This window comes from Phyllostomus hastatus, unplaced genomic scaffold (genome assembly GCF_019186645.2).
Source record: "Phyllostomus hastatus isolate PE091 unplaced genomic scaffold, TTU_PhHast_1.1 phas_contig_329, whole genome shotgun sequence".
Classification (NCBI taxonomy): domain Eukaryota; kingdom Metazoa; phylum Chordata; class Mammalia; order Chiroptera; family Phyllostomidae; genus Phyllostomus; species Phyllostomus hastatus.
The window spans coordinates 2,625,165-2,911,638 of NW_025333854.1; the positions used below are offsets into that span (position 1 = coordinate 2,625,165).

The 286,474-nt window shown below is 51.6% G+C and overlaps 2 protein-coding genes and 1 pseudogene across 2 annotated transcripts; all 3 read right to left on the reverse strand.

Moving 5' to 3' along the window:
* Window positions 1-17,763: 17,763 nt before the first annotated feature.
* Window positions 17,764-168,445, reverse strand: ITGA1 (integrin subunit alpha 1). Its single transcript, XM_045839909.1, has 29 exons — window positions 168,320-168,445; window positions 109,140-109,260; window positions 99,565-99,677; window positions 96,612-96,700; window positions 96,378-96,489; window positions 95,685-95,812; window positions 81,495-81,643; window positions 77,808-77,958; window positions 72,813-72,978; window positions 69,137-69,210; window positions 68,288-68,432; window positions 61,455-61,597; window positions 60,045-60,188; window positions 58,648-58,905; window positions 56,258-56,388; window positions 52,915-53,081; window positions 51,409-51,545; window positions 49,532-49,642; window positions 48,595-48,807; window positions 46,606-46,686; window positions 41,220-41,296; window positions 38,513-38,602; window positions 37,051-37,153; window positions 34,324-34,437; window positions 32,030-32,134; window positions 31,752-31,856; window positions 30,454-30,546; window positions 28,273-28,389; window positions 17,764-24,366 (listed from the first exon to the last, which is right to left on the reverse strand). The coding sequence occupies exons 1-29, from the start codon at window positions 168,378-168,380 to the stop codon at window positions 24,322-24,324; spliced, it is 3,543 nt and encodes a 1,180-aa protein (XP_045695865.1). The 5' UTR covers window positions 168,381-168,445; the 3' UTR covers window positions 17,764-24,321.
* On the reverse strand, window positions 153,318-155,270 carry PELO (pelota mRNA surveillance and ribosome rescue factor). Its single transcript, XM_045839911.1, has 2 exons — window positions 154,215-155,270; window positions 153,318-153,923 (listed from the first exon to the last, which is right to left on the reverse strand). The coding sequence occupies exons 1-2, from the start codon at window positions 154,938-154,940 to the stop codon at window positions 153,492-153,494; spliced, it is 1,158 nt and encodes a 385-aa protein (XP_045695867.1). The 5' UTR covers window positions 154,941-155,270; the 3' UTR covers window positions 153,318-153,491.
* Window positions 168,446-173,930: 5,485 nt separating the features above from the next.
* Window positions 173,931-174,052, reverse strand: LOC123819565 (annotated as a pseudogene).
* Window positions 174,053-286,474: the final 112,422 nt, after the last annotated feature.

Here is a 286,474-nt window from a genome sequence, read left to right on the forward strand (position 1 = left end):
AAAAACAAGACGTAATTGTGGATCTCTGTACCCAGCCGTCAGAATCTGAAGAATTTGTATAAAGTTCTTAGCGGGGCTCAGTCACATAGACCACCCAGATGGACGCAAGCACCCACTACTCTCTCGGGCCGAGTCCTGGACGCGGCTCCTGGTGGGGCAGCAGGGGCAGAAGGTACATTGCGAAGACGGGAAATGATAAGGAGCCTCTGATTGCCTGGGTTGATGAGTAGTGACATTTTCCTGGTGACCTCCAACATCTGGGGTGTTAAAATTCATTGGCGCCCTGGCTGGCGTAGCTCAGTGGATTGAGCACGGGCTGCGAACCAAAGTGTTGCAGGTTCAATTCCCAGTCAGGCCACATGCCTGGGTTGCAGGCCAGGTCCCCAGCAACCACACATTGATGTTTCTCTCTCTCTCTCTCTCTCTTTCTCCCTCCCTTCCCTCTCTAAAAATAAATAAAATCTTTAAAAAAAATTCATTGGCCTATTGAGCACTTTAAATAGGACTTTTACCCATACAAGATTTTGTCCCTTCGTGTATCGGTCATTTGGGAAATACCGGTTTACTGAGTTTCTCGGATCTTCCAATTGGTGATACGTCTCAGGACACAATACCAAAAAAGCCATGTCACTACCCGTCTCATCAGAAAAGTCTTCCCGTGTGGGGCTGGGGTCCAGCTCATGCTGGTGGATACGCTCTTTCCAAAGCTCTCCTTCTCCTTAGAAAGCTTGAACTTCGTCGTTGGCCGCACATACTATATTGGTTGTTTTGTTTTAAATGAAAAGCCCGCTTGGTTCATTTTTGAGAAATGGCTGTCCAATACACCTCAGTTCTCTCTCTCAGATGCAGAGTCGATCTGCTGAACACCCTTCCAGGCCTACAGAATGAAGTTCAAGTTTGCGAGCATCTAAACTCTAACCTGATAAACCCTAACCTGACCCTGCAGTCGCTCTCTCCATTCACTCCTCTCGTGTGCGCTCCAGTCAGGCCGGATTCTCCCGGCTGACCTCGCCGCCTGCTCTTCTCTGCGAACTTCCTAGTGTGTTCATGCCTGGGATGCCTCCCCCCCTTGTCTCCACTTCTTAAAAGCCTCCGCTCTAATTTTATTTCACCTGCCGACCTTTCCTATCCCCTTTATTCAGAACCAATTTTTTTTCTGTCTTGGCTCCCGACTCCTGTAGTTGAAGAAGACCTTATTTTCGTCCGTATTATGCTATGACTTGAGTTTAATTACAAGCGTATGCTCCGCTTCTCACTGAAACGCTGGATCTCTGACATCTTCTGTGTTTCTATCTCAAGAGTTTCATCCTGTACCTGGCAAATGAGTTCCTCCCAATAGTTGCTAAGTTGAAACGAATTTTGTGGTAGTTCCATACTCTTCTCCCCAGACCTTAGAAGGGTAGCGAATGCGACATTCCATCTAAGTCCTGGGAATTTTGAAATGAAGTAACCAGGGGACTTCTCAAATGTTGCCCGGCACATCGATGACCAGGCTGAGTGAGTCGCAGGATCCGTTGTGCCTGACTCAGCCACAGGGCCCCCCGGCACTGGTGGGGTTGCGTCACGTCCAAAAATAACAGAGAAACTCCTTTTCCAGGTTGGAACACCTGGCAATATTATCAGCGTGAAAACAAACGAAACAAGTAAACAAGGGTAGAGTCTGTGTTGCCCGGCTCCCCGGCCTCGCCCACACAGCATGCATTCTCTGCCCGTCCTTGCCCGCTGGCCCTGCCGGGGCTGCCGGTCCTCACTGGTCGCCATCGCCCTCACTACCTACGTGGCGGACACGCAAGCAACCTGCCTGCTCTGCCTGTGGGCCGTGCTGAGTTTGCCACGATCCCCCCCGGAGCTCACTGACTCGGGCAACCCCGCCTCCCGGGGATGTGGGCTGGCCCTGCCCCGAGCCGGACCCACCAGAGTGTCTCCCAGGACCGCGTAGCTGGGGTGTGGAGACAACCGAGTCTTCGCTGACCGCACGGACTAGCAGTTCCAGCTCACTTGGGGCCGTCTTCCTTAAGGAGCACAGAAAGTGCCACTTTGCAGTGTTTCGTATAAAACAGAGATGCAGAGAGAAGAAACCAAGATGCTGAGGCATGTATGCAGGAGGGAGGGAGGGAGGGAAAGAGGAAGGGAGAGGGAGGGAGGGAGGGAGGGAGGGAGGGAGGGAGATGGGGGAGAGGGAGGGCGGGAGGGAGGGAGGGGGAGGGAGGGAGATGGGGGGAGAGGGAGGGAGGGAGGGAGCTTGCTTTCCTGTTTATCTTTTCCCTTGTTCTGTTTTCCGTCCTGTGTGAGACCGACTGCACTTCCTACCCTTCACTGCCACAAAATGCCCCTGTATCCCCCTAACATTTTCCCTTTTGCTCTTCATCTAGCTCAAGTAGATTATTCCTTGCACTAGCTTACCTTTAAGACACAGAGGGCAATCCTTGAGGAAAAAGAACGTGCCTCATGAACTTCTCTCACAGCCCCTAAAACAGGGCCCGCCACAGCGGAGATATTCAATAAATGCCTGTTTCACTGATGCATAAGCGCATGTGTGCAAATAATGGCCAACGTCCCTAATGTAATCAGCTGGCCCAGAGGAAAGAAGAAGAAGTTAGGACGTTTGTCTCTCACACACGGAAAAGCTCAGTGAAGGGGAAACATTGTTCATACGCACTTCAGGTTTTATTTCGGTAAGAAATGTGTCATGCGGGGGACCGCGCCAGCAGTGCGGCTCTTGTTATTTTCCTTCTTGGAAAACTTACATGGTTCAGCTGGAGATCGGCTATTTTTCAAGGGGAGGAAAATCAGCCTCACGCAAACTGGCCGAAGTCAAAGACTAGGGACCGAAAGGGTAGGAGGACACGTTGGCGGGAGAGAGCTGGCTCTTCTCGCTGACGCATGAAAAGAACTACAGATCAGCAAATCTATTAGCGTGCAATCAGTTTATCAGCGATCCATTCTCATGGAAGAGAACGGGACTGCGTAGAGTGGGAGTGAAAGGCAAAGTTTCATAGCAAAGCAGGGCGGCAAAAGTAAGGGCGGCTGAAGACCAGGGTGGCAAGCCCCCGGGGGCGGGGGGGGGTGCCTGAGGCCCGGTGGCCAGAGAGCCAAGAGCAGCCCGAGCCCCTGAGAAAGGGAGAGCGAGTCATTTGTTCTGAGGACTTACACAGTTGGTGGGATAGGGAAAAAATGTTACATATTGATTAACAGGTAAATGTGGTGCCAGCTTTCCTGGGGGAACGTAACCACCCAAACTTAGGGATGTGTGGGGGTCCCTTAGCCCGAATCCTTGTCTTGCTCCAGACCCCACTTGTTCACCTTGTTGTCAAACAGATACGTGACAAGAGGCAGTTCATTAAAATGGGGGCACTTTCCAAAGTTACTGATGGGCTCTTTCTGTAAGCATCAGGGACGCCCTCGTAAAACAGACAGTGACCAGAGGTAGGCAATTAACCAAAGTTGCTCTGTGAGCTTCTCCTTTGGGCACCGGGACCCTCTCCCGCATTCCAAGCCCTGGCATGAAAGCGCAGTTTCAAAGCTTTCTCTCCCAGATAGTGGAAATGCCACAGAAGTTCAAGGACTTCCCTTTCTTGCTAACACGGTGTTTCCTGTGATGTTGGAACACCTGGCAATATTATCGGACCAGGCTTGGGGCTACTGAGTTTGCAGGTGAGACATGTCTCCTTCCTCCTCCCTGCCTTGGTTCACTGTGTATTATACCTAAGTGGTAAAGGGCGTTTCCTGGCAACCAGGGTGCTAGACGCTGGCCAGTGACAGCAGTGCAGCCCCAGAGTCCTTCCTGTGCAGTCTCCCGTCTCAGGCATTCCAGAGACCCCCAGGACGTGAGTGACAGCCTGGCCTCAGGGACCTGAGGCGGAGACAGGGAAGACAGGAGCCCAGCCCCTCTGTACGCGGCGGTCAGGAGCTGGCGTGAGGTCTCGGCCTCGCCTTCCAGGAGTCCCGCTCCACCCTCCTCCCTGCAGACCCACTTCCTCTCTGGTCACCATTTCCCCTGCCCCAGAACTTGACCTTGCATGTGCCTCTGGGTTCCCACGGCCTGCCGCCTCAGCCCTGGTTCTCAGTACTGTCTTCTTTCGTTTGACACGCTCATAAGACCACTCGCAATGCAAGATTTTTTTATTCTTCAAGTTCTCTGCCAAGCACATACACGTTTTGATTATCTGGGTAGCTTCTATTCATTCCTGAAGCCGAGACCCCTCCTGTCTCCTTTCTCAGCCACTTGGCCATGTGACGTCCAGCGCTTCCTGCGAGTGCCACCGGCTCCTATTTTATTTGAACGAATCTCCATCGCGGGGTTTAAAGGGGAGCCTGCCCTTTTAGAGGGAAATGCAGTTCAAGCGTTTAACCTCAAAACGTCAAACAGAGCCAACTTTGCCACGAGGATCCCCTTGACCGGCAGGCCCCGGAGTGCGTCATGTTCACACAGGAACGGAATGAAACCGGTGACGACGGCGGAGCCCCCGGAGATGCTGAACTCCCAGGATTCGGCAGGACTCTCGGCCTCCATCGCCATCTGCCTCTCTGCTGCTTCCACGTCTCCCCCTGCGCCCCATGACAGGGGCGGGGGGCTTCTTTTCCTGGCTCCGGAACGTCAGTCCGCTCCGTGGGCCTCCAGGACTTGTCTCGGGGTCTCCCGCGCGGTTCTCTCCCACACGCCCTGCCTCTCTTTCTCACGGATTCTTATCATTCCCAGTCCCATCCTCTACCCGAACGAATCGGAAGATCTTGCAATAACTTCACTTCTGCCATTCACTCACTTAGCACAGGTCTGTGTCCCGCCTCCTGTGGTCGCAGTCAGACAGATGTGAGCAGAGTGAGCACTCGGACCAGACAGGAGATGTCCCCAAGGCAGAGAGCCCCGGGTGCCTGACAAGGGGCAAAACGGGGAGGGGGGTGGGGGGACAAGGACCTCGTCCCAGGGGTAACCTTTCCTCCTGGAGCAGATCTCCGGAGGTGCCAGTGCCCTGGGACTGGTCCAGACCCGTCCTCCCCTGGCACATTGCTAGTCACGTGGGTTAGACACCCCCCCCAGAGGGGGGCAAACAAGGGGCCAGAGAACAGCCCTTAAGCATGAAGCCCCCCAGGACAATGAGGTTCTGATGGCATCAGATACATCCAGGCCTCTGCTGTGTCTCAGCTCCAGGCCCAGAAAACCAGCAAAACCAGACAAGCAACTGTCTTGGCTGCCCTCAGGCCCAGCTGCACGGATTAAGGACCCCTGCCCTGGGGCCAGCCAATCAGTGCAGACCAGGGCCCTGAAAGGATACACCTGGAGAGCTGATGATGATTCCATTGAGTCCTCACCGGGACCCTCCCTGAAACCCTTCCCTTAGAAGCCTTAAGGGTGGAGGACCCAGCAGGCTCTCCCTCTCGGGTGCACGCCTGCGCCTCTCAAGTCCCCCTCCCCCTCCCAGGTGCGTCGTCAGTCACCTTTACCCTTCTGTCTCCTCAGCTCCAAGGGTCCGGCGCTTGCCCCTCTAACTTGTTTCCTGCGCTCATCTCCTCTACCGCTCTCTTGTGCCTCCCCGACTTTCCGAATAGACTTCCTCTTCGAGTTTGAGTCTTGACTCTGAATTCTTTTCTTGTCTTTAATATTATTATTTTTTATTGTTGCTAAAGTACGATTGTCCCGCCTTTTTCTCCATTGCTCTCTCCTGCCCCGCCCTCCCCCGCCCCCAGGCAATCCCCACCCCATTGTCCTAGCCTGTGAGTCTTCCATTCCATTCTGTTCCTGGCCTTGACCCTTCCCCTTCTCTCCCCCTTCTCCCCCTCCCCTCTCCCCTCCGGTCACTGTCAGTTTGTTTCTGAATTCTTTCTTAGCCGGAAGTCAAGTTGCAAAGCTGCTGAACCAGGTCCAGTCTGAGCCCCGCCCCCGGTCTAACACCTAGTGCCGTTCTCACCACCGACACCACCCTGTGCAAAGAACGGGGCCGAGCTCCGTGGTGGGAACCAGTATGTCAACTGGCTGCACTCAGCGAGCTGGAAACCGTCACCACATATTGTCGTAGGTGCCGGGCCCCGGCTGAGATCTCGAGGCGATAGAACAGAGCCTGCGGAAGTTCAGTCCGGTGTCTGCCGTTCAGAGACACAAAACATCCCCGATGCCCACTTTCTTTAGACTCCGTGCAAACCTTTATAAAAGCACAGTTACACGAAAGGTGGCTTATACCATCAAAAACTTCTAGATCTGAAGGTTAATCAAGATGTTTTAAGGTTCAAATTTGAGGGAACCTAGCATTTTTATAGCCCTTAAAACCATACGTTTCCACGGGAGGCTGTGGAGTACGGATGAGACTCCATTCACGCACGCGCCCGGACGTTCTCCTTTAGTCTTCCCGCCCGTACCCGCGAGGCTGTGGACCCGGAGTGAGTTCCTTTGTTCCTAGGCAGCGGCTGGGACCCGGGACCTCCCAACAGTCCCGGCTGCTGCGGGAGGCGGAGCTCTCCACCGCCGGCGGGCTAGGCCCCGCCCATCCCCACTGGCCCAGGACTCAGAGCTCCCGCTGCGGGGTCCCTGGGGACCCTGCCTAACCACCAGGGACCGCCGCGCCCCTCAGGGCCACGTCCTCTCAGCTCTGGGCTTTCCGCCTTTTCCGTCTCCTGGGACGACACGTAAACTAACCACCAAATTCTGCAGCACACCCGAAAACATATTTTTTGCTGATTTGACAAAAAGTTGGTATAATGTTTCAAATCTATTTTTATTGCATTTTCCCACTATTATTTGCACCCCTTATACCCTCCTCCCGCCCCCTTGCAACCCTACACTGTTGTCCATGTCTGTGAGTCCTTTTCCCATTTTACTGGACCCCCCACACCCCCACCTCCCGCCCCTAACAGCTGTCAGCCTGTTCTCTTGTCTGTGAGTCTGTCTCTACTTTGCTTGTAAGTTCGTTGTGGTCATCAGATTCCACACCTAGGTGAGATCATACGGCATTTGTCTTTCTCTGCCTGGCTTATTTCACGTATCGATGTTCTCCACGTCCATCCATGCTGTCACAAAGGGTCAAATTTTCTTCTTCTTTTCGGCCCAGTACTGTTCTAAACAGGTGTAATCTTGATTCATTCACACTGAATGGCTATTGCTGTGTGGGCTGCTGTCACTTTGTAAGTTGACAGTCCAAGGGGACAGAGGTCGGTGGCCGGGCTGGAAATCCCCGTCCTGAGGGGTTCCCCGGCAGGCTAGCTCCTGCCCCTGTGTGATCGGTGACCCGGGGAGAGTGACCTGTAGCCACGCCCCCGCCCCCAGGATGAATTCCTGCCCCCAGGGAAGCTGGAGGTCACTGAGCGTTCAGGCGAGGTCGGGGTGGTCGGGCCGTAGAGTCACAGGGTGCTCAACCAAGTCACCGCGTTATATCCCCAAACAGTTTCCTCCTGACCCTTGGCTCCGTTTCAAAACCTGGCTCCGAATTTCCCCCCCACGTTTCCCTGCAGGCTGCCTTCTGTTCTTTTCCACTCTCTGCCTTCTCCTCCCCCAGCCACCCAATTCCATCTGACGCGCACGGCTGACTCTCCCTCCAGCCCTAACGCGAGCCTCGCCACATGTTTCCATCGATTTTTAAATGTGAGGTTTTAAAACTGACTGCATTTGTTTTGCCTTTAACCGCCACAATGAGGTATAATTGACATATATAACAACCATACATACTCAAGTTATACAATTTGATGTCTTGACATTTCATGATTTGAAAAAAATGAAAGTCACAGGAAAATGTTTTTAAGAGCACTCACACGTGGTTGTGTCAGAGTGTGTGAGTGTGTGCTTGCACATGCATGCGTGTGTGAGTCGGACTGGAGGGCAGGGAGGAGGCGAGCTAATTTGAGGGTGAAGGCGGAGTCGGTGGCGGGGGGGGGGGGTCTTGTCGGGCTGGCCCACACAGGTGCCTGAGCTGTGACCCATCCAGGGAAGGGCTTGCCCCCGGCAGAGAGTGGAAGCGTGGAATATTAATCCGAGGAACCGAAGTTCTCAAGGGGCAAGGTTAATTGGAGTGAAGCAAGTCATCAACTCTAAATCCCAGGCGGTAAACACTGAAATAACGGCAGAGCAAAATGGGAACATGGCAGTGTCCCCCCAGGGGTGGAGTGACAGACGGCGCTGTGTGTTGGTGACATTGTAACACAAGTGGACGGGCAGGGAGCTTCCTCATGTCAGCAGATACCCCTGGAACGTGAACCAGGGGGACTAGCTGCAAGATGGAAACCCCTGGAAGGGTCCACAATATGCCACCCCAGAATGTGCCTCTTGGACCTTAAGATTCTCTCGAGCTAAAGGCCAGGAGGATAAGGAGACGAGAAAACCGCTCTGCCTTCTCCTTGCTCCCAGGACGGGCGGGACAGCGCGGGATTGTCAGAGGCAGCTCCAGGCCCTCACCAGCCTAGAAGGGCACCAGCGGAGTCTGCAGAGCCAACCGTGTTCACTACTAGCCCCGACCTTCCGTTACTTTCCCCATGCACTTACTGTCCACAGCTGGCTGCCCCTAAAAGCCTAAACCACGTCGCCTTTGTCGTGTCATTTCTCCAGAAATGACTGCTCTTGGTGAAGTTGCTGTGTGAGCGGCACGTTGCAGCCGCCCCTTCTGCGGAAGGAGGTGGAGGGGGCGTGGCCGCCAGCCAGCCCTGGAGGTGGGCGTGGGCACGTGGAGGCTCCTCGCCCCTGGGGTCCTTGGAATGCCTGTCCCGCCCCCTGTCCCCACCGCCACTCAAGCTGTTTGTAAGTACTCGTCCTCGAGAGAGTGAGTTGTCCTTGAAACCCTGCGGACGGTAGGCGGGATTGAGCCCCGTGCAGCCTCCAGAGGAACTGCTAAGATTCCCGCAGGCGGTTGCAGGGGCGTGCTCATCTCCCAGCGCCTAAGACCAGCCTGTGGAAGTCCCCTCCCCCTCAAACCGGCCCCTTCTTGTCTGGGGCTGCCTGCCTCTTCCTTCGGCCTCTCCCTGCCCTCCGTGTGTGTGGGGGGGCGGGGGGGGGCAGCTTGCAAACCAACGCTCTAGCTGCCCGTGCGTGTCCTCGATGCGCAACGTTAATAAGCCCCTGTCTGTTTTACCTTACTCTTCTGTCTCCTATTTCCCTCCCCTACCCTGCCAAGCGTGTTCAAGTGATCCGTCCCAAGAGCAGCGGGCCCAGGGGCTCAGGCACCAGGCCGACCGTCCGGGTGGGAGTTGGGCCCACCGTGGGAGGAAGAGGAGCAAGGGGAGGGCGGACAGGAGGACGGGACTGTGGCGGCTCATTGGTAACTGAGAGAAGGACCTGGTAGGAGCCCGCAGGCGATGGGCCGGAAGGAGGTAGCCTGGGCTGCCCACGCCCCTCCGCGCAGGACCCGGCGGGAGGGAGCTCACTGAGTTCCCCTGGCGGACCGCTGCGTGCCCCGAAGGGACGGCTTGCAAGCCTGAGAATCCAGGGGTTCCCCGCATCTGCTTGGCGTAGGACCTGTGACTGCGTGTAGGCTGCCATTCATTTTGGTGTGTCCTCTGTTTCTGCCCCACCCGGCCCCGCCCCTCCAAGTCAGGGGTTCCTCCTATGTGTTCTTACTCGCTCTGAATATTTGCAAAGCAGCAGGACTTCCTGTGTGCGCTGCCTTCCGTCTGTGGTCCACCGAGATGAACCTGGAGACAGAGAGGAAGATGACACGCATCGGTGCTGATCAGAAAAGATCAGATCAGCCAGCTCCTGAGTCACCTTCCATACGCTGATCTGCGTCACCAGCTGTTGCAATGTCTACGCGGTTAAAAAATATAGATGTGTGCTCTGTAAACTGTGGCAAACAACATGGGCCTATGTTTCACTTAACATGCATCGCTGCTGTTAATGTTAATTACAGTGGGGCTTACCTTTAAAGAAGTTATTTGGGACCCAAAGGAAAAACAGCAGAGAGAGAGAGAGAGAGAGAGAGAGAACTATTTGACTGCCCACCACGGGGACCCAAGCCTCCAAAACTCCAGAATCCCTTCTCTTGCCGCAGTGCTAAGGAGGCCAAGTTACACTTTGAGATACAGAATCCCAGGTCACTCTCTCCAAAACTGTTCTCTAGGACAGAAGGATCACCCGAGCTTACGAGGTGGTTTATGGGAACACAGGAGCTGAGCACACTTCAGCCGGGTCCACACAAGGGCATGCACGTGCTGGGCAAGACACTCCAAGGGTCCTCCAGGCCCACTGCAGGCAACAGCAGCCTTGAGAGAATATACACAACACCTCCCTCATCAGCACGGATTCACAACAGTGACCTGAATTAACAATCAATGGAAAAGCTTAAAAAACAACGAGTGACCATAGCCCTGGCTGGCGTAGCTCAGTGGATTGAGCACGGGCTGCGAACCAAAGCATCGCAGGTTCGATTCCCAGTCAGGGCACATGCCTGGGTTGCAGGCCATGGCCCCCAGCAACCGCACATTGATGTCTCTCTCTCTCTCTCTCCCTCCGCCTCCCTTCCCCCTCTAAAAATAAATAAATAAAAATCTTTAAAAAGACAACTAGTGACCCTTGCCAAAAGAGATTCATGTTCTCAGATACCAGCTGCTCGTGCTTTCTGTTGTGGAAAGTCTCCCTAAAGCCAGACGGCTGGAAACTCCCTCCCTCCCCTGGTGTAGCCGTTTTCTTTCCGAGCTTTCCCAAGCTGAGCGTCTGTGCAGGCAGTGAAGTTGTTTTACAGCACGCATTTCCAAAGCTCCTTGTGCTTCGAAAATATTAATCAGGGCGGATCCTTGGAGCTGCAGGTGTTGACGCGCTTCTCTGTCCGCTGCAGGTGTGGGGCCCTTTGGAGAGACGGGTCTGCAAGGAGGCCGGCTGTTGACTGCCCCCGCCCCGGGACAGCGGAGAGAATGGACAGTCAGACGCTTCGTGACTCCTGGGTTTCGTCGTTGAAAGATGCTGCGATGATTACTGCAAAATGGTCGTTACCATCATTAAGGAGCTTCCCAGTCAGTTTTTGGAAATTGAAATGGACTTCTGCTGTGATGAGTGCCCAGCATGCAGTTTTCCCGCTCTCCACTTTTTATCTTTAGAGTAAGTTAAGCGATTATTTGGGTCTCCAAAAATCTTGCAGTGAGCACTACTATATGGCACAATACTCACTAACTACAGAAAAAAACTGTAAAACACTTTACTGAAGTAATTTACCTTTTCAGTAGAGATGAGAAAATGGGGACTCCTAGGAATTTAATTCTGTGGTCTTTCCCGTTTCGACAAGGACAAAGTCTGTTGGCCTTGCTCAGAAGAACCGCCCACTGACCAGACGCCCACGGGCGCGTCCTCAGTGGGAAGACGGCTTGTCGGTTACAGTGTGAACTCTTGAGATACAGCGTCTTAAAGACACAAAATTTAAAATATTCTTCTAAACTCTCCTGAGACAAGGAATGTGGATACTGGTTTCATTAAATACTGTTGTGATGTGATGAGCTGCAGCTCAGGTTATTAAAATAGTTTGTACAACAAATACAGGCCCTGCATCCAAAAGGACCCTACCCAGCAAAGCTGTCATTCAGGATGGAAGGGCAGTTAAAGTGCTTCCCCGATAAGGTCAAGTTAAAGGAGTTCATCATCACCAAGCACTTATTGTATGAAATGTTAAAGGGACTTATCTAAGAAAAAGAAGGTGATCAAAAATATGAACAGTAAAATGATAAATTCACAGCTATTAACAGAACCTAAAAAAACCCCCCCAAACTAAGCAAACAGCTAGAACAGGAACAGAATCACAAATAGAGATCACATAGAGGGTTATCAGCAGGGAAGGGTTGGGAATGGGGGAAAAGACACAGGGAATAAGTAGCATAAATGGCAGGTAGAAAACAGACAGGGGGGAGGTTAAGAATAGTATGGGAAATGCAGAAGCCAAAGAACATATATGTACGACCCACAGACATGAACTAAGGAAGGGGGGGAATGCGGGTGGGAGGGGGTATGCAGGGCAAAGGGGAATAAAGGGGAGAAAATGAGACAACTGTAATGGCATAATCAATAAAATATATTAAAAAGCATTTTCAAGGTGTGAATTAGTAAGATAAAGTTTCTTCGTGAGGTCAAACATTTGTTTAGGAAGATGCTGTTACTGTTCCTTAGGCCCAAAGTCATAGGTCAGAGGAAAAAAATTACCAGCTTTTAAACATCATCTGACATTATATTGTAACGGACAGTGTGGGAGACGCTTGGATTTCAGTATCCTTACCCAGCGAAGAATGTTCCTCCCCGGAAACACAGAACAGTTTCCCAAGCCGTTCAAGGGAGCTCCCCCACACTGAATCAATGTTTGACATTTGTTCATTAAACTGTTTCCTCTCCTAAAACAATGCAAAGCATGTACATGTGTTCAACACTTGGCATGATTCTCATATTGTCTGCCAGAAAATACAAAAGAAAAAATACAGCTACAACAGTCACACAACTCCCCCCAACTTGCCGCAGACGCACATTTCAAAGACAGGGAAACCAAAATAATGGCTCTGTCATCGCCCCCAAACCCACCCGTGTGATGGAGTACTACACACCCGTGACCAGGAAGGACCAGCCTATCTGAGCAGTGACATGGCTGAGCAGCGCACACGTTATGCGAAACGAGAAAAAGCAGATCCAAAAAAGACCACGTGCCTCATGACTCCATTCACGCGACATGCTGGACAAAGCAAAGCTGAAGGTTCAGAAATCAGCTGGGGGCGAAGGCTGGGAGGATGGGGGCCAATGAGGCCTGAGCAACTTTCAGGGTGAGGGAAACCTTTTAGATCTTATTGTGGTGCTGGTTACAGCACCATATACATTTTTCAAGGGTTGTATAAGGGTGAGATTTGAAAAAGATTAATTTTGCTGTATGTCAACTATACGTCAGTCATTGTGACTTTAAAACTGTTTAAATACAAATGTAAAAGAAACCAGAAGCCTGGAGACGGGGCGCTGGCGGGGTCGCCGCCGGGCTGCGGGCGCAGCGGACCTCAGGATGCAAGCGGAGGAGAACAGAGCGCGGGCCTCAGCGCCACAGTGTCCGGGGGAGGAAAGGAGAGAGACTAATGACGCCTGTTTAATCACATCTTTAAAGACGCTCTCAATCTAAGCACATGTGGCCGCCTGGACTGGAAACTGAGTGAAGAGAGCGGATGTGCGCCTTCAAGGTCAGCGGGAACGGTGCTCGCGCGCGGAGCCCGGGCGCCACCGCAGAGCGCGGCCGCGGGGGAGGTCTGGGCGGCTCCGAGCTTGGACGCCTCCCGGACAGGGCCCTGGAAGGCGACTCCACCAGCGTTTCTGGGAAAAGCTTGTTGTGCTCACTCTCATTTCTGCCTGCAGCCAACGTCTGGAGTCTGCGCGGTGGGGAAGGTCCTCCCTTCGTGCTGGCAGGTCCTGGCACCTCCACAGCAGCACGCGGGCCCCGAGGGGGACGCAGACAGAGGAGTGGGGCAATTGCCTGCCCTAGGAAGCTGGGAAGCAGCTTGGGGGCGGGGGACGCAGGAGCACGGAGAGGGCCTCAGGGAGCCAGCGCCCTGCTTGCACTCGGGCCCCTCCGCAGGTCTGGGGGGCCGGTGGGACTTCCTGGGGGTCCCCTGTCACTCTGCAGTCAGGACTGAGGGGTCTCATGCAGCAGGGGAGGACACAGAGGCAGCCATGACTGGGCCTCTGAAAGAAAGACGACTGAATTGCAGAGAAGTGTCTGGCCTGGCTCCTGTCCGTGGCTTAGGAGAAACATTTTCTCCCCCTTGTTTGGGTGAGGAACGCCAGGGTAATGGAGCCTGCTATAGCCACACCCCGAGCCCGGTTCACAGACGCAGACCAGCAGCACTTGGTGTCGAGGGTGCCAGCAGCCGGCCGGGGGTGGGGGGTGTGTGGGACGGAAACGAGAGGAAGACCGTGCAGGCCCACTTGATACCCAACAAGCTGTGGTCAGGAGTGGGGGCCAGCCCTCTGCGAACTTCCTGAAGGACCCGAGGGGTCCTGCTGAAGGACCAGGAGCAGGTGGGCAGACAGCAGGTCACAGACCCTCCAAGGGCATGAGTTAGTGGGAGCCCAGCCAGCCAGACCTTCTGCGGGTGGCGCCTGGAGGAGGGGTGCATGCGGAGATGCCTGTGTGTGACACCGAAATGCCGTTTCATCCAGACTGTCATTACTGCAGGGGTTCAGAGACGGGTGACATCCGTGTGTCCTGAGCAGGGCCTCCCAGAGACAGAGAGGCTGGAGTTCAAGTGCCAGCCTAGAAAGTGTCTTCCAAAGAGCTGTCGGAGACCCTGCCCCTGCGTGGGAAGGCACCTTCTGCGTGCATTTTCTCTCTCTCTCTCTCTCTCCCTTTCTCTCTCTCATTCTCTCTCAGAGGGAATGCTGACTCTCCTCAGTGTCCAGATGTAACATGGCTTGCATACAGTAGACACTTAATACATGTCTGTTAAATTAGTGTTTCAGTAAATGAATGATGTCTTAAATATTTTAAAATAATGCATGGTTTCAGAGTTTTAAATGCCAGATGAGTCTTAGAAGAACTCTCCATAGATTCATATTGTATTATATTCTATTATGACGAACACGTGTTGAATCATCTTGAAAAACAGTTTTAATTTTTTCTTTGTACTTCCATAGAATTTTGGAGTCAAAAATGCTCAGAGAGACCCCTTCTAGCCTAAAGTTCCACTCAATTAAAAACACTGAAAGAGGCGGTAGTCATGTAGACTGTATTTGAAATGCGGTTTGGACATTATGAACTGAATAATGCCCAGCCCCACCCAACCGGTCTCTTACTCCTGCTCTAGAAGCTGAAGATTCAAAATTCGATTCCCCTTGCAATCAGCAAAGGTCGTGAATCACTGGGCCAGAGAGGGGGATGTGGAAGGAAGGAATTCTGGGAAATCTTTTAGGATGCTGATTATTCTTTTGAAGGGCGAACTGGCCTTCCGGCTGTCTTCCTCCAGCTCACAGCACCTGTGCTAGCCAGCCCAAGTCCCAGTTGTTAATCTCCTGCAGAGTACCGATGATGTCATTGAAACCCACGACCTTCATTCACGATGAAGGGGAAAGTCGAGGTGCTGCGGCACAGTCCTCTAATTAGGACCGTGGCGGAAGGACCCGCTTAGAATGATAAGGTGTTTGAAACAGGCAGGGACGAAATAAAGGTTTGAAAAGTGCGTGGAAAGGAATAACAGGGGATACTTGGGTGCAAAATGGTAGGAAAGGGTGAGAGTAAAGGAGGAAAAAAAAAACTAGAAAAGAAGAAGAGAGACTCAGCAGGCGAACCCCAAGAGCGCCGGGCAGTCTGCCCAGGACGGTTCGCGTCCCCCGCGGCTCCCCCCAGCCCTGCAGCTGCAGTCGGTGGCGGGGCTGGGCGCTGTTGCTTCCTTGACCAGGGTGAGGCCTTTCCACTCTCGCCTTCGGAGTACCACGCGGGACTGTGGTCTCTAAATGAGTTAATTTGTGCCGCACAGACTCCGTGGAAAGATAGACAAAAACCACACAGCTGAGCAGAGTGGGGGCAGACCATGCCCGAGGGTGTTTCAACGCTGCGTTTGTTAGTTCGAGCCGGCGTGCCCAGGCCAGTACCAGCTGGAGCTCCCGCATGGAAGGACCCAGCTGCCTTTGCCTGCGAAGTGCGGGCCATCTGGGGGCCCGAGGACACTGGTGCTGGCCCTGTCCTTCCTGCCCTCAGGGAGGAACCGGACCGTCGTCACCGGAATCTGCACAGGCCAGGGACCCTGCACGCTGATGTAAGACTCAGGTCTCAGGGTGGGAGGGCTCCATGATTCCGCGCCAGTCTGCTCAGAGGTTTAATTTCAGGGACTAAGAAGCCCTTGAAAATCTGCAGAGCATTGAAGTCAACTTAGTATAAACCCAGGATTTCTATACATTTGGAGCAAGTCCAGGGGTTCTCCTTTTCCCTCCCAAGGGTAGAACCTTCCCACATCCGGAAAGGTACACGTCGTCAAGTTCATTCTGTTCGCTCTCAATACAGCCAGCTCCGGCTCGCTCACGCTTTCTGTCTGCAGGGTCTGTCATCCCCCGTGATTCTCCTTTCAACTTACCTGTGCCTTTGAATTTGAAGTCTGCTCTTTTAAGGGTTTACGGGTGTGACGATCTCTGCCTTTCTGTTCGAGTGCGTAGGCCATTGCCCTTCAAGGTCATTACAGGCGTGGTTACATCTGCCACACTGCTGTTCGTTTGCCACACAGCTCCCGTCCTGTTCCTCTGTGCGCCCCCCCCCCCACCGCCTTAGAGACTCGGTTGTGTGAGTGCTTGCAGTGTAACAGTGCCACGTCTCGTTTCTGGTAGAGCAAATTCCTTGTTTTTCCAGAACTGTTAGTAAAATAACCCACTGGTTTTGCATGATGAATGGGGCTGCCACTGCTATTGCACTCAGTAAGGTTATTTCCCCCCTTTCCCCACCACTGCTGCCCTCCGCCCCGCCCCACTCCTGCCCGAGGAAGAGGGTAAAGGACGGTTTAACAGCCGGACTGTGGGCGATTCTGGTGCGGAATGTGCACGCATGTGCAGTGGCTGTTAACTTAGAACGTGGGAGTGGGTGAATTTTCTCCCTGTTGTGACCTTCAGAGTAAGGGAAAGAATTTGATGGCTACTACCCTCTAACTAAAGGAAAATTAAGAAATATAATGTGAAAAATTTTGGAAGGACAGGGTACCATATGCTTTGTGATTGCAAGTATGTCAAAACAGAAGTATATAAACATAAACATAAACATGTATGTCCAGAGAAAAGACAATTTAATATCAGCCATTTCTGGTACTGATATAATGACTATTTGAATTACTTTTTCGTCTGTGTTTTTCAAATGTGCTACCATGTGTATATATCCCTTTTACCCTAAATACATTTTTGCCTTATTTAAAAATTGATATTTTAAGAACAATCAAATATTGAATACTGTAAGTCTCCTACAGAATAAAATAGAAGTCCCCTCCAATGTTCTTCATTAATAACCACGTCTGCGTGGTGCCTATTCTCCCTGACATCTGCCTGAGATCATCACGTTAGTTTTGTCATCAGAGTGAACAAAGGCACCACAGAGGATAGGAAAGCAAATGTTGTGTCTGCGCCCCAGGCTTAACAGATAATAACAACTCCTGATGCCCACCTTCTATTTTAGAGCGAGCTCAGTCAGGTCCTCTGTGCCCCCCCCCCCCCACTGCGTTCTCCTCTGGGCAAGGGGCGAAGTGTGGAGACACCTCCTCGTCTCCCAGTCGGAAGGAAAAGACAGGGCCCCAGGGACAAGTCCAGACACAAAGTAGTCACAGGACTTCACAAATAAACACCGTCTTCGCGACTCAGTCTGTTCCTCCTGTGAAAGTACCCCCTGACTCACCGGGCCGCATACTTTGAGGGTGAAGTAGCTCACAAGACAAACATGTGTCATTCCTGCTACAGCTTCTTCCTGTGTTTTTCCGAGCCCTTGCATATTAAATACTTTTGTTTCTTTAAACTGTAGACTGAATAAATAAAATAGCTTTCTTTCTTTTTTTTTTATGTCTTAATGTTGTCTTGTTTCACACCACGTGGTTCTATGTGCTATTCTGCGGCAGAAAGTTGGTCATTGAAACATCTCATCAGGAGAAGACATGAAGGTAGTAATATGGGTTCCGTGGGTTTTGTCTGGTGTTTGCAAAAGACTAATCACATTGTTATATTGTGCACAGGAAACGCTACAGACAGACCTAATGTGCTTTTCTTTTTTTCTTTTGGAGCATTAAAGTGACAACCTACTGAGGGGCTAAAAAAAAAGCTTGGAGCTTTGAAAGAAACATTAGTCTGGGATCAAATCCGCGTACTTAACAATCACAGCCGTCACATTCTCCTTTGAGTCACTTTTTTATTCAACGTAACAGGCAGGATGCTCGTTTACTGGACGCAAGACACACAGCTGATGCACAAGATAAGACGGTTGCACAGAATGCCGCCCAGATGACCTCACCCCTGCGCACAGGATGCCCGGCGCGCGGCACATTCAGAGCATTCTTTTGCTCGCTCAGCTCTTTCTAATTTTATCAGTTTAAGTCACTGTTACCCAAAAATGGATTTCTTTTTTTAAAAAAGTGGGTTTAAATTAGGTACCTAATAAATTAGTAGAGTTAGCCGAGGTCATGCCTTTTTTGTTCTTGAATTTGACCAAAGCATCTTCTAAGGAGTTTATCCAGTGAGAAGTCTGGCAGAATGGCGCTTACCCCTACACTCTGCGTGAGTTTATTCCGAGGTAAAGAAAAAACAAGCAATGCCTTGGACTTTGTGTTAGACCATGCAGGCAGGTTTATTGGCGTGAATGTGATATGCGTGGTTCAGGGCGGCAGTTATTATACACAATTGTCCTCTCTCTCATAAAGTGGTCACAGTTCTTTACCCTGTCCGCGAACAACTCTACAGCCGCGCAGCAGTCACACACAGCGTGCGGTCCTCCCTCCGGACCAGCGCTCCTAACCTGGGCCGCGCGGCGGGCCGTCGCGTCCTGAACGCGGGCGGGGGGGTCTCAGACACACACACGCTAAGGATCGGGGCGCCCCGTGTGGCCTGGCTCCAGTGCGAAGAAGGGCTGACCAGAGGCTGCTCCGAACCCCTGCTCTGGCGCCAGCCCGCGGTGGGTCAGCTCCAGGCAGCTAGCCCGGGCGGGCGAGCGGGCAGCGAAGACTGTCCCCGTCCCCCCCCGCCCCGCCCCCGTCCTCACTTACGCCGCGCTCGGCCTGTGAAAAGGCGAAAAGTGGACCCGACAGTGCCGGGGACAGGACCGCTGTGGCCCGGGGGAGCGGGCAGCACATTTAGTAGTGAGGATGGGTGCACACAAGGTCAATAGCTTCATCTCCCCTCCCCCACCCCACCCCGCCTCTCATTCTTCCTCCCGAGACGCGGCACACCCCAGGGGGCCGACAGCAACGCTGCCACCCGGCTCTGGGCCCGGGGCGCTGAGATCTCCTGGAAAGTCACCGCCGTGTCCCGTGTGTGGTGGCTCCCGTCTGCTCGCCCGCTCGTGGAGGAGAGAAGCGATGACACCCTCACCTCCCCCAGCCAATCCCTCCACGTCTGGCAAACGGGGTGCGCACAGGTGGTGCCCGCAGGCCGCCTGCGCCGTTCGGAAGGTCCCCGCCCACGTGCGGAGGCCGGGCTGCAGTGAGACGCTCTGCTTCGCGTGCGTGAGTCTCGGTCTGCGGCCGAAAGGCCCCTGGAGTCCCGACCCAGTCTTCTTCCAGAAAGACGTGACTTGAAATACAGTAAAATCACACACGATCGCAGTGACAGTGCCACCAGCACCTCGTGTATTGCCGTGACTTCCATGGTGTCAGGTAAAGGGTTTCCAAGTGTCCGAAAAGAGCAGGCTGCCACTCAGGGTGCTGCAGGGGCGCAAGGCTTAGAACGGCCTGGCCCAGGGAGGCCCGAATCCGCACAGAGCGTCCCACCGCGCCGCTCACTGGCGCGGAGGGCCCGCTGCCCAGGGCGCAGGGCGCCGACGTGCCCCCGCCTGTGCTGGAGGGAAATAGGAGGGAGCCTCGTGTGAGTCCGACCCTCAGCAGGGACGGGTGAAAGGATCTGGTGTATTTTTTAAAAGAAAAAAAAATCAAAGCTGATCTCGCCGCAGGGAGTCCAACGTTGGAAGGGAAAGTCACCCTTGCGTATTTTTTTGGAACGGTAAAAGCTCAGCAAGAGGTGCGCATGCCCCCCATCTGGTGGGGGCTGACCTGGGCACCAGTGGGTTCAGGAGCTCAGCCCGCGGCTCGCCAGGGGCCGAAGGCTCCGTCCCCATCCGTGAGGAAGGGCACCTGCTGGGCCCAGATGTTGGGGGCACCGCGGGGCTGGGCTTGGCCCACACATGCCCCCACTTCCTCGAGGCTGGTGTGAAAGGCTGTTACGGGGAATTTCTAAAGGCAAGGGTGACTTTTAACGTGAGGACCAAGGAGACTGACTTGTTCACAAGGTTCCAATGTTAGACGTCAACTCCGTTTTTCTTGCTCTCCAGAAGACCCGGCGGCCTTGAGCCTTGGGCGACGCACCGCTGAGGTAACGCTGAGCCCCGCCGTGGTTTCAGAAGTTGTGTGTCAAAGGCACTCGGCGACAGCAGTCTGATTGGAGGGGCTGCCCAGTGGACTCACCCTGAGGCTGTGTTCACATTGAAAAGTCTCCTGTGCACAGTCACGTCGTTTTAGTTAAAAACGGCACCGCTGCGAGGACTTGAAAGCACCTTCTCCATCTGGGGGACGGTGATTTCCATGGGTGGGGATGCGACTGTGGGGTGCTGACGGGGACCCGTGGGCGGGCTGCACCCCGCCAGCCCCCACACTGTGGCACGGTTGCTGACAGTACCCCACGATGGTCTGCCTCGTCAGGGTGGCCCACCTCTGAAGCACGCTGCACTGCGTCCCCACTAGCTCACACCGCGTCACCGCCGTGGAGGCTCTCAGAAGCCACGCAGTCTCTGCAGCCCACGGAGAGAGCATCTGTGTCCGACGGGGTTCTCCAGCCATCTTCTGGGAAACCTCTCCTGGGGAGAAGACGACTGGAGGGGGGCCTCAGACGTGCTCAAAACCAACAAAGGTGCCCAGGTGATATTTGTTAGAAAGGGATTGGCCAGACGCCTTTTTATTTGAGCATTAATGTGGCTGCTGCCCTAGCCATGCTCCCGCCCGGGGCCTTTCCTAGTTTTCTCAGGGCTGTGCAAAGCCAGGCGGTTAATTCATGCAAAGCACGCCACGAGGCGTGAGTGGGATGGTCCTGCGTGATGCACAGGCGTGGAGAGCGGCGGGCGGCCATGCCCTCACGCTGTAGGCTGTGGCCCTTGGGGAGGCGGTGGGGGTGTGCCCAGAGGGACTGTGGCCAGGGCGCCTCACAGCCTCTGCTACAGTCGGTGTCACACAAGCACTGGGCAGCCACCTTGGCTTTGGTACGAGGGTTTGTTTCCCCAGGGAGCCTAGACACACATCGGTTTTAGAACAGAAGGACAGGGCACATACATGCATTTCTAGGTAAAATCACTACGGTTGAGTAAGCATCACATTTTGTATCTCTCTCTACAGTTTCATTTCGAGAACATTGATGACATAGAGAAAACAGCCGAAGAGGGAATTGTCCATGCACCTTGTGCTCAGAGAAAATAATCGAACAGACCGAATCAACTGGATCACTGAAGTTCAAGCCGAATCAGAGAAGTTAAACACATTTACAGAGAAGGACCTTCCCCAGCACTGCTCGCAGGGCCTGGCTTCCTGGGGCGGGGAGGCGGCCTCTGGGAGGTGCTGAGTCTGGTCTCGCCGCCCGCCTCGGCGGGCTCCCTGCCCGCCTCGCCCTCCTCCTGCGAGTCCGCGCCGACTTGTTACTGTTAAAGCAGGGCCGTGCCTTCAGAGATTAAAGCTGGAGAATACAGAACTGTGTGGTGTTGCATCTGCGGGCTGGAGACCAGCATGTTGAGCAATCATTTGACATAATAATCATACAGTGTGTTTGCATGTGTATATATGTACAGCACGTTACATCTCTGTATCAGTTTATCACTGTCACGTAATCGCAGTGACTGCTGAAGCTGGTTCATGCTCCTTCATGAGAGCTGGCATACATTTTCAGGGACTTTGCAAGCTGGTGAGGTCTGCGTTAATAGCTTGATAATGGCCTTGGTGAGGCTGTTTAGGACATGGAAATTGGATAATGACGCAAATCAGGAATTTTTTCCCTTTGGAGAGAGAGTTAAATAATTTACCGATACACCATTGGAGGCTGGGTGGGGAGAAGGCCTTCATACATAGTTCAGTGCACAGGGTAAGCGATGATCAATTTTTTAAATACCAAAGTTTAATAAAAGCACTTTGCAATTTAATTTAGCCAATAAATTAATAGGCTTAAATTTCACTTACTTATTAAATACTTTAAACTGATAAAGTTTACTATATTTCTTAATCATTGATTGTTTTAGAACATCTGTACAAAGATAATTTGTGACATCTGTTGCCGTATCTTTTTTAATCAAAGCCTCTGTATATATGCGTTTGAGCTGCAGAACTCTATGCTCGAGTGAAACGTTAATGAAAATGAAAACTATATGCGAAGTGGGTGAATCAAAATTTTCTTCTTGGTGTAGCTTTTCTGTGTTTAGGTTTTGTAAACTCTTATTGAGGTATTTTGCGTTACATTTGTGTCTCCGTGTGCGCGCGCGCGCGTAATTATATGCACAGACACGCACACGCAGACACACGCATGCGCCTCAACAAATTATCGTGTTGGGGGAGGGGGGTCTCGGGTGAATGACGCGTCCTACTGAGAACCGGCAACGGCTCGCGCGGAAAGCTCTGCCGGGTTCATAAGCAGCCATCCGACCTGGCCCAACAGTCCTGCCCTCCTTTCTAGAAGGTTCGCGCCACCATCGTTCCCACTCCCCCTCGTGCTAACATCGCGTGTACGGGCGCACGCCCCTGGCTCGGCGCTGCTTCACCGAGAGTCGCAGGTGCCGCGCGCGCACGCGCGCGCGGGAGTTTGGTCTCGCCAGTCCGTTCCCTTCTGAGGACGCGCTGGGATCGCAGCAGGGCTGCCCCGCCCGCTGCGCGCGGGATCGTGCCCCCCGGTGACCCCGCAGATGGGAGAGGCCCGGGTTCTGGTGAACAAAGAAAGTCTTGTTGGGCGGAAAGGTGATTTCTGCACCCGGCGATAGGCGGCAGGAATGAAGGAGGTTCCAAAGCCGACTGTTCTGCACAGTGACCTCCCAGCGGGAGGAAACCGCAGCCCTGGGGACATCGGCCTTTCTGCCCTTCTAGCTGCCCCGGGGGCACAGCCTTGACCTCCAGGAGCTCAGAGGTCGGCGCGGGTGGTCGTCAGGTAAGACTGTCCTCAGATAATCCCTTGGTTAAAAAAATTAAATCCAGGTCATTGGATTTCTTCACGGATTTGCTGCTGCTTTTTGAGAAGAGCAGGCAGAGCCCAGGCCGCTGTGGGTAGTGACAGGTCTGGGCTGGTGACGGCCGTGGGCCGGAGAGGGGGCGCCGTTGGGGAAGCGCCAGCAAACCGCGCGGCAGGAGTTCTCCAGCGTGGCTCCTGCGCGCTCGCTGCTGTTTTCCTAAGCCGCGCAGCAACCCGGGGGCCGACGCCGCCGCAGCGGGATCCCGTGCACCGCAGCGCTCTCTCCCAGAACGAGGAGTCACGCACCCAGGCGTGAGGACGTCTCTCTGCGGGCGCGAGGTCCCGCACCTGGAACTGCGCAACACCCGTGCCTGCAGGTCTGTGGCCACGCGGGCGTGCCACGCTCAGCAAGCGGCGGCCCCCTGGTGAAACGCCGTGCTGAAAGGGAGCCCCGCCTTTCCGTGAACATGAGAGGGCTGGCAGAAGGGATCAGCTTCCGAAATCCGAGACAGACGAACGCGCACGGCTGGCTGGAGGGCTGGCATGGACCGTGTACCAAGGAGCTGAGGGAACTCCTACTCCTTCGGGCACCCAGGGGGGCCCCCTGAAGCTCAGAAGCTGTGCAGCAGGGAGGCCTGCGGCGGTCAGCGGCGCAGGCTGCGGCGTGGCGCTCAGAGTCCGTCTCAGCGCGACCCGCGCACAATGGCCTTCCCTAACCAGTCACTGGTTCGGCACGGAGCTGCTCTCAGTGGTTGTTTTTTGTTTTTGTTTTTGTTTTTGTTTTTGTTTTTCAGTATGAAACAATCTTGAGCTTTAGAGCTCCATATCAAAACTAAGCATGTTTTGTAAAAGCTTATATTAGTCCATTCAGTGCACTTGCTTTTAAATAGATCTATCTTGGTTTTCCATCACAGATAGAATTTCAGCTCAATGACACTATTTTCCAAACACTTTGGAAAGAACACCGTGCGAGGACTGAATCCGGCACAAAGACACTGAATGTGTCCTCTGTGATTTCACTTTATTTCGGTCCGTAGGCAGACTCTGCCTGGGGAACTTTTCTCATTGGAATTGGGGGGAGTGATCCTTCGCTCAGCACTTACTGTACAAATGTTAATGTCGGGTTGAACGTATATTCATCAGGAATCGACAGAAAAAGCTTCGTTTATATTGTTCTGAATGTAAATGTCTCAATGATAAAAATCTTCTCATGCACTCCTTCCTTAAATACTCTGAATGGTGATTTAATATATAAACTCATCTGTAAAGGTTATTCTTCATCCATAAAACACTGTAATTTTGCTTCAGTACTCAACAAAAGTGAGCGACTATTTAAAAATAGTTTTCATCATTTTATAGAAGGTAAATGGATCTTCCTTGTTTTTGGGTCTTCCTTGATCTGTCATTCTCCAAGTGATGAACCCTGGTGGGTCACATATATTTATGTGACTATGTCTTTAATTACATTTATAAATTTCTTGTCACATATTTGAGGCAAACCTGAGGATAAATCATTGAATAATTATTTTTTTCTCTTGCGAAATACTTCATTTCTCCATTTTCTTTTTTAGTGGTCTTTTGAAGAATCCAACCTGTTGAGAGAATACCAAACGTAATGCAATTACTTACTTGAATTTAAGTGGCACATTCTAATCTCTTTTATTAGAAATTACTTTAACCATATGTTAGTACTTCTGGGCATACAAATAATTAACATAATTAAAAGGTTTTGTTTTCCTTGACCTAATAAGAAAAGCTGAATGTCAAGAAATGACATTTATCAAATTGCTGTTTCATTGTTAACCTTTTCATTGGTTAAATATTTTATCTCCTCGTAAAACTGGCGCATATAATAAATGAACCTAGAGGATTCTGGGAGAATTTGGAGACACAGACAAACTGCATGCAGTTAGCTGGCACTGTCTGCGCTCTGTGCTCATCTTTCATCCAGGGGTGCGGCAGAGAAACTGCCCCCAAGGGACTGATGGTCGTACATTGAGGTCGTTTGAGCTGCTGGGGAAGGTGGCAGGCGCCTGCAGCTACGGGTGGGGTGGGGGTAGTGGTGGAGGGGTGGAGGTGGAGACTTCTGAGCCAGCCGGCCTAACTTTAAACGCGTCAGAGTCCTGTGTCTGTGGGCCTGGTGGGAGGAGCCCCCCGGAAAACAGCCCGCCTCACCGGATATGAAAAGGAAGTCACTGAAAACAGGACAAGTTTCACACAGCGGTGAATGTGTATATTTTTCGTTATCCTTTGGGGCATCACAAAGGACAATTGTTTTACTTATTCATTTCCTCTTATGCAGAATAATAAAAATAAGTGTAGGCGCTGGAGAGGACCTTTGTAATGATCTAATCTAAAATGGGTATTTAAAAAAAATTAAGGTTCCTAGAGAAGGTTCGTAGTTTTTTCTTAAATAGATACATATATATTTTTAAATTAATTGAGTGGATTACAGTGGCTCAAGCAAAGACAATGAGTTAATTCTTTGAAAGTGAGGTATCTTCACATTGTTTTAATCATACACCCACAGTCAATTATGCAAGGGAATTAAATCTTTTTAAAAATGATGAACAATTGAGGGCTGAGAGGAGGAGGTAAATGGTAAAAAAAGATGCAGTGTGAAGTTAGGGCAGTTTCACTCGGAGTCCGGCCGGTGGTAAGTGGGGAGAGTGTTGTGGGAACGGAAAGAACGAACACGAGAAAACGATACATTTATATTGCTTTGAACGCAGATCCCCTAGATGGCTCGGTCTTCCCATTGAGCCAGGCAGGAGTGCGGCCAGCTCACCAGGCCCGGAACCCGAGCCTGCGCGCCCAGGTGGGGAGAAGTCAGACGAGGCTCTCCCGGGCAGGTGCGGAGTTACGAAACTTCTCCTTCCTGCCCCCGCCCCGCCCCGCCCCGCCCCAGCTCTTGATCCGTTCCCTTTCCCAAGTCTTGGCTCCTTTGCACCGCCCTTGGCTTTCACACTGCATGCACTATTGTACAAGGGAACCTCTGTTATCTAAACTTTCCCACCCACCCATTCTGTTTGCGGTAGGTTTCCAGCGGAAGTTGGGTAATCAGGGTGGACGGTAGGAGAATAAAGTTTATAGCTTCAAAGTGGGTGGGGCCAGTGCTAGCCAAAAGTTGAAACAAGTTTGTTTTCAGCTCCCCGCCTTCCTTGTAGCTTTCACTTTCCTCCTCTTTCTTCTCCTATTTACTTAATGACTATATTTATACTCCCAGAATTCAAAACCCTATAGGGAAGTTTTCATTAAAAACTTTCGGGCAGAGAGTACATGCCTAATGGCAATGATGCGTAACGAACGTCGGATGAATACACCTGTACTCATGTCAACGAGACTAAGAAAGTCCCCCACCCACACCCGCCGCCCCCCAGGATATGACACTGAATGAGGACTCCAGGGTGGTGGTAAGGATCAGTGAGGAAACCCTCAGCACCGACTTCAGGCACCAGGGAGAGACCGGGTGCAGCCAGGGGAATGGTCTGCCCTCTCAGGGCTCCTGCTCCGGCTGAGTCTCACCCTGTGCTCCTCTGGAGAAGCTCAAAGCAGCTCCTGGCATGCAGTAAGCACTCAATAAGTGCTAGTTCCCTGCCCTTGTACCAGGGGTGGCTGTTCTGACAGCTGCGCCTCCCCCCACCCCCACCCCAAGGGGCTGGACTGACTCTCCCGGCCGGTTGGAGGGTCCGAAGGCGGCTAAGGGACTGTCCTTTGGTCCAAAGTGATCCAGGAAGCATCAGACTGCGTTTTTACATATTTCCTTCTTTAGAATGATGATTAAAAAAACAGGTGGATGAAACTCATGTATCTGTTTTAAGCAGAGGTACGTGGTCGGAGAGAACCTATTGGAACATCAGCCCTGGCTTCCTCTCCTCCTCCTGAAACCACACGGGCCATGCAGTGCTCACAGCCGCAGAGGCCGCGGGGAGAAAGCAAGAGTGAGACAGACGCCTTCTCCCTTCGAGGTGCCTGTGGAGGCAGGGAGCGCCTTCTGCAGGTCAAGTGTAACCCTGACAACGACGCTGAGCCGGGCCTCGGGCACCACGGTGTGGCCAAGCCGGGTATTACAGACAGAGCGCCGGTCCCTGTGCAGCAGGACTGAGCTGGAGTCTGGGGCGAGGATTCCCTCTCGGAGGCTTTGCTGGGGCAAGGCCATGGACTCCACTTTCTGACCTAAACACGGACTGACCTACATCTGTGGTGTGGCTCTGTTCCTCTTCGCCTCCGAGAGCCACCCACCCAGAGAGGGATGACGATCGGAACCGTTGGTAATTGGATGAGAGAAATGGGTTACTTGAACTGTTTGATAAAAAGACAGCTCTGTGGCTCAGGTGGCAGAGAAGTGAATACGGAGGGGAGGGGCTGGGGGACCCGGGGAGAGCGGTTGGGTGGGGTGGGGTGTGGAGCGGTGCAGACTGCAGCCACGGGACAGTCACAGGGGAAGAGTACGGCACAGGAAACAGAGGCAATGGTACTGCGGCAACCGTGTAGGGGCCGGGGCGCTACAAGTACTGGGGGAACACTCTGTAAAGTATGTGCTTATGTGATCGCTACGCTGCACACCCGAAACCGATACAAAGTGATGTTGGGATGGAAAAAGAAAACTGAATATGGACCCACAATCTGTATTCATAATACAGTTTAGCTATTCAACAAAATAATCGGTGAAATATAGGGTGATGGCACGCTAGAATAAATGCCAATGTGATGTTAATTGGAAAAACATTAAATTCAACACTTCTATAGATTTTATTCTCTATCAAATTTTCCTAAAAACTATCGTCTCCATTCTGCTTAATTTAGAAATGATAGAGTTAAAAAAATCTGCCTCCCTCGGTGTAAGCAAAACATCTAGGTAAACGTAGGGTTCTACCCAAGAAAAAACAAATGTCACTCAGGTTTAGAAGAGAACTTGAACTAGGACTCTGTGAACTTGTAAGATTTTCCTTTCATCAACTAATCAATAACATTCTCATCTCTCATCCCGGCACAACACCGTTGCATAAACTGTGGTATATTTGTTTACACATTAAATAACTGTTTGACTTTTAAGATGCAGAGAAATACATGATTAGAATAAGGCTTATCTTAACCATGACTCTATTGCTCTCAATTCTTAAATTTGACTTAGAAATCTATTCTCTTTTTCTACATAAGAGATTTTACATTCTGCTCTGCTTGTAAAGGAATGTATACTTAATTTAAAAGTTCCAGTGTTACAGGCATAACATGAATGTTCCCTGTAATTACAGCCCCCTATAGAGACCCTGCATGATTTGTGGATGTACCGATTTTGTTTTTCTCTTGCAAAATGGGATCAAGTAGGGCACGGTGGTGGGGATAGACACGTTCCTCTCTTCTTTTGTCTCGGCCGTGATTGCACTGCTTTTCACTGCTGTGCGACCCTGCGTTCCCCAGCACGGATAAACCGCAGTTTATTTTACCAGCGGCCGCTGGCAGCTGAGCTAGGGAGTCAGAGGACGGCGGGCGCTCACCTTCCAGAGAGCCAGGATGAGCAGCATCAGCAGCAGCAAGCCGGCGAAGGCACTCAGCAGGATCACCCACAGGGGCACCCTGCCCGGCAGCGCGTCTTTGGAAATCTGAATCGCGAGCTGGAAGCGATGGGACACGACCGTTAACGCTGGTCTCCACCAGTCAGAACGCCCCCGCGCCGAGCGCTCCCACGCCACGGCGTCCTCCCGAACGGCCTACTTCCCCTCATTGCTCCACACGGAGGAAACGCTGTGTACATGGAAAGACCCCCTTCCTTTATCCTAAATCTCTAACCGTGTCAGGTTACCAGAAGGACAGTCCTACCCTTCAGAAATGCACAGAGTAGCAGTACGCTGTCTCCGAACCGGAAGGCGCACAGGTAAAGGGGGGTGCGATCCAGGGAGAACCAGGATTTGATCTAAAGATGTGCTCATGGGCTTTGGTGCGCCATCACAACAGCGTAAGTCGAGGCCACGGGCTTTGGACATAAAGACCTGAATAGGCCTTTTTATTTTAATTATGGTTCTCCCGTGCTTTATAGGTGTCTGTTTTTGCAAGTGGAGGCACACTGTTCATACGGTGGAACGCACACGTCTCCAGGGCACACGTAGCTGCGTTTTTGCAGACCCTTCGCTGCGGTGCGCCTTCTGTGGCACCACCTCGCCCCGCCCCGCGACTCAGCGGGAGCCGGGGTCTGGGCGCGGGCGCCGGCCGAGTGAGACTGTGAAAGGGCCGCTGCCAGCGTTCAGCTGCTCAGGCTCTGTCGGCGCGGCACCCGTCCGCTCTGGGTCCCATCCCTTAGGCTTCCCAGGGGAGAGTAGTAATTCGGGGCGGATACCCATGACGGACAGCTCGAGCATCAGCCTCCAGCAGGAAGCATCTCAGTTCCTGGGCCGGACAGAAGTGGGCAGTGAGAGAGGAAACCGGCGGGGGAGGAGTCTGCGTGGCCGGACCCCCGGGCACACCCCGCATGCCCGGATTCCCCAGGCAGGGCCCTGCTGACGCACCCAGCACAGAGCAGGCGGGGGTGCCGGCCCTTCCCGGGGCTCCCTGAGCTTACGGATCGGCGGTCTGGGCGGGACGGTGACGTCTCTAGGTCACACCACTACAAAGGGACCACTCTGAGTAATTTTAACATTTCCGGTATAATTTTTCTTTAGGATACAACGGAGAGTAAATGGAGCCACGGGGAATTTAAAACTAACATTTAGGGGAAATAAAGCTAATCATAAAAATGTTTAACAAAACATCTTTAGAAATCAAATGTACTCTTTTCCAATGTATTGATAATACATACTCACAGGTTTTGGTGCATACTGGTGAAATTTTGGCTTCTCCACGTGTGGGACAAGTTTGCATTTATCAGGCTAAGCGCTTTTTATAAAGTAGGTACACATACACCTATATTCTCTGTGTTACATGCATATATCTTAACTTTAAAGGTGATCAGAGGTCATTGACATTATCATTATGTACAATAAGTAATAATTTAAGTTAAGAAATTCTAAAACAACATCTGAATGTTAGGTAGCTCCCAAATAGAATTTTATGACTCGTAACACCCACACGGGCTATTTAAACTCGTCCATGATATGAGGGAAATTGTGATGAAGTGTCTCCATTAAGGGCAAATACTTGGGCCTTATTTTATAGCAAGACAAGAGGGAAAACGTCTCAAACCATTTTTATTTTTACCAAGGACTCAAGCATGAGTTTATATTAAGGAGTAACACTTCTTCTTGTTTCCAATTTCCCAATGACTAAATGGAAAAAAAAAAACTTTTAGAAAACTGACGTCTCCCCACACAGTATAAACAACACTTTCTGTCTTCTTCAGCCGTCAACTGCATTTTAAAATGTCACTTTTCAGGTGGAAATTGCAAGTGCATTATTTGTTATCGCGGTGAGAGCAAAAACATCAATTCACCGTGTTCGTTAGCAGCAACGAAGTCAAACGTGGCATGTGAAGTGTAAACATCACGGCTGCCCCGAATTTCACTCAAAGAAGAAGGAGCCAGAAACTGTATCTCAAACTCATCTAGTGTCATCTGCAGCGAACAGTGTCTGTCGCCTACCGAGAGCGGCACTAGTCACTGTGCTGGCGGCCGAGCAAGGACAAAACACTATGCCACCAAACTGGGAGTGAGACGGACAGTGAGTTCAGAGCCCGGAGCTGCACTTGCCTGTCGGTTCTGGTTGCCAGGGCTCAGCACCAGGGACGAGTTCTCGCTCCGAAGCTCCGCCCTCACTGTAAGGTTCAGGCTGGAAAAGCGCGTCTGGAAAGCAAACGGGATTTTCATGTTCCATGTCTTATGCCAACCACGGTGAAGAGCTAGTCGTGTGTGAGTGGTATATTTTTTTGGTGCAACTTCCTGTAGGTTTGACGACATCTCCAAATAACAAACATTTTAGTGACGTGTCCCGGGGTGACGTTGGTTAATAAAACTAGACGGGTTTCAAGGGCGCAAGTCTACGATGCATCCTCTGCATATGGCACTGTGCCCACCACCCAAAGTTGGATCTCCTGTGGTCACCGTATATTTTACCCCTTTTCCCCTTTACTCCCCAACCCCCTCTTCTGAGAGATTACAAACAAACACTGGTTTTGCTGGCGCCCAGAGGGAACTAGGGGTATCAAAAGGTGCCTGTGGACCCGCCCTTCCTTCCTGCGCTCGAATTCCCATTTGGGTCGTCGCTGTTAGGGAGCGGACACACCCAGGCTAGTCCTCAGCAGACACAGCCCCAGACCCTGCTCCCCCGGCGCACATGGCCAGGTGCGAGGCAGCCGCACCCGGTAATGGGGTGCATGGAAGTGTCTCTCCAGGATTCAACACGAGATCGCCAACATCCGACAATCCGTGACTTACAAAAATAGCGACTCAATGTGATCAAATCTAAAAATGAAAATGTCATGTAATCGATCAACTACTTCTAAGACAGAAACAAACAATACAAAATACAAACCACCTAAGTTCTCAGGTACCTTTTTGTCAGAGGGATATGACTTTGTTAGGGGTTAAAATGTCCTCCAAATATATATATATATGATATGTCAATGTGTACATCTATTTATATAGGTATAGGTATAGGTGGTCTGATCTACTACCATGAGCCCATCACATATGCTAGCTCTGTTCTCTGTGAACGGTATCAAGGATTATCTCCCTATAATTCTTTGTCTCTAAACTGAGTTCCAAAGTGCTAACTGCAAGCTTTGGTATTATGCAGGTGCTTGTCTTTCAGAACGCAAAGAACGAGGAAAAGACACAAATCTGACAAATCTGGGAGGGGCCTGGGGGACGGGAACAGTCGGGAAGCGGAGGCCCCACTGGCCGGTTACGCGGGGCTGGGGCTCGGGCCGCAGCGTTTAGACTTCGCCCCTTGCGTTCCTCGCGGAGAAGCCCTCCGCTTCGCGCGCACACGGAGCGACAACCGGACCCGCGTGAGCGCCGCAGTGTCGCGGGACCCGGCGAGCACTCACTTTCAGGAAGGTCGGCTTCCACAGCACGAGGGACACGTTCACCTGGCTCGCGTCGGAGGGGCGCAGGCTGCACGTGAGGGTCGCCAGCTTGCAGGCGCTGCAGTCCTGTGGAAACGTGCACAGGCCGCTGTTAGTGTTTCCCACGCGTGGCGAGCGGGAGCGAGCACAGGCAAACAGCCTATCTGGGGCGGCCACCTCCCGGCCCGCACGGGATCCTCCCTCCCCCGGGCAGCGCGCGCGGTAAATCCCGCCCGCGTCCCGGCCCCGCCCGCCCTTACCGGAATGGCGCCTCGCTTGACGTCGTCGGGCTGCAGCCTCACCGTCTTCTTCCCTGAGTTGAGGCCCAGAGGGTCCCGGAGGTCGCCGGGTCTGCAGTTCGCGTTCTAAGGGATGAAAATGTTTCTTTTATCGGACGGCGCCAGGGGAAAGGACTGGGTGCCCTCACGCGAAGACGCGGCGAGCGGCCGACTGCCGTGGACACAGACACAGAGGGAGACCCGACTTTGGGGGCCTGGGATGCGGGAGGGGCTGCTCCGCGCCAGCGCCAGCCGCGGGCGGCCACCTCGGGCAGGGCAGCAGCGGGGCAGCGTCCCGTCTGCGCCCGCGCCTCTCCCGCGAGCTGCGGAGGCGGCAGCGAGGTCTCCGTGGGGCAGGAAGGCTGCCAGGAGGACTTACTAAGTCCGCGATTCCAACCCCCGCGCTGGGCCCTCGGTGCCCCGCAAGGACTCCCAGAGCCCACCCACCCGGCTGTCAGTGGGGGGCCCTGACCTCTTTCCCCTCCATTGTCCAGTTAAGAAATGCCCACAGCAGCCCTGGCTGGCGTAGCTCAGTGGATTGAGCGTGGGCTGTGAACCAAAGTGTCGCAGGTTCGATTCCCACTCAGGGCACATGCCTGGCTTGCAGGCCACGGCCCCCAGCAACTGCACATTGATGTTCCTCCCTCTCTCTCTATCTCCCTCCCTTCCCTTTCTAAAAATAAATAAATAAAATTAAAAAAAAATGCCCACAGCCAACCCAACAGTACCCGCCTGGTGGGAATGGATCAAGGTTGTACCTACTTTTCTTATCAGATCAGCAAAAAATAGATGTTTTGGTGGGCCGCAGATTTTAGTAATTGGTGTATGTGTGCCATGAGAAAGGTTGGAACTCACGGACTGAAGTAAAAGTTATGAGAAGTGCACTAATTTTGTAAATTGCTGTAATACAGACGGAGAGAGTAAAACATTAAATACTGAGAAAAGAGGGCACTTGTTATTCCACACGATGGCACGTATGTGGATCAATAACATGAAGACGGTCATCCGTGTTTATACGTTCGCCCAGTCACGTCTGCGGAGCCCCCTGCACCCAGGTGAGACGCCAGGAGGGAGGAAGGCGCAGGGAGGCCGTGTGTTTATGAAAGAGCCGCTTTCGGATTGTTCCTCTCGGCTCCAGCTAACAAACCCCTGGCTTCCCCAGGACCCCCTCCCTCCCTCCGCCACGAAAGGTCGTGAGGACAGAGAAAGGTTCGTGAGTTGTGGGAAAAGCACAGTGTTCTTCTTCGCAGATCCTCCCAACCTGGCCTTCGAGGCTTAGAGGGACATGCCGCTGGGCTATTTTCTCCTTGCCTTCAGAAAGACATTGAGCTACGACAAGCCCGACTGCCATTGTGGCTGTTTCCTGATTTTCGGGAGTACTTGACATGTTTTAAAACCTCTGGAAAGAAGACCCACGGTGATTTTCTATGTCGAAAGACGGACCCAGAACAATGAACTACCAAAGAAAGAGACTCACTGGGTGTTACGGGTACTGAGGGGTGCAACACTGCTGTGGTTCGGCATTCGCGCCAGTGCTGTCAGTGAGTGGCCATGCGGTACTGCTCTGCGTGCAGCTCCGTGTGCTCAGGAGCGACGGACAAGTCTCCGTCTAGCGCTGCCTGAGCGCCTGAGCACAGGAAAGGGGCAACAGCCTCTCCGGCGGGACTCACCCGTTAGTCATCGCAAGTCTGCTCCAGTGGGTCGACTAGTGTCCCCAGAAGGTATGCTGGGGTCTTAAGGCCTGGAACCCATGAACGGGGCTTATTTGGACACGGGTTCATTGCTGGTGTGATTACATGCGAATCCCAGAGGAGAGCATTCTGGATTCAGTGGGGGGCCCTAAGTCCACGGGGGCAGTGTGCCCGTGAGCAGGCAGAGAAGGGAACGCAGGCAGGGACTGAGGTTCTGCTGCCCCGGCTAAGGGACGCCGGGGCTGAGGCGGCCACCGGGACCCGGGGGCTTCTCCCTGCAGCCTCCGGAGAGGACCGACACCGCCCACACTGTGATGTTCCACGTGGGGCCTGCAGAGCTGGGGGGGGAATCCATTTCTGCGTCGTTAGCCACCCAGTCTGGGGCAAGTCATCACCACGGCCGCTGCAGGGAACGCATACACCTACTAACCAAGAGCGGCGGTCACTATTTAAAATTTTCTTCTCCACGTCTCTGCGTGTCGCTGTGGTAAAGCCCTTTGCCACGAGTGGCGTGTAGAAGAGACAGCTTTAAGTGCAAACTGAGAAAGGAGACAGCAGTGGCGACTCCCAGGCACTGAGACTCACGTCGGAGGACGACCACCCACTCGGGTACAGCACGGGGTAACCGTCCCACGTCAGGTTGGGGAATGAAATCGACAGCCTGAGTTCCGGCATCGGAAACTGTCCACTTTTCCCAATCTATAAGGGGGGAAAACAAAACAAAACAAAACAAAACGTCAGCCTACAGGAAAAAAACCAAAGGCGATCCTTTCTTCCTCTTCCAGCAGCGCCCTTTCTGTCTCGCGTCATCAAAAATCAGGGAGGTCTGGCGGCCGGGGGCCGTGTGCCTCACACGCGGTCCTGTGCTGTTCCTTCATCCCTCCACTCCGCAGATAGGACTGACATTCAAAAAAAAAATCAGATTGATTTTTTCTTTGTCAATCACCCTGTTCAGCGCCCCTGCCGACATCCGCATGTCTTGGGAGGTGGACGGGAGAGAGAAGTCTTAGCAGGTGCACTCAGCACAGATGGGCGTGTTTTCGTTGGTCTCTGCCCCGTTTGCCACAATCCCGCAAGTCACTCCGCCCCCCACGAGAGGGCAACGCCCCGCCGCACAGGTGAACCTGGCCTCCAGCAGCCTCTCTTCACGCCCCACCTCCAGCGAGGGGCTTGCATCCCTGGCTACGGACGGGCGGGTTCAGGAGGTGCAGAAGGACCCTCCTCCGATCTCCGTCTGTTTTCCTCTCCTAACCCCGTGCCCACGTCACGTCACATCAGGCCACCCGTGGCGAGCTCTTCCTGATACTTAGTCAGAAATCCTGTACTCTGCAACTGGCATTTCCTTTTTCTGGTTAAAGGCAACATTCCTCATAGAAACATTGAAAAACGCTGAAAATAAACTAGCATTACCTGTAAACTTAGAGAGTCTGTGGGGCCACGGCCTATCAGCCACCGAGTAACAACCACGCCACCAACCGCTACTGTTTGCTGGCTGCCTTCAGGCACTGGGCTAACTTTCTTTCTCGCTTTATTGCCTTGGACCCTGTTAACAGCCCTACGACGCAGATTCACTTATCCCTGTTATGTCCATTTTAAAAAAGAATGAGAATAAAGGTATCCCAAGTTCACGGAGTCGATACATAGCAGAATTGGGGTGTTTTTCCCAAACGGGCCTCCTGGAACTATTATAATAGTGGTCTTCCCACTGAATAACTGTACGATAGTTTATTCAAGTGATTTCATGCTGTAAAGCAAGGGCCCCAACCCCTGGGCCGTGCACTGGTACTGGGACACACAGCAGGAGTTGAACTCGAGTGTCATGCACTTGGGTCATCCTGAAACCATCCCCCACCCCAGTCCGTACAAAAACCGTCTCCCAGGAAACCACCCCTGGTGCCAAGAAGGTTGGGGACCACTGTAAAGCATTTACACTGTGCCTGGGTTTTAATTTTTAAACTACTATCAGTAACATTGCTAAGAATATCTCTGAGCATGAATTGTTGTTTATATCACCCATACTAATTACCTGTGGTGAATTTCTAGCAGTAAAGTTACTGGGTCTCCCCTAAAAAAAGAGTTTGTATTTTTTAAAAACTCTATTCCTCCAATTTCTGATTTTACTCTGGCATAATAATCGGCAGTACAAAAGATTGATTCTCGGGGAGATTCTGAACAATGTTATTTACCTCATCACTGTAACACATTGGGAGGACCTGGTTCAGGTCTGGACTCTCAAAAATGATGATATATTAACGTCTGCAACGTTCGAAGTCTCTCTCTCCTTCCCTCCCTTCCTCCCTCCCTTCTCCCCCCTCCTCCTCCCTTCTCCTCTCTCCGTTTTTCCTTCCTTTCTTCTGTCTGCTGGATTTTCTGATCCTGGAAAGTGAAGGGGGCCAGGATAACCTGGTGGTGCGAATTCCAAAAACACATCCCAGGAGCAGAATGACCGGCATTCATGCTAACTTCCAGAGAACAGCTGGTCCTAGGAATCTCAGCCCCAGGCACAAATAACGACAATGCAATGCATCTTGAGAGTATACGTTCATTTCACTTTGTAAGAGAACTTCCGTTTTCATGGCTGGCGATTTCCAAAGAGATTGAGACTACCTTCACCCGTAATAGTGCTGGCTGCCTTATTTAATACTTCTGACGATGCATTTAAACCCGTCATTTGAACTGGGCCCACTGGGACTCGAGTGCCATCAGCTCGAGTCGGAGTCTGTCAGTGGGCGTTGCCCACAGTGAAAGCCCAGCTCCGCCCCACGGCTGCTTGCTGGAGTGGGCGGGAAAAGTCTAATGTGAACGGCACCAAGAGAAAGTTGTTGCAATAGAAACATTACTTACAGAGGGGGTAGTGAGAACAAAGGTTATAGTCTAATACACATGAAGAGTAGCAATTAGCAGGATGAGAGACATTAACTTAAGTAAAGAAAAATATTGCCAAGGCAATTTTAAATAATCAACTTCTGAAATAGTAATTGTATTTTTAAAAAGCGCTTTACTCAGGCACACTAAAAATAGTGTAAATATTATAGGTAGTATCTTTTTGGTTTCATAGTCTATTTTTTCTGGGAAATCATTCTAATTAATTGTGTGTTACTATCAAGAAATTAAATAATTAAGTCTTTAAAATTGCTTCAAATACAGTGACCAGTTAAATTAAATTACTTTAAAATAGAGAAACCATAAGGAAAGATGGGATGGACAGAGACTGTTGAGCCGATGTATTTCTACACGTCTATCAATACTGCCATTTAATTAAAACATTTACAAGTAACCTCTTAAAATGTTGATTTAAAGGTAACTTCTTACCAAGTAGAAGATATTAATTTCACGTCCAACGTCCTCAGTAGAATTAATAACTTCGGGCAATGTCTCGTTGGCCTCGATTGAAATATGGTATTCACTGGCAGAGCTTAAAAGAATTAATTGGAAGAAGAAAAACAAAACACAACGATGTTTAACTTTGATTTGGCCTCCTTCTTTCCTTCTTCATCCCAGATGACCCCACAAAAAATAGTTACAGAGATTTCAAGTCAGAGACAAAGCCTGTCACCCTGAAGCCTAAAACCAGATCTTTGAGGAGGGTGCGAAGGGTTATATATAATTTAGCTCAGTAGTCACTGATATTTAAATGGCCTTAAAATGTTAAAATATGTATAGTTTTTAAAACAAAAATATCATTGTTACCAAATGACAAGTTTCCATGGATTCACTAATATCACATTTTGTGAACAGTCAGGCTAAAGCCTGGTATTTTTAGTAGTGTGGAATTTTAAATAGACTTTTAAACATTGTCACATTTTCGCTGTTTCAAGTTCCATAGTTACTGCTAAACTTAAAAATTCCACCTTTTCTATACGACGTCTTCATGCTCTCTGGGTGACCTGAGTAGAATAAAATGTGACCATATTTTTAGGCAGTACTTCAGTTAAGGGGAGACAAATAAAAAATGCCAGTCTTTGCCAAAACTTGATTTGAAATAAATGAAAAATTCTGGCGATAAGAGTCAGTCGATATAGCGAAACAGAAAAGAGGCAATGAAATTTAAAGGCTAAGAGATAAAAGCAAAACCTGCATGTGCACCCTACAGTCCTCCCACGTGGCGTTCTGATACCATTGAGAGGGAAACACCGCGGAAAACAAATTAATAAGCTGCTAAGACTTTGACACCGAACTTGACTCTGATTCTCGCACTTCTTGCCGTCAGGGCACCTGTGTTCGGGCCCGGCGTGCGGTCCTGCCTAGACCAGGGAGCCCGCGGCAGGGGCGTGTGCCGACGGGACGGCTGTCGTGCGCATCCGAAGGCCGCGGGAGAAAGCACAGCATGTGACAATTAAAGAAATACGCAGCCAGCGCTCGCCCATGAGAAACGGTTTGATGCCGTGTGTCCAGAATGGGCAGGCTGTGCTCAGACCCCACACAGCCGAAACGGCAGCCACAGCTCTGCGGCTGGCCCGTGAGAACAGCTGCCGTTTGGGAAGGGCTTCTGGGCCTTCCAGGGGTGCCCTTGGCCGTGAGACGGGGGCTCAGAGGCAGCCCCGTCCCGTGGGCACCTCAGGTTTAGGTGGCTTGGCATGCTGGCTGCCACCCTTCAGAGGGCCCGAGGACTGCCTGGGGGTGGGTGCGGGGCGGGCCTGAGAGTTCGTCTCTCCGGTGAGTTAGGGAGGGGGCAGTTCAGATGCCTGTGGCCAGGGACCAGGGGGCGTGTGTCCCGGACCCCTGGGTCAGCACAGCAGAAAGACATCAACATCTATGAGCAGCTTCCTCCTACCTGTGAAACTGGAGCCCGACTTCGTACTTGACTGGGAGGGAGAGGCTGACCTCGTTGTCCGAAAGGGTTTCCGGAGGCTCTTCGCTGTCACTGCAAAACGCACAGCCCGTTCAGGCGAACCGCTCAGCCCGGCCTACTGGGGTGCTTCTGAGCGCTTGACAGGTAAGCTGTCTTAAGCTGGTGGCTACGTGGACGCACAAAAGAGTTCAACCCTGCATTTTCTAATGAGCTGAGGAGGGAGGTCGGAGAGGGGGCTGGCTGAAAGGTCCTGAGTGGATTGGGAGGAGCCGCTAGGGTTGAAGGCCAGGCTGACTTCGCCCCAAGTTTCTCGGACTTCTGGGAGGGTAACGGTGAGAATCCTTGGGCCGGTTCTTAAACGCACAGATTACTGTGCCTCTGTCCTAGGAACACGGATTTCGCAGGTCCAAGTTGGGGCCTCGGGCTTTTATGTTTTGTTGGTTTTTTTTTTAAGATTTTATTTATTTATTTTTAGAGAGGGAAGGGAGGGAGAAAGAGAGAGAGGGAGAGAAACATCAATGTGCAGTTGCTGGGGGCCGTGGTCTGCAACCCAGGCATGTGCCCTGACTGGGAATCAAACCTGCGATGCTTTGGTTCACAGCCCGCGCTCAATCCACTGAGCTACGCCAGCCAGGGCTGCTTTTATGGTTTTAACAGGGGATTCTTACTTGTGTATCAGAGACGAGGGCCTTACACAGGGACACGGCTAAGGTCACACACCTGAGAACGGGTCTGGAAGTTTCCGTCTTCAGTTTCATAGTCTTTCCAAACCACGTACTGCATGTCCACATTACATGTTAAACCCCGACCTCTCCCCGTGGTTTTGGTCATCATTTCAGTTGTATGTTATGTAACCACATGCAGATATATGTACACACCCACGTATCTCCTAATCCCCTGCATTTCAAAAGCACGGACGAGGGATTTCACAGTTACCAACGCTGGCTCTGGGGTCAGAGTTCATGGGATTGTTCGTGCACATGGGCACACTTTGGGTAAGCTTGTTTTTCCCTGTGCCCTGGTTTTTCCGCCTATAAAATGGGGATTTTATTGAAATAGTTAATAACTGGAGAGTGAGAAGTGGGTGCCCAGTGCTTCTCAGAGGAAATAATAAGTGTCGGCTCCTGTTATTATTATTATTGCACAGCCCTCCACCAAGCGGCCGAGAGCCTGGCATTCGGTCTCACAGAACGGCCAGTGAGGGCCTCCTTAAGGCCTCTGCATGGCTCCCAAGGGCGTCACGTGGCCTGTGGTTGGTGGCGGGGCAGTGAGGGCAGCCCCTGCCTGGGGGAGAGATCCTGGTGTGACCGGCCTTTTGTTACGAGCGCCCACCCATTTCACCTCGTAGCCAAAGGAATCTCCCCAAGGAGCGGCTCTGTACCTGCAGTTCCCCCTCTCAGAAACTTTTCTGGCTCCTCACAGCCTATTCAATTAGGAAAAAAAATGGATTGCCCTGGCTGGTGTGGCTCAGTGGATTGAGCACTGGCCTGCAAACCAAAAGGTCGCTGGTTTGATTCCCAGTCAGGGCACATGCCTGGGTTGTGGGCCAGGTCCCCAGCAGGGGGTCTCCAAAAGGTAACTGATTGATGTTTCTTGGCCTCTCTTTCTCCCTCCCTTCCTCTTTCTCTGAAAATAAATACATACAATCTTTTTTTTTAGCAAAAGCCTCAGTTCTGACATTCAACACTTTGCCACAACACGGCAGGACGCACACTGCTTAGGCGTTGTGTACATCCGAGTGAAACCAGGTCACCTGGTCCTCCTCCCACCCACTCCACGGCCCTACCTCTGAGTCTTCGCTCAAGCCGTACACTGTCCCTGAAATGCTCCACACCGAGTCCCCCGGCTCCTTTGTGAACCGTCATCCATCCATGAAGGACCTTCTCAGCTGTGATCTTGATGAGGCTGTCTGGAGTTCTCATTGCTGAGTAGATACACTTTCCCCCTCCATTAGGTCTCCGACTCCAGGTTTAGGTTTCTCTAATGGATTTTCCTTATTCCACCCCGAATGGCGAGAATGTAGACACTAGTCTCTGCCCCGTGGGGTGATGCTCACCCCGTGATGAGGTCCATGCCCTTTCTAAGTTTTATATTCCCTGCAGTGTCTAGTTTAGTATCCTGTCCGCTGTGGGTCTCAAATAAATATTTGTTGCGCTGAATGGATTTGAGCGTACAGAATTAATCTATCCATGAACTCCTTCAACATGTATGGAGTGATGATTAGATGCCAGGCACTGTGGCAATTACTTGGGAATAAAGCAATAAAAGATAGAACTATAACTCAGGGGGCTTTTGGTCCCTGGGGTGATTGCAATCAGACGAAAGTTAAGCCACGATTTCAATTTTCTTATTAACCTTTTGTTTTTTTTTTAGCCTATGTGTTCCATGTTATCTTTCAGAGGCTTCGATTGGTTTGGGTACCATTTATTAACCTCCTGGAAGTTATCATAAAGCTGAATCTGTCTAATGACTTCGTTGGCCTTGACAGGCGTTTAAATCAGCAGAGCCTGGCCAGTTTAAGTGAGCATAAATGCAGTTTGGCAGATACAAGCGATGCAATTACAACCTGTTCTGCGGCTCATGGAAAAAAAAAGCGGCTTCATCCAGTTAGAGAATTAAATTATTGCTATTAAATAAAAGGGCCTTTATGTTGCTAATTACTCACACACATGCACTCGCGCAAACCGACCTTGTTGCACTTAAGTGGATGGTCACATTTTCCATGAGATAGGACGTGTTGAATTGGAATATTATTTTGAAAGTCACCTGTGAAATAAAAATATACATCTTTAGTTTAGGATCAGATCAAGAAAACATTCACTTTGATGAAAATATTCAGTCACATGAACGATATTACCTAAGCTCGTATTGCGAAGTTATTTATGAAATATTGCCATGGGGGGGGAAATGAACACGATTATACTTAAACAACAATAAAAAATTGTGAAAAAAAAGAAAAGAAATATTATCTTACAGAAAAACTCATCACGTCTCAAAACTAGAACAAGATACGACGTACATGTACTTTTCAACATAAAATGCAATATGCTTTGCATATTAATATTGAATTTAAACACTTTATTCAAATTATGTTCATGATAATAACTTATACTAAACACAAACCATTACAGGAAGGGCCACCCTATTTGTTTTACTATATTCCCATAGACTAGAAGATCACAATAGTAAACAATATAATTATGAAGTGATCTTAACTAAAGTCTCTATAAATCTTCAAATATCAGCATCATTTATTGTAAAATAGAGGAAAAGATACTTGGTGCCATTAATTTGATCGTGTAAAAAAGTCTGGGACCTTTAGGGAATAACAACAACAAAGTGAAACACCATAAAAGGTTTGGCTATTTAGAATAAAGTGAACTATAAAAAAGGAGTGGGTAGTGCTTACAAAAGCTTGCACAGTTAGAATGATACCTTGGGGAAAACGGAAAAGCGTTTTTGCTGCGCTGACGCTCTGGGACACGTACAGGCCTGAGCACACACAGGAATTCCGTGACGCGCGATTCCGCACCAACTCCAGGGGGCAGACCGGGAGCCGGGTTCGTGGGAAGACATGCCCGCCACCGCTGAGTCCCAGTCCAAGAGCCCTCGCCAGTGTTTGTAAAACTGGGTTTCCAGTTCTCAAAACTAATCTCAGTTTGCCCCGGCTGGCGTAGCTCAGTGGATTGAGCGCGGGCTGCGAACCAAAGCGTCGCAGGTTCGATTCCCCGTCAGGGTACATGCCTGGGTTGCAGGCCACGGCCCCTAGCAACCGCACATGGATGTTTCTCTCTCTCTCTCTCTTTCTCCCTCCCTCCCCTCTCTAAAAATAAATAAATAAAATCTTAAAAAAAAACAACAACTAATCTCAGTGTGTGCAGTGTTGGGATTTTGGCCAGCAATATAGATGGCCCAAAACGCACCGTGAATAGAAACGACCTAAAAGTTTATCTTTGTAGTTGAGTGCTAGACAGGGCAGAGGCTGATGTTGGAAGCCCTTTCCGTGAACACAGGCACCGCCGCGGACGGGTGGCTAGAATGTCGGGGGCAGGACACATGCCTGGTCGTGCCATATCATTATTCACAGGAATTTTTTCCCCCAGTGTTTTCCTCTTCCACACATATCTTGAGTTACATTAAAAAATATTTCTTTCTCTCTTTTCTTAAAGATTTTATTTATTTTTAGAGAGAGGGGAAGGGAGGGAGGAAGACAGGGAGGGAAACATCAGTGTGTGGTTGCCTCTCACTCGCCCCCTACTGGGGACCTGGCCTGCAACCCGGGCATGTGCCCTGACTGGGAATCGAACCTGCGACCCTTAGTTTCGCAGACCGGCACTCGACCCACTGAGCCAAACCAGCCAGGGCAAAATATTTCTTCTAAAAACCTTCAGCCCTGCAGTTTTCTCCTTGCTCTGAAATAGCAATCGCAACTCCAGTAGAAGCTTTATTGGGTGGGCTTGAACTGCAATAGACAAAGGGCCAAACTGCCAGAGCCTCTCAGGGAGACCCTGCTCACCTGCCTTCCCTGCGCCCCCCACCGCCCCGCCCCCCCGCGGCCTGGATCCGGGAGCCTGGAGGGGGGTGGTGCTGAGGAGGCGGCAGACCTGGCGGAGGCCCCTGCAGAGGGCGGGCTGGAGACGCTGCCTGTTGCGCATTAATCTGACCCTACAGTGCTTCAGCGATAAATCTAGACCCTAAAACCAAAGTGTATTTTAAGTGGAAAGCCATCTAAAAATCAGTTGCAAAATATCCCAATGATCTCCCCATCTCCCTCCTGGTGACGTGAGACACTTTGATTTGGGCTTTTACCCTAAGCAGGAAGGAACTGCTAGATAAAGAAGGAAATGGTTAATAAATGATTAAGATTGTGATTAATGTCTCCAGTGGTTGGAATGTAACATGAAGTGTGGCATTATTCTTTCAGAAAGTGAGATAATTCCAGGGTTCATTAAAGCGGTCAAGGGAAGGAGCAGATAGAAATTGACATTCCTTATTTCCATGTCAAATTAGACGAATTATGAATGTGTTTTTTTTTTCAAATGTGAAGTGTGTTTTAGAGATTTGTAGAGAAGAAATTCAATTTCACAGTAAATTTTATTTGGGTCATCAAGAAATAGACTCTATGATGAGATTCCAAAAATAAACTGGTATGTCCTGTTTGTTCCGTAAACGAAAATGGACATTGAAGAGATTTATTGAATTTGATGATAACTGCTGTGATTCACAGTTTCCTGGAACGCTAGTAACCATGCTGCATGCATTGAAAGGAAAGGCCTTTTTGAATTCTTATTTGCAAAAAGAGAAGCTAAGAGATTTTGTTGGAGACACGTGACTGCTATTTGCAGATGTCCCCCCGGTGTTCATCGACGTTTTGGAGGGAGAGCAGGGGCTGTCTCTCCCAAGGTCTTATATTATAAACTACTAGCATACGAGAAAGTTGGAGTAAGTACTGCGGACAGTGCTCCCCTTCTTGGTTTAAGTCTAGGTCAAGGCCGTAAAGTATCTTCCTAGCTGAATAGTTCTGAGTAATTAAATATTTCCCTCATTAACTTGATAGTAAAAAAAGAGCAAGTACTTATACTGAAATGTAACTGTCAACGAAAATATATGCAAATATCTTGCTTATCATTAAGTGAGATCATCATTCTCTGCTCTCCACGGAAACAAATATTGTCTTTAACACTGAATGTACTTAGTACTTAATGAGATTTCTTACTTCACTTCTCTTCACTTACTGTGGGAGGTTCCATCCAGGGCAATTGGGTAAGAAAAAGAAATAAAAGGCGCTGGACTGGAAAGAATGCCTCTATTTGCAGATGACAAGACCTTGTATATAGACTATTGTGTGGAATCCTCTAAAAAATTATTAGAACTAATAAATAATTTCAACAAGGTGGCAGGGTAACTGATCACTATTTCAAAATAAATTGCATGTCTATGTATTAGCAATAAAAAAAACCTGAAAATAAATTTAAGAAAGTAACTCCATTTAAAATAACATCAAGAAGAATAAAATGCTTAGGAATAAATTTAACTAAGTAAGGGCAAAACGTGTATTCTGAAAACTACAAAACATTTTTGAAAGCAATAAAGAAAATCTAAATAAGTGGTAAGACATTTGATTGTTCTGGATAAGAAGACTTGATATTTTTAAGGGGGTAAGACTCTCCAAATTGATTTGCAGATTCAATGCAATCCCTACCGAACTTCAGAAAATAACAAGCTTCCCCTAGAGGACAAACGGAAATGAAAGGGACCCGGAATAGCCAACGGTTTTGGAGAAGAAAATAGTCGCAAGACTGACCTTTCCTGATTTCAGGCTTACGACAAAGCTGCAACCACCAAAGCAGTGTGGTCCTGACGTAAAGATGGACATATTGACGAATGGGAGACAATGAAGAGTCAAGAAACAAGCTCAGGTGCGTTCGGTCAGCTGATTTGCAGCGAGAGCGCCAAGATAGCTCACGTCCTCAGACAGACGGTGTGGGACACCTTTTAAAGTCCTCAGACAAGAATGAAGTGGGACTCGTCCCTCACAGCACACGCATGCGTTCACGAAAACGGGGCACAGACCTAAACGTAAGAGCGAAAACTGTACAACACTTGGGAGAAAAAATAGGACTAGACCGTTGTGACCTTGATTCAGGCAGAGCCTTCCTGCATACAACCCCAGAAACACGAGTGACAGCAGGACAGATGGGTGAGATGGACTTCAACAAGGCACAGACTTCTGTGCGCGCGCGGACGGCATCAAGAGGGCGAAAAGACGGCGCACGGGACCGGACGCGAAGTGTGCACGTCGGGGACCCGAGGAGCAGCTGCAGTGCAGAGTACCGGGAGAGCTCTCACAGCTCACTGAAATAAACACGAAACACGTCCCATGGAACAGCCGCCGGCGGGCCCGAGCGGACACTTCTGCGCAGGCACATGCGTGGCCAGCGAGCGCACGAGGAAGGCTCAGCGCCACGAGCCCTCAGGAAGTGCGAGTTAAAACCACGGGGAGACGCGAGCTCACACGCCCAGGGATCAGTAGCAAAAAGGCAGGGACGAGGTGAAGAAGCTGGAACCCTCAGGCACGGCTGGTCGGGATGTAAACCGGTGCGGGGGCCACTTTGGAACACAGTGTGGCAGTTGCCCAAAACGTTACACCTGGTTGCCATGTAACCCCAGATTCCCATCCCTACGCTCCCCCCCCCCCCAGAGAGCTGAAAACAGCCATCCGCACCGAGACCCGTACACAACTCTCTACACAGTAGCTTTATCCGCCGTAGCCAAAAGGTGGAACCACCTCAACGCCAACCACCCTATGCACCAACGAGCAAAAGGTGACACACGATGGAGTATTATTTGGAAATAAAAAGGAATAGACTACCGATATATAACCTAGCCTTGAAAATGCCAGGCTCAATGGAAAGCCAATCACAAAAGGCCACACATACTGCGTGAGTTTGTTTATATAAAACGCCAGCGCAGGCAAACCCATGAGAAAGAGGGCAGATCGGCGGTTGTCTGGGGTCGGGGGACGGGGTGCCGAGGGGAAAAGAGCGGCAACTGATCGCGTGGGTGGGGTTCCTTTCGGGGACGTGAAAATGTTCTGACGTGGATTGTGGTGCACAATGCGCAGTCCGGTGCACACACAGAAACCCTCCGAATTACACACTTTAAATGAGGGGGTTGTACGGTATACGAACTATTATATCTCCACGAGGCTTCTGTGAGAAGGAGAGAGGAAAATGACAGCCGAGCTTCTAGACAAAGTTCTAACCCTGCCTGCCTGCAAGGCTCTTTCCCCTGCAGGTCAGAAAACTCTACCGCACGGCGCTTCGGCGCGAGGACTCTCTGGCTCCGCACTATCAGATCTGTCGTGTGGCGCCGACCCATCCTTTTGGGTCGAAGTTTGGCTCGGGCGATAACTGCCTTTGGATTCCAAGAGTTCCACGTGTCAACTCGATCTTCTTCCTCGACACCGCCCTGAAGGGCCAGGGCCAGGGCCAGAAGGAGTTCTGGAACCGGCACTGAGCACGTTACTTTTCATCCCCGGCTGCCACAACTGCCGCTCGGCGTGGCCTGCTCACCATTTGCCCTCTCCTCAGGAACGGGTACCCCACTTTGCACGTGACGTTGTGATTGGATTCGCAGCTGTCCTTCTGGATCGCCTAGAGGAATGGAGACGGAATTAGAGAAGTCACGCAGGTGGAATCCTCGACCTTGGTTTGCTAGAATTTCCCCAGCTGCGCCTGCACTCTGTCTTGCTAAGATCTGCCTTTCAATGTCACTGGGGAAGTCAGGGCACTCCGGGGTCACCCGTCCCACTGCCTGTGGACGTCGGAAAACGTCACTTAGGGTTGGGGGGCCTGGAGGAAGCACAGAGCACGTCACTCCGTTCCGCCTGGATCTCCCTTCCTGCACCCCACAGGGCGCAGGTGGCTGGATGGAAGGGCCACGCAGACCAGACTGGCACGTGCAAGCCCACCGTGAACAGCAGCTGGGGAGGGCAGCGTGGACCCCACCTGGGACCACCGGGGTTTGAACCCCGACTCCACCCCTCTCGGCTCCATCCTCGTCAAGAGTCCTGATTGTCTGTCAAGCGGGGTTAGTGACCCTCCATCTCATTAAGTTTAACACGCCATTTAACTGGACACATTGTTTATCATGTGCTGCTACCAAGAAAACACAATGCTGCCGGATTCATAAACACACCACCGACTGCAGAATTCAGCTACGGAAACGTTAAAATGTGGAGGGGGTGGGGTGATCTTGGAGTCTCTGCACTGCGGCGATGCCTGCTTAGGGAAGAATCGCTGAGTGCGAAACCAGGAGCCCAGCACACGCCAAGACTCAAGGGAAGACAGCCGTTTGGGGCACTGTTGTCATGGGAACCCAGGGGGTTCCTGGGGCCGCGCTGCTGGTTTCAGGCATTACCGGGGTCTCTCCGCCCAGGCCGGGAACGCGCCGGGCAGCCACAGGCCATTATGACCCGGGCAGTGACATTTTCCCGTCATCACTCTGCACATTTGGGTTTATAATTAACATTCCTCACTGAAAACCTGTGGTCGTAATACAGGACATTTTTTTCATACCTTAGTCATGTTGCTAAGTGATCTCTTGGCAAATGGAAAAAAAAATCAGGAAAAATATAAAGTCACAGAAACTAAGCAACAGAATTGAATACCACATACAATATGTGTATTGGCTTTGAAGATGCATCATATTAAAAGCACGAACTCATTTATAATTAGTTTGTGCAAATACACACAGAATTGAACTCAGGACGGTTCATTCAGAGATCAGGATTAAAAGCAAAGTGGTTACTAACTCCTTCTGACACAGCGTTTCATGCAGCTTTATGCTGTTGCCAAAACAATGGGAAAGCTTCCGGCAGGGCAACGGGTCAGCCACCTCCCACACTGCCCCGTCCACCTAAGGACTTCGCACAGAAGTGGGGGTGTCTCGGTTTTTCTGCCTGTAAGTGTCTTCCGGTCAACGCCTGCCTCTCTGCGCATCCCTGCGCCTCTGCTATGCTGCTTTGACTTTCACGGCGGTGTTTATTTTGTTTGACTCAGCCTCAGGCACGGCGCTGTGAGGGTTCGGTGACGCACAGGTTTAATACACGAGAGACCCCTTCCTCATCCTGAGCCCGAGAAGAGACAGATGTCTCCAAAGAATCACATCAAAGCCCTGGCTGGCGCAGCTCAGTGGATTGAGCGCGGGCTGCGAACCAAAGCATTGCAGGTTCGATTCCCAGTCAGGGCACATGCCTGGGTTACAGGCCATGGCCCCCAGCAACCGCACATTGATGTTTCCCTCTCTCTCTCTCTTTCTCCCTCCCTTTCCTCTCTAAAAAATAAATAAAAATAAAATATTTTTTAAAAAAGGAATCACATCAAAACCAAAGCCCTCAAGACCATCGTGGCATTCGCACCATTAGGTGGTACCGATTTTGCACCAAAGGCGGTGTCTTCTATCCAATCAACACAATAAAATAATTAGTGTGGAAAGCCGGCTCAGGAAGTCGCCATCCCGAGATCCCGAGCACCCAGCCCGGGGCGGAAGGGCGAGGTTACCTCGATCCCGGAGAAAATGAGGTTGGAGGAGTAGTGCGCCGTGGTCCTGGTGTTGTAGGCGCTGTCGCCCTTGTTCCTGACCGTGAGGCTGACGTTGAGCTTGTCGCCGGGGGACCTCACGAGCAGCGCGCCCGGGGGGTCCGGGGTGGAGGCGCCCAGGGCGAGGTCCGACACGCACGTGTCCTTGTTCCCGCAGTCTTTGGCGAAGGGGATCTGAAACGGGCCCGCGGAGCACCTTTCAGACTCTAGTTCAGTGTTAACCCGAGTCAGAGAGGTGGTCTGAGGCCGGGTGACCCCTCAGGGGGATCGATCCCACTGCAGGAATCGCGGGACAGTCTCTGTTCGTGCCCACGGTGCGTGGAGGAACTGAGGGAGCTTCTGCTTTGGGGCGCAGACTCTCCCGGGCCTTTAAAGGAGGCCCACGGTTTCCACGGACGAGCCTCCGTGGCCTTGGCCCGTGAGAACAGGAGGGTTTCAGAGGGCCGAGGCGAGCACCGTGAGTGGACACCTCAACCCTCACCCCGGGGATGGGAGGTTCCGCTCAGAAGAACTGGACGCCGCTCGGGAGGGCCACTGCGCCCCAGTCCGCTCAGCGGGGCGGGAAACGGCCGGGACGCACAGCGGGGGCTTTCCTCGCCTCCCCCTCCCCACGCAGGGCTCCCCCACTTCATGCAGCTCGCCACCGAGAGCTGCCCTTTCTACTTCTGCCCAGATGTCTCCCCTTTCTGCTCCCCTCGCCTCCTCTGGTCCGCCCACCCTCCTTGCCAGACTCATTTAAAGGTGCATGTGCGTGTACCTGCTTGTCACGCACACATACATGTAACCCTAAATCAATTACAGACATGCATGTGTGTGTGTGCGTGTGTGTTCAAGTATTTCAAGTTTTTCCTTAACATAGTCACACACAGGCATCCCAAAGGGAAAAACCGGGACTTACATATTCGTGCACCGAACTGGGCAGCGAGTCGTCGAGGACGGGCCCGTCGTCTGGACTGATGAGGTTGAAATCCAAGGTGATCCTTACAGAGTCCCGGAAGTCGTGCTTGTCCTGGAGGCCGAGACATAACACGCGTCGTTGGGGCCCCACTTACCGGGCGCTCCGACCTCGACGGGGCTTCCGTCCCCCCGTCGCTGGGGGTCAGCCCTGCGTGAACGTTTTTGGGCACCCGGTCCGACGTGGGACCCCCTCAGGCTCTGCTCTGCAGGGCACGGCCGGCCCTGGGCCGGGACCAGGGCCACGGCTGGTGCGCACGGGCTCCAGGTGGTGCCGACCCGCCGACGCGCCAGGGCTTCTCCGAGGGGCCGCTGGAGGGGGCGGGACGCGCCGCCCCTGGTCACTCGCTGGGAGCCACCTGCGCTGCAGCGCCACCCCCCCGGAGGCCCCGGGCTCACACCGCCGTGCAGCACTTCCGGGGGGGTCCCCCCACTCGGGAGAGCAAACCGCTTTCAAACTGCGTTGCATTTCACTGACACACGGCATATCCTGAGTCGTCAGACTCACACGAGGGGAACGATACGTAAATAGTGCTAATACGGTCGATACTGGGCAGACCGTCAGCAGTGACAGCACCGTCTATGGCCGGTGCAGAGCCACCAGCTTTGTACACACGGCGGAGTGTCATTTCCACGGGCCTCCACGAGGAGTCTCCACCACGGGCATCGCTTGACACACGAAAGCCGAACCTGTGAGACACTGAACGACTTCGCCAACGTCACTGAGCTACGGACTCCGCCCTGGCTGAGTCCAGGACCGGCGGTCACGTACCCGTGAGGGTCCAGATGACCTTGGGGAGTCTGGCAACTCGCTCACCCCTTCCCAGACCCGTGCTCGACCCTGCGTTTGCACAGCGGCGCCCTGCTGCGTTCTCACCCCCATCCCCGCTGGAGGCAGCGCCCCCCGACCCCCTGGCCCCCCAGACCTCCCGCCCCCCGTCCCATCACGTCCCAGCCTCGGTCCCTCGATGCTGGCCCCGCGAACCCGCCCAGGACGCACGACTCTGGGATTTGGTTTCCGACCGCAGATCGGCCTTGGCGTTGACAGAGTAAGTTTTGTTGTGACACACGTCACGGGGTGGGGGGGGACAGTGACACGAAATCCCCGAGGAAAAGTCTCTGAGGTTCGACACCTGTCTTTTCTCATCACACCCATGCGGCTGTTTTCTTCTTGCTTAAAGCAACCGTTCAAGCAGCCCCTGCCCTTGGTGGGGAAGGCCCCCTCCGTCCACGGCACCGAGAGTGGGTCCAACCAGCTGCCCAGCTGCTTCCAGCGACTGATAATAATTTGCTTTCCTCGGCCCCCCCCGCCCACTCCAGCAGAAAGACACTCAGGGGGCCCGAAGCCCGCGGCAGAGGGGGAACACCAGGCGTCTCCCCCTTGGGTTTCAGCACGAGGCACGAGTGAAGTGCGTGGATGAGCACCAGAGGAGACCCCAGAGAGCACACGGCCCCGCGGCCCCTCAGGGCATGTAACCTTTTATCGCCCCCCCGCCCCCCTTGGCCCACGAGGCGGCCCGAAGGGACGCGTTTCCACGCTGAAAGGGCACAGCAGTGAAGAGACAGGCCTCTCGCTGATGTCCCCGTGCCCCGAGCACGGCTCTCGGAGACCGCACAGGGAGAGGAGAGGTGATAAAATGAACTTGGAAACCAGGACATCATACCCGGGACTTCCTGACAGCAGGGAACCGACAAAATTACAGTGAATCTCACGACGCGCGAGACAGAAACCGGACGGAGAGAAGGGACAGAGGTGACACAAGACACCCGGGCGCGTGTCCGGCTCCGGGACACGGCAGCCACAGCACACGATTTACTTGCCAACATGTAGAAGAAATGCTTGGTGCACTTGGACGCGCGGACGGTGACGTTCCTCTGGACCCTCCTCTCCTGGGTTCCCGAGAAGAAGCTGCGAGCCATCTGCCTGAGCGAGTCCAGCGTGACGCGGTACTGCATGTCTAGGGGGATGGAAACAGGGCAGTGGGGGGGGGAGGGTTTCGGGGTGCTTTTCACTCGGCCCAGCCCGTTCGGTCAGCGCGACGGAAAGGTCTCTCGGGCCGTCGGCCGGCACAGAGCTTCTGCCGTCCAGCTCGCAGCAGCGCCGCGGGGCGAGGGCGCCCACAGGGGGGACGCCAGCCTGGGGGGCGGGGAATCCTCGGAACGGCTGGCGCAGGCGCTACACTCTCCATGGTCGGTCACACTTTGTAATTTACACGTGCACGCACACACACACACACACACACACGCGTGCCCCTTACATATCAGCTACTTTCCGGACCACGCCTGTGTCTACGGGATTTACTCGCTTCAAATATTTACTTTGTTGCATTTTAATAGAGACATTGATGACATTTTTACCTAGCTTATAACAAGTGCCACTTTAGAGTATGATCTTAGCCTAGAATGCATTCAACCTACTAAATAAGTTTAATAAACTAAGCACACCCTAAGCAGGAAAACAAGTTACGCCTCGTACTTCTAAGAAGGTGACAATGCCCCCCACGCGGTCACTTTGGTACTCACAGAAGTTAAGTGAGACTGAAATAATGCTACACATGGAAATGTAAACCGCTACTTCCCATTCCTGCCCCTCATCTGTCTTCTCGCCAGAGGACCACTGCGGAGCACACATACGCACCGAGGGCACACTAAGAAAACTAGGTTTTAAAGATGAGTGCTTCCCTCATTCCACTTACACTGGGTTTGCAGAGTAACTCACTCTCTGCTGCTAGTGGCCTTCCCAGTATCGACTCTGGCATATTTCAATATCGTTTTTAAAGAAGGCTCAGTGAGTGTCACGTGTGGGGAGAGGGACACACCTGGGCTGCTGTGGTGTGCCTGAACATCAGACTCAAAAATGAGGGTCGCCTGAGCGGAGCAAAGGGACCCCGGGGAGGGGGCTGGCACCATGCTCACACCCCCTGCAGTTCCCGGCCTGCCCAGGAGAGGGCAGCAGGGAGGGAGAGGGCCTGCTCCGCGAAGCTGGGGCGCTAGGTGGGCTCTGGGGGAGCCTAGCTCCTAAGCACCGTCTGTGAACTAACTCTCTCTCTCTCTCTCTCCAGTTTATTTTCTAAGCGCCAACTGTTTACAGGAAATGTGGTGCTCCAGGGGAATGCTGGGGTGTCGAGGCCGCCACCTGAGCGCCTGCTCCGGATTCACCGGGCTGCGCCCCCATTCCTGCACGGCAGCTTTCATTGCAGGCTCCCCACGTTCGCAGGGGCAGACGGGCGTGCAGACCCCCTTGCCGGGGGCACACGGCACCTTCCCGGCCCCCGCAAGGGCACCGTCCTCCTGCCCCAAAGCACCTGCTGCGTGCGGCACACTTACCGGCTTCGTAAACCGTGTCTTCCTTGGACTTCAGTTTCGCGTCGAAACACACGGTGGCGTTGATGCACACGGTTTCCTTTCCCTCCACGCGGCAGTTTTTCTTCTGGATGTTCACTTTGTTTGGTTCAAAGCTCATGGTCACTTTAATGACAGCCACGTCTCGGGACCTAGACACGCGTAAACGGGGGTGATCACTCCCACATTTCTGCACATACAGGATGCCACCCTCGGGGGAGCCCAGAGGGAGTCATCGAAGAGGGTGGTGGTTCCCTGTGGATGGGCTGGGCTGTTGGGAACCGCCCTGCCTGGTTTCAGGAGCTGTAACCCCTCACCCCGCCATGGCCAAGGCTGAGTGAGGGACCTTCGGACCCTAAGCCACTAGGGAGACAAAGCTTATCTCCCTGGCAGGGGCATCGCCTCTGCTCCTTTTACTTCACCCTGCCTGGCTCCCAGTGCTTGATCAATTAGTCAATGATGGGGAAGATTCCTCAGGGGAGGGACGACCTAAGACAGGCATGGTCACAGGGGACCCCAGGGAAGGACTTGGGGGGCTATAGCAAAAGGGGGTGATGGACCCTTGCCCCTCGGCTTTGACATAGCCTGAGTCCTCATTCTGGCTGAAAGAAGTCTCCTAATCTCTTGGCTGCCTTACTTCCCCTGCCTGACTTAAGCCTGAAACAATGCCTTAAGCCTGAAGCAATGACAGAGGGTGGTGCAGCCCTGTGCTGGAAAGGGCAGGTTCTCTAGGGGGATCAGGCCTAAGAAAGAATACGTAAAATCCTGTGAAACCTGCTTTGTCTAGAATGCTCTCAATTAAATGATAAGGGCCTGGGCAGGAAATGAGTTTGTTCCTCAAAGTTTTATGGCTCTTTAGCTATCTGACCCTGACTCAGAATAGGCCCTCAGAGTTCTTTGTATGTTTTATTCCTACTGCCTGATAATGATGAATGAGCTTTACCTGTATTCTTGTGCAAAACAAACCCAATAAAAGCCTGCCAAGGCAAGGGTCCGGGCGCTCTCCCCTTGAGAGAGAAGCCGCGCCATCCCTTTTCCTCCACGGGTCTCGGTGATCTGTGCGAACCTGTCTTGTGTCTCATCCATAACGCCACAGACACCGCAGGCCGGTATCTGCATCAATGGGTCTTCCCGACTCCATTTCTCCGGGGAATTTATTACAGATGCAAATGTGTCTGGCCTTCTGGGGAACACTCGGGTTGCTTTGGAAGCATGCTAGGCTTTTGTTTATAAAGGAGAGCTGAATATGCCACTCCCAAATACGACCTACTGAGTTCAGGTCACGCCACCCTCCCCCACATGCCGCATTAATCTATGGACCATTTGGAGCTGCAGGGACAGGCTTTTCCAGAACTCCCTCGCCTGCCCAAAGACAGACCCTCCAAAAGGAACACAGTTGTCCCAAAAACCTCCCCGGGAGTGCCGTCAGCCAGGGAGCACCCGCGCATCACAGGGGAAGGGACTGGGGGCTCGCACCACACCCGGACCAGTGTCCTCACTAACCATCACCCTCCATCTCGTCTCCCGGGGCCGGGTCATCCTTCCTAGGAAGCCTCTGCTGCCCCTTGAAGATCAACCCTTTCCCTATTACAAGGGTATTGAGTGTGAACCCTAAGCCGCCTCAGGGAGTTAAGCATTTTCCCCGGGTATCGCCCACATATCCCTGAGGTGTGCGTGGCAATTTAGTTCAGGGCCCACAGTTCCAACAAAAACAAAAAGCACGTGCTCTTTGCTCCCGACACCGGTGACTTCTGGTCCCAGTGAGTCCTCCCCACGGTCACAGCCTCTTGCTGCCCAGCACTCTCCTTCCCCAGGCACGGCCTTTCAGTTTGCCTTTCCCTCCAGTTGTGTGTATCGCAAGTGTGTGCATCTGGTCTGTCCAGAGAAAGTGCAGCCATTGTTAACACGACGAGGACGGTTCGTGGGACCTCAGTGTAACCTGGCGGCCACGCAGAGTGGACTGGGGTGCGCATGTGTGAACACGGGTGACTTCACTGTACTGCTCAGTGGGGACAGTAGACGCCACTGAGTGAGCATGTGGACTGTGTGGCCGTCACATTCAAGATGACAGAGCGAGTAGAGCAAGGAATCTGCCTCAGATTTTGTGTTGAGCTTGAACATCCTCCACGGAAACTGTTCAGATGATTCAGAAGGCGACAGCTATGGGCCACTGCTGACTGGCAGCTTCATCATGACAATGCGCCTGCTCATGCATTACATCTCATGTGGAGCTTTTTGTTGAAGCATCAAATCACCCAGGTGACTCAGCCCCCCTACAGCCCTGATTTGGTGCCTGGCAACTTCTGGCTTTTCCCAAAACTAACATCACCTTTGAAAGGGAAGAGATTTCAGACAATCAATGAGATTCAGGAAAAGGCAACAGGGCAGCTGATGGAGACTGGGAGAACTGGGTGAGGTCCCCAGGTGCCTACTTTGAAGGGGACTGAGGCGTCATTGTCTTGTGTACAATGTTTCTTGTATCTTCTTCAGTAAATGTCCTTGTTTTTCACACTAACTGGCTGGATAAGTTCTGGACAGTCCTCATAGTTATATGCATAACAAGTGCATACATAGTTATATGTACTAGCTAAAAATTTCAAACATTTGGTTATAATCAGTGTGTAATTTAGTATACAATTTTTACTTGACCGTTAGTTTTATCTTAGGTTACAACAGTTACCAATTTTCCGGTCTCTGTGTTCCCCTCAATCTTTTGCAATTTTCTTTACCGCTCTTCTAGATGAAGTTTTGGGAAAAGAACCGTTGAGATTTTCTTCACCTGAATTACATTCAGCCAAAGGTCAATTCGAGAGAATCAGCGTGTGAGCTTTCCCCTGAGGCTCATGTCATAAATCTAGTTTTCACTTATTACGTCCTTCCTTTATATCCTTGATAACATCTGTAACGTTTTAAAAAATCATCATACAAAATTCTCACTGTTATTCTTCATATATTTTTAACCACTTTTTTCAAATAGAACCTATTTCAAAGTTGTTTTCAACTAGTTAGAGGTAGAGTTATTCATGCTATTAATAAGTTATTTTATTAATAAATAAAATGACATTAATATATGCATTTGACCCTTGACTAGGATTTTACAATTAATTGGAATTAATTTGGGGAGGCAGGCATTTTAAAGGCTGGGCAAATTAAGGGTTGATTCTATTTGTTCCTTTAATATGGTTTATTGACTTCCCCAGCTTACCGAACTGCGTGATTTCTGTCTGAATAATGGAGCACAGGAGGAAATTAGTTATTCTGTACGATTGAAAGCCCCCAGAACCGTGGGTGAACCACCGGATGCCCTGGGTGTTATTACAATGCCTACCAGAAGAGGGCGGCACCGCCCAGGCCGCCGATGGTCACGTCCGTCAGACCGTCCCCGTTCAGGTCCATTTCTCCGTGAATGGACTGGCCGAAGAATTTCAGTGTCTCGCCGTCTCCGCCCGATGGAATACGCTGTGAAAACCCGAGAGTTTCCATGTCAGAAGAGTGTCTTCCAGAACAGTTTTAAAGAAACCCGAGGACTTGCGTTGGTTAACACAATATTAAAATGAAACAACTTTTGGAGAGCGGCCCAAGAGGCACCCCCTCCCCCCCCCCGCCCCAATCTGGAGACGAGAGAAATGACCCAGATGTCCCCAAAGGATGTTCTTTTCAGAGCACAGACTAACCCCGCCAGGGTTCCTGACACCAGAGAGGGGGGAAGTCACACCGTGTCATTTTGCCCCGCTCCTCCAGGAGATCACTGTCATTGGCGCTGCCGCCCGGGGACGCAGAGACCCCCAAAGGCGCCGGGACCCTGGCAAACACACCGCACCAGCCGGGCGGAGCGGGAAGCGTCCCGGCCAGCCTGCGCGCTGAACTTGGCGCTGGCTGTCAGCCACGCCTTTCCACATGCACTCAGCTTCTCTGTCTGCCGAAACCTGTCCCGCGCGCCCAGGGCGCCACAGGCTCCCTCCACGCACAGGCGTCCTGGGCCTTGGGAGCGCGCGGTGAGTTCAAGGCCGGGTTTGTGCGCATCCCCACGCGCGATGTTTGACGCCTGTACTCCTGACTTACCTTTGGTTCAAGCTGGTAGTATTTTCACAGGGCCCCGTGGTGAGGAGACAGGGCAGGCGGACACTCCCTAAACTCGGGGCCTCCTCACCCTCCCATTTCCGCTCAGAAGTCATAAATTAAGAGGCCAAATGAGCAAAGCAAGTGGGGACATTTTTCATGCTTAAATGTTGGTGGCTCGTTGGGAAGTATTTCCTTACTTCCTCCCTTCCCCCCACCCCCAACAAACAAATCAGGAGACATCTGCATCCTTGGTTCTAGAAGAGTCCATCCAGTGTGATTCTGGGCCACCCCCACCCCACAGGCATGAGCAGCACCTCTGGTTGCCATGGAAACGAGGGGGCGTATCTCTGGGAAAATGTTCTGCCAATAATTAAAGAAGCTCAACTCGAATACTCTTTGTTGTTTAAATCTGTGTGTTGATGTAGCACCATTTTACAAAACACATTGCTCGTGACAACTCCATTCCATGGATTAATAATTTGAAACCCTCCCCGTGTGACTGCCAAGGCCTCCCCATCCGACGTGCAGGGTGGATGACGAAGGGTGCGCTGGCGGAGCTCACGGAGGAAGCTCCCCCAGGCCCCGGGACTCCAGGAAAGCGCATAACAGGGCGCCCCTTAACAGAAACAAGCCACTCACTAAACACAGAGCGGAGCTGGCTTGTTGCTGGGACGGGCCCTTTATTCTGTTCTTTCCCTACTAATGTCATCGTGACTCCGTGGCCGCTCAGCAAGACTTCTCCACACGCGAGTGAGACTGGAGAGTTGTGTGGGCTACGGCACCACGGAGAACGACCAAATGACAACAGAAACAATTAACGTTCTGATTTTCTCTTCCTGGCAGAGAAACTAGAAACTAGTAGATCCCATTGTGTTTCAAAGCATTGGCCCATGCCTCACTGTGGTTACTTAAAGACAATTCCACAGTTTTCATAGTGCAGTGAACGCTTCCGTGAGTCTATGTTTTTCTCATACAGGGAAACGTTACATTCGTGGATCAGAGCCACTAACGAACAGGGAGTTTAAAACAGGAACAACGGGAATCCCCCGAGGGCGAAGTCCAGTTACTCAGATGTGCTTTTCCCAGAGGGATTGCTGGTGAGAAAATGATAAACTTTTGGAAACCCAAATCCGTTTGCTGGAAATACACCAATCTACTTCCTAAATATACAGGCAATGAAGTTTCATGATTGATACTGACACTGAACTGATGCTGAACACGGATTCTGAACATGAAGCCAGTAATCTAATCTCCCTTCCTGGCCGAATCCCATGACGACTGCTCTCCGGTTCAGAAAGCCGTCCCCTCTGCTTTGGATGGGGCGCACTGCAGGCCTCGGGCGGCAGTGTGAAAAAGCGCTCTTCCGTCTCGTGCGTTTTTGTTTGCTTTTTACCATTTCAAAAGACCAGATTGAGGATATGTGGCACGTAAAAGAAAAAAACTAGATAAAAAAATGAAATACAAAGCAATTCTTCTCTCAAGGGGGAAGAGAAGGAGAAACCTAGCTTCCCGCTGGAGTCAGAAGACAGACACACGAACACCCAGGAGGCGGGCCCAGAGGCCTGGGGAGGACCACCCCAGCTCGGCCCCCCATCGGCACCCCCTTGGGCGGGTCGGCGGCGGTCCAGGCCCGCACCTGCGCAGGTGCGGCCTCACCTGCACGTGCTGCCGCCGCAGCGTCCGGCCGCTGCCGTGGTAGATGTACACGGCGCCCGCGTGGTCACCCTCCAGCGGCGCGCCGATCACCACGTCGTTCAGCCCGTCCAGGTTGAGGTCGTTCACGGCGGCGATCGCCGTTCCGAAGCGGGCCCCGCACGGCTCGTGCTTGTTCTTCTTGGTGCACGAGTTGTGCTTCACGGCCGAGCAGCACGTCTGCTTAACGGGCTCCAGGCTCATCTGGTACTCAAACCTTGTCTGGCGGAGAGACAGACAGGACGCTCGGGGACCTCCCCGGGACTGCGGCAGAGCCGGGGTTTAAGTGCGTCCTCAGTCGGCGCTGGGAAACCCATCGTGCATCAAAGGTCACGTTTGTCACATTTCCGCAACACCGGGTGGGGGCAGCGGAGAGAGATGTCAAAGAACAGAGTGCAGACGTGTAGGAAAGAAGACAGGTGGAGGATTTCAGTGGATTCTCTTTCTAACGCAATTGAGTGAGTGTGCCACTCACCGCATCTGTTTAAAGCAAAAGAAGTGAATTTTGAAACCCTCAATTCACGTCACTATCCTTTCTTAGTACAATGTTGTGCTTTTCTTTGAAAAGTCTTGGGTGGAAATGGGAGGGAGGTGGGGAGGGATGGGTGGGTGGGCTGGAATTTGAGTAAAGGGCAGAAAACTGTACTTGGACAATGATTAAAATAAAAAAAAGTAAAGAAAAAAGAAAAGAAAAGTCTCTACCTGTTCAAAAGCCAACTTTCCCCAAACCTCTCTAGAGTGAGAAAAGCCGAAAGCTCAGGAAAGGCCAGGAAGTACGAGCAACCGTGGGCAGGAACACGGTTTCCCAGGAAAAGGAGAGAAAGAGTACAGGGCACAGAAAAGTTGATGGGACCCTCCACAAACAAACAAACAAACAAACACACCTCTTCCAATGCAGAAATGGAGAATGATTTCACCTAACAAAGAATGTCCGAAGTCAGGGGAGGAAACGGAATCTCACTCCAGGCCAGTGAAGTGTCCAAAGACCTCGGTGGTTTGCTGAAACTGTCCGCTGTCAGTGCCTTAAACTTCCCTGCCCACCCCCCCAAGCCTGCCCCCGCCCCCAGCCCCCCCCGCAGGCCTGTGCGGTCACTGCCGCGCTCCGGGCCGGAGCTCAAGGATGGCTGCCCGTGACTTGACTTCGCAGTTCAGTGAGGTGCACAGTGGTCTTTATCCTACACACTCTGTTTAAAAAGAATAGTTCCCATTCTCGAAGCAGAAAACATCCACTGGCTCGAAGTACTGTATTAGAACTCCCGAAATCTTCTTTGCTTCTTTTTGCAAAGTGAGTGAAAAGTTAGAGACTACGTTCTCGGTCTGAAATTCAAAGAAGGGAAGAGACTCCCCGGCGGGCCCCTTACCTGGTCCACAGAGTACACGTACACCTTCCCTTGCTCCTCCTTCTCCGCGCCCATGAACGTGGGCGCGCCGACCAGCAGGATGTCGGTGTTCGAGTCTCTGTCGACGTCGACCGTCGTCAGGACGCTGCCGAAGTAGGAGCCGATCTGGGACACAAACACACCCAACCGGCCCCGTGGGCCTCAGAGGTTCTCGAGGAAGCGGAAACCCTGCGTTTCCTTCCCCTGCACCAGCCCAGGCGAGCCTGGGAGACTCAGGTGGCAGAGCACACGAGCGACAGAGACGGGTGCCACCTGGAGCTCTTGGCTGGCTCTCGCGTGAGGGTGATGGCTCGTGCCACCCCTCCCTGGGGAGGGGCAGCTGTTAGAGACTCCACAGCTTAAAAGAAATGATTCCCTTCAGAATCATCCACGCCCCCCACCCAACACACCTTTCTTCTCCACAAATCAGAGAAGATCGGTAACACTGCAGTGACTTTCTTTTACAGGACATGAAATGAGATAAGCCAGAGAAGGCGTTTGGAAGCGCTTTGGTGCGTGTTTACACGCAGCGGTGTGAGCACCGGCACCAGCACATGTCTCGGGGGGGGGGGGGCGACGGGTACGGGGACCCTAGGGCGGCACGTCTCACCCGGGAGTAGACACCGTCTGATGAGAAGCTCCCCGGTCCCCACGCTACAAACGATTTCCAGTGACCTCCAGGAGCGAAGGCTCACTCCCCCACCTGTCACTGACCGCCTCACACCGTCCGGGCCCACGTTCTTCCCAATCGGCTTTCTCACGGCTCCTCCTTCCTGCTCACCTCCCGGCTTTCCTCCTAGACCCCCTGGGTTTCGTCTCCCAGGGAGTCTAAGACCTCCTGCACCCGCCTGAGCCGAAAACCATCTTCCCGCCTTCCGAGCGTACAGTGGGAGTCACGGCCAACCCTACTTCCTGAGGTTTGCTCTCTCTCTCTTTTTAAAATATTTATCCATGTGTGCTTTTTAAGATTTTATTTATTTATTTTTAGAGAGGGAAGGGAAGGAAAGAGAGAGAGAGGAATATCAATGTGTGCTTGCTGGGGGCTGTGGCCTGCAATCCAGGCATGTGCCCTGACTGGGAATCGAACTTGAGATGCTTTAGTTTGCAGCCTGCGCTCAATCCACTGGGCTATGCCAGCCGGGGTGCTCTCTCTTTTCTTGTACTCAGGTTTGTACCCCAGTATCTGTGTCTGCTCTCTCTGCATCTTCGCTACACCCCCATCCAACCAAAGTCATCCAGCAGCTGAAGACCCAGGAACCTACCCCCATTCCGTTCTCAGCTGAGGTGGAATGGGGGGTTACTGGTTTTCTTTTCAGTTAGGGAATACACACTTAAGTTCAATGTACACGGAGTAAGAATGGATTAATTCACAACAATAATGGCCCAGCTTACCTGCTCTCCGTGGAGGGTCTGGAGAATCTGGATGTCCCCACCTTCCATGCGGTAGATGACCACCTGGCCCGTGTGGTTGTACCGGGGCTGGCCCGCGATGTACAGCACGTCTCCGGGGACGGTGGCGGAGGTGACTGTGTACCCTGCCACAGGAGAGATGCCAGATGTGTGCACGGCCCCTTCCCGTCCGCACCCACTAAAGCAAGGGCCACTTCAGATGGCTGGGGGAATCACCTCTGTGTTATTACACGGACTTCCTTATTTTTAAAAAACAAACGTCTGTATGTTGAACACAGATAAGTTTGTTTTGGTAGAAGCTTTGAATGTGCTCTCTGATTAACTACCACAAGTGTTTTGTCCTAAAAAGGTATTTTTCCCCCAACCTCAGTTTTCCTTTATTTAAAGGCACAGATAATACAACAAAGAGGACGGGGAAAAGAAAATAAACTCACTACATAATAAATCAGTCCTATCTCATCTGAACACGTGTGTCTCTGTGCTACAGAAATTAATAATGTTATATAGTTGGCATCATAGCAAATGTAAGGCTTTCCTGTGCAGTGGCCTAGGTTTTAAATTATAATTTTAAATGCTTGAAGTGATCTCTCTGAGTAAAAGCTTAAAGGCTCGCATTTACACTACAGGACTGTTCCCTGATGGCATGGTAAAATTCAGGTGTTTTTAACTTTTTGGTATTACACGTAAGCCTTGGAAAGACAGCTTTCAATATTCAACTTTTTTTCTTTCTTTTGTATTTTTTTGGTGGTAAATTTTAACGACTAGCTTACCGGATCAAAATATTAATGGTTCTTTGGCAAATTGTTTCCAGAACATTTGTACTAATTCCACGAACAACTAGTAAAGGAGAGAAGAGTTTTCGTCAAACTCTTCCAAACACGATGTATCATTACTAGTATCTATTTGTGGATATTCTAAAATATGCTCAACATAATCTAATAGAAGGAACTTGCTGTGGTTTTAATCTGCATTTGTTTGATTAAAAGGGAGGGCGGCCCAGGCCGGGCAGCTCAGCTGGTTAGAGTGTTGCCCCGGTTCGCCAAGGTTGCGGGTCCGATGTTAGGACACAGGCAGGGGTCAGCCAATGAATGCATCGGTAAGTGCAACAGCAAATGGAGGTCTCTCTCTCCCTCTTAAAAATCAATACATTAACTGCTTGAACAGCTTTTCATGTTTCATCATTCCTCCTTTGAATTGGGCTTTCATGCCCTTTAGAATTTTAAATTGAATCTTTAAAACAAATTATGATTTATTTCTGAGCGAAGAATTCGATGTGCTCTTTGTGTCTCTAGAGAACAGAGCTAATCAATAAACAAAAATGACCACCAGCAGATGTCAGCTGTGCAGAGGAAGACGTGTTCTAATCACAGGAGTGGAAAGCAGACTAATTTTGAAAATGTCCCAGAACAGTATTTCTCACTGGGAAAAAGATTATATTGATAATTTACCTACCAAGTATCTCACCGTAAGGTAATAGTTGCACTCTCTTCCAGGATTTTGATAAAGAAACAGGTTTTTGTACCGAAGTGTGCCTTATGCTCACAAGTGCTACAGAAACATGGTTCCTTGGGCCTATTTTCCTCATGAATACTTTTCTCACGTTATTTCTTCATCCTCCTTTGAGCATCTAAAAGTTACTACACCTAATAAACTATTCTTCTTCAAACTGTAATGTGCCCTATTTTCATGTCACTGACTAGAATATTGCTTGAAAGTAACACTGTAGGGTCCTGTCTACACACGAATCAAACGGAGAAGAAGAAGGAGGGAACCCCGCTGGAGTGCGCGGTGCTGCTCTGCGGAGAAATACCCAGCGGAAGCGAGGTGAGTGGGTGTGGGTTAGGGTTAGGGTTAGGGTTAGGGTTGAGGGGTTAGGGTTAGGGTTGGGGCTAGGGTTAGGGTTAGGGCTAGGGTTAGGGTTAGAGTTAGGGTTGGGGCTGGGGCTAGGGTTAGGGTTAGGGTTGGGGTTGAGGGGTTAGGGTTAGGGCTAGGGTTAGGGTTGAGGGGTTAGGATTAGGGGTTAGGGTTGAGGGGTTAGGGTTAGGGGTTAGGGTTAGAGTTAGGGTTAGGGTTAGAGTTAGAGTTAGGGTTAGGGTTAGGGCTAGGGTTAGGGCTAGGGTTAGGGTTAGGGTTAGAGTTAGGGTTAGGGTTGGGGTTAGGGTTGGGGTTGAGGGTTTAGGGTTAGGGCGAGGGTTAGGGTTGAGGGGTTAGGGTTAGGGGTTAGGGTTAGGGTTGAGGGCTTAGGGTTAGGGTTGAGGGGTTAGGGTTAGGGTTAGAGTTAGGTTTAGGGTTAGGTCTAGGGTTAGGGTTGAGGGGTTAAGGTTAGGGGTTAGGGTTAGGGTTAGGACACCCTGCCCCCTCCACTTCTTTTTATTTTCAGAATGAGAAATGCCGACCAATGAAAAAGAACGTTTACAAGCAAGTGGAGAACTATGTTTGCGGAAAGAACGTGGGGCTGAGTGCGCGCTCGTGGCGCCAACAGATGGTTGCCGCTCGGTAAGGAGGGCCGTTTACCAGCCGGGACCTTCGCGGGGACCTTGGCGGGGACAGTCCCTGGTGGTCAGGGGGCTACTGGCTGCAGCTGGGCCGGCGAGCGACAACGTGGAGGCCCAGGGCAGGGCCGGTTTGGTGGAAGGAAGATAATTACAACAAGCACGCTCACTCCTGCTCTGGGAGAAAGGAAAGCACAGAACGAAAGGACCGCGGATGCAGAGTATAGGGCCCGCCCTCCGCCCTCATCCAACCCCGGGGAGGCGGGCTGGGACTCTCGCGTCTCCCACGATGAGGGATCAGCGCACCAGTGGGGGCGGGGGGGGGGCGAGGCCGGGAACAGGCTCCTGCCGGATTTCTCACCATTACAACCCCTCGCTAAGTGCGTTTGGGGACGAGCCAGTTAGTCCCTGGGTCACCGCAAGCTGGGCCCTGGCCGGCCCCTGAGCCACGGTCAGCAGCTCCTGCTCCTCCACTTTCTGATGTTGGTTGGGGGGGGGGACGGGTTAGCGGAACGTTGGCCTCTTCGCTCCCCCGTCATCCCTCCCCGGTCATCCCGACGGCTTGCAGCCCCATAGATCCCAGCCGCCCGCTGAGACTCTTCTCCATTCGTCACCCGCTCCAGGAAACCCCTTAAAAGCCTCATTTCAGATTTAGAATGATATTTTGGAGACAAAAATAGCTACTTTTCTCCCCCGCCCTCCTTCCTGGGCGCTTTTCTGTTGTGAAGGAAATCTTACATGGATGCGCATTCAGCTTCATCTTGGCAACATGTTTTGGGCGCTAACCTGTGCCTAAGCTAACGGAACGATTTCCTGAAACGGAAGAAACCTCACGGGAGCACGGGGTGGACCACACACTCTCCAGCGCTCTGTGTGAGCAGAAAGGAATCATGTACCAAAATGCTCTGGTCGGGAATGAAGCTTCTCTTAGTTTTTCCTCGCTGGCTGAGGTGGCTTCAGGTTGTGAACTCTCTTAGTCTGCTGTACGCCGCCATTCACCCGAGCTTTCCAAGAATAACAGATGGAGGATTCTTTAAGAATATTTGCTTTTGAAGAACCCAGTCACATAACGACAGCACAGAGTACCGGAAACACTGCAGCGTTATCATGAAAGTGGTGGGTGCCCTTCCCGCGTGACGATGCCGCACACACCCGGGTGGACTCCTTCCAGGTCTGTCTGGGCGTTCGCGCACACCCCAGCACTGACTCGTCGTGGTGTGGAGACAGCTACTGTTCGTCTTACGGGCCATACACAGGCACTGGTTTTCCGTTGCTGTGGCGACAAATGACCGCAGACTGGGCGGCCGAACGCCTCTCAAATGTATCATCTTACGACGAAGCGAAAAGTCTGCCTGGGCCGACACCGAGGTTTGGGTGGGGGGAACGCATTTCTTTGCTCTCCTGGCTCCTGGGGACCACCAGGTGGTCTGCTGATCTCAGAGCCAACAACGACATCGCGGTCTCCAGCCATTTCCCTTGTCCTGGCTCCCTGCGGGCACGCCCCGAAGACAGTCTCCGAGAGGAAGAGCCCGTGGGACTGGCCTGCACCTGGCCAGGTAACCCAGGGCAAGGTCTTTGTCTCAAAGTCCTTAACGTGATCACATCTGCAACGTCCCTTTTGCCATAAAAGGTCTGGGTCCGGGGATTAGGACATGAACCTTGGGGGGTCGTCAGTCTGCCGACCACAATACTCGTAAGAGGGGTGTTTATTATGCAACATCCCATGATAGTAAAGCAATAGACAACACCTAGTGAGTGTTTGCAATCTGTCAGGCACGAAAGTAATCAACTTAGAGGTGTCGATTAATACTCCTAACAATCCAAAGGATATATATGTACCTATAACTATTGTACACATACAGGAGTTATTTCCATATTAGAAATCAGCAAATTGAAGTTCTGAGGAATAAAGTAGTTTTCCTAAATTCCTAGCCAGGGGCAGAGTCAGAAAGCAACCCCGAGTCCCTGTGACCTCACGGCGTCTCCGACTGCCCCCCAGGGCCCTCGCCCCTGTTGGTCCTTGCTGTCACAGGAGCAGCGGCTTCATAACCTTCACTTTCACGGGCACGTGCCGTTCTGTCGGGTGCATTCGCCGTTCACTGAGCTAGTCCCGCACTTCCCGACACCGAGGACCCACTGTTTGCCTGTCACCATAGACACCAGTTCAAGGAAGACCATGGCTCAGCGGCTGCTCTTAAATAACTGAGTGTTTTCATAGGTGAGCGCCTCGGAGGGAAAGCTCCGGTCGATGTGGCGCGAACACGTGTATGGCTCTGCCGCACGCTGCCCGCCGGCCTTCCCGAAGGGTTATGCTAATTCCTGCGCCGCCCTTCCACGTGAGGACGAGTGTCCCACGGTTCTTCCAGCGAGGACGGGAAGGAGCCTCAGGTTTCCCTGGTCCTCAATGGCAAGGCATCTCCCATGAAACAGCCCCATGGGGTCTGAGAACACAAAGGACCCCCGGAAGCCGTCTGGTCTCGGCTCCTGCCGACCGTCCGGTGTTCCGCGATGCGGTGCGTGTCACACCAGCGCTGGTTGTTTGGTTCGCTGTCTGGCACCGCTCACCCCAAAACGTAGCTTCTTCAGCCAAGGGACAGATGCGCCTTAGTTGGCTGCTTGTCCTCTACCCTAACTGCGGGCACTTGTTATTTTTGGTGCCTCTGAGCAGCCCAGGGCCAGGCGTTCTGCAGAGTGACGTGAACACGGGAGTAAGAACCGAGAGCCCGGCGTGCTGGCCTCAGGTTGCCTCAGGGCGCTGCGACACCGTCTCCCTGTTCCTCAGTCTCTCACTTCGGAAAATCACGGGTTCACTGGGCGCCCTTTCAGACCTCCTTGAACTCCGTATGAATCGGAAGCCTAGCTGCCCCGTGTCACACCGCAGTCCTCCCCTCCGTTCAGTGACACGCTGGGGCGCACTTGGCTTTCTAATAACCATTTTCCTCGAGTTTTGGGGGGAGAGGGATGGGCAGAAGGCGTTTGCTTCCAGATCTGTGACCTTTAGATAATCTTCCAAAGACAGAGTTTGGCATTTTCTTTTGTAACGCGTGATGCTTAGGACAATGCATGGGTACGGGAGCTGCTCCCCGACCAGGCCAGAAGCTGACGGGACTTTAATGAGAAACAGACTAGGCCTTCACGAATGCATTTCAGTATGTCTTAGGGGTTTGCGCACTCACAGTATAGCTGCTGCTTACCATTCTGTGTTTTTCTTTATCTTAAAAACCTCAGGATTCTATTCTTTTTAACTTTTGTTGCCTTTATGGCTTTAATGTGTGCCCTTGAATCAGGAGATGCATGAACCCACCAGTAAAATACCCGTTACCCTCCTTCTGAGATGGGAAGAAACTGGGAGAAAGAAAAAGACTCACTTCCAGGACAGAAAAGCACCAGAGAGGAATGCCAGCATGCTAAGATACCAGCACCAAAAAAAAAAAAAAGAAAGAAAGAAAAGGTATTTGTTTCCATACCTCTGCGGCCCAGCACCAAGAACCATGCCTGGGGCAAAAAAGAAACTTCCAAAATATTTGCTGAGTGAGTGAAGAGCAGGGGAATCAAACCTTGAGGGTGGTGCTTGTCATCCTCCGCTCTTCCAGCTGTCGCTGAGACCAGTTAGCGACACAAGAGGCCAGGTACCCCACCCCCCCCGCCCCGGACACAGCCCCTGCCCGGCGCCGACCCCAGTGAGTGAGGGCGGACACCCCCTCCTCAGCCCAGGCAAGCGTCTGGGAGAGGGGCTGAGGTCGCACCACTGGGTGCAGCTTCGGTGTCTGCCTTGTTGGACAGAGCCACGGAGCAAGCAGCCACGTAGCAAAACGATTAGAATTTCCTTTACAAACAAAAGCTGACAGAGGACGTCTGAGGGACTGTGGGTAGGCAGCAGGAACATACTGTGCACTTAAAGACTGGTTCAGAGAGGGAATGTTACGCTCAGTGTTTTTCTCGCAATGAAGCACGCGTCTGATTTTTAGGGTACCAGCTGGCTCAAGGTTTCCTTTCCTAGCCTCCCCTACTGTCCCCCAGGAAGGAGACTGAAACCCAAGAGAAGGCCAGCCCAGGGCGGCCTCCGAAAGGGCACTGCCCGCCTCAGGCACCTGCTGCACCCGACGCCCTTCCGAGAAGGAAGGGCTCCCGCACTCCGTGGCTTCGACTCCGGCTGCTCGGCGACCCCGAGACTCACTCTCACAGGCCCCGCAAGGCCGCTGACTCTTGGCAGGGCTCTGTGTACACGGTGCGAAGCAGGCCAGCACAGACTTGAGCAGACGATGCTGAAAGCAAGACCAAATGGAAACCCGGTAACCTGCTACCGATGGCTGCCGACCTTACCTAGGTAGGAGGCGAGCGGCTCCTTCTTCCTGGCGGACTCCGCGTTGAAGGTGGCGTTGTGGGGGATGATGATCCGGCCAGCTCTCTGCATGACCACCGTCCCGTTCCAGTCATAGGCTCCCACCGCGCCCAGCATGACCCACTCCTGACCGGGAAGGAGAAACGCTGACATTGCACCAGAGCAGCAGGTGCAAACCCTTACACAGCACGGACCGCGTGACGGGACGGGAACCCCTCGAAGTGCTGTGGGCACAGCGACTCGCTTCACCCTCACGACGACCGTGGGGGCTGGACGCCGTCATCCATCACCACATGCACGTGACAGAAGGAGGCGCGGAGGCCGGTGAGTGTCCTGCCCCGGGCTCGACGGCACAGTAGTGCCCCGAAATGCCCTTGTGCCCCCGCAGGGACCCCGGTGCCTTCCCTCCCACCAGCTACAAAGGAAAACCCTTGAAGATGTGAACACTGAGAAAAAGACACATTCAGTATCATTAACAAATGTTTTTTTAAATGAAGTATTTCACTTAGCCAGACGGAATCGCTACATAAGGTGGACCTCAAACCCGGATTCACAATTATTACCAAGTAGCAGCTGGGCAGGAGAATGTGTTTTCCAACTGGGACCCTTGTGGATGCCATCTGCCTCCTTGGAGCAGACGTGTCCCCACGGTCTGAGTGACCGCTCAGGCCACAGACCACAAGCTGCGCGTGTAATGCCCACGCCTGGGTACTGGTTTGGGGAGGGAACCTCAGAAAATAGGTATCTCATATTCCTGAAACATCTTCGTGAACCATCTTTTGTTTTCTTGAAACGAAGGAAGCTATTCCATTTTCAGGCGGTCCACGTACCTGTGAGTAGTGCGCGCTGAAGCCGGTCTGCGACATCTCCATCTCGAACGAAGCGGCGGACTGGTCGGCCGTGGCTGCAGCGTGGGAAAGGAAACGCCCGTCAGCACGCTGCCCACTCGAGGGAGACGGGGACCCCGTCCGGCCGCGGTCCTCGCCAACCACAGCCCTGACATCTTTAGGGCGGTTTTCGGCCACGCGTCTCTCAGGCGAGAACCCCTAGGCCGGGCTGGAGAGGGGGTGGCTCTGCGGGGGGCGGGGGGCTCGCCTCTGCTCACGTGCTGGGGTTCTCGCTGTGTCCTCACACACTCGTGTGCTCGACCCCACCGGGTGAGAGCGGGGGGCCCTGTAGTTGGGATCCTGTGGCCCTGGGAGCTCTCCTGGGACATTAGCCCAGACTTGCCTGGCGCCTCCGGGCCAGGGCGCTCCATTCCCATTGGAAAGGGGCCTCTCGCTTCCACCGGCCCCGCCCGTGCGTCTGGCCAGAGATCCTCTCAGAATCCCGCGGTTGATGGAGGTGGTGCGGATGCTGGGCTCGCATTTGCTCTAATTTCTGGCTGCGGATCTCGCTGACAGATGAGGAGGGGCTTTGTGACAGGGCTCTGGGCCACATGCCACTCACAATCATATATATATATATATATGTTCCATTTCCATTTTGGAGTTCTTCACTGAAAGCAGAGCTAATCCTGAGTACTCCATGGAAGTGTCCTCCTCTCAAACATCCCCCACCCCAAAGCCACCGCCTCCTGAGGGGACCGAGGGGACACTGATTTAGTGGCTTTATGTAGGGAGTTACTGATTTATTTGGCCTTGTAGATAAGTTAAAAATAGAGCATATTTTCAGACTATCGGTCTGCCCCTGCACTGAGGCATCAGATTCATCAAATCTGTGGAATCAAACTTACTTACTAGTTATTTCCTGGCATGAATTTGTTAACGAGCCCATCTGTGAGTGCCTTTTTCATAGGACAGGCTTCAGTGGGGAAATCGAGCAAGCATTCAAATATATCATTTAATCTTGTGAATGAATTCCCTCTCATTGAAATGACTGAGAGGCACTTTAACTTTAATTGGAAACTTTACGTTCACAGTACTTGGAGGTGCCTCCTCACTGATCTTTGCCAGATTGATTATAAGAAGGCCATATATTTTTTTGCAAATGATACCTCGGACAGGGTCTGATCTCCAAAATATATAAAGAACTCACACAACTCCACTCCAGGAAGACAAACAATCCAATTAAAAAATGGGCAAAGGACCTGAATGGACACTTCCCGAAAGAAGACATACGGAGGGCCCAGAGACATATGAAAGGATGCTCAGCATCACTAGGCGTCAGAGATGCAAATTGAAACCACAATGAGATACCACTTCACACCAGTCAGAATGGCCGTCATAAACACATCAACAAACAACAAGTGTTGGAGAGGTTGTGGAGAAAAGGGGTGCCTACTGCACTGCTGGTGGGACTGCAGACTGGTACAACCACTATGGAAAGCAGTGTGGAACTTCCTCAGAAAACTAAAAATGGAGCTGCCTTTTGACCTGGCAATTCCACTGTAGGACTATATCCTAAGAACTATGAAACACCAATCCAAAAGAACCTTTGCACCCCAATGTTCATAGCAGCACAATTTACAATAGCCAAGTGCTGGAAGCAACCTAGATGCCCATCAGTAAATGAGTGGATCAAAAAACTGTGGTACATTTACACGATGGAATTCTATGCAGCAGAAAGAAAGAAGGCGCTCCTACCCTCTGTGACAGCATGGATGGAACTGGAAAACATTATGCTAAGTGAAATAAGCCTGGCAGTGAAAGACAAACACCATATGATCTCACCTATAAGTGGAACCTAAACAACAGAACAAACAAGCAAGCAAAATATAACCAGAGACATTGAAATAAAGAACAAACTGACAGTAACCAGAGGGGAGGGGAGTGGGATGATGGGGGAAAATAGGGGACGTGTCATCAAGGAACACGTGTAAAGGACACGTCCCACGGACAAAGCCAAAGGGGGTAGGCATGGTAGGGGGAAGATGGAGATAACTGTACTTGAACTACAATTTAAAAAAGGAGAGAGAGAGAGAGAGAGAGAGAGAGAGAGAGAGAGAGAGAGAGAGAGAGAGAACGCCAGCCCTTTCCCGGGCTGCTGTTCTGCTGGTAGCTGGGGATGGCCTGTAGATCCCCATCACGTCTACACGGGACTTTCTACAGACCGCTTGCGATCCAGGCATGAAACCAACATGGTGAGTCTCGACCAGCATTTTTTTTTAATTGAAAGAGAAGAGGATAGAAGGGAAGGGATGGGAAAATACCAGAGTGCCTTGCATATAATAAAGGTTATTTTGTGAGATTTTGTGGGTGCCCTGGGTCACAGAACAAACTCTGTTATCGTGGGTCTGTGTCAGAAACAGTTTGAGGGCCACTGCTCTAAATTAGTTCCTTCCCTCTCTGCACATTTTAACTCCCTGTCACCGCCTCCTGCCTTTCCCTCGCCACCGGGTGCTCAGAACGGTCCTCGTTTTCTGAGTCCCGGCCGTCCCGCTCCATCTCCAGGTTTCCCACTCTCAGTGCAGAGCGGGGAGACGAGAGCACGCCTCCAGATGTCCGTGTGTAAGGTACAACTTTCTGTCTAAGGGCTTCTTTCCCGTCCTTCCGTGTGTCCTCACGAGGGCAGACACACCCGGATCAGGATGCAGTCCGTGCTGGCGGCTCACCCTGGGCGAGGAAGGCAGCTTGTCCTCGGACTGTCCAGGCGATCAGAGAATGTGCAGGAAAACAGAGACTTTTCCAGTTTGCCTGACATAACAGTGGTGAAAACTTCTCTTCTGTCAGGAAGGATCTAGTTCCGCAGTCAGCGGTTACCTGCCACCGTGTCCCTAGGGCCCTGACTCGTCATCCTGGATGACAAAGCAAAGACAAAGTCTACATAGAAGTGACACGACTTAGATGAATGCAGGGAGGTGGCGCCTCACAGCCCGGGCTCGAGGCAGCGTCCCGGGAAGACCTCGCAAAGGGGCGAGGAGCGAATGGGAGAAAAGAAACGAACAAAGAGGTCACCGCACAAGAGCAGACCCACAGACACCCCAAAGGAAAAATGACAATGACAAAACTTGGACAAGCATCTCCATTTTGTGACCACTGGTTAGAAATCATGGTTTCTTTTTTTTTAATCTTTTTTTTAATCTTTTTTAAAAGATTTATTTATTTTATTTTTTAGAGAGGGAAGGGAGGGAGAAAGAGAGAGAGAGGGGCATAAATGTGCGGTTGCTGGGGGCCATGGCCTGCAACCCGGGCATGTGCCCTGACTGGGAATCGAACCTGCGACACTTTGGCTCTCAGCCTGCGCCCAATCCACTGAGCTACACCAGCTAGGTAGAAACCATGGTTTCTAACGTTTTTGTCCCCGTGGGTCTCCCTGCCCATCGCCTCCACTGGCGCTCACGTCAGCACTGCCTGTCCCCGACACACACAGCTCCCCGCAGACCCCACTCTGGGCAAGCCTGCCGTCTGTCTGGGCGACAGATTCCCAGGAAAGGACAGTGTTCCACGCTGGCCACTGAGCACAGCAAACATGCGTCAGCCACGTGGTGGGAACTGACGTCGAAGCCCCGTTACCACGCGTTCGGGCCGCAGGCGGAACGTGCAGAACAAGGGGACACGGCCGCACCTTCCAGGGCAAATATCCTCTCTCCCAGGGCCTCCACGATGGTGACGAGCGCCAGTTCGTCGGAGACGTTGAAGAAGTGCTTCTCCGTGGGCTCACTCGCGATGGACTTGATCTCCTCCACGAACGCCTCGGTGCTTAGGTTCCCTCGGCTGTAGCTGCCCAGGATCTAGGATGCAACAGAGAAGGCAAGAACATATTTTAAATGCTATGCACTAAACAAGGATCTCAAGCATCTTGTCGGTAAACAAGAGGTGGTTTAGTATCTTAGCATAACGCGATTTTCATGGACTTCCACCTTCTTGGGAGAATAATGACCAGAACACATAGACTCTTTAATACTAACTGTTGCATACGATAGTTGGTATGGGAGAATTTAAGGGCGATCCTGTACATTCGTGAAAGTCTCCTCTTTTGTACTCCCGTGTACTCGTTGATTAACAGCCGCGTCTCTGAGATCTGACGGTTCAAAAGTAATGGTATGGTTTCTGAGTGTCTCTCCATGTCGCATTAGGCTGGCCAGTGACATCACTGTTTGCTGGCAGAGCAATTGAGTTAGCAAGTGAGTTGCTTGACCTTGAACTGGCAGTTCTTCCTGAACATCTCACCGAGGGGCAGTCTAATACATGTATATTTTAAACAGATACTAGACTCAGAAGCAATCTCACTTGGCAATCTGGAAAATGAGCAATCGAGACTTCCTGTTTGAAGCCCAGCGCTGCGGGTTGGGACATCTATTTTCACAGAGGAGGGAGGCAGGGATGCTCTGTTATGGTTAACTGCAATTGTTTAGATATCCTAGGAGGCTTTCTCAAGCGTGGTTTATTTTCTAAAGTAAGGCTTATTGAGATGTAATTTGTATGCAGTGAAATCCACCCTGTGTCGGTATCTGATTTGGGGTCTTGGCGAACCTCTCCTGTGCGGCTCCGCCACACCGGGGAGCAGGACACGCCCATCGCCCCGAAGTTCCCTCTTCTCCGCCGCAGCCCGTCCTCCTCTCCCCCAAACGGGTCAAGTTCAGTGGGGAAAACGCCCAGACGATACACTTAAACAATAAATACGGAGCTTATAAATGAAATACGGGAGTACGTGTTTTGAAGAAAATGTTAAGAGAAGAGAATTTCTGTGAATTACTGGGACTTGCATCCAGCTGGAACGACTCTGCGTTACAGGATAAACACAAAAACAGAGAGAAATGCATTTTGGTCCTGCACCCAAGGGTCTCCGGTAGCTTGGAAAAACATCATCTCCCACGAATGGGAAGAGACACACGACGACCCACAAATCACTCCCATCTCCCTAATGGCGAGTGTGCCAAGGCCAGGCACTGGGCGTCCTGCTGACGTGACCCCGAAACCCAGACTCAGAGCTGGAGGCCCCTCGAGGCGGATCCATCAAAGGTAAAGTGTTCACTTCACGTCCGGGTGGAGCGGTGCCTTTTCTCTGCCAGTGCGTGAACTTCTGAGATACTTCCCGCTCCTCCCGTTTCCATGTGACTGCTCTGGGCAGGTGATCCTGTCCCGTGCGGGCACAGTCCCGGCCAGTGTCCCTGAAGGTGAGAGTCTGAACATAAAACGGGCCTTTGCCGGTGGTGTCTGATGTCCCCGAGTGACAGACTAGGGACCAGGGACCAGAGTGTCCGAGGCAGTCCAGGACTCGCACCAAGCCTGACCGTTTAATGGGAAATGTTGGCCAGGCTCTCACAGACACGGCTGATCCTTTTAGTCGTCGGTCCGGTTTGGGCACTCTGGGCCCGCCCCCAGCTCTGCGGCATTGGAGATCCCACGGTGGGTAGGAAACAGTGGGGTCAGAGGAACTTTCCAACTGATAACCGCTGGTCCCCGCGGCAGACCGGCTCCTGAGCGGCGTGCGCGGGTCTCGAGAAACGCGTCAGACCTTCCGTGGGACCGCGCCAGGCAGGGAGTGCAATCCCTGTCCCATCACCTGGTCTGGCACAAACGAAAAGCACACAGCATCCACCGGGGAGAAGAAATAGGAGTTGGGAAAACAACAAGTAGTTACTGCTAGCGTGAAATTTCCTCACGCGTTTTTATTCATACCATTTCGAAGAGCAATTTGATAATACATAATTCATCGATTAAGATGGGAAAGGAACTCATGCTTTCATGGTTCTCCAGGAAGATGAATGCAATTATGGGACCTCTCGGGGACCCGAGGCGAGGCAGAGTTTGACGAGTGAACCAGGGGCCCAACGAACAGAAACATAGTGAAGTGACAGCAAGAAATGCCGAGCGTGTAGCCAGGTACACTGTAAATAAAGGCGATGGAAGATGCGCTTACAATTACAGAGTCACCCACGGATAGCTACTTCCTTCCCAGTGAAGTTTCCCTGAGGTGTTCATGCCTCGGACGGTTCACTCGGTCCATGGCCTGACTCTGCGACACCTGGGGTGCTAGACTACGCCCTCTGGGGCAAGCTGAACAAACGATAGCCCCACCTTTGGCACCCAGTTGTCGGGGGCAGGGTGGGCACCCCTGGCTGTGCCCACTGAAGAGACCAGCCGTAGACCCTCCGCGTGGGTGGTATCCCCGAGTGAAGGCCGGGGGGGTACGGAATCGTCTCAACCGTGGGAGACATGGAAGTAGTTACAACACCGGAGAGGCAATAATGAACATTAAGTGCCAAAGGATAATTCACGGCAGTAAAACAAGGGTAAAGAGAAACCGATTTGCTTTATTCGATCTCCTTCTCCACGTGAAAAAGCAAACGGTGCAGTGAAAGCTGGTCACTGCGCGCAGCCCAGGGGAGGGCTGGAAACGCGGGCTGGACGCAGCCGTGAAGGCCCTGCAGCTGACCGTAGGTTTGCTGTCTGGGGGGTGGGGGGGGGCATCTCGGAAGGTTTCTCGGCGAGGAGGTAACATGATCCACCTCTGAGATTCCTGCTAGCTCTAAAACACTGATGTTATTATTTCGTGCTCGCAGCCTCCTTGAGATAAGGATCCTTAGGACAAAAACGCTGACTGGCCCGTCCCTGTGCTGGGTGCTTTTACAGTCCTTATCTCTGTGATTCTTTACCCGAGACGGAGGAGGAGAGGCAACTGACCCCATGGGACAGATAAAGAAGCTGCAGCTCAGGGCGTTCAGTGACTGACCCACTGTCGCGCAGCCAGCACAGGGCAAAGGCAGAAGGACAGCCCAGGGCTTTCCGACTCCAGGGCACAGTGTCCTCTGCCCTTCCCTACCCTCCTCTTCCTCCTCCTCACCACTCCCAGACTCTGCCGTGAGTCTGGTGCACAGTCCGTGCACACAGGCCCCTGGGGGCTGGGGAAGGGGGCAGACCTGCGTTTCCGGGGGGGGCTCTGCCACGAAAGGGCGCTTACTTACTCCCCGACTTCTACCTCTGTGTCGCCTTAGCAGCTCCAGGGCCACAGGGAAGTCCCTGCCGATGTCCCCGGCCTCGAGTGGGGCTCCCTGGGTTGTTAAGGGTAATGGTGCGGGCTGCTTGCTGCCTGCATTGTGCCCCTAAGCTGGCACCCCTGTAGATGTGGGTAGAAACTGGGGTGAGGTGGGCAGACTGTGGGCTCTTTGGGAGTGGGGACAGGGGAGCACAGTCCCAGCACCGCCCAGACATCTGGGCAGCAGCAAAGAGAAACTGGGGGGCATGGGGCTTGGGGCTGGAAGCAGGGGTCTCCCGGTCAGTGAGGTGGTCTGGTGGGGGCAGTCGGGAGACTTGGCCGTGTGGTCTGCGGCCCTGGGGGCTGTGGCCCCGTGCCTTCCTTGTCCATGAAAGGGGGAAATGAAAGCTCCCCCGGTGGTGGGGGGTGGGTGCCAGGAGGGACAGGGGAGGAGGTAAGTAGGAAACAGACATGAAACAACCATGGCGAGGCACAGAGTGCGGGGCAAGCAGGATCCGACTTATCTTCCGTGTCTGAAAGGTCTCTTTTCCGGAAGGCCCTTCACCATGGGGTGACAGCAGAAAATGAAGTCACGTGGTTTCACGGAACTATCAGGAGTTGGTTTAGAAAAAAATCGCCAATGAGAGACATGACGTGTTCCGACAGTCTCTCCCTCTGCACGTGCTCCTCGGGAGACGGACACCGCCCGTGGAGAATGGGGGGGCCCCGTGTCAGTGCAGGTGGGCTCACGGGGCGCACGCGGGCCTTTCTGGGTCACGCTCTCTCCGTCACCACTGGCAGGCTGGGCGGTCCCCGGGAACCAAGGGAATGTCTCCCCTGGTCCCTCCGCCCTTCTCGTCCAGCTTACGTGCGGTTGCAGGGAACGCACGTGCTGGCCGCTTCCCCTTGGGCTGCACGGCGGGGGGTGGGCCGTGGAGTGGACTGGGCCCCGCACCGAGGGCACGAGCGACTACACCAGCGTCTCCCGATTCCTCCCAGCCCGGCAGTCCCGTCCGGAGGCGGCGTGCACAGAGGGGCCCCCACGACTTTGGGGCCCCCAAGAAAGCCCTCCTGTAGCGGGGACTTCTCCCATGTCGCAGGGTAGACTGTCCAGGGAGGACAGAAACTTGGGTGGCCCGATGTGTCCTTCCTGCCACTCAAAGGGCTGTGGGTGTGGAAACATCACCTTTGACGTTTAGAGATTATTGTAAGGGGCAAGCCCTGATTTCTCATCCTCCCAAATTGTGGGAAGAATTTTTAGTCAGCAGGCAATGCTCATTTGTTACCTAGCGTGTCTTCAGTTCCTTTCCATCCTCCCTCCCTCCCTTCTTTTTCCCCTCCTGCTTTCCCATCCTCCTTTTTCCTTCTTGTGGTTTTCTCCCCACTCTCTCCGTCTTTCCTCGTGTCCTTCCTTCCTTGGCTTCAGTGCCCATGTGTCCGGTCTGTGGCCTGGCACTGCGCTGGGCGCCCAGGACCCGGGGAGGGGGGTACCAGCCTGGACCCTGACTCCACAGAGCTCCCCTGCAGGGGGCGGCGCCTCCTCCCGACCTCGTTTCTGCGGCTTCCTGCCTGCCCCGCACCCCGAGCCGCCGCCGCCACACCCCACACCCGGAGTCCGAGAGCGTGGGGCCGTGCACTTACGGCGATGGAGAACCGCTGGATGCCGTCGTCCTCGCAGTCCTGGATGACCCGGCTCAGTCGGTGGTTGTCGTGAGACTCGCCATCAGTCACGATGACCATGACCTTTTTAACCCCTCTCCGGGCGCCCCGGGCTTCCGTGAAAGCCTCTTTCCTGAAACAGACAATGGAGAAGCCAATAAAGCATCATCCCCCCTGCATCCCCCCCCAGAACGGGAGGCAGGGCGAGGAACAGAGTAGGGGCACATGCCCAGGGAGCCCTGGGCTCTCCCTCCGAGGTCAACACTGACACCCGCGGTCCAGCCCGGGAGGCACGATGACCGCTACTTGCCCCAGTTTGAGGGTGATTCCAGAAGGCGGGGAGCTCCCCGTTGGCTAACCGCCACCTGTCCCAGGCTCACGGCAGGGAGGCCTCACTCCTGGGACCCTTGGAAGGGAGGGCGTGGCGGGAGCAGATCCCGGCCTTAGAGCAGGTGGGGTCCCACACACTCTCCCAGCCTCGCTCTCTAAATCCCCCTTCTCCTCCTCGACGGGCCTGTTTCTTCTGCTTCAGGCCACGGCCTGGGCTTCAGTCTTTCCCCCCGCCCCTGCCCCACACCTGCTCTGACAGGCGGAGAGCAGCTGGGCGACGCGCTGAGCGGGGAGGCGAGACGGGAGATAGAAGACCGTGTGTGCGGCTGTGCGTGCTGGGAGGTGCGCCCGGGGGCGGGAGGATGGAGGCGGGGACAGGGACGAAGGCTGCAGGTGGAGGAGGGAGGACCCCGTGGCAGGAGCGGGCGGTAGGGCCGAGGGGGGCGGGATGGGCAGCGAGAGATCTGCCGGGGGTCAGGGCGCAGGCCCCGGGGCGGGTGCACACAGGTGGCAGGAGAGGGAGGCAAGTGCGTCGCTGACAATGTCTGTGGGTCCTGTCGTCGACACACACACGTGCTCTCACACACCCTTTATCTCTCTCTCTCAACCACGTTCTTTTATTCGGCTCACTTTCCTCTCTCGGGGGTCTTGGAAGAAAAGAGCGTATTTTATTTAGGACTGAAATCATAAAAGGGTTTTTATAGAATGTTTTTCATATTTCGGTGTAGAAGGCAGCCGTCCTTGTACTGAGTGGTTCGTTTAAACACTCTGCCCTGGTCTTGAGGAGAAACAGGCTCAGTGTGGGGGGTGCCAAAGAAACCTGGCCCCCACGGCAGCCTCGCAGACGGCGTGCCCCACGCACAGCCTCCCCGCGGGCGCACGGCCTCCCCGCGGGCGCACAGTGTGGGCACAGCGGCGGCGGTCTCTGCTGAGCGGGGAGAGAGGAGCCCGGCGAGGGGAGCAGGGGGTTCACCTCTGATGACCTTCCCTGTCAAGGAGTGTGGCGGCTAGTACCATCCGTCTGGGTTCTGTCTGATGCATACATAACACTTTGCTGTACCTTTTTTTACGTTTTAAATTTTTTCCTAACATTTTCAAGAGAAAAAAACATATGAGAAAAATGTTGATCATGGGGAACCCTGTGTCTCGGCCCTCCATGCTACCCAAACAGACCTCCTTACACGCACCAGCAGAGGAGGAGACGGGTTAAAGGCTAGTATTCAAATGAAGTCCAATAGAAAGGTCACGAAATTCAGTCCTTTTTGCAGTTTCAATTCCTTAGAGGGTCGCCGAAACCTCCGGGTTCTCTTGAGGATCAAGGCCACACAGAGCAAACCTCAGCCAGCTGAGGGAGATGGTAAAGGGCCGTCCCTAGGGGGCTTGTCCCTAGGGGGCTTGTCCCTAGGGGGCTTGTCCCTAGGGGGCTTGTCCCTAGGGGGCGTGTCCCAGGGGGCGTGTCCCAGGGGGCGTGTCCCTAGGGGGCGTGTCCCCAGCGCGGGCTCCCGGTAATGTAGGGGTCGCTGCCGCCTGACTCCCGGTCTGCCCTTTCTGTTCCAGTTGTCTCCAGCACATTGCCTTGGACCCCCAAAGACCGTGATCTTTCCAGCGATCTTTGTTTACATGACACAGAGACCTCCTCTCAGGCTTTGCAACAGGAGAAACCTCCCGGGAGAATCCTTTCCTTTGGGATAAGAGAATCAAGTCCTCATGGTGAGGCATGCGGCCCTATTGAAAAGAAAGACTATTGGGGATAGGGGTCCAGGGACACGAAAATATTTTGAACTGGGAGATGGTGAAATGGGAAGTAAAGGATTCTAGAAAAATAAAAAAATAGTGTTTGACACTGGCCCTACCTGAGAGCAACGAACAGTCACCAGAAATGTGCTCACACGTGAAAAGCTAACGTGCAAGAAGACTACGCAGCCATATCACACGGCGTTTTAATTGTGTACAAAGGTCCACAGCCTCTGAGTCCCACCGCGGGTCCCGCGGAGGGACACGTGGGCAAAACCACCCGGGGACTGGCATGCGGGGCGGCATTTACGCAGGAGCGCACGCTGCCTGCCGGAATGCTCCGCCAGCGCGTCTCGCAGATGAATATTCATTCTTCGGCGGCTGCCTCTGGGAAAGGCCCCGCTCCCCGCGGGCTCGGAGCCTCCAAAGGGCGCTTTGATCGGCTCTGCGTGTGCGGTCACACGGAGTCGGCACCAGGAGGGGCGCGCTCAGCGCAGCGAGACGCGGGTGCACACGGGCGACCCTCCGGGCAGGTAAATGCAAATCACCCCGTCGGTTTGCAGTTATTTTCTCTCGGGCCCATGTAACTAGAACCACATGTTTTTCTACCGTGTAGGAGTCTGAAGCTGCACGTGAAATCAAGCATTTTTGAAGAGCCCACCCCTTCTTTGGAGGACCTATGTTGCCTGTTTTAAGCCCCTTAAAGCACGGGGCTCGTCTGGGAGGTGTAGGGAAGGCACAGGCGACCGGCTCTGGAGCGCTGAGCCACTTTACGGAAGCGCCCTCAACACGCTGAACTGTTTACGAGGCGAGCCGTGATTTGCATATTGTTTACTTTTCGTTCAGAAGCGTACTGGCTCCAACAGGGACCAAAGCGATCCACAGCAAGAGCTGAGAGCTGAATGAAATCAGAAAAAAAATGCGGAAAAAAAGAGGCTCCATTTCTGCACCACAAGGAAAGGACCTCCAGCCACTGGTGGCCACGCACCCTGCGGGGAGGGGACTGCAAAAGGGAGGGACGGAGGCGGCCTGGGGAAGGCCAGAAAGAAGACAGTGCGAGCATCGCAAGTGAAATCCTTTCCACTCCTTTCTGTCTTCGCACTGACAATGATTTCCAGTGAGGCAGTTTGGAATTCGGCCTTTTGAGAGCTCTTGTTTGAGATCCTTCATAACCCCCAATCAGGCACGCTAAAATTACAGACACACTAAAATATAAATATATATATTGAGTAGCTGTGGACTAACCATTTTTTTAAGATGAAAAATCCTAGAAGCTGAAAACAGAATGAAGGGAAAAGATAATCACTCATATTATGTCTTCATCCCCAAAAACATGATGCAGTAGAATACCATGATTTTTGACCGATTTCCCATCAAATAAACCCGTGGAATTACAGGAAAGATAATACGGTCTCACGGGGTGGTGAGACCATATTGTAGAAAAACTTGGTTCTTCAACCGTTAGCTAATTGGCTGAACCCAGCTTTACACAAGACGGCTTTAAATATTCCCGAGGTAAAGGCGCTACCCACGCGGCAGAGGGCTGCGTCGTGAGCAGCCGTTTCTGTGCAGACTTTGACTCCGGGCGGCCTTTTGAACACGCACCTGGCGGTGTCTATCCCGAGGGCTGTTTTGGTCTGGCGGCCGCCTCTCTGGACGATTTTGTTGGCGGCGACGAGTACTTCCTCCGTTGACGAGTAGGTGCTGAGGTTGAACTCGTGGGTGACGTTTTCTCCGTACTGCACGATTCCAACCTGAAACACCGAACCACTGTGAGTTACCGATCTAGCAACATATGCCCCGTTCCAAGTCTGATCGGCTTACACGTGCAGATCAGAGGTGAACACCTGAATCTCTCAGAGGAGTTTAAAGGTCTATGAGGACACAACTCCTGCCAGTGTGACAGCAGTGTAACTACTGGCGGACACTCGTGGCCTGAAGAACAAAAACACAAGTGCTGCTGCTAAACCCCTTGAATGGCCGGTTTATCCCTTCAGCCGTTTTTTGCTGCAGACCGTGGGGGCCGTGGGGTGGGGGCAGGGCACCCCGACGGGCTCTGCGCTCACGTTCACGGTGCTGCCAGACTGGAAGACAGAGACCCAGCACATGACCCTTCACATCCACGGAAAAGCTGTCGCCAGCAAGTACGACCGACCTAGGGCCCGAATTTAAAATAGGACTCAGGGAAGGGCGGGCAGAAGTGGTATTCCAGTGGAGACCTCGCTTGGTGCCAGGAGACCTGCCCTGGATGGTGGCTGAGGGGCAGGGGGAGGCCCTCGGGGGGGACTGTGCACGGGAAGGAGCGGAGGCCGGGAAGAGGGAGCACGCCCAGGAGCAGAAAGACGGCCCGTGAGCCCAGAGCAGGACATGCGGGCAGAGCGGGGTTTGAGCAGCCTGGCCGCGCCAGCAGGGTCATGGGGGGCGCGGGCGCACGCCTGCCGCATGCTGCCTGTGGCTTGGCCGTGGCCTCTCGCAGATCAGCCTTCTCCCATCCCCTTTTCTTGTTCTGTCTGCCCCCTCTCCCTGCCGCCTTCCTTCTTCCGCTCTTTCCCACAGATCTGATGATAGTACGGGCGGAGCCCCCACAGGGTCAGACGGTAAAGACAGTCCTGCACCCCCAGGTGTGATTCCCCCTGGGCCATAGCCCCCCCGCCCCCGCCCCAGAGACACCCATTTCTCTTATTCCTTTTCCACGCCCTTCTTCAAAGGCGGATGTGAAGCAGCCAACCAGTGTCATTAAGGGGAGTCCGGCAGGTGCGATGCTGTCTTTGTGCACGTGCATGTCCAGTGGAAATGCAAGTGGAATGGTTTCGTTCCTCAGACAACCGTCACGCCTGATCTGGGGTGCCAGGCAAGCACACGCTGCTGGGGGAGTGAACTGCTCATCCATCCAGGACGCCGCACAGAGCTGGGGTTGTTTCCCTTTCCTTTGCTTTCATGTGATCAGGCAGGAGGCCGCAGAACCCTGAGAACTGTCACTCTCGTCGTGACTCTTGGACATCCTACCGCTCGGGCGAACGCGCCGAACGCCCCAGTCTCTCGTTTCTCTGACTCCCTGAGCCTCGGTAATCTTTTCCTCCAGCTCACCTGGGTGCTCCCACTCCCAAGGTCGTGCCACTGACCTTGTCATCTGGAAAAGCCGCAGCACCTCAGTCTCAATGTCCAGTGTTCTCTCCCCCCTCTGACCATTGCCTTCAGCTACTCACCTCGTATGACCCATTCGCTCCTTGACCGCAGCAAGATTTCCACGTATTTTAGATCCTGCCATTTTTTTTTGTGCCCAGCCTAGACGCCATGGCCCGCCACCATAATCACTTACTTGCAAACGTTTAACTCTTTTAACCTTGTTTTCCCTCCATTAACTCACTTGGCTGACTTCCAACTGCGGCTCGGGCTCAGTATCCCCTTCGCTGCGCATGCTCCTGGGACACGCTGTCCCAGACCAACCCCCTACCACCTGTGGGCCAGCCTCACTTCCAGGTTCGGCCCGTGGACCTCAAGCCTGGCACTGCCCCGCAGTCCCACTACTATTTACTAACGACCGCACCGTGCTCTCACGTACTGAGTTCAATCAAATGCCAGCCATAGGCTGTGTCCTCCTCGGGGGGAGAGAGTGTCAGGCTCACACATGGGGAGGAGGTCACATGAGACGCGGGGGAAGTCACGCCAACCCCACGAGGCTGCTTTGCACCGTCTGCTTTCCACGGGTACTTTCTAGTCCTACAGAACGTATCACGAGTGACTAGGTCATCTGGCAAGTCGTCTTCGCCCCAGGAAGAGCGAAAACCGTGTAACACCTTGGTAAGCTGGCAGCCAGTGCTCCGTGTCTCATCCGCCTCCCTGCCTGTTCATCTGCCGTCTGTGTGACAGTTATCTCAGTCCCATCAGCTTCTTCTTTGTAAGTATTAAAGTGTAAGAGAACTCACGATGGCCCGTTCCCTCACCCTTTCTTTAGACGTGGCTTCTAGCCACTCTCCCTGAGGCTGTTTCCAATGAACGCCCTGGGGCCGCCAGAGCTGCTGTGCCCCCACGGCTCAAAGAGACAGAAGTGCCTGGAAGTTCGCCCCCTCCCCGCCCCGGCCCCGCCTCCCGGGCCATGCTGGGCGCCCCTTCCAGGTCAGGCTGCGCCTGGACCTCCCCTGCCGGCACGCCGGTCTCTGTGCTCTGGCGCCACCCGGCCGGCTGCCCCAGCTCCTTCCTACTTTCTCGTGGAAGCACTGCCGTGTCAAATTGCCATCGCTTGGCCCCTTCTCCCAGGGGTTGCTTCCAGCTTCCGTCTCCACCCCGTGCTTCCCCGTCAGTCCAGGCCGGACGTCACGGCCTTGACCCTGGACCCTGGCAGCGGCTGGTGTCTCCTCCGCTGACCTCGCTCTCGCCCTCGGTCACCCCTCTCTCTCCTCAGATCCTTCTACTCAGATGAACGGGAGATCGCCCGTCCTGAAGTTCTCTCATCACGTGACTTCTTTGTGCAAAAAAATGCCAACAGCTCCTCATTGCCTACACCAATGACTCTGAAGTACGCATTTAAAGAGAACTTTTATTCTATTGCAAATAGAGAACAGATCACCCTTCAAGCTGCCCCTTGAAATGCTGGGCCCGTGGATTAAACTTCAGTTTTCCTCCGGGACCTCAGTCACTTAGTGGTCTGCCCTGCCGCCGGCTCCACCCCCACTCCCACTGGCCTTGGGGTCTCCCAGCCGCACTCTCTCTGCACCACGTGCCCTCCCTACTCCCTCCAAGGGGGCGGGATTGCACCCGCTCTGTAAGGTTCTCGGTTCACTTCCTCTGCAGACGCTCCCCACTCAGTCGCCAGTGCAGCCCCTGCGATCCTCCCCCCGTCGTCCGAGCTCCGTGCCGACGTGCCCGTCCTGCCCCTGTGGGCGCCGCATCCTCCCCCACCGCTCTGCCCGCGTTCTCTCCCAACTGCATGGTGAGGACCGACGGGCAAAGGGCGGGGGCGAAGAGCGTGGGCTAGGTCACCGCGCTTGGTGTTCTCTTATCTCCTTCCACTGTTTTGCTTCGCTCTCAGTGGACCTCGGCGCATTCTTACGACATGACTGAAACATTTCTCCTACGCAAGTAGGAAGCGGAGCTGGGGGGGAGCAGTGATAAGCCGCACAAGGGAGACAGACACAGCGCAGCGTGGGAAATGAGAAGGGCGGGCAGACGCGGAAGCCCAAGTCTCAGGGAAATGGCATGTGCTGTGGCGGATCCCTGGCGGACCCCGCCTTCAGGGACCAGACCCAGGAAGGCCCCGCTGGGTCTGCCCCAGAAAAGGGCCCACTGGTCAATTCTAGGGCAGGAACGTGGCCCCAGGACAAAAGGAACACGCACGCCGCTTTGCTGACTGTTGGTGAAGCCCAGTGCAATACAAGTAGTTTCAGGCCCAGCGTGGTGTGTGGTTGAAGGCACGTGAAGTAGAGTCGCACCTGCAGAAGGTGTGTGTGCACACGGGCACCAGAATCAGTAAGCGTGAGGATTAAGTAACAGGACGCAAAGGGAACCAAGAGGCGGGCACATGTTGTGAGGGGGCAGGGAGACGGGGAAGCACAAGCATGTTCACTGCCCCACGTTGAAAGGCCCGTGGGGGAGGGAGGCTCCAGCTCCCTAACACCCAGATAAAGAGGAGAGAGCGGGGTTTAAGTGGGACAGGAGACATCAAAGTAGTCTGGAGCCTGGAAAACATGTCTGGATGATAAGGAATTTAAATCATTACGGAGATCGAGAAAAAGAAACCAACCAACTAGCATCACAGCTGACGCGAGGCAGCGCCTGGTCCTAGGAACGGGGGATGGGGGGTGGGGGGGGGGGGGGGGTTAAGTAGGGAGCTGTGAGGAGAGATGGGGGTGGAAAGTTCCAGGCACTTTTGCTGCATGGAAAGCAGGGTGGGAGCTCAGAGAAGCAACTGGAGTACTCGTGGGCTTTTTCTAGAAAGGGGAGAATGGAAAGAGTAGCTGAAGATGTCAGTAAAAGAGTGGGTGCAGACAGAGTAACAACAGACGCCTACAGGGGGTGACGGCCACCAGGAGAAGGAACAGTTCCTTTTCAGGGGCAAATGGAACGGATGCATTGGCCTGGGAGATGCACTTGGACTTCTTCTTCTTTTCTTTTTTAAACTAGTGATCTTATTTTTTTAAAGATTTTATTTATTTATTTTCAGAGAGGGAAGGGAGAGAGAGAGAGAGAGAGAAACATCAATGTGCAGTTGCTGGGGGCCGTGGCCTGCAACCCAGGCATGTGCCCTGACTGGGAATTGAACCCATGACACTTTGGTTCGCAGCCCATGCTCAATCCACTGAGCTACGCCAGCCAGCATTTGGACTTCTTGATCAGTAGAACAAAAGTCAACTCAATTACAATGCGAGGCCGATGAGACCTAAGAGCTCATTCAGGCTGTGGAATGGAGCAAGCTAAGGATTCTGTTACGTGAACAAGGGGTGGGTGCCATGTAACAGAACCTTCCACACAAACGTAAGATGTATAGTCCTTCTTCAGCTAACCCCCACACTAACGTGCCCTCTCTCCCTTTCCCTGGGAGCACAGGCACCGTTTCGTAGGTCACTAGGTGGGATGTAAACAAAAAAAGCATTCTGTGGGCCCGTGGCCCCGGAAGACAATGGGAAACGCCCATTAGACACACACCTTCACAGCGAGCTGCCCCCCCTGCTCACTGCCTCTGTCTCCGTCTCTCTTCTCGCCCCCTGCTGCTTCCACCGAGAAACAACCCCACAACTCTGAAACGGTGCAAAACAGCAGGAATAGGTCCCAACGGCTCTGCTCTGAATCAGAAGCAAATCCTTGCGACGTGATCTCGGGGTCTTCCCCGTGGGAACGGGCACTGTGGGCCGTGAAGTGGAAGACACAGTGCATTCTCATCGAGGGGATTATGATTTGTTTGTGTGTGAGAGGGACACGTTCCACACCTCCCGCAACACAGTCCGGAAAGCAGACTGCTTTACGGTATTAAGAGTTACCTACGTGCAAAGATGAATTAATTGTCCTTTTCATTCGAATGTCATGCGCTGCAGTGATTCAAAGGTAAGACTTGGCCTCATTTCCATGGAGGAAGTTTTCTGGGCATTGAGAACAAAGTTCTCGTGTGTCTTCACACTGCCCAGGACACATGGCATGCTACTTAATCACTGAAATGCTTCATAAGCAGCTGCCGAATTAAGGTAAATGAACTACCTAAACGGCTTCATTTCTGGGGTGCAGGCATGGGAGAGGAGGACGGGGACAGTGGGGACCCTGGGAAAAATCCCCAAAAGGAAGGCTTTCCTGGTTTTCATGAAACACAGAGTCACAACAGAATGACAGGGAGTGTCAGAAAGAGAATGCTTAAAAGGGTTATTCAGTACACCGAGTAAGAAGGAGTTAGGAAGGGATGGGATTGTTCACTCATTCAGGATTAGATTATTCCCTTGTCTTGTTAAATCGCAGTCCCACCGGTGCCTGCGTTGCAGTGCCCAGCAAGAGCTAAGATCCATTCAACAACCCCTGTCACCCAGTCAGTGGCTTCCTTCGGGGAGCGAGTAAAGGCAGGGTAAAACGAGGACATGCTCTGGGCGATCGCTGACCCAACAGGAGCCCCAGGTGGTTTCGCGTCCGGCCAGCGTGCGTTTCCTCTCCCCCAAACTGCGGCACAGCAGCCCCGCCTCAGGACACGCTTCGAAGGGAAGTGAGTCAGGGCGCGAACGTGGCTCTAGGACAGGCCGCCGTCCGTGGTCGCCGTCCGCACACTCCGATCGGAGGCTGTTCGCTGACACCCTGTCACCATGGACGAGGACACGGACGGGCCGGCTCACAGGCGGATCAAACGAGCCCCCAGCCACACGAAGAACCTCGACAGGGGAGGGACCCAGGCCTGGGAACCGGCGTGGTCAGCTGGCCGGTGCTGGGAGGGGAGACGGCAGCAGCGTGGACCCACACCTGGAGACGAGAGCCGGTTCGCGCGAGGGGAGAGGAGCGTGGGAGAGGTCGGGGCCGCAGGTGGACGGGGCCGGTGCGTGAACGCCTGAGGAGAACAGCCTGGAACGCCAGGTCCAGGGGAGTCTCATGGGGGGGGGTCCCCACAAGCCAGCGCCTTCGAGCTCAGTACCTTCACGAGGCAGCGTGAGCGATGGTGGCCACTACAACAGTGACTTTAACACAAGAGAAAAGAACACTTCCAGGAATTAGATCTTCCGCAGATGTGCACGCCCGGGGGGACACGCACGTGCCACAGAAAGCGACACGCTGAGTGATGGGTGTGCAAACACTGTGGGAACGGGGTGGGGGGGCTTCCCGGGGGAAGGGTGGGTGGGACAATCACAGCAAATGGCAGAAAGCGACACTTGGATGGAGCCTAGGGAGCTCCCGCGGTGCACACAGGCATGGGCGGCGGGGGTCACCGGAGCACAGAACCAGGTGCCGGAGAGGGGAGGCAGTGGGGCAGGAGAGGGGCAGGAGAGAGGCAGGCACCGGGGGGGCAGGAGGCAGGGGGAAGGACTGGCGCCAGGTGACACATGCCTCCTGGTCCCCTGGAGAGACGGGCTGTTCCTCTGCAGGCGAGGATGGTAGGTCTGTATCAGGGAGACGCCAGGATCTGAGCTTCACCGGGGGAAGGTGACTCACACAGAGTGACGCGTGGGGGGGGCACCCACCGGGAGGCCAGGAGGCCGGGGAGCGACAAGATGCACCTCTCTGAAGACCGAGTTCAGGAACCGCAGCCTGACGGACAAGGACGCGGCCGCCCGGAGGCCTTTCAGACCGCGCAGCCATGAACCAGGCCTCCTGGTGAAGGCTTCTGGGAAATGGCCGTCCAAGGCGCAGCGAAAAGACACATCGATCATATCCCTAACACTGAATGAGTTTCTCCCCTGCGTTTTGCCTGCTTTAATGCCACGCTGCCCTCTTGATGGGAACAATCTAGACATCGTTCCATTAGTATATTTCACTTTTATATCAAGCCTCACAATTTACTGGTTTTATTTAGGGTAATGCACTCGTATTTGCCGTTATTTCCCTCGTCCTCATTTATTATTAAAAGCAACGCGTGCTTAGGTGTTGAGGATCAATAAGACCTCCGTGATGTTCACACCATCCCATCTGTTACTCTGGCAAGCTCAGACCGTTTCAGGTTTGCTTTTATGGGTGTTGTGTTTTGTTTTTTTAAAGGCGATTTTATCACCTTCACTCTTTCTTGGGTAAAAGATTGGCTTACAAATATTCCTTGACTACGTTTGCAAAAGTCTTCATGGGACCACACAGGAACGTGGGAGAGACGTCGTTGACTCCCTACAGCAGCACCCCTTACGCGGGGTGGGGGGGCACTGTCCAAGACCCCCAGTGGGTTCCCAGCCAGCGAGTAGTGTGGAGAGTACCAAAGCCTACAGACGTGTTGTTTCCCCCCATGCGTACACAGCCACGATGAAGTTCACTGCTCAGCTATGCGTGGTATGAGGTCAACCACCATAACTACTAAAGACATAGAAATACAACGATCTGCTGTAATGAAGGTTGCGGGAATGGGGTCCCTCTCAAGACATCTTGGCGTGAGACGTTGGACAAAGGGACGAGTTACGTCCCGGCTGGGGCGGGGAGGGGCGGGCGCAGCTTTTACCACACCACTCAGGGCAGCTCGCGCTCCAAAATTTGTGAATTGTTTATGCCTGGGATTTTCTGTTTAGTATGTTCAGACCACGGCCGACCACGGTCACCGAAGCCACAGATGGCGAAACTGCAGGCAAGGGCGGCACAGCTGCGTTTGGAGCTCGCAGTTCTGCCACTCGGGCGGCATCCCCACGAGGGACACTGCATGTCGTGTGGAGACTTCCACGCGAGCTCTGTTCTTTGCCCGACTGCTTCCCTTTCCTTTCTTTTGCTTCTCTGTGGAGGGGGCAGTTCCTTCCAGGAGCGGTTTGTATCTCTGTCAAGCCTTCCAATATCTGCCGGGACTAGCTCGCAACTCCCTGACGGCAGAGGAGAGGCTGTCACAGTTGCTCTGCACCCGCGGTACCGAGTGTGGAGACGCCACCAGCAGGACAAACAGGCCTGCGTCAGACAGACAGAAAGCAGCCCTGACCCCGCGGTGTTGCTGCCCGTGGTTTCGGCAGCCCGTAGTCAACGGTGGCTGAAACCATTAAAAGAAACATTTCAGAAATAAATAGTTCCTGACTTCTACATTGTGTGCTGTTCTGAGTGCGGTGATGAAGTCCCCACGCCCCGCTCCATCCCACCGGGGACGTGAGTCACCCTCAGTCCAGAGTGTCCACGCCGCGGATGGACCCTGCCTGCTAGTCACCCCCTGTCCGTAGGGGTTGCCACACCCCCTGTCTCCACATCTCAGCGCCTGTGTTCAAGCCACCCGGAGTCTCCTGGACGATGGCGACCCCAGGGCACCGGAGTCGCGATGCGGGTGCTGCGGAAGTGCCAGAGAGAGGGGCCGGGACGTGCTTTCTGCGAGTGGGAGGCGAGTCCGGGACAATCTGGGGATGTTTTGAGAGAGAGAGACTGCATTCACACAACTTTCTTTATAGTCCATCGTTGTCATTGTTTTGTTACGTTATTGCAGTCGTCAATTTCTTGTTGTGCCTCGTTTATAAGTTAAACTTTGTCACAGATACGCACGCACGTGCAGGAGAACCACAGTAGGTGTCCAGTTCGGCACCATCTCGGTTCCAGGCACCCACTGGGGGTCTGGTAACGAATCCCCCGTGGATAAGGGGGGGGGGGACGACTGTTAGCAGAACGCAATTTATTTTGGCCAGTTGTCCCTCTAAAACTTATTTAGGGGAAAGTTGTTTGTGATCCCTGGATGGAAAGGTAAGTGTCTTAAGATTTTTCTTATCCTTGGTTTTACAACGTCTGTTCATTTTAGTGCAGGTTGTACCACCCGGACTTGCTGTGTGTACAGGTCAACGAAGATGGAAGAGCCACAATTTCGTGTGGTGCCGCCTGCATCAAACAACACCAACGAGACCAACGATCCGTGCTGGCCCATCACAGGTCTCCCCAGGGGAGGCGAGGAGGCTGTGCCCAGGACAGGGGTGCAGCTGGCGGGTCCCTGCCGGTCTCCCATGGATTGTGGACCGCTGTGTCTGACTGTGTGGCCCGGGAAAGGGTGCAGGAATTCCCACTTGGCCGGCCCTCCCCTACACGTGAAGGACACGTGCAAACAGGTGTTTACAACTGTCCTGTGGGTTCCTGGGGGTCCCCCTCACCTGCATCCTTACCGGAGGGGCATATTTCACCCCAAAGTCCCCAGGCATCCGGCTCTCGCCTGCTTTCCCCTCACCTGCAGGAGGGCCCAGCGCCAGGACTCACCCACCCCCCCCCCGCGTGAAGACCCGCGGGAAACACGCAGCGTTCACACCGCCGAGTTCCGGGGCGCACCGTCCCAGCACGGCCACCTCGGCTGTGACTTGCCTGCCAGCAGCTGGCACGGCGACCTCGCCCGCAGGTAGTCCAGCGGGAGCCAGGCGCTGGTCGCGGTGCGTCCCGGCTCCAGGGGTCGCCCGCTGGGCTCCCTGCGCGGGGGGGCCCCCATGCACGCCCTCCCCACTGGGCTCCTCCTACCGAGAAACCCCCCTCACACACCCCCTCAACTCCATGCTTCAGGCCTGCACACCCGGGATGCAGCACGGAGGCTGAGCGTGCTCCGGCCAGCCCTGCACGGCCTACCTCCGCAGCTCCTCCTCAGGGTCTCTCCCGGCGTCGCCCCCACCCAGTGGGGCGGGGCTTACAGGGAGGAGGGTCCGAGTGGGCGGGGCTTACAGGGAGGCGGGTCCGAGTGGGCGGGGCTTACAGGGAGGAGGGACCGAGTGGGGCGGGGCTTACAGGGAGGAGCAACTCGGAGCCGCTCTGCCCAGCCTAGGGCGGAATTGGTGCTTTAGCTGAAAACGACAACAACACATGCACACAACTTACGTAAATCATGTTAGCAGCCAGTCAGAACTAAAATGGTTTAAACACACTGTCTGTGTTTTTGAAGAGTCTTACCATAAGACCACACGAAAGATAAGCACACTTTTCAGTGTGTTTCTTTGAAGAGGAAGTATCTTTCCAGATTTTCTGTGAATGAATTTCTTTTCTGACTACACTGAAGGAAGGTCAAACTTTACAGATGCAATTGTTATACTTAACACTGTATTAAATAGAGGTTAGCAAAGGCAGTGGCCTAATAAATGTCTTTCCAGTCCCTTTGGTTTAGAGAATTATTTATGAGATTTGTCCTTGACACAACTTAAGCCAGAATGGAAAAAGATTAGAAAATACTGAAGTATAAATACTGAAGCCTGAAGTATAAAGTGCGCACTAAAAGAACATGAAAGTGCCAGTTACGGCTATAAAAATGCCAGTGATAGAAATGTCCCATTAAACATCCACTCGTCAGAGAAAAAACACAAAAAATGTGTTCATTACGACCGGCACACTTATGGCACACGTGGTCGCCGAGAGCCTGCTGGGCCACAGCAGGGCCCCGGGCAGGCCACCAGCAGGACAGAAGGTGACGTGATGTCTTCGCTCCTGAGGTGCCTGCCAACCAGAAGGGGCGGCAAACACACATGCACGCTCACGCACACTCACACACACACACACACACACCTCACAGACACCAATATAATAATTCAGTCTGGTGTTTCTCCAACTGTAACCTGCTCCAGAATTAGCTGGAGGCTCCGCCCTGATGTCTGGGGACAGTCCCAGCGCCTCCGGGGTTCCGAGGCAGCAACCCCGGGGCACAGCTGGAGAGGGCCTGTGTGTCCCTGCGACCGTCCGGCCCGTCCCAGAGCCTGTCGTGCTAAACCCTCGGGGAAACCCCGAGTAAGCGAGCGGAGGAGGAGGGTCCAGCTCCACGCGGAAGGGAACAGGCCGCAGGCCACAGGAAGCCCAGCCCCAGCGCGGTGGGCGGCTCCTCTGGGCTCTTCAGGGGGCCGGCTCCCTCGGGGGACCTCTGGGGGCGCCAGGGACAACCGTGTGCAGAGCTGCAGTTCTGGGCCCCCCCGGGGACCGAGGACAGGAGCCCTGGCTGTGTGCCCCACGGCACAGTGAGGCCACGTCCCTCCCATTCCCTGGTCGCAGGGGACCCCGGGCCAGGCCCGATTCTGCTGAATGAAGTCATTGTCCCCTCCGAGAGACACACGGCTCCGCGGAGCCCACCCCGGCGGCGGCGGCATTCCTCTGGCGGGGTGGGGTGGGGGGAGAACAGCTCCTCTATTCCTGCCTCCCTGTGGAATGCGCCGCTCGCTGCGGGTCCCACGGTGGGAAGCAGGAGAACCGCAGCGGCGCGGGTGGGGCACAGAGCAGTTGGTTGTTACTGGCTCCTTCCTGTCCTCCGCCGGCCGCCGCCCCAGCTCCCCACCGACCGGGGCCTGGGGGCCTGGGGTCCTGGGGGCCTGCGCCCCCTCCGTGTTCTTCCTGAAGGTGTGCAGTCGCACCCCACTCCCACAAAGCGCCGAACACAAGTGAACTTTTATAGTGAAACACACAAGTGTGTTTAAAAGCTAAATCAGAAGTTCAGATGCCAATGACATATTCGACATGTAAAAGTGTCCCGAGACTATCACGAGCTCTGGACAGAGAGGATCGGCCGGGAAGGCAGGTCGGTGTGGACGAAGCCGGAGTCGGGGGGTGGGGGGAGGAGGGCTCATCGCGGGCAAGCTGTGACGGGGGTGGGGGCAGGGCTGAGGTCCCCAGCCCCATCTCAGAGACCTCCGTGCAGGGGCGGAGCACCGGGCTCTCGGCCAGCGGAGGGAGGGAGGAGGAGGACAGGCAGGACAGGGTGGGCAGGACAGGAGACCCGCATTTCTGGGGGGGACTGCTCGGAGGGGACCCGCTCGCAGCCCCCCTCCTTGGGGCAGAGCTCTCAGAAGGGCAAGGACGCTGGGCTGCTTTGGCCAGCAGTGTGCCCTGGTCTGCGGTCAGCAGCACGGAGCCTTGACCGAGTCACTTGGCCTCTCGTGTCCCCTCCATAAACTGACATTCTTGGTGAAACAACCCCCAAGATGTCTTCTGGCTCAACGGTGTGGCTCCAGGAAGTCCTCCTGACCCAGGAGAGAAAGGGTGGGCAAGAGTGGACACAGGAAGGGGGAGAGGTCCTCAGGAGGGAAGTCGAAGGGTCCGTGGGGACCAGGAGGAGGAGCAAGCCACAGTTCTGAAGTGGCCTTTCAAAGGACACAGGCCAGCCGGCACCCCGTGGCAGGGAGAGATGCACTAGCCTCTCCAAGCCTCTGGGGAGGACCAGCCGCAGAGGAGAAACCGGCGTCCAGGAAACTCACACAGTGCGACGTGAGGAAGCCCCTCTCCTGGGAATGAGTCCACGCTGACTGCAAGGCCTCCGCCCTCCCGAGGGACACCCCCCCGCCCCCACTCACCCAGCTCTCTCTGGAGTGACCCCGCAAGCCCGGACTCAGCCTGGTGGCGTTTCACTGGAGGCTTGAGTCTGACTCGCAACCTGCAACTACATCTATCTGGGGAAATGCACGTTTTATATATGTATTTATATGGATACAGACACAGGTTTCTAGGTGCAGTTTATATGTTTACATATATGCACAGGCATTTATTTGCCTGCACACGTGTGTGTACATGCGTGCTCTCCAGCCCAGCTGGAGTGGGGGTGTGATGAACTTGGATGGGGCAGACGGCTCTTCCAGGGCCTCAGAAGTGTGTCTGGCTGCGCAGCTGTCAGAGGGCGGGACAGCCCCGCCCTGCGCTCCTGGGGCCCCGAGCCAGCCAACGGCAGCGCAGCCCCCGAGTCCAGCGCTACTTACTTCCCCCACTCAAGCCACTGACCTCGCTTTGACATTGAATCTGCCTGGTATCCCCAAGCCTTCTCTATATTTAAGCCACGTGGCCACATACGCTTCATAGAAGTTGGATTAGTTAGACCCAAACCCAGTGTCTAAAGTGGAAGAGGCACGGGAGACATTCCACTTCCTTTAGTGGCCGTAAAGGGGCCGTGTTTAGAAACAGACACCATGGGATTAAACAAAAAAAAGACAAAAAAATCTCTTTGACTTCCTGTAGCCAAGAAATGGGGTAGTTGCTGTCTGCCTAAGAGAAGAAATGATTAAATACAGGGAAAAATCGACTTTCAGCAATACCCTGTGGCCAGTTCCCACTCTGTTCGTGTAATGTGGGAAAGGGGATTCTAATGCGACGGGTCAGGTTAGTTCCCACAATTCCAAAATCCTGCTCTGATAATCACCAAAGTGGCTACACTTACTTTATAACTAGGAATTCACGTGGACAACAACAGGGTGGTGCTGGCTGGGGGGAGCGGGTATACGGGGACTACATGGTAACGGGGAAAAAAATAAAGATTAAAAATACAATAAAGCCCTGGCTGGCGTAGCTCAGTGGACTGAGTGCGGGCTGCGAACCAAAGCATCGCAGGTTCGATTCCCAGTCAGGGCACATGCCTGGGTTGCAGGCCACAGCCCCCAGCAACCGCACATTGATGTTTCTCTCTCTCTCCCTCCCTTCCCTCTCTAAAAATAAATAAATAAAACTAAAAAAATAAAAAAATACAATAAAAATAAACCAAATATGATTTTCCAGAGAACTATAGGGGACATTTTCCAAGAGCTGTGGAAACGGCAGCTTTTACAGTATTTCTCCGCTTAGAAAATCACGTGGTCTGCCAACAATGTCCCTTGTATCAGGAGTCAGAACAGGGTCACGGAATACAAAATGCGCCCTGAATTTTGGCTTTGCTAATTGACTTGTTCTCGGCCTAGTTTGTTGTGTCACCCGATGTGTGTGTGCGTTTTACTCTTCGGGACACAGAGGCCGAAGCGCAGGGCCGCGTACCTGTGTCTGTCTGGGGCCGATGTCCATCCTCTCCAGGAGGTTGTTCAGGAACGCGGTCACGCTGGCCCAGGGGTAGATGCTGTTGGAGCCGTCCAGCACGATGACGATGTCCAGCTGCGTGCTGCACTCTGCGGGACAGGGGGCCCACCGTGCGCCCTGAGCTGGAGGCTGCCTTCTGAGAGCTACGGGCAGTGCTTTCTGGGCTGAAGGGAGCCTGCTCTGACCCAGTGACCGATGCTTTGCAAAGCGGACACATTGCTCTCACCCTCAGAAAAAGCAGTGTCAGAGCAAAAGTGACACTCACGGCATTCGGCAGCCGTGGGCCTGCCGAGCGTAACCCGTCTCTGCCCCATTGTAATGGACGCTGCGAGAGTTAGCTTTGGAAATGTTCTCACTATGAATTTTATGTAACAGTTCCCATTCTACGTGCGTTTCAAATGAGGTTACGATCCACCACGAGTCTCACCCACCCTTTGAACATAAACAATGTGACAGCTTTAGCTACGATGTTTAAACAGGACTCCCTAGAGGTTGTTGACACGAATACCAATTCCAGAAATAGTGGCCAGGTTTGGTGATCTATGAGCACAGCAAACATTTACCTAAATTGGTAACGCTGGCAGCGGAGAAAACAGCGCAAGCCTTTTGGTACGCTCGCTTCGGACGGGAAAGAGCACTGAACGACACCCATACCTTGTACAGGGGCGATGGAATTCACGACTTGAAAGGCGGGGCTGACGTCGGAGCAGATGCCCGTGGTGTAGTGCAGGTGTCCACACCTATAGGCGTAGAGGGGCCCACAGGCCTTTAACAATGGAAAAAAAAAAGGGAGAACCATAAGGTTACAAAGTACGCAGCGGACTCGACGGAGACCGGCAACCACGGCCTTCCCGGTTCACCAGCTGCCGCGACGCTCTGCGTTCTTACCAGGAACCCTCCCTTGGGGTTGGTGACCAGCGTGGACCCAAACGTCATGTTCTCCTTTACTTCTGTGACATTGGGGATCGACGTATTGACTGGAAATAGAAGGAAACCACATGAGGGCGGGGCACAGAGGGGCATCGTCTTCTCACGACGACGCGCGCTTTGCCTCGCTCCGGTCGCAGCGCGTGCTTCTTCTCCTCGTCCAACCGCGGGGTCCCTGGTGGGACCCAGGGCTCTGAGGACCCGCCGAGGCCGGGACACGGCAGCGGCGGCCCCAGGCCCCCTTCGTCCGGGTCGTGGTCCCAAACGGTTCTGCCGAACCGTGCAAGAACGCAGAACCGCCGGGGCACCGCCGAGAAGGTGGGGTTGCCTTTCACACGTTTTTGCGAGTGAAAACGAATACAACTTTCAGCCTCACGCCAGTGTGGATACGATGTGAGCTTACACACTCCTCTCACACACTATCTCCACGTGTTCTAAGGGACCAGCCCCGGTGAGACAGGACTTCTGGCGGGGAGAAGGGAAGCGGAAAGAAGGAGCAGAAACGAAAACTCAAACATGTTTTTTCGACCACGGATTTCAACACCGTGGAGACATGGCGAGGGTCACAGAGAAACCCGGAGCGAGACTGGAGCAGCGGCCAGGAAGTCTGGGCTGGAAAACAAAGACACGGAGAAGGCGCTACTTTTTGACATTCCGAATGGGCATGTCGGATCCTGACGCACGCCAACTGGCGAGACACGGGCAAGAAGCTTATTTATTCACATTTTTAAAAAAAGGATTGGACAGGAAACACAAAAGTGTCTAAACGCCGCTTAGCGGAGTGTGGACATACTTCAAAGCAGCAAAGCTCAAGTTCAGGAAAGGTCTGTCTCCCTGCTCATGCCTGAAAGTGTTTCCTGCCTGACGACGGTCTATACTTAGACTGAATGGGAGGCCTGGGGGCGGAGATGCCTGGGTGTCACCCTGAGGCCTGAGCCTCAAGGCCGCTTGGTCTGGGTCCCGGACGGCGGTCTGACAGCTGTGAGCGCATCTGGGGCGGCGCCACCACCTGCAGCCGTCTCAGACGACGTGGGTTCGGGTTGTCTGACGACGGCAGGAACGTTCCTGCTGGTCTGCACGTGGCGAACACCTCCAGCCACTCTGACAACTCTGTTTCGGGTTCCAGAGATGGCGGAGCCGCCCCTGTCAGAACAGCCGTTTAACAAATAAGCCCCATGGACAGCAGGAAAAGGAGCCGAGGTGCGTGAGACGATCCTCCGTAGGCAGCGGGAAGCAGCCCAGAGCAGAAGCGGGAGGGGAGCCCGTGCCTGGGCGGAGGGGTGAGCCGTGGGTGCGTTTCCTGTTCTGTGTCTCTTTGTTCTCCCGAAGGGAAGGCCCGAGTCCGAGGCTGAGCCTCAGAGAGAACGCTTTCAGCCTTGAAAGAAGAGAGGACAGAAACGGGGGGCAGTGACAGCCACGGAGAAAGGTGGGGGCGTGTTCCTGGGAACGCAGAGCCGTGACAGGAGATCCTGTCTCTCTGTCTCTGTCTCTGTCTCTCTCTCTCTCTCTCTCACACACACACACACACACACACACTCCCGTCGGCGTTTGGGGAGGACCTGAACTGCAGGTGCACAGGGTACCGACAGCCAGCCTCCCGCTGCAGTTTGGAAACCGAGCTCAGCCAAGGAGACTTGACGGAGAAAACACCCCGTGAAGACCGTCCAAAGGCATGCAACTCCCAGAGCTCCACACCTGCCACTCAGGAGCAAAATGCAGGACACGGAGCCAGGTCACTCCACGGGAGGAGACTCAGGACAACGTGCCCTGACCCCGAGAGGGAGGTCAGGGAGGGAAAGCGAGGCTGCGACGTCGTGGACGTCGGGACCATCAGGGACGGACGTTAAAGCCGCGGCTGTAACTGGGCTCGTGAATGTGCAGGGGAAGTTGCTCACAATAAGCGCACGAACGAGATGTTTTTTAAGAGGGAGAACTAAGAACACAGTGTTTGAAATAAGCCTGCAGGGGACGAGTCGTTTCCCGAGGCACTGGAGCTCGTCCGGAGCACGGACCGGGTTCCAGCTCCCGGAGAGTCCCGGCGGGGAGTTCCCGGTCACGTCTCGCCGCAGCGACGCTTCTGTCCAAAGCCTCTGTTTCAACATAGACCTACTGTGTGCTCTTCTCTTTGAGTGTTTTGATTTATCGTATTTTGCTGTGTATAATGCACACTTTACTGCCCGAATTTCTGAGGGAAAAACAAGGAAGTTCACTACACATGGGCATAATGATCATATGCCGTTGGAGTAATAATGGGTATAATCATCCCACGTGTAATGCGCATAGAACTGTGGGCACGCACTATACATGGCAAAATATAGGCCATCTATGACCATTTCCTTATGCAACTTTCTTTAAAAAACAAACACTAAGCTAACTTTCGTGGGGGGATGGGATGGGGAGGTTTATTTGGAGAAGTTGTTTCTTGTCAGCAAGTTGGTTTGCTGGGGACGCTGAGCACTGGTGGGGGGTGTTAAACGCGACAAAACTAGTAAGACCTAAATCTATGGATATTTTATAAGGAATTTCTACAGCAAATGCAGGGCAGAGGGAATCCAGATGTCACTTTATGTAAAGGTGAATGACAAGAACTGAAGAGTGGTTACGGGTCACTTGGATCATCTTCTTTTTTTTTTTTAAGATCTTATTTATTTATTTTAGAGAGGGAAGGGAGGGAGATAGAGAGAGAGAAAGAAACATCAATGTGCGGTTGCTGGGGGCCGTGGCCTAAACCCAGGCATGTGCCCTGACTGGGAATCGAACCTGCGATGCTTTGGTTCGCAGCCCACGCTCAATCCACTGAGCTACGCCAGCCAGGGCTTTGGTTCATCTTCTTGAATTGGTTGAAATCGGTTCTCAGTGAGGGGAGCCCTGGGAACGACTCAGACCCGGGCTGTAACATCGTGACTCTCCCTACCTGGCAGGTGCAACTTCACGCAAGGTGACGACTCTCCTCTGCCCACCGGACACTTGTAGACGTCCCCGGTCCTGTTCCTGGGCTGGCCGGCCAGCGGGGAGCCGATGAGGACCCTGCGGAGAGACAGCCCGGTGAGCACTCCCGAGCAGCACGGGCGCCCGTGTCCGCTGCGCGGCGACCGCTCTGGGGTGACTGGCGCCGGTTCCCACAGACATAGGCAGACAGTCGTCCCCTGTCCCCACTGGGACATTCCTGCACGAGCAGCGACTCCTCCAAAGTGCAGATTGATTTGAATTAAAATAACAACAACAACATAAAATATAAAGGAGAGAGAGAGCTCAGAACACTTCATTTTATATTACTTTGTTGTGTTTTTTAACTTGGGGGCTGAAATGATAATTATTGGCTGAGCCTGCAGCTATGCTAATTTATAGAACACACATCAGTGAGTTTTTCTCATAGGAACTGATAACTTAATACGGAAGTTAGGAGCTATAGACATCTGGTCATCATAAGATTTAATATCAGTACACGCTCATTCGTGAGTACTCAGAAAACAAGGACAGTGATGAGACCCAGGTTAAAATCATTCGCGTCTTTTTAGGCAGAATAAAAAAATCACTCTGACAATAATTAACGGAAACATAGAACCATGATTTGTGGTAGTGTTAGCGAGTCATCCGACGGGGTTTCCTGTGATGCCAGCAATAAGGCGGACGAATGTGGCTGGTTGTTGAGGTACTTGGGTGGCCTCTTGGCTGCTGATTCATTACTGGTGGAACAGTTACATCCTCGGGCACAGGCTGCTGGGGACCAGAATTCCATGGACGCAGGCCCCTGGGGACCGAGTTCCACAGACACAGGCTGCTGGGGACTGCAGTTCCATGGACACAGGCTGCTGGGGACCGAGTTCCACAGACACAGGCTGCTGGCCACCAAGTGCCATGGACGCAGGCTGCTAGTAGCCAAAGGACCCCCGTTCCGTGTCGCAGCCTGCCCCGGGGGTGGGGATGGTCTCAGCCTGCATCTTCACTGCTGTCTTGGGGGCAGACACAGCAAGCGGGAAGGCACGCAGCCAGGAAATCCATCATGCCCACTGGGGCATGCGGAAGTGTCTCAACATTCTGGTGAAAGAATCCTAAACAAACTAGTTCGAGTTTATGCCAAAACCTAAGTAAACAACCCCCCTTCACTGCCTACGGTTACGGACAGCACAGGATGTGGAAACCTGACTTACCGCGAGTCCGGGGGGCGCGTGACAGGGGATTTTGTTGGCAGAAAGCACCCATGAGGCAACGGGGCGTTTAGTGCCCAAATGCTAACGTGACCACGGGCTCATTGCAGAAAGAGGTGTCCTGGTCCAGGGGCGTGAGGGCCCCTGGGTGCTCTGCCCGGTCAGGCCGGGTCTGGGTCTCCCAATTAGGGGGGCAGAGGTGCAACGGAATGCATTGAGACTATGACTCAAATGGTTAAGCGTCTGGCGGTGTCGTCAGACGAGAGATGCTTGGGGGGATGGTGGGGGTGTTTGGCCCAGAGAAAAGCATGTCTTAAGGAGAGTTGAGAAATTATATAGGGGTGTGGGTGGATAAGGCATGCATGTTTAAATATTCAAATATTCCAAAGTCTGTCGTATTGAAAAGGGATGGGATTTCCTTTGTGCAGGAGGCTAGCATTCATGGAGATAAGTTTTGTAACAACTGTAAACACTGACTTGTTCAACAGGCTCCCCGAGACACAGTTATAATGCAAGGCCTTTGCAAAGCCATTTCTGATGTGAATAAATAGCCATGAACATATTCGAGCCCTTTAATACATAATTCTTACTTCTGGGAAAATGACCTAAATTAAGGGGAAAAGCTTAATGCCTGAAGATAATGATCCAAGTGTTATACGCATAGTAATGAAGGATTAAAAGAAGGATAATCAACAGCAAGGACTAATTAATGACCTCGGGGTCACCCTTTAGGATACTGTGCAGCCACAACAAATGACAGGCGATGAGGGCAAGGTAGGGTTCAAAATTATTTTTGACCTAGTGTGAAGTAAAACCTACCTCCCTTCATGATAACCTAAAGACTGAATTTAAAGGGAAATGCATCGAGTCACACTGGACACGCTCATCACGACGGCAGTGACGATCACAGCTGGCACGTGACGGCTGGACACCGTGTTCTGGACCCCGTTCTGGTTTAATCACCTCCAGGCCGTATATGCTCTGAGGCCAGACTTCATGAGTTCGGACTGCGGCTTCGCCATTGACTTAGCTGCGTGGTTTAGGACACAGCAATACCCCCCAGGGCCTCAGTTTCTCCATCCGTGAAGTGGGAATGGTAAGAGCAGCTACCTCACAGGACCACCATGAAAATAAAATGTCAGTGTGGGCAAAGGGCCTAAAAAAAGTGTTTGGCTCATCCAATGTGCTGTTTATGCCTTTGTTCTCCTTCTTCTTATTTCCATCTTTTTTTTTTTTCGGAGGATGGAACAGCTACATCGATGTAAAACACAGATTAAAACGGAACACACTAAAAACATAAATGGTATTGAGAAGGTTAAGGCTAGGTTTTTTTTGCCCCAATGTTTTCAAAGCTTTTTATAATGTGATTGATGCCATTACTTTGAGAGTCCAAACACTGTAGAGGAAAGATCTGAGCCTACTGTTACGGAAGGTTTTAAGTCAAGGCCCGGCAGACCGATGCCTGTGTATTGAGAACATTCTACAGGCGCGGCGTTTTTGGCAGGCCCTGGGGGTGTCAAACGGATAAAACACGGTTTTTCGGGTGTTTAAACTCAGAGGGGAAGCAGGCCTGCAGTAGGAACGCACCGTTACAATACTGAATGAGCCTGAACTTCAAGAAAGTCTCAGCGGCAGGAAGGAACACTGCTCTTTTGTGAGCTCAAGCAGCTCCCGGACCGTAGCGTAGACGCTGCGTCTGGAGAGGTGAACAGGGTCCTGGGCATGAATACCCCTGTGGTCGCCTTTAAGAACGCGAGGTTTGTTTCACCGAGGCGCAGGCTGGCGACCACTGAGGCTTTCCAAGAGGGATACCACACGAGCGACGCTGGTCTCTGAAACTTCTCTGCTCACGATACCGTGGCGGCATCAGGGAAAGGGGCCAAGGAGACTCACAGAGCGAAGGGAAGAGGTCCTAACATCATCCATGAGAAAGGAGGGCCTAATTAAGTAAGGAGAGGAAGGGGTAGCCGATTCTAGAAATACTTGGGGTATAAGCCGTCACAGCTGGGGTTCCTCCCAAAGAGGACCCCCACAAGGACGTCGGCAGGGGTAGCTTTCTGGCAGGTGAGTCTGAGAACGGGCAAGCGCGGAGACGGGGACGGCAGTGAGGAGGAGGAGGGAGAAAGGCCAAGGAAGCATGCAGACCCCCGCTGCAGGGGTCCAGGCTCTGTCTCGCTGGGGAGGATCCGAGAGACCTCACGGGACAGGGTGAGCGCGTCTGAAGCCCTAAGAATCGACGCTGCCCCCTCAGGAGAGCAGAGTCGGAGAAGAGCCGGAGGCTGACGTCCCGGGGAAATGAACTCAATGGTTTGATGAGCAAATCCGGGAAGCCGGGAGGAGTGGCGGAGGGGAGGGAGGATCCAGACACGAGGGCGTCTCAGAGGCCAGAGAAGGAAAGGGCAGTGGGAACCCCCTGGAGGCAGGAGCGCCGCACCCACCTCCCCGCCGGTCGCGCGGTGGCTGACCGTGGGGGCGATGGGCCGTGTCAGTTCGGCGTGAGCTGCTTTCCAGGAGGCGGACCGTGGAGCGGAGTTCAAGTCAAGGTGGCAGTGACACAGACAGAGCTAAAGGACGGTGAGGGGTGCCAGGAACAGGAGAGAGGCTGGTGTCTGGGGGTGGGGGGGGAGGGGAGCCCCTGAGCAGGTAGAAGGGGCGGATCCGGCGCGACCAGTCTGCCTTAGAAACGGGGAGAGACTGCAGGCCCCCGAGGCCTGGAGCCCCGAGGCTCCGGCCGGCCCGGTGGGCAGAGCTCGTAGGTGCGGCAGGCAGTTTGGAGTGTGTGCCCCTTTGTGATGTCGCGTCGTCTCATCCGTTGTTGACACAGACTCTATCTGCCCTCCTGTCGAAACTGTGATTTGTTCATAGACAGGACGCAGCAGAAACAGTGCCGGGGCTTCTGAGGCCGGACCTTGCAGGCACTGGGAATTGTGCACCCCCACTTTTGGAACTCTGTGAGCAGGACGCACTGAGGAGACCCGGGGCAGCCTGCTGAGGAGCAGGAGCCCCGGGGGGCGGCAGGCGTGGGGCACAGCCTCCAGACACGGGGGTCCAGCCGCCTCGGCCTCCCCACCCCGGCCCCGGCCCCAGCCCCAGAGGCGTGCAGCTGTGTGCATGGGAACTCCGTGTCCTCGGCACGCGTCTTGAAAAATAATCAATCCTGTGGTTTCAAGCCGCCACGTGTTGGGGTCCCCTGTTACGCAGCAACAGCTAACTGGAGTACAAAGGGAGGATGAAGCTTTACTCTCGTGGTTTCCTTCCTGCCCCGCCCCCTTCTGAAGGACACACTGGCTGCGGTCATCGGGTGAGGAGTAGCGGGAGAGGTGGTCGGCGGCGGGCTTGTGGGGGGCCACGAAGATTCACACTGACGAGGCGCACACGGCTGGCCAGGCGGCCCCCGTGCCGAGATGGAGATGCGGCAGGCCACTGCCGGCTGGGATGTTTTCGAAGGTGTCCCCACAGCGGATGGGAGACAGGCCTGCAAAGACCCTTCGATGTTTAAGATGCCTCCATCCAGAGAGAACGGATTATAAGTGTGCCCAGAAGACCTGACTGGTGGGAAAGCACGTACTGTTATCAACGGGGGGGGTCGTTTCAGGGAACCGCTTTCCCGAACGGCACATCCAGGGGCGAGTGCCTGCAGGCTGGAAGGCAGGCGGGCGGGAGGCCTGGACCGCTCAGGCGGAAGTTGGGGGCTCGGGGGGTGAAGGCTGAGCTGGGCGCGTGGCCGGAACGGGGGTCGGTCTCCCCATACACCGGGCAGGTTGAGATTGTCCCGGTGGTGGGCTTTGACGGACGGGAATAGTCTGGAGTTTACAGTCGACTCCCAGGGCACCAGGTCGCCCTCGCGCACGGCGATCACCGGAAACAGCCTGCGGTGGCCACGGGGACCAGGCCTGCTGTGCGCTCTGTCTGGGTAAGCGGCAGCAGCGGCAGCAGCGGGGGCGCGGGCAGCAGCGGGGGCGCGGGGCTCAGGAAGCAGCAGAGGGCAGCCGGTCGGGGGCAGACAGGGAGCTCGGGGGGGTTGGGGGGGTGCGGACAGTGAAGAAGGGGCGAACAGGACCTAGAACATGACACCATCTGGTGCATTTTCCTGGGGGCTGTTCTCACACCGAGCCCGCAGCTCTGGACGGCACATGCCTCTCGCCACGGATCCTCAGTGGGCCTCGCTCTCCCGAGCTGCACGAAACAACGCGGTCCTGAGGAATTACCAGTGCGGCGTTCTCGGAATTTCAAGAAATCCCCAGCGTTCCCAGTCCCTTCTACCTTGCTCTTCCTTCGCTCACAGAACTCACCACATCCCAACATGAGATATAACGTGCCTGCTCACTAAGTTCACCATTTATCTCTGCCCCCTCTTCCCCAACAGAACATAAGCTCTGAGATAGCAGGAGCTTTCACGTTCGGTTCACTCCTACTCATAGATCCTCGGTGCGCCTAACAGCAGCACCAGACACAGAACAGGCATTCGGTAAACATCTATTAAAGGGAGTCATGGCTGTCAAACATTCTAAGAATCTAAGTAAGACAGAGCTGGGAATTTTGGACTGGTGCGACCAGCTAAGAGCCTCCGACCGGGTCGTCTTCATTTCTGTGGTAGGGGCTTTGCATTTTGGGTCAGCAGGGTGCCGTACGAGCCTCTGCGTGACGCAGAGTGCATTTCACACAGGTCAAGGTTCCGGAGGGGCCGTGGCGTTCGGGGACACAACCGGCTGCAAGTCGGAAGGCTGGGCTTCACCTCCCGGTCCTGGGGCACGCTGTGTGATGCCTCCGGCCGTCCCTTCCTAGTTTCCTGTTTGGAAAGCGAAGGTGGTCCGAGTGACAGCTACCCGGACACACGGGCCATGGGGAGGCCCACGGCATGCCGCTGCGTGGACTGTGGATGCTGTCACTTCGAAATGTGACGCCAGCCTGCCTTAACGCATCCCGGGTTCTTTCCCGGAGAGTTTTGCTTTCCATTTGCAGTGATCGTACTGACTTGTCGGCAGATTAGGAAGACTCAAGAATGCTCTGGATCTCATTACTGATCTCCAGAGAATCGCCCGACGACCTCCAAGCCCATTGAGGCGAGGGACACGTCGTCACAGAAGGTCCCCTTATAATGACATTTCGTGAGCGGATTGTTTTTTGCACGTCACAACGGCCACGGGGACCACTGGTCTGTCTGTCTGCAGAGCAGCTGACCTCTGACGACTCTGTCTCATGTTCACGCTTTTTTTCCCAGGAAAAAACAGCCTCCTGGAGACCGTTGTCCCGTGTGCACGTTCCTCACGAGCACTCCTCTCGCCTCCCCCTCTGCTGACATCCCAGCCCAGTCACCGTCGGGGAACCAAGCACCCCTGCCGGCCTGGTTTTAAAAAGCAAGCGGCCCGAGTGTTTGGTCCTCGTAGGGGACGCAGCGCGCTAGTGGTCTCATGGGCCGCCGCGCTCTCGGCTGTGACAGGCCTGAGTGTGGGGACGAGGGGAGCCGAGGCAATGACAAGTCTGGCACAGGGAAAGGTTCAACTTCAAAAGACATGGCAAGCAATGTAAAGTACATCGTATGCTAAAATAGGTCAGAGAAAATGGGACGGAACCTTTAAAAGGGCTTTGGACTGCCAGCCGGAGTGGGCTTTATGGAAACCACATGTACGCGTGGGAAACAGGCCACCGATCCGCGGAGCCCCCCCGGTCACCCTGACCCGGCGTTCGGCCGGGTCCCCTAGGGAAAAGGCACATGGCCAGCAGGCTCTGGTACGGGCGCTGGCTTGAGGACGGGCTACGGAGGGGTCTGCCCACTGGAAACCTGCTGTGGGAACCCAGGCCCCCTGCAGGCACGGACACCCCCGGGAAGGGTTGCGGGGGGACCAGTGGGAAGGGTGAGCCCACACGCGCTGGCGGGAGGGAGCAGATGGGATGGGCGTGGGACGCCCACGCCGCCGCGGGGGCTCTCCCACGTGGCCCAGACCTAGCCGCGCCGCTGACCGCCGAGTCCGGAAGCCTGTGCGGCTCTCAGCACATCTCGGTTCTTCTCTCTGAAGCCACACCGTTGAACCTCCTGGGCTCCCCATGGCTCTTCTCCGAACCGCGGTGCGTTCCCTGGTTGCCTCGGCCAGCCGGTGCGCACCGAGACGAGCCCCAGCTGGTCTGAACCAGAGACACGGTGCGTTCAGTGCGGAGAAAACGCGGTTTAGAGCTGAAGATACACAGGAAGTTACACTTCGCCGTAAACTTCTGAAAGGGGAAGGGGGCATCGGGCTGCCTCTTCTGTTATTTCTCAGTTGTTTTGAAACAATTAAAGCGAGGCTTTTCCAGTGCACAAGGTGCACTCGTAGTGGGCCAGCAAGTACTTCTCCCCCAGTCGAGTTTGGCCAAGAGGCACGATGGGTCAGGATGATTTTTTCAATAATCTGAGGATGATGCGCTTCCAAACACGAGCTGTGAATATGACCTACGGAGGTGCCTACCTCCGAGGACGAGTAACGGAATCTGTGTTCTCCCAAATAGGTCGATTACTCTAGGGTCCATTTCTTAAAAGAGGTCGGCACCCTATCTGATTCTATCAGCGCTCACAGAGCATCCAAACCCGTCTCTAAAATGCATTTGGCAGGACCAGCACTTGGGTCTCTGGAACAATACGCCGCTACCTTGCTGCCCCCTAAGGGGTGGACATTCAGGTTCGTATGATCTGCTCACTTTTAAATTCACATCACAGCCCTGGCTGGCGTAGCCCAGTGGATTGATCACGGGCTGCGAACCAAAGTGTCGTAGGTTCGATTCCCAGTCAGGGCACATGCCTGGGTTGCAGGCCATGGCCCCCAGCAACTGCACATTCATGTTTCTCTCTCTCTCTCTCCCTCCCTTCCCTCTCTAAAAATAAATAAATAAAATCTTTAAAAAAATCACATCACTTTGGTGGCCCTGATTTTTCACACCCCTTTCCATAAAATCACTGTACACATGGATTGCCAGCACGGAGTTACAGCATCTGACAGACACGTACATTCGAGCGCTCGCTCACCAAGTCTCACACGCGTGTTCATGAGGAAGATGGAACACTGCAAACATAGTCATCATCAACACTTAGTGAGAAAGTAACACAGTTCCAATAAAGGAAGAGCACTACACTGGGTGTGGAGACACTTGAGTTCTATTTCGAGCTCTGGCCCTAAGTGGTTACATTTCCCTAGGGGAGTAACTTCAAACAAAAACATTTTATTAACATAAGGATGACATAGACTAAGCTGTACATATTTCATGTGTGCAACTCGATGAGTTTAGGGACAAGTACACTCTGCGGAACCATTACCCCAACCTGTGCCATGACCATACCCATCACCCCAACGGCTTCCTCCTGCCCTGTTTAGCTATTACTATTATTATTATTATTATTACTATTATGTGATAAGAGCGCAACACCAGAGAACAGGTCTGTGGTTACCAGAGGGGCAGGAAGCTTGGGGGAGGGGGGACGGCAAAAGGAGTGAAGGGCGTCACGTGCCCGGTGGTGGGCGGTAACTAGACTTTTGGAGGTGGTCCCTTTGTAGTGTATGCAGATGTCAAATTACAACGTATACCTGAAAGTCATATAATTTTAACAGGTCGTAGAAATCACACCTGCCGTGAACGTACCCAACCCTACAGTGTTTAAAAGCACGGAAATGACATTCAGTCAGGTTTGTTAGTAGCAGTAGACCAGACTGAGCCGCCCGGCGAAGCACCAGAATAGAAGCCCAACACTGTGACGTTGCCGCGGCGACGTGAACCCTTTCAGAGAGAGCCCCTGGTCTGCCTCCCAACCCTTTCTGCTGAATGTCCGCTATGAAAGCGAGAAGGGTTCAAGAACTCCTACTTGATAACGTAGTTTCGGAACGACGCGGCAACTCTTTGGGATAAGGACCTTCCCCGAGGTCAACCTGGGCTTCACACGCGTCACGAACCACGTCCTTTAAGATTGCCAAGAAAGTAGCCCTGGCTGGCGTAGCTCAGTGGATTGAGTGCGGGCTGCGAACCAAAGTGTCGCAGGTTCGATTCCCAGTCAGGGCACATGCCTGGGTTGCAGGCCATAACCCCCAGCAACCGCACATTGATGTTTCTCTCTCTCTCTCTCTCTTTCTTCCTCCCTTCCCTCTCTAAAAATAAATAAATAAAATCTTAAAAAAAAGATTGCCAAGAAAGTCTTTTTGTCTTCCTTTGTCAGTTTCCATCACCAAGTGATCGAACTGCAACTCCTACTGTAAGTGATTCATTCTGTTGGATTCTCATTCATAAAGCGAACTGTAGCCAAATAATGGCTTTCATTACTGTGAAGGGAAACTACACAACAACAACAACAACCACAACAACAAAACACACGCTGGCTTACCATTTCCCTTCTTCGTTTTCATACTGCTGAACGGTGTACCCGAACAGGTCCTCCACGGGGCCGCTGAAGGTCATGGAGTTCTTCACGTCGACATTGAATGACATGCAGACGCCGAGAACAACTGCAAGAGAGAGAAGACAGAGTCCAGTGACACCGAGTTCACTAAGCGTCCACTGTGGCTCAAGTTACGGACGGCGTTCTCGGGGTTCCCGGGAAAGCACCGGCGCGCAAAGATCGACCCAGACCACAGCCAGGGTCTAGGGGAGCCACCACACGCGGACCGGGAATCAGTGCAGGGGCTTTGAAGAGCGCGAGCACTGACTCTCAGACACACCCCACAGACATGCGGCGTCTGCGGCGTCCCCGGAGCTTCAGGGGCGCGTGTGGGAGGTGTGGGAAGGCACGCTCGCAAAGGCAGCTCCGGAGAATCTCGCAGCAGAGCGAGCCCCACAGCCTGTGTGGCCGCCAGGGACGGGCACACCGCTTCCTCCTCCGGGCTGGTGACAGAGGGTCAGCATGGAGACCGTGGGGGGCGCGGGGGGCAGGCAGCTCTCTCCTCGCTGCTTCCCGAGGGAAGGTGAGAGGCTGTCTCCACCCAGAGAGGGCTCCCCGTGCAGGCCTGAGACGTGCTGTGTTCCCCGTCAAGGCTCGGGTGGACCGGTGGGAGCTCCCCCTAATACACCAAAGCCCCCTGCACAGTGCTGGTGGTGGGGCCTCCTCCCGGCCGCTGCCGAGATGAGTGAGAGGCTGCAGCTACAGCTCACTCCACACCAGGCACAGGCTCGACTCAGTGGGGATCGAGTCCCTTCAGTTCCCTTGCAGGTCAGGTGACGAAGCCCTTCACGAGGGTTAGGGTCCGTCCCCAAAGGGTTCTGGACGGTGCGAACCCCCCGTCGGGCCCTGGTTTCTACAGTGTCCGTGTGGGATTCCAAAGCATTGCCCTCCTGGGTGCAGCTCGGATCCCTTCGCTAAGAGCAGTGTCTTATGAAGCTGCAGAGCAGCAGAAGGCATGCTCAGAGGTGGTTAAAGCCACTCTCCTTTGTTAAAACCAGCGTACGGCTCCACGCACCCTGGAAACTTCTTCCCTTATCCACTGTACGCTCTTTCATAAATAAAGTCTGAACCCAGACGCAGACTCATTCTGTGTTCTACTTCAGCATCTTCACATTTTGGTAACTATATGAAGTGTTTCTTTGGTGCATAGAATCATACATAACTTAGGGAAAATTTTGTTCTTAAAAACCAAAAATATTTTTATGAAAAAGCAGATACTTATCTATACCCATTTTTACAAAGTTTTCTTTGATCTCCTCAAATGAAAATAGTCTTTTAACTACTAAAACCTCTTCTTCTATGTAAGAAGTCTCTCACAGAGATAATTACCAAACACTATTTACAGTGTATCGTACTTAGCGGTGTGAGACTTTTTTCCTAGATTAGAAAATTCTTTCGTAATTTCTTTATTTTTTAAATTCATTTTCAATGACAGTTGACACACATTATTGTATTAGTTTCATACATTATTGTATTGTATTAGGTGTGTAACACAGAGACTAGGCATTTATATAATTTATAAAATCATCACCCCAGTAAATCTAGTACCCACCTGACACCATACGTGGTTATTACAATATTATTTTGTCTGCATTCCCCGTGCTAGCATTAACATCCCGTGACCATTTTTATAACCGACAACTTGTACTTTCTAATCTCGTACAATTTTCTCACGCAGCCCCCGGCCCCCTCCCATCTGGTGACCACCAGTTCGCTCTCTGTCTCTCTGTCTGGAAACTTCTTTAAAGCAGGGGTCTGCTTCCTCATCTTTCTTATTGCCTCTCAAAACAGCGCAGCTGCTTGGGCACAGCTGAGCAACAACACACTTCCAGGGTGGGGGAGAGAACACGCCGAAGGAGGAAAGGGGGCCGGTGGCAGTGAGAGATGAACTGGTAACAATTTCCTCTTCGTGAAGGAAGATTTTACGGAGATGGAAATGTTAAGTGAGATCTTTAAGTGGGGGGGAGAGATGCGACTTGGCAGTGAGAACAACATATGTCCCAAGGACCTGTGGGGGGGGGGTCGTCTCTGCGAGGAACGAGACACAGAGCAGGACAAATATGGCAGCGAGATCGCCGAGAGACCCGCCCGGCTGGCGTGGAAGACACGGAGCAGGCGTGGGTGGCTGGGCCGCCCGGGCCCATTTATGTACATTTCCTGCTCACTTCTCAAGGGTGACGGCGCGCAGCTGGCGACCGTCTTCTGCCTGATTGCCTTTCGTGCAGTCGGCGGCCGTCCTAAACACTGCTCGCTCTCCGCTCCAAACTAAATAGTCCATGCCCCTACCCTTCCCTCACGGCTTTACTGCTATTTTTGAACACGTTCAACAGATTGTTTTTTTTTTAAGATTTTATTTATTTATTTTCAGAGAGGGAAGGGAAGGAGATAAACAGAGAGAGAGAGAAACATCAATGTGTGGTTGCTGGGGGTCATGGCCTGCAACCCAGGCACGTGCCCTGACTGGGAATCGAACCCGCGACACTAACAGATTGTTGTTGATATGAGGGACACACGGAATAGTACTTCTCCAGCAGGATTACTCCACTTGGGCGCTCGTGACATTTTGGGTCAGAAAACTGTTTGCTACGAGGGGCTGTCCGGGGCCTCGCAGGCGATGAGCAGCACCCCTGGCCCCGCCCACAGATGCCCCCGAGTCCTGAAGGTCAGATGCGCTCCAGACAGTGCCTAATGCCCCTGAGCCCCAGATCACCCGAGTGGAGGACCCCCATCCTACGTATAAGGACCAGAACCCGCCACCCAAGGTTTTGTCAGAAGGTGACTGGAAACCACAGGGGCCGCACCGACATCACCCCGGAACTCCCAGGGGTCCAGCATCTCAGGCCCACCCAGAGTCCCTGAAACAGCGTGTACACCCAACGGCGCCCCGCCCCAGAAGTCTGGTTCCCGTTCTGGGCTGAGAGGCGGGGATCTGTAACACAACGCCCCAGTTCCATGATGATGACGCAGGTCACAGAATTTCCCTAAATGAAACGCACTCAGCATCCTGTAGACGGAAGAGGAGAGGGATTATGTGTCACCAAGGTCAGCGGCAGCCCTCTGGGGGGATCTTCCAGCTCTTCGGTATCTCCAGCACACCCTCTCCCAAAGGCACGTTCCCGGTGCCCGGTCGCTGTAGGACCGGGAGCCTTCGGTCGGTTTCCTTTCTGGGCTGCCGTGTTTGTTCCTCACGCCGTGTGGAATGTCCGGGGGCGTGCGCGCTGCCCTCTTTTCATTTCCTGCCCTCGGACCGCTCCAGGCGACTTGCCCACGGGGATTGTAAATCAGCCTCTTTCATCTTTGCCGAGGCACCCAGGAGCCGCAAGCCCAGGAGACGACAGAAAAAATAGTTTACATTTTGTTCTTTTGATTTAAAGGAGCGCGCATAAACAGTCAAAGCAGCTTCTGGTAGCTTTGGCTCACTGTTCTTTCTGGTACACTGCGTTGTCTCGGACCTTGACGTCCAGAGGTACAGCGAGATCAGACTTGTTCTCGTTCGAAGTCAAACAGAAACAAACCAGACAACACGGACGTGGCCTCAGGCCCACGCGAGGCGAGAAGGATGGGAAATAAAACAGAGGCAATCGTCGTAGGTCAAAAATGAAGTCTTGTTTCACGTGTACTAGCAAAACAAGATGTTTTTCCTTCAAAACAACCGTGTTGTGTGCCTACTCTGTTCCTCTTCACACGCCCCTCCTTGTACAGTTTCCCAACAACCTACCATGAAATCTCGTTATTGTCACCACGGCGCAGACCAGGAGGAGGCTTGGGGGGGGCGGGGAAATGTACCCACATCCCCCCAGGTTTCCCGAGTCACTCCTGTGAATTCAGTTTCTACACTTAGCCGTCAACTGGGAAGGGCGAGTTGAAGGTGACATGAGGAAGGATTAATTAATTGATTGATTTTTAGAGAGCGGGGAGGGAGGGAGAAAGAGAGTGAGAGAAATATCATTGTAAGAGAGAATCATGGATCAGCTGTTTCTCTCACACACGCCCCTCTCCCCCACCCCCACTGGGGACCAGGCACGCCAGCCAGGCATGTGCCCTGACGGGGAGTCGAACTGGCAGCCGCTTGGCCTAGTGGGACGACACCCACCCCACTGAGCCACCCCACTCAGAGCTGACGTGACAAAGGACCCAGGAGAGGGCTACCGCCGGCCCATGTCATTCTGTCTCCTGAGAGGCGGACTTAGGAGGGAGCCTCTGCTACAGTGGCCGTGGCTGGAGGATGCTGGAGTGACGGGGGCGGTGCTGGAGGATGCTGGAGGATGCTGGAGTGACGGGGGCGGTGCTGGAGGATGCTGGAGGATGCTGGAGGGTGCTGGAGTGACAGGGGGCGGTGCTGGAGGATGCTGGAGTGATGTGCTGGGAGGATGCTGGAGGGTGCTGGAGGATGCTGGAGGGTGCTGGAGTGACAGGGGCGGTGCTGGAGGATGCTGGAGGGTGCTGGAGTGACAGGGGCGGTGCTGGAGGATGCTGGAGTGATGGGGGCGGTGCTGGAGGATGCTGGAGGGTGCTGGAGGATGCTGGAGGGTGCTGGAGTGACAGGGGCGGTGCTGGAGGATGCTGGAGGATGCTGGAGGGTGCTGGAGTGACAGGGGCGGTGCTGGAGGATGCTGGAGTGATGGGGGCGGTGCTGGAGGATGCTGGAGGGTGCTGGAGGATGCTGGAGGGTGCTGGAGTGACGGGGGCGGTGCTGGAGGATGCTGGAGGATGCTGGAGTAAACAGACAAGTCCCAGCTACAGAGCTCTAGGTGAGGCTGCTCAGGGGAACCTCAGCCCAGAGACATGTTTGGGTAGAAGGAAATAAAAAGGCATGCTCTTTTTCAAATATGGTTGTATGTGTATGTTATCTGTCTTACGGCTAAAAACTGGGGAGGAAGAGGAGGCAGTTGGCATCCCTTGGGAAAGAGATCACGCGGTGCAAATCCTTCACCCCAGGGCGGAATCTGATGTGTCAGACATCTAAATGAGAGAGAGGGAGAGGGAGAGGGAGAAACAACCTAGGGTCGCGCAGTGTTCTCTGCCTACAGACATTTTCATGTGAATGACGGCGCTGGGCCGGTCGGAGAGCTGCGGAGGTCAGGCAGGCCGGCCGGCAGTTGTCGCTCTCGGGGTGAGCAAACCGGACCCCGAGGGTTCAATGACTGGTCCAGCACCAGGCTGTGGCAGTGGCAGACACAGGACTTCCACCGTGGCCTTGAGACCAAATCGCAGAAACTTTCTGTGGCTACAGTGCTATCGAGTCCGTCAGATTAATAAAGTAAAGTGACTCAGGTCCACAGAACCCTCAGATGGCCCGTGAGAGCGTTCATCATCTCGTGGCTTTGGAGGGTCTGAGCCTGGGACCAGCGGGAAGAGCCGAACGCGGGGCCACACCTGGGCACCTCCAGGTGAGTCTCTGGGACGAGGAAGGCTTGCCTCCTCCGCTTCCTCCCAGCCCCGAGCCCAGCCGCGCAGCCTGTGTGAGTGTGGGCCCCCAGGGACGGAAGTCTGTCTTCCGGGGTGGTCCGGAAATTCTGGTCTCGGAATATCCCGACTGGGGCACTGAATAATAGCCAATGGAATTTTGAATATTTTAAATTCCGAACCCAAGGCTAGAGGGTCTCAAATAAATGGTGATGAGGGATCACTATTAAAATGCTGTTGCTTTCTTTCAACAATTTCCTACACATTTACCCAATCTAGAAATAATAAGATAAATTAACATTCTAGTTAGCATTTTTAATATAGTAAAAAAGATGATACAATATTAAGGTTAGGAATAATAATGGTGGTATCGTGGTTAATGATTTTTAGTACAAATTCCTTGGTAGTACAGAAAGATGGTGACCTTTAGAGATATATGAATGTGGGCGTAAACCTACCCCTCCCGTTTATTTACTCAGTGACTCAGATGTATTCAACTACACCACAAATATTAACGACACCTTTACCTTTGGTAGAATATATGCTAGACCCTAGAGATAAAGAGTTTAAATATAAATATAAATATAAAGTAGGCAGTACTCCTCTTTTCAGAGCTCTTACAGACTAGCTGGGGAAAAAAAAATGCAGCATCTGACTTAACCCGTATGAGCCTCAGTTCATGCTGTTTAAACTGAGCTTAGCAACGCCTGCCAGGTGTTGGTTGCTGGGAGAGACGCAAATCATGCATCGCTACCAGAGAACGCTCAGTAACGAGTTAACAGCTTTCATACGCAAAATCCAAAGAGTCGATGTACCATCTGGCAGCTGCATTTGACTTCGGAAGAGGATGTCCCTCCGTTCGGATGACCCGCTGCAGCTTAAGAAGTGACACAGGTGTGTGAGTGACGTCAGTGGGGAGGACGGGGCCCGCGGACTGCAGCCCGCGGCTCGCTTCCTGTTTCTGTGCCCAGCTGCAGGGACGCGGGTGAAGGCAGCCAGGGGCGGGGGTGGGGGGGTGGGCGGTCAGGCCCTCCCGGGGGAGGGGCTGGCGCGGGGGCTGAGCAGCTGGCAGCTGGCCTTGCAGACAGGGTCCCTGGAGCCTCATCTCAGCGCCTCGAGAGGCGGGGCGTGTTTATGACGCCACCCCGGCGTCAAGCGGTTAGCAAGTCCCGGCTCCTCTCCCTCCAGTCTCAGTGGACTCACCTCTAACCTACTTCCAAGGTCTAACATCTACTCCAGGGGCGGGGGAGCCAGCCTCAGGGGCGCTCCTGCTATATGCAGGCCGTACCAATGAGCCACTGTCTAAAGCCCCCTGAGACCCCGAGGGCACACCTGGGCTGGCGGCCTCCGTGGTGCGGGGCCGCGGAGGCCCCGCCTCCCCGAACCTGGGCGCGGGTGCATCCTGGGTGCGAAGAGTTCACCCGCTTCTGCCCGAATGGGTGGCGACTCCGAAGCCACACATCCTCACCGTAACGATGTTGTGACACATCGGGTGTTTTGCACAACTCCAAATGTACTTTCTACATTTTCTCCTAAAATGTAGATAAAATATATTTAACTTCGAGGCACTCCAGGGTGTTAGAAGGAAAATATTGTAATGATAAAAGTTGGCGAACGTTAGAAGCCCTTTCCTCAGCTCCTGAGAAACAACGAACCATCTGTATAATACCAGTGCTGAGGATCTGTAATCTTAATGAGTGTCATCAGTCTTCATAGGCTAGGTGAGTCAGATCTCAATTTTGGTGTACACGGATGCCTTGAAAGATAAAATCTGATCAAAATGCTAACCGGACCTGTCCAAGAACATTACCGCATCCCCCCATTCTTGTTGGTTTGAATGGAGACGATTGTTTTTACAGCACTGCAGCCTCCTGGAGGAGGAGGACGAGCCAGAAAGCACAGCTCTGCCGCGGGCGAGGCCCCAGGAGGTGAAACTAGAGCGAGAAGAGAGGACAGTCTGAGCGTCCTGAGCGAAGAGGGGAGAGTCGACACGCAGGGTTAAACGTGACACCACAACCTCCAACACGGGAGCCTCTCTCTTCTGCGACACGTACTGCAGTCAACGCAGAGTCTCCTCCGAGCAAGTGGAACTTTCCTGTGCAGTTATGTAAGGAAAACAAAGGTTCTGGCTCCGTGCATCTCGCCGTTCAACGTTCTCTCACCAGAAATGACGTAACGTGTCAGCACGATATCCACCGCCGTCAGCAAGCCCGGAGAGGCCAACCCAAATAAACACCTCGTCGTCCGAGCGCTTTCCAAGCTCCGTCCCGAGGAGCCGCCTTCCAACTGCGCTCGTGCAGCGAGCGGATTGTTCGGACTTCCAGCGCCGATGCCCCGTAGGCCTCCGGTTCTTGCCAACGGCATTTGGACTTCAGAGTGTGTGTGTGTGTGTGTGTGTGTGTGTGTGTGTGTGTGCGCCTGTAGACAGCTGGTGGGAAGGAGGCAAGGAGTCCCAGTTCTTGGCACACAGTAGGTGTTTCATACGAGTCCATTCAGTGGAACACGATGGGATAAACAGAGGAATGAAGATTTCTGGTGTAAAGGTCACTCTGGCTGTGAGAACTTGTGCCCTGTTGTAAGAGCTGCCCAGACTATTAAACTCCAACAGAGTGTTTCCCAAGCACCCTTGGTTAAAAACCCCCCTTTAAAATTTTTCTGCATGAGTTCGTTCTTCCAGTGTTTATTTTCCTTTGCAGTATCCACAGGCGCCTGCTCCTTCCCCACCCCCTCCCACCACACGTGATGATCGCCAGCTCTGCCCGCTCCTCTCCCTCTCCCCCTCCCCCTGAGATTCTCGAGTCTCCCAACCCCGTGCCTCCGTGCACACGCCCGGCATCACCCTCCTGGCCCGGAGTTTCACGGGATAAAACAGCTGAGAACCGTAGGGGCCCGTGGATCCCACAGCAGGAAACACGCCTTGTGTGTTTGTGCAGGCGACACGAGCAGAAACCCTGTTCCCCAGCTGCCCTGGCCCGGGCGCTGAGCTCGCTGGGTTCTGTGACTGCACAGCGTGGCGTGTGGCGCGCGGCTCGGGGAGGGCAGCCGGCCCTGCGGGGCGGAGCGGGCTGGCCCCTACTCTGGCGTGTGCCCAGACACATGGGACGCAAGGGCTTTGGATGCGCGAGGATCTAAAGGAAAGTTGTCTTTGGTTCACGAAGAATTTTCAGTCAGTTTTTGTTCGTTTCCATAGAATGTCTTCTCCATGAGACAGGAAGAACTGAGCATTCTCAGGCTATTTTTGTTGAACAGTAGGCACCCAGGTAGTTGTGGAGGCCAAGAAATCAAAAAGGTGGTGGGCCATGTAAAATAAAAGGATTCCAATGTACCCATAGCTTTAACGGGCAGTTTCTGATTCCAGGCGGTAGGAGATTCCAGTATCCACTCCCTTACACCATTTAATAAAGCAACCTTTCTGGATGGTTGGAGCGTCAGCTTTGAATGTCAGCCACACCCCGTGTCCAAGTGCAGGAGACGTGGTCACGACTTGAGATACTTCTGTTGCTTCTCTGGGGACAGCGCCCCTTTCCTGCTTCCTTATGTTGGTTGGTTGGCTTCTAGGATGAATAAGTCCGCCGAAAACCAGGACACTGAAAACCATCCACATCACCGTGTGCACTACAGAACCACCCGCTGGCGCACCCACAGAAAGCCTCGGGGCTGGCAAGGTACTCCTGACTCGTGTGTGATCCTGAGAAGAATTACATGTGAATTCATAAAACCCACTGACCAGAAGCTGCTGATACAGGTACAGCTTTCTGTCCGGGTCCTTCATCGTGAGACATCGGTGGGCAGAGTGCAGGCCCAGCTGGCTACGGCTGACTCTGAGATCCAACCACTGACATCGCACAAATGGGGAGAAAAGGGATTCTCTAGCTCCCTAATGGGCAAATAGTACAAAAGCAGTCAAAAGCCATTCTCTTTCTCTTAACTGTAAAATTTAGAATTTGGAGTTAAGATTATGTAAGTGAAAACACACAGAGGTATAACAAAAAATGAAACGGAAATAAAGGAAAAAATCATAAAAATTTTAAATATACATTTTACTTGAAAGCACTTATTAAATTATTGAAATGTGAAGAGTAAAAGGTTAAAGCTTTTAACAAATGGGGTCATTTGTGCTGCACTATATTACCTATAAAATATATTAGACATTCTTCACTTAATTAAATTCCAAAAAGTGAAAAATAGTTAAATTAGGCTGTGATTACTCGGACTGAAAATCATCCCCTGGCATTTTGAGTCATCTGCAGCATTTTTTTTTAAAAAGGGACATGCCTGGACGTTTCAAACACCGTGACTTTTACGCAAGTGTTTGGAAACACCGCCAGCATGTAGAATGAAGTCTACCTGCATGTCAGCTCGCCGAGGACCCTGGAGGGAGATCAGACTGACTCTGCCCTGATCTCTCATTTTTTTCTTATTTACCAGATTGCTCGGAAGCAGGAGGCAAAGTATACAGATTCGTAACATTCCTTTTTGATGCAACATGGCTATCTAAATGCTTTCTGGTTTAACATGTGAGTGGTCAGTCATTAACATTAATCCACGAAGGGCTTTGAGAAGCTAGCAAAACGGAGTACTGTGCCAGCCCCAACCAAACACAAACCTACTGGGAAAAAAAAAAAGAAGACTGCTCATCCTCGAGCTTCCCAGGCTTCAGCTGGCCGTCTCAAGTTCCAGACACTACGAGATGTCAAGGTTGATTCTCCCACACCACTGAACAGCTTCGCTTTGGGGGACAGCTCTCTGCTGCCCCTAATAATAATAATACATGACCACTTCGAAGTAATTCTGTGCGATATTTTTTCTTTCCTAGCTACTCATTATAGAAATTTTCCATTGCGTCATTCACTAACAAACATGCTCTTCATTCGAAAGCTTTTTGGTCTCTCTGATACATTTAAAACTTGTCTCGTTTATCAAGAGGAGATCCTGTAGGCTAAATGAAGAGAACTTGTTATTTACCAGAAAACAGACTGGAGGAGAAGAAATCAGAAAGTATTTTAAAGGACATTGGGGATCTGTTTATAAGAAATGAAGAAGAATCTCAGTATCCTGGAATGCAGAAATATTTCAGAAGGCAAAGGCCAGCAGAATGCTTGTTTTCTTTTCAGGGGGAAGAGATAATTCTTGATGCTTTCTTTTTTGTTTTGAGATAGCTGGACACTTTGTTTTCCCAGCTACAACTGCTGTTGCTAAGACCAGACCATGATGATCTTTTCATACCAAGAACACAAGTTGAGCGGTAAGACGCTTGGATCCAACTCCCGTCTCTGTCCGGTATTCCTTCCTCTGCATTCCTTCCACCAGCCCACGAGGGTATGTCGAAACTGGAGTACATACAGATGTCACAGTTAATATCCCTCCAAACGGGCGGCCGACATTTTTCTTAAAGGGAAGCGTTCTCGTCCGGAGATAGCATCACAGCTCTAGCGACCAAGTGGTTGTCACATGCAAATTCAGGCAGAGGTTCCCTCGGGACTGGGCGGGGGGGAGAGGGGAGGAAGACGATAGTTTCCAGAAGGAGATACAACATGTGATTTGAACTTTATACGTTTTTAGAGGAAAAGGCTCACTCCCCACTCCTGCTGCTTCTTTGCACGGGGCGGGGGCTCCACTACCTGCAAAGTTCCTTGTCTTTTTCTACATCTGCCCTCCCTTTGCACTTGACTGATGGGTGGGTTTGGAAGGAGAAGCTGTACAGTAGCCCAGTCTTCTCTCTTATTCACTTTCTCTTGGAAATGAGCCTTTCTGCAGGAAAAAAAAAAAGCTTTGTTCTGTTTCTCCAGTGTCAGGCTCTGCGCGGAGGCCAGAGGGGCAGCCAGCCCCGCCCTGGGGTCAATGTCAATGGCGGGAATTCGCGAGCAGCTCTGCACCCAGCTGGCTCTCCGTTCTGACCCCAGACAGGCGGAGATTGGCTCATCCTCGGGTTTCCTGAAAAATCCTCATGGTGTTTTCCTTCTTATGACAAACAAACAGTTTTGGGGAACTGTCTAGGCTTCAGAAAGCGGCGTATTGGGTACATTTGTGGTCGTTATGTCATTCCTTTCATTTTGTTGTTAGCTTGAAGTACTTCAGGGTAAAAAAGCTCATAAAGGTTCTCTCTATGATTATTATTACGTATTTGAAAATGCACAGATACACTGTAACTTCTATAATTCTTTTTAACTTTTTTAAAGATTTTATTTTTATTTTTATTTATTTTTAGAGAGGGAAGGGAAGGAGAGAGAGAGAGAGAGAAACATCAGTGTGCAGTTGCTGGGGGTCATGGCCTGCAACCCAGGCATGTACCCTGACCGGGAATCGAACCTGTGACACTTTGGTTCTCAGCCTGCGCTCAGTCCACTGAGCTATGCCAGCCAGGGTTTAATTTTTTAAAAATTTTTTTATTTATTTAGTTTAGAGAGAGGGAAGGGAAAGAGAAAGAGAGGAAGAGAAACATTGTGTGGTTGCCTCTCACGCGCCCCCTACTGGGGACCTGGCCCGCAACCCAGGCATGTGTCCTGACTGGGAATCAAACCAGCAATCCTTTGGTTCACAGGCCCGCGCTCAATCCACTGAGCCACACCACCTAAGGCAATTCTTCTTAATGTCATTAAGTGCTTGCTAACAATGCCATTCTTGTTTCTCAGAGTGGCTGGAGGCACAAAATAAAAGAACTTGACTGAACGCCCTTAATGGTCTGTACCCATTTCCTCTTTACTACAATCTCTGGACTCCCATTGGCAGTGAGAGCGAGGGTGGGGGTCCACCCAGGTCTCAGGAAGCATGATGAGACTAAGGGGGCCAGAGGAGGGCTTCGGGGGCAGAGGCACACGACAGCCTGGGGGAGACCTGGCCCAGCGCACTGTGCTGGGGAGAGGCGCCCCACCTGCACCGTGGGGAGCATCGATGAGGGTAAACTTGGCGGGGGCAAAGGTGTCAAAGATTTGGGAAATGACAGTAGCACCATGATTAGCCAAAGTTCATGCTTTGCTTAAACGAATACACCGGCCGGGAAATGTAGCGACTGCTAGCATTTCTAGAAGTTCCTTCCCATCATTTCCCCCGTGCATGTCCACATTCCCATTTCTTCATTCATATCCTAGGACCGGGCCATCTGTGTGGATGCACCGCTGCCTCTGTGGGCAGTGCAGACACCCCGGACCCTGACACTCAGAGTTACAGTGAGAAAGGGGAGCTCGTAATGCCTTACTCTGGGGAAAGTTTATCTAGGAAACATGGAAGGAAGTCAAGTCGCGTGCTGGCTTTCCGCTGGCCACCTTTATTAGACAGACACTGGGCACTCGGGGAAGGTGTAAAAAAACAAAACCAACCAACCAACAGAAACCAAAAGAAAACAGGTCGTCACTCAACTTAGAACTGCCCAGCATGCTAGAGGTGGGTCAAACACCTACTGCTGAGAACAGAAACACGTAGAGATGGACGGAAGCGTGCCCCGGAGTTCTACAGGCGTCACGCGTTAGCGAGCACAGAGCGGGAACGCGGCAGAGGAAGGAGGGTGTGTACTGGACGGTGTTCCCGAGAATGTGGCGCTCCCGAAAGCCTGCTGATCTCGTCATGTCTCACCATCCCAGGTGTTCTTGCAACCTCCGCTTTAAAATTATTATTTGCATCTTCAAAGGGGCAGAAATGAGCACAACTGGATCCGTAAGAACAACGAAGACCTCACCTTGTGACAGCAATGGACTCTAACACCACAGTTGCTCAGAAGAGTTTCTTGCAGTAAAACACACACCTGGCTATAAACTCACTGACTCATTTTCCTTTTTGTAGCCAGAAGTGTATTTTTAAAAACACATACTGGTTACACTACTGTCTTATTCTGGGATGGCTCACCAGGTCCCAGTGAACACAGTCCCACCCCTTAACCTGCATTTACACCCATTGAAATGGGGCCTCACCTCACCTTTCCAATCCTGTGCCCACTTCCAGCTAAGTGGTGGCCACCCTTCAACACCTGCCCTTCCCCAACACGTCCTGTGTTCTCGTCCGAATGACCTCTTAGCCTTAGGAGCTTCCGCACGTCTTCCGAAGTCTGTCTCAAGCTGCCCCCGCTGATGACCACTCTCTGGTCACGCTCCCACGGGACATGCACGCCTTTACCCCACAGAGAATACTGCACCACAGCAACTAGTTCACACGCCCTACTCTCCTCCCAGACGACAAATTACTGAAAGTTAGGAGCTCACGTTCTCACCCACCATGACTAGCACAACGCCCGGGTAGGACAAAGATGGCCTCTCGAACCCCCGTGTCTACCTTGTTTCTCCGCAGGAACGTAAGCTTTCCCTTACCCAGGGCAGCAGCGCGCGTGGCTGAGGGACACGGTGCAGCTCCGTGAGCACACCCTGCTCAAGGGGAAGTGAGCGGACTGTAAGCAGAACCGACTCCTCTAGCAGGGCTGCCTTTGGGGCCTTCCCACACTCTCCTTCTTTCGCCTCTCTCCTCCCTCCCCCATCCCCCAGTTATGGGGCCTTTCATAACAGAACCTAGAGCTCTGCAAGGAGCTGGATTGCCCCTTTCCTGGTGCAAACGTCACCTGTCGTAGCCCTAACACCCGGTGTAACTCTATGTGGAGATAGGTGATGAAAGTTAAATGAGGTCACAGGACTGAGGCCCTAATCTAATGGGACAGGCTCCCGATGGAAGAGGAAGAGACTCCAGAGACTCTGCCCATGTAGGCACTGCAGCAAGGCCGGGTGGGGACGCGGTAAGAAGCCAGCTGTCCACAAGCCAAGGAAGGTGCCACTGGGAACCAGCCCCGACGGCACCTTGACCTTGAAAGTCTAGCCTCAGAGAACTATGAGAAAATTAATTTTTTCTGTTTAAGTGACCCCGTTTGAGGGGATCCGTCACGGCGGCCCAAGAAGACAGACTACTGTGAGTGCCAGCGCCATGCGGGGTTACGACGTGGGCCTGAACGGGGTGGTGCGGTAGAATGCGGAGTGGACGGACAGAAGCAGCCCGGGACGGGGAAGATGACAGGCCCGCCACACCAGCTGCCACCAGCCGCCACCCCCGTCGCACGCACTTCTTATGTGTTCTGCGTCGCTCTGCATCGTTTTAGACTGCGCCAGCCCCGGCAGCCTCAGTCTTGGTCGTCTTGGGGAAGCTTACACTTTCACCAGATGCACTGACGTGTCATAAGTGGTCAACAGAAATTCATGAATGAATGAACACACAGTGTGAAAAAGTATTCTGTTACAAAAGGATTTTTTACTGAGTTTAATGGTCACCTTGTGGGAATCTGCAACTCTATGCTACCGTGCCCAGCCAATGTCTTTATTGTCAGGGTTTTTTTTTCTTCATGGTACAATTCAGCTGAACTAATACACCTTCGTTCGGCTGTTTAAATGGCCAACCTGCAGATTTTAGTTATATTTTAATTGACTATACATTTATCAGAATAGCTTCAATGTACTGAAAAGAATACTACTTCTAAATAGGTTCTTGCAACAAAATTAAGTTGATCTGAACCATAAGTCTGTGATTGCATAAAAAAGAAACCTCAAAACCTCCAACAATGGCCTCTCAGGAGAATTATTAGTTGCTACTGAATAAGCTTTCAGAAAACTCTTAGCGTTGGCCAAGGCCGAGCAAGTCATGCCAGATGGAGTCATTTAAGAAAAGATAAAATGTCTAAGATATGCATTTCACTAGCAACATTTCCCCATTAAATATGTAGCCATCATGCTTTAGGAAGCCATAAGATATTACACAGTGTTATGATTTCTTTTAAGATGTGTAACGTCATAGAAAGAGCGCATGCATTGTGATAAAAACATATAAATGGCATGAGATCGGCCGCACCCGTGTAAGACAAGAGTCAGAATCCTGGAGCTTCTATCAACAGGCAGCAGCTCATCCTAGTGACATGCCATTCAGAGACGGTTTTTCCTGTCCGTGGGCACCCCACCTGGGGAGCACTCCAGTTCTGAAACCTCTGACGGCTCAGCGTCACAAACACCCAGTTACAGCCACATGCCTTCGAGCAGTGGCACCTCGAGAAAACAATAACGATATAATGCCATAGATACGGATATTTCTGTTCCAATAAAAGGGCCTTCTCATTATTTAGAAGACTTTTTGGTACTGAAATCTGGTTCCAGGTTTCCAGTGACCATGTTCGTTCTCCATGCCAACACAGTGATATCATTTTTGGCTCTACACTGTAATTTCTGCAGGAGAAATCCATTGGACTTACCCTAGGTCAAACTATTGAATGTAAAACAGCCTGCATTGAGTTAATTTTGATTTCCCAACATCTGACTGGTCCGACGATAAACTGTAGAACCATCAAGCTGGGAGGGATGAGCCGCCACCGCTGTGGTTTAATGTGCCCTCTCCTGTCATCTGGGGCCCGCCGCTCCCTCCCTTGGCACCCGTCTTGCCGGGACTGAGGGTTTCAGGAGGGGCTGCTGTGTTTTCCGAGGGCCTGGCCACCGAGGCAGGGCAGCTGAGGAAAACAGAGGGCATCGTGCCCCCGGAAGTCATCCAGAAGTTTAAGACGACACAGAGTGAGGAAGGCAAGTGGGCCCGGCCTGCTGTGCGTACAGCTCACCAGCACGTAAGTACGTGTCTCTACGTGACCGTGTTGTGAATAGGTCCTGTTCACCCGGCACACACTAATAAAGGTCCGCCACCTGCAAGCTGATGTGGACGAGCTACGGTCGAGGACCGGAAAGTGACATGAAACGAACACTGGCCCTGACTTCCAGGAGCTCGAGTCACTTCCGAGAAGGAGGCACAAACAACTGCTCTCCGAGGCTGGAAAAAAAAAAAAAAGAGAAAAATTCTCAAGGACCCTAAGTGATTCCTGTAATTGTGTCTATTGTAATTTGGACGCCGATTTTGCAAATCCAAACAATCTGAGTTGATTTCTCTTCCCCATTTCATCACTGAAAGGGTCTGTGCTGTCTCAAAGAGACTGGGGACTAGACACTGGGACTCTCTTGGGTGATCCTTTATGGATTATGGAAGAGCGTGGTTCCTCCTTCGTTGACCTGAAGGGGATTAAACATTTAAAAAAAATTTTCCTAAGAGGACGCTACACTTTAAATGGGAAAGAGCTTTCAGAGTTGATGTCAGCGTTACAAGCACTGCTAGAGGTCAAAAAATAAAAAATAGGACACCAGTCACACTGTCTTTGAGTCCTGGATTGCTAGGTTAGACTAAAGTTGAAACCTTCCATTACGCAACACGAGAGTCAGTCATCTAATTATAAGCGACAGGGTGGTGTGGTGGTGCGGTCACCACTGTGGAGTAATCGCAGCTCTGTGTCTGGGGGTCCTACTGGGAGAGCAGAGCCAACTGGGCACCCGAGTGCCGGCCACCACTGACACCTGCCTGATGGGGGGCCAGCTGCTCGGGAGGAGTCAGCCCCCAGGGTCTCCGCAGCCAAAGCCGGAAGCCTAGTTTTCCTTCACGGCTTGACTGCAGCTACCATTCCATCCCGAATGGCACGAAAGCTCGGGAGTCTAATTGGTGTGGACACTGTAGAAACACTTGCCCTTTTACCACTTTAAAGGTATAAAGAGGGGAAAGTTTTCAAAAACTGGATTGCCTTAATTTTTATCCTTTAACAACAAATAATGATTATCTGGATGGACCTTCATCAACCTAAAAATGACTGTTGTTGTTTTTTTTAAGATTTTATTTATTTATTTTTAGAGAGGGAAAGGGAGGGAGAAAGAGAGAGAGAGAGAGAAAGATCAATGTATGGTTGCTGGGGGTCATGGCCTGCAACCCAGGCATGTGCCCTGACTGGGAATCGAACCTGCGACACTTTGGTTCACAGCCCGCACTCAATCCACTGAGCTATGCCAGCCAGGGCTGACTGTTGTTTTTTAAAGTATCCATCAAAGAAGGGAAAAAATTTAAGATGCACTCCTTGATGAATAAGTAGGACTTATTTTAAAACGTTACACGAAAGCTTCCAAAACTTCATATGAATCTTCCAAAAATTCCTCTTTAAAGGCATGTCTTATAGTGAGACTAATTTGAGAACGTGGTGAATCGAAGCCTTGTTATCTGTTTCTTAACAGCATTACCCGAGAAGAAGAAGAAGAAAAAGACTCCAAAATAGCACTAGGATCCAGAAAATTGGCTTCTCAGCTTTCAGTCTCCTGAATGGGGCCGTTGTCTGAATCCCTAAATTTGTGCGCGCTCGCACTGAAACAGCTTTTCACAGAACCGCCGCACCCTATTGGCTTTTTCCTATTTAGGAACTCAAACAACTTTTAACAGACGGAATCGAATGTCATTCTGGAGGAGAAAGGATGACGTCATGTACATCTTTCATCTAATGACGCATGAAATGACACCCCAGCAAAACCGGTCCAGAGCTACGTGTCGTGTTAAACCACAGAGGTGCCGGGCTCAGTGTCAGGTGTAACGTTCCCTTTGCGGCCTGAGCCCTGAGCCAGGGGTAAACACGACCACAGTCAGCATCACGACAGTCCACAGGCCAGACCCTCCACATGAGAGAGGACTTGAGTACAAAAGCAAAAGGACAGCAGCTCCTCCTGGGTATCTGTGTGAACGCGGAACAACTGCTTTCTGGGCATTTTGAAAGAGTCCTCTTTTGGGCACTGCCCAAACCGTAAACCAAACAAGACAAAAAAACAACTCACCAGACTCTTTAGTATCTTAAAATAGGTACTCTCTCTATAAGCAAATATGACAATGTTTTCATTAACTGTCTCCCTCCCCCCCCGCCAAAAGATGAGAAAAACACATCAGTGTCCTTTGAAAATCTAACTTGAAAACTTCTTTTCAGAATCATCGTTAGTTAGGTCTTTTTTCAAACACTAAGAATTTCTCCTGTGTAGAAAGAAATTTCTCCCTAATTTACAGATCCTAAGACTCAGCAACTCAAATGACCACATTTTGCTAACACTTTTATTTAAAAAAAATAAAGCACGATGCATACTGTGTTGAGTGGAGTGAGACGGATTGTGTATCTCCGCAAAAACGCGTCCAAAGTCTCAGAGCCTGGCATCTGGGAATGTGACTTCACTGGGAAATAGGATCCTTGCAGACGTAATTAAGTTAAGGATCTCAAGATGAGACTGGCCAAAAATTCAAAGACCGCTATCCTTGCAAGATAAAGCAAAGGCAGCCCGGACACCCAGAGGCAGAAACGCAGGGCGGATGGTCCTGTGAAGACAGAGGCGGAGGCTGGAGGCAGGTGAGCAGGAGCTGTGGAGCCTGGAGGAGGCAGGGAGAAGCTCACCCCTGCAGCTTCAGGGTGGGCCCAGCTCCGCCCGCGCCTCGCCTTCGGACTCCTGGCTTTCAGAACTGGGCAAGAATGCATTTCTGGTCTCTTATTTTCCTTTCTCCAGTTTCGTGGAGATATCATTAACGTTCATCACTATGTATGTTTAAGGTACACAGCATGATGATTTGACGTATGTATCATGAAATGCTTACTCCAATAAGTTTAGTTACCATCCATCATATATACGCATATATGAGAAAAAAAAGAGAAAAATTTTTTCCCTTGTGCCAAGAACTCTCAGGATTTAGATTCTCAACAACAGTCACGTACGCCGTACGGCAGTGTCAACTGTAGTCGTCGTGCGCAGCACGTCACGGCCCTAGCACTTACTTACTTAAGACTGGAAACCTGCGCCTCTGGACCGCCCCCTCCATCTCCCCTCCCCCCACCCTCACTTCTGCTAACCACGGATCTCATTTCTTCTATGAGTTACAGGTTTTTTTTTGTCTGTTTTTTAGGATTGTACACGTGAGATCGTACAGTATTTGTCTTTCTCTTAGTTCACTCAGCACAGTGCCCTCTTGGGCCGTCCATGGTGTCACAACGGGCAAGATCTCCTCCTTTTTTATGACCGAGTAGTATTCCACTACATACACCCCGCACCGGTCTTCACCCACTCACCTGTGGGCGGACTCTGCGGCTGTCTCCGTGTCCTGGCCACCGTGCGTAACGCCGCAGTGAAGACGGGCTGCAGATACATTTCGACATGGTGTTTTCATTTTGGGGGCCGGGGGATGCATTCCCAAAAGGGGAGTTGCTGAATCATCATTGCTGGTTTTAGTTTGAATTTCGTGAGGACTCTCCACACCGCTTCCCACAGCGGCGGCACCGCCAGTCTGCATTCCCGGCCGCCGTGCCCGAGGGCTCCCTGTCCCCACACCCTCTCCGACGCATGTGCTCTCTCGTCCCTTTGATGCTGGCCCAGATGGCTGCTGTTTGAGGCCTCCCTGTTAGTGGTAGTTCAACACAGCAGCCCTAGGAAACTGCTCAGCAAAGGGCACACATCCTCATTTCTGACAAAGGTCCCTAAGGGTCCACAGCAAACGCACCGGTGGAACTAACTACCACCCAGGTCTGGAAGAGGGACATTTCCAGGAAACTGTAGCCTCTTGGCTACATTTCCTTCTAAAATAAGGAGCCGCTCAACAACAAAGGGGCAAACAACCCAAATAAAAAGTGGGGAGAGGACTTTAACAGATATTTCTGCACATATGTTACCCAAATGGTCAATAAATCCACAAAAAGATGATCACATCCCTAATTATTAGGAAAAAATAAATCAGCCCTGGTTGGTATAGCTCAGTAGATTGAGTGTGGGCCTGCAAACCAAGGGGTTGCCGGTTCGATTCCCAGTCTGGGCACATGCCTGGGTTGCAGGCCAGATATCCAGTTGGGGGCACGTGAAGGATAACCACACACTGATGTTTCTCTCCCTCTCTTTCTCCTTCCCTTCCCCTCTCTCTAATAAATAAATAAATAAAATCTAAAATAAATAAGTAAATCAAAACCACAATGAAAAACTACTTCTTACCCAATAGGGTGGTTACAATAAAGCATACACAATACAAAACAAATTTTTGCAAGGCTTTGTAGTCACCGGAACCATCATGCATTCATTGCTGGTGGGAATGCAAAACGGCGCGGCCACTGAGGAAACCGGGCTGGCGGCCCCTCAAGAAGTCGCGCACAGAGCTACCGCACGGCCGGGTCACCCCACCCCAGGTGCGACGCCCCAGGGGCTCAAAAACATAGGTTCACACGAAAACTTGTACGTGACTGTTCACTGCAGCGCCGGTCACCACGGCTCGGAAGTGGAAACACCCCAAATACCCACCCACTGCTGAGTGGATAAGCAAACTGTGATACATCCCTACAATGGAGTATTCTTCGGCTATGAAAAGGAATGAGCCCGGGCGGTGAGGCTCAGTGGACTGAGTGCTGCCAGCCTGCGAACCAAAGGGTTGCTGGTTCGATTCCCAGTCAGGGCACGTGCCTGGGTTGTGGGTCCCCAGATGGGGGCACACGACGGGCAACCACACTTGGTGTTTCTCTCCCTCTCTTTCTCCTTCCCTTCCCCTGTCTCTAAAAACAAACAAACAAATAAATAAATTTTAAAAATCTTTTTTTAAAAAAGGAATGAAGCACTGGTACATGCCACCACATGAACGAACCTTGCAAACACTGTGATAAGCGAAAGAAGCCAGTCACAAAAGGTGACTGTTTTGCGATTCCATTTATACAAACTACAAGGAATCAGCACATTCATAAAACGCTTCAATGCTCCATGGAGACAGGGGCTTCCCCTTGGGTCGCTCAGCCTGAACCCAGCGCAGGGGCTCGTTGGCGATGCAGGAGGATCTCAGGACAGTCGGACACTGAGAGACCTCGCTCACCTCCGCGCTCCTAGGGCCTGGCTCCTCGGGCCTGGCTCCCAGGAGCCCCCGCGGAGCCGTGAGCAGTCTCCGAAGACTGCAGCTGGAAAGGCCTGTTCAGACCATCCAATCGGGCGGTGTCCTCGAGTCAGTCACCAGCGCACACCAGAGGCCCAAGCAGCGGAAACGTCCTGTCTGAGAGACTGTGGCCACCCTGCGGATGGTACCTGGAGGAGGAAAGATCCCCTGGGCTCATGGGCGCTCCCTGCCTGCTGTCCCAGAGTGCCACGACGCCACCGCAAAGCCGCAATCACTGCGCTGCCTTCTCTACGCATCCCTGCGATGCAGCTGCAGCTCCTCCGAGGCAGGAAGGTCGCCGGCTACGGTTCCCCTGGGTTAACAATGTCGGGGCAGAGGCTAGAATGGGGACTGGTGAGGGACCAGAGTCCGGGGACAGACTTCCAGCTGGCGACAGGAGGAAGCCCCTTGGCCAGGTGCCGCCCAGGTACCACACGGCTCTGTGCAGAGCAGCTGGGTGCTCTGCGGCCAGCTCTCCCAGGAAACTAGCGCTGCGGTGGCCTCTCTGGGACTCGCAGAATCATGGGGCCCTGCCCGGGCCCTGCGTCAATGGGAGGGATGGGGGAGGAAGACCACTGGGGGCGGCTGGGTTTCACCACGCTGACCTCTGCACCTCCAATGCCTTGTGTAAAGGAGATGCTCTAACTGTGGCCAGAACGGCCACCAACATACTGCAGGCAAACTGCTGCCCCCAGGAGTCTCACCTTCCAGGTCTGCCACTGAAATGAGACTCTGCCCGCAGTGACCCCTGGGAACTCCAAAGCACTCTCAACTACAGAGGAGGAAAGGTCAGAAAACTGCTTTCACCAGGAGGTCCGGGGCTGGTTTTGTTACTGACATTCTTCTGGCCCACAAACCACGCTCCATCAAAAGCAGAAGTTGTAGGAGCACAGGCGCGTCCACGCTGGTGCAGCGCGGTGACCCCGAAGAGCAGCCTCGCGTCCGCCACAAAGGCGCGTGGACACATGGGAGAGAAAGCACTCGCGGCAAAAGTAAACTCGGGGCCGCGTCTCGACCCTACCCAACTTTTTAACCAGGGAGCATGCAACACCAACAACCAGCCAAACACAGGCAGTAGCACAGTCTTAAAGGCATGTTAAATTCCTGAGACACAAACACGACACTGAATACAGGACTCCGGTGGAGGGGCGGAGGAAAACGTGGAAGCTGCGGAGTCCTGGGGACACAGGGACACGAGCCGGGGGCGGGGCCGGGGGCGGGGCCGACTGTGCCCCCGAGCCCTTCGGGTAATCGCGCGCGCACGCAGCAAAGCGCAGCAGCCGCGAGGGCGCATCCACATCCGTCCGAGGAGCAGGGGCCCCGCCGACCTGGCGTGCGAGTGCTGGCTGCTGCGCCCAGGCCTCAGTGCGCTCGGCATTCGGTGCTGGCGCTGGGTGGCACAAACAGGAGGGTGCTGAGGACAACTGGGTTCCAGGGACACGTGCTGTGGTGACGTCACCGCCCTCTTCACAGTGAGGATGGGCTGATTTGCTGACGGCAGCGCGCCCCTGGACAGAACAGACTCTGGTCTTTTATGGGGTTTAATAGCGCCATTTCGCTCCACGTAAAGGAAATAGAGCAGCCCGAACACGTGATTTGTTTGACTGATGCAGGCTCCTGGGGCCCAGGTTGAGAAGCACTGAGCCAAGATAAAATCCCAGAGTTGCCTGGAAAGGCAAGCCAAAGGTGGTCGCCCTTAATTGTCAAGCATCGATAGTTACCATATTTTACTGAATACAAGCTCCAAATCTACTTGGTGTATATAAAATTTCCTTTGTCTGTCAATCAACCAACACTTACTTATTGAGTACACATTTATTCATAATTGTTTTCAACGAGATGCGCACACACACACACACACACACAGGAAGCAGGCTACCAACACAAGGGATATAAGCCATGATACAGATGTTAACCATTACGTAGTTAGATGAGTATTTCATCTGTCCCCTAAGTTAAAGGGCAGATAACTTGAAATGCAACAACTGTAAAATGGGCAAATGAGGAGAATGTAGCAAAGATATGGTAAGATTATCACCATATGTTCTTGTCAAAACCAACTACATGAAAATGGAGATAATATGTTTCTTACAGTCCTTACCTGATTTTTGGACTCAGCACAAGACCAAGGGCCGCAATGTTTGTTGGTGGCAGCTCTGGCTCACCAGTTACCACAAAACATCCATGCGCTCCTTTGTGTTTCCCAGCCTCCCTTGCAGCTAGGCGGGAGCCACGCAGCTGACTCTGGGCAGTAAGTGATGAGCAGAGGTGGCGATGTGCCATCCCCAGCCAAGGCAAGTCAAGAGAAGGTGCCGTTTCCTACACCTGGTCTTTTATGGGGTTTAAGGGCACCCTTAAACCCCATAAAAGACCTTCTGCTGTGACGGGGGGGTCACAGCAGAAGGACGGGGGGGACGAGTGTCTCCAAGGGCATGGACCAAGATGATGCAGTGGGGCCGCCCAGCCCACACTGGGCTGAGACTTAAGGGAGAAATAAAGTTAGCGTTAAGCCACCGACATTTTGGGGTCTTTTGCCAGTTGTATTTACCTCGTTATTGCTCTTGCATAAGGCTTCTGATTCCTACTTTCAAAATATGGTAGAATTAGAATTTACAAAATCACTATTAGAACCTCTAAAGGGTGGGAACCCGGATGTCTTTCACATGTGTATGTCGATGCTGGAGGCTTTGTTAAAGCAACAGGACTGAGTTGGCTTCTTGCGTCACAAAAGGGACTTGCTAGCTTCCTCCAGTTCTCAGGATTCTCTACCAGTCTAGGCGTCGCATTACTTTCCATCTCTTCCTGGAGAAGGAATCTCACAGAAGCACTTTCCAAAGGTGTGGTTACATAAGACTGAGAGCTCAGCCCGACCGCTGTAACCCCTTCAGGAATCCCCTTGAAGCACCACGGCTCAGGTGCCCCCAGGTGAGCCACCCCCGCGTGTGCGTCCCAGGAAATTCCCAAATACCCGCGCGCAGCCCAAGGAAATGATGTCCTGGACCTTCCCCTAATGGGTTTGAGTCCAGTTTTGAAATGCGTCCGCCACAGAAAAACAAAGAAGCCTATTGTCAAATCGGCACGGCTCGGTGTTAGAACTTCCGAAAGCCCTGGTGACGTGGGAGCTGGCTACTGTGTAGTCTCCACACCGGCGTCTCCGTGGGATACACTCGGAGAGCGACACTAAGTCTCTGAACGCGACAGGCCAGGATGCTAAAGGAATCAATGTGTATACACTGAGGTTGCTTCACACAGCTGCTGAGCTGGCAACTTATGAACATGTATCCGTACACTTCGTTTCCCTCAGATGAGTTACCTTCATTACACCCCATCTGCAAACACACTCTGTGTCCTGCTCTAGGCCAGCGGTCAGCAAGCTGTCCCGGGGGCCAAATGCTAAATGACCACTGAGGAGGCTGTGTGGACTGGGAAGTCTGCGACCTGCACTACCTCTGACCCCCGAAAAAAGGCTGCCGACCTTTGCTAGGGAATAAAGCCAAAACAGCCCTTGCAGACATGTATACTGTTAAAATTTGCATATGCAAAAATACCTATTTACCAATATTTTAATTTTCATTAGTCTGTGCCATCTTAATCTCTTACGTTTAAACAAATCAAAGGCAAGAAATGGGGCAAAATTCTGGCAGAGGAAATAGATGTTATTCTGACTTTGCCTAGTTTTCAACATCGGGTCCACTACAGCCCAGGTGAGTATTTCTGCAGATTTCTATCGCTGTCCGATAAAGATATTTGTCTTCTCAAACTACCTTAGTATCTTTGGGAGGAAGAAAGTCTCTGCTTGGTCAGGAGATAAAAGCATTCAAAATAACATTCGCTTTGCATTCACTTAAAGAAGCAGCTCTGACAAAGTTTGGGACCACATGCCCCTGGGGTCGCCGTGTTAGCCCTTACCGGGCACCTGCTATGAGGGCTGAGTGTCCGCATACGGATACCATGATAAAATCGTCCCCCCCTCCCCGTCCCCAGGTGGTATCACCCCCACTTTACAGAGGAGGCTCACGGCGGCTTAGTGACGTTCAATGTCACAAGCTCACTTAGTTAGAGAACCGGGTTTGGCCCTAGTTTTCCTGAAACCAAGCCCGGGGCACTGTCCACTCTGCACCTCCCTGCCCCACCCCCCAGCATTCAGCGACGCTGGTATATTCAACTCTGACTGAGTTTTACGAAAAGTAAGAGAGCCATATAAGGGAAAACAAGTTTTGAAAAGATTAGCATCTTCTTAGGCTTAAGCCAGATTGCACGCTCAGTGGAAACATTCCCAGCTAGGCTTTCCCAGGCAGCGTTAGAGCTGCAGAGTGTGTTGGGTTTGGGAGGGTTTGCGCTGTTCTGAGCTGACCCCAGACTGACCCGAGGGGTCACCCGAGGGCTTTCGTCTCTTCTTGCTCTTGGGTGCCAGTGCTTTCCAGGCGGAGGAAGCCACCTGCTCGGTGGCACGACGTGAAGATGTGACTTTGAAGAAACACCCCATCCGCTCCAGCCGGTCCTCACCCAGGTGGTCATGAGTGGTATTTCTCCCGGGAAATGGAATAAAACCGAGAGGGCCTGGGAGAGAATACACATGCTGCTTCCCGGAAATGTGAAGTGCAGAGAAGAGCTTCGCTGCCTCTCTGGGGGGAGCGCACTTCCAGGCTTCCAGGAGGCGGAGGGCCAGCGGCCAGCGGGGGCCTGTGGGGCCCTGGCACGTGGTTCTGCGGTCCTGCCTCCCCGGCCTGGACCCTGCTCTCTGGGAGGGGGGGGGGCTGCAGTGACAGCCAGTCAGAGAGCTGGGAATCGCCTGATTCATAAACTAGTCCATTCCACAGATCTCCCCGCCCCTCTCCATCCCCTGTTCCTCCCTACGAACAACAGTTTCTGGGATGTTTATGTGGGCTGGGGGTGGGCAACACATGAACTTTATATGCTATGGCTCAGGAACAATATTTTCAGGTTCACAGAAATAAACACCAACTTCACGGCCTGACCCACCAACTACGAGTAGCCGACACATTCATCTCTCTCTGGGACTTCATTAATTTCCATCTTTCACATTAAGAAATTGCCCTTATTTGAAAATAGGGTGTCTGTTTTTGTTTCTGTTCGCAGACCAGTTTCCTTGAAGAACCGAAGATGTATGTGCCCAGTGTTCATGGCCGTTTATTAAGTTCTAAGGAGATACGTTTTAGATACAGCATATAAGGTGGGTCTTGAGTATTTACTCTGGATAAAACATTATGAAAAGTGTCCACATTATCACTCAATTTTAGAGAAAAAACACCCTGGGAGGCTGGACCCAGCTTCCAGCGAGGCCGCCGTGGCCGGTCGCTGGAGGGGTGAGCATCAGGAACCAGCCGATCCAGCCCCAGGGGCTTTATTCACCCTTAGCCACCACCTGCCGCTCTTGTCTATGTTATTCCCGCCTTCACGGAGTTCTCGTGACCTCCCTTCTGTTTCGGGATGCGCTGTAAATTAATATTCTTTCATTTCCTAAGATCATAAACCCATTTGTGTACTACTTTTATTTTGCAAGAGAACCTCACATTATCAAATCGCATCATAACTGGTTTCTGGTCAACGCGGTGGTGAAAGTAAGTGAAGTAGTTGGAACCTCCCACAACCACAGGGAAATTACAACCAAGCTCCAGAACAACCACCGTCTTTCAGAACTGGCTGAAATCCGGCTGGCTGGAGGTCCTACACCTAGGGGTTTAAAGAAGAAGCCGCAGCAGTAGCACTTGTACAAGGGGCGCGGACACGGAACGGTCTGGTCCCGCATCCACGCATGGTGGGTAAAATTGGGGGGAAATCTTGGCTGTGAAGGTCCTGCCCACAGAGTGGGAGTCTCAGCCCCACACCAGGCCCCCCGGCCCAGGGTTCCAGTGCTGGAAAAAGAAGTCACATAACTTCCGCCTGTAAACACCAGCGGGTGTTGTGGCTGAGTGACATGGGGGCTTCTGGAGTCCCAGGAGGTCTTCTTAAAGGGCCAACACATAGGCTTCCTCAGACTCACTCCCTCTGAGCTCCAGCACAGGGGCGGTAGCTTGAAAGGCACCAGGGACATACGGGGAGGAACTGAATCAACCAGCATCAGAGAGAGGGAGCTGGAGGGGCAGCTTTCTCCCAGACAGAAGCGCTGGCAGAGCCACAGTTCCTTTTCTGAGCCCCCCACCCTGCAGGCACAGGTGCGGCCCATATCTGGGTCTGCATCAACCTGGCTCACACCATGCGCCCTGCCCTAGTGACCCCCTGGGACCCCACCCCACCAAGCTTGTGGGCCCACCCAAGCTGTTTCCAGTGGCTCTTCCACATGAATGCCCTGTCCTGGCTCATGCTTTGGACTTCCCTAAAATCTCTCAGACGGGCAGCAGCTGGCCTCTGTGTACTCTGCACCTCTTGCTAAGTGGCCCCAGGCCTGGCGGTAGCAGCAGCTACCTGGCCTTGTTCACAGCTTGGCCTCGCCTGGGCACCTCCACGCCCAGCACACGTAGCGGCCATTCAGAGCACTCTGTAGCATACGCTGGGTAGCCCCAGGCAGAACCCAGGAGGCAGCTGACCTTGGCATGCACCTCCCAGGAGGCCACAGAGCCAGCACACCATGTGGACAGCTTCATATCATGCCCAGGTACAACCCAGCCACTGTCACAAGCAACAAACTCCAGTGGAACTGGCAGGTGCCACAGCCCCCCGAACCGAGTCCTGCTTCACAGGGGCCGCTCCTGCATGGCAGCCCTTCCACTGGAGTCCCAGCTGGTTCTCTCAGCTGACCAGCCTGGGGGTCAGTCCCCCCCCACTGATGTGCCAGCAGCAACCAGGGCTCAGCAACAACAGGCCAGTGCACACAACCCACACGGGGACACACCTGGAACGGCCACCTGGGTGAACGGGGAGGTTGTGCCACTGGACCCTACAGAACACTTACTACACTCAGCCAACCTACCAACTCCTGCAAATGGAGCAGCTCTGCCTAATACATAGACACAACAAACACAGGGAAGCTGTCAAAATGAGGAGACAAAGAAACAGATCCCAGCGGACGAACAGGAGAAATTTCCCCCACAAAATAAATAAATAAATGAAATGGAGGCAAGCAAATGACCAGATATAGAGTTCAAAATACTGGGAACTTCAACAGCATTAAAAAAAAAAAGACATGGAAGCCACAAAAAAGAACCAGGCTGAAGAGAAGAACATAATATCTGAAATGAAGAGTACTCTAGAAGAAATAAACAGTAAGTTGGATGAAGCAGAGGACTGACTCAGCAATTTGGAAGACAAGGTAGCAGAAAACATCTGATCGAAACAGCAAAAAGAACAAAGAAACCAAAACATGAGGATAGTGTAAGCAGCCTCTGGGACAACTTCAAGCGTACCAATATTTGCATCACGGGGATGCAGAAAGAAGAGAGAGAGCTGGAAATTGTAAACCTATCTGAACAAATACTGATGGAAAACCTCCCTAACCTAGTATTGAAATAAACACACAAGTCCACGAAGCACAGAGAGTCCCAAAGAAGATGGACCCAAAGAGGCCCACAATGAGATACACCACAACTGAAATGCCAAAGGTTAAAGATAAGGAGAGAATCTTAAAAGCGGCAAGAAGAAATCAGTTAGTTACCTACATGGGAGCTCTCATAAGACTGTCAGCTGATTTGTTAACAGAAACTTTGCAAGCCAGAAGGGATTGGCATGAAATATTCAAAGGAATGAAAAGCAGGACTTTACAACCAAGATTTTTCTACCCATCAAACTTACCGTTTAAAATGGAAGGACAGATAAAGACCTTCCAGATGAGAAAAAGCTAAAGGAGTTCATCACCATCAAGCCAGTGTTACAAGACATGTTAAAGTCTTCTTTAAGAAGAAAAGATAAACAATATGAATAACAAAATGGCCATAAAAACATATCTATCAACAATTACTTTAAGTGCAAATGGATTAAATGCTCCAATCGAAAGACATACGGTGATTGAAAGGATGAAAAACAAGACCCGCACATACACTGTGTACAAGAGACTCATTCGGACTGAAAGACACACACGGACGGAAAGTAAAAGGATGGTAAAAGATATTTCACGAAGATGGAAACAAACAACAAAGAAAGCCGGGATAGCAACACTTACACCAGACAAAGCAGACTTTAAAACAAAGTCTGTAACAAGAGGTAAAGGAGGACCCAGCAAGTTCACTTCTGGGTACTTTCCTGAAGAAACCCAAAACATGAAATCTAAAAGACACACACAGGTCTGCATGTTCACTGCAGCGTTGTGTACAGTGGCCAAGACACGGAAGCCACCTAAATGTCCGTCAGTGAGTAGGCGGACAGGGAAGCGGTGCATGTGTACAATGGGATGTGACTCAGCCATAGAAAAGAATGGAACCTTGTCACCCACAACAACGTGGATGGCCCTAGAGCGGCGGCTTTCAACAGGTGCGCCTCAATAATTCTAAAACGCGCAGCACCTGGCTGTTTGGTCAGGGGCGCTGACCTCTTTTCCCCTCAGACTGTCAAATACAAAATGACAGCAGCCACCACAATAGCCATCCAGTGTGAATGAATCAAAATTATACCTGTTCTTTTGTCAGAATGGCAAAAAATATATTTTGGGGGCGTGCCAAGGAATTTGAGTAGCTTACGTGTGCCATGAGATGAAGAAGGTTGAAAATCGCTCCCCTGGAGGGTATTACTCAAAGTGAAATAAGTCAGACAGAGGGAGACAAATGCCAGACGACTCCACATACAGGTGGGTTCTGAGAAACAGAAGAAACGAACCAGCAGAAGAAAAACAGACCCACAGACACGGAGAACGTGGGGAAGGTTGCCAGCGGGGAGAGGCGGGAGTCGCAGAGCAGTCGGGGTGCCGAGTGCCACGTGGGGAGGGCTGGTGACACTGTCACAACGGTGTGGGATGCTGGTGGGCGCCGCGTCTGCTGGGGCAATCACTGCGTAAGTTACACAAACGTCCAATCACGAGTTTGTACACCCGAAGCTAACGTAATATTGCACGTCAACTGTTCATTTAAAAATTAAAAATACAGTTTAAATATTATAATTGCATCGCAACTACCAGAAAGACATCTTCCAATTAGGCACCTTCTTGGAATAGCAGTCTCAGGTGATCGCCTCAGAAAGGCGATGGTCTCATTATTTTAGGATAGAAAAAAGTCACTTGGAAAAGAGGCCTGCTAGGTAGACATGCCCTTCCATGCAAAGCCTCTGGTGAAACGCTTAGAAAAGCGTTTTGCAAACACAGGAGAAGAGACTGGCGCTTGTCCATCTTTTCCACAAAGGCTCCCAAACCAGGGGCTGGACTTGACCTTGGCCGAGGTGCCTTGCACTCACCAGAGCCGCTCTGCACCCACCCAGGCAGAGACGGCTCCCGGCCAGCCACGGCCAGCGGCGCTGGAGACGCACAGGAGGGGGCGGGGCTGCCACACCGTGCCCTGACATGAGAATTCGCTACACCTCAAGTCACGTCTTTAGAACAAGTTCACCCCGGCCATGGCCCACCCGCCTTCCCAACCCTGGCGACCTCGGGGCGGGGGAAGAGAAGCTCGCACTGTATGCTTTACATCTGGGCCGTGGCTCACCTCCAAGCCTAGACTTCCCTGTAAGGCATTTAAAACCCCAGCGGGTCTTGTTGTAGATTCCCACGGCCTGCCCTGCGGAGCCCCCGGTGCCCGGCAGGAACTCTGCGAGTACCTGCTGGCCTTTCCTCTTCCGCGCGCTCGGGGCCTGACAGCTGCACGGAGAAACAATGTTTAGACCGCGGGCGGGTGGGGGAAACCGGGAGGTACAAGGTCGCCTTCCGCTGACCTGGCCTCTGCCTCCTCCCAGAAGGGAAGGTCAGCCCGGGAGAAGCAGAGATAAGAGAGGCCGGTGTCCTCAGGTGACCTCGAGAGCCCGAGCGTGTCCCTGAAGTCCGTTCCTGCCCAGGACTTCCTGGTGAGATTGGCGCGGGCTGAAAATTTTAAGGTCTCCTGAATATTGAAATGAGCCACCATTTAAAATCCAGCAGCAGGACTGTCCCTAAGTCCTGGCTGGCAAATCGGACGCTCCTTCCACCACCAGGAGCCCACGAGCAAACCGAGGTGAAGATTTAAGCTGAGTATCCCAAAAAAAAAAAAATCAGATAAAAGGAAAAAAAATATTTGTGTCAATTATTTAACTCATTTATATGATTAGGTCATTTTCCTCCCAGAGGACAGGGGCACAGTCGAAGGTTTTCCGAGCTAATTGGCGTCTCTGCTCTGATGAGACACGCAGGAGCTAAACACAGGCCTGCCGGACCGAGTGGACCGGCGCGGGGACGTGGGCCCTGGAGCGGGCTGACACGCGTCCCGGGCTCGGAACCGCCGCGTGCTTCTCCCAGCAAGCGGCCACGCTGGGGTGTGAGCAGCCGTCTGGCTGCGGGCCCTGCGGGGGGGAGGGGGCCCACCAGCGCGGAGGCTGCGTCCGCGGAGGTCAGTGCGTGTTAGCTCCCGAGCTCCCGCTGTGCCGAGACGGTCAGCGGACGCTCTCTCTCCGGTTTGGGCTCTCCAGCCCCCCCACACCCATCGCTGGAAAAGGGGGCCAACACCGAGGTGCACAGGCGGTGGGGGCGGGAGCAGAGATAGTCCTTTCCCCCCCCCCCCCCCCGCCACCCGCTTCTGGGCTGCAGGCTCCTGTTCCCGTCCAGTAGACAGTGTTCTCAGAAGCCCTGGGTGGGTCGCCTGCGAGGCCAGTGCACTGTGGGGGGGGGGGTGTCGGGGGCGGCAAGCCCCCCAGCTGCCCCCTGGTTTGCACCGGTCACTTCTGCAGCAGAGGTTTGACTGAGCCTTCTCTCTCCCTCCCTACCAGAGCCTCCTCATCTTCTCATACACTTCTCCTTGGTTGCTGCCACCACAGCTGCTTTCCGGCGTTTTCAATGGACTCAGAAGCAGTAAGAGAATTGTGGTTTGTTTGTGACTTATGTAGGGTACGGCTGAAACACCCAGATGAAGAGAGTTCAGCAGCTAAAGAACAGTGTCCAAATCATCATTAACTGGGACCCCGGGAATGAAGGTGATTCAATGAGGGGAAAGACCATCCCTGTTGTTTAAACTGAGAATCAACATGAATTTAAGCTGGTGGGCAGTCTGACGATGGGCCACGGCTGACGGGACCCCGTGTCAGCGTCCCGGGCTGCGTGGGCTTCCCCGGGGGCCGCACGTAGAGCCAGGACCCCTGTGGGGGAGGGGGTCCAGGGTCCGAGTGTGCTCACGGCGGCACAGCGGGGCCCTGGGAGGGCTCTCTGCTCCGGGCACGGATCTCACGTCGGAATGAGCTTTTCCGTGCTCCCCGTCTTTAGTGGCTTCTCTGGGCTGCAGGGATGGGGTGGTCAGCGCCACCCTCCCCCCGTGTGGTGAGGGGGACGCGCACATGCGCCCGAGTACGAAGGAGTGAAAGCATTAGGAAGGCTGACGCTGGTCTGGCTCGCCCACGTCTGGTGGGTGTAACACTAGAGGGGGCAGGCCCACAGCTCCTGCTTTTACCACCCCTGTGCCGGGTGGCAGGCACCGACGGTGGGAAGAGTTTAAAACATCCTAGCACTACAGCTGACCTGGTGCCCAGGTGGTCCGTCTGGTGAAAAAGGTGCACTGGGAACAGGGCTAACACTAAGTTAAACAGAAGGCTTAGTAATGTCCAGGTATTCAGCGGAAACCCTACCATTTACTCCTCACACCTCTGCGAGGAAACCTTTATCATTGCTCCCAGTGCACCGACGGACTCCCGTAAATCTAAATCCGAGGAGCAGGAAGGTCACGTGGTTCACCCGAGTCACACTGCCCATCTGGGGCACTACTGTGAAGGTTTTCTCCTTCAGACCAGCGTTCTTTCCGCCGCTGCTCCTGAGTGGGCAGGAGCCTTCCGGAAGGTGGCCCAGGCTCCAGTGCTGCCTTCCCAGGGGGCTCCAGCCCACGGTGACATCCCCCGTCACCCACAGGGGCCGCTTGCACGCTCTGCACCACATACGCTGCCGCCGCCTGGTCTCGTCTCACCCAGTCCTCGCACCCAGGACTTACAGGCTCCACCCTTCGAGGAGTGGGCCCCAGCTTCTCTTTCCACTTCTTCGTGCCCCGCCTTGCTGTGCCCAGCCGCAGGTGTGTGTGCAAAAGGCCCCCTAATACACACTCGCAAACCGGTCACTCTTAGGCCTAGCTGTGAATGTACTGCAGCGAGTCGAATTCACATGTGGTGTAGACAGACAAATCCCACACAGAGGCATGACAGCTAAGGACGTACACGCCCCTCAGCAGCTTGTCAAGTTGCCTTTTTAGTAGTGAAATCAACCTAATCTACAGTTTCACAGAGTTTTTTCTACGCCCACCTCTGTTTCCTCACCAGACAGCCGCCTGGGACTGTGGCCACAGACCACACCAGAGCCGCTGGCCTACCGGGCGACAAAGCCCCCGGGGGCTGAACCCGGCTGCAGCTGAGCACACCGTTTCAAAGGCACACCTGCCGGCCCCCCATGGGCACCCTCCACCCCCACCCCAGGGTGCTGGCTCACTGAGGGGTGGGGCGCAGTCCTCAGTGTGATGTTTACACTCCTTGTTGGCTTTAGTGTGCTGCCTGGGTTGAGAACCACTGACTAAACTGCAGGAACATTCCAGGAAAAATAAAGACCTGTGTTGTCTCACTGCCTCCTAGGACTGCATGCAAGGTTGAAGGTGAGGGGGGTTGGGGGGGCCACCGAGGGGGGCAGTGCGGCTCAGGGCAGCTCGGTGCTCGTCGCTGGAAGGCGCAAACTGTTCACAAGTGTGTGGACGCCCCCAAGTTTTCGTGCGCCTGCTGCCAGCGCGGGTTAAACGGTCGTCTCTCCCCCAACGCTCAAGTGGAAAGGTCCCCAACAACTTCGAAAATACGGGAATATCTGGCAAAACATTCCAAGTAAATGACCCTCAGCTGTGGAATTTGCTCCTTCCTAGCAGTCGGCCAAACCCCAAGTTTGGCAGCTTTTGGAGCGCGATGCAAAATAGATTCCTTCTAAAACCTGAGAGTCGCTGGTGATTTGTTTTGCAGGAAAGACACGACCTTTTAAAAATAACAAGCAATCGTTGCCACCGCACCGAGTGGAACCGGAGACCCACAGCGTGACGAGGGAGTCAAGGCCACACGTCTCCCCTCATCCCCGTGATGGGAGGCAGCAGGCAGGCACCCAGGGCCCAGACGGCCTCCCCGGCCTCACGGCAGGGCCCGGGCACAGCCCGCCCTCCTGACTCACGGCCCGGCGTCCTGCTCGCCTGGCCACAGCCCCAGGGTCCTCTGAGAAGGGCCCGGACGATGCCTTCCGTGGTTCCGATGGGCTGTTCAGACACGCAATGCTCTTGCAAACACGGCCTCCAGTAACTGCAGCGATGGCATGTACGTTACCTTGTCATTTCGGGTGTGGGACATCCGGTCCGCAGTCTCAAACACAACACCTGCTCACGTCACCCTGTGGATCCGGACTGTGGGGGTTTCGAATTCATCTAGAAGAACCTACGTGAACCCTCGTGTCAAGTGCAAACTGAAGGGCTTCAACAGCCACCACGAACCGTTATAAGAGGGTCTGGCCTCTCCATTCCCTGCCTACCCACTCCGTTCCCCCCTGCGCTGCGGCTCGGGGGAAGGGCAGGGGCCGGGGGTGAGGGGAAGACGAGCCCGGAGAGGCAGAAACCAGCCGAACAGGAGCTCTGTGCCCTTCTCGGCAAGAAGGCTGAGGCCGGGAGGTTCACTCGGGGACTAACAGACGCACTTCAAAAAACCGTGTCACTCATGGGGTGAGAACCGGCGTTGTCACGGCTCGTCCCGCGTCCCCACGTGGCTGTCATTGCACCTCCTGTCACTCAGGCTGCGAACACCGTCCAGACTCGGAGTCAGAGGCCGGGCCCCGGGGTCCTCCCCTCGGCTCCCTGAAGTACACGGACTACACTGCCCCCCCCCCCCCCGACCTCCCTCCTGCAGAACAGGCCCGTCCTCCCACCCGCCCGGGGCGTGCGGCCAGAGACTGAAACACACTCCTCCAGAGAAGCTGCCACCGCTGGCCCCGCCGTGGAGGAAAGCAGACTGGGCGGCGGAGAGACCCCAGGACGGCTTGTCCGGACGTCCGCCCCCGGGGCTTCCCGGCCCCAGCCAGCTGCCCCTCACTCCTCCCGTCGAGGCTGCTTGCTTGCCTTCGAGGTGGCCGCCGCCGCCCCCACTCTGTCCTGGACGCCTTCTTTCCCAAGGATGGCTCTGGGGTAGGACATAACGTCCCGTGCCCCGCACCACAGCCCCCGCCCTTCCTTGCTGTCCTGAGAATGGCAACCAAGCTCTTGTCTAGTTTCACTGAGTTTCTGCTGTTCGTCAGGAAAGAGATGCCAAAGATAACAAAAGTGTGAAAAATACGAAGTGTCCAGAATCTTCCCAAGTCATTTCAGGCATTCATGGTCCCTGGTCCGCATTTCTGATTCCATTTAGGCTTTTTTCCCACTCATTTTGGAGGGCAGGAGGTGATGCAATCTGTCTCCCTGATGTCTCTTCTTCTGTAAATATTTAACATCTCAAGAGCTTAGGGAACACAGGGACCATGGCTTGGAAAAAAAAATGTTACCAAGTAATTTTGAGGCGTAAGAGAAATGCCCCCAGTGCCCCCAGTGCCTCACCTCTCTGGAGAGTGAGAGAGGGTCCGGGCGGGCTGGGGTTCACCGTCACTGTTGGGCGCTGACAGCCAGGCTGGGTGGGGTGCCCCCTTGCATTCCCCATCCCTGCCTGGTCTTCTCCCTGCACCCGCCGTCGGGCTGGGGTTCCCTGTTGGCTGCGGGCTGCCCGCCCCGGACGGGTGGCCTTGGAGGAAGGGTCTGTGATGTTCTGAAGTCACCCCCCACCTCCCGGGGGGCCGGCACAGGGCCTGGCACCCCGTAGGGACTGAGTGAGCGGTCGTCCGAAGAAGGAAAGGCAGGAGGCAGAGTCTAGAGAAATGTCCTTCGAGGAACGGACAGCCGGACGGCAAAGCTGGGTTTGGGTCTCACTGAGGCTGCGGACAGAGGAAGCGTCTTGCTCCAAGGGGAAGACTTCCTGGGTAAGTAAGGAGGGTGTAAGGCATTTTAAATTCCCATCTTATCCCATATTTTCCGTACCCCAACCGGCGATGAGAAGATGGGTGAGAAACCAGCACGGGGAGGAGGCAGGTGACCCTGTGGAAAACGGCGACTCACGTGACGTGACTCTGCTCAGGTTGCCAACCCCCCCCCCCCGCCCCACGCCGGCCTCAGTTTACATCCCAGCCACGAAGTCCACGGGTCAGACGGCTCCTTGCAGCGCCAACCCGGGACGATTCCACTGACTCGGAGCCACGTGGCGCGAACCACTTGGCTCCTCCACCCCGTCCCCGAACCCAGCGGCTCTGCCGGTGCCAGCCGTGCGCTTGGAGAGGAAGAAGGAACTCTAAACTACGGTCACAAGATCATGGAGCTGAAGCCCAAGGTTCAAATGTGTTTTATGTCCACAGAGCAATTTATCACGGCGGTGTCAAACAAAAAGTTCTAGTCGATGTTTACACGAGGACGGGATGAAAAATTCCAGACATAAAACTTCTGGAACTCAGAGTTGAACTCGGAGACCTCCCACCTCTGGATAAATGTCACAGCGGATTCTTTTTTTTTTTTCCTTAACCAGAGTTCCTAGTTCAGCAATGAGCTGGGTTTTCTTACTGCGACTGTTATGGAATGGTAAACCTCTGGCTATCTGGAGCTGTCCTTCCAGCCACGACCGCTAAGGATTTATGTAAGTAGCACCATCCTCTAACAATGTTGGAAGGAAATCACTTTGAAAGAAATTCTACTCTCTTGACCCACTGAATTCACTGAATGTGACCCAGCTGTTTCCTCAGCACGAACGCCAGTGACCGCAGGACAGTCCCCAGGCCCCGGGGACAGTCTGAGCCCAGCACTTCTCCTTGGATGGGCTTCAGGACCCATGGAGCTGTCCCTTCTCACTGCTGTCACCTCCCTGTCCACTTGGCCACTCAGGGTCCTCGCTCGGAGGCACCTCATTTGCTGACCAAAGGCAGGGAAGCTTCTTTTGATCCCCCATCACCCACCCGAGGGCAGCACAGTCCCTTAGTAAAAACCTATTTGTTGAAATAATGCTTGAATTAACATAGTAGGTTGAAAAACAATTTTTAAAAGATTTTATTTATTTATTTTTTTTTGGAGAGGGAAGGGAGAGAGATAGAGAGAGAGAGACATCAATGTGCAGTTGCTGGGGGTCATGGCCTGCAACCCAGGCATGTGCCCTGACTGGGAATCGAACCTGAGATGCTTTGGTTTGCAGCCCACGCTCAATCCACTGAGCTACGCCAGCCAGGGCTGGTTGAACATTTTTTAACCAGATTGCTGAACACTCAGGGTGAAATAATACTAAAAAGATGCCAAGTAAAGGCTTCAGGGGCTGGATTTTTTAAAAAAAGAATTGCAACAGTTTCTGTATGTTTTCTAACTCTCAACGAGATTCCAGAGACGCCCCGGGGTGAGTTCTGACTGGTCACGAGAGGGGACCGATAATCGTGGTGGCTGAGCAAACAGCACCCAGAATGATGACATTACTTTGGCCCATGACGTAAATCTCAGAGCCGTCCAGGAATTCTCTCCTATTTCTAGGCACGTCTGACCTCCTCCAGACTGGACAAACCGGCATTCTTACACTTGTTGGGGGGGTCCCTTGATCGGGCAGCAGCAGCACAGCCAACACCCGTGGGTGGCGGACACATGATTCAACCTCGTACTCATTTCGGTTTTCTTATCCGACAACAGCGGTGACTGGGCTCGTCGGAGAGCGAACTGGCCCATTGTTAGAGCCCTCGCCGCAGGCCTGGGCCCGCGTAAGCACGCGTGACTCGCCGTCTGTTCCTGGAGCCGGCACCTGGGGCCGGCCCTGTCTGGGGGGGGCCGGGCCCCGGGGCCGCACACGCGTGTCTCTGTGTCCCCGGTACTTGCTGCCTGGCAGACACCGCCCGCCGCAGGACTGGTGTTTTGGAACCAACCGGCGCCCTGCGTGGAAGTCAGACGCAAGCCCCCTAAGTGTCCTACATCAGAGAAGCCGGCACCCCAGCGTTTCAGAGAATGGGCCTGGAACGTGGGCGACGCTAAGGGAGGAGGGGAAGGGGACTTGAAGAGACCGGTAATCTGGGTCCTCACGATGCATCACACACGTCGCCGTGCTCAGTGACTGGCAGCTGGAAGTGCAAGACCTTCCCATGCTAATGCTGATTCTTATGGAACTGAGACGGTCACCGTCAAGGACGAAAATGAGAGCCCCGCACTTCATGCGACTTCATACAGTATTATACACAAAAGTGGGTTTTACTTGGGGAAACCCATCCGTTCCTCCTCCGTCTGAATGTACGAATTCACCACATCCCAGTTCCTTTCTTTCTTGGTGTTACCACAAGGTACACGACTACGGTTCTTAACACGGAGAAAATAAAGACTGCAAAGGAAATGGGCCGCCTGACAAGTAATCGCGCTTGGACATGTGCAAAGAACACTTGAGAACATGGCTGAGGGCAGGGGGCCACTCTACGGAACACCCTCTCTGAAGAGGACGGGTTTTGTTGTGTCAAGGGAAACAATGAACGAGATCTTATCCCCTTCGCTTCAGTGTAACAAATACCTCCTGGTGTGGCTTCCAGGGTCTCCCTCATCTGTCTTCTTACGGAAGGAACTCGGCCGGTTTGTCTGGTTCCAGTGGAGTTTACCGGCTGCTGGGCGATTAGGTGAGGTAACTGCTCAGATTTCCCTCGCGGCTGAATCCCAAGACCATTACTGCAGACCCTACCTGCCCACGTCTTCGTTAGCTGCATTGCTGACCTCCGAATCTCTTCCAAGAAGGGCATCCTGGACGCACAGACCCGCATACTGGCCCCTCGACTCATCTGGCAAGGTGATGACCTTGGCTGCTCAGGAACACGTTTGCACTTAAACTTCGAACTTGCCAATTCGCCCGCCATCTACACGGTGCACGGAGGAAGCTTGGAGTAGCGCTTTTCCAAAACAGTCTCGCAGGACACAGAAACTGAACTGCAGCCCGAGGCTGGAGTGGACTCACATCAGTGTGAGGAAAAGCAAAGGTACTGAGGGCTCTAAAAACCATGTCTTAGACCATGGTTCTTTTTTTAGCTGCCCTTCCCTGCGTGGGCACTCATGTACCGGAAAATGTGCATCAACAGAGTCAGGGGCGGACCAAAACCAATTTTTCAAGCAAATGTAAACAGAGCTTTGTGAAATCTGTGGCACAGCTCTGACCCTGGGGGTTCTGCAGGGAAAGGGGAAGTGGCGAGGGGGCCCGACGAGGCCCGAGGGGCCGGGAGCCCGGGGCTGAGGGAGGTGGAGCTTCCCATCGCCTGCTCCCTCCTGTGCGGCGGGACCCTGAGGAAGTTTCCTGTAGACCCACTTGTGGCCCCTCGCCCCGCTGCTTGTTGAAACTGGAACTTTGCAGGCCCTAAATCTGTAAATGTCCGCGTGTATTAAGACCCCCTTCAAGCCCTGGCTGGCGTAGCTCAGTGGATTGAGCGCGGGCTGGGAACCAGAGTGTCCCAGGTTCGATTCCCAGCCAGGGTACATTCCTGGGTTGCAGGCCATAACCCCCAGCAACCGCACATTGATGTTTCTCTCTCTTTCTCCCTCTCTCCCTCTCTCTCTCCCCCCTTCTCTCCCTAAAATAAATAAATAAATAAAATCTAAATAAAAAAGCAAAAAAAAAAAAAAGACCCCCTTCAAATGATTACAATAGGAGTGTGGCTTTTGCCCTCGCATTTTTTTTTGTTTATCTTAAGACTGCTTAGAAACGCAACTTCTAAGCAATCAGCTGTTCACTCGTTCCACAGGTGCACGCACACAGGGCGCTGCAGGGAGCTGCAGGAGCCAACACCATGGCCCGGGCACGTTCGTCGCGGAACAACGTAGACACCTCTGCTCCGCACGGCAGTGATACAGGTGACGGAGTGGAGTCGCCCTTGCAGAGGCTAAATACTGGTACCCACTTCCCTATGCGTCTGGGCCTGGGTCCCTGTTTTCCCCGTTTTACTAATGCTTGTTAGATTGTTCTTTTCCCCCTCCACGATTTCTGGCCCCCTTGCATGCTGACAGCTCTTGGGTCACTATTGCCCCGACAGCATGTTCCCGAACTTGGGATGTGCACCCTCGGCTGCCTAGGGGACCTTTTCATGCAGACTCGTTCCTTCAGTCAGACATTTTTTGAGCATCTTTTCTGCGTCAGGAATTCATTCTTTTTTTTAAAAGATTTTATTTATTTATTTTAAGAGAGGGAAAGGAGGGAGAGGGAGGGGGAGAGAGAGAGAGAGAGAGAGAGAGAGAGAGAGACAGACATGTGTGGTTGCTGGGGGACATGGCCTGCAACCCAGGCATGTACCCTGACTGGGAATCGAACCTGCGACACTTTGGTTGGAAGCCCGCGCTCAATCCACTGAGCTACACAAGCCAGGGCTTCATGCTCACCATTTTCAGTAAACTTACCGATTCGGGCTGAAGTCCCTTTCAGAAGTGACCCCGTACAACACTGGGCCCTTTTACACACTTCTCGTTACTTCTGCAACAGTGACTGGCTTGCCGGTGTGTCTTTGTTAAACGCAGCCCGGCGCATGACTCAAAGCAAGCGCCGAAAGAATGAGGGGGTACGAACCAAATGCATTATCCTTAGTGGCTGGGGGAATGCAAACACGGACACTCCACACTTAAACCCCAGCCACCGGCCGTGGGGTTCCTCCCTCCTCGAAGCCTCAGAATCACCCGAGAAATCCCCCTCAGTGTGCGATTCAACCATTCGGACCCTGCACACAGTATGCAGTTTGCTTGGAAAAAACTTTGACTTAAAAGCACAATACTCCTTTCTCAAATAATGGCTTCCACTTTGGAAAATTACTGCATACACCATTTCATCAGTTACGTTGCTAAACCGAAACCGATGAAATGATGTACGCAATACATGATTGCATACATGATACATGATTGCATCACCATGTATTGCATACATCATTTCGCTGGCATACATCATATGTTAGCATACATCATTTCGTTGTTAGCAGCAGAGAGAATTTCGGTTCCAGAATATATGAACTGCAGAAGTTAGGAGACTCCCTTCGGGTTCAGATAACCTGAAGTGGACAGAACTGGTTCTGAGGTCTAGAACAGGAAACTGAAGGTAGTGACAGAAGAAAGCAAGGACAGGGCTGCTCTAGTGTCACACGGGAGAAAAAAGATCCAACTTGTAACAAAGGAGTAGTGACGGCGGGAATCCAGACACCAAATTAGCAACGTGTTTACCATGTCAATGGGGGACCAGGAGGGCAAAGTGTAACTTGTTATGTATCATATTTAGAGTAAGATGACACAAACTGGCAAGCTTCTCCTTCCTGGTGCCTCGCAGGGGCGGCGAACACCTGTTCACAAGCGCCGTGGCAAGTGGGGATTCACAGGGCAACACTGTGTCGTCCTGAGGCGTGTTACTGGTGGTGTTTCCATCTGTTACCGCCCGGTCTTCCCTTCTTCAGGCTGCTGGGACAGGCCACTGACCCTGATTTCCAAAGAATTATGGTTCATTTTGCTTTGTAGAGAATAGTAAACATTATTAGAATGTCTGTTTTATATGCTCCTATCTCTACTTTGACATGTCTACCTAGGCACCTAGGAAGATTTACTCAATATAGTCTTGATAACGGTATAAAATGTAATTTGCCCTGGCCAGAGTGGCTTGGTTGGTTGGAATGTCATCCCATAGACCGAAAGGTCTTGGGTTCGATTCCCAGTCAGGGCACATGCCCCGGTCCCCGGTCACTCCCTGGCTGGGGTGCGTGCAGGAGGCGACTGTTCCGTGTTTCTCTCTCATGTGGATGTTTCTCTCCTTCGGTCTCTCTCCCTCCCTTCCCCTCTCTCTAAAAATTAATAAGCATATTCTCCAATGAGGAAAAAATATGCATATAAATATAACTTTTTTAAAAAAGATTTTATTTAATTTTTAGAAAGGGAAGTGTGGGAGAAAGAGAGAGAGAGAGAAACATCAGTGTGTGGCTGCTGGGGGTCATGGCCTGCAACCCAGGCACATGCCCTGACTGGGAATCGAACCTGCGACACTTTGGTTCGTAGCCTGCACTCAATCCACTGAGCTACGCCAGCCAGGGCATAAATATAACTTTTTAAAAACAGGAATTCTTAAAGACAGTTAAAGTACTTTATGCACATGAAAACACGCTTTCACTCAAAGAAGTTTTCCAGATAGTTATGCACAGCAATCAACTGGCAACGTCCGTACAACGCACTGCGTCTCAGCAGGCAGGTGCGGGGCGGAGGCCTGGACTCCGAGGGCCGTGGCCCGCACTTCTGAACAGCAAGGCCTGGACCCGTGGTTCTCAGCCCCCGGCCTACTGGAATCACCTGGAGAGCTTTTGGAAACAGCATTTCTGGGGTGAAAGGTTCTATGGTCTGAGGTCCAATCTGGTTACTGATTTTTAAAGCTCCCAAGCAGCCAAATTTGAGAACCTACAGCCCCAAATGGGTTGGTTGTTAGATTGCCCCTGGCTCCTATACTGTTAATAAAAGCTAAGAATAACCCGGACTGCACAGATTATCAGTAACAGATGCCCCAAATGTCCACATTCTTACTGAGTATATGATTATTAATCGAGTTCTAAAGTTAAGAATTTCGGTGGCTTCATTTATGTACTCTTACCAAATTATTTAATAGCATACTTTTAATATATTTGAAGGTAAGATACTTATGGAATAATCTGACTTATTTTCAGATTAGGATGTAGATATGTGAAAATGTGGTTTTAAACCATATAGAGATATCTATTTCTAATTACAGATAAAAAGTTTAGATTAGTTGGGATGTTTATAAAAAGAAAAAAAAGCAACCCAAACCTGGTACTCACAGCCACAGGAAGACCCAGCCTTGGAAAGGAAAATCAAACATCTACCGAGTAGCCATCCCTACTTGAAGTAGGCACCACCGATCCTAGAGTTTCAAACAAATTACCACTCTTCCTTCATAAGGGTTTTCCTAGTTATTGCTAAGGTGAGGTTTGTAGAAGGTCTGGCTACAATTCCATTCCAAGGGTCCCTCCCTAACGCTTAGAAATGCACATCGTACAAACCAAGTACAAAGAACATGTTAAACTCTGAGGTGTCTGCAGAAATTCCCGCATCATAGTTGAGTACTGGGGTACAAGGTCACTGCCACACACTCCGCAACTTACTCAAGCTTTCTGAACAGGCTCCTCACCCCTGAAATCAGATGCAGAGCAAGCCCAGTAAGAATGTGAACACACACAGAAACGGCGTTAAGTAGAACCGAGACAGGCCGCACAATACACACAGGGGAGCAGCACAAGAAATGAGTCCGGATGGGACTCCTTCCGGCTTTGCCACTAATCAGCAACCTAATAGCAAATCACACAGCTTAGCCTCACTTTAAAAATAAGGACACTTCCAATACGTGATCCTGGGCACCCTCCGCAGATCAAAGTTCTATGAGCTAAAAAGAACGAGTTGAGAGATTCTCTGAAGCAAATAGGATTAATTCTAATGACAAAAACCACAAGAGTTTACTTTTAACATGACTGGATTAACAGGCCCCTTAAGTAAAAAATTTGTCTTCAAGAAAAGTCTACTATTTGGCTAGCACTTAAAATAACAATAAATTTAAAAATGAAAAAAAAATGGAGTGTAAGGGAAGCGGGGGGAAAGGGATCATGAGGCAGTGCAAGAACACGATGAAGAAATCAGACAGGCACTGCAAACTGAGGGAAATGGGATACTCAAAAGCCCTTCCTAGGGAAAGCTATGCCCAAGGATAAAGGGTGGGCATTTACGATGGACCCCAAGGAGCATACAAGGACCCTTATTACACATACAAAACATTCTAAGTACTGCAAGTAGCTCATGATCTCTAGATGAAATTGTCCTACTACATAAAAATGGTAGTACCAAAAGGTTACTTCCTTTTAATTTATTTAGCTTTAAATACATGTCCTGCCAGCCACAGGACACCCGGTGTGACCGGTCCCTGTGACAGTCACAGCGCTGCCCAGGCGGCCTCCGTCACGAGGATGCTGAGAAAGCGCATCCTTAAGGAGGCTTGGGGCTGTCTCGCGGACGGTCCCAACCATCAGTCTTCCTCGGAACTGGAATCCTCCTCCTGGTCGGACAGCTCCGGCACAGGGAAGCGGAGGATGGCGGCCACCCCGGTCAGCTGGCTGAGCTGCTCCCCGGAGACGTGCAGGCTGGAGAACACCCGGACCGTGCCCGCGTTCTCCTTCACGCTGTCCACCAGCCGCACGTAGCGGCTGCGCGTGGCCACGTCCTGGTGCCTGAAGAGCTCGTCGCTGACCAGCAGCGTGTCGATGGCCAGGGCCTCGTTGGCCCTCTCCACCTGCTTGAGTCCGTAAAAGGCTCGGTCGGGCTCGTGCTGTAACATTTTATAGAAGTCGTCCAGGGCCTTCACCTCGCCGGCAGCCTTCGTGTCTGAAAGGCGGCTGGCCACCGCAGGGTCGCAGAGGGCTTCTTTGAGGGCGTACTTGTGTCCAGAGGAGGCATGCACCTGGGGTCACAGTGACAAAGGTCAGACAAAAGGCTCTCTCAGAGCACCCGTTAATCAGCCCGTGAGTATCTAAAGCCAAAAGCACCCACGGGGCTTGCTGCGTTTAAGGGCTTAAGCAAAGTTCACTGCACAAATATGCTGTCCATTTAACAGCTCATTGTGTCACTTACAATCCCGGTCAAATCAAGACTTCCTTCCCTTCTCCCAGCTCTAAAGCTTTAGAAACAGTTTCTACAACCCCCTTAGCTCATCTTTAGTGCCAGGGTCGGGGTGGGGAAGGGGAAGGCGCACCTGCAGGAACTTGGACCGGTTCTCCAGGAGCACTTTGTTGTCCGTCTTCACAGCTTGCTGGAACATGTAGTCGCAGAACTGCTCCCGCACGAAGCCCGGGCTGGCCACCAGGATGCACTTGACGACATCGAAGTTGATGTGGCGCTGGATGGCCTGGACCACCTGCTCGTAGAAGCGCTCCAGGGCCCGGTCGTGCTGGGCGCAGTTGCCCTTGCGCTTCCGGGGGATGTTCACCTCCACCTTGGCCCGCGTGAGGGTCATGCTGGGCGTGACCAGGCAGACGTGCGCCAGGCCCTCCTGCATGACCACGGCCGCCACGTCGGCGCTCCAGGCCGGGTCGCAGGCCTGCTCGATGCGCTCCAGCACCACGCTGTCCCACTGCTTCTTGGCCAGCGTGAACTGGCGGTTGGGCTCCAGCTCGATGGTGTGGTACGCGCCCATCTTCACGTACTCGTTCTCCTGGATGTTGGTGCCCTTCACGCGCAGCTGGCAGGCCTGCGAGTCGAAGTCGATGGCCTCCACGCAGAGGGTGAGCGTGGTGCGCACGCGGTTGCTGCCCACGCTGCCCGTGGACGACTCGGTCTGCACCTTGCGGATGGTGGAGGCGCGCAGGCTGTCGCCCACCTGCACCAGGTTGTAGGTGTGCCACATGTCCTCGGGCTCCTCGGGCACCAGGGTCACCTGGCCCGCGTTGTCTTTCTCGATGTCTTTCCTCACGAGCTTCATGGTCCGCTCCGGTGCGCGGGGCCGGACCGCAGGAACGGCGGGGTCCCCGCCGGCAGGGGCGGGGAGGGGACCCGGAGTCCCCGCCGGGAAGGGGGCGGGGCCTGGCTACGGGGTTCCCACCGGCGCTGCGTGGCCGGGGTGGGGAGGAAGGACTAGCTCCGACTCAAGCGGCCGAGGGAAGCACTCCAGTCCCACCTTGCTTAGCCTCGGGGCGCGCCGCGACGGGGAGGCCCGAGAAGCACCCTACCTAACAGGGTCCGACCCCCGTTCCTGCAGCCGGCGCGGACCCGGTGGCTGACGCAATGAGGACGCATGCGCAGCCCGCGTCCCCTGCTCCCCCTCCCGGCGCAGGACTGACGTCCGAGGGGAGGCGGGGCCGCTCCCTGCGCGTGCGCAGTACACGGGGAGGGGCTCCTGGCCGTAAATCTCCTATGAGAGGTGCCCAGTTCTTGCGGGAGAATCTTTTATTTTAAAGCTCAAGTCGCGCTTTGTAAATTTTCCCGTCCTTTCCAGTTTATGAAGAATCTGAAGACACATGAGAGAAAGTGCACATGTTTTTTTAAAGTTGCATGCATTTGCGGCTCTCCGCCTTCTACCTTCGGGTAAACCCAATTTCAAAACTTATCTAAAACTACAAAAAAATTCTCGAAAGTGCAGGCTTGACCCCAAAGTTGCAAACTATGCCTTGTTCTCATCATATCCACCCTCGGACGCCGCAAGCCGCCCGGACCCAGGTCCTCCAGGAGCGGCTCTCGAGAAGGACGGGTTGCGGTGGTCCGGCTCCCAGCCACGTGCTCGGCCAGCGCGCCGGCCGGACCTGGTCTGCCCGAGGTCAGGGCGCTGGTCCCGGGGACGGAGGGAACCACCGTGCAGTCTGCCCCTGGGTGGACCTCGCAGTCGCTCGCGGGGTGCCTGGGAATCCCAGAGCCCGGGACGGGCCCCCTTAGGCCCCCTCCGTTCAGCCGCGGGGGCAAAGGTTAGGCTGGGGGGTTGGGTCGCAGGAGCTCAGGCGGGGACCGTCACCGCCACTGCGGAGAGCTGAGATTTGGCAAGTTGGGCGAAAACGGACCCACCAGGACCCCCGATCTGACAGCTACAGAATTGGCTGCAAAGAAAATCCCTAAATTACGTTTGTTGGGGGGTGGGGCGGCTTGCGAGCTGGGGATTGCCTGCTAAGAAGACCAGCCAATAGTAAACGCCCGGCCAAGTTTTCGGGGGAGTTCAGACGCGGCGGGGGGCGGGGAGTCCTAAGCTCACCTGCGGTTCATGATCTTTCCTGCCTTCGTGTCCGTGGCGGGGACGGGGAAGCTGGTCACCCTGCAGGGGGAGACAGGGTTGGAAAGGAGGGATCCGACTCGGGCACAAATCTTAACACCCAAGTCTCAGTGATCTCGCTCAGAGATGGTCTGGGCACACGAAGGGTCCTCTCTGGAGCTGGGGTGCCCATCGCACCGCTCTTTATTTTGGGGCCTCTCCTCTCCCTCTCACGTCCTGCCCCGCCTTCCTGCGACACGGACCCCTCCCGAAGTTCCCAGCTCCTTGCTTTCTCCTTCCACTTCCACTTCCACTTCCACTTCCAAGAGAACCCACCGAGCAAGGAACGGATCGCCCTAACATGTGAAGGTGTCTTGCCTCTCCAAAGGACAGTGTATCTTTTTAAAAGGTGCTTATTAACCTAGAAGAAATCGCAACTGGGAGTGGGAGGGAGGGAGGGAGGCTGAGGAGAGGGAAGAGGTACTTTGACGTTCCCCTTGACCACCTTTCTAAGTACAATGGACCTATCTTCAAAGTCAGCCAAGGATTAACACGCACAGAATCCCAGCGGCAGCACACAGTACGATCTCCATAAATGTTCGGTTCTTATGAAGAGCTGTCACTTACTGAATATTCACCAGGTGCTTTCCTATGCCCTTTCTGATTCTCATCTGCAAGATCAACATGCGTTATCCTCATTTTATAGATTTAAAAAGATGGATTACAGAGAAGTTAAGAAAGGTGTTCCAAAATCATACAGCCCACACTGAAATGCAGACCAGCTTCCCCCCACCCCCTCTCCTCTTTCCGCTCCTGCAACGCGGCATTATGGTCGCCTGGAGTCACCTCTGCGACCACAAGTCCTGTGCTGTTACCCACCGCCACTTCCCCTCAACTGTCACCTTTGCCATCGAACAAAACCAACCTGCAGGGTGTGAAGGGCACCGTTCCCTTCCTCGCTCTCTCATCACTTTTTTAAAGTCTTTACCTTCTTTTCCATAGTTTTCATTTTGCCCAGCCTAGGTCACCATTAAAATCCTTGGGGGGGAAAAACACCCAATATTCTATTTTAGGAAAATACATCTTTCTATGTGTAAAACCTGTGGATAACAAGAGATGGAGGCTCGGAGCCAGGTAGAAGAATTGGAAAGAGAGAGTCCCTCATCTAGCAACTTTATGATGGCCAGGCTAATCCTGTGGACGTGCCCACAGACACGAGAGGAAATGTTTCTAAAACGTTGCGAATCCGATATTTTGACCCAGAGGCGGGAAGGGTGGAACCGAAATCCGCAGAGATAAGCTGTGGAGCGGGGAGCAGGGTGCGGTGCCGGTGAGGTCAGGCTGGGATGCTGGGTGTGCGGTGACAGAGAGGCAGTAACGTCGTGGCGCTGTGGCCACGGCACAGGATGCTGGGTACCCAGAGAGGTTGTCAACATAGAGTTGGAATTTAAAGCTGCGTAGCTAAGGAGAGACTCTCAGAGAGCAATGAGGGGACAGCTGGTTGGGGGGGAGGGGGGGCTGGAAGTGGGAGTCCTGGGAAGGCGGCGGTGACCCAGCCACTGTGTCAGACGCTGCTCAGAGGTCAAATCCAATGACACCGGAATAAGGATCATTGGCACCGTGGATGACCCTGACAGGAGCTGTTTATTGGCATGGCCGGGTGAGGGACAAGGGAAGACACTGGAAGCAGAGAGTGCAAAACAGCCGCCCTGAAAAGGCTACAGACAGTACGGTCCACCCCCGTGGCCTCCGGGCAAAGGCAGAGCTGGAAAGACAGTGCCAAGACCCCTGGTTGCAGGGGCTGGAGGGGGGAAGGGAAGGGGGATGACAAGGCAGAGCACGGGAGGTTTTTTAGGACCGTATACCATATTTGTAGGACTATAAGACACACCAGACTACAAGACTATAGGTTTTAGAGGAGCTAAATAGGAAAAATTTTTCTGAAGCAAAAAATGTGGTAAAATATTTAATAACCTGTGACCCTGCTCCACTGCACCCCTCCTCCGCCCCAGAGAGCCAGATAAGCTATAAGATACACCCCCATTTGCCTCCTAAATTTGCGGGGTGAGTGTGTCTTATAATTTGAAAAATATGGGGACTATTCTGAATGACACTGGGATGGTAGACATATGACATGCATTTGTCGAAACCCATAGAAATATACACAGATATAAACTGTGGGCTTTGGTTTGAAAGCAGTGTATCAGTATTGGTTCATCAGTTGTGGCAAGTGGACCCCACCAATGCAAGCTAGCAATAGGGGAGGGGGTATGTGTGCGGCAGGGGCAGGCTGTATGGAACTGTATCTGCTGCTTACCTTTTCTGTAACGCTAAAGCTGCTCTTTAAGAAATGCTGAAAACCCACATTGTTAAGCCTGTGAGTTTTTTTTAAAGATACTTTCCTTTTTTTAAAGATTTTATTTATTTACATTTAGAGAGGGAAGGGAGGGAGAGAGAGAGAGAGAGAGAGAGAGAGAAACATCAATGTGCGGTTGCTGGGGGCCATGACCTGCAACCCAGGCATGTGCCCTGACTGGGAATCGAACCTGCGACGCTTTGGTTCACAGCCCGCGCTCAATCCACTGAGCTATGACAGCCAGGGCCTATTCTGTGAGTTTTTAAAAAAATTTATTTAAATTATGAGGCAAACTGCTTTGGGCTCTGTTCGTAAACATGAATGTGCTTCAGTGATGGAACAGGCTACAAAATTTTTCACAGGATTACCGTTTGATCTCAAACATCTTTAACTTATTTTTTTTCTTTTACTAAAAGGAGCTTATTGCAGAGTGAGCAGATGTCTTCTCCCAGATTGTGTGTTATAATTCACTAGTTCTACACCACTCGTCACACTTTTATTTTGAGTTGTTCGGCGTCCCCATTCCTGTTCAGTGAAATCCGGATTGTCTGGCATTCAAGGCCTCCCCGGCCTGGCCTTCCCCAAGCCGAGCCCACGTCCGCACTGGTCCCCGCCCAGACCCTGCTCCGCCCCAGGCCACAGGCGGGGTCTCGGTTCCCCCACATCCTTCCTGGGAACTTCTGCTTTGCGGCCTGAGCTCACGCTCTGTCCTCTCCACTGAAAATGCCACGCCCTCTCACCGCCGCCCCCCCTAAATCCCACTCATCGGTAAGGACCAGCGTACATGGGACCTCAGACTGGAAGCCATGCATCATAGTCGTTGGAAAAGGTATCTTTTCTCCGTTACTCGGCCCTGAGCGGATCCCTCCGCTGACCGTCAGCGAGTCCCTTGCACGCCGCAGGCACTCATGCACCCAGGACGAGCTGGGCAGGTCACAGCTGCAAAGTGTGGCAGCTCTAGGGACATTATCGCAGGCGGCCCTTAAGGCACGATATGGTCACCGGCTATCGTGCACTTCATTGAATAATTTAGTTTAAAAAGTAATTCCCCTTTCTTGGGAACTGCTACAGTGATAGGGCAGTGCATGGTATTTTCATTCTCCACCAAAATAAAACCAACTGTGAGGACATGAGGAAAAGACCAAGATTCAGCTCTGTTGCTTTAAAGTCTGATTTCATAGTTAGGTGTTGGTTCTTTGAAAATAGACACCTGCGCATCAGTACCTTTATACCTATTTCTCTACAACATTTTGTTTATATTAATCTCGCTAAAAGAAAAAGAACGTTAATGCTGTTACCTCCCAAAGTTTTCTATTTGATGTTTCTGACATACTTCTTTCTAGTGTCTCCCAGCAAGAACCCCACCCGCCACCTGCGCGCTGGACCGCAGTCCCCCCCCACCCCCTCCCCGCGGCCGAGGTTGTCTGTGCGTTCTGGCGGGGTTCGGTCTCTTTTACGTAAGAATCCAGGGCCTTGGGTTCAATAATGAACGCTGTTTCAGTTCTAAAAATTGTGCTACAACAATATTTAAGAAATTAAACCCTGGCTGGCGTAGCTCAGTGGATTGAGTGTCGGCTGCGAACCAAAGCATCGCAGGTTCGATTCCCAGTCAGGGCACATACCCGGGTTGCAGGCCATGACCCCCAGCAACCACACATTGATGTTTCTCTCTCTCTCTTTCTCCCTCCCTTCCCTCTCTAAAAATAAATAAATAAATCTTAAAAAAAAAGAAATTAAAACAATACCCATAACCTCACCGTCATGTGTGTATTTTCAATTTTGCATTTAACGTTTGAATTCGATTCTTCCGAAGGCCCCCTGTCGCTGGAAAAGATGGACACCTAGCTCAATGCTTGCCCACCGAGAGTGGGCAGACCCGAGTTCCGGTCCTTTCGGGGTAGATTCAAGCAACGTTATATACGTTCTCCTGAACTCTGCTAGACGGAGGTTTTCCATTCTAAATAGTAAACAAAGTCACTTGTCCTGCCTCTCTTATTTGGCGCGGTGGATGAGGTCGGAATGAGATTGTGATACTTTGTAAACTGCTGAGGTCTGCAAACATAGAAGGTACCAGGGTGAATCTCCAAGAATGCCTGGCTCGAAGCTAGACATCTGGACCAGACGGCCACCCTGACTCAGGGATAACCCACTGGGTGCACTCCTTCACACCAGCACCGCGTCTCCCGGCCACCTTAGGTCGGTCCCGCTGCCCACAGTAGTGCATGCATCAGCCCTGCTTCCCGTGATAATGTGTTTGGAATGGTGTGCATGCCAGCAGCGGAGGTAATTCAAACAAGAGAGAAATCTTGTCTGAATGTCTTGCGCCTAGTACAGCAGGGGCTGAATCAATCTTCTTGCTTCTCTGTTGTAGTTTTGGCAATCTTACTCCCCCGCAACACATACTAATCTTCCTCCTCTTACAGTACCTTGCAGGCTCCTCCCACCATAGCTTCTTTGCCTGGCTGTTGGTTCTCTCGGACTGTGAGCCTTTTAAGGGCAGACACCACGTTTTATGTGGTTTCGTGTTCCTGGAACCCGGCAGGATAACCGGTACCCAGTCTTGGCTACAGTGCGACAGAACACGTGGTGGTTAGTTCCCCTTTAATTCAGAGCTTTACCTTGTCTGTCACTGACATTGTAAAGTTAGGAAACCACACGCTGGTTCGTAATGTCACTAACAGTGTAAAAAGATAAGTTTCTATAAACCTATTTCCATTTTTGAGATAGCCATGCTTGGATAAGAAGAGAAATGGTTAATTTAAACCCATCTCATTAAAGGAAAGATCTTAAAATCTTTAAAAACGATGCATAGCAGCAATCACTTCATTATACGCAGCTTGCAGCATGAACTTCACAGAACAAGTAGCCAGAGTTCTGGTTATGAGTATCTAGCAATAAATGCAATTGTTTATTTGGAGAGAATGTGCTAAGCTCAGATTGTGGAGCGATGCCCACGTGACTTCCACACACAAGCTGAGTGGAAGGCTGGGAGGGTTATTTAGCTAATTCAGTCAAAGGAAAAGGGAAAGTGTACATGTGTATGTATGTATGTGTGTGTGTGTGTGTGTGTGTAGGAACTTGTTGTACTCACGAGCTAAATTTCCTGTGATTAAAAATACGTACTTGCAATTGTCACCAAGCAACGCAAAACCTCCTCCCCAATAAACCAAATCTTATCGACGAAAGTGTGTGAGGGTGTGGGGTGCTTCTATTTGTGCGTACCCCTATACTTTACAGAATCATTTCACCAAAACATTTACAATAAAATGTGTAATTTTAAGGATTCGTCAATTCTCACGTGTTTTCAAGTTTTTGTATTTGGCAATCTAAAAGTATACCTAATAAGATAATTTGAAAGTACCTTGCAATTTGTATTTAGAGAATAGGATTTACAATGAAATGTGCAGATTTTAATCACCTCAGTCATTGGATATTGCAATGTGATTTAGCCACCCTGCTGACGTTTGTGTGTTTGCACGGATTTCAGCAGATCTCAGCTGATTCACACAGAGCAGATATCACCGTTCTTTTTAGTGTCTGAATGACGGCGATTTTTCAGTTCAGATTTCTCACTTGTTCTGTTTGCAGAAATCTGTCAATGTAATGCTTTAGCACTAAAATGAATTCTTCACACCAACCAGTGCATACACTTTAGCTTCCTTGCGAGACTTCGTTTAGTTTCCCTCTTCCCTGTCATGGCAGGAGCGGGTAGGAAGGTGAAACCTCGATCCCTTCCTGTACACACAGCCCTCCCGCTCACCACCAAACCACAGAAGGTTGAGGTTTGCCTAAACCAGAGTCACGGATCCTGAGCAACTGGAACTTTTTTTTTTTTAATTAATGGATTGTCCTGATGCTTCCTCTTAAAGGTATTTAGAGGAAGTTCTGCCCTTGGGATCCGGTGCGGGTGCTGGTGCCAGAGGAGCACTTAGCCTGAACCAGAGAGGAGCCTGGCTCCAGAGGAGAACTGGAAAGAGAGACAGTGTTCCACGTCTCTTGTATCCGGGGCGGGGGGGGGGGGGTTTCCAGTCTTACGATGCGGTTTGTAAAAATACAAAGAAAGGGGGCAGAGAATGGCCACGCAGGTGTGCTGTGCGTTATTGACTGTAACGATCCGATGCACGTGTCTGTGCATGCCAACCTCTAATCGTCCTGCAGTTATGATTGGGTTGGTAGCGCTTTCCCGTCTCCGTAGTGACTGAGTTATGGTGGTGCACTATTCAATGGCTCGTAACTTCCATCCAACGAGGTGTCACCGCGGGTGGGTACGTATATATTCCCGGTGGGGCTATAATTCAAGGAGACAATCTGATCCCTTGAGTGTGTTACGAGTTTGTCTGTAGTCGTTTCTTTCAGAGTGCACTCAGTAACAAAACTGTAAGTGCCTGTGCTGAGGCTGACCAAGCACCCTGCCCTCAGAGAACCTACAGCGAGCTGGGAAGACAACTGCACAATGTTTCATTGTGATTTCATGTGGGATGTTCCAGGAGCAGAGGTCCTCGGGACTCCGGGGCAGGGGGTCCAATTCAGTCCAGTGGGTTTCTTGGAAATGACATGCACGTGGGGACTTGAGCATCTGTGACAGTGTGAGTAGCTCCTATGCAAAGGCCCAGCGATGCCCGAGAAGCTGGCACCGCACCGGAGCTGCAGGCGGCTCAGTGGCGTCGAGGGCGGGCACAGCTTCGTGTCTCCGTGTCTGCGCGCTGCACTGGCTCTGGGAGCGAGGCGACCCCCCAGTCACAGGGCGCGGGGGGCGGGCAGTGCACGCCGACTCCAGCGTTGTGGCACCTTTCCGAGCATCTTTCGTCTCAGTGTTTAACAGGAATTGAAATGACCCTGTTTTGTGTTTCGTACAAAAGAACGGTGTCGGTAAAAATTACCATTGCGATCCCTAATTTTCTGAATACACAAGGTGGGGCAAAGGAGGTTTACTGTTATCTGTATGAAAAAATAACACAATGACTACTAATGAATAATACAAGAATACACTGTGTTTTGCATACTCACAACGGTAAACCTGCTTTTCCCCCACTCTGTATAATATTAAATAAACATGGGCTGCCTGATCTTATGAAATGTCTCGGGGGACATAGGAAAATTCATCAAGTTCAAATTCTGACGGGAAGCTCGTGGGGCTGGAGACGGGGAAACACAGGCCCAGGAGCATGCGGCTGCAGAAGTCAGATCCCCAGCGAGAGGCTCCGCCCCCAGAGCCCGCGCGTCCCAGTAGCCTCAGGGGAGCAGAACAGGCCCAGGAGTGCAGCGTGTGCATCTCCCTGACACCCGCACGGCCTACCTACTGCACCAGCAGGCCCGCGGAAGTCCTGTGGGTTTACCGCGGCCTTTACAGGTATTTTAGCGCCCTGGAGAGTAATCCCTGACCGGCCACTGTACGGTGGCCACACGGGAGGCCGTGTGTTTGTTGCAGGTGGGGGGCTGAATCCCTCCCGTATCCAGCCGCCGCCCCGCTGGGCCGCATTGCGAATGGGAGGCCTTGCCCGTGCACAGCGTCCCAGGAGAAGACCCTCGCTTCCAGGCTCACCGCGACGTTTCTAGGAAGGGGAGACCTGTCAGGTCGTTAGGGGCCGTTTGTGTCTACGTTTGTGTCCCAAATAACCAGAGAAGGTGCTCTCGTTTGGGTTAGAGACATAGTGTAAGGCAGGGGTCATCTGATTTCACCGTGTGCCTGTGAGTCACGCAGGAGACGGGCTCACACTGAGATGGCCTCGGTGGCCCGTGGCTTCAGAGCCTGGGGTCGGAGGTCAGAGGCCTGAGTGGGGCCCAGGAGTCGCCCTTCACTCTTTGTGCGACTCGGGATAAATTAAGTTAACCTCTCTGGTTTCTTTATCTCGAAAATATGGTGAGTTGTTCGAAAAATGTCCCTCTTTCTGTGGTTGAAATGAAATCGCACACTCGAAGTCCTGGGCACAGGGCCTCACACGTAATGGGGGGTCGATAAATACTGCCTTTTTCTCTGCCGGATGTTTGGTCTTTCTGCCCCCTGGAGGTTGAATTCTGCCTCTGGGCGTGACCAGTGGGTGGGCTGGGGACAACACTGGAGACCGGGAGGAGAAGGAGTGTTTCTTTCCCCTGCTCGCTCCCTGCTGGGTTTCAGTCTGGACACCAGCTGCGTTCCTGGTCCTGAGGACACAGCTCTGGTCCCTAGGACCCCCTCCCACAGCCAGAGTTCCCGGTCAGGCTGGCGGGGCGCCCTCTTCGGTCCCGGACCAGTAACGGCCTTTCTTCCCCTTGTGTGTGAGGCCTTAGGGGCTCCCTCCCCCATCTTGTCAGGCCCTCAGTAAAAAGCCCGTTTATTCAACTTTCCTCAGTGAAATCCTTTGTAAGTGCCACTAGATTTTTTCCTGGGACTTTGACAGACACCAAAGGACAATGATGACTTCATTTGGACATAAGGAAGGGTGTCTTTCCTAATGAATCGCTTTTAAATATTGGGAAACGCTAACCCTAATGGACATGTATTGGGATGGTGGCGGCTTCTTGTGACGAAAAGCCAGTTTGCAAGCCTGGGGAGAATTTGTTTAGACCACAGTGGGTGGTGGGAAGGAAGGGTGGAGTCTTCTGGGTGCATAAAACAAGCTGCTGGGTGAGAGCATTGCCCAGATATGCCGACGTGGAGAGTTCGATCCCCGGTCAGGGCACACACAAGGGATGCATCAATAAGTGCAACAATAAATTGATGTTTTTCTTTCTCTCTCTCCCTCTCCCTCCCTCCCTCTTTATCTCTAAACTCAATCAATAAAAAAATGTTTTAAAAAAACAGCAACAAGCCCTGGCTGACGTAGCTCAGTGGATTGAGCATGGGCTGCAAACCAAAGTGTCGCAGGTTCGATTCCCAGTCAGGGCACATGCCTGGGTTGCAGGCCATGACCCCCAGCAACCGCACATTGATGTTTCTCTCTCTCTCTTTCTCCCTCCCTTCCCTCTCTAAAAATAAATAAGTAAAATCTAAAAAAAAACCAGCAACAAGATCAAATCCACAGCAGCAACATGAGCAAGAGGATTATGGACACAATAAGAAACTACGACTGCTGTCGTGGGAAGTTCATGTTCAAGGGTTTGAAGGTGCAGAATCATGGTCTCCCGGAGATGCCCCTGTCCCCATCCCGGGAACCTCTAACTGTTTCCTTACCCAGCAAGACGGACCTGCCCCATGTGATTAAATTAAGGATCCCGGGGCGGGGAGATGGTCCGGGATTAATCAGGAGGGCCCACGGCAATGAGAGGCGTCCTTATCAGCGTAGGCAATAGAGTCAGAATCGGAGACAGAAAGGTGATGAAGACGAGGACTGGGGGGAAAGAGCCGACCACATGCCCCTGCCGGCTCGGAAGGAGGCCCACGCAGCCTCGGGGGATGCAGGCGGTGGCCCCGGAAGGCTGGAAGAGGGCGCTCCCTGGAGCCCTCAGCGGCAGCACCACTCTGCCGCCAGTGCCCCGACTTGGGCCCAGTGGGACTTCTGGCCAGCAGAGCCGTGCGGTCGTGAGTGTGTCTCGGGTCAAACCAGTAAATCGGTGGCTTTTGGTGACAACAGCGGCAGGACACCGATAGGAGAGTCCCGGAGATACGCGGCGCTACATCGGGGCCGACCCTGGAGGGTCAGCTGAGAAGTGGGGATTTTACCCGAAGACAGCAAAGAACTACCGTTTTTGTGATTAAAGACCGAGATATAATGAAAATGACTTGCTAGGAAGGTGGATTTCAGGTTGGGTTCAGACTGGAGACGGGAAGAGCTCCCTACAGTCCTGTGCAGGGGCAGGGCTGCTGATGAGGCCCCAGGGGAAGTGTGGGCCCTGCTCACTGCTGCGAAGGCCCGAGGAACCCGACAGTGCAGTGGCCGGCTGGGAAACCCGCCCGGGCAAAGAAGACAGACTTCGGCTCCTTGCATTGTGAAATGGGTATAAATACAGCACATGAGCAATCCGTTGCTTCTGACACAGTAACTTTTTTTAAATTCTAAATTTCAATATGATTAACATATACACACATACACATATGCACACACAAAAGGGAATGAAGTATTATAATTTCAAAATATCTATGTATTATTTTCCTTTAAATCCCTCCCTGGACTCAGCAAGGCGTATTATCCCAACAATTGCAGAAAATGCCCACTGCACAACATGCAACTTTAAGGCACAGAGAAATAAAGTGGGTGAACCTAAAAAAAGTACCTCTCTTTCTCTCTCCATATATACAACATATACACACACACACACATACATCATATATATCTGTAGACAATAATTATATGTATGCATAATAAGATCATATATAATATATATGAAATTGCAACTTCTTAATGTCTATTTTTCCTCATTCTTGTTTTTCAGAGGATAGGCAAACATCATCTGACCACCTCTGCTTCAGCGACTGCCTATGTGGTAAAATGGAAAAGGACTATTTTACTATTTGAATAGGTACTAAGCTACTCAGATTTTGCACAACAACACAAACAGGCAAGTGACCTCCAAAGAATGTGAGCTGGAAAAAGCATCCATCACAGGTCAGATGTGTAAAGGGCAGTGACGGTAGCCGATAAATTAAACCATTCACCGGCTGTGGGGCGGGTCAGGAGGTACCACTGTTTGGGTTACTGGACATTTCCTGAGTCGTGGAAAAATGTCTGGGTCAGTAGCTGGTAATGAACTCTCTTCACACCCCATCTCGCTATGTGCGGGGCGGGGGGGGAAGCTGTGATTGCTAATAATCCATCTCTAAGTAATCTTCATAAATGTTAGCAACGCTTGGCCAGACCAAACTAGCTGGATCCCCCCTGTTTCTCGTGGTAAAACGCTAAATTAACTAGTACCAAGAAGCATCCCAGCAGTGAAGACACTGAACAATCGGAGACCGACGATACAGGCGAAAGCCAGCCGCTAATTAAAACATTAACCTGGTCACTTCATTCAAGACACAAACCGCACCATCTGCCTTATCCCGTCCCCCATGACAACTTTTCCTCCTAAACCAGCGACTGCTCCGGAAGATCAGGCCATGGGTGAATCATTTGGAAAACCTTAGGAAATACTAGGATTTGACCTTGTTCTACGTTGCATACATCCACTGTGGGGTTTTTTTTTAAGTCCCTCCTCCTCAAAAATGCCTATTTATACAAATAACAATACTATATTTTGCATTTGCTAGAAGTCAGCTCCGTAATATTTACAAAGCCAATGTTCACGATTCCTGTCTCAGTTCCCCAAGGCCCCTCCTCCCGGGAGCGAACACAGAAACACATTTCAGGGCGAGAAGCAGTTCTGCCTCGCCTCCCAGCCTCTTGCAGTCGCGCAGCCGAGGAGACGGGAACACTAGACAGCGAGAAAACGCGGGGCCTCCCTCCCCTGGGCGACCTGAGAGGACGGACTTTGCCTGTCGGTCAGGAGCCCTGGAACTCCCTCCCTCCAAAAGAAAGGAGCGGGGAAAATCCCGGCAGCACAGACCTAAAATACAGAGCAAACTGTCAAAACAACTTTAACTTGGAAAGTCAGGTCTGCCTTGTAGAGTTTTCACCACCGCCTCCTCCTCCCTCCGCTGGGTGGAGGGCTGTGAAAAGACCGACTACAAAACTCCTGTCCGCAAACGGGACGCGAAAACTCTTTCCGTCCTCCCACTGCCGAGACCAGCCGACCCCGAGCGCCCGAGAGTGGGTCCGCGCGGCCCCCAGCTCTCTGCGCCACGGCTCCGCTCACCTCCCTCCCACCGCCCGAGCCGCTCGCGCAGGAGATGGTTAAGGAAATCGGGGTTGCTCACCGGTGAGGAGCCAGCCGCAGGCGACAGCGACCCCTGGGCGAGCGGGGCTCCGGGGGCCCATGGCCGGAGCGGCCGCAGCGCGGGGAGCGCGCGCTGGATCGCAGAGCGAGTCCCGGCAGGACCGGGCGCGGGAGGCGCGCGCGCTGGGCCCCTCGGCTCGGCCCGCCCGCCGCTGCGGGGCTACGTCGCTGGCCCGCCGGCCGGAGCGCTCAGGAGCGGCAGAGGGATCCCCGGTGCTTCTCAGTCCGCCGCACGCTTGTCACAGCCCAGACGCAGCGCCACGCCGTCCGCCCCTTCGCGCCTCGGCTGTCTGAAGTGCGCCTGGCAGCCTCCCAGGCTCCGTCCGAGACATGGACAAATAAAGCCAGCTCCGCGGGCCCGTGTTTAGGCTAAAGTCCACGAGCTGCGAGGCAAACCTTAAAGGGACATCTGCCTTTCATGGAGAGGGTGATCCCGCTGTCCGTGCCAACTCCCTAAGGTGGTAGGAAGACGGGCGCGGGCTGGCCCTTCGGGAGGATGTTGCGAGCCCCGTGGCTCCTCCTTCACCCCCCTGGCTGCTGCTCTCTGGCTCCGGGCAGCGAGGGCACTTCTAAAGTGCCGGGGCTGCCGGGCCCGACTGCGCGGAAGGAGGCGGACGGTCTGCAAGAGGGAGCAGGTCTGAGACCTCGGTCCCCGTCCTGCGCTCGCCAGAACTTGGGCGCAGTCCGCGCGCGCTGGGAGGGGCGGGCGCGGCGCGCCGGGGCTCACCCACACCGACACGCCCCCTGAGGGCTCTGCTGCCTCCTAGGCAGGGTTTGCTTGGTTTTTGGTGATTCGTGAGTAAAGGGGTGTTTGTAGCAGGGGTTTCTTTGGGGAGGACTGATAAGCGGGAGGAAATGAGGCTGGGAGGAAACGACTGGGGCAGTGGGGCGGGGGGGGGGGCGCCGGGGTGGAGGAGAAAGGGAGACAGAGCGCAAGAGGGACGCGGGAGGGAAACTTTCCCGTAGAGATGGAATGCGTGTGGGCTATTTTGTTTAAGCTGAATTAGGATGTTTGTACACTGGGGATTGAGGCTAATAAAGAACCCCGGGCGCCTCCTGCGCCACCCCCCCACCCCCCGGCCGCCTCTTGCTGGAGACTGCTGGAAGTAAGTAAGAGCGCATGAAGTCGCGTCCTTGCGGCTCCCTCCTCCCCGACTCGCGCCGTTGCGGGGGACTGAGTGGGCTCGGCGGGACGCTGGCGCTCGGTGCCCATCCCGGGAAGGCCCGTCCCTGGTCTGAGGAGTCGTCCCACCGCCCCGAGGCGAGAGCCGCGTTCGCTGGTTAGCATCGCCTCCTGCTCGCTGTTTTCCAAGCCGCGGTGTTTTCGTGGGGTCGACAGTGTCAGAGAAAGGGAGGGAGTGCGTGAGTGGGTTTGTGTTGGCAGACGGTGGAGGTAAGCGCTGGTTGTATTCACCTCCGTTGGATTCAGCAACTGATTCAGACTCTCTGGCAGCACTGGGGGTAGGCAGGGCAAGAGTGCCCCCCAAAGGAGGACCCGTTGCCGGGAACAAAGTGCCGGTGACGCCGCGCAGGCCACCCGAGGGGAGGGAGGGGAGAAGCCCACAGGAAGGACGGGGTCGGTCGCCAAACAGACGACTGTAGAGGCCAAGAGTTACAGGAGACGAGAAAGTTACAGAAGGTGAATGAAGGTCGGAGGTGGGTGGGCTGAGTGGAGAGGTCAAAGGCCATCCAGCCAGTCAGTCCCCGGACGGGTCAGCCACGGAATTCCTCCTCCGACTCAGGTCTTTGAAGTGACCCACTACCTGGTGAAGACATTGAAAATCCGCGTTTCCTTGTCTCCAGGTCTGTTTCTTCCTTCCTTCCTTCCTTCCTTCCTTCCTTCCTTCCTTCCTTCCTTCCTTCCTTTCTTTCTTTCTTTCTTTCTTTCTTTCTTTCTTTCTTTCTTTCTTTCTTTCTTTCTTTCTTTCTTTCTTTCTTTCTTTCTTTCTCTCTCTCTTTCTTTCTTTCCTTCCTTCCTTCCTTTCTCCTTCCTTCCTTCCTTCCTTCCTTCCTTCCTTCCTTCCCCTCTCTCTTTCTCCCTTTCTCCCCTCCCTCCCTTCCTTCCTTCCTTCCTTCCTTCCTACGTTCCCTTCCTTCCTTCCTTCCTTCCATTACTTAGCAGCTATATTCAGAATTGCACCAATACACCTCTAGGAAATTGCATTGTGCTTGAATCTCCTTCTCCCTCCCTTCCCCTCTCTCTGAAAAGACATAAATAAGATCTTTAAAAAAATAAAAATGCTAATGAATGCTTGGTTCAAAAACACTGTTTTTTTAATTGAAGAAAACATTTTCTCTAAATTGCTCAGTTTTCAAGAACAGAAAATAGTGTTTATATTTCTGTGTGTATGTATATATATTTACACATATGTATAGACACACATGTGGACTTCTAGAGAGTTGTGATATATTGAAAGAAAAGAATAAAAGAGGAACTATAAAGTTAAATTTTATGGAAATAAAGTAGGGTTAAAACATACTTATAATATGATCAGTGTTTTAATTGCTGGAAACTTTCCCTTTCTTTTGGGGGGGGTTGATAAAGATGTTGACTTTAAATATTTCATCTCCTCTAGGACTTGCAAACTAATGGGGACCACCACCGCCACCACTGCCGAAGTTCAAGTTCATTTCCCTGTGTGTTATGAATCTGATGGCGATATTTACCGATCTGCATGTCAAATCAAGGCAAGCGTAGGCATGGAGAAAACAGCATTTGCTGAAGGATTACATTTAAAAATGCATGCTCATTGAGCTCGGGCTGCGAACCAAAGTGTCGCAGGTTCGATTCCCAGTCAGGGTACATGCCTGGGTTGCAGGCCATGACCCCCAGCAACCGCACATTGATGTTTCTCTCTCTCTCTCTATCTCTCTCCCTTCCCTCTCTAAAACTAAATAAATAAAATCTTTAAAAAATGCGTGCTCATTTTCTGAACTTCAATAAGTCTAAACACAAAGCGATGTCAGACAAGCAGTTTCCTTAAACAGCTCCATCCGGACCGACAGGAAGACTTGCCGTTGAATGAACTAAAGCTTCACGATGATGAAAACTGGGCTCACAAACTGGTGACTCCACGAGGTCACTTCATGGCAAAGGTTAAACTCTGGAGTTTATAGGGTACACTGTTTTATTTTAAATGGCAGCTAATCTGATCAGATCTTTTTTTTTTTTTTAGGGTTTTCAGAAATATGGGTGAAATTGCCCTGGCTGGTGTGGCTCAGTGGGTGGAGCGCTGGCCTGCAAAGCAAAGGATCTCCAGTTCGATTCCCAGTGAGGGCACATTTCTGGGTTGCAGGCCTGGTCCCTGGATGGGGAGGTGTGTGGGAGGCACCTGATGGGTGTAGCTCCCACACGTTGATGTTTCTGTCCTTCTCTTTCTCCCTCCCTTCCCCCCTCTCTAAAGCAAACCAAATGAAATCTTTAAAAAGAGGGAGAGAAACATGGGTGGTAATTAAAGGGACACAAAGAGGTTAGAGACTGAACTTAAAGAGTTTACAAAATGAGGCTAAAGTAATTGGGATTACTGGCCAGTAATCTCAAAAATAAAAGCACGTATTTCATACCAAGGCTTTCTCCATAGAGGGAATCTAGTATGCTGCATGGAATCGCGGGAATGAGTAAGATTTGAGAGCCAGACGGCTTCACGTCCTGGAACCACCGTGCGGGAGCTGCGTGGTTCGGGTGAAGTATCTAGTCCTCCGAGCCTCAGTTTTCTCGGATGTAGAATGGGAATGAAAACACTGCCTTTCTCTGAGACTGGTGTGAGGGTTAAATGAGACGAGCCTACAATGCATTTAGCAGGATGTCTGGGTTGAAGTAAGTACGTAATAGAAACGAATCATTCTTTTGGGTAGCAGAAGAATGAGTATCAGCTAGACGGTGGGAACAGAGGGCGGGGGGTGTCTGGGGTGGGCCCCTCGGAACTGAGGTATATTGATGGGCGTCAGAAGAGAACGTCAGTGTTTGATCAGATACCTCTCCATCCACTCCTACGGTCGTCTCTGGGATCCTCGCCTTTGGAACATTCATTTTGGATTAGGGAATTATCGTGAGGGTATCCTTGTAAAATAGGTATACTCGAAATTAACAAGGACTTGGTTTTCAAATTAGCTAGGTGTCAAAGGGATTTTTTTTAACAGGAAAAGAAAATTTTACTAAGGGTTTTGGAATACAAGAAGGTCTAGCGTCCTTTGGTAGTAAGATGGTGTGTTCTTTTTTTTTTAAGATTTTATTTATTTAGTTTTAGAGAGGGAAGGGAGGGAGAAAGAGAGAGAGAGAGAGAAACATCAATGTACAGTTGCTGGGGGCCGTGGCCTGCAACCCAGGCATGTGCCCTGACTGGGAATCGAACCTGTGATGCTTTGGTTTGCAGCCCGCGCTCCATCCCCTGAGCTACGCCAGCCAGGGCAAGATGGTGTGTTCTTAAAGCCATGAGTAAAATAAGGTTCTCCCACCTGAGTAAGAGAGTGGGAGAGTTTTCCTCTCTAGTAAATACTTCTAACGTTGTTGTAAAAACAGCAAACTTACTTAAATAAAACAATGCAAAATGCTATTTTTAAACGTTAAGTATGAGGTTTCAAGTACATCTTCAGGTAGCATCAAAGCATCCCCTGTCCTCAACTCTACGATGGTAAGCCTAAGGGGTGTTGTCTAGAGCTGCGTCTGTTTTTACAAAGATTTCATGAAGATTCCGGCTTCTAAATGCTACTGTGTGTGCAAGTATCCAGGGGATGCTCTCCAAAGGCCGGGGTGGGAGCTCCCGGAGCGAAGCCGCATGGGTAGTGTGGTCCAGCTCAGCGTCTTTTAAGCTCCTGCTGTGTACGGGACGCGGCAGCAAACATGGGGCGGGGGGGCAGTGCATTTCCTGCTGAAGACCTGCTGTCCATTAGCTTCTTTCCCTTGTCGCTAGGAGCAGAAACCAGCAGTTTTGTCCTCATTCCTGACACGGACACACCTCACTTCCAGCCTGCGACACGAAGCCGTCCGGTGAAACTGCCATGTTGCTCCTGCTAGAGTCAGACTGCTCCTTCTGTAACCAAAATAAAGTCACAGTGACACGGAACTTGAACTTCACCACCAACCAGCCATTCCTTGCTTTGCTTTGTGGTTATCGCGTCATGTTCTTGTGAGTGTTTTTTCACTTAAAAAGTAAAATAGGTGTCCCTCCCGCCCTATTTCCTGAACTCGCCTGTGCCAGAAACCTGGTCCAAAGACATCTGGGCAGCTGGTACTGCTCAAAGAAATTTAACTCCAGAGGGTTGCTGTGGTGCAGTTCTCAATGTTCAGGAAACCCCCCTACAGTGCGCTGGCAGACTCCGGCATGGGTGACAAGCGAGGGCTGCCCGGGGGGAGGGAGGCCGGGCTGGGGCCCTGGCCAGGCCGGTGAGTCGTGGCATCTCTGACTCAGACCAGCCGCCGCTGCAGGGCGGCAACAGCGTTTTAGCCGCGTGGCTGGGTCCCTTAATTTGAAATGTCAATTAATTCTGTTTTCGCTGTTAGGCAGTTCTAGGATTAGGGAAGCAGAATGGCTTAGTTATTTTCCTTTAAGCAATTTCTTTTCTTTTTTCTTTTATTATTATTATAATATTTTATGGGCACCAGAGCTAACGATCACCAGCTGCCCAGATACCAGCAATTATACTTCTAAAATGTCCCGATGTCGATTCTGCACCTAGGGCAATCCAGCTGCCATTCACGACGGAAGCCCTTTGCCTTTAACTGCTTTCCAAAATGTGAGTAGGTGGGCTCTAAAACCCCAGGACCGCATCAAACAAATTATCCGTTAGTAATCACACTGAGAAGGCTGGTGTTTCTCGTCACAGCACTGGCTCCCTAAATGTACATGTGAGGAAATACTCTTCTGCATTTAACAATAAGCAAACACGTTGGGAGAAAGTGTGTCTGTCATTTGGCCCTGAAACAACAGCACTAAACAGCTTGTTTTACAGTCACGTGGCTACTTTCCACCCGTCCTCCCAGACCATAATGAATACCAAGGCAGCCAGCTCCTCATCCCTAACGCCTGCGGCCTCTGCCCCCCACGTCGGGCATTCATTCACACAGACGGGGGGTCACGTCCGCGCAGAAGGGAGTCTTCGCGTCCCGGGGACTCGCTGGCCGGGCCGGTGCTCTGCCCGTTCTCAAAGAAACGACAGGCTCCCCGGAGAAAGGCATAGAATGATCCCTCTCACTGCACCCGATGACCCCTGGAGTAAAAGATAAAGTCAACAGGAGAAAAGGATGGGGTTTCATAGGGCTGGTGGCTCCGGAGTTTAGCTCCATAGGACGTGGGCGAGAGGTTTCGCGGGTGGCGGATGGGTGATGGGCCTTCTAGGCAGAGCACCCTGGCGTGGACGAGGAGGACGGAGTGGCAGTTAGAACAGGCCAGCGGGGCTGGGACCACATTTACAGGGACCTAGAAGGGTGCCAAGGAATCTGGACTCCTCATAAGCATAGAATGTTTTCACAGTTCTGAGCGACAGACAACTCAACATGTCTTTTACTCTCTTTTAATGTTTCCCCCGAAGTGGCTTGATTTAATTTAACTTTCATAGCAGAGGAAATGAAATATATTAAATCCACGGAGCACACTGTGAAACTTCTGTCCCCTGAATTTTTGTGCAATGCCTTCTGACAGGAACATTATTATTACTTATTATCGATAAGCACAATATAGGCACTACCAGGCTACAGGTGGAAGGAAGATTGGGCATTTGTCTTGGACAAAAGAGCATAGTCTAGAAGAATACTGTTTGGTGGTTCTTTTAAAATGTAAAGGAGATGAAAATAAAGCCACTTACTGGGATGTCTAAAGAACTTTTAGATGCTCCAATTGGACACCACATAATAGGTGTTTAAAAATTAGTAAAGATAGCCCTGGCTGGCGTAGCTCAGTGGATTGAGCACGGGCTGCAAACCAAAGCATTGCAGGTTCGATTCCCAGTCAGGGCACATGCCTGGGTTGCAGGCCACAGGCCCCCAGCAACCGCACATTGATGTTTCTCTCTCTCTATCTCCCTCCCTTCCTTCTCTAAAAATAAATAAATAAAAATAAAATCTTTAAAAAAATTAGTAAAGATAGACTGTCATCAGTGGATGTTTTGCACATTCTGGTCCCCAAGTTGATTCCTGGGGTGAAGGCAGTCTGTCCAGTGGGGCAAAGACGGCACGAACAGGGGAGAGTGTGGGGCTTCTCCTGAGACGCAGCCACGACGACCAGGCCCCCCTCCAGGAAGGGAGAGCGTGGGCAGCCCGGCGAGTTGACAGCCCCTCGCGGTGCCAGGGTCGAGTAAGGATGAAAAGCCACGTGGGATGGGACGGTCAGGGGGGAACATTGTGGAGCAGGGTCTGAGCCGGAAGCAGGGGGAAATGAGACTCTAAGGCCCTCAACACCGGGATCTCCCCGGGGATGTTTTCATGTGGGCCCAGCTCTGCTGCAAAGGAGCAAAAGAAGAATCTCACGCGCTGACTACGGAGTTATGGCTACATTTGCCTGAAATATAAAAAGTAATAGGACAAGTAATTGTGATAGTAAATGCGTTAGTAGGGCTAATACAAATGATCGTAGTAATTAAACAATTATATGTCGATATTGCCGGAAAGAATTTCACAGTCACAAACACGGGGAGGATGGAAGAACTCTTTTTATGAGACTCGTGTCTCTCTCAAACCCCCGATGTACTGTACTGAGAGAGCATTCAGTGTCTCCCTTTCCTTTTTCTTTTTCTGGGACGCACTGTCATTTCATGTTTTTCTCCCTAACTGAAGTCCTGCTGAGAAGAAAACACAACGGAAGACTACATGACCAAAAGAAGGAGTTTTCCTCTTCAAAAAGCTACAGGAAGTGGTTGGACTCTCCGGATGCAAAAGGATCGTACAAATTGTGAGGATGAAGAGAAATGGGGGGATTCAGAGACAGGTGGGTCTGGACCTAGAGCGACTGTGAGGGTAGATGTGGGGAATCACCCAGACACGGCCCGTGTCACACCTACGACAGCCCACCTGTCAGGACCCGGCGACTTTGAGGTCCCCCGTCAGCCACAGCCGGCTCCTGTCTTGTCCTGAGAGTGGCCGGGGTCACTCCCCCCATGACGAACACTATGACTGTCAACAACCTGAGCTCTGGGTACCTGGAAGAGAGGTGGCAATGTATTTTTTTAAAATATTTTATTCATTTGAGGGACAGGGGGAGGGAGAAAGAGAGGGAGGGGAGCACTGATGTGAGAGAGAGAGACATCCATCGGTTGCTTTGCCTCTCGCATGCCCCCAACTGGGGCCCCCACCACCACCTCCAACCCAGGCACGTGTCCTGACTGGGAACTGAACTGGTGACCCTTCGGTTCACAGGCCAGTGCTCGATCCACTGAGCCACACCGGCCAGGGCAGAGAGGGGGCAATGTAGGAAGAAAACAACCACTCCCACCCATCACACCTGTGCTTATGGAACCAGATTACAATTTTTATTTGCGTCGAGACGTAAAGAAATTCATTCCTTATACGTTTATAAAAAATAAATTATATTGTTAGTCTAGGAATGTTTATCAGTGCTTAGCCAAATTAGACATTAATGTGCTTAGAAGGTGAAAGAATTAAAAAAAAAACCTGAAAAACTTCCTAGACAACAGTATGCTGATTACCAGAGGGAAAGGGGAAGGGGGAGGCAGGCCAGGGGGGTAAACGGTGACGGAAGGAGACATGGGGTGGTGACCACACAATACAATACAATACACAGATGATGTGTTCCAGAGTCGCACACCTGAAACCTATATAGTTTTATTAACCAGTGTCACCCCGATACATTTAATAAAAAGAGCTCAGAAACAGGCCTGAGAAGTTACCAATTATATATATCTGGCACCTGTCTATACCATAACTGAGTAATTATATCTTGTAAAATCTTATAACTCATTTTTACAATGACCACCCTGCCGAAACACACAAATACAAGTAGAATAAAATTTTTTTTCCATAATTCAGTCTAGCTAGAGTAACTGTTTAGGTTTTTATTATCTCCACAATACTGAGTGTTGAGATTGTTTTTTATTTTATATTACTAAAACTTAGAGGTGAATTAGAATTTTCTACTTTGTAGTGATCAAATTTAACTTTTCTGAGTAAATATGGTATTTGTATTTCATGAAAATGTGCTAACGAAAGACTCGTCTTGCGTGGATGATAGTGATAGGCACATTTGTGCAATACTAAAACAAAAAAGGGGGAGAAATATTTCTGGAATGACAAAGTAAGTACCTCCAAAAATATGCTCTTCTGTAAAAGCCACGAGAACGTTTGCAAAAATGTGTCAAAATCCACTTTTTCACAACCCTGGCATTAAACAAAGAGTGGCAAACATTTTTTAAATCACGAAAGCCTGCTGAATCTCAGCAAGCTGGCATTTTAATTTGCCCAGTCTCCACCCCCGGTCTCCTGAGCCTGTGCTGCCTGAAAGCAAGAGACATCACGACGACGAGAGTGGCTGTGAAAACAGGTTGTCTGGCGGTCACTGTGGAGGGCAGCCCAGTCGTGCACCTCCCCAAAGCCTCTGCCCAGGGGAATCTTTACGATGTGTCCTGACTGGCAGCTCTTTGCAAAGCTCCGTTCTCAAGACTTGTCTTTATCCGGGCTGTCTTGGAGCTAGCTAGCACCGTGACAGTAGCCCTGTGTCAAGAACATTTGTAAAAAAAACAAACAACAAAAACAAAAACAAAACAAAAAAAAACAACAAAAAAATCCTGGCGATTGTTCAACCCATAAGAGCCTGAGGCAGCAATACCTGTCAAAACTACCAAGACACGATCCAAAAAAAAAAAAAGAAGCAAAAGGAAAACACTGGCAGCAAGATGTCCTTAGGGGACTTGAAAAATTCCACACGGTCTTGAGAATCTAGAAGGACATGTGCATGTACAGGGCTGTGTGGATTCTCGGGAAAGATGAGAGAAGGCCCTCATCTCTCACCTCTGGCTGACCTTGAAGCTCTGTGCCACCAGGAAGGAAAGGCTAAGGTCCGGTTTGAACTGCCTGCCGGGCACTGAGCACGTGCTCTCTCATCAAGGCCGGGAGACTTGCTGTTTTAAGTCATTAAAGCAAAATCTCTGTTTAATCATTAAGTGACCATTTGGCTAATCACACAAAGACTTCAGCAGCTATAAAAAAAACAAAGAATAAAGACTTTACAGAATGAGTCTGGGGAAGTCACTCAATAAAGACACAGCGGCAACAGCAGCAACAAAAATAAACAGCGATCACCACGAACCCCAGGGAGTGAGGAATGTCCAGCACTGCCCTATTACAATATCTTAAATGTCCAGTTTCAGCAAGAAAAAGACATGTAGAGAAAAAGGGAAGTATACCCTAAACACAAGGAAACAGCGGCCATAAAATCTGCCCCTCGGGAATCCTAGGTGGTGGACCTCCTAGAGAAGACTGTGAATCTGTGATAAACGTATTCAAAGAAATAAAGAAACCATGTCTAAAGAGTTCAAGTCTGAGCATGGTGCCTGACCGAGTACAGACTATCAATAGAGGACAGACATCTTTAAAAAATAGGCATCATAGTGTTGAAACTACAATGGCGGAAACACAAATTCACTGGAAAGGGGCCCAACAGCAGATTTCAACCGGCAGAAGAAAGAGGCAGTGAACTTGAACAGTTACCCAGCGTGAGGGACGGAACGATGACAAACAACAGCAACAAAAATACTCGGAGCCTCAGACCTGTGGGACAGCATCCAAGGTGCCACCGTGTCCCCGACGGCAGCAGGAGAAGGGGGAGACAGTAGGCCGGAGAGCATATTTGAAGAAATAAAGTAAAAAAAAAATTCCCAGATTGAGTTAATAATATTAATATTCAAGTCCAAAAAGCTCAATGGCTACAGCTAGAAAAAATCCGAGGAGAACCACACCTGGACTCAATACAGTCCAACTGTTGAATGTTTGGAGGAAACCGAAGAGAACGAGAGGATGATAAAAGGAGTGAGAGGAAGCACTCCTTCTGCGCAAGGGGTTCTTTTAAGATGGGCTGCCGGGTTCTCTCTAGGAATCACGAAGACCCGCCCTGACCGGCGTGGCCCTGTCGGCTGGGCATCGTTCCGCAATGCAGAAGGCCACCAGACAGACACGCGGTCAGGGTGCGCGCCTGGGCTGCGGGTTCGATGCCTGGTGGGGGCGCAGCCAGGCTGGCTTTGAGAGGAACCTGGTCAGTGCTTCTCTCCCTCTTTCCCCTCTCTCTCAAAACAAACAAATACAACTTAAACGGTGAAAAAAGAAGATCACGAAGACCAGAAGGGAGTAGGGTGACATTTCCCTTTTTGAAAGAAGAAGGCTGTTAACTGTATCCAGCAGAACTCTCCTTCAGCACAGAAAGAGAAACTCGCACATTCCCGCACACAGAACCACCGAGTCAGGTCAGGGCGGGTGGGCCCGCCTCACGGGAAACACCAAAGGAGTCCTCGATTCCGAGGTGAAGACACGAGACAGTAAGTCAGCTCACAAGAAGGAAAGAAGGACACCAGGGAAGGTAACTACATAAGTAACTGGGGAAAAGAATGTAAATGTATTTTGTGTTATATTTAAAAGTAACTACATAAAGCAATAATCACAAAACTGTGTCGGTGAGCTTATCATTATTAAGATATCAATTTGCACAACAGTGCAAAAGAAGGAGAGGAAATTGGGCCATATCGGGGCGAATTTTCATATACTGTTGGACCTGATAACAACTAGATTGTTTTAAGGTGCTAACTATAATCCCCCACACGACTACAAAGAAAATAACTTAAAGCAATTATGTGCAAGAAATAGCGAGGGAACAAGTGGAAACCGTATGTCCTTTTGCAGTTCTCAGTCTGATGCACATAGCAGTTCTGGAGAACCACATGCACTACCGACCCTGACGGTCATTATGAAACAGAAAAAGCAAGCCACCAGATTTCTTTGAAACGAATACGGTTTCTTTCTTCCCCTATTTTTCTTTATTTTTATTGTTGACCCTGCGGCAGATGTCCCCATTTCCACCCGCATTTCCTCCTCCTCCCCGGCCTTGCTCCCCTCCCCTCCCCTGGCCTTCCCCTCGCTGTTGTCCGTGACCGTGGGTCCCGCATGCAAGGACCCGGCTTGTTGAAATGCTAGAAGTTGGTTGAGGTGCTGATTCGGTGACGTCTACTAATTAGAACAAAGAAGTAGGCAGTATACAGCTCACCGAGGTTACCTCTGTTGATCGCGACAGTTGAAAGCACTTGCGCGAAGTAGACGAGGAAACCGCGCACAGACGGGTCTCCCGAGGGGCAGCGCGGTGGGGCGCGCCCTGAGACCGCGGGCAAAGCGGGCACGACAAAGAAGAGTCCCCCCCACCCCCCCGTTTGCTTTCAGCCCCGGCATTGAAGCCGATTCTAACCGTGCCAGGAAAACTAAATGTCCTAAAATTGCAAATAGGAAGAAACACTGGAGATAAAATGCCAATGAGTTAGCAACTTCTGGGGGTCCGGAATGAACTCCGGTGGCTTATTTTAAGAACTATTCTAACTCTCTCTTATAAAGCAATCAAATGGAATTCAAAGGTGACACAATGAAACAGACTTGAGGTGACTCCGTATTCTGGGGAGTCTTATGGTTTTATTACAATCGTTAAAAAAAATACAAGAGTTGATGGTTCTTCCATCAAAAACTGATGAAGTCAGGAAGTTGAATCTGGTGGCGTCCTAACATTTAAAACACATGTATGTGGGATGGTGAGCATGCTTGTGAACACACACACACACAGATGCCAGAACGTCACCCACACTGCGACAGTGACACTGGTCTGCACGGAGACACAAGGCAGGACTAGGAATGCTCACCCACTTACTCCGTGCCTGGCTCTTTGCGCTGTTTTCCCTTTCGCTTCTACTGTCTTTACATCACAGCTTCACCGGCCTCTCAGCCCCTCCTATTTCACCGCTGTGTGCAAGGTCTGGCCTCTTGCCAAGGTTAAGAGCAGGTAAGACCTGGCTGGTGTAGCTCGGTGGATAGAGTGAGAGCTGCAAACCAAAGTGTCGCAGGTTCGATTCCCAGTCAGGGCACATGCCTGGGTTGCAGGCCACGGCCCCCAGCAACCGCACATTGATGTTTCTCTCTCTCTCTTTCTCCCTCCCTTCCCTCTCTAAAAATAAATAAATACATACATACATACATGCATAAATAAATAATCTTAAAAAAGAGGAGTTACACACTCACTTCACTCCATAAACATTCGCAGAAAAAAATCACAATATGTCTTATTTGCATGATATTGTGTCATCATTGAGAATTATTTCATTATCTGTGTGTTTGCCTTTCACACTTCCTCATCAGGAAGTCTGGGTAGTGTCTCTGATTTTCTGTACTTTGCAGAAATACAGAGCCACTCAATAAATGGATTGCAAAGACTGAAACCTAACTCTGGAGGTTCAGTTTTTTTTTTTTTTTAAATTCTGTGTATCCACGATCTGGGAACATTTTTAAGAGAATTTACTTTATGTTAAGACTGTGTTTTTTTAAAAAAAATATTTTTATTTATTTTTAGAGAGATGGGAAAGGAGAGAGAAAGAGAGAAACGTCGATTGGTTGCCTCTCACACATCCCCACCTGAGGATCTGGCCTGCAACCCAGGCATGTGCCCTGACGGGGAATCGAACCGGCGACCTTTCAGTTCGCAGGCTGGTGTTCAGTCCACTCAGCCACACCAGCCAGGGCTTAAGCTTGTATTTTAATTTGTGTCTGTTTGCAGTAAATATACACAAAATGTTGGAATAAATGTCTAGGACACATCTGTTTCCTGTTCCTTGTGCACACCGTGTCAGCAGCTGTTGGAATGGAGCTGGCATCTGGGAGCCTCAGGGAGTGACCGTGGCGGCCGTGATGCTGTTCGTCGGCGCTCGCCGGTGGTGTGGGAACTCATTGTCCACCTCCGCTGCGTCACAAGGTAAAGCGAGCCTTGGCGTATGGTCAGCTAGGCAGTTAAGTGCGAAGTGATATGGTCTCTAATAGAAGTAAATAAGAGTTGCAACAAAGAACTCAGAGATGTTTAAAATGCCAACAGCTCTTAAGTACTCACCCAGCTCGCGTTGTCCCTTCCATGGCGCTGGCGTACGCTGGTGTTGGCACGTGTGTGAAGCAGACTGTCCTGCGTTTTAGCTGGCACAGGTGGTCGGAGCACCAGGACACGCACTCCACCCAAGCAGGTGCGGAGCTTCTGAGCAATTTCATATTTTGGTCTGGTCACTGACTTGGGAGAAAATGTATTGAAGTTTGCCCTGTGTTCTTCATTTGCCAACTAAAGAAATCTTACATTAAATCTTAATCTAAATGAAGGATTTGAGAATTAGAATTCCTTCGATGAAAAAATATGTCTATTTAACTTGAACTAGAATGTGTTACTTAAACACTCATTAGACATTGAGAACGAAAAGAATGTTGTAACGAAGGCAAAGAACCAGTTGCCTCTGTTTCCTCCCCCCCCGCCTCCTTCCCTCTCTCACTTCTTTCAAGGGGAAGTGTCTGGAGCGTTCAGTGAGTTTTCTGTAGAATCAAAGTTCCCTCACTAGGAATGAGGCCTCAAGCCACATGCATAAACATATGTGTGTAGGCATGCTTGCATGTACGCATGCATTTGTCACGACTCCAACCCCAGCCATGACTCAGAACGTGATAGAAGTTACGACCACCCTGGACTTGGATTCGAGTTCAGTAACAGGGCTATTTACGGGTGTCGTTAGGGCTGAGGGAACCAGCAAGCAAGAGACGGCATTAGCGGTGAGCCTTGGAGTCTGGGAGGGGAGTGGGTGCCCAGTAGAAGCTGTCCCTGTAGAAGGAGGCAGCCAGAGGGGAGGGAGGGGGGTGGGGGTGGGGAGAGAGCCTTGGGCGGGAGAGAGAGCCCGGGAGGGCACCAGGAGACCACCTTCTCCCTTCCGCTCACCAGCACCTGCCCAAGGATCTCACCTGCCTAACCGTCCAGAGGGTAGAGGGACCCATGTGACCCCACTCGCAAGGGTCAGCGTACCCTGGACCACGGAGCAGACCAGGAAGGAAAGGCAGAGGGGGAACCTGGGAGGGCGAGCCGTGGAGAGTAACCAGCCCCCATGCCCAGTGCTGCACGTTCTCGGCCTGGCTGCCTGACTCGCTGGGTGCACGGGCCTCTCCCAGCTTCGCCCCGCTCCTTGCAAGCAATAAGATGATGCATTATGGGTGCGGGCACCTGACGAGGACAGGTAAGTCCTTCCTGCATCCCTATTCTCAGCCCCTAGACGCCACGTGACGGGAGGTGGTGCTGGGGGGTGGGGAGTGGACAGGAACAGGCCCCTCCCGTTTTTAGGCTCTCCAGGACCCAGGGTTAGTTACGAGAATGAATCAAAGTCAGCAGGGCCACGATCTCGGAGGAGCGTTCCTGGGGCTCCTTCCCCCCACCCCCAAAAGGCCGGGATGCACCCTGCTGGGCCACAGGCCTCTTGGCTGGACTTCGGTGGTCAGATCGGCCCTTCCCCGAGGCCACTGGCAGCGCCCCAGAGCGGTCCGGGGACGCTGGTTGCGCCCGCAGCCCTGGCAAGCACTCTCCCCTGAGACAAGACGTCACCAGACGGGAAGGGTCCGGACGCTGCGGTACGTTGCTGGAAAGTGAATGTGTTTTGAAGCCAGATTCCATATCCAGTCCTGATTAACACTGGGGGTTCGGGCCATAAACGCTCCTCAACGTGATAAAAGATGCATTTGAAACAACTGTCGCGTGTGACATGTGTGTGCGGCCTGGGTCTCGGTGGGTGCGTGTGTGCGGGGAGAAACCTTCTCACCCAGAGGCACGGGAGTCATGCTTCAAGATGCATCTGGTTGGTGTCACGGTCACAGGAGCTCACAGGGAGGGAACTAACTCTCACTGAACGCGCTGCAGGAGCACTCCGTCTTCCCGGGCTGTGAGCATTGTTCCGATTCGCTTCTCTAGGAAGTCAGGGAGGGAGGAAGTCGGGGTGGCAGCCCCGCGGATCAGCTGCTGCGCGTCACCGAACAGACACGGCGGTGACTCCAACAAGACCCCATTCATCGGGAGGGGACACGCTCAGGACGCAGAGACAGTTGCGGCCGGACGGCCACGGCTCCAAAAGGACACCTGACACTCGCCCACCAGGGGGATATTGGATTGTTTTGCTGCCCCACGGGCCGCCCTTGGAGCCCTCCTGCTGGGTGGCTCCGCACACCGAGAACCGCTCCGTCTGTCGAGCTGAGACAGGGCAGGGCCGCGGAGTCTCGGCCGAAACTCTCGGGTCTTTAATTTCCGATGGTGACTGGGTTGTTTATAAACACAGACTGGGAGGCCCTGGCCAGAGTGCCGGCCTGGGGACAGGGAGGGCGAGAGGAGGAAGGGCGGGGACAGGCTGAGGGCAGGCCCGGTCCCTTGGTGGACACAGCAGATCCGCTCCGTGCTCCCTGGAGGCCGACGACCTGCTCTGGGGGCACCGGGCAGGAACCCGAGTTTGTCGTCTAAGGCCCCGCCTGTACGAGAGGGGTGCTGGGAGGCTCGCACGCGGGGATAGGGCGCTGGGGCCTTTGTTTTCTGTGTGAAAAACCCTGGGGGCAAGGAGAAGACAAGCGAGGGCTTTCATTTTACTTGGGTGAGGCTGGCAGAGGGCTGCAGGGCCGGGAGAGGGGCGCACCGGAGGGCAGGGGGGCAGGGGCCGGGGCAGCCGAGACACAGGCTGGCGGCAGGGGGCTCCTCCTTTCCCTCGGCTGCCGGCCGCACGTCCTTAGAGCCTGCCGGTCAGCAGGGCCTGCCGCTCCTGTAGGCACGTGTTTATTATCCAGGAGCCCGCTTCCGGAGGGGTCTTCAGAACTTAAACAGCAGAGTGTGTCGGAAACTCATGCTCTGGTTTCTTGGTTCAGTGGTTTAATAAACGCTTATGCGAGACCTACTACGTGCAAAGCACTGTAAGCCACCCTAAAAATATGCATCACTTAATACTATTTTTTTCTCTAGTTTAGAACTTTTATCTGAATAAGAGTCCTTAGCCCTGATGTGGGTGTGTGTGTGTGTTTTAGATATTCTGATACGTAAAAAAGGAAAGAGTCATCAATGTGTTTTGTAAAGATAACTTGCCGAGAAAGAAGCCCTGACCCGCTGAGGAAAGTTCTGGGCAGCCACACGGGGCACAAAGCATCGGCCTTGTAAACAAGGACTTCTGGAAGTTTGGTATACAAGGTCCCCGCCCTCTTTCCTGTCACACAGGATGCAGTGGCCTTTGTTGAGAGGCAGAGTGACACTGAATAACTGGCAGTCCCTGGCTGTGGCTTATCGTGTGGCTCCCCCCACTGAGCCACATTCACAGGAAATCAAATGACCTGGAGTAGATGTCAAATAGAAACATGTGCGGTTTTGTTAGGAATATATTCAGGCCTAGAGATTGATATTTCGCACATGCCAAGAATAGCTCTACTGGAAAAAAAAAATCGTAGTCACAGCCGAGGGGCACGTTCAATCACTGTCCAGACTCAGAGCCAGGGCCTGCCATCCTGCCCCCGGTTCTTTGCCCGCCCACGCCTGCCCGCCCACGGCCCTCCGCTGGCCACGGGCTGCGTGTCCCCGCGGGGCTCCCTCAGGCTGTCGGGGCTCAGTGGAAGCGCCGTGACCCACGTCAGCCCCAGAGCTCCCTCAGGTCATGCTCTGTTGTGAGTTTTACTGATTTTTTTGTGTGTGAAACCAAAGTGAATGCACTGCTCGTGAATCTATCTCCTGCACTTTATGTTACAGCAGAGTTTTGCTCTTTCAACCGTAAGTTAATAACAGCGATGCCTTGTATCTATCCTTCTGTTGGCCCTGACCGTGCCTGCAGTTGTAAGGCGGGAGTAGGGACAGATTTAAGGTTATTAGTTTCGTTGTCCCAAGGCGCTCTCCGGGAGTGAATAGGACCGACAGAGTCCCTGCCCTCATGGAGCTTATTATTTGGGGGGAAGAGATAAACAATAAACAATAAATGAATAAATGAGAAAACCTGTCACACAGGAATAACTATTACACAAATAGTTACAATAGAGTGGCTGGTGGCGACTTGCATTTGAACAATCAGACAGGAGCTGTCTGAGGAAATGACATTTTACGTGTTTTTGGGGCTGATGAGGGCCAGCCGGGAGGAGTTCGCATGAAGTAGGAAGTCGTGAAGTTCACTTAGTAGAAACCTACGTTTGCAGGAAAAGACACAGTCAACAGTCACGTGCACGCACACCCCTTCCGTCAAGAAGGCGGGTGAGTGTGAGTGGGTGTGGAACAGAAGTGAGCGAGGCTGGAGGGATAAATCCAGGAGGGAGTTGCTCTGAAGGTGGGTTATCTGCAGAGGCGAGTGTACCCCAGGATGAGCCGCGGCACGAGACCTGGGGTGTAGGGGTGTAGGGGTGTAGGAAGAGGGAGAACGGGCGGGGAATGGAAGGGTCGGACATCCCTCTGTTTCTCCTCTCGGTCCCGGGGGCCCAGAGGTGCGCAGCGTCAGCAGAAGGATGACGCGAACAAGGAGCGTGAGCCGCTGGCGCAGGAACGGGGGGAGCAAGGGGATGCACGCGGCACTCATGCACTGGCGGGAGCACAGTCGTTCTGTTCCGACTCGGGCGCCCTGTGCTACAGGGCGAAAGGTGCCTTTCAAGGATCACACTGGGCAAACTACAGTTCAACATGCTTTAAACCACCAGGATAGATAACACTTTCGTTCTCTGCCTCCTGAGTCTCCCCCTTCGCAATAGACTATTTTTTTTTTCAAGTAATAGTGTGCTTGTCTGAAAAGATCAGTTTCCCTTTCAAAGCGCAGCCTCCTTCCCGTTCGCAGAAGTCTGCCTGTGGAGCCCTCGGGCTGCTCGGGATGCATTTTCTTCTCGGAGTCCTGTCTAAAGGGCTCTGTATAACTGGACAAAATAAAATCCCACGAACCGTTTGGTTGTTGAATGGAACTCTCAAGGCTCAAGTAAGAAAATCAGTGAGTCGACTGGTTTCCAATTTCTTGCCTGTGGCCCACACCGTGGATTTACAGAAAAGTCCGTCAGGGGGACGTGGGTTATATCCAGAGTTCGGCTTCGTGCCAGACGGAACCTAGGACACTGGGGTGATGGTCCAGAGAAAACATCTGGCTTTCAAAATGGGGTGCCAAACTCATTAATGTTGTGAGAACCTGCGGGTTGAATTTAATGTGTCTGTTTATGAGGATTACCACTCATCTAGCCTTCCCCAGAGGAGAGGGGGAAGGGAAAGACATTTTATTACCTTAGGCAGAAAAAACGAAATCTAGTGCTACTCCATTTAAAACCGTGCTCCACCTAGAGGGATGGCAGTAAAGACTCCTTGTGCACTTTTACTAAACGGATCATGTTTTATTGTTTCAATTACCAATTCTTTGCTCAGGAAATGTTTGCTTCAATGACCTTTATGTTTCCCCTTATGCAAAAGAAACCCGTATGATACAAGTTAGACAACAAATAAACATTATACAGGTTATATAATAAGTAAACAAATTATACACAATATACAATAAATAAAAATAAAAAGTACATAGTCTTGCCATCAAGTGATAAGCGGTTAATAACATGTAGAGTCTTTAAAACGTATGAGGTATGTACATCCACATGGATGTTTATAACAATGATATCATGCTATGAATACTATGTTTTTGTCCTTTATTTTTTCATTATGCAGTTTCCTTACGTAATCTGTTTTTCATCATGGGCACATTTTTATGCCATCGGAAGTGGCACACCGATTATTTTTAATGACTGTATTTCATTGCATAGATTTGCTGCGCCCTCTTCCCTTGCTCCCTTCGGTTACACCCAGTTTGGCTATCATAAACAATATTTCCATGGCCCGATCCTGGGCACGCCCCGCAGCAGGGCAGTCACGGCTGCCCAGAAGCCGGGGCCTCCCAGTGGACACGTATAAGCTGAGGCCCGAGAAGCCGGTCGGTCAATGATGAAGAAAGGTAAGACCCAAGCGGAACACCCTTTCTCTGTATTCTTAATCTTCCTTTAATCACTCATTTAGCAGAACATTCTTTAAACGCTTCCTTGTTCCCACTGACCTCAGAGTTCAGAAATAAATGCCGCTATTCTCGTCTTCCTCTTTGTCTCCTTCTCTCTCTGCCATGCGAATAACAATGTAGTCATTTGTATAGGGACGGTAAAAGTTGTTCTCCTTTCTTCAGGATGTAGTTGCACAAGCTGACGACATAGCCAGACTGCTTGCATTTTCGGAGCGGCGCATGTGAGAACAGTCTCACTGACTCAGGTTCGACAGGTTCATCGTTCATGGACGAGGCCCGAGCTTCGTGTGTGCAGCCCGGGTCCACGGGGTCCGGCCGGGAAAGTGGCAGCTCTCTGCTCGGTGGCTTACGAGGTGAGCTTGCCAGGTGACAAATCAGGCCCCTTGCTGGCAGCCCAGGAAACCTGCATGTCTGGGGAACCTTGAAAACAGGAAAATCAACATACGTTGGCCCCGTGCTTGCTCATTAGAATCTTAGCCACCCTTGCAGTCCATTTCCAATGTCGTCTTCTGCATAGATTCTCAAGAAGCGACCATGGATTATAGAGATTTTAAACGATGCCGCTTGAGCTGGACCTAGTAGTTAGGAAAACCCAAGGAACAGTAAAGACCAAAAGATAAAATAGTAAAGAAACTTACAAAATGAGACTTAAACATTATAATTTTAAAAAAAGATCTTATTTATTTATTTTTAGAGAGGGAAGGGAGGGAGAAAGAGAGAGAGAGAGAGAGAAACATCAATGTGCGGTTGCTGGGGGTCATGGCCTGCAACCCAGGCATGTACCCTGACTGGGAATCGAACCTGCGATGCTTCAGTTCGCAGCCCGCGCTCAATCCACCGAGCTACACCAATCAGGGCCAAACATTGTGATTTAAACTAGTATCAGGACTTCAAGGTAATGGAAAAAAGTACAATAAAGATTAAATTAAAAAAAATAAAGAGTAAGAGAGACTCCAACGTGGAAGATAAATTTCTGAACTGTAGTGCAGCTGTAGGTAGCACCCGTATCCACAGCCAGAGAAGATGCAGAGAAAGAAATGAGAATTCTTAGGTCACACACGGCAACACACCAACTGAGCTGGTTTAAAAACTGTGTCCCTGCCCATGGTCATTCAAGCCACCAGTCAAACAGGGATTGTGAGCACAGTTGTATTCACGTCTGTTTATTTCGGGTTGCCTAGGATGTCGCGGGCTGGTTTCGCGTGGGTGACAGGAAACCACTGGCATGCGAGGTAGCACTTCTTTCTGTTGCTTCCATGTTGGCTGCACGGGGAGGCTGCCTGGGAGACGCGGGCCCGCAAGCCTGGGCGAAGCCGGAGGAGCAGAGGTCTCCTCGAAGAAACGCTCCGAGTTCCATCAGCTGTGGCCGTCTGACTCCCAGGGCAGACTCGTCTGCACCGTTTAGCTGTGTTTTAAGAATGGGATTATAAAAGAAGTATCTGCCAGAGGAAAGCTGAGTTTACTTCTTTCAGATGGAGCGCCGTGATGAAAGGGACCGAAGAAGCCTCCGACAGCCTCATCCACACGGTCCGCGGGAGTGCCAGGGTCCTGGGGTCCCAGCGACCAGGCCGGTCTTGCCGGGAGCCTCCAAGTCAGGTGCATTCGCGCGGCGAGCGAGGGCGCTCCTGGCGGTAGAAATCGCGTGTGTGCCCGTGAGCGCACCTCCCCCGTGCAGGTAGGAGTTAGCGCACAGTGTGAACAATGTGCCTGTTTCTCTGCTGCCGGCTGGATAACAGGCGAAGGCGTGTTGAAGAGAACTAAACTACGTGCTGATATAAGGAGTCTTTTTTTTTGTGAGTCAGGGAGAGCTGTCGGAACCAATTCGTCAGACCCTTCCGACCCTGGCACGGGGGCTTCTTCCTGATGTCAGAAGGTGACACCGCCCATGAGACGATTATAAGGAAAACCAAAAACGAGCCCAGCCCAGACAAGCACCGCTCGGGGCTCTTCAAGGAAGTGAAACATTCGGAGTCAGAGCCGACTTGCGAGCTGAGTCAATGGTGATTCAGTTCCTTTTTCTCATCTTCCCCGAGTTCCGTCCCTGAAGCCGGAGGTTGTCCCTGTTTGACATAAGGGATGTGTTGATGTACGCGATGGTCCGAATGCACAGGAAGTTCTCAGGTCACAGAGACGACGAAGCACACTTTAAGTTTTGGTAGAAATCCTCTGAAGGTGAACCTCAAGATCTCCCTGGATGATCACCAGTCTGGCACGCCCGCACGCCTCCCCGATCCGGAGAAAGGAAGCGCAAGTCTTGGATTCTGGAGAGACGCGTGTATCGTAAAATTCACGGCACGTGCAGCCCTGTGACGCAGTGGGCGACAGACAGCCCAGCAGAAACTACCAAGTGTGTCCGAAAGTCACTGTCGCCGTTCATCTAGATTCAGAATCTAGACTGATCTTGACTGTCACCTCCTCTGTGCCCAGGAATGTCACAAAGGATGACAGCTCCCCTGCAGAAAGGGTTTTAGATCTACGGCCCGGAACACATAGTTTGTAAGTGTTTGTGGGGGTTGGCGAGGTGGGTAGCTGGTGAGCAAGGAAGTTTCCGAGACACGACGAGGCATGACACATGGCTACTGTGTAGCAGTGGCCTCGGTAATAAATAGTTTTCAGGGGAAAAAGCAAACAGGAAGTGGGTGGCTTTCAGTTACTACCTATAAAATAAGTTAGTAACCATGACTGTAAGACAGAAAGCACAAACTCAAATAAAACCACGGACTGGAGCCTGAAAAAAAAAAAAAACCATGTTAAGCTGTTTCCCTCAGATACACATCACATGCACATTAACATATATATGGGAGTATTCTTCATTTCTACAGAATAAATGGGGTTCTTCTCATTTAAAAAAATTCATTACCATCTCAGTGTGGTTTTCTCCATCCTTCTTAATGGTTCCATGGAGACAAAGAGACATTGTACTGTACTGAAACAAAAATGCAGATAAAATTAGGCAAACGATGGGAGCTGACATCAGTGGTGAGAAGGGGAAGAGAATTGGGGTGAACAGGAAACTCCAGGCCTCGACAAAGAGAACGGTCGCTACTTGGATCCCGGGTGTCGCTATCTTCAAGAGCGTGGGCTTAGTGTAGCAATATCTTCCAGTGGTTTAGAGGAAGTCAGAAATTTAGAATATGTTACCACAGGAAATCATCTAATATTTCCGTGAGGGTCCCCCCCTGCCCCTTCCACATTCTTCAAGGAAAACCTGTTTGGGAGCTGGGAGCAGCTCATGGGTCTCTAGTTTGTGGCCCTGTCTGAAAGAAAACGAGGTAAAAATTTTCCTTTCTCTTTTTATTTATGAGTAGTTTTGTAACTCTCTCTCTCTCTCTCTCTCTTTTTAAAAATTTTTTAGAGACAGAAGGGAGGGAGAAAGAGAGAGAGAAAGAGAAACATCAATGTATGGTTGCTGGAGGCCATGGACTGCAACCCAGGCACGTGCCCGGACTGGGAATCGAACCTGCAATGCTTTGGTGCGTAGCCCGCGCTCAATCCACTGAGCTATGCCAGCCAGGGTGACTTTCTCTCTCTTTAAAAGCATATTATGCAGTGATTAGAAGCAGAGCTCAGTGGAGGGATGGGGAGGGAGCTGAGGGCCAAGGCACCCCCCATCCTACTCAACAGACAGGGACTTCCGCAGAGAACCCCACGAACCCCACGAACCCCACGAAGCGCTGAGAACCTGAGAGCAGTGGGTTGAATCCCTGACACCTGAAACAGGGAAGGAGGAGGTGGGCAGAAAACATTTGTCACGTCATCTATTTCTGTCCTAACTGCGTGAGTCAGGGCACTGTTCCGGGGGCGAATGTGGACTAGGTGGAGTTAAGGGGCTGGACTAGAAGTCCTCAAACTGATAGGATGTGAGAGAAACTGCAGTTGAGGCTCTGCTTACCAGACGCCATACATATATTCCTTTTTAAAAAAAAATTTAAAAAGATTTTATTTATTTATTTTCAGAGAGGGAAGGGAGGGAGACAGAGAGAGAGAGAGAGAGAGAAAAACATCAATGTGCAGTTGCTGGGGGTCCTGGCCTGCAACCCAGGCATGTGCCCTGGCTGGGAATCGAACCTGCGACACTTTGGTTTGCAGCCTGCGCTCAATCCACTGAGCTACGCCAGCCAGGGCTATATTCCTAGTGGGACACTGTGAAAACACAATCTTTAGTTTTCCAGACACATTGGGGGAAACTGAACTGGTAGAAAATATGGCTATAGAGAGGCAGAATATAATCACCACCACTCACACGCACCTATGATAAATCAAGCTGTTGCAAAACACTTCTCTGGATTTTTCCAGTTCCATCTGTTTGCTGCTTATTTATATTGACTTTTGATGTTTGTTAGAACTTACTCGTTGAGAAGTGACCATAGGACCAACGTCTTAAAGACATTGACTGGAGAAAAAAATTTGAGAAATGTATTTCTGTTCAATTTCTGTCTCTGCAGATTGAAAAGAAACACTGCATTCTTCAGTTTTATGGTGGGAAAACTTGGTCAAGCTATTGTGGGAACATAGTTCGGAGCCGCGGGAGTGGGTTCCCCACGGCCCCTGCCAGCTGCAGCATTCCAGGCATCCACATTTCCCAAGCGTGGCCAAGCCAGACCCGTGCGCTCTCAGCGGAGAGCGATCCTCTTAGAAGCAATCTGTAGCCGTGAGCCGCTTCCTGGGGACTGAAACTGGGAAAGCAGACATTTGAGGATAAGCAAGATAGCTTACATGCACTCCAGCTTTGTCCTAACAATGTCCTAACAATAAACTCGTAGAGGTTTATCAGCTCTTCTTGAACCAAATCTGCACCCGGAAAACTTCATGAATTTGTCGAGTTGATATTTGTCAGTGGCTGCTGCGTGTTGGGGACTCGTTTATGGTGGGGATACAGTAACGAACAAACGAGAAAATTCCCACGCTGTTGAAGCTGGTATGAATGCAGAGATTTGGAACATTTTTAAATATGAAAAACAGTGTATTAGATTATGATAAGTTGTACAGAGAAACTAAAACTAAAATAGGGGGAAAATCAGGTAGCAGAAGTTTGGGTAGAGAATTTAAGATAGGGGTAACCAGTCCTGGCTGGTGTGGCTCAGTGGATTGAGTGCCGGCCTTCGAACCAAAGGGTCGATGGTTCGATTCCCAGTCAGGGCACATGCCCGGGTTGTGGGCCAAGCCCCCAGTAGGGGTGCGTGAGAGGCAACCACACATGGATGTTTCCCTCCCTCTCTTTCTCCCTCCCTTCCCTTGTCTCTAAAAATAAATAAATAAAATCTTAAAAAAAAAGGATAATGGCAACCAGAAAAGGCTTCACTCTGATTTCAACCTTCTCTATCTCGCAGCATACATAAACTAATTCCTAAAATTCTGTGGCACCCCCCCCAAAAAAGTATATTATATTTTTGCTGATCTGACAAAAAATGGATATATTTTTGCTTTATTCACACCAGACAGCTATTATTGTGTTGGCTGTTCTCATCTTTTTAATTGACAATCTAAGGGAAAGAGGTCAGGGCCCCTGACTAAATAGTCAGGTATTTATTCTCACAGGTGTCAACTTCAGTCACCTTCCACGCACTCTCCATTTGATGCAATACGCCTGTGGAGGCATTTTTTTCCGCTGTTCCAGACAGTTTTTGAACTCATTGATTTTGATGGCTTTTAGAGCTTCTGCCATTTTTTTGTTTTCACCATTTCCACATGGGCAAAATGTTTCCCTTTGGGGACATTTTTCATCCGGGGAAACAAAGAGTGTCTTGGGGTGAGACTGGGTAAATAGGGAGGGAGTCTTGGGGTGAGACTGGGTAAATAGGGAGGGAGGAGCATGGGTTGTGCTATTTTTGGGTCAAAAACTGCTGAACACTCAGTGCAATGTGGGCAGGCATGCTCGTAAATCACCCATCATGAAATGGGCAAAGGCACTAAAAGGGTCTTCAAAAAAAATTCAGCAGAGCCAAACGCAGCCTCTCACAACAACGCCAGCTGGTACACAGATAGGGATGGGTTCCGGGAACACTCACCTCGCAGGGGAAGCCTGTACCACAAGGGGCTGCCCTCCAGGCGATGGTTCTGGTTTGGGGCGAGTCCCCTTGTACTTAACACCTGAGCCACTTCTACTCGTATTAGGGTAGGAACTTGTCACGAGTAATTCTACTGGCCCTCAGGCCATGGGTGATGGTGGAAATTGGCTCCCTGTGGAGTAAACAGGTCAAGTCCTAGGTGCTTAACTAAGGTTGGGTATTTAGTATTATTATTGCTAGTTATTATTTATTATTATGGAGATTTATGTAAGGAGAAGTACACTCCTGTTCTGCAGAGCTCACTGTTCCCTATGGTAGCTACTAGCCACGGGAAGTTTTTATGTAAACTTAAAACACTTAAAATGGAATTACATACAAATTCAGTTCTTCAGCCCCAGGCAAATTTCAATTGCTCCGTAGCCACAGCCGCAAGGGGCGAGCAGCGGCCGCACCGGACGCCACGGCGTGGGAACTCCGACGACCTCGCAGGCAGCTCCGTGGGCGAGTGCGCCTCTGTCTCACCGCCTGCAGACGGGAAGGGAGACGTTCGCGGCCACTGTGCTGTTCTGTTGACCCGGGGTTCGCTCCGGGGGAGCTGTCTGTCCAAACTCTCCTGGAAATCTTTGGGACGTCCTGTAGTAATGTCCACCAACATGAGAAACATCCAAGCCTGTTAAGAACTTGTATGAGCTTCTTTGAGCCAAACTGACGACAATTGCCTGGAAGCTAAACCTCAACGGGTTGAGAAAATGCTCTGGAAAACGGCAGTTTTTCGCCTCGTTTTATACATCACAACCAAAGGAAAGGTGTGAGGGGGTTCCAGGGAATCCAGTGGTGACAGGTTAGGGAGGCGGGAGAAAGCAAAGGGGAGGGGCCCTTTGGGGCTGGACAAAACGTAACATGATAGCGTGTCTATCATTTCAGAGGTGGGTGCAGGCGAGTGAGCAGTCAGCAATCAGCGGCACAGCAGTGACGAGGAGGGCACCTGTGGTCTCCCCCTGGTGCGTGTCTGTGCTTTGAGGGCCCAGGAAAAGGAAACCTGACATTCCAGGCGTGTGTTCTCGTAGCTGCGGAAAAGCTACGGACGGGCTCGGGTAAGGCAGAGACTGACTTTTGTCGGGGGAGATTCCAGCCCGGGACAGGACTGCTCGCCATGTCCTGCTTTTAGTTAGACGGTTTTTAATTTCAGACCACCCTTTGTGGTTACTTCGGGTCTCTGAGGGGGTAAGCCCATCACACAGGCCCCCTGAACCTGTCAGGTTTTGTATGTGGCCCCTTTCGTCCACATGGCCCCCTCTGAGTCACAAATCAACCCAAAGGGTGCGTTGGTGACCCACAGTTTAGTTGGGTAACAAGGTCCCTTGGTGCTAGGAAGCCCCATTCCTGGGATGTCTCTGTGTCAGCGTTCATCTTGCTGAACGATGGACCGTTGGGGAAAGGGCAACACCATAACCTTGGATGGAAGTCAAGGCCAAATATTTTTTTAAAGCGAACGGCAGGCAAATGGGAGGCAGTCAGGTATCACGGGCCTTTATTGAGGAAAACGCTCTGGATCATTCCTAACCTACACGCTGTCTCGGTCCAGGTCCCGTTTCCGGCCTCCCCCTCCCATGTTCTGCGTCTCGTGTGACATTCCCTTGCAGTCTGAGGGCACGCCGCACGCCTTTTCAGTTTTCGAGATGGGCCTGGAGGTGGGCCCGGTCCACGAGGGCCTGTCTGCTCCCGCGGGACAGACTCGGCTGCTGTGGCTCACCTGATGCCTGCTGGCTGCGCTCCCGGCAGCTGCAGCCCACGTTTCCGTCTCGGCCAAGGCTGAGAGGACACACCGCTGTCCATTACGACAATCTTCTGAGGTTCCCGAGGTCGGGGGCGCGGTGAGAGTTTCGCAGGGAAGTCTCCTGTGCCTCGGCGGCGGTCGCAGGGGGCCGAGTTTTCCAGCCACGTCAGCTCCTGCCTGAATGAACAAAGTCAGTCGTCCCCGTGGGGCTGGGGGGCAAGCGCACTCCCGTAACTGGGTTCTCGTGTTTTTACACAAAATCCCTTACTTCACACTCCTTTTCCACGAACTCCTTACAACTTCCCTTGTTCTTAGCTTGACTCCCCACCCCCTCATTTAGTCATAACCAGCTTATTAGGACAAACTACTTTCTTTTAACTTGTCTTAAAAATATGCACAGCCCTTTCCTTCCTTTCTTAGTAGCACCTCTCCTAGATTTCAAAAGAGAAACCATAAAAAGAACATTACAGATTAAAAAACAATGATCGTATACACCTTTAGCCATTATTAACGGTTGGGCTACAGACACAAGGTTGGAGAGAGGCCTAAAGAACAAGTACCATTATTATTATTCATGTCAGCAGACAGGTAAAGACAAATAAATAAGGTTCAACATCAGTTTGGGGGGATACAGGCCTCGTTGAAGGTTTGGGGTCACTGTCTACCTCTGATGTCCTAGGCTTCTCGTCCTCGGGAAGTCTCTGATCTCTGTGCAGGTGGGGGCAGGTGTCAGAGACGGGGACAGATGTCCGTCTGCAGCTGGGCACCAGATAGGGTCCCTTCCAACAATGCGGGAGAGACAGTTTTTCCTTGATGTCTTTTCCTCTGGACAAAACTCTCCTGGTTGTAAGTCGTGGTCTTTTAAGCCTGTGTCTCCCCGGGGAGAGCACGCTGCGAAGTGAGTGCTACTAATTTATCGGTCCCGATAAGCTGGCGAACGAGCCCTTCGTCACAACGCGGAGTGTCTCCTCTCGGGGAAGGTGGTTCATGTCCCTTCGTCTAGATTGCTACAGTGGCTGGAGACTATTTCACAGGGAGAAAGGCTGTGTTCACCATAGATTTCAGGCTGAGGGGGGCTGTAAGGGGAGCTTTCGGTTACGGGGGACTGAAAGCTCCTGAAAAGTTACCAGGCTGATTCTACTTGTACCATTCGTGTGCTCCACCAATCCAGAGACCTGGGGGTGACAGGCACCATGAACATGCTGTCGAACAGGCCAAACATGACAAATGCATTGCGTTTTTTGTCTAGCAAAAAAGGGTCACTGTAACTCAGAGGGAATTCCCCAATTAGAAATTTTATATATATACACATAAACATGTATGTATATACTCTAATAATTTACCTACCATAAGGCTGTTTCTCTCCTTGCAAGGGAATGCTCAGCCCACACAAAATTATAACTGACATATTTGTATTCTTGAGATGGTGGTGCTTGGATAAAATCCAAATACCACACTTCAGATGGGTCTGCAGGAAGTGGGAAATGTCTTTGGGACCCATGGAATGATTTTCCGGGATTGTATTTAGACAGATAGAACATCTGTTACACACTTTATGAGCTACAGTAGCAGTCATATTGTTTACTCCATGAAATCATCTTTTAGGACTTTCATGTTTTAGCTCATGCGTGTGTTCAAGCACAGGTAATTAAGCCCCGGTAGATAAGACTGGTTTCTGGCGGGGCCCACGCCTTATCTGTCTGCCTGGAACAAAGCCTCCCTCTTTGCCCTCTTTTCCCCTGCAGCTGCCCGGGGAACTCTAAAAGAGAATCTTTTATTGATTTTATGGGGAGCAAGGAGCGTTCTCGGGCCTGGACAACCTGGCTGTGTACTGCTGCCCGGCTAGCTGCAGCGTCAGCGAAATCATTTCCTTTTGCTTCCATGCCGGCAGCGTTAGAGAGTCCTAGAATTTCGACAACCGCCCACTGTTTCAAATGCTGCGTGCCATCTAGTAATTTCGCGACCTGCTTCTCGTCCTTCGTGCGCTGCCCTGAGGAAACGAAGAGGCCTGGCTGCCTCGACGACATTCTGAAGTTGTGCGCGGCGCCCAAGGCTCAGCTGTCGTCAGGGTAAGTGCGGGCGGGCCGGTCTCCAGTCCCCTGACAAGTCCCGGTCAGAAAAACCGGTTAGGCGCGTCAATAAGAACATCTAATGAGGCCCACCAGGGAAGGAATTACGTAGCCGGCTGGGTCACATCCCTGTTTATCGTGCAAAGACCCATCTGTAAACCGAATTAAGCCGGCATTATCCAGGAGCTTCCTGTAAGCGGTTGCTAGGCACGAGAAGGTGGCCGGTGAACCAAAGACAGCCAGTCGCGGATGTTTTGATCCTGCAAAGGAAGTAGCAGAGTTGCTGGGTGAAGGCTGTTTGTTGTACTGAGTTCAAGTCAAGTCAGCTGCGGAAGGCCGGAGCCGGGGGACGGACAGAAGTGTTGAACGCGATGAGGATTCAGGGGAGATTCCACAGGGCGGGGGGCAGGGCGAAGGAGAGCCCGCGGCAGGCTCTGCTGTTCGCCTACGCAGCTGGTCTGCGGCGGAGAGGGCCCTGCGGCTGCCGAGTCCAGCTGCTGGCCCGCGCAGCCCGCAGGTCCGTGATGAGCACTCTGTCCGAGTTAAAACCTCTTAAAGCGTTTCCTTTTTTTCCTGTATAAAAGGCAAGAAAGTCTGTAATTCAGGTGCCCAAGAATGGGAACTGTAGGTAATCCCTCGGAGATGTTCCGGCTGGTTTCCGCGCTGGGTTTCCCTGCCTCGGACCAGGTCGACGGGATTTTCCTAAGAGGCAAGGAGGCTGGGCCACCCATAAAAACTTGGAGTCCAGTTGCGACAACGTCCAGTCAAGCCCAGGAATCCTCTCAGCTGGCTTCCTGGTTTGGGGAGAGGAGAAGCTAGGATTCCTCTGAGTCTTTCAGGGTTAACTAGAGGACACATAACCAGAGGGTTTTACCGGGGAGCGGGGCCTGGGGCGCACGGGCAGAGCCTGTCCTGGGACATCCTCATCCCTCTATAGCTGGCCGCGGTGATAGGAAGAAGATTGAGTCCTTTTGGGAGTGTAGCCGTTTCCCAGAGCGCAAAGTAAACCACCCCCTGTTGGATTAGGGTGGGGTCTCTAAGGAATGTCAGGTCCTTTAAATCAGCTTTCAGTGTCTGAGACCACAGGTGGGGCTCTCCGTATCTCCCTGGGGTGTTGCTGTCCCAGTAAACTTGTCATCTTCCCAGGTGACAGCAACGAGGTATTTCTGTCTCTTTCTGCGGGATTGCCGAGAAAGGCCCCATGTGAATCCAGGGCGGGGAGGCCCTGGCGGCCCACAGGAAGAGCGGATGACAGGGTGCGTGGGTTGGGAACCGCGGGAGGTTTGGGAGTGACGGGTCTGTTTATAGCGGTGAGAGTCTGCGTGGGGCTCCTTGCTTTTCCACGGAGTCTCCTTCCTGGGAGGACCGGGGAGGTACAGGGGCTTGGACGTGGAGGTACCCGTGCCCTTCTGAGTGACCTTGGGTGGTGGCTGTGTGCCAGCGTGTGCACCAAGGACCCCAGGGGCTGGAAGGGGCCTGCGCTGGGCGGGAATGTCCCTGCGGCAGGCAGTCGGCCTCAAGACTTTCTTCCTCGCGGGGGATTTCCTTTGGGAAACTGGTCCGGGGTCCCATTCACTGATTTCTAGATAGATTTTGACTTTCTGGGAAAGGGATGGGTGGGCGTCATGGGCTTTTAAGAAGATCTTGCTCTGTCAGGTGAGATGGGGTGGATTTGATGGGCCGAACTGGATCGTGTATTGCCCGGTAACCTCTCCCGGTTGGAAGGGGGTGGGTCCTGGTTTAGGGCAGACATCGCGGGATTAGATGCCCCGCCGTCCACGCAGAAGCCTTTGCTCCAAGGGGGGGGGGCTTAATTAGACAGTTAAGAACAAATAAAGCGGGCCTTAGTGATTTTCACTTTTTATGGCAATTCTAATTTGTCCTCAACTACCAGTAAGGAGAAGGGAAATGCCTTTTCCACGGTCCTCAGAGCAGTCCTGTGCTTGCTTCCGTTTGTTTTTTTTTCTCCTTCTAAATCCCATTTCCGTTCCCTATAATCATTTCTCGGCGTGAACGGAACCCTCTATAGGAGTTTTCCTGTGAACCCCACTCAGAGATTCTGTTGCTTTAGCTGCCAGAAACCAGTGGATGTATCCACCGGATAACCAGGGTTACACACAGTCTAACAGTTAACTTCAATTCCTTGGTGAACCCGCCAGGGTCCCAGAGCAAACTGGGGAAATCGTTAGGTAGGTTCTTTAATTCTGTTCTCCTCCGAGGAACGCACACAATTCTGGTTCCCCTGCGCCCTAGGCCAGCTGTTCTCCACGGGGAGCGGCTGGAACTCCTGGATTATCCTTGTCTGAGTTCCTGGTCTCTTTCCCCCGTGGGTCAGCCGGGAGATGAGAAGGTGGAAGGGTGGGGGGAGGGGAGGGGAGGAGGGCGAGCATGGGCAGGATGCTCTGGGCGAACTGAGAGTGAGGAGCTGCGGAGGGGGAAGGGGCGAGGAACTGGCATTTTTTAGCTTCAGAAACCTTCAGTTCACAGACAGGCTCTACAGTATCCAACTTCTTTTTTTTTTAAAGATTTTATTTATTTATTTTTAGAGAGGGAAGGGAGGGAGAAAGAGAGAGAGGAAAACATCAATGTGCGCTTGCTGGGGGCCGTGGCCTGCAACCCAGGCAGGTGCCCTGACTGGGAATCGAACCTGCGACGCTTTGGTTCGCAGCCCGCGCTCCATCCACTGAGCTACGCCAGCCAGGGCTAACTTCTTTTTTTTTAATAAAGAATTTATCTGTGCTCCTTCTAGAAGCTTTTAATTTCCAAATAAACATAGGCTTCCCATTCATTCAGTTTCTTTGAGCCAGCATTTTCTAATTTTGCACACAAAAAATTAATTGAGGCACTGAAAGAAAACTGCATGTTGGCCATTTTTAAATTTTATCCTTTCTAGTTAAGTCTTTTCATTTTGGTAAAGCACTTGAAAATCAAGGCCTCCTACGGGGAGTGTTTGTGAGGGCTGGGCTCTGGGAGGCTCCGGCCTTGGAGGCGCAATTTCCCGTGTGAATTTTAGTTTCATTTTGAAATCTGCAGAATCTGTTCTTAAGACTCTCACAAGCAGTTCCAATGGAAAAGCCGAAGTTGAAAGCGAGCCACCCATTTGTTCCTCCAGCCCCGCCTTAGCCTGGCTTCTGTCACCCCTCAACCTTAGCTCCACCTTGAGGATTCAAGATAACAGTTGGAACCCAGCCGGGGCCTCAGACCTCACGCACTGGGAGGCCCGGGATCCCAGCTGAAGCTCACCCAAGTTCAGCCACTGCAAGATGAGGAGCTGGTGAGGCACAACGGGCCGCTGCTGGTGCCTGGCATGAGTCCTGGTGGGCAAGGTGGTCCTGGGTGGGCTTCTCTGCAATCCTGCTGACGACACCAAGTCATGTCAGTGTAAGAAACATCCAAACCTGTTAGAATTGGTACGAGTTTATTTGAGCCAAACTAACGACAATTGCCAGGAAGCAACACTTCAACAGATTGAGAAAATGCTGCGGACAATGGCGATTTAGCACCTTCTTCTATGCATTACAATCCAAGGAGGAGACATAAGGGGGTTTCATGAAACCCACTAGTGATAGACTAGGCGGTGGGAGAAAGCAAAACAGGGAAAACTCCAGGATTGGGGAAAAAAGTAAAATGACAGACACACGCTTCTTTTACACAGTGGGTGCAGGTAACAATGGGGGGATCGGTGGTCTCCCCCTGGTGCGTGTCTGTGCTTTGAGGGGCCCAGGAAAAGGAAATCTGACATTCCAGGGGTGTGTTATCATAGATGCAGAGAAACTACGGACAAGCTCAGGCAGAGACTGACTTTTGTCGGGGAAGATTCCAGCCTGGGACAGGACTGCTCGCCATGTCCTGCTTTTAGCTAGAAGGTTTTTAAATAATTTCAGAGCACTCTATGTGGTTGCTTTCAATTACTTTCTCTGAGTTTGCAAGGCCATCATGCAGGCACCCCCCCCCCCCCGCCCCGCTGCAGCTGGTCAGGTTTTATACGTGGCCCCTTTCCGTCCCCACGTGCACACGGATAACCGTGCCGTAGTGTTCCGGGCTTTCACACGCCTCTGTTCCCTAGCACACCCTTCAAAGGCAACGGGTGGGATCACAATGCTGTGTACTCGTGTGCACGTGGGAAATCAGGAGCTTCTGACCACCATCCCATGAGATATACATGTTTTTGGCCAGTACCACTCTGAGAATTTTTCAAATGACCTTTGTTTGAACTTAAAAAAACTAATGCATGTTTTAAAGGAAACAAATCCCACATATTTTGATTTATTTATGCTTCCTCTTCCAGCTTTTGGTTTGAAGAGGACTTGCAGTATCTGAAAAATCTTTGGGGATTTTCAAATGAGGGTTAGCATTCATTTCCCCCTCCAACATAGGAAGTGGGGTTAGGTCACAAAATCCCAAATGTTTTAGGTTGCCTTCAAAGCTCTCAGATTTGTCAAGTTAGAGTGGGTGTCGGGTTTGGCAAGAGATGTTTCATTCATGGGACTTTGTCCATTAATGGGCTCTTTTCAAAAGAGAAGGGACGTGTTGGGTGACTTACAGTAAAAGCATTTTTTAAAAAGATTTTATTTATTTATTTATAGAGAGGGAGGAAGGGAGGGAGAGAGGGAAGGAGAGAGAGGGAGAAACATTGACTGGTTGCCTCTCACACACAGCCGGACCAGGGGCGAACCTGCCACCTAGGCATGTGTCCTGACCTGGGATTGGAATGGCGACCTTTCACTTTGCAGGACCTCGCCCAACCAACCGAGCCACACCCGAGCCCGAAAGTCCGGGCCACAGTGAAAGCCTTCCACTGTGGATTATTGCACAAAGAGTGTTTGTAAAGGAACCGCTGGAGCTGGGTGAGTGGGCCACCCACTGCACTTGGGAGGTGCTGCATGCAGTGAACTGGCGAAACCACAGGCGGGGTCAGCCCACTTGGGGGTAGAGTCTGAAGCCTTCCAGAACTTCGTTAGGCAGCCAACTAGACAGTCGCTGCTAGCACGGTGTTTCCCGTGACCATCCACTCTGGCCGCCATTGATCGGCCCACGCTTGTTCAAGACTCAGTCCATAATCTGTGAGATACTCACGTATGTAGCACTCAGTCCTTGTGCTAGATGACGTTTGGTCGAGAATACCCGATCCAAAAAATAGCAATAAAACGAAGTGATCCTATATACTGTGACCTTGCCTTGTACCAGGCAGTACGTGAACACTTTCACGAAGCTATGGCTGACGTGTGCGACAGCTCTTCATGACACATGTAAATACACCGAGTATTTCCCTGAGTAGGCTGAAGTTCAGCCGATCGGAAACACTCCTGGCGAGAGGAGCACGTGGGACTGACTCCGAGGCCACATATCTGTTTAATGGAACACATGGTTCCCTACTTTCCCCTTGAGTTTGAACTTAAACCCATAGCAAATGTTATTTGGGTTACAGAAAATGAGACGGGCAAGAACAAAGACAAGGTACACGAGTCATCACGACGGGGGTGCACATGGGACGTGCTGCCCTGGTGGGCAGGCTCACCAGGAGCCGGGAGGATCGTGGGCACCCCGCGGCCTCATTGGAAGCAGGCAGCTGTCTTAGATGCACGTTCTCCGTGTGTCTGGCCGTAGGCTCTTGGAAGTCTTTGCTGTTTTTATCCCCTTATGCATTTTTGATAAATCCTTTCACTAGGGAACTGTGCTGCTGTGCCTTTAAAACCGAAAGTATTCCTTGCTGGGCCATCATGGGCTCTCCCTGAAATGCCAACAGTGAAATCGTCTGACACACTGTGTTATCTGTGGTCGGCTCTCGACAGACTGTAGGATGGTGCTCGTTTTCTTCCGCTCCCTTCGTATTTATTTGTCCTTAACAATCAGTTGGAGAGTTTTCTGATTTTCATGCTAGTCCAGCACACTGCGTCCGTTTCTCCCTTTAATTATAAATTCCATTTCATAACAATTGCAAATTCCAAGGAGTGCATTTCAGGGAAGTGACTGCAGTTCATTTGAGGATAAAACCATTGGCCTTTGACCTCCTGCTGCCGTTGCAGAATACTAAAACTTCTCAGAAATGTATTGCCTCGTCAAGCCTTCTCGCTTAATTCAATCTTCCTGTAAACTTCTTGAAGGCGAAGTAACGGAGTAGCAGTTATTGATGTGATAAGAATTATTCTGTGTTCCTCCGAGTCCTGGCCACGAGCACTGTGATTATCGGCATCCTGCGATAATGCAGAGTGGGGACAACGGGCACGGACGGAGACCTGTCCTCCTGCCGTCACCAGTGCGCAGCCTCCTGGAACATCACCGCCCATCTTCTGGGGCTCAAGGACGAACTGCTGTCCTACCGCCCCCGCCAGAGCTGGGAACTTGGGTCAGATCACTTAGCAAACCTTTCCTTGTGGCATCGTCCCTTGTAGCACTGGCCTGGGGAGGCAGGGGCCCTGGCCCTCAGAGAGCCCTCCTTCATCACGCACGTTCTGGGCCCCCCTCCCCCACCCAGTGGCTGGGACCAGCTGAGCCAGCAGTGCCCACAGGGAGGGCTCCCTGGGCTTCGGCAGGGTCCTGGTAATACTTTGCTCCCTGTGCAGTGCTCCGTGGGACCCTCCAGCACAGCGCAGGTGGGTCAGAACAGCAGCTGGGCACCCCTGAGGCCGGGCTCCTCGCCCACTTGGGGGTTTTACCGAATGTCTTCTGGTCCCTCTTATGCCCCAAAATAATCTGCTCTGCTATTCACTGTCAGTACCTGTGAGCAATCGCTCTTTCTCCTCTGCTAGCAGTGAAGGGCATCTCTTGATGGTCATAATGTGTTCCAGGGTAGATTTGGTTTTATTTGATCTCCTTGCTTCTTGGAGTCCCTTAATCCGAATCCTGCCGTGATTCTGGAAACTTCTCCATAATTATTTCTTTAGATATTGCATCTCTACTACTCTCTTTTTTCTTCCTCAAGAACTCCCCTCTTATAAATTTGGAACATCTCGGTCTAGCTTCTTAGCTATATTTTCCTGTTCATTGTCTCTTCATTCTAGAATGCTTCAGTTGTACGTGTTAGCTCATTTATTTTGGGGTTGCTGTGCCTGGAAGTTATCTACTGCATTTTCAAGTTCATCACTGTGTTTTTCATGACCAGGATTTATAACGGCATGTCTTTCCATCATCTACCTACCTGCCTACCTACCTACCTGTTTCTGATCTTGCTGTTTGTTTTTGCTCAACAGTTTCCCTATACACTTTAAATAAAAATCACATTCTCAGTTTTCTCTTTGACACCCTCAACATTTAAAAAAAAATCTTTGTCAGATTGTTCTACAAAATAAATATCATGGAAGACGTCCACTAGCAGATTGTCGACTGTGTTGATCATGTTTTTTAGCATTAGATTTATTCCTCCGTTTTGGAGTTTCTGTAGGTTGGATTATCTTGAATAAGAAGATTTCTCTGTCTGTCTGGCTTTTGCTGTCAGTGCCCCTCCCTCCACCCCCCTGCTGCTCCCTCTCTGGTTCTAGGCGGTCTCGGAGTTGCCTCTGCACCCTTTGAATCTCTGAGACAGGGCTACACTTCATCATCACGCTTGGAGGCCAGTGCTCTATGGCCCGGTTGGGAGAAGGACAAATCCAGGCTGAAGTCTGAGGGCAGCATGACTTTGGTTTTTTTTTTTTAAGATTTTATTTACTTATTTTTAGAGAGGGAAGGGAGGGAGAAAGAGAGAGAGAGAGAAACATCAATGTGCGGTTGCTGGGGGTTATAGCCTGCAACCCAGGCATGTACCCTGGCTGGGAATCGAACCTGGGACACTTTGGTTCCCAGCCCTCGCTCCATCCACTGAGCTTTGCCAGCCAGGGCATGACTTAGTTTTAAGAACAAACTCTTCGGTCTTTCCCCAGTGCCACCTCGGCCCCACCATTGCTGCACACCCTCTGTTCTGTTCAGCAGGGCGTCAGCTCTTACAGCCCCGCCCCGCCCAGCTTCTTCTTGTGAGTGGGGGAGGTTTGCGGAGTGCACAGCTCTAGGTAGTCAGGGCTGCTCCGGCTCCTCCGCCCCCATTCTGGGGGGACCACTTCCAGGGACGCTGCCCGCCCAGCAGTGCTGGTTTGCTCGCCACAGCTAGAAAACCCTGAACACGGCGACTTCAGCCTCCGTTCCCCACGCTTGGTTTCCACTTTGTTTCTCAGCCACGCGGGCACTTCTCTAGTGTTGGAGTCCAGTTGTGTGCATGGGTGTGTTGCACGCTTTACCCCTCATGGCTGTGTTGGAAAACGTTTTTGAAGCCCAAGTTCTCAGCGCCGTGTGAGGCCTCTCTCCCTTCCCACGCTTCTTGTGAATGTAGTCAATGTAGGCCACTTTCCGTATCTCCACGTCCCTCTCACCAGTTTAGGTGTCCGCTCCCACAGCACCCACAACCCTGCTCCAGCTGAGGCCGAGACGGCCAGTGTGTCTGACGGACATCCAGTATTTCTTCTTTCCCTTTGAATATATTTATTGGGGTGACATGGGTTAATAAAATTATATAGGCTTGGAGTGTGCGGTTCTATGATACATCATCTGTATATTGCCTTGCATTTCTCCATATTATGTTTATCTGTTGACAGAAAATTCCCTTAGTTTCATGCTTATTTTTTATTCTTATTTATTTATTTGCATTTTGTATTGTTCAAGTACAGTTGTCTCCATTCATGCTTAGTTTTTAATAAAGTCTCATATAATTTAAGTGAACTTCTGTTCCTTTCAACATGGAAATCCCAGTGACTATGAAACAGTAAAAAAAAACTGGCCTCGGAGCTCCCAGGGAAACTCCAGCCGTGCTCCTCACGTGCCTGACACGCCGCAGTGACTCTCTCGCTCACAGCCGCTGAGACAAGAGCTGCAGCTGCGCAGGGTGGCCTCTCCCCTGCTGTGCACGCTCCTTCCTCTTCTGCCCCCGTCACAGGCCCCTCCAACCCCGTCTCGGCGGTCACCCCACCGCCCAGGACAGGCGCCTCCCTCCCTGGCCCTGCGGCTGTGTCCTCTCCCTGCAAGGACCGGCTCTCTCCGCCTCGTCCTCCCGCAAACTCCTTGTTCGCTCCCAGCAGCTGAGGCCGGCGTCCTAACGCGCTGCTTCGGGAATACTCACCGCGCACACACTGAGCAATGTGCGAGGGGTCCGGATGGACAGCTATAATCCCGCGTGCTGAGAACTGAACAGCAACAGCGGGCAAGGACAGGCATGCTCTGTCCCCCAGTCCCGGGAGGAGACAGAGGCGAATCACATGACCACTGGGTGAACGGAGACCCGCCTCCGGGATACAACCGCTGTCAGAGACAGAGCCACGGTCCCGTGTGGGCCCGCAGCGAGGACGGTCACCTTGTGGAGGGGACTGGCTCCCAGTTCCACAGAGTGAGACGTTCTCGTCCTTGCCGTTGTGTGCGTGGCTCTGCTACAGCGATGATCTCCGTGTTGAGCAGCTCAGCCGGCAGATCGCTGGGATATGAAAGATGATGAACTATTTTTCTGACCGAGTTAAAGTTTAACTCGAGTTGTGGATCATAGGAAAATTTATGGAGGGATCATTTTTATCCTCTTGTTATTTACTTTCTCTGGGACAGGGTGTTCAGTGTCGGGTTGCTCTGCCGAAACAGTGCCATTCTCTCATGATTCTAAGCTTCTTAGAATTCTTTCGTGTAGGTCACAGACTATTCTAGCAGCTACTTGCTCGCTTTGAGGTTGGAAAATGAGGGTGCAGCCTTCACTAGATCAATTATGAATTATTTCAAAGGTCAGAGCCCGAGAGCACACACTACACTGGTCCCTTTCAGGGAGTGGAAGGGGATGAACTTGCACTTGATGAAATAAATATTGTAATGAGGAGAGCAAAAATAGCCAGACCATGTCTGGAATAAACAGGAGAATGATACGGCGATGCGAGATCAGTGTGTTGATGTTGTGATCCTGTACATTTTAAAACACTGCCACAGAAAAACTGCCTGAAAACGGACTGCAATAGATGCGAGCTCATTTTTCTCTCTTGAAACGCAGTGCGTCGGCACAGCCCACGCAGAGCCAAGACGGCGTTCACACATTCCACCGCGGGCCTCTTCCTTCTCTAAAACTAGGTCAAGTGCAGAGGCTGTATTTTGGGTCTGGATTCCGCTCCCTTTCTGGTGTCCCTCTGCCCAGGCCTTCACCGGGCAGCTGCCTCTCGGGGGCACACCTGCAGCTGGCTCCGGGCGGGCTCACGGAGCGCGTGGTCCATGGTACGTGCCCGGGCGCTAAGCCCAGGCTCTCAGGTTCCCCGGGAGTCCTCCCCAGAACAGAGGGTGAGACAGAGCCCCTCCCGGATTCTCGCTGCCTGCTTTTACCTGGACAGCTCAAGACCCCAGCGAGCTCCCAAAGCCGTCAATCGTTATCTTCTATTTTTTAAAACAATATTTATTTATTTATTTTCAGAGAAGGAAGGGAGGGAGGAAGAGAGAGAAAGAGAAACATCAATGTGCGGTTGCTGGGGCCTGTAGCCTGCAACCCAGGCATGTACCCTGACTGGGAATCGAACCTGCGACACTTTGGTTCACAGTCCGAGCTCAATCCACTGAGCTACGCGAGCCAGGGCGTTATCTTCTATTTTGATTAGAGCCGTCCTAGTGGGTGTGAGGTATCATCTCACTGGGGTTTGATTTGTACTTTTCTAACGATTAAAGAGGGTGAGCAACTTAATATGTGTTTACTCATCAATGAATATCTCTTTTGGAGAAATGTCTATTTAAATCCTTCGCCTATTTTTAAATTGGGCTAGTTGTCTTATTATTGTTGAGTTACAAGAATTATATATTCTGGATACTAGGCCTTTGTCATATTTATGATTTGCAAATATTTTTTTCCCAGTGAGTTGTCTTTTCACTTTCTTGATAATGTCTTTTGAAGTACAAGTTTGTAGATTTGATGAAGACCACTTTATTTATTTTCCTGTGGTGGCTGGGCTCTTAGCATCAAATCTAAAACAATGCCAACGTGAAGTCATATAAGCTTACAGCTCTGGTTTATTCTCAGAGTTTGATTGTTTTAACTCTTACATTTAAGTCTATGACCTATTTTGAGTTAAATTTTGTATATGGTGTGAGTAGGGGCCTGACTTTTTTTTTTTTAAATTAGAATGTGGCTATCCAGTTCTCCCAAGTGTATTTGTTCTCCCATTGAACTTGCACGTTTGTTGCAAACCAGCTGACCACAGATGGGTGAGTGTATTTCTGACCCCTCAGTTCAGCCTCATGGGTCTGTACGTCTGGCCTAGTCCACCGTGATCACTGGAACTTTGTAGTAAGTTCAAAAATCAGGCAACTTCTCAAAAGTCCTCCACTAGGGTTCCTTTTCCAGATTAGTTTGGCTTTCCAGGATTCTTTACCTTTTCATATTAATTTTAGGATCAGCTTGCTCATTTATACAAAAAAAAGCAGTTGGAATTTTGATACAGATTTATTGCATTTGCAGGTTAATTTGGAAAGTATTGTCATTGGAACAACATCAAGTCTTCAACGTCATCAACACTGCATGTCTTTCCATTTCCTTAGATCTTCTTTAATTACTTTCAAAAATGTTTTGTGGTTTCTCTCAATTCCTCATTACCATTGCCCACGTGGCCAACTTCAGAGCCTGCCGCTGACACCCCGGGGTGGGTGGGGCAGGAAATCTTGGGGTGTAGAAGCGGAGGCAGAAGCAGCCCAGGCCTTGAGGGTCTGATCAGAGAAACGGTGAGAGAAAAAGAGACCTCGTATAAAAACCGAGAGACGGGAAAAGAAAGCCCACTTATGACCGAAAAGACTGGAGTAGTTCACAGACAAATCACTCTTGACAACGTCAAGCTCTTAAAAGTAACCTTTGCTTGAACCAATAAGCATCTTTTTAATAAAATCACTCTGGAGAATTAAAGTCAACGATGATACTGCCTTTATTGAAATAATTGATTAAGCCTCTTTTTGAGAATTGCATCCAGGGACCCTCATATCGTCCTGAGAATATTCTTGTGATGCCGGTGTCCTCTGAACGTCATTATTACTTGAAAAAAAGAAGTGAAACTTATAATGTACGAAGGTTACTTTCCTTATGGAAGTAGGAAACTGGTATTGTGATCATTTGCTGAAATATTCCTCCGTGTTTAGTGTTTGGGGTTAGTTCTTCTCTTCCCGGTTCCCAGAGAGTAGATGGCGCCTGTTCTCCCTTCTCAGGGACACTTTCCCTTGCCTCACCGGACCGGCTGTCCCGAGCACCGGCTCCCTCCCCGGCTGCGGTGTGTTTGCGCTTTGATGATGTCAGGGGTCACTGATGATGGACGGGCAGGCAGGAGGAAACACTAGAAGGACTCAAAGTAGCAACTGACTCTGGACTGGGGGACGGGTGAAAACCTTCATATTTTTTGGTGGGGAGGGGGTTTGGGATTTGGGAGCGATGATCTTCTTCCTACAAGTGGCACAGGGAACTCTCTGACAATTATCACCCTGGCCTCGCATATCCACCTCATGCGTCCACTTCTCACACCCAGAGGCCAGGGGGCCAGCAGGTAACGGCTTCACTCTGAGGGGCGTCCCCACAGGCTCTCCGAGACCTGCCTGCCCCCACCTGCCCCACCTGCCTCACCAGCCCCACCTGCCCCACCTGCCCCACCTGCCCCACCTGCCCACCTGCTGTGGTCCGCTCCCTTCTCACGGACGGCCCAGCACCTTCGGTTCCTTCAACTACAGTCCATAGTTGGTATCATTTTGTGTTTGTTTCGGGTGTGCAATACGGCGGGTAGACAGTCACAGACCTCACACATTGCTCCCCCCGGCGCGTCCAGGATCCACCTGGCGGTACACCGTGTTCCAACCACTCCCGAGGCCCGAGCGAGGCTCTGAGAAGAGAGCGGCGGACGAGACAGAAACGGTCCCCGTCCGGAGCGCTCCGCCGCGCCGCTGCGCTTGGCAAGGAGTCAGCGTAGATCACTTTGTGGCTTGACTTTCTGGGCTCCCTTCTTTGTGCCGTGGAACCGTGGTGGTGGCTTTGACGACACGCCAGCGTGGACGTGACCGTGCCTGACACCCTGGGCGCGCGGCTGCAGCAAATCAAGGCTTCTTCCAGTCTGACGTCTCCAGTGCCCCAGGAGCTCACAGGCACTTTTCTTTTTTGTTAGCGTACCTTTTTTCTTTTTTTAGCCACGTTACACATGCACATAGTTTAAGAAATCATGTAAAGCTACAAGTTTCCCGCCGAAAGCTGTTCCCCCTCCCGCCCTAGTCTGCCCCACGTTCCGGAGGCAGCTGCTTCCCACTCTCACGGCCTTGGCCCTGCGCTGCCTTCCGTACTTAGAAATGCTGTTCCTAACTGATTTTTCTTGATGTATCAATTTTAAGCATCACCTATTGACTTCCTTTTGTAGCTGTCGGCCATCCCCTCTCTTGCTGTCACTGCATCCTGAGGTCCCTTCTCTTCGGTCCCCACCCTCGTTCTCCCACGCGTCTTGGTGAAGCAGGCATGCTAGTATTGTCACGACTATGTAAATACTAACCATGCTGTCCTAAGTTCCCTTCTCAGACAACTGTTGGCTTTTCCTATGGTTAATAATTGCCTACTGCCTTGACTCCGAATGACCTCCTTTTGCAGCGGGGGGTGGCTCCCGGAGGCCCCAGCCTGCCCTGCGGGCCGGTGACCCGAAACCCCGGTCCCCAGCAGAGCGTTCTGCAGAGCGAAATGACTCACTCCCTCGGAGCTTCTCCCCTGCAGACACGTAGGTAGTCACTTCCTCTGCGGTAGTCGGTCTATTTCTACAGCTACTTAGTAGAATCAGTACTGGTTCTTTTTTACATTATAATTTTAAGGAGATGTGAGAAGAAAAGGGCTTTAACACGAATGTTCAGAGATTCCAAACCCTTCTCTTAATAAATCGGATATTTATCTGGTGGACTCAAGTTTAAGAGGTGTCTCTGTCTCCCCAAGCCACCCTGGAGGGGCTCGGTTATCTCTTCTCAAGCTTCTGATCTAATATCCTATTTTCTTTCTTCACCTTCTCCCCGTCTCCCAACCTCCTGCATCTTCCCAGCGGCCCTCAGGGTGGAGCGGAAGATGTAAAATGCTACGCCCTGCTTAATGGGCAAAGACGCTCCCGTGTGTGAGTGGCAGGAAATCAGACTGTCGGTCTTCCAGACGGGACCCAACCCCCTGGTTGTCACGACTACGACACCTCAGACACCTGCAGCCAGTGAAATGCTCCGCGAGTGGGTACAGCAGCTCTAGTTACACTGGCGGGGGCGGGGCGGGGGGAAGGCTGTTTCCCCGTGCAGAGCGCCGAGGGGTTAATGCGTCATCTCCCCTCATCCCCGCTGGCATCCCGCATCTGTGCACCAACATGTCTGAGTAACTGAGTGAGATGCCTCCTTTAGTCCACGCGTTACAAGGCCAGAGGGACGGAGTCTACAATGGGGCTTTCGGCAAAATTCGAATGTACGGAGTGGAAACGGCAGCCTTTGGTAGTTCATTCCTAATCCCATTGATTGCTTGGCTTGTGTGTCCCCCATCATGAGTTCTGTTAGGTAAATTAGCTTCATGCAGAAAAGTAATCTTATCATGGGTTCGTGCTAGCTAATAAATTATGTGTTAATGCAAAAAGTCGTACCACCAAGACCACCGGGGTTTATGCTCAGGGTGTTTTTCGACATCCTGTCCCCTGGAGGCCAAGGACAGCGTCCTTCTTGTTCCCCGCACAGGACCTGGCGCGTGGTAGCCGAAGACCCACTGATGCCCTCCCCCCTCGGCCCCGCCCGGTCTGGCCCAGGCAGCAGGCGGTGCCTCCCCAGCGGGGGCCCTCTGGACCGCTCGGCTCCACCTTCCAGGACGGCAGGCGTCCGTCTTCCCGGAGCTGCCCTGCCTTGAGTATGAGCGAGGGACGAAAAGATCCACGCTACCCCTACAGGCATCTTCCGTCACAAACACGTCTCGTCGGAGAACAGAAGCATGTGTTTCTTATTAGGCCGCAGCGCTGGGCTAGGCGGGCTGAGCATCTTACATGTCTAGTGTAGCAGTTCCCCGAATGTCTAGCATAGCATGGACACGCGACAAGTATTTGCTAATTGGCAACGTGTCTTTGCCATTTTATAGAACTTACAGCTGGCGAAGGAAACCACAGAAGGAGACGTTGTAAGGCGCTATAATAAGTACAGCGGAAAGTGGGGGCTTTCTGGGGAGGCACGTAACCCAGACTTGGGGAGCCGGGGAAGAGCTCCCCGGAGGAAGTGAACTCCAGGCGGAACTGAAGGGGAAGTGGGACTTGGCGGCCGGAGGTGGCGGCGCGGGAACGGGGAGCGGGTGCGGGGAGGGCGATGCCGCAGCGTTCCCGCAGGAGAGGACGGCGGCGTGAGCCAGAGGCCTGGAGAGGAGACAGAACCGGGAAAGCAGTTGACCACGACTGGCCTGTAGGGTGACTGGAGCGGCTAAAAATAAAGAGGATGAGGCAAGAACGGAGAGCCATAAAGTTTTATGGACGCGTTTGGGTTTCATTGTAAGCACCCACAGCGGGGATTTCAACCAGGGAGCGACAGAACCGAGCAAGTCTGCTGGCCTAATGTTCTCAGGAGGATTCGAATCCTTGAACTTCAGTGGGAAGGCTAAGGGGCAAACAGTATCCCTTCCCTTGGCCATATTCCAGGGTATATTTTTGAATATTGGCAAACAGAACTGCAGAACTCCTACCCAAACCAAAATAACTCCTTGGATCTCATCCTGCCTCCTCTTAATTACTTTTCAGATTCTGTGTAAAATTGACACCTGGTATTCATTAAGGTGGAATCCATTTCTCAAGGCTCCTGGAAACCAGGGCATGTCAGAGAAGTTGCTCAAGCCCAGACATTATTTCTCTGTCCCCAGCGACTTGTGGGTAACATTTCCGAATCTTTTGTGGTTTGAGAATTTGTTACAAAAATCCACGCTGGACTGGATTTAACCCCCAAATTAGGAGATATCATTTCAAGAAGGCAATATCGCACATTCTTATCTCCCGTTTCAGGATCACAAGTACTTTTCGGTAAAATATTTTGTTCCGCTCATCCAGGTGACGAAGGAAGCCCCCTCGCTGAAACAGCGTCACCTCGCGTCCTAACCGTGGAAACCAGCTGGGTGGCAGGCTGGCTCCTGTAGGGTTTTCTCCCTGAGCACCGGGGGCGGGGGGGCAGCTCTGACTCCCCCGGCCCCCTGTCTCCCTCAATTATCCCCGGACCCTGGTAACGCGATCCAGCGATGGAGGGAGCACAGAAAAAACTTGGTAATCAGATGGAGCTGGGTTTCCATCTTGATTTAATTATCTGCTCAACTGTCTAGGGGATGAAATCTATTTTCTCAGCTTCATGGTCCTCACTCGTAAAAGGAGGGCGGCAGGAGCCAATATACAAGATCGCGGTGAGGATGAGGTGGGGTGATGGGAACCAAGTGGCCCGCGTGAGGTCGGGCACACTCACTGCCCGGTAAACGCCAGGTGCGGCTCCGTGCAGGGGGGAGAGGCAAACCTTTGGTGTCTTGTCATCGTGAAAAGCCTGTCTGCACTGTGAAATCAGCCAGTACTCCAGGCGGGAGGGGCAGACGCAAACCACGTGCAGATGTGCCCTTCGCCCTGAGGCAGCCCCTAGGACAGCGGCTTCCTCTCACTGCAAGGAAATTGTTACGGGGCTTGCGGAGGAAATGGTCTGTGTGAGGTTTCAGACACTGTTTCATTTTATCGATGCTTACTGTCCTCATCTGTAAGTTAATATTTTAGATCGAGTGAATTCCAAGTGGATTTAATTCCATAGTTCTGAACAGTAAGGGCTCGGGACTTTAAATATCCATGTGCAAGTCAGAACTTGGTTGGACAGTGTGTGTGTGTGTGTGTGTGTGTGTGTGTGTGTGTGTGTGTGTTTGGTATTCACAGAGCATATAAAAGATCCACAAAATTCAAGAATATTAATTTTTATTCTTATGTTGTCCCAAAATTGCAATCATAACCACAAGGATTTTAATAAATGCTGACTCTTAACTCTACCCACATGTATGATGGCTTGACTTTGCCTCTTTCTTCAACAGTCTGGTGTAAACCCACCACACTTTTTTATGTGCATCTGTAATTCAAGTGAGTGGTGTGTATCTGTGGTGGTGGTGGTGTGTGTGTGTGTGTGTGTGTGTGTGTGTGTTAGAGAGACCTTTTGGCTTGAAGCATTGGCCCTGATTTTAGGGAGACCATGAGAAATTCTTCTTGTTCCAAATTTACCTCCTACTTTCCAACATGGATTTTTCTTTAATGTTATATAATGAATGTTTTTCAGAAAGATTATCTAACCCCGTGACATCAACCATCACCTGTAAGTTAGCAACTCCCTGAACAGTATTTCTAGGCCTCGAGACAAAGTCCTAGTTCACGACATGTCTTTCAAATGACACCGGTGTCCTAGGAAGGCGAGGTGGCTGACTCCTTCCTTTATCCTGAGTGCAGTTTGCTTCCTCCTTGTCGTGAGCGGTTGTCCCCCCTGGAAATGCCAGCTGCCCGCCTGCAGTCTCCGGGTTCGGCAGACAGCTGGCGGAAACGCCGGTGCAGGGGGGCAGTGATGGAAAGGCACATTTGGGATTAGGACTTGTCGGAGGGTCAGAAATATTGTTCAGGGAGTTGCTCATGTGCAGGTGATAGTTGATGTCCTAGGGGGCATCATGATGATGGGGTTAGATAATATTTCCAAAAAGCATATGTATATATATGTACATATATTTTGGGGGGAATGCCCCATATGGACAAATAAGTTTGACTGTTCTGATCAAAATTGCCTGCAGAGAATTGGCTAAAAAACTCCCTTAAGTCAGTTGAATAACTAACTTTACTTTTTACCAATTTGATATTTCTCTTGACTCAAAAACCAATCCAACAATTAAACTAGTTTGGGAATGAAAAGAAACTCAGTGTACCCACGAGTAGCCTCCGTTCTCTTGAGGGTGAATCCCAGAGCCTCCACTGTCAGCCTGTGCCCGGACTAAAGGGTCTGTGTGCCTGCGCGCACTGAAGCTCGGCACACGCGGGAGTCTGCAGCCACGCCGGGACGGGTTTAGTAGCCTGTCACCATGACACCACGCTGGGAGGCACAGGGGGGCTCGAGCTCAGAGACCTGGCCCCCCGGTGGCTTCCCGGGGGTGGGTTAGGTAGGGGGAGCATCCCTGACTGTGGTGACTTAGGGAGCTGGGGCGTGGGCTCTCCTGATTGGCTGGGACCCGGGTCGGGAGCAGCTGACCACGTGTCAGGTCCCGGTGTCAGGTGTCAGCCACGGGTGGCGCTGTTCTGTCTGGTTTCCTGAGGATGTGGCTCGATTCGGCTTTCCTGGGCCTCGGGCTGACACTCAACTGAGGTCAAGGTGTTATCTTTAGCTTGACTGAAACTCTGCTTCTGAGGTAAAGAGACCCAAGACTTCTTTTGTAAGACAGTTTGATGCTGACCAACCAGAATCTGACGTCCTCGGGGCTTAGTGATTAAGAAAGTGAGCGGACCAAGGGAAAGCAGAAAGGTCATGGTAACACAATGGAGTCTCCGTGCGGTCACAAACATCCCTCCCAAGTTTATACTCCTTACCCCGGGCAGGCTCATTTCTCAGTGGATCTGTGCTTTTGTCCCTAGTAGCTTCGACGGCTAGAAGTCTACAGGGTAATCCTGGGCCATGAAGCATCAGGGAAGAGAAAACTAAGGCTCAGCCTGGGAGCCGTAAGGAAGGGGAAGCACCGCGCCGTGGGGCCGGGGAGAGGCCATGAGGAGGTCTGAGCGGGAGGTCTGAGCGGGAGGCCCCGGGAAGGAGAGTCTGAAAGCAGGCGGAGGGAGTCAGGCTGAGGCCCCGAGGAGGGTGCTGCAGGTGTCTGAGAGTGAAAGCTTGCACCCGCAGGGCCGGGGTCATGGGCGCAGACAGAACTGATGACAAAAACCAGGAGATCGCACACGAGTAAGGGGAACAAGAGAAGAGGTAAGAACCAGAGGTCAAGCCCAGGTCACAGCCAGAAAACCCAGCGGGAGGGCAGCAGCAGCCATGAGGGCCACGGACGAGAGAGCTGTAGCGCCACACTGAGCCCACGCGGCAGGAAACCTGTATTCCTGCAGAAGCGGGAAGCAGACGGCGTCATCTACAGAGTGAGAGCGTCCCGTGACCTTGAGGGTGAGATCAAACAAATTCCCACGGAACAGGCCCAAAGAGTGGGAGAGCAGTGGGCGGACCCCCGAGAGGCTCAGATCAGTCAGTCATCCTGAAGGTGCGTATTGCCTTTGTGACTGTCCTTCTGGAGGACAATTTGTTGTGGGCGTGCTGGCGTTACGAGACAGGCTCTGACGACGGGAGAGAAATGCGTAAAATGGGGACCGTCTCTGAATATCCAGGCCGGACAGTGGCTGCAGGTACTGGAGACTGAAAATAAGGAGGAGGAGCGGGGTCTGACAGAGCACCAAGAATGACTGTGTAGACACGAGCCTCAGTCTCCCCCAAAGGAGATTCGTATGACTCGTGGCTCCAGCAGTAACACAGAGAAATGTGACACGTCTTCTGTTCAACAGAGACTGAAGTGCCCGGATAAGGCATCCAGCCATAAAAGAAGACGTGACCAGGCTAGTAATGCTTTATATATTATTTTATAGAAAATATCGATCACTGAGTACTCAGTGGAGCATGGAGCCTGAAGACTGTAAGATTCCACTGTTGGAAAAACGTGAAAGAGTAACAAGAAGTCACTTCTGATCCCTAAAGAGGTGGATTAACCTGAGGCAAAAAAATACACCTTCACTGCTGGAGAAGCAAAGCAACTCCTGGGGCCCCTTTGAAAAAGGGACGATGTGTTCCACGCTCCTTTCCAGTCGGTAACCCCAGACAGTTTTCCGGGGGGTCTCAACGGCCCTCGGTCCTGTGCTGAGAGTCTCAAACAACGCGAGGACAGGTGAACAGCCCTTGTACATGAGGGCGTTTTGCCAGCCTTGGGGCGGTCCGAAAATGTAGAAGGATGAGCCTTGTCAGACATGAGATATAGGATTGGCCCATTTCCCCCCTCTGTGATCTCCATTATTTGTGGGTAATTTTTAAAAATTCTATTGATAAAAACTCCCCTTGACATCATGTCAATATCTGATGTGAATGTCATGTCAGTTTCAGATATCTGAAACCCCATCTGGCGACTTGGACAAACAGCAAACAGTGTCTGCCCTCTGAAACATGCACTGAACGTACACTCACACAGGATGGCTTTATAGAATCTTACAGAATCGGAAATGGCTTTCAAAGCAGAGGATACTTCCGGATCTATGCAGGCGGTCATCTAGCGCATGCGGCAAAATTCCTGGGTGTAACAGAGGGGAGCCTGGCTCGTAGTTGCACAGATTGCTGGGAACACCTTGAGTTTTGTCTTTGGCCCACACATCGGAACTAGACTTGTGTCCTCCCTTCTTCCGAGGGAGCGAACCAAGACGTCTCGAGTACACCGAGACAGAACAGTGTGTGCACAGGGTCATTTCGGGAGCAATTTCTCACGCAGTGTGGTTTCTCCACGTGAGCTGTAAGGGTCACCTGCTCTGAGTCACCCTAGATGCCGGTTTAAAACATGCGGACCCCCTGGGCTTCCTTCTCAGAAATGGAATAGTGTCCCTGGGGAGGCACCTGGGACTCGGCATTCCTAACCCGGTCCCCAGGTGGCTGTGGCACTCTACATCACCGAGATCTCCTTAGCGGCACTCTGGCTCGACACACACACACAGAGGCATTGCATTGTTACCTTGACAATCAAAGGGGAAGGGAGCAAACTTCCTTTGGCTTCTTATCTTATCTGAACTTGCAACTGTGGGAGCCAAACTTCTGAGGCCTCCTAATCTGAGGTGCTCTCCCTTTCCTGGAGTTCCGCAGTTTCCAGGGAAGAGCATTTTGCTTTTTTGTTTTGAGACCTTATTGGTTTCCTCTTTACGGCTTTTCCCATTGGACTGCAGGGAAAAACTTCACGGTGCATTTTGTTTTTATTTTTTTAATTTCTGTGTTTTCCTTTTTATTCACTACCTCTTTGTAATTTCAGCATGTTATTAGTTCAGCTGAGGAATAAATACATTTAATTTTTAATTTGTTTCCTGGGTGTTTCTTACCCTTTCCTCTCCTTCCTTGCTTTCTTTGGTAGTTTTGAGGCTTCAAAAGGCAAAACTAAACTGGGAACTCTAAGTGTACAGATCAGTAACCTCTTTCCCAACGCAATATCTGTTTTTTAATCTGCCTCCAGGGCAACTGTGTCTTTTCTCCTCCACAGCTGGTGTTCTGGTCCCTGATTCGGGAGGGACTCTCTGACCTTTGTTTCTGCTTCCCTTCATACTGGGAGATAAGACAATGAGGAGGGACACCCGTGTCCCCGACGGGCTCCGGCTCTGGCCCCAGATTCTGCAGACGCTGGGTTTTCCCTCACTTTCTCTCCCATCTCACCCAGGAGTCACCGAATGAGGACTTTGGGGTGCTCGTGGCTCTTTCTAGGAAGGAAAATAAAAATCTCATTTTCTACATTTTTCTTCTTTTCCTTTTAAATATTGTTTTAATCTGGATATGCTCAAAAAGAAAATAGTTTTACTGAATTTCTCCAGCATTTTGGATGACTTGAGGAGATCAGAGAAGGAGTGGAGGTTCGCAAGGAATTCTGGGCCTCTGGTTTTCTGAACACTTGGTGACACAGAGCCATGAAAGTAGTTAATAATTTTACAATCCGAGCTCTACTCGCTAGGAAAGGCATTTCCTTGGGGAAATACAGTGTGAAATTCTGAACATAATTCTTGCATTTACTCTTAATGGGTATAGACAACCACCTGGTCTGTAGTAAAAGGCGGGGCGTTCTAGACAAACAGTGGGAATTAACACAGAGTTCTGAGACTTCTTTGTAGCCAGCAGTTGCAAGTTTCTCCCCACTATTGTTCTTACAAGTAGATCTGATCACCTTCTTCTTCCTTTTCTTTTCTGTTTTCCTCCAGTTCATCTAATTTACTCTAAAGTTCCTGAAGTCTGGTGCAGAAGCCAATTCAGTGATAACACTGCTTTCAGAGACTGCTCTCTTGAAGAGTCATGTGGGTGCTGGTGAGTCCACTTCCCAGAAGAGAGACTCAGGCACACTTCCCCAGGGCTGAGCGGCCGCGGAGCGTCTGTAGAATCCAAAGGACTGGGAGGCGTGGCCATTCTGAGTTCGATGATCCAATCTCTTCGTTTTTCCTGTTCCTTTTCTTATTTGGTCCCTTTCCACAACAGTGATAAATTTGCTATTTACTAGTTCAATTGAGGAATAACTATATTCAAATTTTAATTTGTTTTGCTTACAACGTTTGTTGCTTTTGTCTCGGTACCCTCTCCCTCGCCCCCTCACCCCCCCACCCCTTCCCCACCTCATGCAGGAACTTAAATTGCTTTAGGATTCTGATGTTCATTTCCTTCCTCCAGTTCTCTCAGGTTTTGGGATACCTCCAACGAGCAATGGGCAAGTTAAATATTTAAAAAATGCAGCCAGTAAAGTGAGACAAAAAAACCTTTCACTTTGTCTCCCCCCACCTTGCCCCCGACTTCGGGTGTGTAACCAGCAGAGCAGACCGCAGGAATGGTTCAGGTAGAGGACGCAGGCTAGTCGTCATGCTGTCCCTACCCTGCTGTTTCGGTTCCCCGTTTATGCGGCCGGCCTTGCTGTATGCTGGGCTTCTCTTAGCTTTTGCCTTTTCTGCAGGAAGTGTCTCTGGTTTATTATTTTAGTCTTGATTCTACCTGAACTGACCTCCTCTCATCTTGATGGGAACATTCCTTCAGGGAAGAAATACATGGGGCGCACTGAAACAAGGCCCGTTAAACAGTTAGAGTGAAGGAGGGACAGGCGGGGTCTTGGCACACACACAATTTTTCCGTGTTTGTTCCCCTCACAAATCCAAATAAATGGTCATTGCCATTGGTAAGGAATAGGTAAGACTTAATTAGGCAACATATTGTCACAATAGTTAAACCGCACCAGGTTGATCATAAAAGTATATTCTGTTTGTTTCAGTGATTTAAATTTTTTTTAATATTAAGAATCTTAATATACAAGTAGGTATCTCTAAAGACTTTTCAAAGTTCCTAAGACACAGTCTTAAATAGTGGATATTGGGTGTTATAGGATATCTGGAATGCTAAAAAAAATGCTAACCTCGATGTTTCACAGTCAAATGCAAAAGTCACTGTTTTACATGTTAGCTGACCCAAAGTTCATTCTCTTCACGTGTTTGAGAAAGCTATGGTTCTGGTTGAACGTGCCGCTTCCTTGGCTTAGCAGTTACTCCAGAGCTCTGACATATTAAATCCAGTGTTAACCTGTGTCGTGGCTACTTCATCAAGGTTGGTGAATTTCACATTGTGCGGCTTGAGGAGAAACTGCAGGTGAGCTGTGCCTTCCGCAGGTACAGAAATGGGCTCGGTTTGCGCTCACGGGCAGTTTACAAGGAACGGGAACTACCACACAAACTTACCTTCCTGCCGGGTTTCATCACGAGCTAAGCGCAGGTGAACGCCAGCTGTCACGGATAAACACAGTTAGTGCTAGAACTGGACATCGAAATGCACGCGCACACACGTTCACGATTAGACAAGTTGAGTGAAACTCTCAATGAATGCATTAAATTTGTAACCGAAACGCAGGTTCGGCTGCCTGCCCCAGCAAACGCCAAACTCGCGAGACAGGTGCTGATGCCGAAGGAAAGAGGTTTATGCAGGTGCGGCCATCCGGGAGGGAGGCACCGGTTTAATGGGCTGAGTTATGTGTGCCAAACTGTCTGTGTTCAGTTTTCAGATGTGTGTTCACCCTGCAGTCCCTCCCAGAAAAGACATGGAGTTATCCATTTGAGAGGGAGGACGGACTTCAAGGGACTGTGGTGTTCCGTCATCGTACACAGTCTCCTTCTTGCAGCGGGACAACCGAGGGGAAGAAAGGTGCCCGGGTCCGTGTGGCCGACACACACGGTAAATAGAGATCGTCACCCAGGTGTCCTGCGTCTGAGTGCAAAGTTCTTCCCGCTGACATGCGGCTCCTGTCCCATGTGTCAAACGGTGTGGCCAGTGGCTTCTGGGTGGTGATTAAAGGCTTTTGTTTTTAACGAAGATTCACCTTTAAAAGTAAGTAATGTAAGCAGTTGAAACAATAGAGGCGGCTTCGTCCCAACCGACATGCTTATCAACACATCCAACTAGCCGAGGCTTCAGTTTGGAGAGGCCAGTGTCTTGGGGGATTGGATCATAGTTCTAGAGAACGTTCTCACACGGAATTTCCTTTACAGTCTAATTTTAAACAGCTGGAACTCATTTATGAAGCTGCAGTCTATTTCACTTTTTGGAAATAATGATATATGTGTTTAGCATTTTTCCCATGCAAAAGTGGAACTTTCTGGAAAGTCTGAATACATCCCCCCGCTTACACTGTGGGGCGGCAGCACCGGGCCCGTGCTCCACCTGCATCCGACTACCCCAGTGGTGCTCTGTGGGCCCTGATTCAAGGCCGAGAGGTAGGCTGCCGTCCAGCCCCCGTGGCTCAAGCCTTTCCGTCCATCGAACTTCTGTTTCTGTCCTTACTGATGTTGCTGAACTTGATCAGAAGCCCAGGTGTGCTGCTCCTGGCAGGTCCGTGTCATCTTGAGGGTTCAAGAATCCACAGGTAGTCCTGGCTGGTATAGCTCAGTGGATTGACCACGGGCTGTGAACCAAAGGGTCGCAGGTTCGATTCCTAGTCAGGGCACATGCCTGGGTTGTAGGCCACGGCCCCCAGCAACCACACATTGATGCTTCTCTCTCTCTCTCTTGCTCCCCCTCCCTTCCCTCTCTAAAATAAAAAAATAAATAAAAATCTTAAAAAAAAAAAGAATCCACAGGCTCGTGGAAACAGAGCAGTAGAGGACGAAGGAAGAATATTTACGGCCTTGACTCCGACACACGGGGAGAGAACTCTGCAAAGCACACAAGATCAAAGATGGCGGCCAGCCCTTGACAGCTGCATTGGGGCTGGTTTTTCCGACCACGGCCTGCCGTGTGAAGGCGGACCCTGCGGAGGAGAGGTGAGAAGCAGAAGGTGGCCCAGCCCGACCCCCCACCTTGCTCTTACCGACCTGCACCTGACGAGTGAGACGACAGGAGGTTTTGCTGGGAGCTGCTTCTGGCTGGGGCGGAACAGCACGGGTTAGAAATGTCCCAGCATTGACCTGGCCTCTGCCACAATGTGATGGGTTCTGGGGTCGAATATGGGACAAGGATATGTGAACAGCAAGCCACTGGGCTTGGGTTTTCCTCCCCTAGTCTTTGGAGACTGTCTCTCGCCTGCTACAGCATGCTGTGTTCCAGCTCGTGCCGTCCAGGGCACGGCTAATCCTTTCTGCAGAGAGAGAGAGGATGATGGAGCGCCATGTGGTCATGGCTTCATACAAGCATGGTGTCACCGATGCATTTCCAGGCCCGAGTTTAAGCGCAAATGAACCCTCGTCGGGTGCTCTCTGCCGTTTGCTTCCTTTACGACGGTCAGGGCTCCGGGTTCCCTGGAATGCCGTTCGTTCGCCAGGGCAACAAATCTTCGCTGGACGCTGTGTGGTCTCAGTATTGCACACCAGGGGCCCAGGACTGGGCACGTAATAGTCGTGACTGCTGATGATGTGGAGTTCATGGACAACCTCGTGCCTTCAACCTCAACCTGTGCTCTCAGTCAGCCTTTCTCAGCCAGTTCCAGAAGACAGTTGAGCGTGCAGACGACAATTTGAGGGACTCTTCTCAACCCGTCCAAGGATGGAGCTCGTCGGTGCCATTGCAGATACATAGGAGTGCATTCGTCACATACTTTGGAAGTCTTGGGCCTTTAGGATTTAACAGGCCCCGGGTTGGTGAGAGCTTCTCAAAAGGAACAAAGTTCTGTCTTTTAAGAGCCCCGCAACTACAGCCTTGGTCCAAACAAACTAGTGTGAGGAGACCACATTTTCAATAATTAGGAGATTCCCAACCCCCTCTCTCCCCTCTGTGCACCTGGCCTTGAGGAGAGAAAGGGCAAATAGAAGTCAGTGGGTTCTCTGAAGGAAAATACGTGCTGGAGCTGAGCAAAGGGCGAGTGTTGTGAGGGGAGAGCGCCGCTCAGCGGTGATGGCGATCAGGCAGCGAGGCGTGTTGTCTGGGCGGGAAGAGCATGGAGCCACTGAGCAGGTGGGGACTCGAGGGAGCTGGGGACCCGGCATGGACCAGACACTGCTGTGAATGGACAATGCTCTAGAAGCTTTGAAAATGTTTTTGAGAGATGCAAACAGAGATTGGATTTCCATCTTGTTCATGCTTAATTAAAGAGCTCGCTGCTCCCGGCCCAAGCCCGTGGATGCTGGTTTGGGGAGGGTGATACTCTTGTGAGCTCAGGTACACCTGCTCCCTGGTGGACCAGGGAGTTTATTTTTGTGTATGGTGGAAGTTGGTTGTCCAGTTTCATGTTGTTGTATGTAGCTGTCCAGATCTCCCTACACCGTTTGTTGAAGAGGCTATTTTTACTCCATTTTATGCTTCTGACCCCTTTGTCAAATATGAATTGACCATAGAGGCTTGGGTTTCTTTCTGGGCTCTCTATTCTGTTCCATTGATCATGAAACACCAACTCAAAAGAACCCATGCACCCCGGTGCTCATAGCAGCACAATTTACAATAGCCAAGTGCTGGAAGCAACCTAAATGCCCACCAGTAAATGAGTGGATCAAAAAACTGTAGTACATTTACACGATGGAACACTATGCAGCAGAAAGAAAGAAAGAAGGAGCTCCTACCCTTTGCAACAGTGTGGATGGAGCTGGAAAGCATTATGCTGAGTGAAATAAGCCAGGCAGTGAAAGACAAATACCATATGATCTCACCTATAAGTGGAACCTAACCAACAAAATAAACCAACAAGAAAAATATGACCAGAGATACTGAAATAAAGAACAAACCGCTAGTAATCAGAGAGGAGAAAGGAGAAACAATGGGAGAAAATAGGGGAAGAGCCATCAGGGAGCATGTATAAAGGACACGCAGACAAAGCCAAAGGGGGTAGGATTGAGGGCTGGAGGCAGGGATGGGTGCATGTGTGTGTGGGGGGGGTAGTTGTTGGGGACTGCCCTGCCTGGTTTCAGAAGCTGTAACCCCCACCAAGGCTAAGGCTGTGGGAGTGACCTTGGACTGTAAGCCACCACGAAGACAAAAGCTTATCTCCCTGGCAGGAACGCTGCTTCTGCTACTTCATCCATAACTGGCCCCTAATGCTTGGTCGGTTAGCCAGTGATGGATAGGATTCCCTAAGGGGGGACGATCTAAGACAGGCACGATCACATGGGAGACCCCCAAGGAAGGACTTTGGAGGCTATAGCAAAAGGGGGTGATGGACCCTCACCCCTCGGCTTTGACAAAGCCTGAGTCCTCATCGTCTGAGAGAAAATCTCCTAATCTCTTGGCTGCCTTAGTTCCCTTGCTCCACCTAAGCCTGAAACAATGACAGATCACCCAGGGAACCCGCCCTTTCCAGCTCATGAAAGGGCGGGTTCCCTGGGTGATCAGGCCTAAGAAAGAATATGTAAACTCCTGTGAAACCTGCTTTGTTAGAATGCTCTCAGTTGAATGATAAGGGCCCATGGAAGAAGTAAGTTTGTTCCCTAAAGTTTTACAGCTCAAAATAGGCCCTGACTCAAAATAGGCCCTTAGACTTCCTTGTTATCCATTGTTTGATCCTTACTTCCTGGCAATGAGTAATGAGCTTTACCTGAATTCTTATGCAAATGAACCCAATAAAAAGCCTGCTCAGGAGGGAGAACGGGGTGCTCTCCCTTAGGGGCGCTCTCCCCTAAGGAGGGTGGCCATGGCACTCCCCACCAGAGAGAGTGGCTGTTCTGTTCCTACTTCCCCACAGGACCTGGTTGTCTCTGTGTATGTTTTTCTCATGTTTCAATGAGCCATCCGCAGCGTTCCACGGTCGCTGCCGGTCGGTGGCCGAGACAGGTAGTGGGGGAAAATGGAAGCAATCGCACTTGAACAACAATTTAAAGAAAGGGACAATGTGAGAAAAGAAGAAACATTGATCCATTCTAAATAGGTTCTCAAATACTCATTCGGGGCCTCGTCACTGAGTGCAAAAACTGCAAGACAGAGAAGCGGAGGGTTGTTGTTGTTGAGTAGCCAGAAGGGTTTATGTTATCTTATTGAAAAACATCCCACTTTGTTCTTGGCTTAGTAAAAGAAACGAAACAAGGTCAGCCCTTTATTGGAAGTGGTCACTGTGTTATCATCAAACTCCTGGAGAACTCTGCTCACCCAGCATGGACTGCAACACTGATGGACAGGGGCATTACATCAGAAAGTGCTTAAAAATAGTGCAACTCTGCAGGGGGAGGGCTGGTATAAGGGGGTTAAATGGTAATGGGCACAATACAATTAAAAATTTTAAGAAAATAATGAAATTCTAACGTCTCAGATACCACAATTCCTGCGTGAGATCGAGACATGTTTTTGGGGGTGGCTGCCCAGAATCAGCGAGAATGACACAGCCAGTGCACACTCACGACATTTTGGTGTGTGTGTTAACAGGACAGAGGAGTAAACACGTCCATTACACCAATAAGCACTTTACCTGGGGTCTTTAGATAAATTTATTTAAAAGTTGATCCTTTAACTTTTCAATTTCGATCAGATTTTGTCATCCACAAGAGGATCATTTCAGCCTGGCTAGGGCCGTTTGCTCCTTGTACGTGCCTTGTCCTCCTCGCTGCTTCACCCCCCCTCCCCACACACACATAGCCCCTCATCTCGACTGCAGGGGTGTTCCCCCCCCCCGCCGCACACTTCCCTTCCAGCCCCAGGCCTGGTCTGCCGCGTGCTGAGCACACACGTCCCTGAGACGTGCGGGTCACTCAGACCTCTGACGAGCTTATACTCTGAGCAACCTCCTATTGTAGGCTCGAGCACAGACTTCCAGATTTCAAACTCAATTTAGAGAAATGACAGAGTGGACAGGTCCCTACTAATCAGGTGGGCGTTGAACATTCGTTCTCCCAAGGAGGCCGAGTGGGGAGCAGAGTCCGGGGCAGTGGGGGTCCAGTTGGTGGGCTGGGGCAGGAGCAGCTGGGCAGCGGTGAGGTCTCAGGGGAGGCCTCAGTCAACCCCAGGGCAGTGCTCTGGCGCCGGGATGACACCGCAGAGCAGTTCTGACTTGGAGAAGGGGGGCCAGGTTGTCACACTCCTACACGTGCCCTGGCTGAATGCATGCTGCTCTTGACAAGGCGGAATCATGCTGGGCAACCTGGGCGTGGGGAGGGGGTGTGTCTTCTGCTCAGGTCCCTCCCCGCAGAGGCCCTCAGCCTGCGGTTCCAGAAGCTGGCAAACGAGTGCTTCGGTCCTGACGAAGAACCTGTGTGGCGCGTCCTAGTCTGCCCTCGAGCGGCCCAGACGCTCCTGGTGCCCATAAGATCCGGGAACACCTTCTCTGGATTCCGGGAATGCCTCTGCCCCTGCAGCTGCTCCTCAGGCCCCAACTGACAGACATCTTCTCCCTCCTCTCCTAAACATTCTGGATTCTTCTCTTCTTTGGCCTGGGGCTCTGCTGGTCTGAGTGGATTAACTGGTAGGGTGACCCAGACCCTTGTCCCTGAAAAGTCTGAGCCCAGTCACACCCTGTGGTTTCAGGCCACCGCTGAGGCCTTTGTCCGTTCTTCATGAGCTGTCCCTGTGAGTCAGCTGGGTGACAGGCACACGCTTCCTGCCCGCGTTGTGGAGCAGCAGCTCCTGGAGGCTGGGATCCCACAGCCCCGCGGGAGGGCGACTTCTGCCCCTCCTTCCCGCGGCCTTGGAGCCCGGAGGCACAGTGCCCTGCAGCTCCAGTCTGGCGGAGCCTCTTCCTGTGGAGCCCCCATCTGTGCAGAGGAGGAGGACACACCCTCCAAACAAACTGCGGGGAGTGACAGTGAGTAAGGCCACTCCTGTTGTCACTTCTGCTGCGACACTTCAATCGCCACATCTGGAAAATGAAACGCTCGGTTTGGATGGCCAGCCCGTAGCATTCTTTCCATCGCTGGTAACTTGCGCTTCTCCTCGCGATCCGAGATTACTCATGGTTCGGCAGCTTGCAACATGTGTGCGAGCCGGCATCAAAGGCAGTGAGGCTCTGCGGCGTGCCGTAAATAGCCCTCTGAGCGTGAGGCCGATGTCTGGGGACTTGGGGAATGCAGGCCTCCCTAAAATAATAAAAGAATACGATAAGCACCAGTGGTTTCATTAATTAACTAACTAATCAATTTTGAGTGTGCAGCATTACAATTCCCACTCTGTTCACAGTACGGTGGGTCACTTTCCACTCGTCCCCACGCGTTTGACCCTTTCTCATTCGGTCCCACCCCACTTCCTCTCCGCTACCCACCGTTCTGTGTTCTGTACCTGCCAGTTTGATTTTGTTTTGTTTGTTCCTTCATTTCCTTTTTGTTTTATGTTCCACAAATAAGTGAAATCATACGGTCTTTGTCCTTTTCCATTTGAATGATTTCACTTAGGATAATACCATAAAGATCCATTGATGTTGTGGCAATTGGCAAGAGCTCATCGTTTTTTTTTATATCTGAGCAGTATCCCATCATACCCCCTCATGTGGGTGTTGCATCTTCTTTTCATGCTATTATTTTTATGCTTTCGGGTGTATGCCGAAAGACTAAACAGGCTACCGTTATTAAAACTATTATCATTCTGGACTTCAACCTGGTTTTTCATTTTGTGCTTTTTTTTAAAGTGTATTTTATTGATTATGCTATTACAGTTGTCCCATTTTTCCCCTCCCCCCATGCCCTGTACCCCCTTTTCTCCAGCAATCCCTGTCTTAGTTCATGTCCATGTGTCATGCATGTAAGTTCTTTGGCTTCTCTATACTGTTCTTAACCTCCCCCTGTCTATTTTGTACCTAGCAATTGTGATTCTTTTTTTATTAAACTTTTAAAAAAAGATTTTATTTATTTATTTTTAGAGAGGGAAGGGAGGGAGAAAGTGAGAGAGAGAGAGAAACATCAATGTGCGGTTGCTGGGGGCCATGGCCTGCATGGCCTGCAGTTCGCAGCCCATGCTCAATCCACTGAGCTATGCCAGCCAGGTGCAATTGTGATTCTTAACCCCTACACCTTTTCCCCATTCTTCCCCTCCCCCCTCCCCACTGATAACCTTCTACGTGAGCTCTGTTTCTATGATTCTGTTCCTGTTCTGTTTGTTTGCTTAGTTTGTTTTTGTTGTTTTTAGATTCACTTGTTGGTAGTTGTGAATTTATTGTCATTTTACTGTTCATAGTTCTGATCTTCATTTTCTTAAATAAGTCCCTTTAACATTTCATATAGTATCAGCTTGGTGATGACAAACTCCTTTAGCTTTACCTTGTGTGAGAAGCACTTTTATCTGCCCTTTAGTTCTAAATGATAGCTTTGTTGGACAGAGTCATCTTGGATATAGGTCTTTGCTTTTTATCACTATGAATACTTCTTGTCCGACACTTCTAGCCCCCAGAGTTTCTTTTGCAAAATCAGCTGACAGTCTTATGGGGACTCCTTTGTAGGTAACTCTCTGCTTTTCTCTTGCTGCTTTTAAGATTCTTTCCTTATCTTTAACCTTTGGCATTTTAATTACGATGTGTCTTGGTGTGGTCCTCTTTAGGTCCAACTTGTCTGGGACTCTCTGTGCTTTTGGAATTGTATGTCTATTTCCTTTGCCAGATTAGGGAGGTTTTCTTTCATTATGATTTCAAATAAGATTTCAATTTCTTCCTCTTCCGCTTCTCCTTCTGGCACCCCTATGATTCTGATGATGGCATGTGTGGAGATGTGCCAGAGTCTTCTTTGTCTCTCCTCGTTGTTGGTTTTTGAATTCTTGTTTCTTAATTCTGTACTGGTTGACTGTTTCTTTCTTCCTTCTGTTCCAAATCATTGATTTGAACCCTGGCTTTCTTCCCTTCACTGTTGGTTCCCTGTGAATTTAAAAAAAATTTCACTTAGCGTAGCCTTCATTTCTCCCCTTATGTGTTTGCCGTACTCAGTGAGATCTCGAAGCATCCTCATCACCAGTGTTTTGAGCTCTGCATCTGATGGGTTGGCTCTCTCTGTTTCGCTCTGTCTCTTTGACCCGTTCTTTCACTGGGCCATGTGTCTTTGTCTCCTCAGTTTGGCAGCCTCCCTGTATTTGTTTCTGTGTATTTGGTAGAGCTGTTTTGACTCTGTCTTGGTGCATCTGTTATGTTGTAAGGTGTGGAGGCTTAGGTGTTTGCCAGGGTGGGGCAACCCACCTCACGGTTTCGTGGCATGCTGCATGTGGGGAGGGGTCAGAGAGGGAACAGTGCATTTTGCTCAGCTCTCGCCCCCTGTCTAGGCACTTCTGTGTGCGACTGGTGCCCTTCTAGATGCTGCCCTGGCGTTGAGTCCCAGTGTGGGTGGGTTTGCGTACCTTCCAGGGCCATGCGGGCCCTTTAAACAGACTTTCCCGAGAGATTGGCAGTTTCTTTGGCTGCACCAACACCCACCGTGTTTCATAGCCAGAAGTTACGAGGTTTTATTTCCCAGTGCTGGATAACTGGGCTGTGCAGTCCGGCCTGGGGCTGGGATGGCTCACTGCCCAGTGACCCTCCCACTTTTGTCCACCACGTGTGAATGTGGGACTGCCCGGTCTGCCGGCTGCTGCCCCTGCCTCGCTGCCACCACACTGAGGCCTTCCTGCCCTGGCTCAGGGTCTCCACCCCTCCCACCTGGCTCCACCCCTCCCGCCTATCTCCACCCTTCCCGCCTATATCCACCCCTGCTACCTGTCTCCACCCCTCCCACCTGCCTCCGCCCCTCCCGCTTGTTTCCACCCCTCCTGCCTGTCTGGATGAATATTTCTTCTTTAAATCCTTGGTTGTTGGCCTTCCACACAGTTTGGTTTTCTGGCAGTTCGGTTGCATTTTGTTTTGAGGTCAGCTGTGAACATTCTTATGGCTGCTCAAGGAAGCGCGTCTACCTGCGCCTCCACCTTGGCCAGACGTCCTCATTTCCTTTTGATATTACTTTTTATTGAAACCTAGGCAAGTTGGGTCACATCATTTCTTTGGATATCAGTCTCCTCATTTATAAAACAGGAAGCCACAGTAAAACATCTATCCATTTATCTCCAAATCAAATATTATGCATGTCTATGAGTCATTCCTGAACTATTTTTTCTTTTTTTTGAACTGTTCTTTTTGTTGAGTGATATTGCAACTCAGTATTTTGAATTCCAACATGACTGCAGTTACCATTAAGTGCTATAATTGGTGCTTATGGTTTTCAAAGTGAGAGATAGACACATTAGGTTTACAATGAAACTTAATCTATTATTTAAAAACTCAAATCATCTGGAGAATAAAACTAGAAACCACAGAATTCACCCTCTTGTGCTAAGTAGCGTTTGTCGAATTAAGAAACTGCAGCTACGATGGTTCCTCACCCCTCTCCAGGACGAGAGTGCCCCGCCCTGACTGGAGACCACGCGCCATCCATTCTCACGGCTCTGCGCAGCTCCGCGAGCCGCAGACGGGAGAGAAACACATCTGGCTACTTTTGAACGCTCTTTCAGTATGAGTTCCTTTGATCCTTTGAAGGACAGACTCTGCTTTGAAGTTTGCAGGGCTCAGGCCATCCGCTGCAAAACGCAGAGCGGGCTGTGACTTGGCCTCTATGCGGAGCCTTGGTTTCCTGCTCTGGACCCGTCGCCATGGTTTCAGCGATGCCCCTGGCCAATCAGCAATGCTGAAGATCCGTTCCCATACGAGATTTGGATACACTCTCATAAAACAGGGCAATAGAAGTTTTAATACTTGTACAACATGCATGTGTTAAATGTACATACTCATCTGCATATAGTGTTTAAATACACACGCACACACACATATTTTTGTTTTATTTAGTAATGCTTTCCTGCAATGACCTGTGGCAGTGGAGCTGGGACGTAGGGGACCCGGATTAGAGTTCAGGCCCTGTTGTCTATTAGCTACGTGACCTTCGGTAATTTTCTCAACCCCTCCAGGGTTCAGATATGTCCTTCCTAAAATAAGGGGGTTCATACTGGTTTTTAATCTCTTTTTTTTTATTATGAGTCCCATTACAAATCTGCTGAAATCTATAGATGCTCGCTTCCGAAAAACTCACGAATCCGTACTGGCACTAGAGTCCGTATGCTTTTGAGGACGGCTCTTGCCTTCCTGGAGTTCATTCGTGGACTTAAGGGTAAGAATAGCTGGACAGAAGTTCTGAACTTTACACTTCTGTAGGGCAGGACTCCTCGAATCTCTTAAGGATCACGAATAATTAAGTTTTCTCTGCCAACTGAGACCTTCGCTTCACTTCTTTCCCAGGTGTCTCAGGGTTGTGTCTCTTTGACCCCAAATCCAGCCTTCTTAAGCACCACCTCCCAGCCGGAGCACAGCGCACAGGCTGTCCCAAGAAAATCAAGTGTGAGAACAGCGCAGCTGCAGACCGTCCAAGGAAGTCTGAGCACGGACCCAAGTTTATAAAGAAGCCAGAAAACCTGGCTTCACAGTAGTTTACACTTTACAGACCTGGAGATTCTACTTGCCCACAACCTCCCTCTGGGCCAACAGTATGATGCAATTTCTAGAAATGTCTGTGCCAGCCCATACAGCCTTTAAATAAGTTGAAATTTCTAATCCTGGCTGGTCAAATTCTAGGGCACAGTACAGGTCATGCCACATTTATAGTTTTGGGGTGTGTCACAGGGACCATCATTCAAAGAGTCCCTGTTGGAGCAAAAAGCCAAGGAAGTGGGCGGGGCGAAGCAGGACCTGGCCACGTTGCCATGGGAGCCGTGGTCAGGAGGCCCAGGCTGTTTCATCAGAGGAAGAACACGCCAGTCTGTGTTCAGTGTCCCCAGGGCCATGGCATGGAACATGGAGCCACGTGACTCGGGGGATGCGGGGGTCAGAGCTAAGCGGGGGTGGGAGGTGGGGGGCGGCTAGATGTGACATCAGGTGTGGCATCTGAGGTCTGTGAGACAAACTCCTCCATGAGGGGCTGCAGGGCAGAGGCTGCCTGAACTTCTTTTCAGGGAGGTTTCGGGAGGGGTCCAGTTTGGGGCGGAGCCAGAAGAATAGCGGCTAGGGAGAGAGAGGCCTGGATGAACTCTAAAAGGACCTTCCTTGTTCCATAGGTAGGACCGCTCTATGGCCCCAGCCCACCCGAAGTAGTTACAGAAGAAGAGAATTTCATCCCTGCTCCCCAGAACCAGAACTGGGCCAGGTCAGCAAGAATAGGTGCATTTTAAAACCAGAGGGGGCCTGGCTGGTGTAGCTCAGTGGATTGAGTGTGGGCTGAGAACCAAAGTGTTGCAAGTTTGATTCCCAGTCAGGGCACATCCACATGCCTGGGTTGCAGGCCACGGCCCCCAGCAACTGCACATTGATGTTTCTCTCTCTCTCTCTCTATCTCCCTCCCTTCCCTCTCTAAAAATAAATAAATAAAATCTTTTAAAACCAGAGGGGGGAATGAAAGGACGAAGCCAGCCCCGTTTGCCAAGGTGGCCGCATTGGCCCGGCCGGCCTGTGACCTTGTTGAGCGTGATGGCTACTTTACTCTTCTGAGATTGTCCCCAGGACTGGAAGTGACAGGAAGCGGGAACGGAGCTGACCTCTCCCTGCAGCTACAGGTGGAAGGTAACATCAGAACACACTGCAGCCTGGGCTTCCCACGCCCCAGCAGCCGGGGCAGCAACCGCACCCTTTTCCATCCAGTTGTAACCCAGTATCAGCCCGAAGCCCCCGCCCCTCAGCGCCGGTGTCCCTCTCCGCACCGAGCCCCTGACCTTCCTGGGAGAGGGAGTGAAAACTTCATTGTCCACACACAAAAAAGAAAAGAAAAAAGAAATTTCCTTTTTCTATGAGCTTCAATAACCTGATTTTTGGGGTGGGGGAGTGGCTTCAGAGAGGCGGTTACCAGAAAGAGGGTCGAATCTCTTCCGAAGCTGTGAAAGACACCAGGAAAGAGGCCTGCTCCTGGGTCACGGACCCCAGGACGCGGGCGTCCGTGTGGCAGTCGAGGGGCGGGTGAGGGAAGGGAGGCTGCCGCTCGCTGTGACGACGGGCAGAGGACAGAGTGAAACGCTTGTCCTGCGGAGGGAAAGGGGCCGCTGCAGACGGAGACCAGCCCCGCCCCGAGACCGCGTTGAAGGCAAACAAGCAGAAGTGGTAGCAACACTGTTGTCCACGTGATGCGCGTGTTATTTAATCTTGGCAACAGCACTGCAGGGCAGGCGCTGATAACATCCTCGTCCTCCGCGGGAAAGCAGAGCTTTAGACAAAGTGATGTGGCGGGCAGCTGCGGGGCGGGAACTGGAGCTCAGTCTGCGTCCACCCACCGCGAAGTTAAGGATGAGACCGGATCGCCGCCTGGACGAATGTGTTCACGAGAGATGTCCGCAGCGCGATTTACTCTTGCTCAGGTTCAGGGACCAGGCCTGATACGGCTACAGTGATTCTCAGGATAAGGTTATTGATAAGAGCCAAGTAAATGCTTTGTAACATGGGATGCGAAGCCGAGATATTAACTGACGCTAGTCTTCGGTTGGGGATGCAGCAATGACCAAAACAGACCCAGAGCCCTGGCTGGTGTGGCTCAGTGGATGGAGCTCTGGCCTGCGAACCAAAGGGTCACTGGTTTGATTCCCGGTCAGGGCACATGCCTGGGTTGCAGGCCAGGTACCCTGTGTGTGTGTGTGCGGGGGGGGGGGTGTATGAGAGGCAACCACACATTGATGTTTCTCTCCCTCTCTTTCTCCCTCCCTTCCCCTCTCTCTAAACATAAATAAATAAAATCTTTTAAAAAAAACAGACCCGAAAATCCACATCCCACTTACATGGTGGTGGAGAGAAACGGTTCACCCAATAGGACACTTTGCAGTCTATTAGAAACAATAAATACTGTTAGGAAGAGGGGGGTGTAGCAGGGAGGGGGGCTGGGGAAGGCCGAGGGAGCAGCTTTAAACTGGGAGGTCGGGGCAGTCCCACTGAAAGGTGACATTTGAGGTCGCCTGGTCTCGGATCCAGGTGAGGTTGACGTCCCAACCAGCGCCGCATGGAAGGCGTGGGTGCTCGGGGAAACCCCCACCAAGGGCGGAATGGGGTGGGTGCTGCTTTAGCCCACAGCACGCGCGTACCTGGGCCTGGGCGTGGAGGGTTAAACAGAACGCGACAGTAGAAATGGGAAACACAGCGTTCGGCGCCAGGACCATCCGCCCGTCTGAAGGCCAAGGGTCCTGGCGGCTGCGTCCTCTCAGCGAGTGGCACTGAGCGTGGGAACAGCAGGCCCTCTGCGCGGCCGGGGCGGCAGGAGGAAGTGGATTTTCAGGCCCATCGGTGAGCCCCAGGGAAACACCGGAGACCTTCGGACGAACAGCGGGCCTTCCCGTGCAGTTCGTAGTCAGCTTCCCCGGAGAGGAAGGTGCGCCAGGATGTCTGGGGTTTCGCGGACCACCTCCACCAACCCTCTCGCTGCGAGGTCCGGCGGTGCGAGCTTTGTGGGGCGTCTCTGAGCTTGAAAGAGTCCAATGCTTTTCTGATCTTTTTCTTTACACAGGTGTGATTTTAGGCCAGAAAACGTGTTTCTGGCCCGTAGCTGTATTTTCACTCCTAGGCTGCCGAAGAAAAGGCATAAGAACCCTGGGATGATGAGCTCTGTCGCCTGGATTGGTGAACCGAGCCCCCGGAAGGTGGGCAGGGATTATGGCTCATTCATGTTTGTGCCCAACCACGGCCACACGCACAACCACTTACCACCGCTTGAGTATTGCAGGAAGGCAATACATGTCTGTTACCAGCTGAGTAAATGGAATTCTTTTTTTTTAAAGATTTTATTTATTTATTTTTAGAGAGGGAAGGGAGGGAGATAGAGAGAGAGAGAAACATCAATGTGCGGTTGCTGGGGGTCATGGCCTGCAACTCAGGCATGTGGCCTGGCTGGGAATCGAACCTGCGACACTTTGGTTCGCAGCCCACGCTCAATCCACTGAGCTACGCCAGCCAGGGCTGAGTAAATGGAATTCTTGCACCTGGCCCTTTTAACACACAGAAACAATGCCACACCTGTGAGCCCAAATTCAATAACTACAACTTTCATTTTAAAATATGCAAGCAAATCTACTATGCTAGACTACATTTCATTTAATTTGGGATTAGACTAAACATAAGTCACCAAATTGCAGGAAATAAAGTTTACTTCTTGGTGCTGTTGATTCTTAGTATTCCGTTTTCTCTCCAGAAAAAAATTTTTTTCTTCACTGAATATGCAAGAAGCGTAGTAGAAAATGATACTTAAGGGGGGAATTAACACCAACAGACCCGAACCACAAAGTATACCACACGGTTCTGTGATAAATGACGTGGCCCAACTCTCTTACTAAGCTCTTCGCCTCCATATTTCTGTGTTTCTTTTCTTAGCGTGTAAAAGCTGGTAAGTGTTGGGAGAGAAAACACAAGATCTCCTCCGTCTTGCTTTCTGAAACGAGGACATGAGGATGGGGAGTAGCCCAAAGCACAGGGGCAGTCCTTTTGCCTCCCGGATCTTGGTGAAGCTTCCGGGCGTTTCCGTGCTCCCCAGAACTGAATGGAGACTCCCGTCTGACAGGGCAGACGGGCGTGTGCCCTGCCCGGGAGCGGTCCGCGGGGCCCAGCTGTTCATCCTCTGGGCGGATTCGGCGCTCAAAGCAGAATCTGGCTGCCGTTCATTTGTATCTGCGTCCAAAATGGCCATGTTTTGAGAAAGAGTGGCTTTTCTTAAACATCATTCATGGTTTTGCCTTTGGAAGACTCAGCATCTTCACCACAACAGCAAAGAAAACGAATCTGGGGCATTTTCCTCTTTTTCTTGTATAAATAGCCGCTCTCATTCACTCCTGGCCGGCCCTCGCTGTCTTTTCCATGTCTGATGTATTTCCGGCTTTCGGGGTAAGGAGAAATACAGTAGATAAAAATAACTTCATTTGAGTCACTGCAAAATAAAGTCTCCGATGGGGAAAGTTAGCAACAAAGAAGAATGCAGCCCATGCGAATGTAGCCCACGCTGTGGTGCTGCCTCTCCCATTGTTCCGAGTGGGACATTTGTCAGGCCGGGGACAGAAGCTACTCTTTCAGGCCTCAGAGAAGTCGGGACAGGAAAGAGGTGCTTAGACCATTTTCAGGAAGAGCAGGAAGAGAGGTTGCCTCTGATCTCAGGTCTGCTGCTTCTGGGAAGGCAGGGAAGGCAGGAAATTGCAGGCAAAGGCAGACAATGACCCCAGCGGCTTCTAGAACCACAGGGAGTGCCCTCAGGAAATAAGCAGAGGGTCCTGTCCGGCCCCCCACCTCATCTGCTGGAGCCCATGGGCCTTCCACCCCAACCCCCAGAGGACCGAAAATACGGCTCCTGCGTTTGTCTTTTTTCTTCTAAATTTCACCCGAGTGCCTCTCATGTCTAGAATGGAAACTGGTGGCAGGGGTCCTGGTATACATAGTTCCCAGGCCCCTGGTTCAGCGGAGAGCGCAGCAGGGAGAAGATGACACTGAGTGACTAGGTGATAATCTCCCACTGGGAAAAAGAGAGGGCTGGAAGTTAGGGCATACGATAGTCCAAGACCACATTCTAGACAGACAGATAAATCGAGGGTTTGCACAGACGCCCAAAGGCAAGATGTTAATTATCATCGGCCCCATAGTTTCAGCAGAAACCCAAACAGGTTCAACAAACCGCACTCCCTTTATCCGGCGGGACAGTGTGAGTGGCGAGTGAGGGCAGGGCAGCGCCGTTGTGTCTCTTGACTGGGAGGAGATATCTCACAACTGCGTCATGCCGTCCTCCTGCACAAGTGTGAGGCACTCGGTATTTATGTTCAGGCTCTCAGAATGGGTTTAGCAGCTTCCTTTGAAAAGGGCCGCGGTGAGTGAGTCAGCTCGTGTGCAGCAAGTTTGGGAGCTGTGAGCTGCGGGTCTCAGGACCGAGCTCTGTCTGGGGTGAGACGTCCTCACACAGAGTCTGCAGAACTTTCTGGAAGGCTATGGGCTGACATGGCACCCCCCCCTCCCACCCGGGATGCCGGGATGCCGTACAACATGGCACAATACACAATTACTTACCACGTGCAAATACAAACAATACAAATGTGTATTTGCCTGATTCCCCGCCTGCGTGATGCTAGGGCTCCTGGCTCAGCCGAGGTGTGTCTGGAGCGGGTGCGTGGGTCCCTCTTGCATCTCCAGGTTCCGTGGGCCCGAACCCTGCTGCCAGGCCGGGCACGAAGAGGGGGCGAGAGAAAACCGGGTCAAGTGCATGTGCAGTTGCATCAGACGGCTTGTTCTCTTTTCCCACTTCTCATTTTTGCACAGAGTTGAAGTCAAATCCCAGTGGAGAGGGAGCAGCTTGGACCCGGAGGGAGGGACGCACGGGCTCATCCTCCTATCAGACCCCGTGGGAGGGAGCTCACAGTGTCTGCAAGACGTGTCCGCCCTTGCGCTCCTTCCCTTGTGCCCGCACTTCCTCACGTGCCCACACCAGAAAGAGGCATCGCTCCTGACCTCTGCCCGCACTCACTGCCCCAAAGCCAGCTCTCATGCCCCCCCGCCCACCAACACCGCCCGAATCTCGCCAGAGTCTCCATCCCCGCCCTCTCCCCTTTGCTCACTCTGGGGCACAGCCTCCGCTCTCCTGCTTTCAGACGGCCGCCTGCTGTCTGGGTTCACAGGTTTCTCTTCATCTCTCTCTGTCCATGTTTTTGTCTTTTTCTTTTGTTGTTTTATTCAGAATGATCTTGTCCAAAGCACACCAGATCGTGTCTGTGTCTTTAACACCTGTCCACAGTTCCAAATGTCCTTAGGGTCAAGTCCAAACATCAAACACGGGATAGAAACCTCGTAGTGATCTGGCTGTACTTACCTGTCAGGTTCATCTCTCTCTCTCTCTCTTTTCAAATTTATTTTTGGAGAGATACATTTATTTATTTTTGTTAAATACATGTATTTATATATATAAATACATGTATTTATTATTTATTTATTTATTTAACACATTTATTTATTTTTGGAGAGATGGGAAGGGAAGGAGGAAAAAAGGGAGAGAAACATTGATGTGTGAGAGATACATTGACTGGTTGCCTCTCGTGGGTCCCCAGCCGGGGACCTGGCCCACAACCCAGGCATGTGCCCTGACTGGGAATTGAACTGGTGACCCCTTGGTTCACAGGCTGGTGCTCTGTCCACTGAGCCGCACCAGCCAGGGCTGAGTTCATTCTTTATGCTACAACCGTGTTGACATGCTCACGGTCACCTGGACCACTCCCAAGGTGCCGGATGCTCCCTCCTCCTGCCTGGCCAATTTGTATGGATTCCTTGGGTCTGACATAGATGTCACACTCTCTGGGCCGCCTCCTCCAGGTCCCCAAGACTGGGACTTATTTCTGTGCCAGCAGGGCACCCTGAAACTCTCATCACATCGTGTCGGTTACTAGGAAGCTCCACAGAGACTGGACCTTGCACAGTGTCCCTCGCAGCCTTCCGCCCAGCACCGATCAGACAGTGAGGCCGACACAGAGGCACACGGAGTGGAGAGTGAGCACAAGCAGCGACACACCGCCGCAGTCCCTGGACGTACAGACCATGCCCCTTGCTGGTTACCATAACCCATCATAACCCATCACTGCAGTCCCTGGACCTACAGACCATGCCCCTTGCTGGTTACCATAACCCATCACCGCAGTCCCTGGACCTACAGACCATGCCCCTTGCTGGTTATCATAACCCATCACTGCAGTCCCTGGACCTACAGACCATGCCCCTTGCTGGTTACCATAACCCATCATAACCCATCACCGCAGTCCCTGGACCTACAGACCATGCCCCTTGCTGGTTATCATAACCCATCATAACCCATCACCGCAGTCCCTGGACCTGCAGACCATGCCCCTTGCTGGTTACCATAACCCATCATAACCCATCACCGCAGTCCCTGGACCTGCAGACCATGCCCCTTGCTGGTTATCATAACCCATCATAACCCATCACCGCAGTCCCTGGACCTGCAGACCATGCCCCTTGCTGGTTACCATAACCCATCATAACCCATCACCGCAGTCACTGGACCTACAGACCATGCCCCTTGCTGGTTACCATAACCCATCATAACCCATCACTGCAGTCCCTGGACCTACAGACAATGCCCCTTGCTGGTTACCATAACCCATCATAACCCATCACTGCAGTCCCTGGACCTACAGACAATGCCCCTTGCTGGTTATCATAACCCATCATAACCCATCACCGCAGTCACTGGACCTACAGACCATGCCCCTTGCTGGTTACCATAACCCATCACCGCAGTCCCTGGACCTACAGACCATGCCCCTTGCTGGTTACCATAACCCATCATAACCATTCACCACAGTCACTGGACGTACAGACCATGCCCCTTGCTGGTTACCATAAACTGCACGCACGCAGGAGCCATGCCTGTCTTCTCCCTGTTCATCCTCTGTGTTGACCCCATGGCCCCACACGTAGTAGTTTCTCACTGAAGAGGGATGTAATGAGAGAAGTGACTGACCAGGGTCACATCAGTGTCTTTCAGGTAAGGACTGAGAAAGAGCAGTTATTTTAACCGTAACCCCAGCCATTTCGAGTCCATTCTAAGGGGACTGCCCAGGTCCTGTGAGCTCTCGCTTTGTGTGTCTGACTTCTCACGTGACTTGGGTAGAGCAGGGTTTGTCCACCTGGGCGTTAATGACGTTGGGGACGGGTCACTCTGTGTGTGTGTGTGTGTGTGTGTGTGCTGGTGGAGCTGTAGAACGTTCAGCCGCATGACTAGCCTCTTCCCGTCAGTCGTCAGTAGTGTTCCTCCCCAGCCCCAGGTGGGACCACCAACAGTACCTCCAAACTTTCCCAGATGTCCCCAGAGAGTGGGGGTTCAGGGGTGAGTGCAACCTGTGTGGGAACCACAGAGAGAAGCACGTATGTTTGTGCAGGGGGGTTCCTGGGACAATTCCCACGCGTGTCAGGAGATGGTTTATTAGGGATAGGGTGGCAGTTTTTCTGTTTGAAGATAACCAAGAAATCTCTGTATGTCTTTTTTTTTTAAATCATAGAACAATTGTGTCTTTCTAGTGTATGTCCACCATCACCTGCTTCAGAGTGGCATCCGTAACGATCTCACGGTCTGCACCACGACACCTTTACAAGCGCCCTTGGGTGGGTGGTTCAGGGTGTAGGGGATTCACTCTTTCTTGGTACACTGCGTTGTTCAGGATGCCTTGTCACACATGACAGTCATGGGCATGAGCCCTGGCTGGTGCGGCTCAGTGGATTGAGTGCCCCAGCCCGCGAACCAGAGGGTGGCCAGTTCGATTCCCCGTCAGGACACACGCCTGGGTTGCGGGCCAGGTCCCCAGTGAGGGGCGCACGAGAGGCAACCACGCACTGCTGCTTCTCTCCCTCTCTTTCTCCTTCCTGTCCCCTCTCTCTAAAAATAAATACATACAATCTTTGGAAGAGGAATGTCCTGGGATGCGTCCGAAGATTCCAGGAGAGGAAACGGAAAAGGCAGTTCGGCACCACACACGTCTGAGTTCCCAAGTGTCCCTCTGCGCCTGCCTTTTCCCTCCAGACTAAACAATTTACAGATGTTTAAAAGTCTTCGCCTCTCCTGTTTTAATCGCCCGTAGCGATGCTGCAAAAGGTTTCCGAAAGCTTCTCCGATGGGATGCAACAACGAGCTACAAGAGTCCGGACCGACTCCTGCCACCTTTGTCACCGTCGTCCACGGTGCACCCGGGCCAGGGACGGGAGTTTTGCTCCTTGGCTGTGTGTCACGTCATCCTCACGGAGCCTGGGTGACGTCAATAGCTCTGATTTCCCAGGGAAGTCGGGCAGGGGTCCGGTGTCTTGCGCAAGACCACGCAGACGCTGAGATGACTCACGAACCTGCCCCCAGGACGAGGGGCCGCCCCTGCTGAAACCATAAAGGGCTGGATCGTCAATGTAGCAACTCCCGGATCTGGCCGTTGGCGTCCGAGAGCAGACGTGTGGCCTGTGCACGTAAACCGGGCTGTGTTTTAATAAAAACTTCTTCGGTAAAAGTGGGCCGTGAGCGTCCTTTGTCCCGAGGGCTATCATTCGCTGACCCCAGGTGTGGCATTCAGGCTTATTCTCCCTTAAGCTACCCTGGCATTGAAGACGGACCACACTACAGCGCGTGTCTCCGGGCTTTTCTGCAGACGACTGTCGAGAGTGTGGGAGCCCAGGACGTGGGGCAGAGGGCCCCCAACTAAACGTGCACGGTGGCGCCGGGTGTCAGCAGTCCTCCCCTCCAACCTGCAGTGCCGAGGCCCCACCGGGTGGCAGACAGAGAGAGGGTAGCCCGAGACGAGTTGCTTTAAGGCTTTTACGCTTTTGTTCTGCTCACAAAGCAATGCTTTCTCTAACCTAGTGTACGATTCCTCTGTCAACCTGCTATCGGAGGTTTTTTTTGACACAATGGTTGACATGCCTTTCCACACGTGGTCGCTGATGTCCGGCCGGATGGCAACCCGGGCGGGAGCAGAGAACAGGACACAGAGTCCGGTGACCCCGGCTGTGCTAAAGCCGCACGGAATTCTCACAGAATGCACTGTCATTCTGTCTTCGATAACGTATGTGACAAAGATACTTCTGCCTTCATTTTTTCGGAAAACCATACTGCTTACATTTTGACAAACACCAGGCCGTTTTCCAACAGTTTTATTTTGTTGGTGTTTGTCAGCCTTGTACACAGTTTGTGAAATGCAATAGTCCAGAAAAAGTGGTACTTGGTCCACAAAATTCATGTAGTTTCCACTAATCCTACATACAAAGGCCTTTTCTCCTTCTTTCCCATTCTCCTCTCCTTCCTGCTGCTTTCTACTTCCTAGGTTACCCGTCCCGCCAGTAGGAAACACCCTGAGGGGTCCTGACCTCCCCACGAACTTGAGGGGAACTTCAGATGAGAGCAGTGGTTGAGTCTAGCACCTGCTGGCTTGTCTGAGGGATGGGCACGCGACCTCGACGACCGTCGGGGCTGAGCACAGAAAGCAGAGCCGGCTGTCCGGTCAGGCTCGTGGGCACACAGGGCCAGAGAGTGAGGCGGGGGCAGGATGCTGTGGCCTGAGCCGCACCTCCGAGTCCTGGGCCCTGGGGCACAGATGCCTTTTGCTGCAGGAAGGGCGTCCCTTTTCCCATGTGTCCTTCCTGGTGGAGGTGCCTCTTCCACTGCGTCCCTCCGGACGCGGCGATGCACACGAGCAGCAGGTGGAAGGACTGTGCCCTACTGTCCTTCCGCGGGGCGGTTGTTGCTGTGCCTTTATGATTTCTGGTGATGACACCTGGTTCGACCCTTCCATGCCCTTTCGCTGGAAACTTCAGGACTTGGTGTTTTTAACGGAATCAAAGAGCTTACTAGTGGCCAAACAGAATCAGGGATAAGTATATTGGGTCGTACTCTCTGTATCCAATTTGGCTCCTTGGGCTTATTCATAGATGTGAGAGTTGTGTAATTATTTGGGGTAAGATTTAAATTCAAATGTTTAAATATTTGAGAATCACTTTTTTTAAAAAAAAATTGCATCTAGTTTCTAGGCCAGGAAATAGTTAACTTTTGGGGATACATTTCTCCTAGCTCTTACACAATTGAAAGAATACAACCGCGAGGACATTTAGGACTTGCTTTTGAAAAAGCTCCGGGTTCATAGCTTTTGCGAAAGCTCTTTGAACCAGGCCAAGCTCACAAAACAGGAAACATCATGCTGAAAATCACACAAGGGAGGGAATCCTCCAGAGGCTTCTGAGACTTCCTGCCAGGGGTCAGGCCACAAATACAGAACAGAGTCATGCCTTTGGTATTCGCGCACTTCCACGCTCTGTCTCCAAGATAACTGGGCATGCGGAGGTGTGAGAAAAATGCAGCCTTTCTATAAAAAGCATGAGTAGGAGTTCTGATCTGAGGTTTGTGTACGCTTTGGGCCTTGTCATTGATAATCAAATTTTACATGTGGTCCCATGGAGAGCTTCTCCTCTCGACTTTAGTTAGTTGTTCTATCATCTAAGTGAATGGAAATTTAAGGAATTTAATTGGTACGATTAAATTCATGTACACAGAGACTTGCGGTTTTTCTAGAGATCATTCATCTCAAAAATACGTAGCCGTCCTGACAATTTTTATAAGCATACTTAACAAGTGATATGGTAGTTCTCCAAAGAAATACCCACTTAGATATACCTACATGCACCTCATGAAGCAAAATCAAGTCTCAGTCTATTGCGTGTCCAACAAAATAACAAGAAAACAGCTGCTCACATTTATGGGTCGGTTTCCTTAACTCATGAGTCCGTGTTGACTGATTTCTGCCAGCGATAACGTTTTCAACTTAGTCCTAGTTCCTGAGACTGGGAAACAATAACAGGTCATTGTGTCTTAGTAGTTCTTGTGCTTGGAGCTGAGTTCTAAACTGAGTCTGTAATTAGTGCTTGCAGTGATCCACTGAACATGGTCTCGGTGAGGAGAAAGTATCTGTTTAATTAATGGCAAAGACGTTTGCAGGTTGCATGGGTGTGGGTATGTGCGTGGTTTAAGGTGTAGTTCGGAACTCGTACGAAAGATATTGGTGCCTTTGCAAAGTAAAAGATACAGCAAACCTCCTTCTCTTCTGGGACCCCCATGCTTTTCCTTATCAGGGACTCCCCCCAAACATGTCGTGTGTTTATGCACATTTGCAAGATTTAAAATATATTTGCTCTTTTTCAAAATTTAATAGGTACAGCTAACGCCAGGAGATTATGAAATAAAATAAACACTATTGGTTATTACTATTAATTAGGAGATTAGTTCTAGATAAAATTTTATTTTTTTAAAAAAGAGAGATATGATATTTCATTGTGGTTTTAATTGGCGTCTCTATTGTGGTTTTAATTGGCTAGTGACATTGAGCATTTTTTCATGTCTCTGGGCCCTCTGTATGTCCTCCTGGGACAAATGTCTGTTCAGGTCCTTCACCCATTTTTTAATTGGATTGTCTGTCTTCCTGGTGTTGAGTCATATGAGTTCTTTATAATTTTGGAGATTGAGCTCTTTTCCAGTGTATCATTGGCAAATATGTTCTCCCATACTGCTGGTTCCCTTTACAATTTGATGATGGTTTCTTTAGCTGTGCAGAAGTTTTTTAACGTGATATAGTCCCATTTGTTTATTTTTTTCTTTATGTTCCTTGCCCTAGGAGATATATTGGCAAAACTATTGCTACATGAGATATCTTAACTTTTACTGCCTATGTCCTCCTCTAGGACTTTCATGGTGTCATGGCTTATATTTAAGTCTTTTATCCATTTTGAGTTTATAGTGGTGTATGGTCTAAGCTGGTGGTCTAGTTTCATTTTTTTTGCATGCACCAGTCCAGTTCTCCCAACACCATTTATTGAAGAAGCTATTTTTACTGCATTGTATGTTCATGCCCTCGCAAGTCCTACTTAAGTTCTTTTGAGCTGGTGATTTGGGATTCTTAGGGTATATTCCCAGCAGCAGAACTGCTGGATCAAAAGGCAGTTCCCTTTTAGTTTTCTGAGGAAATTCCATACCATTTTCCACAGCGGCTGCACCAGTCTGCAGTCCCACCAACAGTGCACTAGGGTTCCCTTTTCTCCACATCCTCACCAGCACTTGTTTATAGATTTATTGATGATGGCCATTCTGACAGGTGTGAGGTGATTCTCTTTGTGGCACTGGCATAAGAACAGAAGAACAGACACATAGATCAATGGAAGAGAACAGAGAGCCTAGAAATAAATGCATGTCTCTATGGTCAATTAGTATTTGACAAAGGGGGCATGAGCACACAATGGAGTAAAGACATCCCCTTCAATAAATGGTGTTGGGAGAACTGGACTGGTGCATGCAAAAAAAAAAAATAAAGAAACTAGACCACCAACTTACACCATGCACCAGAATAAACTCAAGAGGGATAAAAGACTCAAATATAAGTCATGACACCATAAAAATCCTAGAGGAGAACATAGGCAGTAAAAGTTAAGATATCTCATATAGCAATATTTTTGCCAATATGTCTCCTAGGGCAAGGAAATAAAGAAAAAATAAACAAATGGGACTATATCAAATTAAAAAGCATCTGCACAGCTAAAGAAACCATCATCAAATTGTAAAGGGAACCAGCAGTATGGGAGAACATATTTGCCAATGATACACTGGAAAAGAGCTCAATCTCCAAAATTGTAAAGAACTCATATGACTCAACACCAGGAAGACAGACAATCCAATCAAAAAATGGGTGAAGGACCTGAACAGACGTTTGTCCCAGGAGGACATACAGAGGGCCCAGAGGCATGAAAAATGCTCAATGTCACCAGCCATCAGAGAGATGCCAATTAAAACCACAATGAGATATCAAATCTCTCTATTATAAAATTTTATCTAGAACTAATCTCTTAATTAATAATAATAACCAATAGTGTTTATTTTATTTTATGATCTCTTGGCATTAGTTGTACATATTAAATTTTGCAAAGGAAAAAATATATTTTAAATCTTCCAAATGTACATAAACATACTATATATTTAATGTATTACTCAAATGCTACTTAAATTAGTGAATATTGTATTCACAAAATACAATTTAGGGCTTAGTTTCACCAATAGTAATAAAAATCCATCAAAATGACTTTAAAAGTTCTTAATAAAATTATAGTTCATTTCAGTAGGAATAAAATAAAGATTGAAAATGTATAAAATGGCATTATTGTCATGACAAAGCTGAGTTAAATTCTTGTGACTACAAAAACATTTGTTTTTATCTAGTTTAAATTATTTAAATATGTATAGCCTATGAGAAAAGGAAGTGCATACATTAAAAATACTTTTTAAGCTACTCCCAATGGAAATGAGAAATATTTACATCATTAGATTTCATTAATAATCATAAAAGCAATATGATGTTTCCCATATATGCTTCTAATGTCAGTGGACTTAGTGAAAACCTGAATTGTAGAATATTTCAGTTAAATGCAGCTTGATTACTTTCAAATAATGTCTTTGTATATCATTGGACTTCTAGTAACTTAAATCCTTAACATCAACTAAATACACACACACACACACACACACACACACACACACACACACAAGAAACATGTACGAACAAACTTAAAAGTTCATACTCTTTTCCCAGGTATGAAACTTTAGACCCTTAGGCCACATCCTGTTGATTTAGAATGAAATGTAAAAGCAAATGCTGCAATTTAACATACCAGATTGTCCACCCCACAACAGCGCACACCTGGGGTGGTGTTCTCCCTGCGTCTGTTTTGTTTCCGAGTACGGAGACGGCAGCTCTGGGTCCCTCATAGCGGAGGGAAGTGGTTGCGCACACCTCTGTCCTCCACTGTTGGTGTCCAGCACCTGGTCTTCCAAATGACGACCTTGCATTGTCAAGGAAATATTTTAGATTTACTTTTTAAAATAAGCAGTGTCTGTAGGAGGGAGGCTGTTGAACGTGCCACAGCTGATTCTATCTACTAAGTGGTTGTAATACCAAAGAGGCACTGAGTACAATGATTTTTTTACTTATCCTGAAAATCCACATGTACTAAATATGTCATTCCCGCATGAGATTCGAAAATTGGCTTTCCCTCTGTATTTTACATATTTAAATATAGATATGGTATAGATTTCAATATAATTGTGTAATATGTAAAATATTTTATTAAAAAAGTGCTAGAAATATCAAAGGTCTCTGTTATGGCATGCATTCCGTGTTGTACATTAAATGGGAATCATGCATACTATGAGCTGGGTTGTGTCTCCCCCAAACTCACGGGTTGAAGTCTAAGTCCTAACACACAAGGTGACAGCATGTGGAGACGGGTCTTCACAGGGGTGGGGCCCTCCTTCACTAGCATTAGTGCCCTTGTAAGAAGAGACACCAGAGAGAACTGTCATTTCCTAACTCTCTCTCTCTCTCTACCACGTGCGGGCTGAGGCCATAGCAAAAAGGCAACATCTGCAAAGCCAGGAAGAGCGCTGTCTCCGAGCCCAACCATGCCGGCACACTGATCTTGGATTTCAGCTTCCAGAAATGGAAGAAAGTAAGTTTCTGTGGTTCAGACCACCAAGTCTATAATATTTTCTTATGGTAACCCAAGCTGAGTAAGAAAACGCACACTGATTATAAGTGTCACAGTTCCCAAATTCAGTAGGGCTCAGATTAATGAGCTAATTTTTAATCAATATGAATGATAGGCAAAAATTTTCATAGCGTCTTAGAAGCATGGGTTGTCCTGTTAAGGTCTTCCTGAGGCTTTGGGATAGCACCTCACTTCCAAGAGAGGTCCAGTTTACAGACATTCGTTTACTGGGTGGCCAGTTTATATCGCTAGTTGAATCATAGCTAGAGAGCAGTGATCGTTATAGAACATGTCTGAAAATACTGCTTACTCAATGTCATTGAAGCTCGTGTAAACAGACACACAGCTGAAAGGTCCCTGACAAGTGTTTCTATCACTCTATCCCTGTTGTCACAGCTGTGCCCATGGGCGACCATACATGTGAAACCACAGAGTTTTCAGCTTATTTATTAGTGATAAGGGGAAAGATGCAACTGCAAGAGGCGCACAGGACACCTGCAGACGCAGTGACGAGCCCTGCCTCCTGGTCTTCTCGGAATGTGCCCTTCCCAATCTAAGCAGAATCTCAAGGTGTTCCTCCACCACTGCTTTTGTGGTTGAAGTGTGACTTTTGAAATGGACCTTTGTGAAGAGGAGACATCGTGACGTACCATAAGCCCTCCAGGCCAGAGACCAGGAGACTTCAGTTTTCATCGATGCTGTGTCACTAACAAGGCCTGTATTCTCGGGTCAGGTACTTCGCCCAGTCAGACGTGTGGCCTCACTTATAAATAAACACAATGAGCTGGATCAGACATTTTCAAATGAGTTTTAGCGGGGAGGAGGAAGGTGGGGTGGGCTGCGAGAGTGGAAGTCAGAGGGCTCATAGCCATTCTTCAGTTTGGGGACCCAGTGTGTATCTCCTCTGTGTGTGTGTGTGTGTGTGTGTGTGTGTGTGTGTGTGTGTGAAGGAGAAAGAGCACTCTTGTTGTGTATTTAAGTTTTCAATGGCTGAGCTGGATGACTTCACATGTCTTCAAATGTCAGATAAAATGATGTTATGATTTCCCATTTGGGATTTTTTTCCCTGAATACACTGGGGTTTCCTGCTCAGACACCTTTTTCTGGCCCTTCCCTGTTGCCCATACGGATACAGAGAGCATATTTAGTGCTGGGTGTGCGCTGCGAACAGTGAGTTTTACTCACTGTAGAGTAAAGAGTTTGTTCTCTGTAGAGGACAAGTAGCCTTGGGTCAATGAGTTTGTACAGAGTTTGTTCTCTGTAGAGGACAAGTAGCCTTGGGTCAATGAATTAACCTCTGGACCTTAGAGGCTGCATGTCATCAATAGTGTTCAAACTTTTCCAAGAGCAACTTCAAGTCCATGCTAGCGAAGACTTACAATCTTTAAACCCTTCCAGAACATTGACAGACTAGGGCCTGCTGCTTGAGAACAGCCACTGGGGGCTGTAGGCATGACCTTGAGGCATGTTCGCATGTAGGCCGTGCATGTGCACACTCCAGCCCTTCAAAGAAACAGAAATAGGTGGAGAAGCATAGAGCAAACAACGTAAGATTCTGAATGACTAAGCGATAGTATGGCTAAGACAGGAGACTGTTTAAAAATAATAATCTGCAGGAGGAAGCCCACGTGGACTCTACTTATGACAAAGGGAATTGAAGCTGTTACCTCGCAGCTTACGATGCAGAGGGAATTTTGCAGAACGACAGTGGGTGAGAGGCGCAGGCGATGCAAGCGGTCCGAGGAATGTTGTAAACACCCTTCGAGAGCTGAGAAAGTGGGACAAGACGGCTCAACTAGAAACGAGATGATCGGTGAGCCAAGGAGCCTTTGGCGGCCGGATAAGGGCGCTGCTGTCTTGAACACAGTGACCGGGAGCCCGCTGCCGTCTGTCACGCAAGACCCCGCACAAACCCACGGCTGGCCTCTCCGTAGTCAATGGGCGGGCAGCAGAAACGCGCAAGGGAGGCATGGGACTGAGTCCAGCTTCCCACAGGAGACCCCGCTGTGCGAGCTGAAGGGAGGGCCTGGGTTAGGAGGGTCTGTCATCTGTCTTTAGGCTACAATGGTGGGAAAACGGAGAAATGAAAAGCACAAAACGGGGCCAGGGCTGTGACGTTCAGAGGTAAGGTCAGAGAAACACGGGACTGTCGCTTTCGGCCTGGTCCAAACAGACACAAGTGAAGGCAGGGCGCGACACTGAGGAGTGTGACAAGTGTCCACGCATGTTGGAGGAGGAAGCCTGTGGAGGTTTCGTGCGGAGGGTGACGCCCAGCAGCACCGAGAACACAGGTTGAGAAAGGAGCGATAAAAAAGGGGATTTGTAAATCTTCTCCTAGAACATTTTGACTCCTGAAGCAGTCATAAATCAGGGCCTCTTAATAGGCTCCATCTGGTTATCTTTACGGGGGTTGATTTTATTTCAGCTTTTTGCTGTTTATCACATCAGCCTCAGCACGTGAAGGCCGAGAGGTGTTCCGCGTGAAATAGTCATCGGGTTTATGGCTTTCATCTTCAAAGTAAAAGCTGCAGTAAAAAGAGTTTTAGCATTTGTTTTATGCATTGGAGAGCAGGTGAGCTGGGATTCGGCCCAGAGAGGAAACGCTGACAGCAAGGAACTGTATGGAAAGATCTGGAGAGCACAGACCGTTTCAGAGTGGAAGTCTGGGGATGTGGGAAAAAAAAAAGAAAGAGACCCAAGAATGCGAAGAATTGAAAACTGTTAGGACGAGCCAAGATGTGACTTCAGCGGCCAGCGTGGGAAGCGGCTACTGCAGCCTGGAGCATTTCCAGACTCTGGCCTGCACGCGGGAGAGCGGGCCCTGGGCTCCGTCGCACGGCCCCGAGGCTGCGCCCGAACCCAGCAAAGGAGTTCTCCCAGGGGGACAGCGTTCACGCTAGTAAGCAAGAGAAGCGCGGCCGAGTAGAAGCTGCCATTCGCTGAGGACCTCCTGTGGACCGGGCACTCGACCAAAGTCACTGAGTTTAGCTCTCACAGACAGGCATCATCATCACGAAATGGGGAACCAAGACGAGACCATCAGGCAGCTCCCCCCGGGTCCTCACGTGGGAACTGAGAGGTGAGCCCGTGCGTGTGTCTGTCCCCAGAGCCCAGGCCTCGTCACAACGTCACACTGCTGCCATCGGACGGCCCTGGGGTCCCCCGGAACCCAGGTGGAAAGCCTGCCGTGGGGTCCACCGCTAACCCTCGGTGCTCCCCCCGCGGCCAGCGGGGGAAATTAGAAGCAGTGCCCCCGGTGAAGGCGCGCCACATGGGTTAAGTCAAACACAACTGATGCATCTGCTCGGGAAGGAAAAAGGAAATGCAAGGGTAAGGCAGATCCTTTCGCTGAGGGCCGGCTGGCTCGGACACGCGGATATCCTAGAGGTGCGGCCGTCCGCATTCTCAGCCTCAGCCGCACAGTGGGCAGTCGGGGAGTCTCGGGCATTCTTCGTGTCTTCCTCCCGTCCGAGAGGTTCTATATAGCACTTGACCGGGGTCCTTGGACTTCTTCCCATTGAAGTGCTTCACGGGAACTCCTCAGGTGGCTGTAACACGTGGCAAAGTTCAAGAGCCATTGTTCTGCAAGTTGAGTTGAATAGCGAGGCCTGCATGCCCTGCGAGCCTGGTGTGTCATGAATCATAGGTGATTAATCAGTGTTTGGGAAATGAACTTGATGAGCAGCAGAATAACGATATCACACATAGCACTGGTCCCCTCTACTCTGGGGGGCGGGGCATGACGCCTTTAAATGCTTATCGTTTCCAGGAACAGTTTATGTTTCCTTCTGGTATAAACAAGCCTCAGGAGAGCTCGGCCGCAGGAAGCTTCTGAGTGGAGGGATACCCGTGCTTTCCCACGTGTGGCCAGAGTTCTCTCGTGGTGTCGAGCCCTGATGCCGAAAACACTGCAGGTTCTCCAGGACTTCACGTCCACTGAGAAAGGATCACAGCTCAGCTGAACGCGAGTCCCTCCGTGAAGCTGGTGTCTGGTGGCCAGACAGGAAGGACACCGCAGTAGTTAACACCATGGACCTGGAGCCGAGACTTCCTGAGTTCAAGCCCGCTGCCTGCTGTCGGCTGCCTCCGTGACCTTGGGCAAGTGACTCGGCCTCCGCCTGTCCCAGTGTGCACGTCTACACCCTCACGTGAGGGTGTACGCACACCTACCTCCCAGGGCTGTGGGGAGGGACAAGCGAGTCTGCTCATGAAATACGTCGTAGGATAGTGCCCGGTCTGCGGAAAGCGCCATGCAACTGTGTATTACTATTACGGGGAGAATACTTTATTAAAATGAGTTTCTAATGTTGTCTGTAACCTTCTAGCAATCCATTAGAAGAGGAAGGATTTTAACAGAAGTTGCTCTAAAGCACAGGCGGCAAACACAAGGCCCACGGGCCAAACCCGGCCCTCCACCTGGTTTTATCCGGCGGGCACCTTGTTTCTGCCCGGCGGCAGCGCCGAGCTCCTTGCCCCTGGTTAAGGAGGAGTTCCATGTACACAGCCCTAACGTTACATTCGGCCCTTTGAAGGCGACCGTGAGGCAGCCCCCGGTGAAAGTGAGTCTGACTCCCCTGCTCTGACTGGAAGGATTAACAGGAACATACTCGAGAGAAGTTTCAGCGGGGGGAGGGTGTCCAGGTGTGTCTGAGAACAGGCGTGGGACGGGCGGTGCGGGGGGTGCGGTTCCACCGCTTGCTCTTCGCCTTGTCTGGTCCACACTGAGACCACGCTCACCGGACACCCTGTGTGGCCAGGATCCCTATGAGTGACATGCACGCTCAGTTGTTGGGATGCCAGGAGCAACACGAAAGGCTGGACCCATCAGTCCTCGGGGTCCCTGTTTCTGTCGCTGTTCGTTTGCTCCCAAACAGGAACGAGGCGAGGAGGGCAGTCGGTGCGGCGGTGGAGAGAAGGTGGGTGACTGTGAAACAGTGGTGAAGAGTCCCACGTCTCAGCCCCACCTCCGCAGGCCAGAGGGGGAGTGGCGGGGTGGGGCCGTTCCGGGCAGGACCAATAATACCCTGGTACCTGCGCGACACATGGGAGAAGGGAGTCTCTGCTCCAGGGGGGCACCTGGGCGACATCACGGAGGCTGAGGTGACACGATGAAGAACGTGAAAAAAGTGAGGCTGCTGAAAGAGAATGTAAAATGGTAGGAATCTTTCACATGAAATAGCTGTAAGTGACATTAACATTTCAAGGTGTGCCATACACCTTAATCCACACAGCCCGTTGCCTCTCACTGGGACCCCCGGGCAGAAATCGGGGTGAGACCCCTCGGGCAGCGCCTGTCCTACTGGGCTGGACGCTCAAGGAGACCACAGCTCAGCGTCAGAATCTGAGCAGTGAGGACGGTTTATTTTAGGTTTCCAGCTGTGATTTTTCTGGATTTCAAAACTGCTGCCTTGATCTTTATTTTTTATTTCTCCTGGGAGGGAAGGGAAAAAACCCAGTCCTGCATTCCCACTGTCTAGGGTGTTAGCTGTCATGAGCCCTCCTGGCTGACCCCTGGGCGGAGAACACGGCGTTGGGCCAGCTCAGCGTTTCTTCCCCCTCTTCTCACCGTGGATGGGACCGCACACCGCGCCGGGAACGCCGGCCTCGCCCGTGACTGGCTCCGTGACCCGACCTGTGAGCGGAGCCGGGGGCCTCGGGGCCGCTTCCTGTCCGGCTCCAGCAGGCGCAGCCGAAGTTCCCGTGCGTTCTGCAAGGACAGCTGCGGCGTGTGACTTTCTGGAAATGCCTGCTCTGGGCTTGGCTCTAAAGATTAATCTGCTGTTTCACCAAAACAAAACGAAACAAAACAAAACAAAACAAAAGGAGAAATCACTGCACATTCCATGTTTCACGCGGTCAGTCCCTGGGCTGGTTGACAGGGCCCAGGAGATCTAAGACCATCAGCCAGTATCACCATCGCAGCCTGCGCTCTCTCACGAGTGGTGAGCTGGGCTCGGTGTTGCTTGGAGCGCGACGGGGTCTGTGGGAGAAAAACCAAAGGTTCCTCTTTGTTTGAAGAACAAACAGGCATCTCTACACCTCCAACTGATAGAGAATTACCAATCGTTTTCCTGGGTGTGCTTTTTAAAAAAAATTTTAAAAGATTTTATTTATTTATTTTTAGAGAGGGAAGGGAGGGAGAAAGAGAGAGAGAGAGAGAAACATCCATGTTCGGTTGCTGGGGGCTGTGGCCTGCAACCCAGGCATGTGCCCTGACTGGGAATTAAACCTGCGACGCTTTGATTTGCAGCCCGAGCTCAATCCACCGAGCTACGCCAGCCAGGCTGGGTGTGCTTTTGAGTAATTCAGTAATTCAGCTGAATCCTTCTCCATGTAAACAAAAGACGCCCTGGCACAAATGGACGCACAATGTTAGTGCTTTGGGTTCTGGGTGCAGTACCCTCGATCAGAATCGTGGAGGGGTGACCTAGGGTGACACTGTTGGAAACACACGGACCAAGGCGCTCATGTGCTGAGTAAGTCTCGCCAAGGACAGATAGCGCAGACTCCTGGACCAGTGAGCCACTGAGGACCATCTTCTAGCACTTACTGTTCACCAGCATGACCTGCATGTGACTGGAGTGGACACTTGGCAAATGCCAAACAAGTGGACAGCCTTTACCGAGGGGAGCCCAGGCCCGCAGCCAGGCCCACCGACCTCAGTCTTGACTCACGGCTCACCGAGGCTCACGGAGTGGAGAAACGCTAAGCAGTGGGAAGGCTGGAACCCCCACCCTGCAGGAGCTTCCCCCCTGCACAGAAGAAGAGGCTTAGGAAACGCTTCCGGCCCAGAGCTGAGAGGAGGGGAGGTGCGTGGCCACAGGTGCCTATGAAGGTGACTGCGTCGGGGAGTGCCCCGTTCTGAAGCTTCTGGCCTTACAGGAAGGTCTGCGGTCACTCTGAGCTTCAGAAGAAGTTAACCCAACCACCGTGCAGTTTAGCAAGGCTGGGTTTTAGCAGAAGTTTTGAACACTTGGACAGAAGAATGCCCAGAAGGCTCTCCTCTGCAGGGTTTCTTTCTTTCTTTCTTTCTTTCTTTCTTTCTTTTTTTCTTTCTTTCTTTCTTTCTTTCTTTCTTTCTTTCTTTCTTTCTTTCTTTCTTTCTTTCTTTCTCTCTCTCTCTCTCTCTTTCTTTCTTTCTTTCTCTCTTTCTTTCTTTCTCTCTTTCTTTCTTTCTCCCTTTCTTTCTCCCTTTCCTTCCCTTCCTTTCCTTTCCCTTCCTTCCCTTTCCCTTTCCCTTCCCTTCCCTTCCTTCCCTTTCCCTTCCCTTCCCTTCCCTTCCCTTCCCTTCCCTTCCCTTCCTTCCCTTTCCCTTCCCTTCCCTTCCCTTCCCTTCCCTTCCTTCCCTTTCCCTTCCCTTCCCTTCCTTCCCTTTCCCTTCCCTTTCCCTTCCCTTCCCTTCCCTTCCCTTCCCTTTCCCTTCCTTTCCCTTCCTTCCCTTTCCCTTCCCTTCCCTTCCCTTCCCTTCCTTCCCTTCCCTTTCCCTTCCCTTTCCCTTCCCTTTCCCTTCCCTTCCCTTTCCCTTCCCTTCCCTTTCCCTTTCCTTTCCTTTCCCTTCCCTTCCTTTCCCTTCCCTTTCCCTTTCCTTTCCCTTTCCTTTCCCTTTCCCTTTCCCTTCCCTTCCCTTTCCCTTCCTTTCCCTTCTCTCTTTCTTTCCACGCACAGGCACCGAGAGCCTGGTGGCTCCAACCCGGGCCCACGGCATGGACGGGGGCTCTGCAGAAGCTCAGCCCCTTTCTGTCTGGATCCTTCGGTCCTTCCGTCACGTCCCCCTGTGCTCATGAAGCGCCTCCCAGGCAGCTCTCCAGGTGCGCACGATCGGAAGAACGTTTGCACGTGGTCTCTATTAGGACGTTTGTCGCAGGTACCCAGGCCACGGGGGCCCGGAGAAGCCTGTTCCTACCTCATCCAGGAAAAACCTGCAAAGACTGATAAGCCTAGGTTCTCAGCTTATAAATAGCAAACTCGTGTTGGGAATCCCCTGGAGATGAACCAAGAATGTATTTGTTTGTCAAAACGGACACTTGGTGGTCGGCTTCCAGCACCTCAGAGGAAAGGAGTCCGTGTGAGACCGTGAAGTCCTCCCGAGGCCCCCGAGGTGTCCTCGGCGCGGTCACAGCATGGCGCGTGGGTGTGGCTCCTTCACCCACATTGAACTTTTGACCTCAGGCTCCTGGGGGTAATTCCCTGAGAGTCAGACTGAAAAATGTAAATGTCACCAACAGTAGTTTCGGAGGGTGTGAAAGTACTCTCTGAAAAGGAGCGGTTTCCCCTTCTGCTGGGAGGAATTTTTTAGCTGGGCAAGGACTTAGTTTTTGTCAGTGTGAGGGTTGCTGTGGTGCGTTAAATAGGCACGTTACTGTTTTTTGAGTCTGTGCTCCACTTTGTCTTTTTCAATCACCGTGGACAGTGAGTATTATGTTACTTTCCGGTGTGTAGCATAGCAGTTACACAGGGCGGGCAAACGTAGGTTTACAGTGTGAGCCCACGAAACAGAGAGTGCATTCTTGTATGATTATTTGCTACTCATTATTTTCCATGCAAACAACTGTAAACCTGCTTTTGCCCCACCCTGTGTGTTCTAAGTGGCTCCCCCTATATTTCAGGTACCCCCCGGCCCCGCACATAGTTATTACGGTGTTATTGACTATTTTCTCTGCACTGGACTTTACATCCTCGTGACTGAGTTGTAACTATCGATTAGTACTTCCTGATCCCTTCACCCCAAACCTTCTCCCCTCTGGCCACCGTCAGTCTGTTCTTTGTATCTAGGAATCTGTTTCTGTTTTGTTTGTTCATTTATTTTGTCTTTTTTGATTCTCCATGGAAGTGAAATCATGTCTTTCTCCGACTGGCGTATTTCACTGCGCATAAAGCCCTCTAGGCCTGGGGTGGCCTTTATAAAAGCCCACGTCAGTTTCGGGGTGTGGGATTCAGGACACTAGGGGTTTCCCTTTTCTCTCCCGGAACCCTCACTTGTGTAGCTCCGACCCACCGCACGCAAAGGCCGACCCCCCTGCCCAGGAGACCGTGGGAGGTGACCCTGAGCATAAGGGGGGAAGACGGGACCCTGTAAACTCGGCCTCCGTCCTTGCCCCGGCTGCAGGCCTGTGCGTGAGCAGGCACTCGGCTTTGGGGGTCCTGCCTCTGCCACCCCCATGCCTCTAGGTCAAGGCAGTGAGGAGGTGCTGGGTAACCTTCGGGAGGCCGTCAGTTAAAGCTGGCAGCGCTTTTCAGGCTGTTGACGAGCCTTAAAGAACAGCGAAGAGAACATCTGTAGAGGCCGGAGAAAGATGCCTGGTGTTGGGTCAGTGTACTGAGGGGGTTGCCTGCAGTCCTGCGGAAAGCAGAAAGTACAGCAGGTAACTGGTGTATCCGATGACGTTTTAGAGTGAGTCACCCAGGCACCAACCTGCCTATTTCAGCTGCGTGTGATACAGTAAGGCAAAGGGAGCGATGAGTTAGAGCTGTTAACATTGTGAGCAGAATTTAGAGAATCTATGAAGGAATGTTTAGGAAGAAGGTTATTTTGGAAAGAAATGTAGCTGTGACTGTTGTCAAGTGGGGTCGGTTACAAACTGACGCCTAAGAAACCCACAGGGCTCCACAAGGCACAGTGTCAGCAACACAGCGATGCAAAGTGGGGGAGGTCTTTAGACCCCAAACCTAACTTCTTTCTTCTTCCCCTCCCCTTCCCCTTCCCCTTCCTCTTTTCCTTTCCTTTCCTTTCCTTTCCTTTCCTTTCCTTTCCTTTCCTTTCCTTTCCTTTCCTTTCCTTTCCTTTCCTTTCCTTTCCTTTCCTTTCCTTTCCTTTCCTTTCCTTTCCTTTCCTTTCCTTTCCTTTCCGTTTCTTTCTTTGTTTCCTTGTTTCTGTCTTCCTGGAGAAGGAAGGGTAACTGACTGTGGAATACAGAGCTCAAAGGATGGAGCCGAGAGCTGCAGAGGGTTTTCCCTGGGAGCAGGGCGGGGCTGTCATCAAGGACCTCTGTCTTAGCTGGCTCGGGCGAGGTGGCTTTAGCAATGGGCATTTGAGTTCTGGAGGCTGGGAAGTCTGATAGTAAGGCGTCTGCACAGTAGGGTCCTGGTGGAGAGCTACTTCCTGGCTTGCAGATGGCCATCTTTCTGCTCTGGCCACCATGACAGAGAGAGAGAGAGAGAGAGAGAGACAGAGAGAGAGAGAGAGAGAGAGAGAGAGAGAGAGAGAGAGAGAGACATCTTTCCTGTAAGGTCACTCACTCATCCCATCACAAGGGCTCCTGCTTCATGATACAATGACCCCTCAAAGGCCACATCTCCAAATTGATCACATGGGGAGTAAGGGCCTCAACAGTGAATTTTCGGGGGGTGGGTACAGCTCAGTCCTTAGCAAACTGGCAACTATGCCCAATGGACTCCAGCACGGCCATGGGCCAGAGACTGCCGTGTGCCTCCTGATCCCCCCTCTTTGAATGGCAGCATCTACTGAAGTCATTTCCGTCCCAACACGGCGTGCTGGGCGGGCGGAGGCAGACTGCGTTTCTGTCCCTCAGGGGCTGCACCTGAGACGGTGCCTCTGGGCAAACCCATCTGCACTTGGACTTGACAGAGATGACCGGATCTTAGACTTTGAGGGTTGGGAGTTTGGGGGAGGGGTTATTAATTAATTTTTTCATGTAGGAGGGATGTCAATAACTTGAAGTGAGAAGGCAGAGCGTGGTGAACTGCAGATGTCTGCAGTTCCTTTTTCCCCATTTCTATAGGGAGGTAGAGTCTGTTCAGGGGTGTCAGACTCCTTGTCACCGGGGGCCACTTCAGCCTTGTGGGTCGCCTTCAAGGGGCCGAATGTGACTTTAGGACTGTGTACATGTAACTGCTCCTTAACTAGGGGCAAGGGGCAAGGAGCTCGGTGTTGCCGCCGGGCAGAAACAAGGTGCCGGGCCGGTTAAAAAAAGGTGTGGGGGGGCCAGATTCGGCCCACAGGCCTTGTGTTTGCCGCCTGTGTGTGTCTCCTCGTCTTGTATCTGGGCAGGGTCTCTCACAGTGTGAGTGACAGAGTACAAGGACGTGCTGGTTTCCAGCCGGGATGTAGGAGAGTGACAGCTTCCCAGTCCTCTCTCCCGGAACCCGCGCCGTGGAAACCCCGACTACCGTGTGAGAAGGCCACGTGCCCCGGCGGTCGGTACGCGTGCGGGGGGCGCTGGACTTCCTGCAGCGACGGAGCAGTCACGGCCGGCTGCAAACGGTTACACATGCCTTTCGAAGGTTCTGGAAGGCAGCTACACCTCGGAATAAGGAGAACCTGAGTCCTGTTTTCTCCTCCAGGAACCCTCCCTAGTGGACCGCTGGACCTTCCTACTTCATCCTTTATGTCTCTGTATTTATTTTTGTCCATTTGTGTTGGATTCTGGGGGATTTCCTTGGATTAGTCTTTCAATGTATTTATTTATGTTTCTTTGAGTTTGCTCTTGTGGTCCACTTACGGATTTCATTTGTTTTAACTTTATCAGTGTGTGCAGGCACGGGTTAACTCCTCAGGTGTGCGCTGCGCACACCCTCCACCTTCCCAAGGAGGGCCCGTTTCAGAACTGGATCTTGGACAGCTCCTGGAAGTCAGCCTGAGTCCCTGGAACACAGTGCCCCGATCAGACCGGATGCTCTGTGCGTCGGATGCCGCCCGGGCGAGCCCCTGGTTTGCTCCGTGGGCTGGCGCCGGAGGGAGCCGCAGGAGCCCTGCCTGGCCGCTTGCTTTCCCCCAGCGAAAACCCTGCACTCCAGGCGCAGGCGAGCTTCCCGGGCCATCACGCGCCGTCGTTGGTATAATTACGCTCGGCTGCGTGATGCCGCAGGTGGCGCTTGCCTAGAGGCTGTCCCTTCCTGACTCCATCTGCGTCCTTTTGCCGTCATAAGCTGCAACCCTGAGCATAACAGCTCTCTGCGACCTGTGCTTCGAGCGAATCATTGCCCCCAGGGTGTCTTGGGGAGTGCCGATACACACAGTACGTTTCTCCTTACTTTGTGTTCCATTGTAGTCACTTTCTAATTAGCCTTTTACGATTCTTCTTTCAGTATGGAGAAATGTTATTGTTTCTACTCTTTTCTTTACTTCTTAGAACATTTTAAGCTTATTTGAAGCTTCTTTCTGATTTTTATGAATTTTTAATCATTTCTTATTGTTGTTCTATGACACTTGTCCCAATCCCCCCCTTTGCCCTCCTCCGCCCATCCCCCCCTTCCCACAGTCAGTTCCCAGCAGTTGTAACGCACTTTCTGTCCTTCCGCAAAATTTCCCCATCCTTTGTTCCATGGGTTTAATGGAAGCTGGGAAAGGATGTCTAAAACCCTGTCACCTTTTCCTTTGCTTAATCACACTTTAGTGATTAATGGGCTGAAATAAGCCCCTATAAGCCCCTTCGTTCCAGCCTCAGCTGCCTTGGATCGTGAGGGCACTTGCATCCAGAGCCCAACATATTTTTTAAAGACATTTTTCTAATTTGCTTTGAATTTTGAAATGTTGTCTGAATGCCACCTTGTTTTAACGTCAACTTTCCTTTTTTTCCTTATCTGCAGAAAGCCTAAGGTTACACAGACGCGGGCACAATTTTTCCGTGTGTGGAGTCGCGGGAGCCAAGGTTACGTGGCACATTGTTTATGTGGCGGGCCTACTCCTTCAATGCCGTGTTGCCCACCTTCATTTCTTCTAAACCCAGGGCCGCCTCTTATTTTTATAGAAATTCATTATTCGGAGCTCGTTAGGGATGTAAAGAGAGGCTTTTACTAGCGCCCATAGAATTTGTACACTTACTCCCTCAAGAATGTGAATAACAGAAATGTCATAGGACATCTGAAGTAGGAAAGGGGTATGGCCATTATAAAAAAAGGAAAATACTAGTTACAAAACGAAGAAATTGATAAAATGTTTAATCAGTTCTTTATGTTGGTTAGTATGGAGGATGATGGGGGTGGTGCATGAAACCAGCAGATCTTCTCAGAAAGGAAATCCAGAGTGCTTGTCAGCAACAAGCAGGACCGAAAAGGAAGTTGGAATGTGCAGATGTGGCAAAAACTCGGGGAGAAGGTGTGGCTTTGGAGTTTTAATTGAAGAGGCCAAAAATGTGGGCAAAACTCGAGAGGTGAATCTGCAGTCTCACGAAAAAGAAAACTGTGGATCAAAAGGGCCCAAGGTTATTTTTTGCTAAGATTTCAAGAGGCATCTCCCTATTTAACTTCAAATTGAGGATGGGGAGCAGGTATATTTTAGAACATTTTTCTAGAAGATACTGCCTTTCTCATCTCTTGTGCCGTTTTTATGGGTGGTAGTGGTTGTCAGCAACCTCGCAAGCATGTGAAATGAAACAAAGATATATTAATAGACTTGTCAGTAATTTTAGAAAATTGACCTTTTTTAACAAGATTTTATTTATTTATTTTTTAGAGAGGGAAGGGAGGGAGATAGATAGATAGATAGATAGAGAGAGAGAGAGAGAGAAACATCAATGGGCAGTTGCTGGGGGCCGTGGCTTGCAACCCAGGCATGTGCCCTGACTGGGAATCGAACCTGCGACCCTTTGGTTTGCAGCCCACACTCAGTCCACTGAGCTACGCCAGCCGGGGCAACCTGTTTGTTTTACCTGAAAGAGTAGATGTCAATTTCTAGTATGTGTGAGCGTGTGTGTGGCTGTGAAAGAAAAAAAATGAACAACCTTCTCTCTTGCATAGCTTCTGGATGACTGTGCTAAACTATTTTTGTAAGCCCCATGGCTTGCTCACCACATCTTTAATAATGGCTGTAATGGGAAATTAGCGGGGACTCGTAGAGACGAGGGAGATGAGAACCTTGGGAAACAGACATAAGGGCACATCTGCGACACTTGTATTTCGTTCCCGTCTATCCTGCCGTTGTCATACCAGCCGGCCTCCAGTCCTGTCCTCTGTCTTCTGCCGGCTGTTTCCCTGGTTCCTTCAAGGGTCCCCTCCTCGGTCCTCGCTCGTCTGCGTGACTCATCCTGTTCTTCCCATTGGCATCGCCCTCGGTGTACACCGTTGTGCAGAATCGAGGCGAACCTGACTCTTAACGTTCGCTCCCGAATCCAGACCCTCGAGTCGATTCCTGGTTTCAGTCATTCTTCTTTCTCCTGGGGTTCCCTTCATCTGCTTCTGGCAGAAAGTCTTTGACATGAACTTGAATGAAAAATAATAAAAGACATCTAAGAGGATCGCATGGATCTACAAGTGCGATAAAACTGTGTAGAACTAAATACACATACATGCACACAAATAAGCGCATATTTTTTAAAGATTTATTTATTTATTTTTAGAGAGGGAAGGGAGGGAGAAAGTGAGAGAGAGAGAAACATCAATGTGCAGTTGCTGGGGGCCATGGCCTGCAACCCAGGCATGTGCCCTGACTGGGAATCGAACCTGCAATGCTTTGGTTTGCAGCCTGGACTCAATCCACTAAGCTACGCTAGCCAGGGCTAATAAGCGCATATTTTAATAAGGTGGACGCAAGGCGTCAGTGTAACGCATAAGACGCTCCCACTGGGGAATACTGAAGGATTCGCAGAATCTCTCTGTATGATATCCTACGACTGCATGGGAGTCTACGATTATTTCAAAATAGGTAAAAAAAGTCATACGTGTAAATATAATTGAGTATTTGCATTTCGCTTGGCATCTTCTACTGAATTAGTAATCTTGGACAAGACCACGAATGATCATCGAACCCCTTTGTTGCTCCTCAGGCTTGGAGTAAAGCACATTAAATCCCATATGCATTAGAGTCCTTCCACTAAACGTGCCTATAAATCCTAAATTATTTTTCAGTCATTTTGTACACCAGGGAATAAATGTTCTCTCGAACACCTGCTATGACCCAGGTACCCTTTCGGGCACCGGAGTTACAAGCGATGCCTTTTCTCCTGCCTTGACTGAAGCTCGCTTTCCCGAGTGGAAAGCATCCGTGGCTCGCTGAGCCCCGCTGGGCGTGGAGGTCCAGTTCGCTCGTGTTCGCGGGCTGCTCCATCGGTGTGTTCTCATGTCACGTTCTGATGCGTGTCAGTGGGCTCCAGCTCCTTCCGACAGAACCCTTGCTTTCGGGTGAAGACATCTCAAGTTGAAACGTGAACGTGAAAAGCCACAGCGATTTCAGGAAGCAGAGAAACTCGGCGAGCTCTTCCGCGACGGAGCCCCAGCCTGGGGGGGCGGGGGGGGCAGGGAGAACGCCTCCTTGGAAGAGGCCCGCAGCCAGCCCAGCGGTCACCTCCTTAAACGGACTGAGGGTCTCCAGGCACAGCGGCTCGGATACCCCCGCACGGACAAGAGAGGAAAGTTCACCGAAGCGGGTTTTTCCCTTTAACTTACTTTTACTTACAGCTGACACACGGCATGACATTAGTTCCAGATGTGCAGCATAGTGACTAAACATCTTCACATCTTGCAGAGCCACCCCTGTAGTGAGTCCAGGACCCAGAGGACGCACGCCGCGTGAGGCTGTGACGTCATTGCCGATGTATTCTCCATGCTGCACGTCACACCCTCGTGCGTCGTTTTACAACCGACGTTCGGACTTTCTAGCCCCTCCCCCTTTTCTGTTCACCCTCCCAGTCCTCTCCCCTCTGGTGCCCATCGGTGTCTTCTCTGCGTCTGTGAGTTTGTTTCTGCTTCCTTTGGCTCGTGTTGGTGCCTAGATCCCACCCGCCAGTGGGACCCTGCCCTGCCTGTCCGCCTCTGCCTGACTCATTGCCCTGAGTGCAGCGCTCTCCGTGGGCAACCCTGGGGCAGAGCAATGAACCCTGCACGGTCCAGGGGCCACATGGCAGGCACGCGGGCCCGACGAGCGCAGGGCACGCAGGACGGTCTGATCCCAAAGTCCTCGCTGGGCGGGTCGCAGCGGGGGTGGGGTGGGGGGGTCTCACGCGTGCCGCTGGCTGAGCGAAGGCTGGTCTTCATCGAAGTGAGCTCTGTCCGTTGTTCTGACACGCCCAAGATAACGTACCTTGGGAATGGTGGCAGTCGTGTTTCCTAGACCTCCTTCAAGGCACAGCCGCAGGCCAGACAGCACACGGTCGCCAGAGCACGACACCCTCATCGTCCCCTTGTTGCCCACATGCCGTCGCTCTGTGCTGGAACCGCTCATCGTGAACCGTCCTGCGCGCGCCAAGGTAAAAGCCGCGCGCGGTTCTCCATCTTGCCTTGTAGCCAGCCCTAGAGATGCTGCTGCTTCGCTTTCTCCCGCCTCCTTAACCCACCGCCCATGGACTTCCCTTCCCTTCCTTGTGTTTTCTTGTTGGTTCTAAATGCATAAAAGAAACGGCAGAACGCCCATTCCCCAGGGCATGCTCTCCATCCTCGGAGACCTTGCTTCCAGAGATGTCATCAAAAGCTTGCTCAAATGAACTCCGACAAACCTTTTCTGTAGGTTTGGATGCTCTTTGGCAGGCACTAAATTGTTTTTTTCTTTTATTTATTTATTGAATTTATTGGGGTGGCATTTGTTAATAAAACTGTATAGGTTTCAGGTGTACAATTCTGTAATACCTCATCTGTAGATTGTGTTATGTGTTTGCCATCCCAGTCACTAGGTTCTTAAGATTCTTAAGTTATAGACTCGATTTCTAGCCTCTAACATACTCATCATTTCAGGCCTGGATATATCCAACCATGTTTGAGACTTGAATTGGGTCATGGGAGGTCAGTTTAATTCTATTCTTACTTCAGGAGTACGCATGGGGGAATATAAAGGAAGAAAAATGTCAAAATAGTTTCCCTCTGATTGAATACACTTACTTATTTTCCCAGTTCAACACAGGAAATGACCTGGGATTTGTTTTGTGTGTTTTTTTTTCAGCCTCTGTGTTGCAGAGCACTTTTGCTGTGACAAGGGAAATGGGTCTGCAGAAGCACAGTGATGACATGAATGACTTTACCAACACCGGCCTGTCAAACACGTGGGACTTTATGGATGCCGACACAGGCAGAAATGCCGTTTGGTGGAACCTCTATGTGCTCCATCGTTAGAATTTTTCTCTGTGACTGTTAGTAAGGAGGCTCGGGGACCGGCCAACTTTCACATCTCCGTCTCTTCCTTCCTGCCTCAGGGAGACTGCAGACCGGTTGTTGAGCTCAGTGGTTATGGTGAGCGAGCTGAGCGGACAAGCTCGGCCTCACACCTGCCTCCACTGCCCTGTGGCCTCCAGACTCTTCTCCCTCCGCGCTCTCCTTTCATTGCAGATTGCAGACTTCTGCAGGTGCGCACCTGCTTCCTTTGTTTTCTATGCGAGATTGAATGTCAGTTACATTTTTTTTAAAACAATTCCATCAGCATCCTCTTCCTTTGTCTTTCAAAAAGACACTGGGTGTAGACCAGCAACACTGTATCAGTCCTTTAATCTGGCAGAGAAAAAACATGGACGGTCACGCTGATGACATCAGAAGTGGAGATGTTCATCTCAGCGGTTTCTTCAACACTGAACTCTTCCATTTGCTTGTTTACTACTCAAAACGTTGGAATTCTCTTGCAATCTTCCTAGCATGATTTGACCAATATCGTGGCTCTCAGAATCCCATTTTTTGGATGAATGGCTATGGGGTGTCTCCACATTGTACTAGGATGCATCTGGGAAGCCATGATGGACAGCAAATAAGGGAGGAAACAGTTTAGTTTTGTTTTCCAAAAAGCTCCTCTGTAACCTGCGGTTATCTTATCCTGTCCCCAAACTCCTGAGTGCCTTTACAGCAGGGCTTTGAAGAGCCAGCTGCTGAAAGTAACAGGTCAACATCTGGAAATGATGCACAAGGGACACATTGGAGCTCAAGTGAAATACAGGTGCTTTTCAACAAAGCTAGAGAGGCACCAGGACATGGGAAAGAAGAGGGGGTGCTGGGCAGTGTATGAACATATGTATAGTATTGAAAATGTACTTACTTATTTGGATTCCATTAGAAGCGCCCCTATTGTTATAACAGGCAAGTTTTTTCATCTTCATTTTGTGGAGCGCTCCTGACAGTAAATCAGAAGCAGCATTTCACGAGGGTCCGTCACGTGACCGGGCCCGCGTCAGCCTGGGGGGCACGGTCGCTACGGAATGGCTCGTGCGATCTCCAAGTACCACTCAGGGAAGGCCTGACCTGCTTTCTACGCTGCTGCAATTCCTTTAGACACGACGGGCATCCTGCGTTTTAAAACCCATTTGTAATGCTTCCAGTGTGGTTCGCGCTTGGTCAGATGGAATATTTTTCAGCTTGTTCCTTTCCAAGTGCTACTCACACACCTGTCATTCATGGTTCTTTCTACTCCGGTCTGATTTATTCAATTTGCCGGTGTTCCCTGGTTACTAGTCTACTTAATGGCCTGTTCATTTGTACGTAAACATTTATACAAGATGGAAAAGTTGAAGTCAGTTAAATGCAGTCCCTTATTTTTTTTTTTTCCAGTGTGAATTGTGTAGCGCTCCACTAGGTCAGTGAAGGGTTGGTCATTCATCGGGTTACTCTCTGCTTTTTTACGGCTGCCAGGCATGTGTAATATCTTGCGATTAGCTGAGTTTTTCAGGTGAACATCTGCATTGAATCACAACTTATTACCCATTTCCTAGACCGGTCAGTGTAACATTTCAATCACCCCTCCCCGCTTTCCCCACCTGTGTAGTAAAAGATTCACAGTCCGTTCTACTTTCTCTGCTTCACAGCTGTGGGGCGGCCCTTAAATAATATTTAAGAAAGTTGTATTTCATTTGAAGTGGTCACAGGAAGCACAGGCTGGGTATGCATAAGCGGGAGGAGAGCCGAGGCGCTGCTGTGGGGGCCCGCGTCTCTGCTGGGAGATGTCTCTGCCTTGGAGAGGAATGAAAGACGCTGCTGGGTCTCCGCACAGCTCCCGGGTAACATGCGGGGAGGGAAGGAGTGAGGCGTCTTTGGATCCCACGTCAGCCTGGTTTCCCCTACGCCTCACCGGTCCTGCGAGAGGGCTCTGCTCCGGCTTCAGCCCTCTTTGTCCCCCTTCTCCAGCTCTTTCCTTTCCCGACGTCACTTGATCATGGAGAATAAAATCTTAAGGATGAACCACATTTCAGGTAACGGGGGAAAAAAGGCCTCATTCCCCTTATTTTCCCCCCTACCTGAACAGGATAATTCAAAACAGATTCTTCCATTTTTCTCTGAGTCCTCCATAAACCTGTCACGAGTGATTTCATTTAAGGAAGAAAAATAGTGTTAAAGCAGAATGACTAAACATGTGGTAACGTCTGGCCCCTACAGTTTTGGCAAAACTCGAGCCAATCCAGGAATTTACATGTCTTCCAAAATTAAGCATTTTTGTTGGGGGAGGGGTAAGAAGGGGGAGGGCATAACAACCTTGCTGGGATTTTAACTGAGAACTAGGGTGTTAGAAATTTCTTAGTCTCCTTTTTTTCCCCCCAAGTATGGAGGACACCGGACCATGATGAAAAATTATGAAAGGAATCTGCAAAATTCATACCTTTTATCTAATCACATAAATCTCACAACTCAGTTATTCTTGACCCATTTAATGAGGAGAATGATTACTATTGTTCTAGGAAATTTTGCAGCACAAAATATGTAAAAGACTGAAATTAACATCCCCTAGACATAGTAAAAAAAAGACCCTCGTTGTCTTTCTTCACTCACTTAAAAACAGCCGAAATCCTGTGTGCTTACTATAGTTTAGGCATTAATTGCCCTGAAGTCAAGTGACACCTCGTTTTATCCCCATGGTTACACGTGTTGGCTGATGACTGGTAGGTACCCACAGCACAAACCAAAGTGGGGAGTGACCTTCAAATGACGTCCTTTTTCGGTTCCCAACTTGTATAATCCTGTTTCCTGATGCACGTCCTCACATCAGTTCCATCAACAAGGACCTCGCGGAAATTCTCTGTGAAACTACTTTTTCTTTTTCGATCTTTCATGACCTAGGTGCCCTTCGCCAGTTTGAGTTGTGGCTCCTTGCCTTTAGGGTTCAAGCAGCTGTAAACGGTATGTGGAAAGAATGTGGACATTCTCGGGGGCAGGGCCCAGAGGTGCCCCAGGGAGCCTGGGGAGGAAGCAGGGAGGAAGGTTGCCTTGAGGCCATCCAGAGGCTGTGGGTTGGCAGCATAGGAGGAGGGGTGAGGACGGAGGGCTGGGGTCATCCATCCCGTCTTCGGTGAGGGCGGTGGAGGGGAGCCGCTGGAGCGCACGCAGTGCTTCAGGGGCCAAATCTCAGCCCCTCCAGCCCCTGCACCACGGGAGCAGGAGGCCTCTGGGGAGGAAAGCCAAGGCGGGTTCTTCCAGCCGGTGACCATCAGTTGCCTGAAGCCCATTGAACCCGGTGTGTGTGCGAAGTCGACCGGCAGCTGACGTTCTCTATCCACGCTGGAGCCTGCGCGCATCATCACCTGCTCAAATGGGAACAGGCGCTGACAGCCACGCAGCTCAGGGTTTACTGAGAAACTATCACCACGTCCGGAGACACATGTGAACTAAGGCTAGGAGACCTGTCTCCACAACGGCTTCCCGGGGGGGGGGGGGGTGGGTTAGGTAGGGGGAGCATCCCTGACTGTGGTGACTTAGGGAGCTGGGGTGGGGGCTCTCCTGATTGGCTGGGACCCGGGTCGGGAGCAGCTGACCACGTGTCAGGTCCCGGTGTCAGGTGTCAGCCACGGGTGGCGCTGTTCTGTCTGGTTTCCTGAGGATGTGGCGCGATTAGGCTTTCATGGGCCTCGGGCTGACACTCAACTGAGGTCAAGGTGTTGTCTTTACCTTGACCAAAACTCTGTTTCTGAGGTAGAGACCCAAGATTTCGTTTGTAAGACAGTTTGATGCTGACTAACCAGAATCTGACGTCCCAGGGGCTTAGTGATTAAGAAAGTGAGCGGACCAATGGAAAGGCGAAAGGTCATGTTTAAAATATGGAGTTTCTGTGTAGTTACATTTTTTATTCATGAACTCTTCCCAATGAGGTGAAATGAAGACTCAGAATCTTTTTCTTTTTTTTTTTAAGATTTATTTATTTATTTTTAGAGAGGGAAGGGGGAGAGAGGGAGAGAGAGAGAGAGAGTGAGTGAGAAACATCAATGTGCGGTTGCTGGGGGCCATGGCCTGCAACCCAGGCATGTGCCCTGACTGGGAATCGAACCTGCGACACTTTGGTTCGCAGCCTGCAGCTCAGTCCACTGAGCTACGCCAGCCAGGGCCAGAATCTTTTTCAAGCTAAGACTTTGGGCAGCAACTGTCAACAAAGCCAGATTTGGGTTTTAGAAATAAAACCAGCCCCAGCCCTAACAGTAGTGTGACTTCAGGGCCAATGGGAGAGGCGTCTTGCTCCTACTTTGATTTCCTCTCGCCCTTCCCGTAGCAACTCCCCTGGCTAGTATGGGCCCCACTGAGTGCTCACACCTCTGACAGAGAACACCACCACCCCTCTGACCATGAGGACGCAGAACTCCATGCCTGCACACCCTTCCGGCGCTTCCCGTTTCTTCTGCGTGTTCTCTGTGTCACCCTCTCATGCTCACGCCTCCTTGGGGGCACTAACTTGGAAAGAACTCCCCAACCTGCAACTGTAACCCCCCTTCCTACTGACTCAATGGCCGTCTACAGGTGTGTCACCACAGTGACCTGTGCTGTGGTGTTACACTGCCCTTTAATCCCTTGGAAAAGGACTCCGGGGTGAGGGCTGGAAACCAGGTACAAAGGGACTAAGTGCCCCGTGGAATGACTCATACAGGAAGTGGAAAAAAGATGAATTAACCCTGATCTAACTGTAAAGCCAATTACCTTAAATGCCTGAAAAAAAAAACAACCCTTTTATGTGGATGTTTCTTTTGGTCTTTGTATTCCTCAATCCAACATTGCCCCCCCCAAAAAAAAATCTGCCGTGATGAATTTGTTCTCCACCTGCACTGTTTTTCATGGAAGTGCCCTGGCACACGGGGTGGTACGCCCTTGCAATATGACTAATGCCAATGAGGTCGTATATTTTTAATGTCATTTACGTTTGGATTGGCACACGCAGCTAGTGGCTGCCTCATTTATAGACTCACTTCAGTGCCTTGGAGTCGGTGGATCTGGTCAATAGCTTCTCTATATTTACAGTTTGCTTTTCCTTGGCTTCTAAGATCTTGCTGTTTTGATTGTTTTGTTTTCTGCTCTTTCGGGGCTGTTTTCTTCCTCTCCTTCCCTAAATGTAGGAGGTCCCTAAGTTTCTTTCCCCGAACCTCTTCTTGCCCTACATTTCATCCCTTGGCGATGGTGCTCCTTCTGGCGTCTTCAGGGAGCTCTTTTTTCAGGTGAATGACCAAATCTTGACTCTGAGGCACAGTCTCTTTCCCAGACACCTTTCCTTTCGCTCACTGAACCTCCCTGCTGGGACGTACCGCTGTGTCCAACCAAGGACGTGACAAAGCAGAAGTGACCCTTCTTTGCAGAGTTTAACATCTATTCTCTGTTCCTGCCGATGGCACCGCCCTGCTTCCAATTCTTCCGATTTAAAACTTCCACTTCCTCTTCGGTGAGCACCTCTTTTATTTGCTCCTGTGGGAAACCACTTGCTACGCATCTTTGGTCCTGTCTTGCAAACATCCCAAGTGTGTTCCCCTTTCTTTGCTTTCTCACCTGCATCTCCATTTCTGGGATTCAAATATCAAGTCCTTCACGATGGTTTGTTTCTCTTGCATGCTGTAATGGTTCTCCAAACGGCCTCTCTGCCTCCAGCCTTTGTCTATGCAATGTATCCTACTCGCTGCTGTCCCATTAATTATTGATAGGCCTTGCTCTGAACATTTATTTTCATGTTTGCAGAACTCCGAGGGCTCCTGGTTCATTCCGGTTAAAGCTCACGCACTGCAGTCCGGATTTGGGCGTCATGGCTGTGTCGGTTTCCATATCCCTTTCTTCTTCCCCCGTGAAATCTCCCCAGTCCTTCCGGTGAGAAAAAACAGGTCTCCCTCTAATTTCCCACCGTGATAGAACTTTCTATCTTGCCATACTGTCACTTACATACACATCTGATGACTTCCACTAGTTCCATAAATGGAGAGCATTGTTTTGTGTGTATTTATAACCCCTATAAAACCTAGAATAATGACTCACAAATCATAGAACTTATATCATTTCAATTCTGGTCTTAATGACGTTTTAATTTAATTTTTAGTGCGTTTACACCAAGCTCTCCAAGTGTGTGTGAACACAAGGGAAAACAAGATGTTTTTCCGTGTAAGGATTTCAACGTCTAGTGGGAAAGACACGTGAGGAGTATTTTAAGGTAAGTTACTCTGCCTACAGCAGGAGACTGGTGTCTCAGGCGTCGTCCTGCACGGGGGAGAGGACAGCCGGGGACGTGCGGGTGGCTGTCAGGCACGTCTAGCAGGACAGGAGACTATGGGACACCTGGCCGTGACAGCACCTGAACAAGGAGCTTATTCAGGGTCCGCAGACGGCAGTGCACCTGCGGGGCAATGAGAGGTCGGGCAGCGGCCTGGAGGTGTGGACGGGCATGACACCTGTTGAAAAACTACACATGTTTCTGAGTTTCTAGAACACGAGGTTATTAATACACAAAGAAGTGAGGGGAGCGGAGAGGGAAGGAGTCGGCATGAAGCCTTAACTTCAAGTGTACAGGAAGGACCTTGTCCGTCATCTAAGGAGTTTCAGCTTTCTCCTGGAGGGCCATTCAACATTTGGAGTCAACTGCAGGAACGACCTGGGGACATGACCAACAGGGTGGGGAATGACCGTGGGGGTGGAGGTGGGCTGGGAGGGGGAGGGCAAAGGGGGGGAACTTTGGACGACTGTAATAGAATAACAATAAAATACTTAAAATAAAATAAAATAAAGTATATAATATATAAAGGGGAAAAATTTAAGCAGGGGGAGGAACTTCATGAGATTTGTTTTTGGGAAAGTTATCTCTGGTGGCAAAACGAAAGGATTCAGTATGGCGGGCAGCGAGGTAATTTAGAAAGTTGTTGTGACATCCTAGGTAAGGGAGCCGGAGTCCTACGTTAGGGCGGGCACAGAGGGGCCGAGGAGAAGGAACCCAGGGAGAGATGGGGGGGTGGAGCTGAAACAGTTAATGAAGGAATACATTCTGAAGGGAAGGTGCTTTGGCAAGAAAGGGCGTGAACTCGTCGACTCCTCTCCGTTTCTGACGTGTGCAACTGGTGGGGTCTCCCGACCACGCAGCAGCCACGGGGAGGCCAGACTCAGAAACACGGGTGTCCGGGAGGCAGTCGGGGGTGGAGGTGTGACTTGAGATTCACCGGCTTTTCTGTGGAAACATAAACATGCCTTTGGGTCAGGACGTGAGGACCAGTGGGCCTGCAGTCCTTCCAGGGACTGGTCTTCCTTTCTTTCCCATGTTGTGGAGAAAAGGTTTATGCTTAAAGGAAACCAATTTCATCTCTCCTGCTCTAGGCTAAGGAAGGGACAATTCAAGGAAGAGAGCAATGAAAATATTTATTAGGGCAGCCATATTCTCTTCTAATTACAAGCTGAAAATTAAAGGCAATTTGTGTCGGTGTATATCCGAGGAATAATGTGTTCAAAAAATGGAATTACAATTTGGGAACACTTTAAATGAACACAGAATAAGGTCTTTTGGTGCCTTACTCCCAGGTGTGATGATATAAAATAGGCTATAGCCCCAAACTCCTCTTGTTTTGTTAGAAAGTCGAGTCTTTTCAGAGACCGAAATAAAGATTAGGTAGGTACAGCATTTCTAGCATTTCCCGAGTTCCTGCTTTGTTCCTAACACAGGTGTTGGGATTGACTTACCCTCACAAATACTTTTCAGAAACCCTAGGCTGAGAAAATGTTTTGTATCATTTCCCACCAGATTACGTATCATCTACAATTCTGCCCACAGCTGTAGCCTTGGCTATTCATTCTTGCGGACATAGGTCATGTTTAGTCCCTTCTCTTTTGTTAGCACTAATAAGGGCTAAGTTGCTTGATTTTTTAAATTCAACATATTGGGGCGCCACGGGATCATGAGACTATTCAGGCGTCGGGGGTCCGGTTCCGCATGACGTCACCGGCACACTGCAGCGGGCGCTCACCGCCCCAGTCTCGCCTCCTCCTCCCCTCGCCACCAACTTACTCCCATTCGCCCTCTCCATCCTCCTCCCGCGTGCGCCCTTGTTTCCCTTGGGTGGCACCCCAGTACCGCAGGCGGCACTCGCCTTCTGCTGACAATGCATCTCGCCAGCCGTTTGCCGACTCCCCCCCACACCTGTCTTGTCCGTGACTTCCCGAGTGCCGAACCCGGTGGGACCGGCGCTGGTTTGTGGGGTGGCGACACACCCAACAGTCCACGCACTGCAGGCTCACTTGAATTCTGGGTCAAAGCAGGCAGACTGTTTTTTTTTTTTTTTTGAGAAGGGCCTTGGTCTAGAAACGTTTCCCCTCCACGCTTCCCAGAGGCCGCGGCTGCTGGCCGCAGGGCCATCTGTTTTCTCAGGCCCTGCGCTGGGGCGGGGGTGGGGGGGTGATGGGCAGGAAGCTCCGTGCTTTCCCCCGGGGCCGGCGGGGATTCCTCAGCCGCCTCTGCAGCTCAGCTCTGCAGAGACTCTCCCGTGACGGGCAAGACGAAACATGTTTTCCTGGTGAAACACTCTCAGAGACCACTTCGTTACCGTCATAGTCAGCCAGCACACGGATATCATAATGCCCTCTCCCTTTTCCGTGTTCATCCTGAAATAAAGCTACAAAGTTTACAGAGACGCATGGAAAATAACTAGGCCTGGGGCTCATTCACAAACACATAGATTTATAAGATACGTATGTATCAGTCAGTTTGCTGGGCAGTTTATAAATTCGCTTTATGATTGACCATTGACAATAGTATAGTTATGCATTAACTTCTCAAAATTATTTTTAAGTAGTTAAGCTTATTTCGTTTAGTTTTACTTTGTCCCATACCGCATAATCATATTTCTGACACGTTTTCTACATGTTTCTTGATTTACTCTGACCAGTTTTGGAATCCGTGAACCCCATGGATGGAGCCCAAATTAAGTTATTCTGCTATCTTGTGGCTGCAACTTGGAATAGCAAAAGCTGGACTCGAGAGTGAGACTTCACACTAAGTGGCTGAGAGAGGGAAACAAACCGGATCCCTGTGGGGCAGCCACAGGCATCCGGAGAGGGCACTTGATCGTCGCCAAAAAATTTTAACAGTTACCAAGCCACCTCCCCTCAGTGCCTGGGCAGATTCTGGGAGGAAGCCAGTCACACTGCAGAGTCGCTGGTGAAGGGTCTGGGGACAGATTTCGGCTGAACACAGTGCGATCCCTTTGTGGCCCTAAAGGATTGGCGCTCCTGCTCATTTTCTTCTGGAAGCTCGGACTCTGCGGACTCGCACCCAGTGACCTTCTAAAGGACACGTTAACCCACTGCAGACAACCAGACACCTGTCCGCACGCAGGCCAGACTCTCAGGTGCGGGGCCGCACGGAAGCAGGACCCCGGCCTCGTGGGCATATGGCCCAGGGCCGCTTGCCTTATGCGGGGTCCAGCAGCGGTTCCTGGTGGGAAGGGAGAGGTGGGAATGTCAGAAAAATACAATGTTCGGTGTCTTCGGAGATGCACAGTTTTGCTGGTCTCCTTCCCCCCATTCCCGAGCCCTTGAGGTCCTCCCTGCGGTGGCCCCTGCCTTCGGACTGAGGGAGTCCGAGGGCTCCTCTCTGCGCCCCTGCTCTTGTCCCCCATGACAAGGGTCACTTCAGGTCACGACTACAGACTCGTTGGACAGCTCCTTCCGGTCTTGGGAAAGAAGGATCGGCTTCTATTTACAGCCTTCCGTTCCCCCTCGTTCCAAAAATCTGCAAACTAGCCACCAGAAGTCTCATTTTACAGAACCTCTGAGGGATGTCCCAAGAGTTAATAATAAATCACTTTTAGTGACAGCGTTGACGGTAGGGGGGCTGCCGGCCCCGAGCCCCTGGGTTGAGTTGAGTCTCCCCGGTGTCTTGGCTACATCGCGTCTGATCTGTGTTTGGGCTTCGGCGTCCGTGGCTAAACCTTCATCCGCTGAATCTCGCTGTGGTGTAATCCGTGAGGAGACACATCTGCCCCGTCCTGCCACCACCTTTCAACAACATCCCGTCCTTGACCAAGTCCCCCGTTTCCTCCCGCAGGGACGGAAGGTCTGCCCGGTGGCGGTGTCCCGGTGGCCTCTGTCCCCTAAGGAGCAGCAGGTGCGGCTGGAGGCCCCGCTGGTCACCGCGTCCTCACCCCGGCTACTGCTATCCCTCCCCAGACGCCGGAGCAGCGGCCGGCTGAGGGCCTCTGTGTTTCCTGCGGCGAACCTCTGTGCCTGAAAAGAGCGTTACCCGTCACCCTAGACCTTGGTGCTCGCTGCCTCGGAGGCTGCCCTCTTACCCGGGGGACAGGTGGGGGTCTGGTGCAGCAACTCCGCGCACAGTTCCCAGATTTGGGGGTTATCTGAGGTCATGGGGTGAGGGAGTGTGTGGAGGGAGGGCGTGGGTGAGGAGGAAGGAGGCTTTCTTTCTCTTACGGTTATTTTTTTAAAAACTTCTCAATTTCAATATAGTTTACACACATGCAATATTATATTGTGTTAGTTTCGGGTGTACGAATGAGTGTCATTTTTGATGCATCTTCGCTGTGTGATTGGAAACCCTTCCCACAGTCCGACGGCTCCTGACGTATGGGAGCTGGCCCATTTTAGATGGCTGTGTTTGATGTTCAGCTGTGAGATGAATGGAGAAACACACCTTTTTGGGTGCATGGCAGTTTTTCATCTCAAGGCTGAATCCAAAAGGCGGTGGGTTTTAGAATTCATTGAACTGGTAGAGTGTGAATTCCTTGGTTGAGAGGAGAGTTTAGATTTTGCTCCTCGCCTTGCTGGAATTCTTTCCCCACCCTACTCAGAGCTTCTCGGAGTCACGTTTGATCGAGCTTTGTCATTTATTCAGATGTTCTTTCGGGACTGATGGAAGTGTTTGTAATTTCCACAGGTATAATCTCCTGGTCTCACATTTAAAAAAGCACCTTGGTGCAGGGTTTGGATGATGGCCATCGGATGGTTTGGAGGGCAGGGTCTGGTGGAGGTTCCTCCTTAGACGTAGTGGGGTGGCTGGGCAGCAACAGTGTCTGGTTTCACTAGTTTTCCTTTTCACAGGACATGTGTCCACGGTCAGCCAGGTAGGCCTGAGCAGACAGACAGGCGATGGCCTTGGGTTTTCTCCTCAGAAACCACCTGTGACCTTTGCAGTACCATGGCACCTCGGCACTTGCTGACTTCAGAACTTGTCACACCTGGTACGCACAACCTTGTGATGAGAAAAAACGTTTCAGCACCTGCTCACCACTCACGGCACTTGCTAGAGCCTGTACGAGCCATGATGCCACCCCACAAGAGAAAATGCTTCACCAATTGTCACTTGCTCGCCACTCGTCGGAACAAACTAATGAGTACGGAGGTACCAGTGCATTTAAAAGTGAACTAAACTAAAGGACACACGATGAAAGGGCTAATTGAAAGTTTTACCATGTTTAAAGCATAGAGTTAATTGTTATCAAGCTTTATAAAAAGTCACTCTCACATTCATGCATGCATGTATATGAAGTTATGATTTAAATATATGTGAATCTATACACATTTTCCACAGCTAAAATCATTGGGAGCTTTAGAAGTCTCTTTTGCATGCTCTCTCGCTGGTTAAGCATCTTGAGAATGAAGTTGGGGTCTTGCTCACTCTGTTTCTCTGAGACCGGTCGACTGGACATCTGCCCGGGAGGTGAGCCAGGTGTTTGCAGCGGACAGGTTTCCGGCGAAGGGGGTGAGAGTTCAGCTGTAGCTCGGCTTCCTGCACACTTCCACAGAGCTTTCAGACAGGTCAGAGTTGACTGGGATTGTCTCCTGTATTTTGTTCTGACCATTTTAGTTCAGTTTTCTAATTATTATCTTGTTATCTAGCTTGTATTTAAGAAGGACGGTGTCAGGAGCAACTATTTGAGGTGTAGGTGGCCATAAGCCTCCTTAAGCCCGCCTTCCCTAAAAGCAGGAAGACACCATTCGCCAAATATAAACAGGAGTGGGCACGGGAGGGGGCTGCCCTTGTAACTAGGAGCTCACAATTCCAAATGTAGCAGAAAAATTTAGCATTGCACAGCCAAAATGAAAAGGATGTAATAAATACTTTTCATATCATTGGGAGAAATAATATATAACTCAGTGTAATGCCCAGTCTCTGCTATTTTATGGCTTATCTTTTGAAAAGAACCTACAAAACACTTTAAACTTGGAACCATCCAGAATTCCACGCCCCCCAATCTGAACTGCCTCCTACTTAAAAGGTTCCAGAAATTTAGCACATTGCACAGTGACATTTATGGCCTTTATTCTTAACCTAGGGAATAACAGTCCAGAATTCATCTGGCAGCCAACATAGACGGCCAAAAACTGGTTCAGTCCACTCACAATAGAGTAGAAATGTTTTAATCTAAAGTGGAAAGAAAGAAATATTAACTAGATTTCCAGAAATTTGACATTGATTTATTCATTTTATTGGGACCGGATGAAGGGTGTTGATGGTTACATTTAGGAGTTTTATGAGAAGAGAGCAGGTCGGCCAGCGACTCCCTCTACCAGCGCGAACAGCGACACAGACAAGGTGCCTCGGGGCGCAGGTGAGAGCCAGTGGCTAAAGGGCTGGTTTTCTTCCTCCAGTGAGAAGTATTGGCTTCCCCACTGGTCGGTCCTCCTCTGGGGCCAAGGGGAGAAGGACGGGTCCTGATTAGAACAGGTAGACTATCTCCTTGGAATTAGCTCAGTGAGTGTCAGTCCCCCCCCCCCCCCCCGCCCAGTGGGCGAGACTGTGAGGATAGCGGGACCAGGTTGTCACCAGAAGCTGGGGCACCCCTAGAAGAATTGGGGCCTGAGACGGGAAGCCCACTGGGCTGTCTCAGCTTCTGCTTTCACGTCCCCCTCTCCAGGTTGGCTCTTCCGCCATGTCCCCCCCCAGTGACCTCTTCCCCCAGTGACAGAAGGCAGCCAGCGTAACCCAGATGGAGGCAATTAGGCTACGCGTTGTGACATAGGAATCCCAGAGGACAATGGTCTGCCAATGAAAATACGAACGTTTAAGAACTATTTTTTAATAAGAGGGAGGCAAAGGGCTGTTCAGTAGGAACCAAGAGGCCCAGACCTATCATCACCATCTCCCTTTCAGAGTAAAACATCTCAGTTATACGGAATTTCCGAGAGCGAGCTGAGTAGAAGTCCCAGGGGTGGGTCTCAGAACACAGGGTTTCCAAATGCAAAACATGTCAGATGCCTGTGAATTGGGATGCGAGATATTCCCACAGCCTTTGTATTTATGTACCAGGCGGAAGTCGTAGCTATTAGGAAGAGCCACCCAAAGCAGGTATTCTGATTTGGAGCAGAGCGCCAGCCCCAGGAGAAATGAGACGCTAGCCCAGGCGTATGCTAATAAAGCTGCCGCTAGGTAACCAGCAACTATCTTCTCCAAATTCTTGTTAACAAAGAGGGTCCGCTAATCCCTACTGTCAAGCGGTTCTCCAACCTTAGGGGTATCCGCGCTGTAGTCTTTCCTGCACGCCATCCTCCGGCCTGTGCCACGGTCAGGGGCCCAGGACCACCTGTACAGCCACCAGCCCTGCAGGCAACGCCAGCAGCAAGGAACAGCGGTGAGTCAGCCCAGCAGACCATGCTGTGCACTCAGCTCTATCGATGCGGGTTCAATCCAAATCTGTAAAATCCCAGTAACACTAATAATCACTCAGAAAATCAGCACTGACATCTCACAAGAGAATCAGGGGGTAACGACTCCAAGTCCCAAGCGCCCAGGTCCAAGCCCGCGCTCCGGAGAGAGCCGGTCAGCGGTCAGCGTCCTGCGAGGCGGCGTCTGCGGCGGCGGTTGCGGAGCCAGCCCGAGCGGGGTCCTTCGGGGCAGCGCGTGGCTCTCGGCCTCCTCCTCCTCCGCCGTCTGTTCCCCGGCCTTTGCTTTCACACTCTTGCACGATGCCCCGTGGCACCAGCCTCCGATCGGCACACGTTGTCTTGTGCGTCCTCGGTAAGCGCATGTTGACGGTGTCGCTCCGCTGCGCGTGCTCTGAGAGGGTGGTGGTGACCTTCAGATAAACACGTTGTCTACCACGTTGCACCACGCGTGTCAAGGGACTGCGTCATCCTCTGTGTCATCGCTCTACTGCGCGTGCTCCGAACTCGACTTCTTCGTTGGCGGGACTGACACCACCTTGGTTCATTCAGTCCTGCTCTCCACGCCCACGTAAGGGCGAACTGCAGACGGGGTTTACCTGCCACGGGACGTTTGCTTCCTGACAGGGACCTCCTGAAAGTCAAAAGGTCCGGCTTCAAGACGAAAGGAAGGAATCCTGGATGCTTCAGCCCTGCAAAGAGGAAGGATGATACTTCCGAGGACATACCTCGGTGCGCCTCCCGTGAGATCACACGTGTAGGGGCGGCCACAGCTGTCATCGAAATCCAGGCCCCCTTGTGCTGGGCGCGCCCCCTGCCCCCCGCAGCACGGGGGGGCTGGCGGGCAGCTGGCATTTCTACCGGGGAGGAGCACGTCCTCTCGGGGGGTGGGGGGAGGGCCCTGAGGCCTGAAGGGGGTTGTTACAGCCTTTCCACCTCCCCGCCTTCTTCCACGGCGTAGGGGGAGTCGGGAGCTAGCGGGATGCCGTTTCTCTCCGCAGGTGAGCAAGAGCCCACGTGTTTCATTAATAGCTCTTCCTCTGTAGCTCTCTCATCCAGACCGCTCTCCAGCTACTGTTTTCCAGCTAGTCTGCGGGCCTGCTAGTATTTCAGAGAACTTTATCTGGGTGGTACGTCCGGATGTGGAACCACCTGCGTGCGTGTCCGTTCTGTCCTGGTCCTGTTCTCGGCGGAAGGAGTTAACGACATGGTTCTGGAGCAGGGAAGCTGGTGGACTCCGACAGGAGGCCAGGAGCAGTGGTGGGCTAATCCGGTCATTGTGCACATCCCAGCTTGGCATTGGCGTGGGAACAGTAGTTCAAGTGCTAAGTCACGCGTGCAGATGTTGAGGGTCTGACCTCATGAGGGGCTCCTTCAGGCTGTGGAGACGATTATACCCAGCACACTTCATCGCGGAGGCCTCCTCCCTCCAGGAAGCGCCTAATTTATCCAGCCCACGTGGTCTGCGGATGGACAGAATACACACAATTTCTTTCTTTTTTTATTTTATTTATTTATTTTTAGAGAGGGAAGGGAGAGAGAAAGAGAGAGAGAGAGAAACATCCATGTGCAGTTGCTGGGGGCCATGGCCTGCAACCCAGGCATGTGCCCTGACTGGGAATCAAACCTGTGACACTTTGGTTCACAGCCCGCGCTCAATCCACTGAGCTACGCCAGCCAGGGCTAGAATACACACAATTTCCAAGGCAAGCTCTCAACTTGCAGTGCTAGCGTCGCGACAGAGTTTGTTTCAGGAGTCGTGCCACAGCAACGGTGGGGGCTGAATCATGGTCAACTGGGAATACAACGTAAGAATTGTTGGAGATAGCTGCACATTTGAAAGGTGCACGAATGCAAGCTCACTTTAAAATGGGCTTATGTTTTTAAAAAAGAAGATGAGTCCATCATTTATTTGGTACGGTAGGCCGTATTGCATGCGCTTGATGAGCAAAACCATATTTTACTGAGCTGGAAACTCTGCCCTGATGGTCCAAGTGTTTTTAGTGTGAAAAGATTAAACAACATTTGGACGATTTCCAAATAATTTTAAAACGTATTAAATTACACTTTTCTAACACTAAATTTACTTAAAAAACAAATCTTATTGCATAAGACTTAGTAACATTAGTATAATTCTTATTCTCTTTTTAGTAATACCATGTAGTAGTATTCATTTCTTATTTAACTTAAATGTCTGTGATATTCAAATTAAAGTAAGAGTAGCTATGCATTCCTAACAATAATATACAAATAGATGCGAAAGCTCCACCCTCCCTGCCTGTGTCAGCTTAGGGAAGGAAGGTCTCTCCAGGGCCCGCAGATCGGAGAGCTGGTGTTAAGGACTGGGGGTGAGCAGGGGGGCAAGGAAGCAGTGCCCTCCCCCCCCAGTCTCATGACACAGATCCTGCCCGGGTCACAGGCTGGGAAGGACCAGCAGCTGGGTTCAGACAACCGGCTCTTTCTGGCCACGCTCGTCTTCTCCAGGCTTAAGCAAGCCTTAAAAAGTGGAGATACTGATTGGATCTTTGCTCCCTTCGAGGCTGAGACGAAGGCCTCCCGGGTGGGAACCAGTGCGTGGGGTGTCTGAAACGGACCACTTCCCACAGCGGTGTCGTTTCCATGCTGGCATCTGCTGGACAGTCGCCAGAGCGAGTGTAACAACCGTTCAGGAAGGAAGAGCTCTGGTGACTCTTCCTTCCTTTTCGAGAGAGATGCCAGCGTCATGAGCGTTTCTCTTCCTTCCTCTGTCTCCGTCTCCGTCTCCCGTGCTCTCTCTGGTTGTGCTAGAACTGGAGGTCACGGTAAAGTGGGGTGGGTGTCTGCAGGGAGGCTGGCAGTCCCTTCCCAAAGTTAGTTTGTGAATAAAATATATGTCCCCTCATGGGACTCAGTGCGTCCTGCTCTGGACTTCTATCATCTGTCTGAAGACCAGTTGTCTTTGTTCTGGAAGCTTATTCGGTGGACTTTGACCAATCAAAAAGAGGGTTTTGCCCTGATCTAGCATTAGGTCATTAAAAGTAAAATCCTTTCTAGCCCTGGCTGGTGTAGCTCAGTGGATTGAGTGCGGGCTGCCAACCAAAGTGTCGCAGGTTCGATTCCCAGTCAGGGCACATGCCTGGGTTGCAGGCCACAGTCCCCAGCAACTGCACATTGATGTCTCTCTCTCTCTCTCTTTCTCCCTCCCTTCCCTCTCTAAAAATAAATACATAAAATCTTAAAAAAACAGGTTGTAGGAGCACTGATACTTTGGCAATATAAGGTTACATGTCTGCTGAAATGTCGGCGGCCCACGGGACCTTGTGTCCTGAGTGTTAGCCAAGGCCGCTGTGCAGTCGCTGACCTGGTGGCGGGTGGGGGGAAGGACCCATGAGGACAGTGCTTGGGCCACGTCTTGAATGAAGTTTCCGCAGCAACCGGCCCTCCGGTGAAGCGTGTTATTTCAACGGCAGCCACAAGGTGGGAGTATTCACCTGCCCACGGGGTGGTTGAGGTTCCCGTTTTTCTTTCAGAGTTACTGCTGAAGGCCTTGAGCGTTTTGCTGTAGCTACTTCCCTGTAGAACAAATGAAGTGTTTTTTTTTTTAACCCCCACCTGGAGCAAGAGTAGTCAGTCGTATCACATACTCGGTGAACACATACCAGCTTTAATGCTGCCACAGGTTACATATCTTGCTAAATTGATCACCTATGTCTTTTTTCCTGAAAAAATTCTGAGTCACTGTTGGTCCCCTCCTCTGTGGGCTTCTCCAGGTAATGGAGTCTCCCTGCAGTCTTCACACTTGTTTATGAGAATAAAGGGGAAAATGGAGTAGAGTTTAAAATGTATACTTTGGCTGGGGAAATACCAGGCATAATTTCAATAGTATATGACGCAATCCAAGACGTCAGTTGATTTCTTTAGTAATATTTTTTTCTTTGTACAGCGAAAGTGAACTGGCTATAAACTGTTATTTTCGTTTAAAGACTCGTAAGAGAGGAACTCCACTTAAGACGAACAATCTATACCCGGGCCCTGAGCAGGGGAAGCGGGGGCCCTGGGCCGGGGGGCGGGGAGCTGGGGGCGGGGGGCGGGTGCGCGCGGCCGTGCCTTGTTGGACAAACGCGGGAGCGGCGCTCCTCCGCAGCAGCGCCCGGCCGCCTGCGCTCATCACTCCTTACTGCCACAGGTTCAAGGTCGCTGGTGGATTCCACCGCAGGGGAAGCACCCCCTCGGGTTCTGGGGGACACTTGCCAGTGAAATGTGGGGCGGGGGGTCGCGTGCATTCACGGCATTCCTGGTTAGCAGGCGTCACTGTTGACGAAAGTGGGCACAGTGTGTGTTTGCTGTGAAAGGCCGTTTGTGTAAGTGCATCTGTGTGGCAAAGTAACGCAGATGCCTTGTAATTTATTCCCAGACCGCGTTAAAGACAACGGTGTTCACCCGAGTAAGGACGTACAGACGAGGGGACTCTGGATTTTCCGTGACCCCATACTGAGAACCTAGACACTCTGTTTTCGTGGCTTTCCTCCTACTTACGAAATCTCACAGACTCTGCATACGCATAATAACATATCATTAGAGTACCGTTTATACAGGTGAGAATATCACGCACTTTATCTGCAGCTCCGCAGTGCTCCCTGTTGATGAAGGCTTATTAGGCACATTAATTATTTTAAGTTGGAAGACAGGTGAATTTTTCTTGGGGAAGAAAAATGGTTTCCAACCTCTAACGACCGTGTATCGGTGCAATCGCACCTGTTTGACAGCAGAGTAAGGAGTAAGTTTTTATCTGAAGAAGTTCTATACCTTAAAATCCTTGGGAACCGCTGATCTGTTCTGCACCTTCCTTTCAGAGCTCGGAAGGAACACGGAAGGAGCAGCTGTCTCCTCCTTTTGCGGAGAAAGAGCGAAGATGCGGACAGGTTAGGGGCGGGCTCAGACCCCGCCGTGGGAGGGAGCGGGGGAACCCCACCGGGGCGGAGCCCAGGGCCGGTCCCCCCTCGCTGTGGCTTCGCGCCACCCTGCCCTGGCCGGACCGTCTGGGGGGAATCGGGCTGGTCCCTCTCTGGGTCTCCAGGGTCCATCTCCCACCCCTTCGAGGTATTGTTCAGCCTGTTCTCTCGTGGCGTGGTGAGAAAATACAAACCCGTTCTTCTGTAGTAAGTACCGAGTGGCTTCAAGTGACTTCTGTTGGCTGAAGAGAATCTGTTTCAGAACCCAAACTGCGTTTCTCCGTGAATGTCACCCAATCTTTGCCAGCTTGAGACCACTGGATTGTGTTGGGGGGGGTCACAAACCGTCTAGGCGTTTGGCGACCAGGACTGAAGTGCAGTGGGGAGTCGCGGTGCTCGAGGCGGACCTCCTGTGGGTGCTGTGGGGCACCCCTCCCCTCTGTGGGCGGGGAATCCCGGGGGCCTGCCTGCACGTTGGTCGGTGTGGCGGAGTAGACCCCGGACTGTGCTCCGCGGAGTTCTGTGCTCCGCCTGGAGGGGGGCCTTGACCCACCCCTGTGGGTGGGCGGGGTGACCCCTCCGCAGCACCGTGATCAGGCTGTTTAATGGCTGCAGAAAACCCGCTGAGTGGATTGATTGTCGGAGAATATGGATCCGCCCCTAATCAAAGGCACGCAGGCTCTGGCGGCTGGGTAAGTTCTACCCACAGAACGCAGTTCGGAACCCTTTGTGTCTGGAACCCTATCACAGTCTTGGATTTGAGGAGATGTCATTAAAGACGATGAGCTGAGAGTTGTGCAAACCATCATATGCTGAAGTCATGAAAGTGTCTGTATCAAGCCATCAGAATGTTACATATTTATAACTACCTAGTTTTAGCCTGTCCTAGAAATGTTTGTTAATCGACTGCACTGGGCGTGTGCCGCTCGTTGGCACAGAAGGGGCAGCTCTGCAGAAAACGGGCCCTTTGCTGAGGAGGCCCGTTGGGTAACAGTGTGGCCCTTTGAATGGAGGTAAGTAGGGGAAGTCCTGGCTGGGTCTTGTAATGAAAAAGTCGTCTGTTCCCGAGGGTTTAAAAAACTTACAGGTGCCATGAATCTTTCCACTGGTTTATTTCTTCGTTTGCTTTTATCTCTAAGAAGCACTGAGTCAGGCGTGCAGCCCACCTCCAGCACGTACACACACGCTCATGAGATGCATTTTAAAAATACTAACCGCACCCTTTTTCCTTCCTCTGTGTCTTTCCCTCCTCCGCTATGCGTTTACATGATTGCCTGTGTTTTTTGAAGTAACGTTTTTTCCCAGAATCATAACTACACCTGCACATACATAATCAAATCTTAAGAAAGATGGTATCCTGCTACTCAAGCTTACATAGTTGTGCTGTGTGTCAAAAAAAACAATGAATCACTGCGATGAAAAGAATGTAAGAAAAGTTTCCAGTAGGGAATCTCATTTGGAAAGGACACTCCAGAGCAGAAGACTTTCAGGCGGATATTTAGGGTAGCAGTTTTCAAAGTGCCAGTACGAGTAGGCGCCGGCGTGTTCATACGGGTTTCTGCGCTCTCTCTCGTCCCCATTGTCGCCAAGATGGTCCGCCTCTGATTCTCCGTTCATCCCCCCGCCCCACCCCGGCCCCATCTCCAGCTCGACTGTCATGGGCCCGGGAACCGCAGCCAGAGAGAGGGGCCTCCTGTCAGCAGGTCCCAGGACAGCACACTGAAGGGCTAAGACAAAGGGGAAAACGGTCCCATTGACTCCTTGAGGGGAGACAAAGGACAGAGGCGGGGAAGAAAGGAAAGCGGGAAGTAAGAGGACTTGGAAGAGTGCGAGACTGGCCCTTCTCTGGGGGAGGGGCAAGAAGGAAACCCCTGAGTCAGAAGGAGTCAGAGGGCGGATGCACACTTCCCGGATTGACCTGCTTTCCGGGTGACAGGCGTCGCCCACCTCTGCTCTGTCCCCGCTTGGAGTCGCCGACACCCAGCCTCGACACTCTCGGTCGGGGCACGTCTCCTGCGGAATCTGAAGGCGTGAGTTTTCTGCCCAGGGTCCCTGTTCAGACCCTGGGCATCTGTCCAGATCTCAGGGAGCGATTCGGGCTTCCAAAGACCAAGACACCGTGATGAAAGGGGAGGGGGGTTCTGGCCAAATTCACTTAGATCTCCAAGTGGAGACAGGCCCACTGATGTTCTGTTGGAGTAATGCAACTGTGCCACAGCCACCCAAACCAGGACGCTCTGGGGATGACAGGGGTGCCCTCTGAACACACACACGCTAGAACAGCAGGTGCGCCCGCGCTGTGTACGGCAGTCTGGGACCAGTGGTTGTCCCCAGCGCACACCTGGGAATAGTTTCCACCTGTTTGCGTCCAGCTCTGGAGATGCAGCTTTGGGAAGCACCTGCTCCCGTTATCTAGGAACAAAAGCTCTTGAGTACACCTGCTTTAACTACTCAAGCTCCGTGCATGTTCCAGGCTCCCCCATTCTTTGCGCCCCTCCCCCCTTTGACCC

Coding starts and splice junctions, on each gene's coding strand:
- PELO (XM_045839911.1), bottom strand. CDS start 154,940: ATGAAGCTCGTGAGGAAAGACATCGAGAAAGACAACGCGGGCCAGGTG. Junction 153,924..154,214: donor ACCGGTCCAAGTTCCTGCAG/GTGCGCCTTCCC, acceptor CTGTGACCCCAG/GTGCATGCCTCCTCTGGACA.
- ITGA1 (XM_045839909.1), bottom strand. CDS start 168,380: ATGGGCCCCCGGAGCCCCGCTCGCCCAGGGGTCGCTGTCGCCTGCGGC. Junction 69,211..72,812: donor GAGGATATTTGCCCTGGAAG/GTGCGGCCGTGT, acceptor CCCACGCTGCAG/CCACGGCCGACCAGTCCGCC. Junction 49,643..51,408: donor AGCATTTCTTCTACATGTTG/GCAAGTAAATCG, acceptor CTCGGCCTCCAG/GACAAGCACGACTTCCGGGA.